The following is a 276124-nucleotide window of genomic DNA, read 5'->3' as shown; positions in this document are numbered from 1 at the left end:
CAGCCAGATTTTCATGACCGCAACATCTCAAGTCTCCTCATTGCCTCTATTGCTAATGATTACACTGCACAACAATTTTTTGGTTAAGTCTTGATTCCTGAAAAGTTTTTGGTGATTATGACAGGTACCAACTTGGTATGCTCAAATATGGTTTTGGTTTTACTGCATCACGTAAGAACTATGAGAAATAGACATTTTTATGTTTACTGACAATAAAATATATAGTCAAGTTTACGTTTCGCACAAGCGACTAAATGAAACAGAATTAAAAGTGTTTTGCTCCCGAGTTTCTTTTATATTCAGTGTCTGGTGCATCACGTTGTAGCATCCAACAATAGTCGGCAAGCATTGACGGATTCCAATTGCCCTGGTATCGTTTCTCCATCGTAGCTATGTCTTGATGAAACCTTTCACCGTGCTCGTCACTCACAGCACCGAGATTTGCGGGGAAGAAGTCCAAGTGTGAATGGAGGAAATGAATCTTGAGTGACATATTGCACTTCATTCTCTTGTATGCTTTGAGAAGTTTGTCTACCAGCTGAATGTAGTTTGGGGCTCTGTAATTGCCCAGAAAATTGTCAACAACGTCTTTCAAGGCTTTCCAGCCAATTTTTTCCGGCCCAACTAACAGATCTTCAAATCGCTTGTCACTCATAACATGTCTGATCTGGGGGCCAACAAAAATACCCTCTTTGATCTTGGCATCAGTTATTCTTGGGAACATCTGTCTTAAATAACGAAAACCTTCCCCTTCCTTGTTCATTGCTTTCACAAAATTCTTCATGAGTCCCAGTTTAATGTGAAGAGGAGGCAAAAATATCTTTGTCGGGTCAACAAGCGATTCATGTGCTACATTTTTCTGTCCTGGAACTAACTTTTTACGGAGTGGCCAGTTCTTTCTAGAATAGTGCGACTCTCTGTCTCGGCTGTCCCATTCGCAGATGAAACAGCAGTACTTTGTATAGCCAAGCTGCAGTCCTAGTAACAGAGCAACGACTTTGAGGTCTCCACAGATATTCCAGTTATACCTGGTTGATAAGACACTTATGGGAGAAAAAATTGTTTGCATCCAAATATAAGAAAAAATCACGACAAAATTGAAGATTTCTCTGAAATGGTACGTGATGGGTAATTTTTGATGTAATATTCATGATCAGCACCCAAAATTCTATAAGAAACACCCAGCAGTGTTCAGGAAGCAAAAACTTTGTTGTGCAGTGTTATTTGTGGTCATAATGATATGAACCTAGTGAACCAAAAACTGGGGAAGTTGACAGTGAGATGGGCTGAGGAGGCTCAGAATCTAAAGCTAACCTCCTCCTCCTCCCGAGCTCTCTGCACTCAGCTAGCAAACCACAACCCTATTGTCTTGGTTTCTGAGCACTTCAGAAGCTCCTAAGCATCAGGTCTGGTCCCTGACATGGGAGGGACAGAGCTGGGACCATCAGTAAGAGAAAGCCTGAGGAAGACACAGAGACCAAGAAAAGAAAGGAAAGGGCGAGATAGACAGAAGTTATTTGATGGCCCTGATTGGCCTTTTCCCTCTCGCTGTGACTTCTTTTCGGTTAAATCTGCACAGGTTTTTTTTCTCTGTAGGGGAGAAAGAGACTGCTGTGTCAGCTCTCTCGAATATACAGAAATAAAGGTTAACAAACAGCTGTAGGTGAGAAGTTTCTATCACACCTCCATCTGTGATGAGTTGTCCAGAACTCTGTAACCTTCATCTAGTCAGTGCATAAATGTATTGGTTTGTCCTAAAGAAATGCTTTTTTTAATAGGAGGGATGGTGGAGACAAAGACTGTGTCTGAATTCAAGAAAGTATGGGACAGACACATGGGGGGGATATCTTAGGGAGAGGAGGAGATAGTGGATGCTCTGGATGGGCCATTTGGCAAAAAGGTCTAATAAGGTAATATCCACAAGAGGCTTAATAATCCCACTATGACATCTCTTCCAACCCAGACCCCTACTCGTTTATGGCTGTCTCCTGGACCAACACGAGCACTCAGATCCTAAACAAAATGGCTCCATTAAAACAAGGAAAATGAGAAACAAAAGTCTGGACGGCTGGTTTGATGCCGAACTAAGATCAGTGAAACGTGAACTTCGAAAACTTGAAAGACTATGGCTGAAATCCGGTGATAGTAAAGAAAGAGCCAATTGGAGATCAAAATTAAAAGAATACAAAAATCTTATAACCACCAAACGTGCCAACTTTTACACCCTAAAAATTGGCTCCCCTAACCCCGACATCAAATACCTTTTCAAAATAGTCAACAACCTTTACGACATTCAGACCCTAACTCGCCCTACCTTAGACTCACCGCCACCGGCCAATACCTTGGCCAAGTTTTTCAACAGCAAAATCTCCAATCTGAGATCCACCCTATCGGCCATCTCAAACAACCACCTGAATTACCCAGTTGCTCAGCTCTATGACGAACCTAGGGCTGATCTATTCTGGAACAATTTTACCATCCCCACCTGGCAACAATTCTGCAAGTTTTACTCAAGATACTCCAATTCCCACTGCAAACTAGACTGTTGCCCACCAAATATAATGAAAGTAGCCCCGATCACCTTCAAAGCCAAGCTACACACTTGGATCTCCTCCCTTCTACAGTCCAGAACCTTTCCGGATGACCTAGGCCAGATCCTAATCACCCCGATTGTAAAAAAAACCCAAAGAATCCATCAGCCTGTCATCTAATTACAGACCCATTGCGAACATTTCCCTCTTTACAAAGTTGATGGAAGGTCTGGTCAAACAAGATTTAGTAACCTACTTGGACAAATTCAACATTCTAAATGATAACACAGTTATTATGGGAGACTTCAACTACCCTGGGATAGACTGGAGTCTTGGAAGCTCAAGATGAGCTAGGGAGGCAGAATTTCTGGAGACTGTACAAGATTGCTTCATGGAGCAGCTTGTTAGAGAACCGACGAGAGGAAATGCCACTCTGGATCTAATCCTAAATGGGCTAAGGGGACCTGCAAAGGAAGTGGAAGTAGTGGGACCGTTGGGAAACAGCGATCATAATATGATCAAGTTCAAGGTGGAAATAGGAATACTGAAAAGAAAGAGAACCATAGCGACAACTTTTAAATTCAGGAAGGGAAACTACGAAGCAATGAGAGGAATGGTAAAGAAGAAACTTAGGAACACTTCCAAAAAATGGCAGACGGTAGAACATGCCTGGTCCTTTTTCAAGGACACGGTGAGCGAGGCGCAAAATCTGTATATCCCCAGATTCAGAAAAGGGTGCAACAAGAGTCGAACAAAAGACCCGGCGTGGATAACTAAAATAGTGAAGGAAGCGATAGGCATAAGAAAAATTCATTCAGAAAATGGAAAAAGGACAAATCTGAGAGAAACTGGAAAGAGCATAGGAAGTATCAAAGAGAATGTCACCGTGTGGTTCAAAAAGCCAAGAAAGAGTATGAGGAGAGTCTAGCCAGGGAAGCACGAAATTTCGAGCCGTTCTTTAGATATGTTAAAGGGAAACAGCTGGCTAGAGAGGAGGTGGGACCACTGGACGACAGAGACCGGAAGGGAGCGGTGAAGGAAGAAAAAGAGGTTGCAGAAAGACTTAACATGTTCTTTTCGTCTATATTTACAAGCGAAGACACAACCAACATACCGGAACCTGAACAAATCTTCAATGGAAATCAAGTTCAAAAGTTAACATCCATGGAAGTGAGCCTTGATGATGTGCGCAGGCAGATAGAAAAACTAAAAACTGACAAATCCCCTGGTCCGGATGGAATCCATCCAAGGGTTCTGAAGGAACTAAAGGAGGAGATAGCGGAACTACTACAGCAAATTTGTAACCTATCTTTGAAAACAGGTGTGATCCCAGAGGACTGGAAGATAGCCAACGTTACGCCCATCTTTAAAAAGGGATTAAGAGGTGACCCGGGAAACTACAGACTGGTGAGTCTGACCTCGGTTCTGGGGAAAATGGCGGAAGCACTGATAAAAGAAAACATCGATGAACATTTTGAAAAAAATGAACTTCTGATAACCAACCAACATGGTTTCTGCAGGGGGAGATCGTGCCTGACCAACTTATTGCACTTCTTCGAGGGAATTAACAAACAGATGGACGGAGGAGACCCCATAGACATCATATACCTAGATTTCCAGAAAGCCTTTGACAAGGTGCCTCATGAACGTCTACTTCGGAAACTGAAGAACCATGGGGTGGATGGAGACATGCATAGATGGATCAGAAACTGGTTAGAGGGTAGAAAACAGAGGGTAGGGGTGAAGGGCCACTACTCAGACTGGAGAAAGGTCACGAGTGGTGTTCCGCAGGGCTCGGTGCTCGGGCCGCTGCTTTTTAATATATTCATAAATGATCTAGAAACAGGGACGAAGTGTGAGATAATAAAATTTGCGTACGACACCAAACTATTTAGTGGAGCTTGGACAAAGGAGGACTGCGAAGAATTGCAAAGGGGCTTGGACAAACGAGGGGAATGGGCGATGAGATGGCAGATGAAGTTCAATGTTGAGAAATGTATAGTATTGCATGTGGGAAGCAGAAACCCGAGGTACAACTATACGATGGGAGGGATGTTATTAACTGAGAGTACCCAAGAAAGGGACTTGGGGGTAATGGTGGACATGACAATGAAGCAGACGGCACAGTGCGCAGCGGCCGCTAAGAAAGCAAATAGAATGCTAGGTATAATCAAGAAGGGTATTACAACCAGAATGAAAGAAGTTATCCTGCCGTTGTATCGGGCGATGGTGCGCCTGCATCTGGAGTACTGCGTCCAATATTGGTCGCCGTACCTTAAGAAAGACATGGCGTTACTAGAGAGGGTTCAGAGGAGAGCGACACGTCTGATAAAAGGGATGGAAAATCTTTCATACACTGAGAGATTGGAGAAACTGGGACTCTTTTCCCTGGAGAAGAGGAGACTTAGAGGGGATATGATAGAGACTTACAAGATCATGAAGGGCATAGAGAGAGTAGAGAAGGACAGAAAGAGAGAGAGAGAGAAAAGGAGAGAGACAGAAATAGAGAGAGAGAGAGAGAGAGAGAAAAAAAAAGGAGAGAGACAGAAATAGAGAGAGAGAGAGAGAAAGAGAAAGATTGGAGAAACTGGGTCTCTTTTCCCTGGAGAAGAGGAGACTTAGAGGGGATATGATAGAGACTTACAAGATCATAAAGGGCATAGAGAGAGTAGAGAGGGACAGATTCTTCAAACTTTCGAAAAATAAAAGAACAAAGGGGCATTCGGAAAAGTTGAAAGGGGACAGATTCAAAACGAATGCTAGGAAGTTCTTCCTTACCCAACGTGTGGTGGACACCTGGAATGCGCTTCCAGAGAGCTTAATAGGGCAGAGTATGGTACTGGGGTTCAAGAAAGGATTGGACAATTTCCTGCTGGAAAAGGGGATAGAGGGGTATAGATAGAGGATTACTGCACAGGTCCTGGACCTGTTGGGCCGCCGCGTGAGCGGATTGCTGGGCACAATGGACCTCAGGTCTGACCCAGCAGAGGCATTGCTTATGTTCTTATAACCAGTCAGGTTTTCGTTCCGATCACAGCACTGAAACTGTTATTGCTTCTCTACTAGACTCCCTCCACAGCCTGTTTAGTCAGGGCACAAGTGCTCTAGTCCTGCAACTCGGCCTTAGTAGTTCTTTCGACTTAGTTGATCATGCCATTCTTTTGAACTGTTTGGAGTCAATCGGTCTCTCAGGTAATGTGTTAAAATGGTTCCAGGGTTTTCTAAGTAAACGATCTTACCAAGTCTTCAGTGACAATACTCATTCCTTCAGCTGGGTAAACGCATGTGGAGTACCACAGGGCTCCCCCCTGTTCCCCACACTATTCAACATATACCTGGCCGCTCTAGGGAACCTATTGCAAAGTTTGAAAATCAAATTCTACATCTACGCTGACCATAGTCTTTCTCCTAACTAACCTAACTCCCGAGACAAAAAAGCACCTAGCATCTATCTTAAAGCAAATCGAACTTTGGATGACAGACTTCAAATTGAAACTCAATACAGATAAAACCAAATTCTTCCTGGAGAGTCCGAACGACAAAATCAAAGATTCATCAATCTCCTTGAATGGTCAAGTCTTTCCTATCACAGATTCCATAAAAGTTCTGGGAGTGACCCTAGACCACAACCTTACCCTTGAAGCATACACTGACTTACTGGTCAGGAAAGGCTTCTCCGCCTTAAGGAAATTAAGAACCATCTGAAAATACTTCGATGCTCCCTCATTCCACTTACTGGTGCAATCCGCCATTCTAAGCTTACTTGACTACTGGAATATCATCTACCTGGGGCTTTCAAAAAAAACATTCAAAGACTCTGAATCATCCAAAATTCGGCAATACGTCTGATATATGGGCTAAAAAAAATGGGAGCACATAACCCCCTACTACCAAAAACTCCACTGGCTACCCTTGGAAGCAAAAATACAGTTCAAATTTGCCTGTTTCTGTTTCAAATCCATCCTTGGTTCGGCCCCCTTATACTTGGTTCCCCACTTTATCTTAGACTGCCCTTCCAGACCCACACGCAAAACCCATCTGTTCAGCCACCCAACTCTAAAGGGCTGCCATTACAAAAGATTCCTGAATAGAATTCTTGCCTTCCAAGCAGGTCAACTAAACGATTGGCTGGGCAATATTATCTCGAACTCCTCATCCTACCTTGATTTCAGGAAATTATTAAAAACTAACTTATTTAACCAATTTATAACCTAAATCCCATATGCCCGTCCTCTTGTTCCCAAGATCTCTTAGCCTCCCCCCCCCCCCCCCGTTCCCTGTTCCTTACATATGACCCCTTATATTATATTGTACCTGTTCCCACTTCTCTTTAATTGTATCTTCATTCGCTGATTGTACCAATTTTCGCTGATGGTCCAGTCCTTCTCATATTATATTGCACCTGTATCCTGTCCCAACATGCGCTGATTATACCATCCCTTTAATTGTATCTTCATTCGCTGATGTACCAATATTCGTTGATAGTCCAGTCCTTCTTATATTATATTGTACCTATATCCTGTCCCAAATATGCGCTGATTGTCCAGCCCTCTTAATTGCATCTTCTTTCTCTGATTGTACCAACTTTCGCTGTTTGTCCAGCCCTTCTTTATTGTAAACCGCCTCGAACTACTACGGCTATGGCAGTATATAAGAAATAAATTATCATTATTATTATCTGCCATCAGGTTTCTATGAAAGGAGACCCCAAAGTGAGAGGGCATTTGACGAAGCTAAGAGGTGAAAGGCTCAGGAGTAATCTAAGGAAATACTTTTTCAACAGAAAGGGTGGTAGATGTGTGGAATAGTCTCCCAGTAAAGGAGGTGGAGACAGAGACTGTGCTTGAATTTAAGAAGCAAACGACACTGTTGGGTGGTCTACGCCACAAGGACGGACCTTACTCCCACAGCAATGGACCTGGGTGCCACAAAAGCCAAGTGATGCAGAAGTGAAAAGTGGAACCAATTCCTGGACTCCAGGCGTTAAAAGTGCTAAAGTTTATTGATGTCTTGAACAAATAAAAATCACAATAGAATGCCAACAAGATAAAAACATTAAAAACACACAGATAGGTGTTACAGCATATAGGATGGTTAGATCCTACACGGGCCGTGTTTCGGCAATGCCAGTAAACCAGCAGGACAGTTTGTCCCAGAGAACGCACCTAACAGCTTCAAAGTTGTCTTAGAGGACGTGCTCAACTGACCGCTAAGGAAGGCTAAACATTGCTGAACTACAGCCCATGTAGGGCCTGACCATCCTATATGCAGTAACACCTATCTGTGTGTTTTAAATGGTTTTCTCTTGTTGGCATTTTATTGTGATTTTTATTTGTTCAAGACATCAATAAACTTTAGCATTTTTAACTCCTGGAGTCCAGGAATTGGTTCCACTTTTCACTTTTGAATTTAAGAAAGCATGGGACCTCTTAGGGAGAAGAGGAGATAGTGGATGCTGCGAATGGGCCATTTGGCCTTTTTCTGCCATCATGTTTCTATGACCTTAAATCTCTATGACCTCACAATGCAGGTGTAAAGGGCCTTAGCCTATAGGAAGAGGAGATGCAAATGTTAAGAGCCTTAGCCAATAGGGAGAGGAGGAGATAGTGGATGCTGTGGATGGGCCGCTTGGCCTTTATCTGCCATCATGTTTCTATAACCATAAAGCTCTATGACCTCACAATGCAGGTATAAAGAGCCTTAGCCTATAGGAAGAGGAGATGCAAATGTTAAGAGCCTTAGCCTATAGGAAGAGGAGATGCAAATGTTAAGAGCCTTAGCCAATAGGGAGAGGAGGAGATAGTGGATGCTGCGGATGGGCCATTTGGCCTTTTTCTGCCATCATGTTTCTATGACCTTAAATATCTATGACCTCACAATGCAGATGTAAAGGCCCTTAGCCTATAGGAAGAGGAGATGCAAATGTTAAGCGCCTTAGCCAATAGGGAGAGGAGAAGATAGTGGATGCTGCGGATGGGTCATTTGGCCTTTATCTGCCGTCATGTTTCTATAAAACTGTGTCACGCCCAGCAGTTTAGAAATGTGCTGTATTTCTGTGAACAGATAAATGGAGGAGAGCAGGAGAACCTTGGCACCTGGCTGTGGGTAGCCTCTAACTGGGACACTTCAGTTCAAAGGGCAGCTGCACTGACGTTTGAGAGATGAATGGGGAGAGAGCAAAAATTGAGACATGTGACCTGACATCAGACATCTTTTGGAAAACATTGATAAAAGTTCTCTGATACAGTCAGTCATGGCACAGCTACATCAACTTCTGTGGTTTGCAGTACAGGTGTCTTAGCCAAGTCTGAAATGCAAAAAATTGTTATCAGAATTGCAATAGAAAATTCTGAAAATGGAGACGAAGTAGGCAATAGTTTGCTTGTGCCATAATCCTGCCCTGCGTCCATTTGTTCACCCACTTTTTGGAGTCTGCTTTTAACTCCTAACTCCCACTCACTTCTAAAGTACTCATTTCCTCTGTGAGAAATTCCCTGTCCCCTATTTGACTGTTTTAATTACCTGAATGTAAACCACTTAGGATATAAATGGAATATAAATAATAAATACATAAATTAGAAAGCAAGCTCTATTGAGCAGGGATTGTCTTGTACATGTTTCATGTACAGTGCTGTGTACGTCTAGCAGTGCTATACAAATGATAAGTAGTATTGCTCCATGGTGCGACCTCACCTGGAGTCCTGCGTTCAGTTCTGGTCTCCTTATCTTAAAAAAATATATATATAGCGGAATTAGAAAAGGCTCAAAGAAGATGATAAAGGGGATGGAACTCCTCTCGTATGAAGAAAGACTAAAACGGTTAGGGCTCTTCAGCTTGGAAAAGAGAAGGCTGAGGGGAGATACAAAATCCTGAGTGGAGTAGAACGGGTACAAGTGGATCGATTTTTCACTCCGTCAAAAATTACAAAGACTAGGGGACACTCATTGAAGTTACAGGGAAATACTTTTAAAACCAATAGGAGGAAATTTTTTTTCACTCAGAGAATAGTTAAGCTCTGGAACGCATTGCCAGAGGTTGTGGTAAGAGCGGATAGGAAAGAAAGGTTTGGACAAGTTCCTGGAGGAAAAGTCCATAGTCTGTTATTGAGAAAGACATGGGGGAAGCCACTGCTTGTCCTAGGTGGGCAGCATGGAATATTGCTACTCCTTGGGTTTTGGCCATGTACTAGTGACCTGGATTGGCCACCGTGAGAACGGGCTACTGGGCTTGATAGACCATTGGTTTGACCCAGTAAGGCTATTCTTATGTTCTTATGAGTTTGTAGCCTGGGTCTTGAGGATTGGGAGAATTGTATCATATTGTTTATGGACTGGATTGGGACGGGATGGGATTGTATTATGATGTTTTACTGTAACAAGGCCCATAAAAATAGCCATAGTCGGTCAGACCAATGGTCCATGTAACCCAGTTTTCTGTTTCCAATAAAAGCTTTTCCAGGTTACAAGTACCTGGCAGAAACCCAAACAGTATTAACATTTCATTCTCAAGCTATTGGAAATAAGGAAATACTGTAAATATAGTCTTCATTTCATCTCTGCTCTTTTGATCTCTCTTGTCCTTATGTAACCTCTGCCAGTCTGGGGACCCTCACAGCTGCTATTCTCTGCTTTGCAGCACAGGACGGAGGGGGAGGCACGACATCAAGGAGGTAACACTAACAGTTGCAGGTTTAGGGTTCCAAGTCAAAAACTGGGAGACCATTGGAACCGAGATGCACACTCTCCTCCCCTTCCCGAGACAGTCCAGGCCCAGTATTACTCCGCTTGAGGGTTAACTGAAATTATCAGTCTACCTTCAGGTTATGAATCCCTCTCCACTATCTCCCATTTCCCAAAGACACCTTGTTGCAGAACTGGACTGAACTCAGCTGTGGTCATAGGTGCAGTTCAAGAACTTAAGAATGGCCAGACTGGGTCAGACCAATGGTCCATCTAGCCCTGTCTCCTGTTTCCAGAGTGGCCAATCCAGGTCACAAGTACCTAAAAAAAATCCCAAAGAGTAGCAACATTCCATGCTATCGATCCCAGGGCCAACAGTGGCTTTCCCCATGTCTGTCTCAATAGCAGACTATGGACTTTTCCTCCAGGAACTTGTCCAAATCTTTTTTTAAGCCCAGCTATGCTAACCACAAGTTCCAGAGCTTAACTATGAATTGAGGGGCTGATTCTATAAATGATGCCTCAATCGTTCAGTGCCTAGAAAAGTTACACTGGCCACGTGTCAATCACCAGCGTTATAAAGGCCTATATTTCAGGTGCCTAAGGTTTTGTAGGATCATGCATAGTGGCACCTAAGTCACACTCCCTCCATAGAAATTCCCTCTTAAGCACCATGTGATAGATGCCTCTCACCCAATTGCTATAAGGGTATTTTGCCAATTAAGTTAGGCCCCTTTATGGAATCAGCCCTTGAGTGAAAATATATTTCCTTCCATTTGTTTTAAAGGTAACATAGAAACATGACGGCAGATAAAGGCCAAATGGCCCGTCCAGTCTGCCCATCCGCAGTAACCATTCTCTCTTTCTCTCTCTGAGAGATCCCACGGGCCTATCCTAGGCTCTCTTCAATTCAGACACAGTCTGTTTCCATCACCTCTTCCGGGAGATTTACCAGCCTGAATTCCCTACTTCTTCCTGGTCTTTGTAATTTTGGAAAGAGTCAAAAAATCAATTTACTTGTACCACTCAGGATTTTGTAGACCTCTGTCATATCCCCCTTAGCCATCTCTTCTCCAAGCTGACCTCTTTCTTTAGCCTTTCCTCATACAAGAAGATTTCCATCCCCTTTATCATTTTGGTTATCTTTTTTATGATTTGATGACCAGAACTGAACGTAATACTCAAGGTGAGGTTGCACCATGGAGTTATACAGAGGCATTATAATATTCTTGACCATCCCTGTCCTAATAACTGCTTGCATCCTGTTTGCTTTTTTGGCACCGCCATACACTGACCAGAAGATTTCAGTGAATTGCTGACCTCTAAGGTGGACCCTAGCATCTGGTAACTATGCATTTGTCCAAATTATCATTTATAATTGGTTTATTTATAATCCACTTTTCCAAAGCAGATCACAAAATCACATACATAATGTAGATAACAATCACCCATATAAATTCAATCAACAACAAATACATCTTCTCTCAACCACTACAGAATAAAGAAATTCATTGTCATCAACCGTTTGGATTTCCAGTCTTACAGATTCCTACGTTTCTTCTGGTTGCCCTGCCCAGATCCAGGGGATATCTGCTGCATCCTCTCCTTTCCCAGGACCAGTGGCTCGCTGATGCTCTCTCCCCTGGCATCTTATCGAGCACTGGAATTGTTGCATTTCTATATTGTGAAATTGGTTCATAGCTTCCTTCTGTTGAGAATCACCTTTCAGTCTGATACTTTCAGATGAGACAACAGAGGACAATAAGACCAGTCCTGACCAAAATCAGCTTCAGGACTGTAGCACAATCTGTCCTAATACCTTACCTTGACTATTGCAACTTACTACAAAACACAGCTGCAAAAAGGAACCGATATGAGAGAGCAAGTCCACTACTAGAGCAACTACACTGGGACAAGAAAGCCTTCATGGTCCACAAAGCGATTTATGGCGAGAACTCTGGCATTAAAGTTCCAGATTCCTTCTTCAACTCACGCACTACGCAATGCTACAAACTATTCTCCCCGTCTCCTCAAGTACAGCAGAAGAAGACATTTGAAGCTACCTTGAATTCCGGACTAAACTAAAGACATACCTATTTCCACTATAGACACTTCCTTCCCCTTCTTCCTAAACCAATGCTGCTGAGAACAATGCAACTGATGGACATGTTCTAAATCTTTTTGTAAACCTCATGGATTTATTGCAGAAAATCGCAGTATATAAGATACTGTATAGTATTGTACTTTCCCACCACCAGCCTTTACTCCAAAATGTCTTGCATAGATACATACAACAGAATTTACATATACATAATTATACTGCTATATATCTCAACTAAGAAAATCATCTTCATTTACATGTGAAGAATTCATTTATTTTAGACAATTAGATTTTAATTCACAAGTAAAAAAAATAACCCCAGAAATGCGTAGGACAGAGGACTTCACCTTCATCTGGGCTCCTATACTATCCCCCTTTCTAAGGCTCCAGAGGACTGGATCCATTTAAGAATCACAGATTGGAGTTAGGGAGTGTCCCAGAATGTCAACGAAATAATAGTGTTATTCACAAAAGGAGAAATATTCAGCTGTTGTCAGTCAACGGCTACGTTAGACCTAAATATTCAGTGCTGACTCCTATCTGGCTAATTTCCAACTCTGTCCTTGGACCACCATGGATTTAGCCTGGTTCTCACTTGGAATATTTGCCCCAAAGGATCTTTTTCCCTTTCTATGTCTCTGAGAAAAGCCTTTGATCAGTCAGATGCATGACAGGGAAAACATTCAGATGGGATCTTAAAGTGGGAAAGAGATTTGATATACTGTATTGCCTTCCTGAGGGGCATATATTCTATACAAGTGGGGTTCATAGTCTATGTTCTTTTTGCACCTGGGGCAGTGGAGGGTTAAGTGACTTGCCCAAGGTCACAAGGAGCTGCAGGGGGATGAACTCTGTTTCACTGATTGTCATTAGCCTAGACCTCCACTTTTCTTCCAAAGATGAATAATCCCTGCTCCGAAAGACAGTTTAATCCATTTTTTTTTCCCCAGAAGATTCTGTCCATGCTAGCTGTGACAAGGCAGTGGCTTAGCAGCAAAAGCTTGTGCTGGCCTTCAGCAGAGTGAGAATCGTCTGGAATTAATATTCATCCGTGTAACACCAATGTGCTTGAGTGGAGTGGAGAGTGAGAAGGCAGCTCGGGGTGGAATATTGCACAACAGGTCTGAATCTTCTTCACATCCTTCTAGTCCGAAGGCTGCATCATCCAACATTTCTTTGTGTTGGTGACAAGCTTGCTCGACCTTCAGTCGGTGGATCTGACTTCGGAGCGTCATCAGCTGGCGGGCAAGTTTATGATCCACTGCTTGCATATCACGCTGCAGGAAGTGGGGAGAGAAATGATTGAAACCGCATTAGTGCTAGCTCAAAACACCAGTAAGACCACCAAAGCACAAACTGCTTTCCCCAAATAAGAACATAAGAATTGCCGCTGCTGGGTCAGACCCGTGGTCCATCGTGCCCAGCAGTCCGCTCACACGGCAGCCCTCAGGTCAAAGCTATGAAACTGCTCCCCAGCCCTAAGTGAAGGAATCAAGTGTGAACATTCAAGGCCTGACTAAACTTTCGGCCTGGAGGCAACGTGTGACCCCAGGTGACAGAGATTTGGCCACAGCTCTTGTTCCTATGTGTGCTGGAGCCAGACTGGTAACAGAGCACTGGGATACCATAACCGGAGTCAGAAAGAAGCGTAAACAGATGGCAGAGATAGAAATGTCCCCTCCCTATTCTCTTGTCCTTCCTATATTCCTCTCTCAATATTGACTTTGAATAAATCCAGGCGCCCGCACCTGGAGTACTGTGTTCAGTATTGGTCACCGCACCTTAAGAAGGATATGGCAATACTTGAGAGGGTCCAGAGGAGAGCGGCACGAATGATTAAGGGCATGGAAAACCTTTCATACACTAAAAGATTGGAGAAGCTGGAGCTCTTCTCCCTGGAAAAGCGGAGACTCAGAGGAGACATGATAGAGACCTACAAGATCATGAAGGGCATAGAGAAAGTGGAGAGAGACAGATTCTTCAAACTTTCAAAACATAAAAGAACAAGAGGGCACTCGGAAAAATTAGAAGGGGATAGATTCAAAACAAATGCTAGGAAGTTTTTCTTTACTCAGCGGGTGGTGGACACCTGGAATGCGCTTCCAGAGGATGTAATAGGGCAGAGTACGGTACTGGGGTTTAAGAAAGGATTGGACAATTTCCTGTTGGAAAAGGGGATAGAGGGGTATAGATAGAGGATTATTACGCAGGTTCTGGACCTGTTGGGCCGCCGCGTGAGCGGACTGCTGGGCACGATGGACCTCAGGTCTGACCCGGCAGAGGCATTGCTTATGTGCTTATGTGCTTAATGACTGTATCTGGGTTACTTGGAACTGGTTGATTTCGGAACTGTTTGTGTCATTCCCTACAAGCAGCCGAGCTGAGAAAGAATGGAAAAAGTCAACCCCCCTCTGCCCCCGACTATTCTCATAGAAGAAAAAGATCAGCAAAAATGGCATTACTGAGAAAGTCCGAGAAAGAGAGGAAGAAATGAGTTTAGTGCTTTAGAACGCAGGACTTTCTTGCGCACTAGGCCAGTTTCTAACATAGCCCCAAATTACGGGTTTCATCGCTTTTCTTTTTCTTCAAGCACGTGAGACCTGAAAAATATCAACGTGGGAGCACTTGCTGCCTCCTCTTTAGCAGATATTGAATAGTCCCATGTTACGTCTGCATTAGCCAGTAAGCTCACGCTAATATGAATGCTGCCCGTGACCCCCTTCCCTCCCAAATTAGCATGCAATTAGCACATGCTGACAGGCACATAACTGCAAAATGCTGTAACACGTTTATTCCCACATTAAGCACACATTAGCTCTTAACATGATTTAGTAACAGGGCCCCCTAAGTGATGGTTTGACAGAACTAAAACTGTTGAACTGAGTTTGAGTGATCCAAGGAGTCCAAAATATTCACGTGATCCATCAAGCACAGCATCTTGTGAAAGAACCCAACAGATTCACGTGGAGAGGTCCATTCTGTGTTCCACACTGCGCACTCCCAAATCATGTCTCCCAGGTCTACCCGGCTAACCAACCTGTCCTCTGCTGGTAAACTTGGACCGCTATTGGATCCTGGCTCTGAGTATCAGCAGTGTCGGGATAACTTCTAGCTACAGCTGTGTTCCAGCCCTGGACCGCTCCGATACTAGACAGCTGTCAGGCACGGGAATGAGTGGCACCAGAGAACACGAGAGGCGCTGATCTGCCAACAGAAAGAAGGTCTTGGTGGTTTCTTTCAATCCAGCACCTGAGGGTTAGGACTAAAAGGGGTTCCAATCTGCTGCCACTCGGCGGAAGGACTGTTTGTGTGGCTTTTGGGATGAAAGTGTAATTGGAATCCCCTTCTAAAGGGCGAAACGTGGTCACGCCAGGTGCTGAATTTAAAGAAACCACACATATCTTATTTTGATTGGCCTAATTATCAGTGGAAGCTCTACCCAGTTAAGTCCCTCTCTTTCCCTGGTTCAAGGAGAAATAACCAGTCTCTATAAATGTATTCCACGCCGTTCCTGATTTGATAAACCTTCAAATGTTCTCCTTGTACTACACCACTCAACCCTTGTCCATCCTACCAGGTTTGCCCCCGAGCAGCTTTCTGACCCTCCCCAATGCACACCACCTTCTCAATCCCTTTCTGCACCCCTTTCTTCTTCCCTGAGCTCTTGGCCTACAGTTCTCATCCCAAAGTCTGCTCTCATTCCTTCTCCCATGGGCCCACGTCTTGTCCCCAACACACACACATATTGAACTGTCTCAGGATACTTGCCAGCTCATTCCGCAGCCACTCCAAGGCCTCATCCATACTGGCAAAGCCACAAACCTGCCTCTTTTGGGCACCCTGGTTTTGACTGAGGACACGAGTCCTGCTGGCGTCCTCGGGCAGGGGGCCCATGGCAGCCCTCTGCACTTTGCTGCTCCATGGCCGACTCTGAACCATGTCTTTCCATTCCAAGTATGAGGGTCGCCGAGTCTGTAAGTTTAGTTTGGCTGTCAAAGCTTTCACCGTGTCCAGGTTGTCATCATCAGAGTTGGGCTCCTCTTCCCCCAATTCCTTGAACTTGAGGTTAGTGAAGGACATTGCCCCGTGCCCAGATGAAAGCAGGCAAGTCCTGTGTGTGTGTGTCGGTGTCTGCATCGGTGTAAGCTCTTTCCCCTTGGCAATGCCCTGGGCTCTCGCTCGCTGTAAGGAGCCTCCCAGTTCTTTGAAAGGAAGTTGCAAAGGGGTGAGATGAAACTCCCTCACAATGTAAAGTCATCTGTTCTCCAGACATCTCTCTTCCCACCCATTCCCTATAAAAAAAAAATGACAAGGCTCGGTAAAGGCAACACCAATTCAAAAGTGTTATCAAAACCTCCTTAAAAAGGCAGAGCTGCACCTCACAGATTGATTTAAACCCCTTTGAAAAAGGCTGCCCAGCACTCCAGTAGCACAGCTAGAACAGTTTCAGAGTCCCAGGGTACAGCTCTGAGACTGTTATTTTGTCATGTATTTATTTATTGTGAGGAATCGAAACTCCACTTCATTTGAATATCCAGGCTATTAATCTATATACCACGAAAAGAAAAGCAAAATGCCTACGTGAACGATAGATTCCATTTTCACAGTGCACAAACTGAACGCACTGAGGGCTTTCGTGGCAAATGTACTGAAGCCCATTCAATTCATATGAGAATCGCTACCGTGACTTTGTAAAAGGGGCCCTAAGGGCAGTAAAGAAAAGAGGAGCTGTAATTGATGCTTTAATTTAATTTATAAAGGTGGAGGGGCATAATCAAAAGATATGTCTAAGTCCAATTTGGACGTAGGACAATAGCGTTGACCAACGTCGGCAGCGGCAAAATGGCCATTCTTGAAAAGTACATCCAAAATCGTCTCTCTGTACATCCAGGTGTTTGATCATCCAGACCGCTAACTACATCTATTTTTATACCTTGTTCTTGCCCAGCCAAATCTAATCCACGTAGCAGAATGAAATTACTGCAATTAAGCAGTAGAAAATCTATCATTCAAGCTGTCTCGGTCCTTCTTCCTGCCAGCTGTGGCCCTTCTGTCTACCTCTTCTTCATCGTTCAAAAGCTGCAGACACAGTAGAAAATAAAATCTGTTTTACTCCTTGGGATCTTGCCAGGTACTTGTGACCTGAATTGGCCACTGTTGGAAACAGGATACTGGGATTGATGGACCATTGAATCTGACATCACTGCTGAGGTTGGCTCTTGGGCATTGGTGGAATGAGGCATTATGACATCACAGTCTCAGCTCTGGAATTTTGCTACTCTTTGGGTTTCTGCCTGGTACTTGGCACCTGGGTTGGCCACTGTTGAAACCAGGATAATGGGCTTGATGGACCTTCGGTCTGTCCCAGGACGTCAACATAGTAACATAGTAGATGACGGCAGAGAAAGACCTGAATGGTCCATCTAGTCTGCTCTACTTGATTCAATTTAAATTTTTTAATTTTTTCCTTCTTAGCTATTTCTGGGCAAGAATCCAAAGCTCTACCCGGCACTGTGCTTGGGTTCCAACTGCCAAAATCTCTGTTAAGACTTGGCCATCTACACCCTCCCAGCCATTGAAGCCCTCCCCAGCCCATCCTCCCCCAAACGGCCATATACAGACACAGACCGTGCAAGTCTCCCTAGTACTGGCCTTAGTTCTTCAATATTTACTATTATTTTCTGATTCTAAATCTTCTGTGTTCATCCCACGCTTCTTTGAACTCTGTCACCGTTTTCCTCTCCAACACCTCTCTCAGGAGCGCATTCCAGGCATCCACCACCCTCTCCGTAAAGTAGAGTTTCCTAACATTGCTCTTGAATCTACCACCCCTCAACCTAAAATTATGTCCTCTGGTTTTACCATTTTCCTATCTCTGGAAAAAAATTTGTTCTATGTTAATACCCTTCAAGTATTTGAACGTCTGAATCATATCTCCCCTGTCCCTCCTTTCCTCTAGGGCAGTGTTTTCAACCTTTTTACACATATGGACCAGCAGAAATAAAATAATTATTCTGTGGACCAGCATCGGTCCGTGGACCAGCGGTTGAAGAACACTGGGCTAAGTCATGGGCCAGACCCTGCCCATCTCTATCCAATCTCCACCCTAGACCCCGCCCCCATAATAGCACTAATTGCACCTTGCACGTCCCGTGCCTCATCTGGAAGCCTTCCCTCTGATGTTGCAACGTCAAAAAGAAGGCTTCCGGTTCAGGCGCAGGATGCCCGTGGCTTTGTGCACTGAATCAGTTATGAAGAGGGAGCTGGCTCAAAGATAATGCCGCTTCGATCGCACTGTGGACCGGCGGTCGAAGAACACTGTTTTGGGCCTGATGCACGTGCTGGCTCTGTGGACCGGCAGGAAATTTCTGTGGACTGGCACTGGTCCATGGACCGGTGGTTGAAGAACACTGCTCTAGGGTATACATATTCAGGGCTTCCAGTCTCTCCTCATATATCTTCTATCATTTTCGTCGCCCTCCTCTGGACCGCTTCAAGTCTTCTTACGTCCTTTGAGTATAGGATAATCATGCCATTGTGATATCACTGCTGAGTTTGTCTCTTAGGCATTGGTGGAATGAGGCATTATGACATCACAATCTCAGCTCTGCAATGTTGCTATTCTTTGGGTTTTTGCCAGGTACTTGGGATCTGGGTTGGCCACTGATGGAAAAAGGATGCTGGGCTTGATGGACCTTCAGTCTGTCCCAGGATGTCAACTCTTATGTTCTTATGTGAGCCAAGTATAGGACAATCAAGCCATTGTGACATCACTGATGAGGTTGGCTCTTAGGCATTGGTGGAATGAGGCATTATGACATCACAATCTCAGCTACTCTTTGGGTTTCGGTCAGGTACTTGGGACCTGTTGGAAACAGGATACTGGGCTTGATGGACCTTCGGTCTGTCCCAGGACGTCAACTCTTGTGTTCTTGAAAAGCTGTTCTGCATTTCTGTGGCTAGTTCAGCATAAAGGTGTGTTTTGAATGTCTTTTTCTTTGTAACTCCTCCTTCGGGAAGCTCTGGTGCGCGTCTAATCCCCAGGCCACGCCCCCTGCGCAAATCATGGCTTAGGGCTTCGGTCTTCTCTTTCCAGCTGTGCTCAGGGGCTCGGGCCGCGCTCCAGCTGTCACTTTTAAGGTGGAACCTGGAAGTCATGAAAAGCTGGGCTGAGAGGGGGGGGGGGGTGTTAATCAAGCGTCCTCAAAGGGAAAGTCTGCACGGGAGGACGCCTCTGGAGTGGGGGAGGGCTCAATCGAGAGCAAATCATGACAGCTGAGCGGAAGAAGGAGCAGTGTCCGTGGAGCCAGTCCACCTTAAGAGACACTTCCTCTTGCAGCAGCAGCTCACCCTGCCCGGCCGGGCCATGGAGCTCTCCGAACTGATCAAGAGCAGCCGGGTGGAGCATGTGTTGCTGAGCCGTCCCTTAGTGCCAGCGGTCAGGGGGACCCTCTGCATCACCAGCCATCATCTGCTGCTCTCTGCTCCGACGGAGGAGGGCAAGGAGGACAGCCTGCAGCTCTGGCTTCTGCATCGCAGCGTGGACGCGGTGGAAAAGAGGTAAGCTCTTGAGGGAAGGCACCAGCTACTGAGAGCAGATTTCTTTGGACCATGGGCAGGAAGCTCTCCAGCCGACTTGGTCGAGGAGAACAGAAGTGTATCAGGGGCTGCTGAAAAGTCCTCAGCCCGACCAAGCCACTTATTCCACACTTGAAGCTCCACAACGTTCTCTTTTTGGTCAGGCTGAGAACTTTTCAGCGGCCCCTCAGATGGGGGGGGGGGGGTATAAGAGCCATCATGATTAGCAAGATTGAATGTGGAATCTCAAGGAGTAGCAGCATTCCATGCTACTGATCCCAGGGCAATAGCAGACTATGGACTTTTCCTCCAGGAACTTGTCCAAATGTTTTTGAAACCCAGATAGGCTAACCGCTGCAACGAGTTCTTTGAGTGATAAACTAGTTCCATGTAACTTCACTGAGTGTCCCCTAGTCTTTGGAGCTGGGTGTATGAGATGAATTGATTGTGTTAGAAAGAGGGTGACTGGCACCCGCTTGTGACAGTGAGACTGGTGTACCTATCAGAGGGGAGACTCCGGCTGAGTGTAAGAGAGTTGATATCAGTTCAGTAAAGTGTAGGAGACAGGGAGACCTGCTGTACCTATCAGAGGCCAGCAGGGGGTGTCAGTGGATAAGTGAAGCTGTGGTTGCATATGACCTGTCTGTCACCAGGGTTTGTGCTGAAATAAAAAGAAACTGGTTGTATTAGAATGAAAATAAAGGCACAGGGGTTTGGAAGAAAGATGTGTTGAGTTCTGAAGCCTAAGGTTATGGATTATAATCAGTTAAAGTCCTTAGGAATAAGACCTGCTATCAGGGGTCTCGGGCTCCAACTTGTTGATAGTTGCATGAAGTTCTTGTGCAGATACAAATCACTTCAAATCCCAAAGAAAGTAGGAATAGCAGCTCGTGCTAGGTTGGAGTTTTCATCTGACTTCAATACTGACATCTTTTCTTTTCTGGGCTAAGTGTTCAGAATCTAGGTCTGTATCAAAGCAGCCGGACCAAAAGCTTCCAGCAGGAGACCAGGTTAGCATCTCTCTCTCCCCTGTTTGCCAGTATAACCAGTGCTAGACTCTCCGATATGCTGCTTTGCCACTAACTAGATTCCCGCTTTCTGCTCAGAGAGATGTCCTGCTCTTTCTGTGATTAAGGTTCTTCATGCAATAATTTCAGAGTGCAAGGAGGAGAGACTTTGCCTCAGATGATATGAGAAGAGGTGGAAGGGAGCCGGCTCGGACCTCCTTAAGCTTCTCTGTATCCAAACACGTATGTTCTCAAACACACCAAGCTGTATGTTGTGGAATTTCAGCCTTTCAATTTCTCTGCAGGTTTGCATGTTCTTCTGGGACAATTACCTTGAAGTGCAAAGATCTGCAGATGATCCGATTGGATATCCCCAGCATGGAGGAGTGTCTGGATATTGCTACTTCTATTGAGGTGTGTGTTATGGCTTGTGGTTTCAGTCAGTGGCATAGTAAGGGTGAGTGATGCCCCTCTCCCCCAGCGCAGGTGCTCCCTTCCCTTTCTCCACACCTTTATAACGTCTCCAGCGTGAGCAGCATGCTCACATCGGTGTTGGCTTGCCCTGTGATGTCACTTCCTTGGCATGGGTCTCAGAAGTGATGTCAGACACGGGTAGCAACCTCACGCCGGGGAAGGCAAGGGGTGTGCACGCCACTGGTCTCAAAAGTGAGGGAAGAGGAAGGAGCTCCATTAATCAGAGCACAGAGATGGGGGTGTAGGCCCCCTGAAAGCTTGTTTGAAAAGATGAAGTGCAGAGAATGAGGCCTCGCTAGGGCTGGCACCAGTTTGCACCAAAGGGGCACTTCACCTAGGTAAGTGCACTGAGAGGCAAGACCTGGGGCTGATCCTCTCTCCAAGGGGTTTAGTGTTCCTGAAATAGTCCTGAACTCCCATCATATCCAGCATTCATTTCCCACAGAGGTGAGGCCTTAACTGAAGACATAGGGACCTGGATTCAGCACATGTCCCTTCTCAGGCTGTCATCTCTCCAAGAGAAAAGCAAACTCTGTCCATAAAGCAGAAGACTGTTTACTTTAGAGGTGTATTATTAACACAAGTCCTTTGCAGTGTTTGTTTTGGCATTTTCAGGACGGAAAAAGACTTTCTTTTCCATCCATGTAGTCAGGCTTTTGCTGTGTGCTGTCCCCCAGGCCTTGTCTTCGCTGGACTCGGTTACGCTGATGCACCCATTCTTCTTCAGACCTGAAGGTTGGAGACTGGAGGAAGGCTGGCAACTGTACCCCTTAGAAGATTATTACCGGCCAATCTCAGCAGATGTAAGTGTGTCTCACCAGTACGACACTGGGTACTTTGCTCTTCCAATGCTTCCATGTGGGCATCAGCAATGTCTTTTGTTTCACCTGCAGTTTTCTACTACTTCTTCAGCCTTCACTCAAAAGTAAGGTGGGCTCCCACCCTTATTTATTTAATTTTTTTTATAATACCCCTGCTCAGCATGTTCTTGGCTAGAGGTCACAGCTAGTACACTTGCATTCTGAATGGTGGCCACTAGTTGTCACTGTTGAGTGATAGCTGAGACCTCCATCCCCCATCCAGAGGCCATGAATGCTACCTCTGACACATACACTGAACTGGGTTGGTTCTGTAAAGCAGTTTTAAGAGGCATATCCTCCCTGTCTAAAGACGGTGACAGCATCATCTATATGTTCCCAGACAGATGCCTGGCGATTGACTACTATTAACAAGGATTTCACCGTCAGCCCGAGTTATCCACCTCTTCTCATTGTTCCTAAAAGCATAGATGATGAATCCCTGAAGGCAAGTGCCAACTTCCGCCACGGAGGCCGATTCCCTGTTCTCAGCTATTATCACAAGAAGAATGGAATGGTAAGTCCATGCCAAGTTGCACATTCCTCCTCATACTTATAAGAACATAAAAATAGCCTTACCGGGTCAGCCCAATGGTCAGTCAAGTCCAGTAGCCCGTTCTTATGGTGTCCAATTCAGGTCCTGGCCAAAACCCAAAGAGTGGCAACAGAGGCTTCCCCCATGTCTTAATAACAGACTATGGACTTTTCCTTTGTTCCTGCAAGGACTTTAAAAGGTGGCGGCGAAAAGGGCAAACAGAATGCTAGGAATGATAAAGAAGGGGATCACGAACAGATAAGAGACGGTTATTATGCCGCAGTTCTGGGCCATGGTGCGCCCTCACCTAGAGTACTGCGTCCAGGACTGGTCGCCGTACATGAAGAAGGAAATAGTACTACTCGAAAGAGTCCAGAGAAGAGCGACTAAAATGGTTAAGGGGCTGGAGGAGTTGCCGTACAGTGAGAGATTGGAAAAACTGGGCCTCTTCTCCCTTGAAAAGCGGAGACTGAGAGGGGACATGATCGAAACATTCAAGTTACTGAAGGGGATAGACTTAGTAGATAAAGACAGGTTGTTCACCCTCTCCAAGGTAGGGAGAACGAGAGGGCACTCTCTAAAGTTAAAATGGGATAGATTCCATACAAACGTAAGGAAGTTCTTCTTCACTCCAGAGAATGGTAGAAAACTGGAACGCTCTTCCAGAGGCTGTCATATGGGAAAACACCCTCCAGGGATTCAAGACAAAGTTAGACAAGTTCCTGATGAACAAGGACGTACGCAGGTAAGGCTAGTCTCAGTTAGGGCGCTGGTCTTTGACCAAGGGCTGCCGCGTGAGCGGACTGCTGGGCATGATGGACCACTGGTCTGACCCAACAGCGGCAATTCTTATGTTCTTATGGCTGATTTTGTTACATTGGATGGAAAATGTTAAATAGCTGAGCAAGCTGACGGACGTTATCCCTATGAACCCTGGACGGATGCACTGCAGTCATTCCCAGCTCATACTGCCTTTTTGGTCTGTGTTCACAGGTCATGCTACGCAGCAGCCAGCCAATGACAGGCCCCAATGGGAAACGAAGCAAAGAGGATGAAACCCTGCTGAGTGCGGTGCTTGACGGAGGGGAGCGGGGATATATCATTGACACACGATCACCTCAGGCAGCTAAGCAGACAAGGATGAGGGGTGGAGGGACTGAGGCCAAGGCGAATTATGCACATTGGAAGAGATTACACCGGCCCCTGGAAAGGTAGGATCGAGAGCTGCTGAACAAGACTTCCATCCGGCTGATGCTATGTGTCTCTCCACCTCCCCCAAGCTCTCATTATATCCATATCTGAGTAATACTCTCCCACCCAGAATGACAGCATCATTAGATGGCAATTTAATTAATTCTTTACTATCGCTCTAAAAATTAGCTAATTTGGCATTAGTAAGAACTTACTAGGTCAGTCCAATGGTCTATGTAGCCCGTTCTCACGGTGGTCAATCCAGGTCATTAGTACCTGGCAAAACCCCCAAATAGTAGCTACATTTCATGCTACTGATCCAGGGCAAGCAGTGGCTTCCCCCATGTCTTTCTCAATAACAGATGATGGACTTTTACTCCAGGAACTTGTCCAAACCTTTCTTAAAACCAGCTACGCTATCCGCTCTTACCACATCCTCTGGCAATGCATTCCAGAGCTTAACTATTCTCTGAGTGAAAAAATATTTCCTCCTACGAGGGGCCTTAGGCTCTTCCCCATGCATCCCAGGATGCACTGGGAAGGGCTGCATTTTAGAATGGCTGGCCTGGAAGCAGGAGGGACTAGGCATCCCTCCTGCTATCATCTTTTTCTACAGATAGAGGGGTGGTTTGGAGGGAGTGGGCATTCTTCCTGCTTCTACTTTTATTCTGGGGGGGTCATTGGGGGGGGGGACAGCTCAAAATTTTGCATGTGCTACACACACACAACATCTATGCCCATAGAAAAAAAATGAAAGAAACAGGCAGACCTGTCGTTTTTTTTCTCGGGTCGGTTTTAGCGATCTGATTATAGCATGTAATATTAGGCCATCGATCAGATGGCTTGTTTTAATACTAGCGACCTCATTTTAATAGTAATGAGGTTGTCTGCATGTCAGAATCGGTGGTATCAGTGCAAGGACAGCATAAGGCATCAGCTTCCAGTTGAAGCCCAAAGGAGGAAGGAATTAAAACCTAAACATCCCAAAAATGCGAAGAGGCCCAGCCCAAGTTAAGTGTGTTTGCTGTATGTGAGGCATCAGACTGCCTAATAGTGACATGCTATTATGATTTCTTAAAACTCAATCTGCAGAATCTCCGAGCATTCAGGCTTAAGTGAACCTTGTGTCTGCTTTCTCACTTTGACAGGGGCCGCTCACTCCAGGAAAGCTTCATTAAGCTGATGGAGGCCTGCAATGAACAGTCCCAGAGCATGGACCGATGGCTGAGTAAGCTGGAGGCTTCCAAATGGCTGAGTCACGTTAAGGATTCGCTGAGCACGGCCTGCCTGGCTGCACAGTGCCTGGAGAGGTAGTTATTTCTTGATTGAATTAATTCGTTTTTAATCCCATCCTCCCCAGTGAGCTCAGAACGGGTTACAGGTTAACATACATAATGACTATTAAAAAGACCTGACTGACAAAACACTCCGAATTCAAAGAGAGATCCTGAATGAGCTCCATTTGTATCATTTGAATGCAACAAGCAGGTTTAGTGCTGCCCAAATCAGCAATCATAAAATATACACGCAAAAGGGGTGATTCTCAAAAGGTGGCCTGAAATGTGAACTGGGAACAGTGGCGTACCTGGCGCCATTCATTTTTTAACACCCCTCAATAAAAAGAGATCAGAGGAGCACCCCTAGCAGCTGCACCTGGGGCAGACTGCCCCCTTCCGCTCCCCCCTTGGTACGCCACTGCCTGAGGAAGGGGATTTTGGTCTCCAAAAGTTAGTAGAAAAGGTATGAAAATTAGTCCAATAAAAAGATTATCTTGTTTCCATTTTCTGTTTATAAATGTTTATCAATACAGCTACAATACAGAAACACCTCCCCCCCATCTTTTTTTCTACATTTTGACATCTCTGGTTTCTGCTTTCCTCATCTTCTCTTCACTCTCCATTCCATCCAGCATCCACCCTCTTTTTCTGTCCCTTCCATTTTTCTGTCTCCACTCCCTCCCCCATGATCTGACATCTCTCTCTTCTCCTTTCCTTCCCAACTTCCCATCTCAACTCATCCCATAGTCTGGCATCTGCTTCTCTTCCCTTTTGCCCTGGGATCTCTCTCCACTCTTCTCCTCCCATCTCTCCCTCTCCCTCCATGCTCTGTTATCTCCTCTCATTCTTTTCCCTCCCTCCTTTCTCCCTGGTCTGGCATCTCCCTTTTGTCTCCTCTCCCTTCCCTCGTCTTCCTTCTCACTCTCCCCAATTGTGTGCAACATTTCTCTCCCCCCTCCCTCCTTTTGTCGCCCTGCAGTTGGCAGCACAATGTTCACAACTCGCTGCTCTTGCCGACATCTGGCCTTCATCTCTGCCGGGTCCTGCCTTCATGGAAACAGGAAGTAGGTGGGACCCAGCAGAGAGGAAGGCCCGACGCTGGCAAGAGCAGTGAATTGTGAACACTTCTGCTGCTGCCGGGAAGAAATTCTTAACACCAGTGCCAGTCCTGAGGAGTCATCGGAGCACCCTATATAGGCTGCACCAGGGGTGGATCGCTCCTCCCCTCCCCTTGGTACATCACTGGCTGGGAAGCTGTACACTATGGGCAAATTGCGTGTAGAATTGCCGTTAGTGTATACTACAGTAAGTCCACAATTGTGCATTTTCGAAGTGAGCATTTAGGCTTGTTCAAAAGCTGCTATAAATTGGAGCAAATTAGGCACAGAACTGCTACCGCGCGTATAAGTGCTGGGCGTGCCCCTGACCCACTCTTTCCCATGCCCCCTTGCAGTTGCACACGTTGGATTTTGCATGTTTGGTTTCTAGAATCCTGACTAGGAGCAGTTACACTCAAAACCGCTAATTAGCTCTAATTAACACCAATTGTAGCATCGTTATGTGAGTAGCTGACTCTGTTCTATAACTTCTGCACCTGACCTTAAGTTTATAGATTTAGGGGAAAGAGTGTTTCTGAAATGTTGTTTCCATCTGTGAATGATATGTTTGTGGAGAAAGAAAAGACATTTCACCTGGCACTGAACTGGCAATCCTTTTGCACTTGATGCGTTTTGTTTTCTTTGACTCCTTGGGACGTCCACTGCCTTGAGCTTCCTTCACATCTGTGCAAAGGGTTCCCCCTCCAACTCAAGGAACTAGCCTGTCCATCATGGCCCCCAAGTGTTGGATGATGGCTATAGCTCTCTCCTCTAGGGACTCCGAAGGTGCTGAACTGGGGAACAAAAGATGTGACCTGGTCTGAACACCCTGGGTGGGCTGAATCCCTGTCTCTCAGGCACTGGGCTCATAATTTGTTTCCCTTTGGATTTTGCCATTTTGTCAGTCACGTGACTTTTAAAGAATCTTAGGTGCCATATTGGATTATAGAATATTCTGGAAAGAAATAAAAACAATGTTATTTAGGAAATATGTCTTGCAATGCTAATCCAATATCTGTCTAATAATAAGCTTTGAAATGGAAACATCCAGATACCTCTTATTATAATCTTCCTAGAACTGAAAAGTTAAGGCGGAATAGAAGTCAATAAATGTTATGTAATTTTACTGGTTTTCCCCATTCTTGATTCTGCGACTGCCATGCGAGGACGTGCTGTCCTCATCTGCTGACTCTAATGTTGGCCTTTGCTCCAGGGAGGAGGCCTATGTGTTGGTACATGGATCAGAAGGAACAGATACCACTTTAATAGTGACAGCTTTGGCCCAAGTCATTCTGGACCCAGACTGTAGGACAATCTCGGGATTCCTGGCACTGATAGAGCGGGAGTGGATACAGGTAAAGGCTCATCAATTGAATGAATGAAATAAAAAAGAGATGTCTTTAGAAATAATAATAATAATTTATTCGTATATACCGCCAGACCACGAATGGTTCTAGGCGGTTCACAGCAAATAAGGCTTGAGGGAGGGAGTTATAGGGGAGAGAGAACAGTGGATAGAGAGTGATATGCTTGGGGAAGAGGGATCAGGGGAGAAAGAAGGATGCTTGATTAGGGAAGAGGGATAGGGGAGGGAGATGCTTGATCAGGGGAGGGGGATATAGGGGAGAGAGATGCTTGATCAGGAAAGGGGGATGGGGAGAGAGATATGCTTGAGAAAGGAGGGATAGAGGAAAGAGAGTGCGAGATGCTTGACCAAGGGAGTGGAGAAAGAATCTCATGGCAGTAATCGGGTCTCTTTTGAGTTTTATAGGCAGGTCACCCATTCCACCTGCGCTGTGCCCGAGCTGCTTACTCCCACTCCCGGGTGAAACATGAGGCTCCAGTCTTCCTCCTCTTCATGGACTGCTGTTGGCAGCTGGGACACCAGTTCCCATTCTCCATGGAATTTAATGAGCGCTTCCTCAGCTCTCTTATCCAGAATGCCTATGTCTCGGAATATGGGACCTTTCTATGCAACAATGAGAAAGAGAGGTAAGTTGGATATGGTGGGAGAAGCTTGGACAATAGCTTTTGTGCTGGCAGTGGAGCACATTAGATTTGACCCCCCCATCAGAAGGAAACCAACTGAAAACAATATTTGATCTGTTTGTAGGTATCTCTGTGCAGTGAAAGAGAAAACTCACTCACTCTGGTGCTGGATAAATCGCCCCTCTGAACGTAGGAAGTTCCTGAATCCTCTATATGACAGGAACCCTCTCGTTGTGTGGCCTTCTGTTGAACCTCAGAGTTTACAGCTGTGGACGGGTGAGTTTGTCCATGGATGCAATGTGAAAGCTGCCACATCACCCTCAGGGAGCTCAGCCTTTCTTCCTAGAACTCGCTGTGCTGACTGAATTGGGAGTCCAGGAGGGACTCCCTGTTTTCTGCATAGAATTTGTGCTTGATTATATGGGCTACAGAAAATCAGCAGAGATTGCAGGAGAGAATAGATTTTCACAATGGGAAGCTTAATATGTTTAAATAAGAATCTAGGTCAAAACAAATCAGTGGGAACTTTTTTTTCTTTTTAATTCCTGACAGGTTTCTTCCTTCAGTGGATCCTCCCTACGGATCACATAACCCGAGCCCAGGCAGAAATCTGGCAACTGGTAGACTTCACCGTTGCTTCACATGAGCACGCTGCGTCCAGTGAAGATGACTCAGGCCAGATCGCCCCCAGCCCGCCATAAGAATGCCCAGAAGAAAAGCACCAGTTTCTATGTTTTCAACTCATACGTGAAGGTTTTATTTCCTTAAGGATTCATCAATGGCTTTTTTTTTCCCTATTAAAAACTCAGTCAGCTATTTCTACAAGTGACATTTCAAAATAATCCATCACATATTCTCCATTGTAAAAATGCTACTGATCACAACACCGTGAAATCAAGTAAGGAACATGGAAGAAAAAGTCTCAGATCTCAAATTGAGTGCATTTATACTACTCTATTATCAACATCAGTCAGAGGCCTAAAAAACTTTAATCAAGGTTCCTATCACTTCAACCTAAAGATATGAGGCCACCCCATCGAGCAATGAACTTGTTTCTCTCTCACGTATTGCTAAGTGGTCCCATTACCCTGCTTTATCACAAAACGCTGGCCACTGTTGAGGGACCCTAAGACACATATCTGTAGGTTAGTGAAGGGATACTGATCGCTTGTAAGTGATAGATACCTTGATAACAAAGGAGTTTTATGCCTATGATGGATGTTGATAGAACAGTATAAATATGCTCAGTCTGAGATCTGAGGCTTTTTCCTTCCTTGATTTCACGTTTTGGGAGTACGAGATTAGTTAGAGCTTATGTATGTATGGAGCTGACCTCTTCTCCTTCCTTACCTCACTAGGTTTCTCCACGCCTCCCCCGACTTCCATCCATAGGAAAGGGCACCATCTCGACCTGATCACCTTTCTCTCCAATGTCAGCATCCCTCCTGCTCTTTTCTTCCTGGGGGGACAACGGGGCCGCGTGTGTGTGTGGGGGGGCATCCCTGTTGCAATTTGTGGGTCGGGGGGCACTTTTTTTTTTTTTTTTTACAGGCCTGCCTTTAATTTTTTTTTATGGGGCAGATATTTGGCATGTGTAAAGCATGCAAAATATCTGTGCCATGGAAAATTAATAAAAGACAGGCAGGCCTGTCAAAAAAACAGCAGACTTGTCGGTAACACAGTTACCAACAGGTCTGCAGCAGTTGGGTTTGACAATAGTAAAACCCAATTCAAAATAGCCAAGCAATTGTTAGTGAATCAATCGCTTGGCTATTTTGCATGGGGTTTTACTAATTAGCATGGGAGGATTGGATGGATCGGAGCTGTAAATGATCGGGACAGAGGTTAGTGAATTGGGTCGGAGGCAAATCGGGTTGCAAACCAATTGGTACACGATCTTTTTGCTTAGTGAATCTAGCCCCAAGTCTAGGACAACCAAGCCATTGTGACATCAAAGAGGTTGGCTTTTATTGGTGGACCGAGGCATTATGACATCACAATATGTTATCAACATGGGCTACTGTTAAGATGTATAATTTTACCACTAATGCATGCTATTTTAGCACAGGTCCCATTTTATAAACAAGACCTAGCTAGTAATTTAAATGGAGGCATTTAAATGATTGCTTATTTCTGGTCCATGCAGAATATTTCTGTTGATATGTGGGTGGCAATATCAGATAATTATTTTCTGAAGAAACTGATGTCACTATAAGAACATAAGAATTGCCGCTGCTGGGTCAGACCAGTGGTCCATCTTGCCCAGCAGTCCGCTCATGCGGCGGCCCTTGGTCAAAGACCAGCGCCCTAACTGAGACTGGCCCTACCAGCGTACATCCTTGTTCATCAGGAACTTGTCTAACTTTGTCTTGAATCCCTGGAGGGTGTTTTCCCCTATGACAGCCTCCGGAAGAGCGTTCCAGTTTTCTACCACTCTCTGGGTGAAGAAGAACTGCCTTACGTTTGCACGGAATCTATCCCCTTTCAACTTTAGAGAGTGCCCTCTCATTCTCCCTACCTTGGAGAGGGTGAACAACCTGTCCTTATCTACTAAGTCTATTGTGTGTTTGTGGAAAATTATTGTATGTGCCTGCATTTTATGACTGTATCTTGTAAGCTGCCTAGGAATAGGCAGGTAAGACTTTTTAAAAAATAAATAATAACTTGGGTTAATAGTAAAATAAGTTCCCTCCTAAATAAGAAACTTCTGAACAGCAGATATCAATAAGGCCTGAAATAGTCTAGCAGTGCTCAGAGAGAGAGAGAGAGAGAGGGGATCATCATGATTATGTAATGTAGACATGCCTGAAAATGCATGGAGGGAAGAGCTGGAAATCACTCTCCTCACTTAAGTTTTAATCTATTTATTAAATTTTCCAAAAACATTCTTTCAATTTACAGCTGTTATCAATAAACCATATGTAAAATACAGAGTTTCATGTGTATATTCCTCAAACCACCAACTTCTATCCCACTGAGAACAGCAAATCCAGGTTATTCTTCTTATATCGGAAATTGAAGACCAATAATAGTGTGGTAGAGAGCTTAGACTCTGATAGCTCTCCACCACTGCAATAATAATCAAACAAACCCCCCCCAACCAACAATAATCACCTGTGATGGGTCTTAGGCACATAAAGTATAGAAGGAGGACGTCCATTCGAATAAGGCTCATAATGTAGTTTATTAAGGACCAAACTACAAATTCCCAAATTGACCTAAACCGTTATATGTTAGACATACAATTAACTGATGAAGGCCTCGTGTGTCCAGTGCTTTCTGCCAAAAGAGACATTTACCAAAAGACATTTGACCTCTTTTGTAAACTTCCCAAAAAGCATAAATGGTGCAGGTCTAATAAAGTCCTAATATATCTAAACATTTGCATGAGTGAGCTCGAGTATTCTCCTGTAAAATGATGATCTCCATCCCTCCCTCCATCTCTCAAATAATTATCTGTGCTCTTCGGCAGTTGTGTTATTAGAGACCAACTCTTGCCCCTTTACAGTGAGATGAAAGTCCAATGCTCGTCTTGCTATTATGCTCAAATAATAATAATAATAATAACTTTATTTTTCTATACCGCCATAGTCGAAAGACTTCCAGGCGGTTCACATTGAAAGAAGGCTGGACAATCAGCGAATTACAGAATGCAAGAAGAGAAATGTTACATAGAAATTGGGGTTATATGAGAAGTGTTACATGAGAAATTACATCAAGTTTGTGAAGAGAAATTTCATAGTGAGAGAAGGTCATTTGTTTAGGCAATGAATTTGTCAAATAGAACGGTTTTAATTGATTTTCGGAATGCGTTGTAGGTCTGTTTGGCTTCATTTATGCAGTTTCCCAGCCAGGATTGCTGTCTGCTTGCTTGGAACATGAAGGTTCTGTCCAGGAAGGATTTGTATTTGCAGCCTGTGATCTTTGGGTATGCAAAGATGTTTTTGTTTCTGGTTGTTCGTGTGGGGTTGTGTAGAGTGAAGTGTGTTTGCAGGTAGGAAGGTGCTAGGCCCCAGACTTGTTTGAAACAGATACATGCAAATATGAACAGTATTCGCGCTTCCATTGGCAGCCAGTGCAATTTTTTGTAGTAGGGGCTAATGTGTTCTTTTTTTCTCAGTCCGAAGATCAAGCAAACTGCGGTGTTCTGCACTAATCTCAATTTTTTTACTGTTTTTTTGGGGATACCCAGATAGACGATGTTGCAGTAGTCCAGGATGGACAGGATCAGCGACTGCACCAGTAACCTAAAGGATGTTGCGTCAAAGTATTTTTTAATAGTCCTTAGTTTCCACAGCGTGTAAAAGCATTTCTTCACCAGTAAGTTTGTGTGGTCAGCCATGGTTAGGTGGGTATCTAGTGTGTGGTTTTGAGATTGGGTATTCGTGGTCATTTATTTTTAATGATGTTCTGGTTATTTTGTCACTGGGGCTTGCCAAAAAGACTTTTGTCTTTTCAGTGTTTAGTTTTAGTTTGAAGCTGGTGGTCCATTTTTCGATTTCTATCATTGTGTGTGAGAGGTTATCTGTAGTTTCATTTGTGATTTCATTTAAGGGGATTAGGATGGATATGTCGACTGCGTATATATAGTGCTTTAAGTTTAATTTTTGTAGTAGATGACCTAAGAATGGGATGTAGATGTTGAACAGTGTGGGTGATAGTGGGGAACCTTGGGGCACCCCCGAGGAGTTTTTCCATGGGTTGGAATAATTTCCATTGCTGGCTACTCGGTAGGATCCGTTTGTTAGGAATTCTTGGAACCATTTCTTTACTTTTCCCGCGAGTCCCATTGCATCAAGGCAAAGTAGCATGATTTTGTGGTCTATTAGGTCGAAAGCCCTGCTAAGGTCTAGTTGCAGAATCAGAGCGCTTTTGCCTTTATTATTCAACATCTTCCTATCTCCGTTATTAGAAATTAGTCAGGCCTTAGGTTTTATACCATTTTCCTATGCAGACGATATACAACTTATACATCCCTTGGATCCCGAAAACTATTCAGAAATTTCAGCTATAAATCAAAAATTGGAACAAATTCAAAACTGGTTAGATACAAATAAACTTGCATTAAATATAAACAAAACAAAATCTATTCTGTTTACTTGGAAGAAAGAAATAACACTCATTAAACCTTTTTATCTTAATAACATTCAAATTAATTTGGTCCCCTCTGTTAAAATCCTTGGTATACTGATTGACGCGAATCTATCATACCATGACCATATTTCCCTCATAGTTAAAAACTGTTTCTATAAACTTCGCCAAATTAGGTCAATCTCTAAATTCCTTACCACATCATCTTTGAAAATATTAATCCATTCTTTTATAATATCAAAAATCGACTATTGTAACGCTTTATTTTTAAATATTACTAATAAGGAGAAAAGGAGACTACAAATCATCCAGAATACAGCCGTAAAATTAATTTATAATGCAAAAAAGTTTGACCATGTTTCCCCTCTCTTGAAAGACGCGCATTGGTTACCCATTGGTCATAGGATCATGTTTAAAATAATGTTTCTTATTTTTAAAACATTAGCATCTAACAAACCTCAATTCATATCTAAATTATTAATTCCTTATAAGCCAAAACGCTCACTGCGATCATCGGAACAAAATCTACTTTCCGTACCCTCATTAAAGATTATTGGGACTAGAAGACTGGATATTTTTACAGTTATGGGCCCTCAATGGTGGAATACTTTACCACAGTATATTCGATCTGAACTAGATATTGTTAAATTTAAAACACTTTTAAAGACTTATTTATTTAAAGATGCCTACGATTTTTCTTAAATATTTTGAAATTTTTCTCTTACATGGTGCTCTGGTTTTATAATACCCTTCCCATTGTTCTTTCCTTTTTTTTTTTTTTTTTCAACTATACCCAAATATTGTAACTTTTATCCCCCATTCCTTAATCTCATGTGTATGTTCTTTTAATTTTGTAATTTGAATTATTTTACATAGTAACATAGTAGATGACGGCAGATAAAGACCCGAATGGTCCATCCAGTCTGCCCAACCTGATTCAATTTAAAATTTTTTTTTTTTTTTCTTCTTAGCTATTTCTGGGCGAGAATCCAACGCTTTACCCGGTACTGTGCTTGGGTTCCAACTGCCGAAATCTCTGTTAAGACTTACTCCAGCCCATCTACACCCTCCCAGCCATTGAAGCCCTCCCCTGCCCATCCTCTTCCAAACGGCCATACACAGACACAGACCGTACAAGTCTGCCCAGTAACTGGCCTAGTTCAATCTTTAATATTATTTTCTGATTCTAAATCTTCTGTGTTCATCCCACGCTTCTTTGAACTCAGTCACAGTTTTACTCTCCACCACCTCTCTCGGGAGCGCATTCCAGGCATCCACCACCCTCTCCGTAAAGTAGAATATCCTAACATTTTGTAAGTTTCTTCTATTTAAATTGTAATATGTACATCGCCTAGAATCTGTAATAGGCGATTCATCAAAAACTGAATAAACTTGAAACTTTGCTGAAAAGGTCATAGAGGTGGTTTAGTAAGGAAGCTATGACTGTTTCTGTGCTGTATCCTTTTCTGAAACCCGATTGGTGTTCACTGAGGATATTAAATTTGTCTAGGTAGTTTACTAGTTGTAGGTTGACCAATCCTTCCTGTAGCTTTGTGAAAAGGGGAATGCTTGCTATGGTATGGGTCTGTAGTTGTTGTTTTTTTTAATTCTTTATTCATTTTCACTTCAATTAACAAGTATACAATATGATATCTTATACTATACAAAATCACTTGTACATTCTTAACCATAAATCTTAAATACTTTAAATTACCCCCCATCCCATCCTCCCATCCCTCCCTATATTAATAAAATTAATTCATATATGTATTATATCCCTTCTTATTATAAAATTTCAAGTATTTAAAGGTGTCTAATCATTTGAATATTCAATCAATGGCCCCCATATCTTTCTAAACCTATCATAATTCCCATTCTGTAAAGCCAGAACTCTTTCCATCTTATACATATAACATACTGAACTCCACCAAAAGGTATAATTGAGTCTTGTATAGTCTTTCCAATTCCTAGTGATGTGTTGAATGGCAACTCCTGTCAATATTAATAGTAATTTATTGTTAGACATTGAAATTTGACTTTTAAACCTCATTGAAGTACCAAATAAAATTGTATCATATGACAAGGCAACAAAGTTTTCTAATAGCAAATTAATTTGGGGCCAAATTGATTTCCAAAAGGCATTAATACAAGGACAGAAATAAATTAAATGATCTAAGTCCCTGCATCCTTATTACAATGCCAGCATCTATTAGACGTAGAAGTATCTACTTTTTGTAAACGAACTGGGGTCCAAAACACTCTATGCAATAAAAACAACCATAAGAACATAAGAAATTGCCCCCGCTAAGTCAGACCAGAGGTCCATCTTGCTCAGCGGTTCGCTCCCGCAGCGGCCCATCAGGCCTAGTGCCTGAACAGTGGTCCCTGATTAATTTTGTAACTTATCTCTAATCCCATCCCTATAATCTACCTTTACTCTTATCTGTACCCCTCAATCCCTTTGTCTTCCAAGTACCATGTTTGCCTCATAGATGCCGACATTGTAGACTTTAATCTCCAAGACCAAATTTGTGGCCATTGAGATGCAGAAATTTGGTGCTTGATCTCAATGCTCCAAATATCCCTCAACCCAGTTTTCTTTTTTTTATTCAGATATTCATTAAGTAATTTATACCACTGTGCGGCTTGGTGACCCAAGAAATCCACCTGAAAGCAAAGGAATTCTAAACTATATTGATTATTAAGATTCTTCCATTTAGGGAACCCCTCCTGAATAGCTTGCTTCAACTGCAACCATCTAAAATTTTGTGTCTTATTTAAACCATATTTATGTTGCAATTGTGAAAAACTAAGCATCGAACCATTTAAAATAATATCATTCAAAGTACGAATATCTCCACTAACCCATTGCTTCCAGCCGAATTGACATCCGCCAATTTTAATCTTGGAGTTCAGCCAAATGGATTGATGTAATGATTTAGAAATTGGAATAGGTGTCAAATTACTAATATAACGTAAAGTTTTCCAGGCATCAACCAATATTTTATTCTCTTTATATCTTCTAGGTATTTTTATACTAATCAAATGCACCAGATGTATAGGAAACAGGAGTCGCCATTCTAAATATAACCAGTCTGGGACATTCTCCATGAGCTCTGAGAGGATCCAATACATACCCTGACGTAGAATATAGGCTTGATGATACCTATAAAAATTTGGAAAATTTATCCCTCCCTCCAAAATTGATTTTTGTAAAGATACTAATACAATTCTTGGTCTTTTACCCAACCAAATTTCGTAAGAATACCATTCAATTTTTTATAGAAGGACCCCTGAAAAAAAACCGGTATCATACTCATTTGATAGCAAACTACAGGCAATATCATTTTTATAGTTTGAACTCTCCCCCACCATGATAAATGCAACGGATTCCATTTTTCACACATTTCTGTTACTTTTTTCAATAAAAGTTTTTCATTCTCCTTTACTGTATCTTCAATATTGTTTTTAATAAAGATACCTAAATACTTTAAACCCCCATCTCTCCAGCTAAAGGAAAAAGAATCAAATAATCCCTTGACACAATGAACATTAAGCGGGAGAACTTCAGACTTACTCCAATTAATCTTATATCCTGAAAACTTTCCAAATCTCTCTATCAATTCAAGTAAGCATGGAATGGTGGTCTCTGGATTTCTCAAATAAAGCAGATTATCATCCGCATAAGCAGAGAGTTTATATTCCCAATTCGAATAAGGAATACCCTGTATCTCCCTTGTCTGATTAATAGCAATTAACAGGGGCTCCAAAACAACATCAAAGAGCAATGGAGATAAGGGACAACCCTGTCTAACACCCCTTCGCAAGTCAAATCTATCTGATAAACTATTATTAATGTATAATCTTGCACCAGGAGAACTTATGGGTCTGTAGTTGGATGTCAGTGCTGTTGAGATTTTCTGATCTTTGGGGATGGGTGTAATCAGTATTTGTCCCATATCCTCGTTTAATGTTCCGTTTGTGAGGGCAGTTGTTAGCCAAATGAATAGTTCCATTTTGAAGTCAGGTGGGGCAACTGTCATGATTTTAGGGGGTCATTCGTCGAGTAGGCAGTTTGAGTTGGCGTATTTGTTGAATAAAGTTAGGAATTGATGCCAGTTTGGGAGCTTGAAGTGATCCCAGATCATGTCTGCTCTTGATTCCTGATCGTGGGGTTCAAAGTAGTGCAGTGTATTGGTTTTGGGCGTAGGTCTGTGATTTTGTTTTTAAAGAAGTTGGCTAGGGTTTGAGCAGATGGAGTGCTCTCATTGTTCTTTTCCAGGATTCGAGTTGTGTCTGTTAACGTTTTTACTAATTTGAAAAATTTTTTACTGTTTATTTTTGTTGTACCTATTTTCTGTGCGTAGTGCTTTGTGCGTTTTTCTTTGATCAGATTTTTGTATATTTTCATTTTTATTTCCAGTTTGACTTGTCTATTTCTTTGTTAATTTTTTTCCAAGTCTTGGGGGCGCTAATGCATTAAGAACTTTATGTAAACTAGAGAAGAAACCTGATCAATGACTGGGAGAAATAAAAAGGGCCTGCATGGTCTGTAGCATTCCTATCGAACAGGTGGAGGGGGAGGGCTAGGTAAATTGACTGGATTTTTAGGATGTGTTAGTTTTGGATGTCAGGTTTTTTTATATCATGCTTATATGGATTTTTTGTAATCTGCATAGATTTTTGGATATGCAGGATATAAATTTTTTTAAATAAATCATAAAAATAGTACAAGATCTGTAGATAAGCATATCAATCGGTTCTCAATACTCCGGGATTCTGCAATAATGGTAAATAAGATTGCATTTTACCATCATCTGTTACATTTTTGGTAGAAAGTTAGCGTTGCCCATAATGGGAAGCACTTAAACCAACATTTGATATTTGCTTCTCTTCCTACCTTGGAAGTTAACTGGTCAGTGATAACCCAGTGGCTTCTTCTCTATTTGTACCTACGATATCAAGGGGGGGGGGGGCACGTGTCATGTGCTCAGAACCCATCCTCTGCTGTAATATCTCCTCCTCTGCCTACATCAGCGGAACCTGAGACCAGTGGAGTACCTAGCATATGTGACACCCAGGGCCCATCATTTTTTGATTCCCCCCATCTATATCAAAAATATCAAGGGGGGGGGGCACGTGAGAAAGGGGAAAGCCGACAGTCGACCTAGCGTCGATGATTCGGAAGAAGGTATCCCGTGAAGATACTAAGGGGAAAAAAGGCAGGGAAGAAACAAGAGACAAATTACAGGAGTCAACTAACCCAGAAGAGGAGGTTAGAAAGATTGTAGCAAAAGAGAAGACACCAAAGACTGAAGCACAGGGAAAAGAAATGAAGACGACAAAATGCCAGGATCTAAACTGCATATATACTAATGCAAGGAGTTTAAGAAACAAAATGGGGGAACTAGAAGCCATGGCCAATGCAGAGGACATAGACATCATTGGAATCTCTGAAACGTGGTGGAATGAGGAAAACAAATGGGATACAGCACTGCCGGGGTACAAGCTCTATCGCCGGGATAGGTCAGGTCAGAAAGGAGGAGGAATAGCCCTATACGTAAAAGAAAGCATACAATCGACAAGAATGGACACAGCGGAGATGATCAACAAACTGGAATCGCTATGGGTTAAAATACCGGGTAGGAAAGGGCATGAAATAAAGATGGGCCTATACTATCGTCCACCCGGGCAAACCGGAGATAGCGATAAAGAAATGGATGCCGAGATGAAGCGAGAATGCAAAAGTGGTTACACAGTTGTTATGGGAGACTTCAACTATCCTGGGATAGACTGGAGTCTTGGAAGCTCAAGATGCGCTAGGGAGACAGAATTCCTGGAGGCTATACAAGATTGCTTCATGGAGCAGCTTGTTAGAGAACCGACGAGAGGAAATGCCACTCTGGATTTAATCCTAAATGGACTAAGGGGACCTGCAAAGGAAGTGGAAGTAGTGGGACCGTTGGGAAACAGTGATCATAATATGATCAAGTTCAAGGTTGAAGTAGGCATACCGAACGGAAAGAGAACCATAGTGACATCTTTCAACTTCAGGAAAGGAAACTATGAAGCAATGAGGGAAATGGTAAGGAAGAAACTTAGGAACACTTCCAAAAAATGGCAAACAGTAGAACATGCCTGGTCTTTTTTCAAAGACACAGTGAGCGAGGCACAAAAAGCACAGTTACTTACCGTAACAGGTGTTATCCAGGGACAGCAGGCAGATATTCTTAACACATGGGTGACGTCACCGACGGAGCCCTCGGTACGGACCTTTTTAACTAGAAGTTTCTAGTTGGCCGCACCGCGCGTGCGCGAGTGCCTTCCCGCCCGACGGAGGAGTGCGTGGTCCCCAGTTAGGATAAGCCAGCTAAGAAGCCAACCCGGGGAGGTGGGTGGGACTTAAGAATATCTGCCTGCTGTCCCTGGATAACACCTGTTACGGTAAGTAACTGTGCTTTATCCCAGGACAAGCAGGCAGCATATTCTTAACACATGGGTGACCTCCAAGCTAACAAAGAGGGAGGTGGGATGGTTGGCCATTAGGAAAATAAATTTTGTAACACAGATTGGCCGAAGTGTCCATCCCGTCTGGAGAATGCATCCAGACAGTAGTGAGTAGTGAACGTGTGAACTGAGGACCAAGTGGCCGCCTTGCAGATTTCCTCGATGTGCGTGGAGCGGAGGAAAGCCACGGAAGCAGCCATAGCTCGGACTCTGTGGGCCGTGACAGTTCCTTCCAGTGAGAGACCGGCCCGAGCGTAGCAGAAAGCAATACAGGCAGCAAGCCAATTTGAAAGTGTCCGTTTGGAGACAGGACGACCCAAACGGTTGGGGTCGAAAGACAAAAAGAGCTGAGGGGCTGTTCGGTGAGCTCCGGTACGATCAAGATAGTAAGCAAGGGCACGCTTACAATCCAGCGTGTGCAACGCCTGTTCCCCAGGATGCGAGTGAGGCTTAGGGAAGAAGACGGGCAGCACAATGGACTGGTTGAGGTGAAAAGCTGAGACCACCTTGGGAAGGAATTTAGGGTGGGTACGCAAAACAACCTTGTCATGGTGAAAAACAGTGAAAGGTGGGTCGGCAACCAGTGCATGTAGTTCGCTAACCCTCCTGGCAGAGGTGATGGCAATTAGGAAAAGCACCTTCCAGGTTAGAAGCCTGAGAGAAGTAGTGGCAAGAGGCTCAAACGGAGGTTTCATAAGAGCTGAGAGAACCACATTCAGGTCCCAGACGACAGGAGGAGGCTTGAGAGGCGGTTTGATGTTGAAGAGGCCTCTCATGAATCTGGAAACCAGAGGATGAGCCGTGAGAGGTTTTCCAAAAATAGGCTCGTGAAACGCAGTGATGGCGCTGAGGTGGACTCTGATGGAGGTAGTTTTGAGGCCAGCGTTGGACAGAGAGAGCAAATATTCCAAGATAGTTTCCACCGCTAAGGAGGTGGGTTCCTGATGATGCCGGAGACACTAGGAGGAAAATCTGGTCCACTTCTGATGGTAACATTGGAGAGTGGCCGGTTTCCTGGACGCGTCCAAAATGAGGCGGACCGGTTGAGATAGGTTCTCCGGAGAGGTCAGCCCGAGAGAAACCAAGCTGTCAGGTGGAGCGAAGACAGATTGGGATGTAGCAGAGACTGATGCTGTTGCGTAAGTAGAGTAGGAAACACAGGAAGAGGAATAGGCTCCCTGGAGCTGAGTTGGAGCAGGAGGGAGAACCAGTGTTGGCGAGGCCACCGAGGTGCGATAAGAATCATGGTGGCGTTGTCCTTGCGGAGTTTGGACAAGGTCCGCAACATCAGAGGAAGTGGAGGGAAGGCATACAGGAACCGATCCCTCCAATCGAGCAGGAATGCATCCGGGGCCAGACGGTGAGGAGAGAAGAGTCTGGAGCAGAATAGGGGCAGTTGATGATTGTGAGGAGCTGCAAAGAGGTCCACCTGCGGAGTGCCCCATCGAGCAAAGACGGAGAGCAGAGTCGGGGGGTCCAACGTCCACTCGTGGGGTTGAAGGATGCGACTGAGATTGTCGGCCAGAGTTCTGTTCGCCCTGGATATAGACCGCCCTGAGAAAGAGATTGCGGTCCGTGGCCCAGGTCCAGATGCGCAGAGCCTCCAAACAGAGGGGGCGAGATCCGGTACCGCCTTGCTTGTTTATGTAGTACATGGCGACTTGATTGTCCGTGCAGAGGAGGAGGACTTGAGGGCAGAGGAGATGTTGGAAAGCCTTGAGAGCGTAGAACATGGCTCTGAGTTCCAGGAAATTGATGTGATGACGACGCTCCTGTGGGGTCCACAGACCCTGGGTGCGTAGATCTCCTAGGTGAGCTCCCCATGCGTAGGGGGACGCATCTGTGGTGATGATCATAGAGTGGGGGGGCAGATGAAAAAGCAGACCCCTGGAAAGATTTGAGGAGTTCAACCACCATTGGAGAGATTGCTGAAGAGATGATGTCACAGATATGGGATGAGAAAGAAGGTCCGTAGTCTGTGACCATTGGTTGGCGAGAGTCCACTGAGGTGTACGAAGGTGGAGGCGTGCCAGAGGAAGGACATGTACCGTCGAGGCCATGTGACCCAGTAGGACCATCATCTGTCGGGCAGGGATGGAGGGGTGCCTGAGTACCTGACGGCAGAGATGGAGCAGAGTTCGCTGGCGATCGGAGGGGAGAAAGGCCCTCATTAGCGTGGTGTCCAGAACTGCTCCAATGAATTGAAGTCGCTGGGTGGGAAGCAAGTGCGACTTGGGGTAGTTGATCTCGAACCCCAGGAGGTGGAGGAGAGAGATGGTGTGATGAGTGGCTTGTAGCACGAGTTGAGATGAAGGTGCTTTCACCAACCAATCGTCCAAGTAGGGGAACACCTGGAGGTTGTGAGACCTGAGGAAGGCCGCTACCACTATAAGGCACTTGGTGAAGACCCTGGGTGAGGAAGCGAGGCCGAACGGTAGCACCTTGTACTGATAGTGATGGTGCAGTACCTGGAACCGCAGGTAGCGGCGAGAATTTTGATTGATGGAGATGTGAGTGTAGGCCTCTTTGAGGTCCAGGGAACATAGCCAGTCGTGTTGAGAAAGAAGAGGGTAGAGCGTGGCAAGGGAGAGCATTCTGAACTTCTCCTTGACCAGACACTTGTTGAGGTCCCTGAGATCGAGAATGGGACGGAGGTCTCCCGTCTTTTTGGGTACCAGGAAGTAGCGGGAGTAGAATCCCTGCCCCCTTTGATCTGGAGGCACTTCTTCGATGGCATTGAGAAGGAGGAGGGATTGAACCTCCCTCAGGAGGAGGGGGGTTTGAGATGAGTTTGAAGCAGACTCTACGGGAAGGTTGTCCGGAGGTAGAGTCTGGAAGTTGAGAGAGTAGCCGTGGCGGATGATGTTGAGGACCCACTGGTCCGATGTAATGATTTCCCAACGGCTGGAGAAAATGGTGAGACGACCTCCGATGGGTTGTGGAAGAGGTAGCAAGGGTGGATGACTGGCTATGCCCTGGAGAGAAGAGTCAAAAGGGCTGAGTTTGTTTAGTAGGCTGAGGAGGCTTAGAGGGTTGAGAGGCCTGAGATCGAGCCTGAGCGTGATGTTGCTGTTGACGGGGCCGCCTAGATTGCTGGGGAGGCGGATTGAGTGGCCTGGCTGAGAACCTCCGTTGATAAGATGTTTGTGGCCGATAAGGTCGGGTAGGCGGTGCCTTCTTTTTCGGCTTGATCAGGGTGTCCCACCTGGTCTCATGGGCAGAGAGTTTCTGGGTGGTGGAATCCAGTGACTCTCCAAAAAGCTCATCCCCGAGACAGGGGGCGTTGGCCAGACGGTCCTGGTGGTTGATGTCCAGGTCGGAGACTCTGAGCCAGGCCAAGCGACGCATGGCTACAGCCATGGCAGAGGCCCGAGAGGTGAGCTCGAAGGAGTCGTATATTGAGCGGACCATATACTTGCGCATTTGGAGAAGGCCAGAGATGTGCTGTTGGAATAGCGGGACCTTGCGCTCAGGTAGGTACTTCTGGAAGGCAGACAGCTGTTGGACCAAGTGTTTGAGATAGAAGGAAAAATGGAAGGAATAGTTGTTTGCCCTGTTGGCAAGCATGGCATTTTGGTAAAGCCTCTTGCCAAACTTGTCCATGGTCTTACCTTCTCTGCCAGGAGGGGTAGAGGCATAGACACTGGAGCCCTGAGTCTTTTTCAAGGTGGATTCCACCAGAAGGGACTCATGGGGCAATTGAGATTTGTCGAATCCAGGAATAGGGATGACACGGTAAAGGTTGTCCAGTTTACGGGGAGCACCCGGTACCGTGAGGGGATTTTCCAAGTTTTTGTAGAAAGTCTCCCGTAGGATGTCATGCACGGGAAGCTTGAGGAACTCCTTAGGAGGTTGCTCAAAGTCTAAGGCTTCTAAAAAGGCTTGGGACTTTTTGGAGTCAGATTCCAGGGGAAGGGACAGAGCAGCAGACATTTCCCTCAGAAATTTAGAAAAAGAGGACTGTTCAGGTTTAGAGGTGGCATCAGGTGCCGATGGTTCCTCATCAGATGAGGAGGGATCCTCCTCGGTACCGAGGGGAGTCTCCTCCCATAAATCAGGGTCCCTGACCTCTGGTGCATGTCGGGACACCGGGGTGGAGGGTGCGGTGTGGCGAGTCTTGGACAAAGATTTACCAGAGCGCACCGAAACGGTACCGGGGGAGGACGATCGGCGTCGTTCTCGGTCCCGAGAAGAGTGCCGTACCGCCTGGTGCCGAGGAGGATCCACTGTGGGTTGAGAATGAACCACAGGATCATCATGAAGTTGTTGGGCTGAAAGGATCGGCATAGAGGTGTTTACCGGTACCGAAGGAGTGGACACCGGGGGCTCGGTGCGGGGCTCGGGCCGGTCTGGTACCGGAAGGAGCGGTGCCAGGATAGAGGGTAGCAGTTGTTCAAGTTGTTTCTTCAACTGCTCCTGAAGCTGAGTTTGTAGAATGGCCGAGATACGGTCATCTAGGGGTGGCATCGGAACCGCTTTCTTTTTCTTCGGTTCCTTGGATGCCGCTCCACGCCCCGGCGATGAGGAGGCCGATGACGAGGCACTCACCGATATCGGGGCGGAGCGTTTACGGGACCGGTGCGATGCCGGTAGAGACGGTGTCGCCACCGTAGCAGGAGGGCGCTCGAGGGAAGAGGAAGGCTTCTTAGCCGGCTTACCTGGCGCCAGCGGCGCCGATGCGGGGTCGGTCGGTGTCGAGCTTGACGGTGCCGATTTTTGCGGTACCGCCGTTGAAGGTGAGGAATCCATCGCCGACTCGGTGCCGAAGAGAAGGGTTTGCTGGATTCTTCGGTTTTTAAGAGTTCGTTTTTGCAAAGTGGCACAGCGGGTGCAGGAGTCCGCCCGATGCTCCGGACCCAGGCACTGCAAACACCAATTATGTGGGTCAGATACGGAGATCGGGCGTGCACACCGCTGGCACTTCTTAAAACCGACCTGCGGGGGCATGAAGGGGAAGATAGCCTCCGCAAAATCGAAGTCCGAGGCCTGTATAATGGCAACAGGCCCCGCCGGGGCAAAAACGAAAGAAAAAGGAAAAATCAAAGTTTTTTTTTTTTTTTTTTTTGCAATTCAAATAAAAAGGAAACCCGAAGGTAGAAGGAGAAAAAATTGAGAACAAAAGCGCGAGCGGGAAGGCAAAAAGTGATTTCAACGGCCGTTGAAAAAATACACGCGTCTTCTTCGCTCCGCGGAAACGAAGAAACTGGGGACCACGCACTCCTCCGTCGGGCGGGAAGGCACTCGCGCACGCGCGGTGCGGCCAACTAGAAACTTCTAGTTAAAAAGGTCCGTACCGAGGGCTCCGTCGGTGACGTCACCCATGTGTTAAGAATATGCTGCCTGCTTGTCCTGGGATAATCTGCACATCCCCAGATTCAGAAAGGGGTGCAAAAAGGGTCGAACAAAAGACCCAGTATGGATGACTAAAATAGTGAAGGAAGCGATAGGCAATAAGAAAAATTCATTCAGGGAATGGAAAAAGGACAAAACTGAAGGGAACCAGAAGGAGCACAGGAAGTATCAAAAAGAATGTCACCGTGTGGTTCGAAAAGCCAAAAGAGAGTATGAAGAGAGGCTAGCCAGGGAGGCACGAAATTTCAAACCGTTCTTCAGATATGTTAAAGGGAAACAGCCAGCTAGGGAGGAGGTAGGACCGCTGGACGAAGGAGACAGGAAGGGAGCGGTGAAGGAGGAGAAAGAAGTCGCAGAAAGACTCAACATGTTCTTCTCGTCTGTATTTACAAACGAAGACACAACCAACATACCGGAACCTGAACAAATATTCAATGGAAATCAAGCAGAAAAATTAACATCCATGGAAGTGAGCCTTGATGATGTACACAGACAGATAGAAAAACTTAAAACTGACAAATCCCCGGGTCCGAACGGAATCCATCCCAGGGTTCTGAAGGAATTAAAGGAGGAGATAGCGGAACTACTGCAGCAAATTTGCAACCTATCCTTGAAAACAGGCATGATCCCGGAGGATTGGAAGATAGCCAATGTCACGCCCATCTTTAAAAAGGGATCAAGAGGTGACCCGGGAAACTACAGACCAGTGAGTTTGACTTCGGTTCCGGGGAAACTGACGGAAGCACTGATTAAAGAACACATCGATGAACATCTGGAAAGAAACGAACTTTTGAAAACAACCCAACATGGTTTCTGCAGGGGGAGATCGTGCCTAACGAACTTATTGCACTTCTTCGAAGGAATTAACAAACGGATGGACAGAGGAGACCCCATAGACATCATATACCTTGATTTCCAAAAAGCCTTTGACAAGGTGCCTCACGAACGTCTACTCCGGAAACTGAAGAACCATGGAGTGGACGGAGACGTACATAGATGGATCAGAAACTGGTTGGCGGGTAGGAAACAGAGGGTAGGGGTGAAGGGCCACTACTCGGACTGGATGGGGGTCACGAGTGGTGTTCCGCAGGGCTCAGTGCTCGGGCCGCTGCTATTTAATATATTCATAAATGATCTAGAAACAGGCACGAAGTGTGAGATAATAAAATTTGCGGACGATACAAAACTATTTAGTGGAGCTGGGACTAAAGAGGAATGCGAAGAATTGCAAAGGGACTTGAACAAATTGGGGGAATGGGCGGCGAGATGGCAGATGAAGTTCAACGTTGAGAAATGTAAAGTATTGCATGTTGGAAACAGAAACCCGAGGTACAACTATACGATGGGAGGGATATTATTGAATGAGAGCAACCAAGAAAGGGACTTGGGGGTAATGGTGGACATGACAATGAAGCCGACGGCACAGTGCGCAACAGCCGCTAAGAAAGCAAATAGAATGCTAGGCATAATCAAGAAGGGTATTACAACAAGGACAAAAGAAGTTATCCTGCCATTGTATCGGGCGATGGTGCGCCCGCATCTGGAATACTGCGTCCAATATTGGTCTCCGTACCTTAGGAAGGATATGGCGTTACTCGAGAGGGTTCAGAGGAGAGCGACACGCTTGATAAAAGGGATGGAAAACCTCTCATACGCTGAGAGATTGGAGAAACTGGGTCTCTTTTCCCTGGAGAAGAGGAGACTTAGAGGGGATATGATAGAGACTTATAAGATCATGAAGGGCATAGAGAGAGTAGAGAAGGACAGATTCTTCAAACTTTCGAAAAATAAAAGAACAAGAGGACACTTGGAAAAGTTGAAAGGGGACAGATTTAAAACGAATGCTAGGAAGTTCTTCTTTACCCAACGAGTGGTGGACACCTGGAATGCGCTTCCAGAGGGAGTAATAGGGCAGAGTACAGTACAGGGGTTTAAGAAAGGATTGGACAATTTCCTGCTGGAAAAGGGGATAGAGGGGTATAAATAGAGGATTACTGCACAGGTCCTGGACCTGTTGGGCCGCCGCGTGAGCGGACTGCTGGGCATGATGGACCTCAGGTCTGACCCAGCAGAGGCATTGCTTATGTTCTTATGTTCTTATGATTTTTAGTAACAATCCACATATACCACAACAAGAGTGTACCTAGGAAAAGGCAGCATCTTAAACACTGCAGTGAGCACTAGAACACCAACACATACATTGTAAAACTAAACAAGCCAGATCCCGCACAGTCAATTGATCCTGAAGTCAATGCCAACTGAAAACTATGTTCTTTTTATACACACAGAACAGAGATACACCCTCGCCCAATATGGAATAATCACAAACTAAAAATAGAAATATGTAGAGAAAAGTTAAACTGAACCGCCAAGAAACCAGACTCTGCATACAATGCAACACCACAACACCACAAAAACAGTGACACATGTCCCCTAATACTGTGCAAAATATAGACAGTAGATGTAAATTTGAAAAAACTGATACATAACAATCACCACTTTACAAATTAACAAATAAAACATATAATGAGAAATAAGAAAATACCATTTTACTGGACTAATCCATTTTTCAATTAGCTTTCAGAGGCCAAATCTTTCTTCAGAACAGTACAGTATATTGCTGTTATGCTATTCTGTCTTGAGGAAAGGAGTGTAGTCCAAAAAATTGCCTTATTTCCATTTCCTATTTATAAACTTTTATCAATACAGTTACAATATTACTTGATTCTAAGCAACAACAAAAAAAATCTTTCTACCTTTTGTCGTTTCTGCTTTAATCATCTTCTCTTTGCTCTCTTTCTATACAGCGCTTGTCCTCTCTCCCTTCCATGCAACATCTGCCCTCTCTTTGCCCCTTCCACCCAGCTTCTGCCCTCTCTCTCTATTCCTTCCATCTACTGCCCACACTCTCTCTCTTCCATATGGCATCTTCCCTCTTTCTATGTCCCTTCAATAAACTGTATATCCGGGGTCCCTTCTCTCCTTTGCACGATTCATTTCAGCTTCACCCCCTCTCCATTTTTCTGTCTCCACCCCCTCCCCTATGCTTTGGCATCTCTCTCTTTCTCTTCTCCTTTCCTTCCCACTCCACACCATGGTGTGGTATCTCTATCTCCTTCCCTTCCCTCCCCCCATGCCATGGCATCTCTTCCTCCCCCTCCATGGTCTGGTATCTCCTTTCCTTTCCATCCCTCCCATGGATTTGACATCTCTGGTTCCTCTCCCTTGTCTTCCTTCTCCCTTCTTCCCTCTCTCTCCCCAATTGGGTGCAGCAGCAGCATTTCTCTCACTCCCTTCCCTGTGTAGCAGTAGCATTTCTCCCCCCTTCCTGTGCAGCAGCAGCATTTCTCCCTCCTTGCCTGTGCAGCATTTCTTTCCCCCCCTTCCCTGTGCAGCAGGAACATCTCTTCCCTGCCCAGCATGTCTGGCCAGTTCCCCTGCTCAAAGCAGCGGCCGTCTACACCTCACACGATCCGCGGCTGCATTGGAAGCCTTTTCTCTGACATCATGACATCAGAGGGAATGCTTCCGACGCAGCCGCGGATTGCGTGAGGAGCTGACACCCGTGGCTTTGAGCAGGGGAGCCGGCCAGAAGTGAAGCAAACACCGGAGGGAGCACAAGCTGGGACGGACACCACTGTTTACAGAAGGGATGCCCACACTTTTTGGGCTTGCGAGCTACTTTTAAAATGACCAAGTCAAAATGATCTACCAACAATAAAATTTTAAAAAAACACAAAGCACACTGTACGCAGAGAAAATGTTAATTATCATTTATATTCGGGTTTTTTTTCAAAGAGGTCAAAGTGAATGACTCTATCCAATGTCACCTCAGTAACAACTATACAAAAATAGACAAATACCCCCGCCCTTTTTACTAAACCGCGATAGTGGTTTTTAGTGCAGGGAGCTGTGCTGAATGCCCGGCGCTGCTCTCGACGCTCATAAGCTCCCTGCCCTAAAAACAGCTATTGCGGTTTAGTAAAAGGGGGCCATAGTGCAAAATATAGACAACAGATATAAATTCTCAAAACGGACACATTTTGATCATTAAATTGAAAATAAAATCATTTTTCCTACCTTTTTGTCTGGTGATTTCATGAGTCTCTGGTCCTTCTTCTTTCTCCTCCTGGCCCCCCCTCTTTCTTTCTCTCTCCCCCTGGGCCCCTCTTTATTTCTGCCTTTCTTTCTTTCTCCCCCTGACTCCCTCTTTCTGCCTTTCTCTCTCCCCCTGACTCCCTCTTTATTTCTGCCTTTCTTTCTCTCTCCCCCTGGCCCCCCTCTTTCTTTCTGCCTTTCTCTCTCCCCCTGACCCCTCTTTATTTCTGCCTTTCTTTCTCTCTCCCTCTAGTCCACCTCTTTATTTTTGTCTTTCTTTTTCTCTCCCCCTGGCCTCCCTCTTTATTTCTGCCTTTCTTTCTCTCCCCCTGGCCCTCCTCTTTCTTTCTGCCTTTCTTTCTCTCTCCCCCGACCCCCTCTTTATTTTTGCCTTTCTTTTTCTCTCCCCCTGGTCCCCCTCTTTATTTCTGCCTTTCTTTCTCTCTCCCCCTAGCCCCCACAAAGCCATCGTGCCGATTTCTCCACTTCCACGATTCTTTCCCTACCCTCACTCCCAAGCCAGCAGCCGATTTCTCCCTGCTCCTTCCCCGAGCCAGGCCCGGCGCGTACAAGCGCCGGGCCCACAAAAGTCTTCACTTCCGGCGTCAGTTCTAACGGGGAGGAAGTTGCCAGCCAGCCAGCAATTGGCTTGCCCAGAACTTACCCTCCGACGTTAGAATTGACGCCGGAGGTGAAGTCTTGTGGGCCCTGCACTTTTTCCCCACCTACCAGCCCGCCTCACCTTTTGTCTCCACCTACCACGCAGTTGCCGGCTGGCCGGGTTAAGGAGTGACTCTGCGGGGGAGCCGGTGCCGGGATGCGGTGGTGAGACGGAGCAGCGGCAGAATAGGGAGGGTGGCCGGCTGTGCACCCCCTTGGGGCGTGCACCCGGGGCGGACCTCCCCCCCCTCCTTGGTACGCCACTGCCTGAGACCAACTTGGTGGCAGTTTCCAGGAAAGGAGATGTTAAAATCAATACCAGGCTTCCATAGATCATTCGTCTACCTGACTAATCTGTAGCTGCTTTTATTTTTTATTTGCTTAACTATTTAATTTCTACTTTTTATAAATAAAGCAGAAACAACAATTGAAGTCCCAGTTTAGGACAGGCCTATATCTCTGGAGAGCTTTCATTTCATTATAGTGCATCCCATTGCAAAGTCTTTTAAAAATACTGCAAAGCAGAGAGAAAAAGTTTCAAATTCCAATTTCAAATCTGTTTATTATTTAGAAACATGCTGGAAACGGAGCAGGCAGATTTACTCCCTCTGTCCCGCGTTTTCTGTGAGTCCTCCATGGTGCCAGTATTACCAGAAGAAACCAGTTACAGGAAAGCACAGGGTAGTTTGTGTGGGATAGAAAGAACATCACAGTTGCTTCAAGACTCAAACTCAAATTCAAAGTACTGAGGATCGAAATAGTGAATTCTGACATAGCCGTCTTCACCACCACTGCTGTAGCTGGAACAGAAAAAAGGAGTAAATTGAAGCCCTTCAGGTAGGGGCACATAGCTGACCCTGTCCAAGGCAGGTAATGAGTGCTCTCTCAGTCCTTACCTCTTGCCATCTGGGTGGAATGCCACGCTATTGATTGGGCCAAAATGACCTTTAACTCTCCCAAACTCTTCTTCAAATCCCAAATGAAAGAACCTGCAGAGAATAAGATCATTACAGTTCTGCACAGAGCAAGGAGAACTATCTGAACATCCAGGTTCATTCCTTTGATATACCTGGCCTCAAACTTGCCAATCCTGGTGGAGGTTGTTGTTACATCCATAGCTTCCTGTCCACCTCCCAAAACCACCTGCAAAGATGAGACAAAAACATGACAATGTGCAACCACTCCCCAGCTCCCAGATACCCAAATCCACACACAGCGTGCCCAACACCCTCTGGGAATTCTTGGAGAAAGGTGAATAGAAATAAACTCGAGAGCTAGTGCTCCAAGGGCAGACAATAGTCATGCAATAGATATAACATCAGGCTGGAAAAAAAGGCTGGGCCTGCTGCTGGAAGTCACTGCCAGACTACAGGAGGAAGAGGAGTAGGGGAGGGGAAAAGCAAAGTATACAATGATATGTATGTATAAATAAAAGAAGGAAACATCCCTCATCTCCTGCAAAATCTATCTGGTTCTAACTTTCCTACAGGGATGTTGTAGAAAAGTCCCACCTCCAGTCTGGCTGCCTCGTCAGAGGGAGGGAGGTCTTCTTAAAGGAGAGAATCACCCTGGTGAAGTAGGAGGCAATCCTATAGCCAGGACCTGCCCACCAGAGAATGCAATGTCCTCTCACACTGAGGATGTCTCTCCAGGGGTTTCTGCCCAAGAGAGAAGGGTTAGGGCAACCATTATAGTAGGAGATTCGATCATTAGGCATGTAGATAGTTGGGTGGTTGGTGGATGTGAAGATCGCTTGGTCACTTGCCTGCCTGGTGCGAAGGTGGCAGACCTTATGTAACACTTAGATAAGATTTTAGACAGTGCTAGGAAGGAGCCTGCTGTCTTGGTACCAATGACATAGGAAGTTTCTGGAAGCCAAATTTAGGCTCTTAGGTAGGAAGTTAAAATCCAGAACCTCCAGGGTAGCATTGTCGGAAGTGCTCCTTGTTCCACATGCAGGACCCAAGAGACAGGAAGAACATAAGAACATAAGTGTTGCCTCTGCCGGGTCAGACCAGGGGTCCATCGTGCCCGGCAGTCCGCTCCCGCGGCGGCCCCCCAGGTCCACGACCTGAAAGTGTTCCCTACCTAACCTAAAATATCCATACCCTATTCGCTCAATGTACGGTAAACCTCTATCTGTACCCTGTTATCCCCTTTGCTTCCAGGAAGTCATCCAGTCCCTTTTTGAACCCCAGAATTGTACTCTGTCCTATTACCTCTCCGGGAAGCGCGTTCCAGGTGTCCACCACCCTCTGAGTGAAGAAGAACCGCCTTGCATTCGTTGTGAATCTGTCTCCTCTCAGTTTTTCTGAATGACCTCTTGTTTTAGTTGTCCCTGCTAGTCTAAAGAATCTGTCCCTCTCCACCTTCTCTATGCCTTTCATGATTTTATAAGTTTCTATCATGTCCCCTCTCAGTCTCCGCTTTTCCAGGGTAAAGAGCCCCAGCCTGTCTAACCGTTCGGCATATGAAAGGTTCTCCATACCCTTTATCATCCTCGTTGCCCTCCTCTGGACCCTTTCGAGTATTGCCATGTCCTTCTTGAGGTATGGCGACCAGTATTGGACGCAGTATTCCAGATGTGGGCGCACCATTGCTCGATACAGTGGCAGGATAACTTCTTTTGTTCTGGTAGTGATACCTTTTTTGATAATGCCCAACATTCTGTTCGCTTTTTTTGAGGCCGCTGCACATTGTGCCGCCGGCTTCATTGTGTTATCTACCAATACCCCCAGATCTTTTTCTTGGCTGCCTTCCCCGAGTACCCTCCCTCCCATCGTATAGCTGTACCTGGAGTTCCCCTTCCCTATGTGCAAGACCTTACATTTCTCCACATTGAAGCTCATCTGCCATTTTTTTGCCCACTCACTCAGTTTGTTCAGGTTGTTTTGCAATTCTTTGCATTCTTCAACAGTTCTGGCCCTGCTGGAGAGTTTTGTGTCATCCGCGAACTTGATAACTTCGCACTTTGTCCCCGTTTCTAGATCATTAATAAATATATTGAACAGCAATGGTCCCAGCACTGACCCTTGCGGAACACCACTTGTGACCCCTATCCAGTCAGAGTAGTGCCCCTTTATTCCTACCCTCTGTTTCCTGCCCGCCAGCCAATTTTTGATCCATCTGTACACGTCCCCTTCCACCCCGTGACTCCACAGTTTCTTCAGTAAGCGTTCATGGGGCACCTTGTCAAAGGCTTTTTGGAAATCTAGATATATAATGTCTACTGGGTCACCTTGGTCCAATTGCTTACTTATCCCCTCAAAGAAATGCAGTAGATTTGTCTGGCATGATCGGCCTTTACAGAAACCATGCTGGCTCGATCTCATCAGATTATTTTTTTCTATATGCTCATTAATACCTTCCCTGATAATTGATTCGACCATCTTCCCCGGAACGGAGGTTAAGCTCACCGGTCTGTAGTTTCCCGGGTCGCCTCTCGATCCTTTTTTGAAGATCGGTGTAACATTCGCTATCTTCCAGTCCTCCGGGATTACCCCTGTTCTCAAGGACAGGTTGCAAATATGCTGCAGTAACTGTGCTGTTTCATCTCTGAGCTCTTTCAGTATTCTCGGGTGGATCCCGTCTGGGCCCGGAGCTTTGTCCGTTCTCAATCTATCTACCTGCCTAAGAACGTCTTCGAGGCTTACCTCCATGCATGATAATTTCCCCTCTTGATCTCCACTGAAGATTTTTTCCGGTTCTGGCACACTGGATGTGTCCTCTATTGTAAAGACCGACGAGAAGAACTTGTTTAGCCTACCAGCCACCTCTTTTTCCTCTTTCACCACTCCCTTCCGGTCACCCTCATCCAGGGGCCCCACCTCCTCCCTCGCTGGCTGTTTCCCTTTCACATATCGGAAAAATGGTTTGAAATTTCTTGCTTCCTTGGCTAGTCTCTCCTCATACTCTTTCTTGGCTTTCTTGACTACTCGGTGACATTCTTTTTGTTGTTTCCTGTGCTCTCTCCAGTTTCCTTCAGTTTTGTCCTTTTTCCACTTCTGAAATGATTTTTTCTTGTCTCCTATCACTTTCTTTACTTCACTGGTTATCCATGCAGGGTCCTTTGTCTGATTCTTCTTGGAACCTTTCCTAAATCTTGGTATATATAGGTTTTGCGCCTTGTTTACTGTGTCCTTGAATAGGGACCAGGCTTGCTCCACAGTCCGAGTTTCCTTGGAGCTGTTTCTGAGCTTCTTTCTCACCATCTGTCTCATGGCATCATAGTTCCCTTTCTTGAAGTTAAATGTTGTTGCCTTGGTTCTCTTTCCCATAGGTAGTCCTACTTGCACTTTGAACTGAATCATGTTGTGGTCACTGGTTCCTAGTGGTCCTATGATCTCTACATCCTTCGCGGGGCCTTTCAGCCCATTGAGGATCAGATCCAGAGTCGCTGATCCTCTCGTTGGTGCCTCGACTAGTTGTTCCATGAAGCAGTCCTGGATTGCTTCCAGGAACTCCATTTCCTTTGCACATTTTGAATTTCCAAGACACCAGTCTATCCCAGGGTAGTTGAAATCTCCCATAACTATGGTGTTTGGAGTCTCAATGTGTGGATGAGGTGATGGTGGAGGGAGGAGGTTTTAGATTTGTTAGGAACTGGACAACATATTGGGGAAGGGGGAGCTTATTTCGCAAAGATGGGTTCCACCTTAACCAGGGTAGAACTAGGTTGCTAGCATCAACATTTAAAAAGTAGAAAGAACAGCTTTTAAACTACAAACTGGGGGAAGAAAAACCGAGGGGGCAGGAGGCGAAGTTGAAAAGATGACTACCGTCATTCTGCAAGCAACTCGCAGGTTCAGATAGCTAACCCTAGCATTCAGGAAATCTGGCACTCTGCACCCGGTTCCACTACATGGTTAAACACTGGTATAGTTCATCTGTCTCTCCTTGTCAATTCTGAGGCACAGACTGTAGAAGTCTGCCTGGCGCAGTCCTACTACCCTACTACTGGAGTTACAGTCAAAAGCATGATCTATTTTTGCCATTACAGGACCCAGACCGTAGATGTCAGGCTGGCATTGGTCTTATTCCCAACTTCTGAAGCTGCCGTCAAAGCTCACTCCAGTTATGAGGTCATTTAAGTTTAGCAAACTTTTTATTTATTACTAGCTGATTACCCGGCGTTGCCCGGATATTTATTTATCCCAAAATGTCCAACCCCCTACATGTCCCACCCCACTATGTCCCACATGTCCCACCCCCCACGTTACCCCCCCCCCCACATGTCCCATATGCCCCACCCCCATGTCCCAAAGGAATGTCCCTCTCTATGGGGCTGAACTTAGACTTAAACGGCATCGGGAGTGTCGGTATTCATCTCTGCGAGCCCGAAAACTATGGGTTGGACATTAGTATCTGTCGCTTTTGATAATTTTAACATATCACCCCCTTCCCACCCCCACAGTATTTTACCCCGTCCCACCTGCACAATATTTTTCCCCAGATAGTAAGTCATATGTGTACCAAGTTTGGTTGAAATATCTCCATGCGTTTCAGAGTTATGCTGAGTATTCATCTGTGAGCCTGAAAACACTATGGGGTAGATACTAAAATCTGTCATTTTCAATCATTTTTACATATCCCCCCCTTCCCACCCCCACAGTGTTTGTCCTCAGATAGTAAGTAATGTGTATGTCAAGTTTGGTTGAAATCTGTCCATGCATTGAAGAGTTATGCTGGAACATACATACATACATACACACACACACATATATTCAAATTATAATGTGAAATATTTGACAAAATGAATACAATACAACTAACGCAAAACTTGATTATAAACAACATTTTTAGTTTCACCTCCAGGAGCAAGAACATATAAATTCTTGGGTGAACCCACCCTTGAGCAAGCAACATAGAGTTGTGGGCCGCGAGACCCCCAGAACATATCACCCCAGGTAGTGAGAGATCTGCATACCAAGTTTCGTTCAAATCAGTTAAGCCGTTTTTGAATTACTGTGAGAATGGCAGCTTTTTACATTTTTTCCATTGACATGAATGGGTGAAATCTGATTTTCAGTTTGTAGCTCCGCCCACGTGTGCAGGTGGGCCGCGAGACCCCCAGAAGATACCACCCCAGGTAGTGAGGGATCTGCATACCAAGTTTCGTTCAAATCGGTTAAGCCGTTTTTGAATTGCTGTGAGAATGGCAGCTTTTTACATTTTTTCCATTAACATGAATGGGTGAAATCTGATTTTCTGTTTGTACCTCCGCCCACATGTGCAGGTGGGCCGCGAGACCCCCAGAACATATCACCCCAGGTAGTGAGGGATCTGCATACCAAGTTTAGTTCAAATCAGTCAAGCCGTTTTTGAATTACTGTGAGAATGGCAGCTTTTTACATTTTTTCCATTGACATGAATGGGTGAAATCTGATTTTCTGTTTTAGCTCCGCCCACGTGTGCAGGTGGGCCGCGATACCCCCAGAACATATCACCCCAGGTAGTGAGAGATCTGCATACCAAGTTTCATTCAAATCGGTTAAGCCGTTTTTGAATTACTGTGAGAATGGCAGCTTTTTACATTTTTTCCATTGACATGAATGGGTGAAATCTGATTTTCAGTTTGTAGCTCCGCCCACGTGTGCAGGTGGGCCGCGAGACCCCCAGAAGATACCACCCCAGGTAGTGAGGGATCTGCATACCAAGTTTCGTTCAAATCGGTTAAGCTGTTTTTGAATTGCTGTGAGAATGGCAGCTTTTTACATTTTTTCCATTGACATGAATGGGTGAAATCTGATTTTCTGTTTTAGCTCCGCCCACGTGTGCAGGTGGGCCGCGATACCCCCAGAACATATCACCCCAGGTAGTGAGAGATCTGCATACCAAGTTTCATTCTAATCGGTTAAGCCGTTTTTGAATTACTGTGAGAATGGCAGCTTTTTACATTTTTTCCATTGACATGAATGGGTGAAATCTGATTTTCTGTTTGTAGCTCCGCCCACGTGTGCAGGTGGGCCGTGATACCCCCAGAACATATCACCCCAGGTAGTGAGAGATCTGCATACCAAGTTTCGTTCAAATCGGTTAAGCCGTTTTTGAATTACTGTGAGAATGGCAGCTTTTTACATTTTTTCCATTGACATGAATGGGTGAAATCTGATTTTCAGTTTGTAGCTCCGCCCACGTGTGCAGGTGGGACGCGAGACCCCCAGAACATACCACCCCAAGTAGTGAGGGATCTGCATACCAAGTTTCGTTCAAATCGGTCAAGCCGTTTTTGAATTACTGTGAGAATGGCAGCTTTTTACATTTTTTCCATTGACATGAATGGGTGAAATCTGATTTTCTGTTTGTAGCTCCGCCCACGTGTGCAGGTGGGCCGCGAGACCCCCAGAACATATCACCCCAGGTAGTGAGAGATCTGCATACCAAGTTTAGTTCAAATCGGTCAAGCCGTTTTTGAATTACTGTGAGAATGGCAGCTTTTAACATTTTTTCCATTGACATGAATGGGTGAAATCTGATTTTATGTTTGTAGCTCCGCCCATGTGTGCAGGTGGGCTGCGAGAACCCCAGAACATATCACCCCAGGTAGTGAGGGATCTGCATACCAAGTTTCGTTCAAATCGGTCAAGCCGTTTTTGAATTACTGTGAGAATGGCAGCTTTTTACATTTTTTCCATTGACATGAATGGGTGAAATCTGATTTTATGTTTGTAGCTCCGCCCATGTGTGCAGGTGGGCCGCGAGACCCCCAGAACATATCATCCCAGGTAGTGAGGGATCTGCATACCAAGTTTCGTTCAAATCGGTCAAGCCGTTTTTGCGTGATCGCGGCACATACACACACACATACATACATACCTCCGATTTTATATACAGTGGTGCCTCACACAACGAACTTAATTGGTTCCAGGAGCAAGTTTGTTATGCGAAAAGTTCGTTATGTGAAACGCGTTTTCCCATAACAATACATATTAAAAAAAATAATTCGTTCTGTAGCATAAAATATGCTAAGATGACATAAAAAAAGATAAATTTGTTATTATTTTTATTTAGATACATCTAAAAACATAATTGTTTTTTAAAACAACACACATTTTTTAAATTTAAAGACAGACTAAGTAGAGTCTAATTTTACAGTGAGAGAGGGCAGAGTCTCAGCGGCAAAAACTGGGACTTAACTGTTCATTTTTTTTTTTTTTCTAGCATCGGGGAAGCGGCGAGAGTAGCTCCGCCCCCCCCAACGCATCAGCAGTAGGCGCCGGGCCCCTGCGAGCTGACGGTCCGCCACTGCACAGGGAGCCAGGCGGAGAGAGGGCAGTTAAGTGCAGTGCCTGCGCGGAAGGATGCAGCTCGGGCGACTTCGTTGTGTGAAACGAAGTTCGTTGTAGGAAGCAAGACATGAAGTTCGTTGTGCGCAGCGTTCGCTGTGCGAGGCGTTCGTTATGCGAGGCACCACTGTATATAGATGTTAAAGAAATACTTAACAAAAAAACCCAATGCCACAGCAACAATCCACAACCCTCCCTCCCCGAACTTCCCACTCTATCATATGGCTGTTAACTTCTCCATAAGTACAGGCTGTCTCGATGGGTGATTCCAGTGAAAGGCAGTCTCTCCAGGAGCTGAAGATAAGCCAAGATGACTTTCTCTGAGGAGAACCAAGTCTTCACAGCCCTAGCAGAAATTCAATCTTTCAGCCCAAAACTATTGTATGTGGGGACACTGCTATCATATATGACAGGAAGACCCCATGGCTCCACACAGCCTTCAATAAAACTTCCATGCTTTTTCTATACAGTTACCAGTAAAGCTATGCTCTTTCATTTGGAGGGTACTGGTAGATACATCTGACTAAGACCTCAGGGACTCCAGGTGATTGAAAGCTTTAGGCAATAGAAGCACTTACGTGGTCAAAAATTGGAGAGAGTGCTGCAGAGTTCACAGGTCGCTCAGTCCGAAACGACTTCTGATGATCTAGCTTCGTAGAATCAAAAAGCTGCAGCATAAAGCCAGAATTAGAAAAGAGGTACTGCCCTGAATGACCCCCCCCCCCTCTCCTCCAAGTAAATCAGCAGGTCACAGGACACCGGCTTAAGATTTCTGTGGACTTCATGTACATGCAACTGCTCTCACACTTAATTCCTCTCTTCTCTAAGCTAAGGATGTGAAACTTGCCTTTCCCAGTTCTGACTTCACTTGCAATTTAAAAAAAGACATGAAAAAGTTAGATGGCAAAACCCAGTCGTTCCGGAGGAAATGCGTCACACTTGGCTATGTGGGACTAAAAGTGAACAAGCAAGCTGTAGGCAATACATTATTTATAAAGATGTGCATACCTTCCCCTTGAAACATTAGCCACTAAATCCCAACCCTTCTGATCATGCGCCCTTTCTAAGCTAACAGTGGAACAGCCCCCGGAGCTCCTCTGCTAGTTTATTCCAGCTCTCAGATACAGCTACTCCAAAGAAGTGCTATGAACTGGCACCAACGATATGTGAACGTACATGAGCTGCTGTTCTATAAAGGTAGTGACCGGGTACCATAACACGTAACTGGGAGGAGTGGGGGGGGGGCATATATATGGACATGTCTCCAAGAGATATGCGTAACTTCTAAATACTATCAGTTACATGTCACTTTGTGTACAAAGGTGCCCATTTACACCCGTCATCGACCTGGAGGTGTACCCATGCTGATAAACGCTAGCATTCTCTTAACTGCACCTATATGGAATTTACAGGATTCCTCCTGAATGCCCTCTTCAGCATTCCTCCTTCCCAAAACTTCTCATATTTACTGTCAGTAACTTTCTGTGAGCATCGCATGTTTTCTCGAACTCTGGGACGAGAACCATCTGGTACTGGAGATTTGTTATTCTTCAATTTGTCAGTTTACTCTTTTACTACTCTGCAAATTAAAATAATGTGTTTTGCCCCCTGTGAATCATTACCAAAGAATGTTGTTGTTTTTTGTGTAGATACCTCCCTAAGACCTCCTCAGTAAAGACTGAAGCAAACCTTGTACCCCCTGGGTATCCCTTCTACTCTATGGACATCTAGTGGTCCAGCCAACTTCCTTGTCTTTGCCTCTATGGTTAACTTATTTTCAAATTCTATTTTAATCTACCTCAATATTTTACATTTAAGTTGCTGGTTTTTCTGACTTTGGATTTACTTTTTGTTTTTTGAAAGATGTTCTTTTGGCTTTAATAGCCTCTTTCATCTCTCCATGTAACCACTTTGGCAATTGTCTGGTTTCCCTCACCTTTGCTGTGTTGTCCTTGGATGCAGTGATGAACATGGTCATGTCTCGTGATAGCTGGATGTCGTTGATTTGTTTGGAATGTTCTTTTGCTGTCGCAACCACCTCACCTGACTGTGAAGCAAAAAATTTAAAAAGACAAGATCCCAGCTGGTCACAGTGGACAACTGCAGACTTGCATCTTGTGTACTTTTCCTCAGCAAAGCCAGTATCATGGCTTTAATGCTTCTGACTTTACTGGGCGACACAACTGGTTCTAAGCTGCCTTTCTCAGCACATGCAGTGCGATTCTGCCCACCACCACCATCACAACATAAAGAAGCAATACTGCCTCTAAACTCAGCACCAGCTGATGACATACCATCTCATCCCTGCTCTCCCTAATTCACACAAGACACCTACCTTAGCACTGAACTGGTTCAGCTCTCCATTCTCATGTCCTACAATGATAAACTCGCCCAGTGGGCCCCAGACTGCACTGCTGATTTTTGACTCACTACACGGGATCTTCATATAGGGCTCGTTATCGTCTAGAAAGAAAAAAAGCTGACAGTGAGCCCAAATCTGAAGCCAAATGGCTCCATGATCTTCTCTGAAGCACATTAACACACACACCACAGTTCCTACCAATCTGGCTGGGATCCCGCAGGTCAAAGAAGCTGACAAAGCACTGGTATCCCATCTGCTTGTCTGTGGAGAACATGATAATGTTTCCCCCAAAGTCAAAGCCACAGGTTCGAACCGCAGAATTGGTCTTTAAGAGCGCCAGCTGCTTTCCTACAAAGAATCATATTCAATATGTTTAAGCAGTTCTGTATACTGCCAAAGTGAAAAAATATCCAGAATGGTTTACAACATACCAAGTTTTTCATCTCTCAATCCCACCCAACCAAGTAATTTCTATGTCAACACACACTCCCCTGAGCCCACCCTTAGGTTTTGGACCTGCTGGGTTAGACATGTTTGTGGAGAAAGCTCCTAAACCATCCTTATCCATGGGGTAAGCAACATAAAATATCACTTTTTGGGGATCCTGCCAGGTACCTTTCATCTAGATTAGTCACTGCTTGAAAAGGATCCTGGGCTTTGTGGACCTTTAGTCTGACCCACTCTGGCAATTCTTATACCAGTCAAGTGCCCTACTTTTGCACCCTCTGTTCATTCTGTGTTATACTCCAGATGATCTGCTGTAACTCTACACCCCCGTCCCACCCTTTTTTCTTCTTTTCTACTCGTGCTCCATCCTCGCTACAGACTTAATCTCTTTTGGTGAGGAGTTAAAACGACAAAAAGCTAAATGTGCTCTTCAGCCCCCGTTGACTTCTCATGGTGCCCAGCATATGATCAGATACGGCATGACCTTAAATGATTCTTACAGGCAAAGGCCAGAGAATTATACATACTGTCCTACCTGTCTCACAGTCCCAAAGTCTGCAGGAGTTATCAGCAGATCCAGAAAGAACATGGCGGGTATCCCCTGCAACAGCTGTTAAGGATCACAAACAAGTTGTCATAGACCCCTACTACAGCTGCAGAAATGCATTAAAATGTACAATATAGCCACAACAGGATCATCTCCAATGTGTCCTGGCATGGAGTGCACAAAACTAAGCATTAATCCAGATGCTGGACTCTGCCTCAAGGAAGGGATGCTGAAACCTTGCCCATGCAATGGGCCTCTCAGTTCACTGACCTTATATTTGAATTAAAAGGATACTAAACAGATTCAGATAACTAAGATCCTGCTAAATCTGGAGCAGATTAATGTAGAAAAATCCATAGTCAGATATTATACAGAGCAAACATCTGATGAAGAGACCCAACACACTCAGTGCCTCTTTCCTCCACTGAATTTCAAACTCCACATATTCTGTCTGGGCAGGGCTGTGGAGATAGAGTTGAGGAGTCGGAGACAATTTTGGATACCTGGAGTCGGAGTCGTGGGTACCAGAAACCCAGGAGTCAGAGTCAAAGGATTTATCTACTGACTCCACAGCCCTTCTCCTGGGTCTATGTCTTGGCATGTCTATTCAAAATTTTTCTAAATAATTCACCTTTTTAAAGAATGCTTTTAAAAATGCAGAAACACCCAGTTTCCAGATCTTAAGACTGCTCTTTTTTTTTTAATGTATTTTTATTTATTCATTTTTGAATTCTTACAATAAGTGAATTAAACATATTATAATCAATTATCATATGGCACTTGTATTTACAAACAAATCCTCTTATAATATAGAATAGAAGTTGGGACGCTAGATCATTTAATTTTTTTTTGTCCCTGTGTAAATGCTTTTTGGAAACTAATTTGGCCCCAAATTAATAAATTATTAGAAAACCATGTAGGACTCTCATATGACACTATATTATTTGGTACAGCAATGAGAACTCAGAGTCTGATTTCTGCAAATAATAACAAGTTATTATTAATATTGACAGGGGTCGCCATGCAACAAATTACTCAAAATTGGAAGGATTATACTAAATTAAATTATACATTTTGGTGGAACTCAGTTTGTCATATATATAAAATGGAAAAGGTGTTAGCGTTACAACAAGGGAATCTTCATAATTTAAGACTGCTCTTTTTAAACATGCTTACTTTAATACTTAAGTGATTATTTGAAAATTATCTTGCATGTGCTTCTCTACTAAAACGTAAGCTCTATAGTGAAGGGACTGCTGCTTCTATCTGTATAGCACCTTGCTACAGAAATAAGTAACAGGAGAGAAGATGGTGATCTGCCTATTCTTGTCATACATAGGCCCCAGAAAGCTTGAAAAATTCCAGTGGAGGCTGTAGTGCAAATTCTGTTCTTTGAACTAGTCAGTGAAATGTATTAGAAATCACAGCCATGTAAGGTTTCTTCTTCGAATGTCAAGGGCGAATAGAAGGCAGACAGCCTATTGGCAATGGGACAACCTAGGTTCAATTTTCAGGTACTTTCAGTCCTTTTTTTGTTTTTTTGTTTTAAGTTTTTTATTGATTTTTTCACATATCAACAAGTGTTATAAATTTTCCATACATTTATCTTAACAATACACTTGATATCTCTATAATGTATTTTATATAAACCATATTTTATATTATTTTTCTTATGAATTTATATAACATATATATTGTAATGATTTTATCAATTATTATTTAATTATGAACCCTTTTCCCTCCCTTTATCACATTGATTTCTCATAAGACTATCATTCATTCATTATGATATATTTTTTATAATGTATAATAAAGAGAATAAATTATTTACCCCTTCCCTCCCTCCCTTCTTTAACCATTATCTTATTATGGGAAAAAATTAAAATCAGTCATTGCAAAAATCTGTTAATGGTCCCCAAATCTTCTTGAACTTATCCATATATCCTTTTTGTGTTGCAAATGTACACTCCATCTTATATATATGGCAAACTGAGTTCCACCAAAAATTATAGTTCAATCTGTCATAATTTTTCCAATTATGTGTAATTTGTTGTACTGCTACTCCAGTCAATATAAATAAAAGTTTATTGTTATTTGATGAAATTTGACTTCGAGCTCTCATTGCAGTACCAAACAAAATCGTATCATATGTCAAGGCTACCGGATTTTCTAACATCCTATTAATTTGAGGCCAAATTGATTTCCAAAATATTAATATGAATGGACAATAGAATAAAAGATGATCTAATGTCCCTGCTTCAAGATGGCAATGCCAGCATCTATTAGACTTAGAGCTATCTATTCTATGTAAACGTGTAGGGGTCCATAAAGCTCTATGTAAAATAAAAAACCAAGTTTGTCTCATAGAGGCTGACAATGTGCATTTTAACCTCCAAGACCAAAGTCGTGGCCATTGAGATGCATTAATCTGATGCTTAATCTCAATGCTCCAAATATCTCTAAGACCATTTTTTTTCTTTTTATGTACGAATCCAGATATTAATTTATACCACATTGCGGCCTGGTGACCCATGGAATCTATCTGAAAACATAAGAATTCCATACTATGATAGTTATTAAGATTTTTCCATTCAGGAAACCCTACCTGAATGGCCTGCTTCAATTGCATCCATCTGAAATATTGTGATTTATTTAAACCAAATTTATTTTGCAATTGTGAAAATTCAAGCAGTTTACCTTTATTTATTACATCTTCTAAAATCCGAATTCCAGCAATCATCCAATGTTTCCAGATAATTTTAAAACCGCCAACTTTGATCTTTGGATTGAGCCATATTGTTTGAGTCGTTGATTTAGTTATTGGAATAGGAGTTAGATTACTTATATATCTTATAGTTTTCCAAGTATCAACAAATATTTTGTGATCCTTATATAACCTTGGCATTTGAATACTGATAACATGACTCAGACGTAAAGGAAACATTAATCTCCATTCTAACCAGAACCAATCTGGTATATGTTCAATGGGCTCTGGGAGGATCCAATACATACCCTGACGCATAATATAGGCTTGATGGTACCTATAAAAATTTGGAAAATTTACCCCTCCCTCCGCAATTGGTCTTTGTAAAGATACTAGAGCAATTCTGGGGTTTTTTCCAAGCCAAATAAATTTTGTTAACATCTTATCCAATTTTTTGTAAAATGACCCCTGAAAAAAAATTGGTATCATACCCATTTGGTAACAAACTACTGGTAATATCATCATTTTTACAGTTTGTATTCTCCCCCACCAAGATATGCATAAAGGATTCCATTGTTCACACATTTCTGACACTTTTTGTAATAAATTTTTTTCATTAATTTTCATAGTCTCATCCACAGTTTTTGTAATCCAAATTCCTAAGTATTTTAATCCTTCTTCTTTCCAAATAAAAGAAAATGAGTCAAATAAACTTTTTGTACAATGTACATTGAGTGGAAGCACTTCTGATTTATTCCAGTTTATTTTATAACCTGAAAATTTTCCAAATTTTTCAATTAATTCAAGCAAATTTGGAATAGTTGTTTCCGGATTTCTCAAATAAAGTAAAATATCATCCGCATATGCTGATAACTTATATTCTTTATCTGAATGCGGAATACCCTGTATCTCCCTTACCTGTTCTATAGCTAATAATAAGGGTTCTAAAACGATATCAAAAAGCAAAGGAGATAGTGGGCATCCTTGTCTAGCCCCCCTTTGTAGAATAAATCTTTCTGAAAAATTGTTATTGATATATAATCTAGCAGCAGGGGAGCTATACAATGCTTTTATTATTTGTATAAATCCGGATCCTATTCCAAACCATTCCATTGCCTGAAACATGAAGATCCATTCCACTCTATCAAAAGCTTTTTCAGCATCTAATGAAATAGAGAATGCTGGGTCATTAATGGATTTTGTCAAATATAACATGTGATGTGCCAATCTAGTATTATGAGATGAGTGTCTTTGAGCAACGAAACCTGTCTGATGCATATCTATAATGAAAGGGAGAGCTTTAGCCAATCTTAATGCTAATGCCTTAGTTAGAATTTTTCCATCCACATTTATTAAAGAAATTGGTCTATAATTTGAAACCAAAGTGGGATCTTTATTTGGCTTAGGTAAAACTATAGTTATTGATTCAGCCATAGTATCTGTAATACAACCTTTATTTAGTTGTGTCTGATATAGTTTTAATAAATAGGGCATTATAATGTTTTGAAATGATTTATAAAACTCCACTGTATAACCATCTCCACCTGGAGCGGATCCAACCCTAAGGGATTTCAAAGCTGTATCTAATTCTTTTAAGGATATTGGTTCTTCTAAACTTCGTTTTATATGTTCAGGAATTTTTGGTCCTTTTATTAACTTTAAAAAATCTAAACCATCCTTTTCCTTTTTCGAATAAGGCTCAGAAGAATACAAATCTTTATTTCTTTGAACTAGTCAGTGAAATGTATTAGAAATCACAGCCATGTAAGGTTTCTTCTTCGAATGTCAAGGGCGAATAGAAGGCAGACAGCCTATTGGCAATGGGACAACCTAGGTTCAATTTTCAGGTACTTTCAGTCCTTGAGTCAGCAAACTCACAGCCCTGTGTGTGTGGGGGGGGGATAGAATTATTCCAGTCATTTTACAGAGGTTGAATTTAGAGCCCATAACTGCTGAATTCCAGAAGAAGCTCTAGTACATGACCCTGCTATTGCTTTAATGTGGCTCACAAAGGAGAAAGGAAAGATTATTTTAAAGAAAAGATACAGTCAGCGTCCACACACCACACAGCTCCTGTGTGTCCAGTATAGGTGCCTAGTCTTTCCCCGTTCACTGAATACCAAACATTAACAATCTGAAAAACAAAACATAAGAACTGCATGGGAAGGTCAAAAAGTGTACAAGAAAATACATCATTGTCCTTTTAAATAGAAATAAAAAGGCAGATTATGTTTTATTATCTTCTGCAACTCTTGCTAAAAATGTATAACACCTGCAACTGTTAGAAAAACTAGTTTCCTTTAATTTCAGCAAAAGGCACTGCATAGTACAGCAGGAGTACTGAACTCACAGTTCCTCCAGTCCCGGCCTCTCCCAGGAGCCTTGCCAGCGAACTGGCAAGGCTCAAAGTGAACAAAGCCATGGGACCAGACAAAGTGCACCCAAGAGTGCTCAGAGAGCTGTGTGGAGTCCTGGCAGAACCATTAGCCATGCTCTTCAATCTTTCCCTAAGGACGGGGAGAGTCCCACTAGACTGGAAAACAGCTAACGTCGTTCCTCTGCACAAAAAGGGTTGCAGAGCAGAGGCTGCGAATTACAGACCGGTGAGTCTCACATCGATAGTGTGTAAACTCATGGAAACACTACTTAAACGCAAATTAGACATGATCTTGGAGGATGGGAATCTGAGGGATCCCAATCAACATGGATTCACTAGGGGTAGGTCATGTCAATCTAATCTCATCGGCTTCTTTGATTGGGTAACAACGAAGCTGGACTCCGGGGAGTCTCTGGACATAGTATACTTGGATTTTAGTAAAGCTTTTGACAGTGTCCCACACCGCAGGCTTTTAAGCAAGATGAAATCAATGGGGATAGGTGAGACGCTAACTACTTGGGTCAGGGATTGGCTGAGTGGTAGACTTCAAAGAGTGGTGGTCAATGGCACCTTCTCTGAAACATCGGAAGTGATCAGCGGAGTCCCGCAGGGCTCAGTCCTGGGTCCACTCCTTTTTAACATATTCATAGGGGACTTGACACGAGGGCTTCAGGGTAAAGTAACATTATTCGCCGATGACGCCAAAATATGCAATATAGTAAGGGAAAATGATTTGCAGGATTGTATGACGCAGGACCTGCTTACATTGGAGAACTGGTCCTCAACATGGCAGCTGGGCTTCAACGCCAAGAAATGTAAGGTCATGCACCTCGGTAGCAGGAATCCATGCAAAACCTACACCTTAAATGGAGAAACGTTGACCAGGACGATAGTTGAGCGAGACTTGGGAGTGATCATCAGTGCAGACATGAAGGTTGCAAATCAGGTGGAAAAAGCATCATCCAAGGCAAGACAAATGATGGGATGTATCAATAGAAGTTTCGTAAGCAGGAAACCTGAGGTCATATTGCCACTGTACAGAACCATGGTAAGACCTCACCTGGAGTACTGTGTGCAGTTCTGGAGGCCACATTACCGCAAAGATGTGCTTAGAGTCGAGTCGGTTCAGCGGATGGCCACTAGGAATATTTCGGGGCTCAAGGGTCTCTCGTATGAGGAGAGACTGAATAAACTGCAGCTCTACACTCTGGAGGAACGCAGGGAGAGGGGAGACATGATTGAAACGTTTAAATACATCACTGGTCGTGTCGAGGTAGAAGATGACATCTTTCTACTCAGGGGACCCTCGGCCACAAGAGGGCATCCGCTCAAACTCAGAGGAGGGAAATTTAGGGGTGACATTAGGAAGTATTTCTTCACGGAAAGAGTGATAGGGCACTGGAATAAGCTTCCGGAGCAGGTGGCCAAGGCCAACAGCGTGCTTGACTTTAAGAATAAATGGGACATCTATGTGGGATCCCTACAGAGGCCTAGCAAGACACTCAGACTTGATAGGGCGGGTCAGTAGAGTGGGCAGACTTGGTGGGCTATAGCCCTTTTCTGCCGTCACCTTTCTATGTTTCTATGTTTCTATAAAGAATGGTGCAGCAGTGGTACAGGGTGTCCAGAAAAAATGGATCCCCTTACATAGTTTCAAATACCTTGAAATTATTTAAACATTCACTAGAATATTGTAATGAGTAGTTATTGGACTATCATTTTTCCCTAATAGGTATAATTGCAAAGTATGGGGGGGATTTCTGATTTGATATTAAATTAATAGGATTGGGAGGGAGGGTTTAAATATTATTATTTAAGTTAAATTGATAGAGAATCAAGTGATATTGTTTAAGTTTAAATGTTATTTTATGATACATTTGTTGCAAGATGTAAAATGAATAAAGAATTAAAAATAAATAAATAAATAAACATTCAATGTGATCGTTGAAAATACATTAGTGCAATCTTAATTAGGAAACTCCCTTAGCAAATGTTGTGCATCCGCTATAATAAAACCCTTAGTGCATATGCGCATTTCAATCTCCGTGCGTCCAAGCCGCCACATGTGCAGTAGAAGTCTGCGGCGGTTTGCGACGCGTGTGGCGTTTTCCCCAGCCCTGATCTCTGACTGACTTTCTGCCTTCTGACTATGCTGTCATGACACCTCTTCTTCTCACCCCTGGACCAGCAGTGGCAGCAGCCGCGGGGCATTTGCTAGGCTGGCCCACTTGGATAATGCGAGGTGGGCCGGCCTAGCAGATGCTGGACAGGGAGCAGAGAAGGGAGACGGGCTACTGCCTTTTGGGGCCAGAGTATTTTAACTTTGGGTGTGTTTGTTATAAAGCCCTTTTTGGGCTACCACTCTCTTATTTGGTATGGTATCTGAAATTGTTTAATTGAAAAAAGATTATTTTAGCAAATTTCAGAAAATCTGGGGACCATTAACAGATTTTTGTAATGAATGATTAACTTTTCCCATGATAAGATATTTGATTAGGGGGGAAATGGGTGGGCTTTACTTGTTGTTATTTCATAATACATGATTATTTGAATAGTTTCATAGTAATGATACTTCTATGTATTACTGAGTAGGGAGGGAGGGGAGGTTATTCTATTCAATAAGAATAATTTATATATTAGATTTCTTATATAATATTTAAAATATTACAGAATATTAATTTGTAATAAAATGTTATACATAATGCATATATAAGAGTTAATCAAGTGTGTATCTTTAAGTTCATATGAGTTTAACTGCTACACTTGTTGTAACATGCAAAAATGAATAAAGAATTTAAAAAAAGAAAAAAGCATACCAGGAGTGTGTGGCGCAGTGGTTGGATCTACAGCCTCAGCACCCTGGGGTTGTGGGTTCAAACCCTGCGCTACTCCTTCTGACCCTGGGCAAGTCACTCAGTCCTCCATAGCCCCAGGTACATTAGCTAGATTGTGAGCCCACCGGGACAGAGAGGGAAAATGCTTGAGTACCTGATTGTAAAACCGCTTAGATAACCTTGATAGGCGGTATATAAAATCCTAATAAACTTGAAACTTGTTTATTTTCCCCAGCCCTAGGGGTTGTCCCTAGAAAACATTCTTTAGGAAATTATTCAAAACTCATCTGCTTGATAACCAAGAATGTTGATCTTCAAGCTGCTTTTTTTAATGCTTAAGTTGTCTTTTTAACCATGACGTGCATAGAAGAAAGAAAGGCCTAAGTCTAGCAGTTCTTTGCTCCACTTACGGGGTCTTTGGCTACGGTGAACAGCAGGTCCCCCTCGCGGTTGTACTTGATCTGGGTGATGGACCTCTCGTGGCCCTGCAGCAAGATGGGCTTCTGAGGAGACAAGAAGAGCCAGGTCAGACACTTCCGGGAGAGGCGGGGCTACACGCGCCACGCGCTCGGCGCCCTCCCACCCACCACCCCCAGACACTCGTGAGGCGGCGGCCAATGGCCAGACCGAGGCGACGAGCGCTGCCGCCACGCACCATGGCTGCTCGGTTCCGGCGACGGCAAGAGCGGACGTGATGTCACCGAGCGGCGGAAGTGAGGTGGGGCGGCTGCTATGGTTACGGCGGGTAAGGCGTTTGGCAGGACAGCGCGCCGCAGTGCTGCTGGGGGAGGGGGAGAGACCCACAGAGCGACGAGGACGTCGACGTTCCTCCCGCTGGCGTCCTATGCGCGGCACCCGGAAGTGACGTCGGCAGGAGAGCCACGGCGGGAGCGACTAATATGGGGGAAGGGAAGGGAAGGGAAATAGAAGTTGCTTACCTGTAACGGTAGTTCTCCTTGGACAGATGATCTTACAGCCACACAAGAAGGTGACGGAGCCGACCAGGCAGTCTAAAGACGTCTCTAAAGATCTCAATGTGTAGACTTGAGAGGGCACCGGATGAGGTGGCAGAAGTGGAGCCCCGGGCTGTGTCTGAATTCAAGAGGGCTTGGGATAGGCAGTAGGGGGTCGCATGCACATGGCGAAGAGAAAGGGTGCCAGCGCCCAAGGCGGACCCCCCAAGTCTGGGTGGTCTGTAAAGATCTCAATGTGTAGACTTGAGAGGGCACCGGATGATGTGGCAGAAGTGGAGCCCTGGGCTGTGTCTGAATTCAAGAGGGCCTGGGATAGGCAGTAGGGGGTCGCATGCACATGGCGAAGAGAAAGGGTGCCAGCGCCCAAGGCGGACCCCCCAAGTCTGGGTGGTCTGTAAAGATCTCAATGTGTAGACTTGAGAGGGCACCGGATGAGGTGGCAGAAGTGGAGCCCCGGGCTGTGTCTGAATTCAAGAGGGCTTGGGATAGGCAGTAGGGGGTCGCATGCACATGGCGAAGAGAAAGGGTGCCAGCGCCCAAGGCGGACCCCCCAAGTCTGGGTGGTCTGTAAAGATCTCAATGTGTAGACTTGAGAGGGCACCGGATGATGTGGCAGAAGTGGAGCCCTGGGCTGTGTCTGAATTCAAGAGGGCCTGGGATAGGCAGTAGGGGGTCGCATGCACATGGCGAAGAGAAAGGGTGCCAGCGCCCAAGGCGGACCCCCCAAGTCTGGGTGGTCTGTAAAGATCTCAATGTGTAGACTTGAGAGGGCACCGGATGAGGTGGCAGAAGTGGAGCCCCGGGCTGTGTCTGAATTCAAGAGGGCCTGGGATAGGCAGTAGGGGGTCGCATGCACATGGCGAAGAGAAAGGGTGCCAGCGCCCAAGGCGGACCCCCCAAGTCTGGGTGGTCTGTAAAGATCTCAATGTGTAGACTTGAGAGGGCACCGGATGAGGTGGCAGAAGTGGAGCCCCGGGCTGTGTCTGAATTCAAGAGGGCTTGGGATAGGCAGTAGGGGGTCGCATGCACATGGTGAAGAGAAAGGGTGCCAGCGCCCAAGGCGGACCCCCCAAGTCTGGGTGGTCTGTAAAGATCTCAATGTGTAGACTTGAGAGGGCTCCGGATGAGGTGGCAGAAGTGGAGCCCCGGGCTGTGTCTGAATTCAAGAGGGCCTGGGATCTCATGGCCATTTCACCTTGATCTTGCAGGGGAGCTCACCTCCATGGTGGCGGTGTCTGTGCTGTGGGGCGCCACCAACCCCTTCTTGAAGAGGGGCGCAGAAGGCTTAGAGACAGTGAAGAGAGGGAGCAGAGCCCGGCAGCTGCTGGCAGAGATGAGCTTTCTCTTCCTCAACTACCAGGTCTGTGCTCCACATAGGATTGCCAACGCTGAGTTTGTGCCTAAGGGACTGTATAGCCCCCCTCAATAGGAGGATGGACTGAGACATCTGGGGTTTACTTCCAGATCTCAATCTGTCCTCCTTTTTCTGCACTATATACTAGGGAGATTTAAATTACCCAATGGTGATAAACTAACAGCTCTATCTCTGATCACCTTAAATGTAATACAGTGGTACCTTGGATTACGAGCATAATCCATTCCAGGAGCATGCTTGTAATCCAAAATGCTCGTTTATCAAAGCGAGTTTCCCCATAGGAAATAATGGAAACTTGCTTTGATAGGTTCCCACCCCCCTGAGGCCAGCAGCGCTGCTCCCCCCCCATGAGAACCGGCATTGCTCCCCCCGAAGGCCCCCCCCCCCGCAAACCGGCACCCTCCCCCCCGCGGTCTGCACCCCCCCGCCGCCACCGGCCACCCCCCCCTTCTCGACCTGAGATCCCCCCAATCCACCCGAACCCTCTTCTTACTTTGCTCTAGCCTCCGCAGCGGCACCGGCACCAGCATGTCCTGTGCGTGGTGCCGTTGCCTGAAGATCTGCTTCCTGTGCTGGACCTTGAGAGTTCACGTTCGACGTGAGAGTTCACGTTAGACGTGAACTCTCAGGCCTTGAGCACAGGAAGCAGATCTTCAGGCATCGGCACCACGCACAGGACATGCTGGTGCCGGTGCCGCTGCGGAAGCTACAGCAAAGTAAGAAGAGGGTTCAAGTGGGTTAGAGGGACCTCAGGTCGCGGTGGCGGGGTGCCCGATGGCGGCGGGGGGGGGGGGGGGTGCCGGTTCACAGGGGGGGCGCTTGCAAATCGAAGCGCGCTCGGTTTCCGAGGTGCCGATTTTGCAAATGTTTTGCTCGTCTTGCAAAACACTCGCAAACCGGTGCACTCGTAAACCGAGGTACCACTGTATATATATATATATAATAAAATCACACTATCAAACTGGCTTCAAAAAGTGCTATTAAGTGAATGCTCAGACCCACAACCTGAACTCTGGTGATTTTTCACGGAGCCAGTTGCAAATGAGACCATCATAGCATGTTCACTGTCTCTGCCACCTGCTTCTCATTACACCTAAAAACTCTACATAGATAAGTTGCTGGAGCTGTCTGTTAGCTGGGTGGAGGAGTCCTGTTAACCGTGTCCCCTCCTGAAGAAGCCAACCGTGAAACCTAGCTTGGGGGTCAGAGAGAGTATGACAGCAGTTTAGAATTTAAGAATGTACCCGGAGCAGTTGCAGAGCTGAATATAGATAAGTAACAAGCTTCTTATCTATGTTGTAGAGTTTGTAGGTGTAATGGGAAGCAGGTGGCAGAGACAGTGAACATGCTATGATGGTCTCATTTGCAACTAGCTCCATGAAAAATCACTAGAGTTTAGGCTGTGGGTCTGAGTTTGATAGTGTAATTTTATTATATATATTATCATCTATTTAAGGTGATCAGTGATAGAGCTCTTTTTTCTGGAGCCATATGGTAGCCCTACCCTCAAAGCGCTTTGCATGCAGCTACTTCAAGTATTTTGCTTAGTAGTCTCAAGTGGAGCCCAGCTGGCCCTTCCTTCCAATTCCTATTATTCCACAAATTCCTTCTACTGGGCCAGCTTCTGTTCCATTTTCTTGATGACATTTTTGGTGTGGATTTATTTATTTATTGTGGGGGGCATCCAGTGTTCATAATTGCCATTTGTCACAGGAGCAGCTGAGGAGTAATAATCTCTTTTTTTTGCAGTATATGTTGCCATTTCTTCTTAACCAGTGTGGCTCGCTGATCTTTTACATCACGCTGGCCTCTACAGGTAAATTCAAATTCTGGTCTGACAGCCAAGAACACATATTTGCACTGAAAGTTGTCATCCATCTATCTGTTTATTTTCTAATTAATTAACGAAAGCTATCTGTATAAAGGACACCAGTCACATCATCTCTCTGAGACAGGTATTTTCCAAGGTGATATTTTTTAATAAAGAAAATGATAACTTATTGTAATGATTAGACGCCTTTTTACACTGAAAGTATAATTATAATTATGGGAAAGGGGGTGGTATATAGTTATGATATAGGTTTAATTAATTCTATGAATATAACACATGTATGATATTTTCTGATTACAATATTTGTGAAAAGGGTGGGTGGGGAAGGGAGATAATTTATGTATTTAAGATGACAATAGAAAGAATTTCAAGTGATGTGTATGATTCAATTGATGTAATATTGTATACTTGAAGTAAGATGAAAAATGAATAAAGAATTGGAAAAGAAAATTAAAAAAAAAAAAAAATCCAACAGATCTACAGTGAAGATGTGATAAACCAAGGACAAAGAAGGGAACTGCAGACAGGTGTACAAGATACAGGCAACATTTATTATGAACAATAAACCACTTGTTGCAATATGGGACCCAACACAGTCCATGTTTTGATCAACACGTCTTCTTCAGGGGTCCCATAAAAAGGTGGTGTCAAATAAAACACAACAAATATGCCGGATCTGTATTCTGTGTAGTTGCACAAACAAAATGTGCTGCTGGAAAATACTAAAGCATCTTTAAAATCTTACTTCTGGAATATTTTTAATGCAATGTATTAAAACTGCTTTTAAGAAATCAGGGGCAATGTTAGGAAATTCTACTTTACGGAGAGGGTGGTGGATGCCTGGAATGCGCTCCCGAGAGAGGTGGTGGAGAGGAAAACTGTGACTGAGTTCAAAGAAGCCTGGGATGAATACAGAGGATCTAGAATCAGAAAAGAATAGTAAATATTGAACTAAGGCCAGTACTGGGCAGACTTGCACGGTCTGTGTCTATATATGGCCGTTTGGTGGAGGATGGGCTGGGGAGGGCTTCAACGGCTGGGAGTGTATAGATGGACTAGAGAGAGCTTTGACGGAGACTTCAGCAGTTGGAACCCAAGCACAGAACCGGGTAGAGCATTGGATTCTTGCCCAGAAATAGCTAAGAAGAAAAAATTAAAAATTTAAATTGAATCAGGTTGGGCAGACTGGATGGACCATTCGGGTCTTTATCTGCCGTCATCTACTATGTTACTATGTCATCGAGAAAGTGATGGTGAAAGTCTCCTAAACTAGCTGTGAATTAAAAGTGCCGGGAACAGTTTGCTTGTTAACTGTATTGAGGTGATATCTGAGGCAGAATTGCTATCAGGAAAATGAAGAACTAGTCTCTACAGGGGAGTGGGTAGTAAGATAACTCCTGTAGAAGGATTACCCCAGCCATCCCTGCCCTTTCCTGAGACTGGATTAGTGAGTAGGAGCTCAAGAGCAGAAACCAGAGCTTGGCCCTTTGATTCACTGGGCATAGGATTCCTACAGTCATTGTGGTTGAAAGATCGAGGGTTCCTGCGGAAGGGGAAGGATGGTTGGTCCTTGGCTGTTCTTCTTGGAATGCTGGTCAGAAGAGCCCTGCAATAACAAAGGAGAATAGGATAGCAGAATAAAAACCTTACTAAAAAAACATCTTAAAATTGCTCACAGTTTAGGCAATAAGATTCCTGATCTGGAAGCCCTAATGGACTTGGACATGGCCATTACAGACATAGTTCAGGGAGTTCCATGAATGGCATGTCTTTTCTCTACTTTCCCCTCGTATCCCTCTCATGCACTATATCCAATTGTAATATAAGTACCTTTTCTTTCTCTTGTCATTGTTTATATGTCACCCTTCTTTTGACAATTGTAAACAGCTTAGATGCTATGAGATGTGCAGTAGATCAAAGCAATGTGGAACATTAATATCTCACAGGAAAATAAGGAATGCAGGAGGGTTTGGAGAGAAGAACCAGAAAGCAAAGGAAAGTTAGCAGTGAAAAGGAGGATTGCACTGCCTGTAAAACCACTTTTCACAGGATCAGGAAGTAATGGCCCTCTTTGGTTTTCAGACTTGTCCTTGGCTGTGCCGATCTGCAACTCAGTCGCTTTGCTGGTCACATTGGCCACTGGAAAGGCACTCGGTGAAGACACTGGTGGAAGAAGTGAGTAAAAATAGAAATGCCTTCTGCTGCCAGCATCATGCAGCTGGCGATCTGTGGACTATACCCCCGCAAATGAGGTAGTTTGGATAGGCTGGAGTGAGATTTGATGGTAGCTCCTGTAGTTTGAACCTAAGGATTATACCAGGTGGACTTCTATGGTCTATGGCCCAGAAATATCAAAGACAAAATACAATTTAATTGAATCGTTAATTCATAATGCATGTAACTATTTGGCAGACCGGATGGACCTTTCAGGTCTTTATCTGCTTGATCCATCTGAACGTAGAACTGCTTAGACAACATCCATTGATAAGAGGTATATAAATAATAAACTTGGAAACTTCCTGTGAACTATATCTGACCATGTGAGCTCGCTGAGTCTGCCATGGAAACGATGTAAAGAAGTGGCCGCTAAGACTAATTGCAAAGAAAGCCGTATTGCTCTTTGCTTGATGTTCATCTGACACCCACTTTTTTTCCCCCTAGGAGCTGTGCTGGGAATGATGCTGACAGCCTTTGGTGTAACATTGTGTATCACAAGTTCCATGAGTGAGTGACCGTGAGATCTACACTTCTCACAAATTGGGGACCAAAGCTTAACATCTGCCATATACACACTGGCTCCAGTTCTGGGTTAAAATGTCCACCTCTTGAAGGATGAGACTTATAGCAAGTAACTCAGAACGTAACTGGCCTCCCAGATCTGAACAGCAGGAATCTAGTACAGTCCGAATCTAGTTCCTTCAAAAGATAAGGAGGCCCAAGTAGTTGGTATAATTGTAGAACTGAATTTCTGTTGGACCTCTCTGTATGATCGTGATGATTCCATTGGGATTCTTGTGGCTCTATAGTGCCATACAAAGAAAAAAAATAAATAAATTATGAACTTACACTAAACCTCTGGGCTTGTGAAAGAGACTTGGTTGGCAGTGGTTTGAAGTTGAAATATTGGATTTTAAACTATTTGCAGGTCAGTATTCAACCCTTAGTATCTGAATGTTTGATAGTGGCCAGAAGCTGAACAGATATGGCTCATATTGTCACTGTATCCCCTAGCTAATTGGTCATATTTAGGAGTGTCCAATGTGCCTGGTTAGCTATTTGAGCATTGGATCTGATTAGCTCTTGACCTGCGCATGGATCAGAGTGCAGCAGCAGTCAGAACAGATGTCCAGCACCACCATCCAGTTCTATTGAACTAGGCCAGTTACTGGGCAGACTTGTACGGTCTGTGTCTGTGCATGGCCGTTTGGAGGAGGATGGGCAGGGGAGGGCTTCAATGGCTGGGAGGGTGTAGATGGGCTGGAGTAAGTCTTAACAGAGATTTCGGCAGTTGGAACCCAAGCACAGTACCGGGTAAAGCTTTGGATTCTCGCCCAGAAATAGCTAAGAAGAAAAAAAAAAATTTAAATTGAATCAGGTTGGGCAGACTGGATGGACCATTCGGGTCTTTATCTGCCGTCATCTACTATGTTACTATTAAATGCCACTGGCACAAAAGGCTCAAAAGACAGGCATACAAAACTCTGTTTTTAATAATAGAAAATGAAATGATAACATTTTGGTCTAGAATATCTCAGTGGTCAACTAGTGGTTAGTGTAGCAGACTGAGATCCTGATGACCTTGGGCAAGTCACTTAACCCTCTGTTACTCTAGATTCAAACATTCAGATTGTGAGCCCACTAGAGACAGAGAAAGTACCTGCATATCATGTGTACAGAGCTGATACATCTGATAGCAGGAGGGATGCAGCAGCCGAAACAAGCTTCTTGCTTCAGATGTTTGTGTTAGGCACCCAGAATGTTTTTCAACATAGAGACAGTGGTTTCCACATCTGTCAGGCAGGATGGCTTTTGCACCATTACCTGACTTGTTTTATAGATTTATGAGCTATTTGCAAACTGATTTTTTTTTTTTAAATTCTTTATTCATTTTTATAACTTACAACATTTGCATCAGAATGAACAACATTTTAACTTGGATACAACACTTGATACTCTGCAATAATCAAATTAATAAAGTTCATCCCTTTTCCTCCCACCCTTTTCATTATACATACCAAACACATATAATAAATTATTTCCTATCAATCCAACTGTCCCCCCTCCCCTCTCTTACATTTGTACTATTAAGGGAAAAATGGTATCTATTCATTACAATAATTTACAATAAAATTAATAAAATAATTTAAAATAAAAATGTACAATAAACTGATTTTTAAAAGCTGGCTTGAAGATTTAAATGTAGCCCGAGGCACTTGGTTCTGGCTGCCAAAACACTGCCAGAACCATCTACAGTTGGATGCCTTGAAAAATAATGTGTGTGTGTATTGGGGGGGGGAGAGGAGAAGAATTCTGATAGTGCAGTATCTCTCAAACTTTTTTTTTAGCACACTAAACGGAGCAAATTATTTTCGTGGCACGTTATTTTTTTTTAAATCTTTAATCATATTTATTAATTTCAAATGTAAATATTGCATCAATACATCTTAGTTTCATTACTATATAATCATTCTGTAACTTGAAATAATTTGAAATGAAACATTGTAATAATATAATATTCTATAAATTCCAAACCAATATCGTACTATATAATACCAAAAAATTACCAACCTCCCTACTTCCCTCCCCTCTCCCAGAACTGCTAAGAATAAAAAATAATAATAACGTGCCGCGTATATACTGTATATTTGTCATATATATATATGTATATATATTGCGCCTTGGCGTGTTTATTGTGCAACACTGGTCTCTGACGGTTCTTGCCTAAAGTGTGAACATCTTAAAGCAACTTTATCCCATATGTCCTTGGGTGCATCGTTTTTGGTCTATAATTTTTTTCAAGGGTTGGTGACATGTGGAACGCTAGATGGCAATGCAATAGTTATAGTTTATTTTGGATATTTTATTTACAACATCCTATTCCGAGAGGACTTAAAAGTTTTTTTAAATGAGTTACGCTTTCAGGTTTCTCTTTGGATAGGACCGAAACATCCTACTTATAGTCATTGACGTTCCAGTATGTTACATCTCTTAATAATGGAAAGTATTTCTATTTCTGAATGGAATACCAAGAAAGGACGAGTGTTGCTCACGATTTGGCAGCCTTTTTTAAACACATTATCTCCTACAGCAAGAAGTCGTTTTCGCGGCACATTATAATTGAAATAAAATTGCAAAACCAACAAAAAATTAGATTTGAGAGTTATTTATTTACAGTTCTTTAAGCTATGTACGGGTAATTGTAACAGTGAAACTAAAGTAGATAGAATAGAATTGCTAATCAATGCGATGGATGAGCTTGTTTTTGAGTACAAATTAATTCAAAATACACTTGATAATCGAAAAGCCAACATGCATTTCATCATCCATCATCTACAGTCATTCTCTTTTTAATTTCTGTCAGAGCTGAAAATCCAAGTTTGCAAAGATAAGAAGATCCAAACGGTAACAATGCTTCGATTGCTTTGTTGCTCAAGTTAGGATAACTGCTGCATAAAAAATAAAAGTAAAATGACTTGCCGTTAGCTTTCAAGAACCAATCACGTCACAGAATGATGCTTGTCTGGGTGGTTGTGTCCTTACGCACACAGAGGCTCATAACACTATTCTAGTGTATACTTATGAAGGGAATGGTTAAAAATAAAGTAACATTTTGGAATCTCTCGTGGCACACCACTGTGATAGTGGTTACATTTTCTAGAGCTTTTTGAGAAAATTGCAACTTCAAATTGACATAAATAGAGTAAAGGGGATAAGAACATAAGAATTGCCACTGCTGGGTCAGACCAGTGGTCCATCGTGCCCAGCAGTCCGCTCATGGGTCCCCCAGGTCAAAGACCGGTGCTCTAAATGAGTCCAGCCTCGCCTGTGTACGTTCCAGTTTAGCAGGAACTTGTCCAACTTTGTCTTGAATCCCTGGAGGGTGTTTTCCCCTACGACAGACTCTGGAAGAGCGTTCCAGTGTTCTACCACTCTCTGGATGAAGAAGAACTTCCTTACGTTTGTATGGACTCTATTCCCTTTCAACTTTAGAAAGAGCAGAGGAAGGAGAGAGGCAGCTACCGTTTTTTTCTGTGTGAGTTACACAGTGTTTTTTCCTGGGGCAATAAAGTGTTAAGAGGGTTGCCCAGAGTAGAGAATGACGTGATAACAAAATTCATCATCGTTCCCGTCTCCAGGGATAACTGCGGGAAACAATCTCATGTCATTCTTTAGTGTCTCTCTCAACCTCAGTCCTTCTACACCAGCATTCTTCAATGCAAGGCTTGAGGGTTAGTGGCTGGGCCCATTCAGACTCTGACATGGAGATGGTTTCCTACTGTTATCCACAGGGATGGGGATGAATTTTGTCACCATGTCATTCTCTAGCCCAGAGTCATAAGGAGCTGCAGTGGAAATCAAACTCACAACCTCAGGGTGCGGAGGCAGCTGCTCTCACTCCTCTGTCTGATTTGTAAAATTATTGCTTTTTGAATGTTTCTAGCTGTTTGGTCCAGGCTCCTTATTTTGGGATAAGTTTTATGCTGATGACTATTTTTAATCTTTTTGTAATGATAAGAGAACAAAACAGTTATAAACAAAAAAAAAAAGCACCTTATATGTATTTCTGCTGGTAGCTTTGCCTACTCCATGGCATTGCTCCCTCTTCATCCTCCACAGTTTCTGCCTCTCTCTAGAGTAAGAGAAAGAAAAGTTTTAAGGTCCGCTTCCAGCAGGTTCTAGAAACACAGTATCCAATAGCACAGGACTGAATAGGCCCTAGGCACAAAAATTAAGATGGACGCCCTATAATATCATCTTTCCCAAGGTAAACAACCCCTGTAAAAAGTACATATATAGAAACTGAAATGCAAGATACTAGAGGTACACATTTTCCAATGCTGACATATCACAATTAACAAATTCAGAAAAAAATTACTTTTTTTCCACCTTTGTTGTCTGAGTATTGCTTTGGTCCCAGTGTCTCTTTTCTGTTTTTTTCTGTTGTTTTAACTGTCTTTACAAGGTCTCCTCTACGTCCACCACCCCTTAACCGTCCTATTTAGCATCTCCCTTCTGTGTTCCGGACCCTGTACTCCCCCCATGTTAAAAAACATCTGCCCTCTCAGTGTTTCTAGCCTCCCTCTAGCATCTCCCCGATGCATTGCTGGCCCTGTGCTCCCTCTATACCTCCTGTCCCTCCTTATGTTCAGTTTCTCCCCTCTATCTTCCCCTTTCTCTTGTACACCCTCATCCTGGGACACTTGCTTTCTCATCCTGACTGTTCTCCCCCTGAGTTCTGGCATCTGTCTTTCCCTCCCTCTGTTAGCCTAGCATCTTTCCCGCTTTGCTCCCTCCCAGGTCCCATATTCCTCCCTCTTTCCCCCCTCCTTTTGGTCTGGGTCTCTCTCTTTTTTTTTTTTCCTTTCCTCTGCTTTCTTTTTCCCTAGATCCCCCTCTCTTTCTCCCCTTCCTTGGTTTAGAGGTTTTTTCTATCCCTTGTCCCCCCTGTGAGTGTCTGGTATCTCTCTGTTCCTCCCTCCATGTGTTCAATGCCCATCTCTAGTCCCCTGCAGATCTCCAAACTTGTGCCAGCAGCAGCAATGTAAACTGGTAGCCTCCAGCCAACCCCGCCAGGGTCTTTCCTATGCTACATCCCACCTCCTCTGATGAAGATGGAAAGGACCTGGTGGAGATGGCCTGCCAATTTACATTGCTGCAGTGGTCAGCGGGATTTTGGAGATCTGCAGGGGTCCTGGCCAGAGACAGACAGCAGACCCACAGAAGAGTAAGTAGGAAAGAGAATACATGATATGAAAGGGTTGGGAGGGAGGGAGGGAGATAAACTTTATAATTTGATTTATTGCTGAATATTAAGTGTTTTATCTAAGTTCAAATGATTGTACTTGTTGATGCGCGTCTTGTAAGTTTGAAAAATGAATAAAGATAAAAAAAACAAAAATCAAGATTACAAATTAAACAAATCTGAAAAGACAAGTTGAAAAAAATGGGCTTTCAAACTTTTCCAAAATGCCAAAAAATCAAAGGTCAGATGGATAGAGGTGTATAAAATACTAAGTGAAGTGTAAAAGGGTAGATGTGAATCACTTATTCGCTCTTTTCCAAAATACTAGGACTAGGGGCCATGTGATGAAGCTACTAAGTAGTAGATTGAAAACGGGAGAAAATATTTCTTCACACAAATGTAATTAAACTCTGGAATTTGTTACCAGAGAATATGGTGAAATAATGATAATAAACTTTATTCTTATATACCGCCCTACCATAAAGTTCTAGGCGGTTCACATCAAAGAAGAATTGTACAGTCATAAAGAGGGGATACAACAAAATTCATGTTACAAGTTTGTCAAACAAGTAGATCTTCAGGTTTGAATAATTTCCTAAATGAAATGGCTTGGGGAAATCCACTGCTTATTCCTAGGATAAGCAGCATAAAATCTGTTTTACTACTTGGGATACTAGGTTTGATGGACCTTCGGTCTGTCCCAGTACCGCAATTCTTATGTGAGCCAAGTCTAGGACATTCAAACCATTGTGACATCACTGCTGAGGTTGGCTCTTGGGCATTGGTGGAATGAGGCGTTATGACATCACAGTCTCAGCTCTGGAATGTTACTACTTTCTAGATTTCTGTCTGGTACTTGGGATCTGGGTTGGCCACTGTTGAAAATAGGATCCTGGGCTTGATGGACCTTGGGTTTGTCCTAGTACGGCAATTCTTATGTTCCATATCCCTTCCTGAAGAACTACCTGATCGAGGGGTAACTCCACATATGTGTCCTCATCCTCCATGACTTCCTGAGCTCCTTCCAGCTCCCTCCTTGATGTTCTCACTTTGAAAATGCTTTCCAGTTCTGTGAGGGAGAGAAACAAGATTAGTCATTAACTGGAACAGGAGCCTGAGAATGCATTTTATGTGTAAGACTACGGTTCTCGCTTAGAGATGCCAAAAAAGGCACCACTTACCCTGCTCAGCACCATTCTGGGATATCCTGCTCAGCTTTCTGCTCTTGTATACATGGACAGGTTTTGCATAGAAGATGGAGGACTCTTCTTTGCCTGGAGTCTTCCTGCCCGTGGTCAGAGGGGAAGTTTGGGCTTGAGTCTTCTCTGGAGCCCCAATGGAATGGACCCTAGGATTGTACATCTGCAATGACATTTTAAGGAAGAAAGACGCTGAGGGTACTCTCTTATAAAACCTCTGCTTCCGCCTGGGACAGTGTAGAACAAATTCTAATTCCCAATGTTGCTAAGACCATGACACAGGTCAGTCAGGAAGGGCTCAATTAATGCAGTCATTGGCTCCATTCTGAGACACACTAAACAGTTTGCCAAACTAAGGAGAAGAGAAAGCAAAAAAGCAGAAACTGCCCCACCTGCTGCCATTCCATCCTCCCTCAAAGTCTTCACTTTCTCTACCTACCCTTTCTTTGTAGGTCCTGGTCTCGTGTCTACTCCGTGCCCGACTCCTGCAACAAGATATATAATCCTGTCAGAACAGCTAAGGATGGAGGGCTGTGGACAGGGAGCTCCGTGTCCCCTACAATAGTCTATTCAGGTCTTTTCCACTTTATTACCACAGCCTTCCTCCCCCTTCACAGCACTGCCGCAGTGTAATCTGTAAAGCTTGTCTATACCCAGGTGAGGTTGCTCCTAAAATCTCATTTTCCTTTATAAACATTTGAATAATGCTGGTGTAATATATAGCTTCCAATGTCTGTCTATTTCATTTTGTTAACCATTATTTCTGCACAAACACATCTGAAATCCTGAAACTGACTGGCTTTGATGTTTTATAGGGTCTCAGGTGACCTGTGCCTTATGGAGTCATGCTATTTACCTACCGAAACGTAGTTTGGGAGGGATTCTTGGACACCCAGAGCTCCACATATGGTAGGGCTTTGTACTTTTCTGCTCCTGTGGCTATGTAGTATTCTCCACTCACAAGCTCCTCACCACTGGCTATGAGTAGGCCATCTGGAGTGCAGAGTCTGAGAGGAGGGCACAGAGGAAAGATGAATGACCCCACATCTTAAAACCCATTCCTTCCACTTCAGCAGCCTACAGAGAAGGAGAAGGAGCCCTGCTGAGCAAGTCTCAGCTCCGAGGAAGGAACGTGGAAATGGAACGAGGGCACTCACACTCCAAATGGAGGGGCTCTTTGACTCGGATTCTGTGTAGTATGACCCAATTAACAGCTAAGAATTGAATGCGCACAACTTTCTAAGCTCATTCTATAAAGTGGTGCATGTAAATTGTAGTGTGTCAATCTCAATAGGGGGTGTGGCCAGGGGAGGAGCATGGGTGGATCATGGGCGTTTCTAAAAGATAGACACACTATTATAGAACATGCCTGATCTGCGTACAACTTCGACGCAGGTATTTAGGCCTGGTTTTCATTGGCCTAATGTTAGTCACACGTACAGATGCTAAATGTGATTCTACGTATAGATAGCGAGTGCCTTTTATAGGGTTTATGTACTCACTTGCGTACAGCACCGGTCTGCAGGCTGGCTCTCTCACTCAGCTGGCTCAGTATCAGCTCCCACTGCTGCAGCATGCTTTTAGAGAGAAGCAGTCGAAAAGGAGGGCTAAGCAGGTCCCCATTTCGGAAAACACTTCAGAAGTGCACAGGAAAGAACAGGGAAAAATTAAAATCCCTTCTGAAACTATTCCGCCACACTGTTCTCATCCCGTGTGTCCAAACCCTGATCTTCCTGAAGGCTGGGAGATACGGGCTGCATTGTGGGTAACCTCAGGTCTGGGCAGGAGAGAGTGAGACACATTTCACATTCAGAGCCAGGTGGTGTATGTAAGGTGTAGAGCGCTGTGGATGTCCTATTAGCGTTAGAAAAATAAATTAGAAACACCAGGAGAAGGTGGATTTTCCTGTTCTCCGATGGCATTGGCTAGGCAAGGATAGGCAATTCCGGTCCTTGAGAGCCAGAGGCAGGTCAGGTTTTCAGGATGTCCGCAATGAATATATATGAGGTGGATTTGCATGCACTGCCTCCTTGCATATTTACTGTGGATATCCTGAAAACCTGACCTGCCTGTGGCTCTCGAGGACCGGAATTGCCTATCCCTAGGCTAGGATGACAGTAAGGGTTGCATTGTGATTCAAATCTTAATTGTGATTACTTGCGTGATTAAGGGCATGTTATCTTCCTCCACCTCCCTACTCTGCAGCTCTTTGTGACTCTGGGCAAGTCACTTAGGGCTAGATTCACGAACCTGTCCGATTGGGCCCGATCCGGGCAGGTCTGATGAATTCAGGAAACTTCAATATGCAGATGGGGGCGATCGGAGGAACACCCCCATCTGTCTGCCTGGATCGCTCTATAATGATCCCAGCGCATGCGCAGGGTTGGGGGTTTCCCCCCCCCCCCCCTTTTTAACTTTGGAGCCAGTGATGTTAACCCACTTAAGCCTGCGGGTTAAAACCACGGGCTTGTACTGCGAGGAAGGGTGGGACTTTTCAGGACAGCAGTGCAAACAAGGTAAATGCAGAGCTGGCACCGTATGCTAATAAACTTCACTTAGCTGCTTCTAAGGTAGAACCAGAGCTCTATCAGTGAAGAAAGAATCGCAACTGGCAGCAATGTGCAGGCCCTGGGGACTGAAAATGGGCTCATTACAATCCTCTTTTCTCTCAGCCTTTTCCCTTCTGTTCAGTTATGTGCACCGCATCTCCCGCCCGCGCCATCCCTGTACACTTAATCTACATTCTGATCCTGACAGGCAGGGAGAGAGTCGGGGCTGCAGGAGGCGTTCGGGGCAGCAGGAGATTGGGGCTGACAGGACAGAGGAAGGTGGCAGAAGGCAGGGCAGCCGGAAAGGGCTTGAGCAACTGGTCCTCAGCAGTCGTTTGGGAGTGTTGGCCAGCCCAGTCGGTGTTGCAGGGTTTTGGTTTGTGAATTGGGTCCCTGCCTACTTTGCATGCCGTTGCCCTCATTTGCATGCGCGGATCAGAGGATGGTCGGCAGAGAGGTAAGTGAATCGGGCCGGAGGGAAATTTGGTCACTAAGGGATCGAAAACCGATTGGTACATGATCGATTTGCTTTGTGAATCTAGCCCTTAGCTCCCTATTGGCCAGAGTCACAAATAACATCCCACATGTGCATAACTTACACCTAGCGTGCTAAAACATGCATATAAATTATAATATTCTATAATCTATGCACTTAAGTGTGTCCTGCCCATGTGTCCACCCATCTTTAAACCACGCACCATTGCATTGTAGTGCATAGCTGGAATACTGGCAATTACATAGCCCCTGGATTCTATCAAGGCTGCCCAAATTTGGGTGTGATCCTCAGATGGTTAACGAGCCATTAACAATCAATGAGCTGATAACTACAAATTACTGATGTTAATTGCCACTAATTTGGATTGTGTGACTCAAAGCAGGGAAACACAGCTTCTGATCCTCAAAAGGACTGATCCTCATAGTAGTCACTGAGAACTCTATGCAAATCCAGGGATTCTAATAAGCTTTATTTGTAACATAGTAGATGCAAATGGTCCATCCAGTCTGCCCAACCTGATTCAATTTCATTTTTTCTTCTTCTTAGCTAATTTGGGCAAGAATCCAAAGCACTGCCCAGCAGTGGCGTACCTAGGGTATGTGGCACCCGGGGCCCATCATTTTTTGACACCCCCCCCCCCATGTAAAAAAATATTTTTTGAAATAACCATGAAAAATAAATGATCATAATAGAAACAGGCACTGAAAATTTTCTTTTATTGAACCTCATATATGTAACCATTAATCCAAACATAACATAAATTATGTCTGAATTGTCATGACATCAGAAGTACATATGGAGTAGTTGCAGGTGCTTGGGACAGTTCTGATTGTGTTAGTTCGGTTTTATGTGTTTTTGAATAGAAGTGTTTTTATTTCTTTTTTGAAGGTTTTGTAGTCTGTGGTCGAGGTCAATAGGTTGTAGAGTTGGGGGTCGAGTGTTAGGAGGTTGTCGAACAGTTGTTTTTTTTCTTTTGACGATTTTGGTTGGAGGGTGTGTGAATGGTACGTGAGTTCTATGTCTGGTTGAAGTGGATTTAATTATTTAGCTGAAGAAATTAGTAAACCCCCCCCCATTCCACACACATTAATTCTCTTCCATTTTTGTTCCCATTCTAAAAAACACTGATAAGTTCCCAGAAAAAAATACATTAAAATAAGAAGTGAAAACAAAGGCCCCTACAGATGAGAACATAACATAAGAATAGCCTAACTGGGTCAGACCAATGGTCCATCATGCCCAGTAGCCCATTCTCATGGTAGCCAATCCAGGTCACTAATACCTGGTCAAAACCCAAAGAGTAGCAACATTCCATGATACCGATCCAGGGCAAGCAGACACATCCCCCATATCTTAATAACAGATTATGGACTTTTCCTCCAGGAATTTGTCCAAACCTTTCTTAAAATCAGCAATGCTATCTGCTTTTACCATAACTTCTGGCCACTTCATTTTTAAGCTTAGTTCTTTCCTTCCAAACAGAGACCTTGCTAGATGTCAAATACAGAAAGAACAAGGTAACTTCACAAGGACTTAGCTGTGCAGGAAATGTGAATCTCCTCATACACCCACCATATAGTGCAAAAATGTGCAAAGATCTGTTTTTTTCTTTCGATCATTACATAGTCTAATGCCACACAAGCAGCGCTGTTACAAACATATTCTGAAGGTCAATGCTAAGGTTAACAAAGTTTCCTTCCTTGGACCACAAGGAGATACTGACAAACCACTAGAAGAGATCCCAAAACAACTACCCAGGCACAACACCCAAAGACCCACTCAGTGTGTGAACCAGTTGAGAGGCGTGGACTAACTGGGGGGTGGAAATGGACCCAGAGTTTGCTCAGCAGAATTTCCCAGACCACCTCTTCCTCTCAACACATTGACACGCTGCCGCCACCACCACCACCATTAGGAACACCTCAACGGGTAGGCCAGCAATGCTTATAAACTTTATAAAACACATTATTATATTTTCTTATAAAGCACATATTTTAATTGAACTCTCTGACATCCTCAGCCTTGCCATTCACAAAAATAGAAGGAAGAAAAGTTCCCGTTTCCTGCTGTCTCATGTCCCCGGCCTATACAATATTTTTCTTCTGCAGACCCTTCAAAAGTCTGACCAAATCCTCGTTTCACTTGCATTATAAAGTACTGAGGATGCCATCTCTCTCCAATCCCAGGTCCTAAAGTCTAAGACAGTAGTGCAAACTAGTGCTGCCCAATTCAAGAAAAAAAAAAATTTCGATTCGATTCAGCCTATTGAATTGGTTTTTCGATTCAACTTTCCTGCCCAATTGGGTGGGTTTTTTTGTGGTTTTTTTTTAACATCCTGGTGGGTTTATTTTATAGCTTTTTCACCCCCTTTTGGCTTCTCCTAACCACACTGGCGCTGTGGTGTAAATAAAATAAAGAAACAAAAAGGACTTTTCCTCTCTGTTAAATCCTAGCTCACGTTTGTGGTCTAACACCAGCTCTGGCAGGATACACATTTCAAATCTGACATATTGTAATCACAAAACAGAAAATAAAATTAGTTTTTCTACCTTTTGTTGTGTGGTTATTTTTCAAATCTTGTTGGTCCAAGGCTCTGGTTGTCTTCTGATAACTTGCTTGCCAGGGTCTCCTTCTTCCTTCTTTCTGCATGCTAACCATCCATTTGCCATCTCTGTCCTCTCCATTTCCCTTCCCTCCCCAGGAGGTCTGGCATCTATCCTTTTTTCGTCTCCCTCCACAGATCTATCTTTTCTTAACTACCCTTTCATCCAGCATCTCTCCCTCCTTCCCCACCACCCCAGGGTCCACCATCTCTCCCTTTCTTTTCCCAACTACCCTCCTATCCAGTATCTCTATCCCCCCCTCCACACCATCCCTTGTGTCCAACTTCTCTCCCTTTCTGTTCCTTCCCTCTCTAAAAACTATGGTCCATCATCTCTCCCTCTTTTCTATTTTCAGACCCATTATTTCTTCCCACCCAAAGTCCGGCATATGCGCGTCTCTTTGAACCCCCTCATTCCCTCCGTGTATTTCTACACCAGGGCCCCCCTCCCTGAAGGCCTGTCCCCCCCTTAAAGGTCTGCATCCCACCCCTGAAGGCCTGCACTCCCCCCCCCCCCGAAGGCCTGCACCCCCCCTCCAAAGGCCTGCACCCCCCTTGAAGGCCTGCCTGCCTGTCCCCCCCCCTGAAGGCCTGCCTGCCTGATCCCCTTGAAGGCCTATCCCCCCCTTAAAGGTCTGCATCCCATCCCTGAAGGCCTGCACTCCCCCCCCCCCGAAGGCCTGCACACCCCCACGAAGGCCTGCACCCCCCCTCTGAAGGCCTGCACCCCCCTTGAAGGCCTGCCTGCCTGCCTGTCCCCCCCCCCCTGAAGGCCTGCCTGCCTGATTCCCTTGAAGGCCTATCCCCCCTTGAAGGCCTGCCTGTCCCCCCCCCCTTGAAGGCCTGTCCCTCCCTTGAAAGCCTGCCTGTCCCTCCCTTGAAAGCCTGCCTGCCTGCCTGACCCCCTCCCCTTGAAGGCCTGTCCCCCCTTTGAAGGCCTGCCTGCCTGTCTCCCCTTTGAAGGCCTGCCTGTCCCCCCCCTTGAAGGCCTGCCTGCCTGTCACCCCTCCCTCCCCCTTGAAGGCCTGCCTGCCGGCCCGCCCCACCCCGAAGGACCGCTCGCCCCCCCTGGCCTCCCTGCACCACCTGAATCAGGCCCTGAGAGGGTGCTCCCGGCCTTGAGTTCAGTTCCCCCCCACCGAAGGACCGCTCGCCCCCCTGGCCTCCCTGCACCACCTGAATCAGCCCGCAGCGGGATCGCGATGTCAGCGATCCCTTCGCTGCTTTGGAGCTGCTTCCTCCACTGCAGTCCCGCCCCTTCTCTGATGTCAGAGGAGGGGAGGGGCGGGACTGCGGCGCAGGAAGCAGCGCCGAAGCAGCACAGGGATCGCCGACATCGCAATCCCGCGGCGGGCTGCTTCATAGGTGGTGCAGGGAGGCCAGGGGGGCGAGCGGTCCTTCGGGGGTGGGGGGGACTGAACAGCAAGGCCGGGAGCACCCCCCTCTGGGCTGGCACCCGGGGTGGACCGCCCCCTACGCACCCCCCTTAGTACGCTACTGCTGCCCAGTACTGTGCTTAGTTTCAACTACTGAAGTCTCCGAAAAGCTCACTCCAGCCCTTCCTCCCCCAAACAGCCATATACAGACACAGACCATGCAAGTCTGCCTGGACTGGCCTTAGTTCTTCAATATTTACTATTATTTTCTGATTCTAGATCCTCTGTGTTCATCCCACGCTTTTTTGAATGCCACCATTTTCCTCTCCACCACCTCTCTTGGGAGCGCATTCCAAACATCCACCACCCTCTCCATAAAGAAGAATTTCCTAACATTGCTCTTGAGTCTCCCACCCCTCAGCCTCAAATTATGTCCTCTGGTTTTACCATTTTCCTTTCTCTGGAAAATATTTTGTTCTACGTTAATACCTTTCAAGTATTTGAACGTCTGACTCATATCTCCCTTGTCCCTCCTTTCTTCTAGGGTATACATAGTCAGGGCTCTCCAGTCTCTCCTCGTACGCAAACCTACTATCATTTCCGGCACCCTCCTCTGAACCGCTTCAAGTCTTCTTATATCCTTTGCCGGATACGGACTCCAAAACTGAACACAACACTCCAAGTGGGGCCTCACCAACGACCTGTACAGGGGCATCAACACCTTTGCTGTTCTACTGGTTACGCCTCACTAAAGGGAACACCACTCTCTTACAGGGGAATTTTTCCTGCAACTCTGGAGCTGCCGGTAGCTGTTCTGCATGTATTGTATGCTTAGCTTACAACAGCTGCTCTCCTCTAAGAAATAAAAATAGCCTGCAGCTAACCTCCATTCTTCTCTCTGTCCAGCTGATGGTGGCTCCTCCGGAGCCATGATCAGCTGAGAGCTAGCAAAGGAGAGAGCAGTGGCTGCCAGCTCAACTGATTTGTAATTTCCCCTGCCGGACAGCCAGCAGAGGGCAGAACAATGGCTGCCAGCTCAACTGATTTGCAGCTTAGCCCCAATCAGCTGATCGCAGCTCTAGAGCCAGCAGGGGAAGCTGCAAATCTGCTGAGCTGGCATCTGCCGCTCTCTCCTCTGCCGATTCTCAGATAATCGTGGCTCCGGAGCTGCCATCAGCTGGGCAGAGGGAAGGAGAATGGCAGCTACAGGCAGGAGGAGGAGCTGTTCCTAACGATTGCTCTTCTGAGCAATCGCCAGGCAAATAGCATGCTTATGATTTGCTTGCTCTTTGTGCATAGCCCTGTAAAAGAAAATTGCTCCCAACATGGTCTTTTTGACCTACCCATTGCCTTGAGTGACTAGAGCAAGATATACTGTAAAAGGCTACTAGAGATCTAGATGCAGAGAAGAAGGAACTCCAAAAGCAGTGCCTAACTTTTGCAGAATAGCTGCAAATCGTCCTGGCCGGGGCAGAATTTACACTTTTTTGTGCATTGTATAAAATACACTCCTATGCTTTGATTCTCACCAGCCTCAGCCCCACCCCCAGAAGAGGAGTAACTTTATGCTGGAGTTTTCAGCTCATATGTGCATGAGTTGCATTTATAAAGGGAAAGTCCCTGTGCCTTTCTTGTCATTAAATTACCCACTTTCCTCCTCCATCCCCACAGAAGAGAGATGAGTTTCTCACTGGATAATGCAGGGCCCATGCATGCTCTTCTTCCATGGAGCAGAGATGTTCAGCTTCCGATTCACAGCTGGTCTGGCCTAAAATCATAGACAGAAACACCCCAGTCCCAGGTCAGCAACTTGCTCCTTGCAATCTCTCCTGGAGCCCTCACACCAGTTGCCGCTCATGAAAGACAGATTACAAGAGTCCAGAACACAACTCATAAAAACATGAAGCAGTGAGATAGCCTTTCAGTCTATGTTCCCTATTCAGAGTTACATTTTTAATGTACAACGCTGCGTTTCATCAAATTTTATGAAACTATGAAAAGGAGAAGGGAACACCAAGAGCAGGACTTTCTGGACACCAGCATGAAAACCTAGACTTACAGACAGACCAGGGGGTGTAGCCACAGGCAGGCCCACCCAGTTTGGGCCCAGGCCCATCCACCCAGCAGTGGCTCTTACACGCTGCCGGCGGCTAACCCGGAAGCCTTCCCTCGGATGCATTTGCGTTTCATGTCAGAGGGAAGACTTCTGGATCAGCTACTGGCAGCCTGTGGCTAGAAGAGAAAGGCTGCACGGGCTGGTGGGAGGGAACGTATGAGGCTCCTAATTAGGTATGGAAGAGACCAAAACCTATGTTACACAGTTAGGTCAAAGTGGAAAGATCAAATTATATGTGACTGGCACAGTGGAAGTGCCTGGCTCGTCTCATTGACAGAGCAGAGTGTGGTTCAGAGAAGTACAGGTGTGGTTTTATGATCCTGATGTCATGATGGTAATACTGAAAAGAGTATGGGAAATTTGGTCGTGACTTCAGCACTGGGGTTGAGGAGGTGGGATGGGAGAGGGAGATACTGCTACAGTACCCAGAATGGTGTTTCTATTGGAGGAAGGCTGATACTACAGGGAGGGAGAGGGCATGGCTAACGTTAGATGAGGAGGGGTAAAGAAGGGGAGGGATAAGATGATGCTGTGCTACAGGGAGGGGAAGCAGAGAAGGATGAGGCTGATTTCGGGCTACAGGGATGGATGGGGGGGGAGGGGGAATAAGTGTACCTAAAGGCTCTGTCTTGGGACCTTCCCCTTTTTCCATCTATACTCACTCCCTCAGTGCACTGATCTCCTCTCATGGTTTCCAGTATCACCTCTATGCAGATGTCTCCCAGATCTACTATCCGACATTGCCTGGATGTCTCACTGCCATCTAAAACTGAATACCTTCCCCCCATTCTCTATTGCTATGGACAACACTCTCCTCCTCCCTATCTCATCAGCTTGCAATCTTAGGGTCATTTTTGACTCCTCTCTCTCCTCTGTTCAGATCCAACAAACTGCTAAAGCCTATCGCTTCTTCCAAAATCTGACCTCCACACCCTCGTCATCTCTTGCTTGGCTTACAGCAACTTGATTCTCTCAGGTCTTTCACTCAACCATCTTTCTCTTCTCCAATCCGTGCTGTACAATTTATATTTCACAAGAGCTGCTCTACTCACATTACCACTCTCTTCAAGTCACTTCATTGGTTCCCCATCTATTTCTGAATACAGTTCAAATTCCTCCTACTGACTTACAAGTGCATTCACTCTGCAGACCCTCAATCTCTCTCTTCACTTATCTCCCCTCCCCCCACAAACTCTGTTCATCAGGCAAACCCCTATTATCCGTACCCTTCTCCTCCACTACCAATTCCAGACTCCGTCCCTTCTATCTTGCTGCACTGTATGCATGGGACAAACTGCCTGAGTCATTATGTCAGACTCCGTCTCTAGCAGTATTCAAATCCAAGCTAAAAACCCACTTTTTTGAGGTTACTCTCAACTCCTAACTCCCACTCACCGTAAAATGACCTATGTCCTTCCTATTATTCCCTCTGCAAGGAACTTCCCTACACCTATATATCCTGTCTGTCCAGACTAGATTGTAAGCTCTTCATAGCAGGGTCCATCAAATGTACAGTGCTGTGTATGCATTTCAGTGCTAGAGAAATGATAAACAACAGTAGTAGTAGACCTCGATATGTATCCTCTGAAAGGGGATATAGAGACATTTAAATATCTCTTTGGCTTTTTTCAAGTGACAGAAAACTCTGGCATGAGGGCACAGGATGAAGTAAGAGGTTCAGGAGTAATCTAAGGAAACACTTTTTACAGAATGGTGATGGAATAGTCTCCCGGTAGAAGTGGTGGAGACAAAAACTGGCACGTGGGATCTCTTAGGGAGAGGAGAAGTGGATGCTGCGAATGGGCTATTTGGCCTTTATCTGCTGTCATGTTTCTATAATGGAACCAGGGCACATAAACGGTAGCACGCAGTTATGGACTCATCCCCACAGTGAGTGAAGTTAATTAATGGACAACTCTAAGAAAATTGAGCCCACAATTTAATAAAAGCCAAAAACCAACTGACACACTTTAAACATAGGTGAGGGGATCAACAGGTAACGTGTAGCAAGAAAAGGTCCCTAGATCTATTCATCCCATTTCCAAACATAACACAAGTTCTATCTTCCTTCTGGACACCATAGATGTAGGGAGAGGGGAAGAAGCACTGAGCAGACTGTTCAAGCCCTTTCCCCACACAGGGCTTACCTGTATGCCTTCATTTCTCCTGTCCCTTTCAGGAAGCCTCATGCCAGAAGCCAAACAGCTGCAAAGAAAAAGAAGAGAATTGTAGCAGAATTCACATTGGGAAGGTCTCTCTGGACAAGGTAGATAATGGCACATCCTAGAATATCGAAGCCTGCTTTTCAGACCTTCACGCCACCCTTTGATGTCAGGGTCATCAGGCTCTCCCTGAACTCCTGAAAACATGAGTAATGACTGAGACTCTTCCTCTGCCTTCAGGACCCAAGAGGTGGAAGCATGGACTCAGAATCAAAACCAGATCCTCCAAGTGAAACTAAGAAACTAGACCAGAATGCGCCTTTATACTAGGGTAGGATTTAGGTAAACTGGTTCTTTTTTAACACGGGGAATATCTCAGCTGCTACAATGCCCCAGTAGCACACAGGAATTTACACTGTCAACGTGTGAACAGTATGTAGGCTATGCATCTGCTGTCCACCCAAGCAATGGCCTAGGGAAGATGGAAAATTGTAAGCAGGTAGACAACAGCCATTTTATGAATGTCAACCACACTTTATACATAGAAATGCATTATAAAATTAATTTTCAAAGGGATGTGGCTAGCTAAACAGTTAGATGAGCAAATTCCCCCGGCTGAAAAATGTCTCCTCTCCAGAGAGCTCATTAGTGACAATTCTGCACATTTCCAAGAGACATTATTCCTTATTTATTTATTTGTAGTATTTTCTCCAAAAAGAATAAAGTCCATTAAGTTACATAGAGCATTTAAATAAAACAAAGTTTTTCACCCAATAGTTAAGCTCTGGAACTTGTTGCTAGAGGATGTGGTAAAAGCACGTAATGTAGCCAGGTTTAAAAAAGGTTTGGACAAGTTATTGGAGGAAAAATCCCAAACCTGCTATCAAGCTAGACCTGCGGACACTGCTTAACCCTGGGGGTTGAAATCTTACATTTAGGATCCCCGCCAGGTATTTGTGGTTACTGTTGGAAGCAGGATGCTGGGATTGATGTACAATTTTAATGTTCCCTCTGCTGTGGACTAGAGCCATCCTTTCCAATGATCCAGGCCTTGAGAATTACAAACTAGTATTTTATTCCTAATCTATACAATGAATATTCATGAAATCTATTTGCATAGTGGTGCTAAGTTATGCATAACTGACTTGAAAGCTAGATTTACATATAATCTTTCAAGCATGAAAGTTTGAAATGGTCGCTTTTTCGATGCTTCAGGCATCATCTGCTTTAAGTTCCAGATGGAAACGTGGCCGAGACCTGGAGGAAATGTGGCCACAGGTACCACAGTGGCAGGGCAGGGAGGGTGAGAGATAAGCCAACTTCTATCAGCAGTTGGTCCAATCAGTTAGAATTTTAATCACAGAAGTAATTGTATTTTTTTATTTTATAATTCTTTATTCATTTTTGTATGTTACAAGTGTATCAATTAAACTCATATAAAACTTAAAGATACACACTTGATTAACTCACATATTAGCATCAAATTTAACATTTCATTAGGAAATTAGTATTCTATAATGTTAAAATATTATGTAAGAAATCTAAATTTATATCATTCTTATTGAATATAATAATCCCCCATCCCTCCCTCCCTCCCAATTCAATAATACATAAAATCATCTTTATTGTGAATTCATTCAAATATTGATATATTATGTAATAATCAGAAATAAAATCCCACCCCTTTTCCCCTCTAATCAAATATCTTATCATGGGAAAAGTTAATCATTCGTTCACAGAAGTAATTGTAGTGGGTTTTCTTTTTTTTTTAATAGGATTAATCTCCCTGTTTTTTGCCACATTTATAAAATCACTCTGTCCAGGACCTCAGCCAAGAAAGGAGCAACTTTAGCTCAGATCTGTGATATTGCCAATGTTCAGACCGAAAGAAATCCAAGCACTTTGCAGGTTTACACACATGGCAGCAGGTAACAGAGCGCCCAAAGGCTTCTTACAGATCACACTGCAAGCAGCCAGCTCTGGTAAATATTGAAAGGCCCTCAAAAAGAATGAATACAGAGGCTACCATAAGTTCATGTTAGATTCAAACCACCTGGAGTCCCCGAGAGGTCCAGAGCTTGTCAGATAAAAAGTATTTGAACACACCTGAGGTTTAACTTTTCAAACCCAGCAGCCACATAGCAGCCGCCATTCTGCAATGCGTCCAGCTGGGTGACGCGGTGACCTTGCCGTGGGGTGTAGATGTTCCTCACTGCGGTGGGCGCCTGGATATTTGTAGTCACTTCATTCAGGAAGGCTTCAAATGTCAGAAACTGCCGCCGATTCACCACAACCCTTCTTCCAGTGTGAAAGGGGTCCCCATTCCGAAAGAGCACCACATTCTTGGCCCGAGGGGCTGGGTCTCCTCTGCCAGAACTCATCCTGTCCCTCCTGCGAAGCACCAAATAGGCTGGCAAGCTGGACTGTTGTGTTTCTCTTCAGAGCAGAAAGTCTCTCTGCTGTTTCCATAGCTGCATCTGTAGCCAGGTCACACCCTCATGTTAAGTAATTACACACCATGTGAAATACTCAGCACTGTCAGTGTGGAAGAGATGGGGCAGAGCAGACATATAGCAGCTCTTCCTGCCTCCTGAACTACAGGGAGACCACTACATGTTACTTTCTGAATCCAACCTTATCTAGTCATGGAAGTGCCCCAACAGCAAAAGACACATGAAGTGCAGTAGCTCTTGTTCTCGGTGCGCTTAAGTTACTGCTAGAGTTATCTAAAAGAGTTGAGATTAAGAGAACTGGCAGAAGATCACATGGTCTTTTGCTTTTGGATCACCAGTTCAAATCCCGCTGAGGGCTTCTGTGAAATGACTTAAGAAAATAAGAATAGCCCTACTGGGTTGACTGGGTCCATCTAGTTCAGTAGCTCATCCTCACGGTGGCCAATCTAGATCACAAGTGCTTGGCAGAAACCCAAACAATAGCAACAGTCCCTGCTATCGATCCAGGCAAAGCAGTGGCTTCCCCCATGTCTGTCAGTCTAATTGGTACGCTGGCTCACAGTCTCAACACAAGTGCCAAACACTGCACAGGCCAGGAGATTGGATCTCCTTTCAGAGCAATGCAGGGAGAGGAGACAGACATCAAACACTGAAATTCAGCCCCAGCACGAGGACACTGTCCAAACTAGAGAATGACACGGGGAGCGATCCCCGCAGGGAGCCGTGGCGTGGCTGCAGGTTATGGAGACTCCAAAGCCAAATCGCCACAGACACGGGGACAAAAGTTTTCACCGCCCGCAAAAACGGTGAAAAGATTTGTACCCCCTTCTAGGAACCGCTATTTACTTGTGTTTCACCGTGTTCGTGACCGGGTGTTTGATGTCTCCGCCATGTTGTCTGTCTCCTCCAACTCTCGATCCAACTTGCACGTTGCCGCATTGACTCCGCCCCCCAATATACTGGCTCCTCATTTGTCAGATCGAAGTAGGGGACCAATCGCTACTGCCGCACATGATATTTAATGGCTTGTAGTGCAGCAGTAGCGATTGTGATTTCGGAGCCGAGCAGAGGATTTGGATTTCGCAGCTTCTTGAAAACCTGAAAACTTCGTCAGTTACAAGCTGAGGTAAGGAAAGGAATGTTTGTGTAAAAAAAAAAACCAGCTCCGTGCTGAGGTCTGGCTGAGCTACTCTTTCCAATAGCATACACATTCTCATGCTGAAATTTTCATTTGCTCTGATGCAGGTGAGATTATTTGCTTTTAGGGTCTCTTTTACTAAGCCACATTAGAGACACACAGCTCAGCCCCCATTACCTTAATGAAGTGCAGAAGCCTAGTCTGTCTTCTCAGAACAATGGGATATTTACAAGTTTAAAGCAGTGGGCTGGTCTTTTGCACACCAAAGCAAGTAGTATTAGTTAGAGAACCTGTAGTCACTGTTGCACCAAGAAATCTGAGCAAGGAAAGAGTGACAAAATGAAAGCATAACCAAGCAACCAAAAATAAAAAATGTTATTGATTTATTAGGATTTATTAACCTTTATGAAGAGATTGGATTGGATTTATTATTTTGGATTAACTTTACAAATCAGCAATAGAACAATTCCAAAGCAAATAACTAAAAAAAAAGTCATCCAATGATTTATCTAATTACATCAGACTAATAAACCAGTTGTCCATGCTGTGAAAGGGGTCCTAACCGATAGTGCTTGCATTAAATTGGTTAATAAAAGGACCCCAAAGTTGTTTTAAGTAATTTAAGTAATCGATTGCGACTTATCAAATTTTAAGAAAAACTTGAAACTTGAATAAGAATATTTAACTAAGTTTTACAGTTTTAAAGAATGTTTCCTTTATACGTAAATAAAGAAAAGTATATAAAATCGTACCCGTTTGAGGCTTTTATGTATGCAGCGGTGACGGTGACGGGGCGGTGAATGGGGTTGCAGTGGCGGTGACGGGGCGGTGAATGGGGTGGCAGTGGCGGTGACGGGGCGGTGAAGGGAATGGCGGTGACGGGGCGGTGCAGAGGATGGTGAGACGGGGACGGGGACTGTTATGCCACTAATTTCTGACAGGTGGAATGATCAGTAACACTCAGGAAAGCACCCAGACAATATAAAGCATAAACAATAACACTTTATTATACACATATAAGAATTAAATATAAATTATCCTCACCTTGACCCCAGACCCCATCCTCACTATTGTGAACCCCTACAATAGATGGATGGAAAGACCAAAGGACTGTCCCGTGAGACGTGGCCAACCGTCATGGATTCTACTGTCAGGGTCAGAATCCCGGTCTTATATAGGATGCACACTGCGGAGTTCATAGTAAAAGCATAAACAGCTGGTCCTGCTGTTACAATTAGTCCTGCTCTTTGGTTCTGTATTTTGACAATACCCAGGTCAGGATGTCAGAAGGAGGTGTTTGCAGAAATTGTTTTCCCATGAGACTGGTTTCACTGTCCCTTTGAAGATCAAGGAGGTTAGGATGTTTACTGTCCCTTTCTTTTTGATGTAGTTTCCCATCTGTCTTTACTGAGGTTATTTGAGCGGCAAGGAGGTGTTGTATCCAGTTGTCATTCAAATAAAGGAAGTCAGGATAGGTGTTGCACTGTCTCTTTGATGCTATCAAGAAGGTGTTACAGAGGCCATCTGTTCTTTTGGTGTGATCAAGGAAGTCAGATCAAAGAGGTCAGGATCTACAATAAGCAATGTTATTGTAGAGACCATCTGGTCTTGGGGGAGTTCAGGTCAGCAGATTTGAGAATACATATTAGTAAACAAACTTATCAGTAATATGCTGGGTCAGCAGACTTGAGAATACATAAACAAAATTATCAGTAATATGCTGGAGCATAACTGGCATAACATTCCACCCTTGGATTCTTAAGTCTGTTCCCATAAAAAGTCCTCCTAATAGCTAAACACCTTTTGTGCTATATCTCAGCCTCTAGTAATAGCATCCCACCCATGGAGTGCAGTGGTAGCTTCAATATTGCCACAGAATGCAAGTTAGTATTTCATAAGTTGCATTCTTTGCCCACTGCAACATACTAACATTCTGTAAACATACTGAAAAGGGAGCTTGACTAGCAGGAATCACAAGTTCAACCGTACCAAGGACACATTGTTTCATTTCAAAATTTACACCATTTTCTATCTAAGGGTACAGAATGTGATGTGGTTTTTAAATCAATGCAATAAAGTTAATTCTTTGTGATATAATTAACAAAATGTAATATTAACTGATCATATCGTAGCGTTAGTTCATAATTATGTACAGTATTTGTCACCCATTCACCTTCCCTTCTAAATACATCTGCTACTCTGGAGCCAAAATATGCTTCTTTGCCAGCCAGTATTTCAGAAACAATAGTATCTATTCTACTTTTAAGCAAAGGTAAAATGGGAAAATTAATTTTCCCTTCATAATTTATTTCCTTATGTGCTAAACCTGGTGTCCTTGCATTCCCTAATATTTCTTGCTAATTAGGCCTTTCACTTGAAAGTATCACGTATTGGGAATCATGAAAATTAATAATCTTATTAATATTATATTTGTGCTCTTACTCATGGCATACATTTAGGGTAGCTTCATATTCACCATCGATCACCGCAGTTATCTGGTATCCCGTTTTTCTTAGCATCTTTGGTTAGGGTCTGGCTATGCTCCGGTTTCAATAGGCTTGCTATGCCACTCACATGCCTTCACTCATGTAAGTTTCAGGCCCCACCTCCAGAGACCAGCCCTAATGTGAAGTGGCAGGATATAGGCTCACTTCTATTCCCCAGTTGGTGCCACATAACAGCCTCATGGCACGGCACTGTATATCTGGTTGCGTCTTCATCTTCTCGGTCTGGTGAAATTTTCTCTTAACCCAGCATGTTAGCCAAATCATCAGAATGAGAGAGCAGAGCTGACCAATTTTATCACAAAAGGATGAAAGTCTATATGGAATAACATTTCCCAGTACGTGATTTTTCAAGGAAAATATTTCCTTATGATTGTTTATCTTCAATGCTTTAATTACATTAAACCCCCCTAGTGGTAAAAGAGAGTATAAGAGAAAAAGGAGAAAAACCACTTTCTGTACAGAAGGTGATAACATGTGACACAATACTTGTGTGTAAAGTAGTATTTGTGTGAGATGAGAGAAACAACACTAATGCACTTAAAGGTAGTCTGTAGGACATTCAGAAAATACACCTTTTTATGTTCTGGACATAATTATTATGTCATTTAAGAGAGACCATACACACGTACAGAATGTGATAACATTTGACACAATACTTATGTGTAAGGTAGTATTTGTGTGAGATAAGAGAAACAACACTAATGCACTTAAAGGTATTCTGTAAGACATTCAGAAAATATACCTTTTTATGTTCTGGACATAATTATTATGTCATTTAAGAGAGACCATACACACGTACAGAATGTGATACTAAAATAACTTATGTCATTTATGTGCACTGCACTGTTTATACCTGGTAAGTTGAACACCATTTTACCAGGTATAAAGCTTTCTAATTATTTCTCTTCAGATATCCTTTTATAATATAACCCCTAACTAAATTATCATTGGGCTGTATAGAAACATAGAAACATAGAAAGATGACGGCAGAAAAGGGCCAAGGCCCATCAAGTCTGCCCACTCTATAGACCCTTTGCCCTTAAGATTAACCAATGTTTTGCCCTGACCCACGTAGGGATCCCACATGGGCGTCCCCTTTATTTCCAAAATCTGGCACGCTGATGGCCTCTATTACCTGTGAGCCATAACATAAAATCATTGTGAGCATGGTCTTCATAAGATACTTTCTGGTATGTGGGGGAATCTTTTTTGGAAAGGGATATGGTACCATTTGGACTAATAGAAGGGGTGGAATAAACTCTGGAAATGGCCAATGTGCAATGTTGGGGTACCCCATAAGCTAGAACAGACAACACATAACAGAAACAGACAAACACAGAGCTCCGGCATGCTTTCTTCCATCAGTAATGATTCAGGGTTGAATTTAATCTGTAAATAAGCACACTATTAATCAAAAGAGTCACAAACAAATGTGGTATCCATTGGATTCCCACTATCAGGTCACATTGCTGGAAGTATTTTAAATGTGGCACATTGAAATTGGTTCTCCGGACCATGTCTAGATAATAAGCTTCTAAAAGAAAGAGAGATAGAAATTTAAGTTAATTGCTCTATATAGTTTTACTGGTCTTCTTTTCTATTTTCTTCCATTTCAAAGCTCTGTCACACAATCGTAAGAGAATGCACGCAGGGAATTTTTAATCTATAAAATATACAAGAGAGGTTTACGTGCATTAGGTAAAAAACACATTTGCAAAATTACTTGGAGTGCAACTTCCTTATACTATCTAACAAAACTTTATACATTATAAAGGTCACTTAGCAATATTTCTACAGTTTAGCTTTCTCTATCACCTCTAGGCATCTGTAAGTATTTTTTGTGGTAGTCTGGTATATGTATATTGCCTCCCTTGCCAAGTGAATGCAAATTGTTCTGGACATTGCTCCACTATAGGGATAGTAAAAATGCAAGCTGTCATGTTAACCCTTTTTTGGATATCTGGCAAGGAATCCCATAGATTAATCCCATATTGGTAATTGTCCAATTTTAAAATTTGTAAAAATTTTTCTTCCTGCTTGTATAATTTTCCTCCCAATCCTGATATTTATATTCCTACACCCCAGCGTCCACTACAGCTTGTACCTGTTGCTCCCCAGGTTACTACTAAATATTTATCTCTACCTGCGGACACTGTTCTAATTTGGTCCAGGCACACACTGAGGCTCGGCATTCACATTATTGATTCTCCCAACACTTCCACCCTTTTAAATCAGGATAAAGAATGGAAGCAGTTTCCTCAGGGGGAGCCGTTGGCACCCTCTCTCCTTTGTTTACTTGTGCTTGAGGCATAGATTTCTTTCCCAGTCCTCTACTTTTATACATTCCCCATAATGTCCTTGTATTTTTTCCATCTATTTCTTCCCTCTTTACACCATCTTTTATTAATGCCAAAAACATATTCCTCCGAGACACCCGCTTAGCCCTGTTTGAATTGGATTGTCCTGTTCTCTTTTTATCAAAAGTATTTTGAGGTCCCCAGTCCCCCCGATCTCCTAACTGTCGGATCGCTTCTAAGGCTTCCAAAATAGTCCTGTCTATTTGATTGATCAACAAAGTTATCTTTACCTGTTTGTATGCTGGTGCAGCATACTTAATCATTTTATTTCTCATGGACTCAGTAAAAGGTAATGACATATATGTGTCAGCGTGACCTATTACTAAGGCTGCCTTCATAGACTCCTCCTTAATTCTCATTTGAGCATCTTTTAATGTATACCAAATCTTATCATTTGAGGGCCAATCAGATTCAAGTGGATATCGCCTCGTGTCACCCCTACTAATTATCTCTAATAAAGACCATTGGGCATTTTTTGCAGGATAAGGATCCTCTCGTAACGCATTTTGTACTGCTATTTCTTGACTAATTTGAACAAATTTAGGGGCATCTGTGGCATCCCACATAATCCCTGCTGCGCCCATCTCCTGTACCCGAATTACCCATGGCATTAGTGGTTCCCCAGGCTGCTGTGTAAAGCGTGCCATCGTATCCATGACTTCGTGCTGAGTAAAGTCTTCCACAACATCATTTCTCCTCACTGGCTTTGTTTCTGAACTATCTGCCTGCGTTCCTTCAATACATATATCCTCCTTACTGTTATTAAAATTTGAATCACAAATTTCCCCATCCCGTTTGTTTGGATTCCAATTATCCGGCAGATGATAATTTAAGATTTTAACTTTTCTGTAACTCACTTTCCGCCTCCGTTTTTTGTATTTATATTGTGCATATCGCACGGCCTTATCCATTAACAACTTATTCTGACATTGCAGCATTCCAAAGGCATGCAGTTGATTACACCTATTCTTTTCCAGCTCTCCTGATTTCAATTGTAATTCCTGTTTAGCTTCATGCAAATTCCTCCAGTCTGACAAAATCATCCTTCCTTGTCTAGAAATTACTTCTTGCTCTTCTCCTTTTGAGATTTTCACCTTTTGTAAGGAGGCACATAATTCATGTGGATCCCCACTTCCAAAAGTACAGGATTCACACAATCCTGCTTCTACAGACCACTCAGTGGCCATTAATTTTCCCATAATTTCATTCCCATTTGGAATGGAGGGATTGGGAGCCTGCTCCTCCACCCCTTGTTTTCTAGTTAACTTTCCTGACAACATGATTACCCCACTTCCTGGTACCAATTTGTTATGCCACTAATTTCTGACAGGTGGAATGATCAGTAACACTCAGGAAAGCACCCAGACAATATAAAGCATAAACAATAACACTTTATTATACACATATAAGAATTAAATATAAATTATCCTCACCTTGACCCCAGACCCCATCCTCACTATTGTGAACCCCTACAATAGATGGATGGAAAGACCAAAGGACTGTCCCGTGAGACGTGGCCAACCGTCATGGATTCTACTGTCAGGGTCAGAATCCCGGTCTTATATAGGATGCACACTGCGGAGTTCATAGTAAAAGCATAAACAGCTGGTCCTGCTGTTACAATTAGTCCTGCTCTTTGGTTCTGTATTTTGACAATACCCAGGTCAGGATGTCAGAAGGAGGTGTTTGCAGAAATTGTTTTCCCATGAGACTGGTTTCACTGTCCCTTTGAAGATCAAGGAGGTTAGGATGTTTACTGTCCCTTTCTTTTTGATGTAGTTTCCCATCTGTCTTTACTGAGGTTATTTGAGCGGCAAGGAGGTGTTGTATCCAGTTGTCATTCAAATAAAGGAAGTCAGGATAGGTGTTGCACTGTCTCTTTGATGCTATCAAGAAGGTGTTACAGAGGCCATCTGTTCTTTTGGTGTGATCAAGGAAGTCAGATCAAAGAGGTCAGGATCTACAATAAGCAATGTTATTGTAGAGACCATCTGGTCTTGGGGGAGTTCAGGTCAGCAGATTTGAGAATACATATTAGTAAACAAACTTATCAGTAATATGAACAGGGACCAATTTTTTCACCGTGTCATTCTCTAGTCCAAACCTTACACTGAATTTAAAAAGGAAATATGGGGTACCTGGGGATCCTTCATTGTAGAGGATTACGAGTCCAAACTTTCTATGCTTCTAGATGTACTGGGGTAGGGGATTCTGGTTGTAATGTTCAGGTAAAAAAAATTCTCAAATATACTGCTCTTTATTAATATTCATTAAAAATAATCATTTAAACATGATAAGTAACAATATACTAGAAAACATATCACTCCATTTGATCAGTACACACCAACGCCAGCTGCATCCCGATTGGCTGTGAGTGGTAGGACATGCGTTTGGAGGATCAGCCCTGAAATGTTCAGCTTTCTCAATTCATCTTCCAAACAGCCGGCATCCAATACAATGGAAACAATTTTATTTCTTTATTTTAAAACTTGTATCCTGCTTCACCACATAGTACACCATAATTATTAGACACTAGCTGATTACCTGGCGTTGCCCGGATATTTATTTATCCCAAAATGTCCAATCCCCTACATGTCCCACCCCCCTATGTCCCACATGTCCCACCCCCCACGTTACCCCCCCCCACATGTCCCTTATGCCCCACCCCCATGTCCCAACCCCCTACCCTCCACATGTCCCAAAGGAATGTCCCTCTCTATGGGGCTGAACTTAGACTTAAACGGCATCGGGAGTGTCGGTATTCATCTCTGCGAGCCCGAAAACTATGGGTTGGACATTAATATCTGTCGCTTTTGATAATTTTAACATATCACCCCCTTTCCACCCCCACAGTATTTTACCCCGTCCCACCTGCACAATATTTTCCCCCAGATAGTAAGTCATATGTGTACCAATTTTGGTTGAAATCTCTCCATGCGTTTCAGAGTTATGCTGAGTAATCATCTGTGAGCACGAAAACACTATGGGGTAGATACTAAAATCTGTCATTTTCAATCATTTTTTACATATCCCCCCCCTTCCCACCCCCACAGTGTTTGTCCTCAGATAGTAAGTAATGTGTATGTCAAGTTTGGTTGAAATCTGTCCATGCATTGAAGAGTTATGCTGGAACATACATACATACACACACACACATATATTCAAATTATAATGTGAAATATTTGACAAAATGAATACACTACAACTAATGCAAAACTTGATTATAAACAACATTTTTAGTTTCACCTCCAGGAGCAAGAACATATAAATTATTGGGTGAACCCACCCTTGAGCAAGCAACATAGATTTGTGGGCCACGAGACCCCCAGAACATATCACCCCAGGTAGTGAGGGATCTGCATACCAAGTTTCGTTCAAATCGGTTAAGCCGTTTTTGAATTACTGTGAGAATGGCAGCTTTTTACATTTTTTCCATTGACATGAATGGGTGAAATCTGATTTTCTGTTTGTAGCTCCGCCCACGTGTGCAGGTGGGCCGCGAGACCCCTCAGAACATACCACCCCAGGTAGTGAGGGATCTGCATACCAAGTTTCGTTCAAATCGGTCAAGCCGTTTTTGAATTACTGTGAGAATGGCAGCTTTTTACATTTTTTCCATTGACATGAATGGGTGAAATCTGATTTTCTGTTTGTAGCTCCGCCCACGTGTGCAGGTGGGCCGCGAGACCCCCAGAACATATCACCCCAGGTAGTGAGTGATCTGCATACCAAGTTTCGTTCAAATCGGTCAAGCCGTTTTTGCGTGATCGCGGCACATACACACACACACACTTACATACATACACACATACATACCTCCGATTTTATATATATAGATAGATTACAATAGACCATTTGTTTCCCATAAACGCCGAAGGGCCAGTAATAGGGTTGCGCTGCTCTCCATTTACTATTCAATTACATTTTCACATACAATAAATGTATCTAGACTTTTAAAAGGTTATCCTGCTACTTGAATACATATAAAGAGAGCTATCCTGGAAGTGGTATAGGTGTATCTCCCCAAGGGTTTATGTTCCTTCTAGCAGATATCTCTTTATGAGACACCAGGAGATGAGGCGGCCACAATCTGAAACCCTTACAGTCGTCCCCTGTAGTAAAGGACAGGGCCCTGTGACATCTCTAATTTTCAAACAAAACAGACCAATTTCAGGAACCTTGTAATGCTGGCACCAGCAGCCATAATGAAATCTTTCAGCTGCTGTAGGAATGAGGAGACAGTTCTATAGTACTGGCAAGTAACAAGCTTCCTCTCAGGGAGGTCCCCTGAACGTCACTCTAGGTCCCAACTTGTGCCAGCAGACCAGGCGTCTTACAACGGAAGTTGGATTGGAAGCTTTCTCTTGGTCATTCTGGAGTTCCTAGGTTCTGCTTCAAGGACAAATACTGCAGTAGAAAGAAGAGGTCAATAAGAAGACTGGAGAAGCTTATATTAGAGACCTCTGCCCCATCTGACCAGTGTTTCCAGTTAAAAATAAATTTCAAAGCAAGGAGGTTCTTGGGCAAAAAGCATATATTAAGAACATTTAAGGGAAGGCGGTAGATTCAATGACATAAACCATAGCAAGAACTCTCAAGAGGGCTGGATCAGATCCAATATGCCCTGATGGAAAAGTGGATATGAGAGTGTTTTAATGAGTACAGTGCACTCAAAAAGTTTATAGTTTATTTCATTTTCTGTACCGCCTGGCTTTTAGTTTACAATCCAAAATATAATTAATAGGTAGAAAAGACTCATACCAACAATCAATAAAAAATAACAGAACAATCCAACATTAAATAAAAATAATAAAATAACTAATCTCACTAAAACAGAATGAGCCTTTAAAAGCCGCTTAAAACATGAAAGAGCCTGTATATAAAGGAAACAAAACACAAACACGAGGTCACTAGAAAACATTGCTAAATCTTGCAGTAGTTTGAAAATCTTTAGCTTCCTGGAGATATGTCATTCAACAAAGCAGTGATGAGAGCAACTCCTGTCCCTTACATTCTTCCTGCTGGTGATCGCTTGCTGGAACCACAGCAGCTCCATGGCCAGATGATTTTGGTGGTGTCGCAGTTCAGACACATGACGGGGAACTACTTCCTCACCTTTGCTGCAGAGCAGCCCTAGATGGAAAAAAGATTGCCATGATCAATTGTGTGAAAAGGTCTATCTGGTTTTCTGTAATACTCACTAGTGTAAGGGGTCTCCAGATCTGCATCCCTCAACATAAGAGTTGCCATCAAGATCACTATCCTGTTTCCAACAGTTGCCAGCTCAGGTCATAGGTACCTGGTAAGATCCCATAGAGTAAAACATATGTGCTGTTTATCCTAGGAATAAGCATTGGATTTCCCCAAGTCTATCTTAATAATGACTTATGGACGTTTGCTTTAGGAAATCATCCAAATTTTAAAAAAATCCTAGTGCTGACTGCCTTCACCGTATTCTCTGGCAACAAATTCGAGTTAGCTTCCGCAGCCTTTGAGGAACAGTAGCAAAGTCTATGGGCAGCATGTGGTTAGAAATCTTAAATGTCTGTGCAACACCGACTATAAGTGAATTTGGATTTTCAACTCAAGCTCAAGGTGACTTATAATTTAGGTACCTTACAACTTAAGCTGTATCCAGGTCACAAGAAGCCTGGCTTCCCTGGTTTTCAGCCTGCTACTGCTCTAACCAATAGGCCAGTCCTCCATTCTAGCATTACTCCACACAGTGCAGGAAAGAATACTGAAAAAGATGACTGCTAACACTAAGACAGAAGCAGCTCACCCCTGCAGGTACACTTTATTAGTTACCGTCTTTTCCCACTGTGCTCCCTGTTTCTAGAACAGTGCTGCCCCACACTGAACTCTCATTGCTGGAGTTCAAGTGCTCTGTGTCTTCTTCAGTCACAGTTGCTGGAGAGGACTTCGTCCCACTGCAGTCCTTCCACAGTGTTGTTGCTTTATGTTGCTGATTTGGGGCCGCTACTTCCTTTGCTGGCTCCTCAGTTTTCAGTGCAGAAATGACTTCTTCCGATTTGCCCAGGCTCTTCGAGATTGCCTCTTCATCCTGTGCCAGTTTCACTGCACTCTTTGGTTCGGTGTGGCGTGTCAACTGAGCAAACTTTGAGCAGAATCTCTAAAAGGACAGATCAGTCACAGCAGAATAAGGCTAGAGCAAGGATTTGGTCATCTGAACATGGCATTTAAATACACAAAAAAAGGCTTATAAAGTTAATCCAATAATGTCTACATTCTGGGAAAGCTGCAGTCAAGGCGGTGGAAATATAGTTGTATAGCTAATATAGAATGGGCTCTTCCACCTCCAGTAAAATGGGTATTTCCAGCAATTCCAGTGACATGAATAAAGTTTCTTATACTCACTGTTTGTGAAAACAGAGGTCTTGGAATAAGGCGTCCCACCCAGTGCAGTGAAAGCAGATCTCCTTCAATCTCCTTCACTACACTCTCATAATGCTCCCGGAGCCTTTGCATCTTCTTCCTCACCAGGAAACCTCTGATGTGTGCCTTCAGGAAATGAAACACATTTACATTAGTAGGGTTACCAGATGGCCATGTGCTCTTTTTGGAAGACTGTCCAGGTGCTCAGGCTGGTGTTGAGCAATGGGTTTAGCAGGCTCTCCCCAGCCCCCCCCCCAGCTCCTCCCTGGCACTACCGGAACGAGGGAAGAGAAAGTTGCTGTAGAGAATGGGTGTCAAAGTCCCTCCTGGAGGGTCGCAATCCAGTCGAGGTTTCATGATTTCCCCTATGAATATGCATGACATCTATTTGCATGCACTGCTTTCAATGGGGAAATCCTGAAAACCCAACTGGATTGCGGCCCTCAAGGAGGGACTTTGAGACCCCTGTGTTAGGGTAAGGTTTACATCAAGGGTGTCAAAGTCCTTCCAGTCGGTTTTCAGGATTTCCCCCATGAATATGCATGAGATCTATTTGCATGCATTGCTTTCAATGGGGAAATCCAGAAAACCCAACTGGATAAGGAGGAACTTTGAGACCCCTGTGTTAGGGTAAGGTTTACATCAGGGGGGTCAAAGTCCTTCCAGTCAGTTTTCAGGATTTCCCCCATGAATATGCATGAGATCTATTTGCATGCACTGCTTTCAATGGGGAAATCCTGAAAACCCCGACTGGATCACGGCCCTCAAGGAGGGACTTTGAGACCCCTGTGTTAGGGTAAGGTTTACATCAGGGGTGTCAAAGTCCCTCCAGGTGGGTTTTCAGGATTTCCCCCATGAATATGCATGAGATCTATTTGCATGCACTGCTTTCAATGGGGAAATCCAGAAAACCCCGACTGGATCACGGCCCTCAAGGAGGGACTTTGAGACCCCTGTGTTAGGGTAAGGTTTACATCAGGGGTGTCAAATTCCCTCCAGTCTGGTTTTCAGGATTTCCCTCATGAATATGCATGAGATCTATTTGCATGCACTGCTTTCAATGGGGAAATCCTGAAAACCCCAACTGGATCGCAGCCCTCAAGGAGGGACTTTGAGACCCCTGTGTTAGGGTAAGGTTTACATCAGGGGTGTCAAAGTCCCTCCAGGTGGGTTTTCAGGATTTCCCCCATGAATATGCATGAGATCTATTTGCATGCACTGCTTTCAATGGGGAAATCCTGAAAACCCCCACTGGATCGCAGCTCTCAAGGAGGGACTTTGAGACCCCTGTGTTAGGGTAAGGTTTACATCAGGGGTGTCAAAGTCCCTCCAGGTGGGTTTTCAGGATTTCCCCCATGAATATGCATGAGATCTATTTGCATGCACTGCTTTCAATGGGGAAATCCTGAAAACCCCCACTGGATCGCGACCGGACTTGCCCACCCCTCCTGTAGAGAAATGGCTTTCAGGGCTGCCCGCTGGTGAAATCGTAGCCACCGGCTGAGGTAGCTGAGCCCGCCCTTCCAGGCCGTTTCTCGCACCTGCAGCGCCGTCGCTCGCGCTCTCCTTTCCATCCTGCAACCGTCTCTCGGAGCGACGGCTACTTCCGGTCGGCGCGCGCTTTTCACGTCACCGGCCCCTCGCGCGCCTACTCTGATGGAGGACAAGAGGAAGCCGCCGCGCCAGGCCAAGGGGTGCCTGGTGCCGCCGGCGGCCGCCGCCTGCTCACGTCGGCTTCCTGCCGTGGCCTTCGGCTTGCCTCAGCCGCCTTCTCCGCGGCCAAGGACCAAGTTCCGCAGGTTGGCCGCAGGGGGGCGCTGTGAGCACCAGGAAAGTCTCACCTGGCCCCCGCCCTTTCAGGATCTCCACCATGAATATGCATGAGATGGATTTGTATGCATATTTATTGTGGAGATCCTGCAAACTTCCGAGGACCGGAAGGATTCTCCCACCTGCTCCCCTCACCCCCCCCCCTTTGTCTTTCCAGCCCTTCTTTCCCTCTTGTCTCTGTTTGTAATTTTTTTTAGTATTTGCCCTAGTCTTGTGTGTTTTTAAACTGTATTTTACTTAATAGACGTTTTTAACATTTTTGTGCACTGCCTAGAACAGGGGTAGGGAACTCCGGTCCTCGAGAGCCGTATTCCAGTCGGGTTTTCAGGATTTCCCCAATGAATATGCATTGAAAGCAGTGCATGCACATAGACCTCGTGCATATTCATTGGGGAAATCCTGAAAATCCAACTGGACTGCGGCCCTCGAGGACCGACATTGGACCCCCTGGATTAGGCGGTATAAGAAATTTTAAAGAAACTTGAAACCTCCCTTCCTCTCCATCCGTGGCCAGCATTTCTCCCCATCCAGCCACTCTCTCCTTTTAACCCCACCCCCCCAGCAAGTCCAGCACTTCTCCTCCTTTTGTCTGACCCAGAATCTGGATTCCACACAAAGCCCGGCACTGGTGCTAACTTCAACGAAGAGCCTTCACGTCCATGCGCGTGGGAAGGCCCTTTCAGCTGCACCCACTTTGACACATTAGAGGGGCGGTACCAACAAGGCCTCGCGAGCAGAGAGACTCGATGGTTCTGCAGAAGGGTGGCAGAAGACAGAGGGCTTCTGGGTCAGTTCGGGCAACTTCAGCATCTTCCGCCACCCTCCCTTTACCTGTCAGGGAGTCCAAGGCCCATCACTGACACAGAGCCTTCAAGTCTATCGCTCGTGAGGCCTTGTTGGTACCACCCCTGACGCAAACATGTCAAAGTGGATGGAGCCGACAGAACCTTCCTGAGCACGTGGACAAGAAGGCTCTTCAGCAGAGGTGATGCCTGACATCCGCCACCTTTGCACCAGACAGGCAACTTTCAAGTTTTCTTTAAAATTTGATATACCGCTTTTAAGTGGTGTACACTTCTCCCTCTGTATTCGCTGTGATGGGGGATTAACAACCACAAATATAGAAAAACCGCAAATAACTTTTTCATATGTTATTTGCTGTTTTCTATTAAAAACCATCATGAATATGGTCAAACCGCGAATAACATGGTGGGAGACCTGGCCTGTTCCTGAAGGAGAGGCAAAACATGGTAAAGAAAGTGCTGGGAATCAGTGATTTCTCTATGCAAGCTGATGTAATTTTGAGAGGAGGAGCCAGCAAGCTAAAAACCGTGAATAATCGAAACCGTGAATACTGAAACCGCAAATACGGAGGGAGAAGTGTACAATGTTAAGACTATTAAAATCCAGGGGAACACATCAAATAACAAGACTACTGACTGACAGTCTCCCATTATGACAGCGGTTTGTTCAGGTTTTGGAAGTTCCCAAGTTTGGGATGGAATGGGGCAGAGTTGGGGGCGGGCCAGGTGGTCTCTTTTTTTAATGGCTTTTACAATTACCCTCTTTTGCTATGTGCTAACTCCAGTATTTTATAAGAGCAATATAGAAGCCCCTCTCCCCATCTATCTTTATAAAATAGGCTGTCAGAGGGATCCCCAGAAGCCCACACATTCTAACATGATCATGGCAGATAAAGGTTCATCCAGTCTGCCCATAATTACAAGTGCTCTGAGGTGTATTTTATAAAGTATAGCAGAAAGCCCAAAATGCCACCAATATAAAGTGAGTATATTAGCATTCAACATTAAGAAGGAAAAAGTGCACCAAAACCTCCTGTTAATTAATCTTACAGCATGTCTGGGATGTACTAGTAGACAGAGATGAAACAATATCATTGAGAATAATCCTCCTGCCTATGCAGGAGCATCTTGCTGGAACTGATTAAGGGCAGGAGGTGATGGGAAGATTGGAGTCCTTCACATTAGCAGTTTTGTGTTTTCCTTACAGGGTGAACAAAGAGAGAGTGAAAGTTGTACCTCCTGCTGGAGCAATGGGCTCCTTAGCAGCCCCTCTACAGCATTCCTTCTTGACTGATGTATCTGATGTGTGTGAGATGGAAAGCGGATTACTGAATCTTCTCAGTGATTTCCATTCTGGAAAGCTGCAGGCTTTTGGTAAGGAGTCAAGTTCTGCAACTTTTGTGAAAAAGCAGCATGGCTACCAGAGCTGTGGTGTATTAATAGCGGCTCTTGTTTCCATAACTAAGGGGTTGGTCCTGTAGAGAAGGTTCTTGGTTCCGTTCTTGAATCTCTTCTGCCTCTCTCTGGTCAGCATATAATTCATTTGGATTTAGTTCACAACTTTTTTTTCAGTAGTAATGAGTTACCAACATAAGAATTGGCATACTGAAGATCCATCAAGCCTAGTATCCCAACACTGGCCAAGCCAGGTCAGATTTTATGCTGCTTAGCCTAGGAATAAGCAGTGGATTTCCACAAGCCATCTCAAAAATGGCCTATGGACTATATACTATACCATACATTTGTCTGTCCCTGGCGATCCGGCAATTTAACCTTCTTTGCCTCAGGCACAAGCTTCAACAAGGCACAACAATGGGATTTAAACCAGGCTTTCCTGGTTGTCAGCCCAGTGCTTTAACTGCTAGGCTAGTGGCTCTTAAACCTCTCCTGGGGGATCCCCAGCCAGTCAGGTTTTCAAAATATCCCTAATAAATATGCATGAGACAGATTTGCATTTGATAGAGGTAACAGACATGCATATTCATTAGGGATATCTTGAAAACCCAACTGGCTAGGGGTCCACCAGGACAGATTTAAGGAATCACTGCACTAGGCCACTTCTCCACCCCACTGTTTAATAATGCTTTTCATTTTTATAGTGCTGAATGTATGCTTTTCTGTACTTGGGTACATAAGAACATAACAGTTGCCATATTGGGACAGACTGAAGGTCTATCAAGCCCAGTATCCTTTTTCCAATAGTGCCCAACCCAAGTACCTGACAGAATCCCAAAGAGTAGCAACATTCTAGAGCCGAGATTGTGATGTCATAAAGCTTCATTCCACTAATGCTTAAGAGCCAGCCTCATCAATGATGTCACAATGGCTTGACTGTCCTATAATTGGTTCACATGAGAACATAAAAATTGCGAAGGGCCATCAAGCCCAGTATCCTTTTTTCAACTTGGCAAGATCCCAAAAGAGTAAAATAGATTTTATGCTGCTTATCCTAGGAATAAGCAGTGGATTTTCCCAAGTCCACCTTAACAATGGCTTATGGACTTTTTTATTTTAGGAAATTATCCAACCATTTTTTAAATCTCTGCTAACCTAACTGCTTTTACCAAACTCTCTGGCAATGAATTGTAGAGTTCAATTACATGTTGAATGAAGAAAAACATTCTCAGATTTGTTCTAAATTTAATAATAATATTATAATAATAATAACAGCTTATATACCGCAATACCGTGAAGTTCTATGCGGTTTACAAAAGATTAAGCAAAGGTACAAATTGACTGACTTCAAGAGGGGAAGAAGAAAGAGAAGTAATTAGACTGGAAATTCATTGTTGAGGAGAAAAGTGATCAAAAGGACAGTAGGTCGCTATTGAGAGGAAAGAGATAAGTGGATCAGTTGTCAAGATGTTTTAGGAACAGGTTTCCTAAATTCCTCATAAGTAGAGGGCGAAAGTAATTGTTCTAGGTCTTTACCCCATGATGCTGCTTGGTGTGAGAGAAGGAATTCATGGTGTTTTTTCAGTTTGCAACCTCTCACTGGGGGGGAAACGAAGTTGGAATGTGAACTTCTCTTGTGTCTGTTGGCTGAGAAGGAGAAAAGGTCAGTAATGTATTTAGGGGCAAGTCCGTGTAATGCTTTAAAGCAGAAACAGGCAAATTTGAACTTTACGTGTGCCTCCATCGGCAGCCAATGTAGCTGCCGGTAGTAGGGTGTCACGTGGTCAAATTTTTTTAGTCCAAAGATTAGTCTGACTGCCGCATTCTGCAACAGTTGTAGGTGCCGCATATTTTTTACTACTTCATTGCATGCCCCCTAGTCCTTGTATTTTTGGAAAGAGTAAATAAGTGATTCATGTCTGCCATTTCCCCTCCACTCAGTATTTTATAGACTTTTATCACCCTTCAGCTGTGTCTTCTCCAAGCTGAAGAGCCCTAGCTGTTTTATCCTTTCCTCATAGTGAAGTCATCCCAGCCCTTCTTTATCCCTTTTTCTAATTCCTCTCTCTCTCTTTTTGCAGTGACTACAATTGCACACAATATTTTGAGGGGACCAGTGCAAAGTGATGCACATAGGAGAAAGTAATCCCATCCTCAGATTCAAAATGCTGGGTTCTGAGTTAGGAGTCATTGTGAATAATTTGAGAGTTTCAGCCCAATGTGCCATGACTGTTTAAAAGAAAACCAAAACGAACATTAGGGATTATTCAAAAAGGTATGGAGGAAATAGACCTATAGAGGATGCTATCATGCCTGTATAGGTCCCTGGTGTGACCACGTTACCTCTTCTCAGCTAGAAAGAGTACAGAAAAGAGCCTGAACAGGGCTCTTCAGCTTAAAGAAAATATGATCAAGAGGGGATCTGATATAATTTCATAAAATAAGAGGAGCAGCAGATTGAAAAGAAATGGTAACAATGATTTTTTTTCTCTCAATTGAACTGTGAATCATTGCTAGAGGATGTGGTCAAGATGACCAATGTAGTGAGATTCAAAAGATGTTTGTACAAATTCCTGCTGAAAAGTCTGTAAAACAATTATTAGCCAGGTAGACTTGGGGGAACCATTGTTTCATTCCTGGAAAGGAGCTCCGAGGGGATTTTCCAAATACTTGTTAGAGACAGGATGCTGGGTGCAATGGACCTTAGTCTGACTCAGCCTGGCCGTTCTTACGACAGACTGATGTTGAGATTTTATTTTGGAAATGGAGAAATCAGCCTGTTCTCATCTCCCTAGTGGGAAGGTTTCATTCTGTACTAACTGTCACTTGTAGGGAAGCGTATCCTGAAGAGACTGGTCTCCCATCCCATCACTTGCCCTTAGTGACTGTTTGCTCTTTCTGGTCTATACAGGGAAAGCCTGTTCCTTTGAGCAGCTGGAGCATGTCCGAGAGATGCAGGGAAAACTGGCTCGTTTGCACTTCAGCCTTGATATTTGTGTGGAGGACCAGAGTGAGGACCAGAATATAACTGTGGCTGACCGGAACCTGGAGCAGCTGTTGAGCAATGTGAGTGGATATCTGAGGAGACTGCAGCCTGACTCTTCCTCTCTCCTCAGAAGAATGGACATTAATGATGTCTAAGCTCCTAGATGGTGGTAGTGCTGCTTCAGAGGCCTTTGGAAAGGAGATTGAAAATGAAAGGCCAAGACCTGGCTGGAAAGTACTGAACAGAATTGTTAGTCACTTCTTAAGTAACAGCTGTGACTATAGGTAGACCTGGGGGCTTCTTTTTCAGTAAGTGGGTGCCTTGTCAGCAGTCTGCTCTGAGCTAAGAGGCAGCCTGGGTTCTGGCAGGAGTTGGCTTGACTCACATCTATGCTTCCCCAGTATGTAAAGTGAGTTTTTCAGTAATACTCATTTCAGACATTTCCTACTGGACTGAGCACTTATACTAGGAGGGTGAAAAGGCTAGTTTCTTGGTCTTTGAACCTAGAGAATGAATCGGGGACAAATTTTTCCTGTCCCTGCAAGTTATTTTCCTGTCCCTGCCTCATTCCTGCACACTCTGTCCTCATCTGCACAAGTCTCAAACACTTTGAAATCATAAGTGTTCGAGGTTTGTGCGGTTAAGGCTGAACTTACAGGAATGGGGCAGCGACAAAATTTGCGGGGAATGTGATGGGGAAATTGAGTTCTTGCGGGGATGGGGAAAAATTTGTTCCCGTGTCATTCTTTATTTGAACCTCTGTGGTTAACTGGGTTTTGTTTTGTTTTCAGCTGGAAGAGCTCAGTGCTTCGATGTATCCTTTTTCTGAATTCTCTGCATCCTGCCATTGATGAGATTGTGGTCACTTCTCACCTGTCCTGCCAGCTTTTCTTTTAAATCTTTCTGCAGATTTGACACCAACTTCACTCATGGCATTGAAAATTCTGCCTTTCCTTAACATGTTGTTCAGACAAAAACTGCATTTAGCAGAGAACCAAGACCCCCCAACTTCAACTCCTGCATAAGGCCAAGATGCAGGAACGGATAATAGAAAAGTACCATTCATAGAAATCTGAGCACAGAAAAGTGCTTTCCAATAAGGAACTGCAGCTCAGAAATTTCCTTAGAGAATTATTAGTAACAAAAACTTGGTAATGCTCTAGCAAGTCTGGGAAAATCTATAATGGACTTTAATCAGCTGGGAACATGCCCTGCAAGAAACCCCAGGAGGAATAGGAGCTGCAAGAAACTGGGCTCTGCATCCTTCAGTCCAGCTGAGGTGGAGTCTCTCAGAGATCAGAAGCTGGTTCAGGATCATATGTAGACTCACCTGGCACTTGCCTTTGGTGGCCGGGAATGTGTGGTGTTCTTCACAAAAGAGGTTTAGCACGAATGCCCTGCATGTGTATGTATTTATGGAAGCCACTAGCTGTTACTGGACCTCAGAGCTTGAGTCGGGGGTTTCCCTGTGAGGAAATGTTCTCTCTCCAGCTGGGGAAAAGGGGTTCTCTCTCAAAAGAGGTTCCCCTGCTGGTTTTGGCACTGGACATAGAAAGGTCTCCAATGATCAATAACGGAAACATCAGGTCTCAAACTTAATTAAATGGGTCCCAGGGAGAAGTTTCTGTGCCCTGAAACTTGGGCTCTGTGGGCTGCCTTTTTCTGTACAAAGTTACATCTTTCTCCGTACTGTTTTTTCTGTTTATAAAGGTTAAGAAGGCAATTTTGAAAGCAGAAATGGGGCATTTAAAAATCTCCTCTCCCCACCACTGAAGGTGACCATGATGTACATGTTACTTGTACTCTCCTTCCCTACCTCAAATGCTTCTTGTTTTTGCTACAAGTGCAACTCCGCCCCCCCCGGAAGCAGGTTTACAAATCTCTGAATTCAAGAGAGCTTGAGCTAGGCATATGGGAATCTCTTAAAGAGGAAGAGATAATGGTTACTTAAGAACATAAGAATTGCCATACTGAGACAGACTGAAGGTCCATCAAGTTCAGTATCCTGTTTCCAACGGTGGCCAACCCAGGTCCCAAGCACTTAGTAGTAAAACTGATTCTATGCTGCTTATCCTATTATTTAAATCGCTGAGATTCAGCAATATATCAAATCTGAATAAACATAAGCAGTGGATTTCCCCAAGCTATCTCAATAATAGCCTATGGACTTCTCTTTTAGGAAATTAGCCAAAACCTTTTTTAAACCCCGCTAAGCTAATTGATTTCACCACATTCTCCAGCAATAAATTCCTGAGTTTAATTACACATGTGAAGAAATATTTTCTCCGGTTTGTTTTAAATCTACTACTTAGTAGCTTCATCGCTTGTCCCTTAGTCCTAGTATTTTTGGAAAGAGTGAACAAGCGATTCACATGTACCTTGCCACTCCAGTCTGTGGATGGGCCATTTGGCCTTTATCTGCCATCATGTTTCTATGTATAAAGTCCCTATTTTCCCATGTCTGCCTGAATTTTTAAAATTCACCTTACTCTTTCATTATTCTCCCCTGTAGGTAGGGAGCTTGGTAGTCAAACTTTGAGCACTGTATAGCACTGACCAAGAGACAGCCTCATAGCAAACATTAGCCCAGCACTAATTCTTGGTAAATCTGTATTGCACAGCCCTGGCCTTAGTGCTGTACAGGAGGACCTGAAGATTTCTCCTTAATGCTGAAAACCCTGCACAGCATTGCTTTCTATAGGATTGAGACAAATGCTGGCATCTAAAGATGAACCATCCCATCTAGCGTGTTATCTTGCTCTCTGCTGCTAAGAATACATCTCTGCTGCAGAATCTGGGCTCCTGAAAACCTGGCTTTTCTCAAAAATGTAAAGCTCACTATCCTCTTTATAACCACTAATTCTTATTATGTTTTTCCCTCATTTATTAAAGTACCTGTAAACCTTGGCGAGCTCTATCTTTAGGGAGAGGATGCAGTATATAAACTTAAGGTTTAGTTTAGGATGGGAATGGTGATGAATTTTGTCCCTGTGTCATTCTCTAGTTGAACATCCCTCTATGTCCCCATGACCTTCCTGAAAATCACACGGTAGAAGACAGCAGGGAAATTAGTCCATCCGGTCTGCTCCACTGCAAGAATATAGGGCAGCTATTAGGTGTAAAAGCTTCACAGCTAAAGGACAGGCTCCAAGAAGTTATGGCTGGGTTGGGGGAGGGGCTTTGACCATAATGTCCTCAGGTCTGGGTTGACAAGAGCAAAACCGTTGTTACATTACCCTGAGTACAATAGAGTAAAGAGCTGAAATTTTCATTCTTTATAGAATGCATTTGGCAATGTATAGATTGAAATGGCACCAGAAGAATGTAAAATAAAAATATTTCCATTTTCAGTGTACTTTTTTTTTTAAAGGTAAAGAAATGTGGTTTTGATAGTACCACCAGAGCCAGTTACACATTTTATTATATAAAGGTGTTTTTTCTGCATTTTTCTATGTGGGGAAATGTGGTGTTGCGTGACTTGCCCAGTGACCTCTAATGCGAGAAAATCAAGTTAAGTCATAAAACCACCTGTGAAGAAAGCCCAAACCAGGGATGTGAGATGACCAGATGACAATCTCCAAATTAAGGGGTATGCAGGGTCCCTGGTGCTCTTTTGTGGTGATTAGGCTTGCTTATCACCAGTTCAAGCTGAGGCCCTTCTCGCTGATTTAGGGAATACTCCGTTATAAAACCTTATATGGTCAAGCATCCGAGTACCATCCTCTGTGTAATACTGCTTTGTTTGCCTCCCGGTCCGAGGTTGTGTGTACAAGAAGTTCCAGCAACGTCTAATTGCTTTTCAGGCAGCCAGTTAGGCTAGGGAGTTATGTTCTTTATTTGGCAGGTCTTGTTCATATATACGTTACTGAAATTGTAAATTTTTTAGAGAATTGTCTACTTAGCAGTTCACTGGGAATGTCCAGTTTTCTATTTTTTTGACACACATCGATCTGTGAGGTATTCCTGTCTAGAAGTGTAATGTCTTTTGAGGCTGTCCAGCAACTTGTTCTTTAAGAGCGCCTTTCTCATACAAATGAACATAACTACCAAGGCTGGGACAAGGAGACTGCTCTTGGCGGTCTGCCAACATGCGGGTGCCCAAAGGAGAAGTGAACCTTGTTTAACCCTTGCAGCATCCCGGCATTTGTACAGGAACCAGAGCAGCACTGGCATTTGCTGGAGCAGTGTTATGCATTTCCACTGAGCTTGTGCACTTATGTGCTTCCGTTTTGGAAATCTCAAGCACTTTTAAGACCGATTTTGGTGCTTAATTTTGGAAATAACTGAAGATAGAGAAGGCTTGTGCTATTCAATGTATGAGTTACTCCATTGCTACAGACCAACTGTTCAACCTGGTCCCCATTGTGTTACCCACTCCCTCTGTAATTGGCCTGTGGAGCAGGGACGTCTCTTACACATTTAATGTCATGATGTGGTGTGTGCAGCTGGCAGTGCTATAGAAATGATTAGTAGCAGATTTCTCAGAAGCTTACTTCCACATTCCTGTTGGAGAAAGCAATTGGCTATTTCTGCAGTTTTTCATCTTGAATTTGGCACTTTTCTGATCCGTTTCTCATGGTACTCATTACCTGCACCATGGTGATGGTGGTAGGTCAAAGCTTTTCTTTTGCTTTACACAGAACATTCAAGTTCTATATCTGGCTGTGTTTGAAAAGAACCAAACTGCAGTAGGAAAGCCAGAAGGCCACGTCCTTGGTGATCCAATTCCTAGTGAAATAAGCAATAAGCCCTAGATTCAAATTCAGAGCTTTCCCTCAGACCAACTGTTGTGCTTGTTAGAGATCTTATAAGCCTCCTTCAGAATGACATGATGATCCTCCTGCTCTCAGGATTTTGACAATCACCATTCCTTCCCATTCTTAGGGAGGGGAGCCTCAGTGGTTGTTTTTTTCACAAATCTTTTAACTAGATTGGGGCCCTTTAGTTGCACTGTACTCATCCCATACAGGAGCCTGGTGAGTTGGCCATGACTTCCAGAGCACGAAACTGGATGGAAACAAGTCATCCATTGAGTTGTGTTATTACACACCCTGCCCAGAGTGAAGTGGCTGGTGGTTTATGTACCCTTGGGCAACAACACAGCAGTTGCATGCGAGTACAGTAACAGCCCAGACCCAAATCTTTGTTGCTGGGTAGAATGGAATCTTGGCAACATTCCCTTAGTTGGAAGACTGATCCCTGGCTGTTTAGGGTGAGACTACCGCTAGGGGCAGTGATGCCTGTTTTTGAACACAGGAGAGCTTGGAGACTGGGTCTGCCCCACCAGATGACTGATTTGCGGAGGGAGAACTACTTTTGAAAAAGAATCAGCTCCTTCAAGAGATAGTGGGCCCTATTTTGTCACATTCTGTGTAGGAAAAGCATTGAGACATTCATGGGTTGTTGTTTTTTTTCCACCACAGAAAAGATATACCATTACCAAGCAGCTCCTTGCTGGAGATCTACTGTGTTGGAGTTGGTGTAAGTTGGACTTTTTTTTTTTGAGCGCAAGGCCCTGAAGTTGGGAGAGCTGTGAGCAGAGTCTAAGCACAGATGATGTAAACTGACCCTGTTCTATGCTGGTGGGCATCCTTGAAGTGGGAATACCTATGCCCACCTACATCTGAAAACTTGAAAGTTAGCTGGGGGAGCTCCAGCATGTTTGATCTGGAAGATGATATCAGAGTATGAATGTGGGGTTTTTTATACTGTGAAAAGACAGACCATGTTCAAGTAGCTGATTTGTTGTCTGACTAGTGACCACATGCTTATCGCTTTTTATAGCAACTGGAGCTTTTATTCTGCATCTCTGCCAGCTGCTAGAGGCAAAATCCCAGTCCTTCTTTGAGTCATTGCAAGGAGAACTCTTCCCTAGTAATGTAGCCAAAGCCTTTATTTGCATTTAATATGAAAAGGCCATGCCTCTTCCCTCCCACGATGTGCAGTGGTATGGACAAGACCTTACTATGCATCTCTCGCTGTCACTTCAGCAGCCAAATTCAAAGGAAGCAAAACAGGACACTAGCTCTTTAGTATTAAAGGACACGTTTACTAGAAAGATTTTGATTGAAGCCTTTTTTAGTAAAAGCCTCAAGTGTTGGATTGTTAAAAGGTTTTCTTTCTTAACCATCACCTTCCTGAAAGAAATTAGGAGCTTTTCCTGTAGGAAGCTCAGCACCTGCTGCCACCCCTGCAAGAGTTGTGCTGGGATGCTTTGGGACTTTAGTCTGCAAAGAATATACACAGTGTATAAAACACCCATTATTAGAAAAAGTTTTTCAATCAAAGGAAATGGCAAATACACACTTGGAAAAGTACTGATAGTGCCTGCTCCATATACACACATCAGGTGCATCTTCACAAAGTGATTTTTGACATCAGTGCCCTTCTTACAATTACATGTCCCTTAATAAAGTCCACATGTGACATTCAGGGGGGCCACTGCTGCCTCAAAGGCAGTGGACAGCATTCAGAATAATGGCACATCTGCACATATACTAATCACACACGATGGAACATGTGCATGAACTTCCAGAATAGCACTTAAGCACTTTGAGGCAGCAGTGGCCCCCCTGAATGTCACATGTGGACTTTATTAAGGGACATGTAATTGTAAGAAGGGCACTGATGTCAAAAATCACTTTGTGAAGATGCACCTGATGTGTGTATATGGAGCAGGCACTAGCAGTACTTTTCCAAGTGTGTATCTGCCTCAAAGGCAGTGGACAGCATTCAGAATAATGGCACATCTGCACAGATACTAATCACACACGATGGAACATGTGCATGAACTTCCAGAATAGCACTTAAGAATTAACGCTAGCAGTCCATAAAAGACTGTAGGTCCCATCTCAGGCACATGCCCCTCACTAGCTGATGGACTCCATTCTTGAGCACCAGAAACCACCTATAAAGCAACAGACAACAGCACCAGCAAAAAGCTAGGTCAGTTGTGCATGTTGTCAGTGGTGGTGGGAGACTCAGCCAACTCAGGACAGTGCCTCATTCTGACAACAAGCTGAACTTTTCAACCACCCACCTGCTGAATTCATTTCAGTACATTCTCAGCAGCCCTACCACACCATTAGGATATACAAGAGCCCATTGCCAGAGCTGTAATCTCAAGATTTTCACCATAAATAATATCACCATAGCTTTGTTTTAATCAGACACTTCTCCCTCTGTATTCGCGGTTTTTAGCTTGCTGGCTCCTCTCCCCAAATGACGGCAGCTTGCATAGACAAAATTGCCGATTCCCAGCACTTTCTTCACTGTGTTTTGTCTCTCCTTCGGGAAAAGACCAGGTCTCCCACCATGTTTTTTGCGGTTTCTAATAGAAAACAGCAAATAACATATGAAAAAGCTATTTGCGGGTTTTCTGTATTCGCGGGCCTGTTAATCCCCTAGCACAGTGAATACGGAGGAAGAAGTATATGTACTAATTGTTAGGTCAGCCAATTCTAATGGTTGCTCCAATCATGAACAAAAAGAAAGGCAAGGGAGGCATCTTTTCAATCAAGTCTTTATTTGAATCAAATAGTCCCAACAAGGATCCCAGGTTCAGCGTATAAAAAAACCACCTTCCTAAGGGACACAATGCAAGTATACACTCTGTTAACAAAGTGAGGCTAAGCCCCAGATGCTGACTATTTGATTCAAATAAAAGACTTGATTATTGGTTGAAAAGACACTTCCCTTGCCCTGCTGTGTTTGTGCATATCCTAAGGCAAGGGATGCTTCTGTTTGCCAGTCTGCTCCCATCATGAATAAGATTTAGAGCCCCTAACTCTGCTTCTTTGCTCTGAGCTGTTGATCTCACTCCACTGCTGCCAAAGCCATACTAGCTGAGCCAGAGGTTGCTCCTGCAGCGGAGAGCATCTGTCTGTTTACTCTTGCTGCCAGAAGAGGATTAAAAAAGGCTGACGATCTGGCAAGCTGCAACTGAGAAGAGCACATTTTTACCCAGGCCGGTGCCTTCAGTCCATTTAGAGAATAGACTTCATTCAAGACAAGCAACAGATGCAGCTGGCCCCAGCAACTTTGACTTCCAGAGATTTTAATTCAAAGCAACAGCACATCCGAGTCAGGGCAGTACTACTTACCTAGCTCATGTTCTCAACAAAATCCTGTGGCCATACTCAAAATTAATGTGCAGGAAGCAGCAATATGGGAGATAGAATTATATCCGATTCAAATAATGGTTTTGTTTTATCCCCTCGCCCCTTGTGGATTCTCACGAGATGGGAAATGGGAGGGGTTAAAGGGAAAAATGAAAATCACAGACCTTCTGTTGTACTGTTATAGACAATGTTACAAATTAGGTGTATTGTTTAATTGTATCCCTTTGTGAAAAATAATACATTAATTAAAAAATTAATATGCAAGAGCAGATCTGCATATTGATTTGACATCCGAAAAACTGAGTTGAGAACCATTGTTCTGTGCCCACTGTTAGCCAGAATCTCTCTGCCTTTTTTTAGTTGCTTCTTAAAAATAGATACAATTGTCACACACATGGCTGAAAGATCAGCAGCAGTCCATCCCACTCATCCCATCACTCGCACTCACTTTTATTCTCTTAACATTAAAATGAATACAGAAAACAGCCAAGCAAATACAAACCTATAAAAACCCATTCTGCCTACTAGCAAAGAAATGTGCCTTCCGTGGTTACCTCCATCTACCTTTTTATAGATTGAACCATTGCCCAACATCTCAGACAGGCAGGAGAATGAGCCAGGTGGTAGCAGCCTTTGCAGTGTTTGAAATGATAGTTCCTGGAATAAAAACAGCCATGCGCACAGCAGCTTTAGGACACAGTAACCTCGGCCAGTTCTTCTGGCACAGGGTGAGGAACAGTGCCTGCACACACCGTTTCTACAGCTTCTTCCTCTGCCCAACTCTCTTGTGGAGCCTGTGGGCTGGGGGTGCTTAGATTCTGCACTCTCTTATTGAGGTCATTGCGTTCTGTCTGTAGGGCCCGGCACAGCTTCTCCAAGCGCTGGATTTTTATCTGCAAGCCTTCCTGTTCTTTGTCCCGAAATGTTTTCTGCCAGGCACAAAGAAAATACCATCAGAATTAAGAAATATTTTTTCACTAGCAAAAGATTTAAAACCTATAACAGGAAAAGCATTAGTACAAATGATGACACCGTGTACAAGCCAGAGACAGTCACCCCTCCCCCAGTCTTCATGAATAAAATTCAACAAATCACCCAGTAACAAGCCAGTAAAGATGCTACATACTAGTCTAAGATCCTGCTAGCTTTGTGGGGAAAGTCTTTAAATTGACCACCTATCACACTGGAAGAGCCAAGAGGATACAGCTAACTAGTAGATTCTCATAGGATTCATGACTCAACTAGCAGTTTTTTAACCCAAGAAGGATCAGGGCTTTTTTTTTCCAACTCCATCGGCTGGCAGGGGGGCAAAATACATCTGTTTGGATTAGTATGGTATAATAAATGATAAAGAAAACAAAATAAAAGTTACTGTCTAAAACTGAAAAGCACAGTCTATTCATGCATTCTTTGCAGATTCTAAAACCTTTTCTTGGATCAGTACAGGGTTTCTATGGGTCATTAGGTAGAATAGTTTTTTGTTACTTGTAAATTTTCCATTTTATACCTGCTAATTTTCTTTCCTTGAATGGCTCTAGACCATTCTCAATGACCTTTTACCAGCAGAGGGGAGGGGGGGGGGGGGACGACGACACCGAATAGTTAAACTCTGGAAGGCGTTGCCAGAGCTTGTGGTAAAAGCGAATAGCACAGCTGGTTTTAAAAAAGGGTTGAACAAATTCCTGGAGGAAAAATCCAGAATCTGTTATTAAGACATGGGGGAAACCTTTGCTTGCCCTGGATCAGTAGCATGGAATATTGCTACTCTTTGGGTTTTGGGCAGGTACTAGTGACCTGGAATGGCCACTGGGAGAACAGGCTACTGGGCTTGATGGACCACTGGACTGACCCAGTAAAGCTATTCTTACGTACTAAGTGACTTCACCTTATTAGGTCCTATGAAGCCCTGGGGTGGAGATGAGACTAAAGAACAGAAACCAATTCTTTGCTTCCTTTTCTGGTCTCTTCTGCTTTTTATTTTACCTGGATTTGGCAAACTCTGCTTCCAGTAAAATTATTTCTCATCATCATTCGAGTTAGATGTTGATTTTCTATATGTGCTGCTGAAGGGTAACATAAGGCCTGCAGTGTCTGCTCCAGCACATACACACACACACACTTAAGAGAGACTGGCTGGAACAGAAGACAATTGCTCTGCCTGCCTTCTTCTCCTGACTCCCTGCAGTTTGCCTTGAGGAAAGAGGCAGTAAGGAGTTGCATAGTGGTTAGAACTACAGCCTCAGCAGTTCAAACCCACACTGCTCCTTGTGACCCTGGGCAAATCACTCAAATCTCTATTGCCCCAGGTCCATTAGATAGCCCACAGGACAGACAGGGAAAATGCTTGAGTAGCTGATTGTAAACCGCTTAGATAGACGGTATATAAATACCTATATAAATAAAAATAAAATAAATGGAGACCTGCATGTCCATAGTCAGCAATACCAAAACTGCAATGTCAAGAGATCCTCAGTTTCTGGACTCAAAGCTCACCTCTTCAGCCATTTCCAGCAGGGTCTTGTTACTGCTCTCCCATCTTGAACGATACATGCTGCTTTCCTTCTCCAGTTTCTTGATCTTTTTTGTCATCTAGAAACCCAGTAATCAATTTCAGACATGGACTTTCTCATATCCCCCCACCCCAAGTCAGCATGATAGCTCGAGCAATGTTGTTTGAGCCTTGGCTACTGCAAAGATAGACATTTTGAGAACTAGGTGTATAAGCGGGACTTCAATTGGAACTTACACATGCAAGCGCGCTATCCACCATGCACTATTCTGTAAGTGAGGTATTAGGCTGTATCGCCAAGCGACACATGCAATTTACAGAATACTGTTAGTCACTTAGGTGCATCAACATGTTAACTATTGAGCTTGTGGAAGTGGGCACACCAACAATTCAGCAGGCCAAAGTGTCTTTTGGTATTATTTGAGGAGCATTCAGATATTAGAGACTTACTGAATGCCCTCTTACAGCCTAATTCTTTGTGTGAAATTAAGATCTTAGCAAGCAATTATCAGCGCTAATGGGAATTAAACTTTTATGCATGCAAGGTTCCAAAAAAGGAGGCGTAGCCACGGAAGAGTCACAGGCAGATCTGGGGTGTTCCTGAAATTAAAACAAGGACAAAACAGGGGAAACAAAACCACAACCTCAAAAGCACAGAACAAAAGTGGAATTGTCCCAATCAGAATGGTGCACAACAAAAAGACCTTTCAACTCACCTGATAAATCCAAATGCCTTTTTATTCATCCAAAATTCATAAAATGACTCTGCGACTCGACATGCACATGTTTCGGCCCAAATGGCCTGCCTCAGGAGTCCTAATGAAAATCAGAGAGCTGTGACTCTTGGGTCTATAAAACCATAATATCTTCCAATTGAGTAGATGGGATTTACAATGAGAGTAGAAATGGATATGTTCAAAGACTCACGATCAAATATTTGATGGGAATGAAATAAGATATGTGCGGTTCATATGCAATATACAAGATGAATCAAGTTCTACTTATCTGAGTGACCCACATTTGAAGTCTGGTTTTGATCTGACATTACTGGATAAAAGATTATACGAAGGCTCAACATTTTGGAAGATATTGTGGTTTTATAGACCCAAGAGTCACAGCTCTCTGATTTTCATTAGGACTCCTGAGGCAGGCCATTTGGGCCGAAACATGTGCATGTCGAGTCGCAGAGTCATTTTATGAATTTTAGATGAATAAAGGCATTTGGATTTATCAGATGAGTTGAAAGACACTTTTTGTTGTGCACCATTCTGATTGGGACAATTCCACTTTTGTTCTGTGTTCCTGAAATTTACACAAAGGGGTACAGAATAAAGAGCTGCCCCTAGTCAGGCTGCTGGGCACGATGGTCTGATCCAGCAGTGACAATTCTTATGATTCCCACAGCCCAGCACTATTTTTTCAGCATCAATTGTAGAATCCAGTCCAGTGACCACAGCATCCAAGATGAGGGAGTCCTAGTCATTGTACAATAGTGACACCTAGAGGCTAGACTGGATTTCAGCTTATAGGCCCCCAGCCAAGGGCCGCTACAACGATGGCTGGATCAGAGGGAGGTAGGGAGAAGATTAAAATTATGAAAAACCCAAACAACTGCAAATTTAACTTGAAAACCAGATGCTGGTGGAAAAGGTCCAATTGATCATCCCAATCTATCCATTTGTACATGCTTACTGTGCTTTGAACCACACACCTTCCTAAGTAACATTAACAAGGTTTCATTATTTCAGTTTGACCAGCATCTCCTACTTTTCAATAGCACAGCTGTTGCTTAAGGTCCTCCAGGCCAAGCAGAAGCACTAGTTACCTTTTCCATTTCTTGTTTGAAGGTGGTGAAGACCTCATTACTTTTGGAAAGCGTGTTCTGAAACTCTTCAAACTTTTCTGTGTAGAGCGCCAACTGGAGACAGAAAGAGAGAAGAAACGGAAGGACTCGGGCTCAGTGAGTGAGCTTGTACTGCTTAGCAGCCAGTGGTCCTCAGCTCAAGCTTACCTGCTGCTTCAGGTGCGTCTCTCGCTGCTTCATCAGCTCACACATTCGCTGCGACTCTACTGCTTCCTTCAGCAACTGGAAGGAGAAAGGGAAGCTTCACTATCAATTCTCCAGCTCCAACAAACTAACTGGACGTTACGAGAACATGTGACTTACAAAGTCCTTCTCTCGCTGGTGCCTCTCCTCTGCCTCCTTCAGCATCTCCTGTGCCTGCTGCAGCTTTGCGTCCACCAGTTGTTGCTGCAGATCTTTGTGTTTAAACACTTTATCAATGTGCTAGAATGTGAGAAACCAAACAAAGCCCTTAGTGTTACTTAGCCGACGCTGTGTGTGGAAGCAGCGTGGCTTAGGAAAAGCTTTCTCAGGCGCTTCCTACCTCCTCTCGTAGCTCATACTGCTCAATGAGTTTCTTCAGCCTTTCAGCCAGTTCCAAGTTCTCCTGGCGCAGTTTGGAATTCCGCTCATTGTGCTGCTCCATCTGCACCTGGATGTCATTCAGCGTTACTTGAAAATGAGAGGTCACCTCCTTGCGCTTCTCCTCTTCCTCCCGGGCCCGCTGGACACCTTCCTCCTAAATCCGATAAGGCAAAGTATAAGTGACAAAAGTCCTAAAGTGGTCAAACAGCACAGCTGGATTCCCCCTGTTTGAAATCCAAAGGGTGTGGTATAGATCACATAAATCTTTGACCCACTTCAAGCTGCACAAGATTTTAGCTGCTGGCTATGTTCGTACTTTGTCACTGCTGTATTTTTTTCAGGAGACATTTTTTAAAAAGCCTTTTACTAGCCTCATGTATTTGCATTTTGCTAAATTCTATTGCCAGCTTGCCTTCAGTGTGCGATTGTGTCTCTGCAGCTCACGACACAGACTCTCTAACTTGCTGCGGGCCAGAATGGCTTTGCTGTGCTCACTTCTCAGCTGGTCCTTCTCCACGATCAGCTGGCTCTGTTTCTTCTGCAGGACCCGCATCTGCTTCTGGGAGGCCCTGTGTTCCTCATGCTACCAAGGAAGGAAAACCAGTCAGTCACATTTATAAATATTTTCTTAACTTGTTCAGAACAAAGCAGTTTACAAAGAGAATTTCTAGAAACATGTAAAAAAAAAAAAAAAAAAATCAATCAATCAATAACCCACCATTTTTGGGTTGCAAAGCCTAACTCATCCACACACCACTTAGGTTTCTACTGCAGCCCAGAGCCCTAAATGCTCCTATGAGCACTGAAGCCTTTAGCATCCCTGTCGAAACCTCTATCATGGCTTAGTAAAAGAGGGCCTTTGATTGCACTTTATATTTCTCCTGGAAATCCTCTAGTATAATTAATTGGCATCAAATGCTTAAGTAAAACATTTTCAGATCCGCTTCACCATGGATTAGTTTAGGAAGATCATTCGATAGATAAGTGGACAACCAAAGAGAGGCCTTTTGGGGTCCATTCTCCTGAAGCTGTACTAACCCCCTTTTTCACTAAGGAACGCTAATGCGTCCACAGAATATAATGGACGCGTTTGAGCATTTAGCGCGCCTTAGTAACAGGACCCCTAAATGCGGCATGACCATCTACAGTCCTGCAGCGATCGTGACACTCGCATGTATAAAGAGTAACTAAAGAGAGTAAATAAGACAGCTGTTGAACAGCAGACAGTGGTGCTCATTTTCAAAGCAGATGGACACCTCAAAAATGTCTAAATCCTGATTTTGGAAAGTCTGGAGGTTGTGTTTTGGGTGAGACATCCATGTCTAAAGAGGACATTTTTAGCTCGAGCCGTTTCGGTCACTTCCAAGTTGACTGCGCAGCTAACCACTGGAGGAGTTAAGGCATAAGCCCTCATGAATCGCCAAGTGGTTGCTGTCCCTCTTCCTCTCCCCTGAAAGCAAAACCAGGCTCTGAGCAAAGCAGGATGGGAAACTGAGGGACACAGGTTCAAATCCTAATCCTACTGTAACTCCCTCCAGAAACAGAAAAATACTACCGGTAACCCTGAAGGCCATTGAAATGGCATACATTCAGCCACAGTAGGCATTTTTCTGTTTCTGGAGGGATCACATGTACCACAGCGTAACAGTGGGATTTGAACTTGTGTCCCTTCGTTTTCAGTCCATTGTGGCCATTTTCATACGACCCCCATTTCTAATTTAAACATTTCAGTTTGTACAATGGTTTTCAGGATGGATGTATTTATGAGCAGGAAATCTGGACGTCTTTCTGCTGCACGATGGATTTTTTTTGGGACGTTATGAGCAAGATGCACCAATTCTGACTTAGATGTTCTTTCATAAATGTGTTAACTTTAGTAGCTTAAATTTGATTCTGAAGGAGGGTAGGGTAGGGGAAGGGAGGGAGGTACATATGCTGGTTTGATTTTGGGAGTAATCAGAGCCAATATTTTCCGAGACATTTTATCCAAACATCTGATGGGTTTTGTATGGGGCTAAATACAGGGATGGGAAGGGATGGGGGGTAATGATATTTGGGTATTGTAATTTGGCTGTATCCATATATTTTTTTCAGGAAAAAAAAAAAGTTTGAACAAATTTATTTCTGAAAGTGATGTTTATATAAGGGCATGTTTTAAATTAAAACTGAATTTGGATAAAACTAAGTTCTTTTTGGCAAATCCTAATAACAAGATCATGAATACCTTTTTGAGATTAAATGGGTCAGACCACCCAATTAATTCTACCATCAAAATCCTGGGTGTCATCTTGGACCAAAGCTTGACTTTTGAAGCTCACACTAACTCTCAGGTTAAAAAATGTTTTTTTCACTTTATGGAAACTTCGCACCATTAAACACTACTTTGACTTCTCTTTTCGACTGCTGGTTCAATCTTTGATCTTGAGTATCTTAGACTATTGCAATATTATATACTTGGGATCTTTTAAGAAAACCATCAAAAGAACTGAGAATCGTTCAGAACGCTGCAGTCCGTCTCATCTAGTCTCAAGAAATCAGATCATGTAAGCCCATATTACAAAAAACTACACTGGCTGCCCATGAAAGCAAGGGTCATTTTTAAGTTTGCCTGCCTTTGCTTCAAAACCATAACAGGTTCATCCCCAATCTATCTATCTCATCATTTCGACTTTCCGGGCACAACTTGTACACGTAGCGCCTACTTGGTCGCTTTCCCATCCTTGAAGGGCTGTATCTACAAGAGATTCCGCGATAGAACATTATCATTCCAAGCAGGCAAATGGAATAAATGTTTAACTTTATCTCAAAAACTCTTTCTTACCAAACTTTTAGGAAGTCAATCAAAACATCTCTTTGACTAATTTCTCCGACTCCATTTCTACCATGATGTACTTCTAAAACACTTCCAGGAAAAATTGATTACTCTTACCATGTTAATGTAATTTTGAAAGTTTTTTTATAATAGCGCTGTCTGTATACAGTCTCTTCCTCTGTAAACCGCTCTGAACTGTTTGTGGTATTGCAGTATATAAAAATAAAGTTATTATTATTATATGAAATGATCACATTTGCTGATATCATGAAAGGCTCTAGAGAGAAATCAGCCCTGGGAAGAGGAAGATTAAACATAGCTAAAAGCAGCCGTAAAAGAAAAAAAAAAAAAAAAAAAGTCAACCTTATCACTTTTGCTGTTTTTAAGTTTCTGTTATTTCTCATCCCCATGTAAGTGTGTTAGATTCGGGTGAAAAGAACTCTGGAAAAACAGCAGGATGGGAGCGACTTTCATTTGCCAGCTGATGCTTAACACAGCTTGCAAATTATATGCATGTTATTTGTGACAAGTACCGAAGTGAAATGGGGAGGAACTGTGCATGGTGCCTTTGCACAAGAGCCAAGCAGTAGACGCAGCTTTTGTGTGCAGGGCCGTGATCACTGGAGCTCCAAAGGTTAGCAGCAGCATAAGGGTAAAAATGAAAAAAGCAAACAAACAAAAAAGCCTTCCAGCTGCAGCAAGTCTGGTAGGTTTTGTTTTTCCATGGCGATTTTAGGTGCAGTTGTTAGGCGTGGAACACACACGCACATCAGAATTTAGAATTCAAGCAAACTGCTCAATCAGAGAAATCACTGACAGCTCAGACCTGCCAGAAAAGTTTGCATGGGAAAAAGTGAGCGTACCCTGCTGCTCATTTTAATACTAAAGAGCTGCTTGTAATACATTGCCACCATGATCGGACAATCCTTTTGTGCATTGGAGGCTGAGCTAACTTGCAAGTAAGACTGGCTACAACCAGTCTCTTTTGAGCATCGGGGCCTAAATGTCTGAGCAAAAGGAAGTAACTTCAGTTCATTCGTCAAGCTCTCAGTGTTGTATTTGGCTTTCAGCAGGATGCAGGAACCTCCACTGACTACATATGGGAGATGGGCAGAAAAGGGGAAAGGCCGCACATGAAGACAGATAAAAGAAGTCATCTCGAAGGTGAGGGGTCACAGAAGCAAGAGGAACTGGAGAGCAGGGTGGAGGGAGCAGTCTGCTTTGAGCTCCTTTGAAAGGAGAGGGGAGGCAGCTCTTACCAGTTCAGCATACTTTTTGCACAGTGCAGCCAGTTTCTCCTCTGGGGTGCTCAAGGTATTCAGGGTTTGCATTAACAGGGTGATCTCTTTTCCTATAACATAAAGACAATGTTCTTGTCAGAGCCATAGTACAAAGAAGGCTGCTGTCGACAAGTAGCTTGTGGCACTTACGAATCTATCGGCCTACGTATGAGCTACTGGGCATCTGCTAAGCAACTTGGATAAAGAAAATACAACCTAGATCATGGGAGAGCTGGGTCAGTATCAGTAGGCTCGTTGGGGCCAGGAACTGCAAAATAAGGTAAGAAGGAGTACATGAAAGGCACATATAGGGAGCACGAGGTTCTAGAATCACTGGGTCAAGAACAACAGGTTAGTGATGGACAGGAACCAAGCAAGAAGAGCAAAGATCTGGGAGGCCAAAGATTCAGGTTGCAGAGTGTGTGTGTGTGGTGGTGGTGGTGGTGAATAAGCGCAGGACCCGGGAGAAAATATACATAATTGATTGAGTGTGGACAGACTAACCGAATGGCTATTAAGTTAGCAAACCCCTACCCAGACCCTTTGCTTTCTTCTTCTCCTGTGTCCGTTTCTGGTCCCTCTCCTGGGTTCTATCCTCTTCCACATTTGTGTCTCCCTTCAACCCATCTTTTTCCCCATTGATTTGGGTACATTCAGGCTCTTGCTCCCCATTTCTTGGGGACTCATTTAGGCACTTCTCTGCATCATCAGGTTCTGTGGGCTCGCTCTGGCCAGTGTCCTCTGTCGTAGCTTCTTGGTTGGCATCAATACAGTATGTATTCAAAATGTCTTCAAGCTGCCTGCTCAATTCTTCTGATACATCACAGGCTGTAGGCTGGGAACATGCTGTTTCTTCCCCTGTAAATGGAGAAAAGCAGGCACATACTTTGTTAGTAGACGGGACCCATTAACCCCACTCATCCACTCCACCCAATTGACTTCCAGTGCAACCTCCCTCATTTCTTCACAACCAGACAGCATTTGTGGTTACCCCAGGCTTTCTTGAAGTCCGTTACTGATTTTAGCCTTGCCACTCCTGGTGGTGGAGGGAAGAGTGTCACACCCCCTATCCACTAGCCCCAAGCAGAAGTAGCAGCAATGTAATCTCTATCCCTTGAGTCTAAGTGCCGTGTCTATGTTGATTGGCTCACTAGGAATTTAATACTGCCAGCAAACACCACCACCATCAAGTCCACAATATTAACAGACAGTTCCTGCATTGCAGAGTTTACATTCTGTTCAAAACAGAGAGAAGAGTCAGTTCAAGAAATGTTTAGATCAAAGCCATGGCTTAAGATTGAAAAGCAGGCATCAGCTGTGGCTTTCCTAAGTCTACCTTAACAATTTATGGACCTTCCTCCAGAAACTTGTCCAACTGCTTTTTCTACATCCTCTGGCAACAAGTTCGAGCTTAATTAGATGTTGACTGAAAAAAATACATTTCCCTTGATTTGTTTTAAATGTTCAGCTTCATGGAGTAGCCCCTAGGCTTTTGTGTTTGTTCACAGAGTAAAACAATTTATTCCTATCTAGCTGTCACACTCCACTGTCATATGTCCAAACACCTTTAGTCTTTCCACGTAGGGAACTTGTTCCATCCTCTATTGTTTTTGAAATGCATCTCAAGTATCATGTATAATTCTGCCCACAGTATTTGCATTTGGACAGAAGTGTAAACTGTACATGATCAAAACAGCCATGTCAAAAAGAACAGAATAAACTCCTCATGAGCTGCAGCACCTGTATGCAAAATTCACACTAAGTGGGAGAGCAATGAAGTGTTTTTGACCAAACAGAACATAACGCTGAGGTCAGGAAAGGCAGCGCAACAAATTGCTTTTCTTAAGGTCTCCAAATGATTTGAAAACATGCATTACATAACATAACGAATGGTGAAACGACTGATGTTTGCAGGCTTTTTTTCATATTTGTATAGCCTACTACAACACAACCACTGAAGCACTCAATTGCGCCCATGTTACATTCTGTGAAAAAGGACGTTATGTGATTTGGTCATTGTGTGAATATTTAGTACCGACAAGAAAATGCAGCGTTCCCCCCTCCATCCCCGAACAAACACCACCAAGCCCCTCCCGGACCCAGAGGAGGTTCCCACTCACTCTTGCTCTTTCAGCAATGAAATTGGCTGCAGAGACTTCCAGTGGCAGGAGCGAGTGGGAATCACTTCTGCCCCAACGTGCCACTAGACCACCAGGGAAACAAGGTAGGCCTGGGGTCCTTCCTCTGGGTCTGACAGGGAGGGGGGAACATTGCCTTTTCTTGTTGGGGGGGGAGGGTCCATGGACATTGTTCAGAATGGTGGTATGCGGCACATGCATTTGCTATCTCTTATATACTAAGACACTTCAACGCCTAAGGCAGGCAGATTGCCTGCCAAAACATGGTTCTATGTGGAGTTGTTTGCTTTTATGTCCTGTCCTATAACTGCTTTTGGTATTAAGCTTACTTTCGTGTGTGTGTTTTTTACATATTAAACATTTTAATCCATCTCTCTCTCCCCCTTTCCCAAGAAGAGTGGACTGCTTTCACTTTACACTGCAAACAACCGACTGCCTCCTGCACTTCAATGAAACCAAACAAGAAAACTTAGCCAGCAAACACTCAATTTTCTGCTTTTCTCTCCCCCTTGCTTCAACATATCTGTAAATGACACTTGGCATCTATTCTCCCATCAGAGAGCTGCCTCTCAGGGTTTTCAGCTTCAAACTCACAAACACTTGTCAACCAGATTGCTTCCGATTCTACTTCTCTGCTCTTCTTCCCCTCTCTGACCTCTCTCTAGCTGCTGAAATTGCTTCTCTTATGCCTAGATGTGGGCCTGGCCACTGTGACGAGCTACTACTCAACCCAGCCTTAGGGGAGCTTCCATCAAGCCCATGCTGGCATCTAGGAATTCTCCAGCCTGAAACAAATCTTGCATATACTTTTTTCCAAAAAGGGAAAGCTTTGGCCCCAATATTATTTCATGAATTTTTGGCTCCTTTGGCCACATTAATTCAAGATTTGGGTCTTCATGCACTCTATTATGCTGACAATATATAATTGGAATGTATTTTTGCAAGAAAAGATGCAAAGCAATTTAGGAAAAAAAAAAAAGCTATTTTGGATCTCCGATTCTTCTCTTCATTTATCTCAATGATTGATGACCAGCCTGTTGCATTTTGTCATACATTTACATCTCTGGATATGAGGTATATATGTTGTCGTTTTCAACATCTCTCTAAAATAGTGCAGATCTATTTATAGTAAGGTGTGTGATCAAAAAATATGGTGAATGTTTAACTAAGAGAGCAACAAAAAGAGGCACTGGAGATGTTGCAGCCAACTAATAGATTCAAGTCTTTTATTTGAAAATAAGTCACTAAAATGTGTAAAAACAAAGTCCCGACTAGGATCCAAGTTTCGGTGACAGCATCAAACGTGTTGGTGCCTCTGCTTCACAAATGAGGCAGAGACACCGACACGTTTGATTCTGTCCCCTGAGAAAGGGGACGTTGTCGCCGAAACTTGGATCCTAGTCGGGACTTTGTTTTTACACATTTTAGCGATGTCTTTTCAAATAAAAGACTTGTATCAATTAGTTGGCTGCGACATCTCCAGCGCCTCTTTTTGTTGCTCTCTTCACAGTAGTTTGAGGCTTTGTTCTCTAAAATGTAAAAAAAAATAAATATATTATTACAGTAACAGACACTGCCATTAGTCCCCCCTCAAAATGAACACACTTCTCCCAGTTCTGGAAGTCCACTCCGCTGTGAAGCCAAGAAACAACTATACATCCCTGCAGGAAGATCTGTCCAAATAGAAGCAGCTCCTTCATCCCCTGCCTTTGGAACCAACTGCCTGCCCAGATAAGATCACAAGACTCGCTGATGACTTTCCAGAAAACAGGGAGGACCCATCACGGATAACCTCCTCCTAGCTCCCCTTCCTTATCTCACAAGAGAATCTCGCACCTGAACTTCGTTTCCCCCCCCAGTCAGAGGTTGCAAACTCAAAAAACACCACGAACACCTTCTCTCACATCAAGCAGCCTTATGGAGCAAAGACCTAAAACAATTGCTCTCGCCCTCCACTTTCGAGGAATTCAGGAAGCGCCTAAAAACATACCTAGTCCTGAAGTACCTGGACAACTGACCCGCACATCTCTCTCATTAACGGTTTTCTTGACCTACTTCTCACTCTCTTCAGGTCACTCATTTTGTACCTCTTGTAATCTTTTGTAAACCGCATAGAAGTTCACGGTATTGCGGTATATAAACTGTTATTATTATTATTTCGGTCCTGCCACTCTCCTGTTCCCTCCTCCCCCATCTCTAACCTCCTCACCTGTCTCTTCTTCAAACGCCTATAACTTTATTGTGAATGGGAGAACGGGCTAGAAATGTAAAGAAATAGACCAAACCAAGCGAGTGTCTTTAGTTGTGTCGTAGTTAGTGGCTGCCTCGATGTCCTGGTTAGTTTGCGTTTGGGAAGAGCCAGATCCGGTGAATGAAGTGGGTGAGGAAACACTTCACGCTTTGATTGGACAGAACTTGGCTTCGCATTTTGACCTTTTTCTCATAAATAAACCCTCCTAATAGTCAGCGTTGTCTGAGCACAAACTCAGCTTAGGGCTCTTCGGCTTGGCAAAGAGACGGGGGCAGAGGATAGGACGAGTTCCTGGAGGAAAAGTCCGTGGGGGGGGGCCGCTCTTCTGAGCTCCATTTGCATAGCGCCAAACGCCCCCTAACCCGGCCCGACTCACCCGCCTCCTCTTGGCGTCCGGGCGGCGGAGGCGCCGCAGCCCGACTCTCCGTGTCCTGGTTCTTCATGGTGCTCCGCTGCCAAAGCCGCCCTCCCGCCGCCGGCCCCGCCAATTTCCTCTTCCGGCGCCGCGCGCCGCCCTCCGGAAACGGGAAGTTGCCTCCCGCTGACGCACTGGACCTGGCGCCGGAAACAGGAAGTGCTAGAGGGGGGGGGGTTCGTCCATTTTCTAGCCCCTTCTCCCGGGGGAGCTCAAACCGATTCAGGAAGCGATTCACACCTTCAAATACTACTCGAAGGAAAATGGTCAAAGCAGAGGTGGAGGGGTGGGAGACTCAAGAGTAGAGAATGACACGGTGACAAAATTTGTCACCGTTCCCGTCCCCGCGGATAACCGTGGGAAATAACCCCATATCCTTTTCTAGTGTCTATTTCAACCTCAGTCCTTCTATACCAGCATTCTTCAAAGCAAAGCTTGTGGGTCAGTGGTTGTGGCCATTCATACTCTGATTCTTCCCGCTCTCCTTAAAGAATGAAATGAAGATGGTTTACCGCGGTTATCCGCAGGGACGGGAACGGTGATGAATTTTGTCACTGTGTCATTCTCTACTCAAGAGCAATGTTAGGAGGCCTGGAATGAGGTGGTGGAGAGGAAAACGGTGACTGAACACAGAGGATCTAGAATCAGAAAATAAGATTAAATATTGAACTAAGGCCAGGACTGGGCAGACTTGCACGGTCTGTGCCTGTATATGGCCGTTTGGTGGGGGATGGGCTGGGGAGGGCTTCAGTTGCTTGGAGGGTGTAGATGGGCTGGAGTAGGTTTTGACGGAGATTTCAGCAGTAGGAATCCAAGCACAGTACAGGGTAAAGCTTTGGATTCTTGCTCAGAAATAGCTAAGAAAAAAAAATAAATAAAATTTAAATTGAATCAGGTTAGGCAGATTGGATGGACCATCAGGTCTTTATCTGCCATCATCTACTATGTTACTGATGTTCATTGGACCTTCCCTGCTGCGTCATCATTTAGAACAGTGGTCTCAAACTCAAACCCTTTGCAGGGCCTCAAAAAAAATTGTTAATGTCTTATTAAAGAAATGACAATTTTGCATGAGGTAAAACTCTTTCTAGTTTATAAATCTTTCCTTTTGGTTCAGTCTTAATAATAATATTGTCATTTATAGCTAAAGAGACATATGATCAAGAAACTCTTTTATTTTACTTTTGTGATTATGATAAACATACCGAGGGCCTCAAAATAGTACCTGGCGGGCCACGAGTTTGAGACCACTGATCTAGAAGCAAGGAGATCTTGGATTCGCTACAGGAAGAATTGTTTCAGCAATTAGTAATGGAATAGAACTATTCTGGACTTAGTACTTAGGAAGTGTTTCTGAGGTGACGGTGGGTGATCATTTGGCATCTAGTTATCACAGAATGATGAGGTTCAATATTAGAATGAGGGAGGATAGAACTTACTCAAATTTAACCTTCAAAAGAACTTTGTCAAGATGGGAACAGCTGAACAAAGTAAAAAAGCAGTGAGCAAAACTGAAAGGAGCTATTCTAAAGGCAACAAACCTTTATGTTAGGAAAGTATGTAAAGGTAAAAAAAGAAAAGGCCGCTTTGTTTCTCAAATGTAGTAGCTGAAAAGGTGAAAGAAAAAAGGTTAAACTTCATAGATTACAAGGCATCATGGAAAGAGGAAGACAGACAAAAATATGTGGAAAAGCTACAAAAAGCAAAGATAAAAGGAAGAAAAGATAACTGGTATGGTAATGTAAGTGATAGGAACAAGTGTCAAAATGGCATAGTGAGGGTAAACGGGACAAATATGCAGAAACCAATAAGGATGAACTGCTTAACATTCATTTCTGTTCTGTATTCATGGATGAAAGACCGGGGGTAGGATTGCTGAAAATGAATGCAATAGTAGCTATGATTTTGAATATTTGGCATCGTAGCATTTCTTGACTAAATTTTTACCCAACAAATTGCCCAAAATTTGATTTAATCACATGGTTATTTATATGCTAGCTGATCACCCGACATCGCCTGGATATTTATTTATCCCAATCATGTTGTTTTCGATCATTTTTACATGTCACTCCCTTCCCACCCCCACAGTATTTTTTTCACAGATAGTAAGTCATATGTATACCAAGTTTGGTTGAAATCTGTCCATGCGTTTCAGAGTTATGCTGGAACATACATACACACACACAGATACATCCAATTTTATATATATATATATATATATATATATATATATATATATATATATATATATATATATATATATATATATATATATATATATATATATATATATATAGATGGCGATTCAGTGTAGGATGGGCATCAATGTGAACTCCACTAATATGGAACCTGAGGATGTTTTACTGGTCAGACTGTATAATACATATCCTGCAAACAACAGGATGGTTGGATAGGCTGGAGTAAGCTTGGATGGCAACTTCAACATTTGGAACCTAGGACAATAGCAGACTTTAATCTACGGCCCAGAAATATCAAAGAGACAAGTTAATCTAATTATGTATTTTTTAATGGGTATAACTTATGGGCAGACTGGATGGACCATTCAGGTTTTTATCTGCCATCATTTACTATTTTACTATGTAGTACATCTGGAAAGATTCTCAGAAGGGTTCTGGTGGCGCTGCTCTCTCATCTTTTCAATGCTTCTTTAGAGTCTGGTGTGGTCCCAGGTGCTGTGCTGTCTTTGGTAGTTGAGGAACTCTCCAGGCAGCCGTGGTTTCCAAGAGGATCAAAGCTCTTGCCTAAACATATATGGAGAGATCTATGGACCTAGTGCAGGTAGGCAATTATGGCTGGGTGGAGGTCCAAGACATTGAACAATTGCAAATATTCAGTTAAATGGGTGACATCTTGACCTTCCATAGCCCTCTAAAAGGCTCCCCCTAAGCAATGGTTAGCCCCACTCCTGCTCCTCTTGAGTCACATCTGTCTATTGCACCAGATCAGCTAGCTCTCCTGCTCTTCCTTATCTAAGAATTGACATACCTTCTCCCAAATACTTTCAGTAGCTTCGCCATAGCTGCAGACCCATGCGTGGCTCCCAGCCCAATTACAGATAAGGGACCAAAGCCACTCATCAACACTTACACAACTTCTTTCTTCCAGGCACTGATACTGTTGCGCCCCCTCCCCTGTGCCAGAAGTAAGTCACTAAGAAAAAGTAGACAACCAGTTCTCTTTCCTCAAACCTACCCAGATCCTGGCAAACCCCAGGTCGATCGAGGCCTCCAAGAAAGGAAGTCTAATTCCCTTAAAGCACAGGTGCTCGATCCTGTCCAATTCTCTGGATATGCAAATCTAGCTGAACCATATCTATTGTGGGTGTGCTGAAAAGCTGACAGGCTGTGTGTGTCCTGGAAATTGCCCCATGAAAGAAAAACACAAGTGTAGAAAACAAAACCAAGGACGAAACATTCCATTTAAACTCATTTTTGGTTTAATGTAAATTGTTTACTCTTCCTTCCCGCTACCTAAATGTTAAGGAGGCAGCTGCAGACTTCTTGCTGCACAAATTGCAGCAGCTCAGAAGATAGACAGGAAGGTATTCTACCACTTCCAAACATAAATGGAGATACTCTTCTCAGCTCCTTAATGTTGCCTGGAATCCTCACTTTCCCCTTCAAGAAAGGCATCCCATCATTCACTTTGGCTATGCTGTTTCCATCTCCTGCAGGCTCATTTTTCTGTAGTTGGATACTTTACTCCCAATGCAAAAAATGCATTTCCTCCCTCTCTATCCAAGACACTTCATTAACCAAAACCCTTGCTTGAGTCTCCTGGATGAAGCATGTTGTGGATATGACACCTCTGAAACCCATTTAAGACAAATTTGATATAATATAAAAATACATAGACTTTTTTTTGGGGGGGAGGGGGGTTGAGAAGAGAGTAAAGAGGATTGGCCATTAAATATCCACGCTGTAACCAGTGGCAGGGAGAAAGCCACAACCAATGCCTCGGATACTAAAAGCAGTAAGGAACACAGCAAGCCAATGCTCTCCAAGAAGTCCCTCCCAGGAAAACCCAAAAATGTATTCAATGCAATTCAAGTAAACACTAGCAGGTTATTTTTCTTTTTTATCAACTCAGGAGCTGTACAAAGGTAAGTCACACTTACGAGATGGGTGCTGGGCTTCCTTCCCACCCAAACAGTTCACACTTGCTGGGGGTACTCCAAGTACCATGAACCTCTTGAAGCAAAGTCCCAAGAGTGAAGCCTTAGCAACACAGCCAAGAAAGGCTGACCTTTGGGTTCAATTTCTTTATAGTGGACCTATGTTTTAAATATCAAAATAGCAGTTTTGTTAACAGAAAAAAAAAATAATAACCAGACACAAAAACTTAGCACTGTGAAGACTTTTGTGAGAAACCCAAATCTTGTGCACAGTTTTTCCCCAGTAGATCTCCAGTTTTCTTACTCTTGATTCAGTTGTACAGTATTTGACACAGCTCTTGGCCTTCAGAAAGGCCAAGCCTGGGACTATCCACAGGAAGCTCAAGCAGCCTTATAACAAAATGTGCAATAAGGGAGGAAAAATAACTGAAATGGAGGTAAAGGCCAAGTGTTTGGAAGGACAGCAGCCAGGTTTGACTTCCTGCCAGTATGCAATCCAAACCTCAACGAGACTGAGCCAGTGGCCTAACACACCGCCCGCCCGAGCTCAGGCAGTAGCAGGCAAACGAAGCTTGTTCCATCCAGGTGCAACAGAGATTTCATTCCCGTTATATGCATTAGAGCTGGAAGCCCTCCATGGGGGCTTCAGGCTCCTGAAAAATAAACTGCTGCTGGGTTTCATTCACTTGTGGGGCCAAATTAGAGTCCTCTTCTTCTACCCCAAAGTAATGCTCGATCAGATCAAAAGCCTTCTGGTAGATCTCCTGATTCTCATGGCTCTGCAGGAACTCTATTTTATCCAGACCTTCAGGAAGACAGAGAAAGGAAAGTGGCATGTAGCTATACTGCTGTACAAGAGCTTGCCAGGGGCTGTAGGTGAGACTTTTATGTTGCCCACCCTCAACCAGTCACAAATCTGATGCTTGTTGAGAGCTATATTACTTTCTAGCTTTTGCACATTGACTTGCTGAAGTGAATTAAGACTCAGTTTGTGAAACAACATAAAAGTCTCATCTGCAGTTTGGCTGTTAACATTTGGCTCTAGAACTATAAGTAGATATAATGGAAAAGCTATTACTTTAAACAATAAGCAGCTCAGATCCATATGACTTGAACCCTTTTAAAGATATTATTCATAGCCTATTACAACATGCAGCTGGAGGGAGTGATCTGTTGGCAGAACTGCCATAAGAAAGGATGCAAGAGACGTTTAATCACACCGCCATGCAGTCACAAGCTAAGCGCTGTCACTGTGTACACCCAGTGAGGGGACTAGGCTATGAGCCATCCTAATTACAAGTCAGTTGGGAAAGCAAGCCATGAGTGCCCTCTTGTGTTGGAGGCTCACAATGAAGCTCCAATTTCCTTTACAATTAGTAGGGAAATCATTCCCAGCCCATTGTGGCTCTCAAGAGGGGTGTCTCTTACCATAAGCTTCCTCAATAAGTGCACAATATGGGTTTACACCAGATCCAGTCTGCTTTGCCTCATGTTCCCCCAGTCGTAGAATATTCTCCAGCCCGTTTAGGGCAACATGAACAATCTTGGAGTCCATAACAGTCAGGAGATCACAGAGGGGCTTAATGCAGCCCAGATTCACCAGGTACCTGCAAAGCAAGAGATCCTAATGAAAACCAAGCTGGGCTACGTTGCCAAGGCTCCTATCGGCCAAAGGGGAGAGTGTGGCGCAGTGTTTAAAGCATCAGTCTCAGCGCTCTGAGGTTCTGGGTTCAAACCCACACTGCTCCTGTGATCCCGGGCATGTCACTTAATCCCTCATTGCCCCAGGTACATTAGACAGATTGTGAGCCCACCGGGACAGACAGGGAAAAATGCTTGAGTACCCGAATAAATTAATGTAAATTGTTCTGAGCTCCCTTGGGAGAACAGTATAGAAAATTTGAATAAATAAATAAATGTTGTGAGAAAAGAGTCCTAGATGTGGTTACCTGATCTGTTCTGCAGTTCCTCCTGATGTGGAGTTTGTGACTGCCCAAGCTGCTTCTTTCCTTGTACGGAATTCTGCCTTCTGTAAAATCTCTATCAGTACCGGGAAAATGTTTGCATCAATTACTGCCTGAGGAAATATGAACAGAAAACAGGTGTTTTGTGACCAGAAGGTAGGATCATTTGGATGAAGGCCTCAAATCTCTTCACCACTGGTAGTAATTATCCAGCATTAACACCTGTATTTGTGCCGTGTTTCCTGCTGTGATGTTGGAGATTGTCCAGCAGGCTTCTTTCCGGATAGACTCCTTGGGGTTGCTTAATAAGTGCAACAGACAAGGAAGGGCTGAGCAGTTCAGGATCACCTGGTAGAGGAAAAACATATGGACCTCAGTTTTGATTCCTACACATTCATCGGGGGGGGGGGGGGGAGGAGGAGGGGAGAGAAAAAAAATAGCACACCTCTTAACAGACTGGGGTACTTTAATCTCTCTGAAACCACAAGAATAGGCCTCAACATTTTCTGAGGGTCTAGGAGCCAGTCTTGGAACAACTGGAAATTTTACACAGAAAATGATGGCAGATCACATGGCCTATCCCCCAGCACAGTGAAGGGGAAGGGAGATCAAGTCGTCCCCCTTCACTGCACCGGAGGAGCAACGCGTTCGGCGGTTCGCCCCGCCCCCAGCAGCCACTTAGGCACCTGGCCTGCTTTTCCAGCCCTCTTAAGGGCTTTGCAGACCGGGCCTTTTTTCCCTGTTCCAGCACAGTGAAGGGGAAGGGAGATCGAGTCGTCCCCCTTCACTGCACCGGAGGAGCAACGCGTTCGGCGGTTCGCCCCGCCCCCAGCAGCCACTTAGGCACCTGGCCTGCTTTTCCAGCCCTCTTAAGGGCTTTGCAGACCGGGCCTTTTTTCCCTGTTCCAGCACAGTGAAGGGGAAGGGAGATCGAGTCGTCCCCCTTCACTGCACCGGAGGAGCAACGCGTTCGGCGGTTTGCCCCGCCCCCAGCAGCCACTTAGGCACCTGGCCTGCTTTTCCAGCCCTCTTAAGGGCTTTGCAGACCGGGCCTTTTTTCCCTGTTCCAGCACAGTGAAGGGGAAGGGAGATCGAGTCGTCCCCCTTCACTGCACCGGAGGAGCAACGCGTTCGGCGGTTCGCCCCGCCCCCAGCAGCCACTTAGGCACCTGGCCTGCTTTTCCAGCCCTCTTAAGGGCTTTGCAGACCGGGCCTTTTTTCCCTGTTCCAGCACAGTGAAGGGGAAGGGAGATCGAGTCGTCCCCCTTCACTGCACCGGAGGAGCAACGCGTTCGGCGGTTCGCCCCGCCCCCAGCAGCCACTTAGGCACCTGGCCTGCTTTTCCTGGTGCATGCGCCTTAGTGAGCGCCTTCGTGAAGCGGCAGTAGTGAAGCAAACTAGAAACAAGCAGCTCACCAGCTCCCCTAAATAGGATAAAGCAATAGCTAAGAGATAATCCTTTCAATCAGATCACTCACATCATTTATTTAGCAACCAACACCCCAGCAACCCTACTCTCCAACAATGGCAACCCGCCTTCCTAAAACCCTGCTTGTCCTTCTGTTGCTCGCCCTCCTCATATCCAACTGGAAAACAGCAGGCTTCCATACTTACTCCATCCCAATCATTACAACAGACCTCAGGCAAACTCCACCAGCCAGGAAACTCCACTCCTTCAGAACTCTGACACCATGTCCTAATTCCAGCCTAGATAGCATCCCAACATTCTGGGGTAAACGACCTCCGCCAAAACCCAAGATAAACAGCCGTAAACACTTGACACCCCCAAGAATCTTCCTCAACTCAATCAGTTCACAACTCTCCTTCACAAATTTCACACCAATAAAATGTGCTTACATGAACATAAGATCAATCAATCCAAAGGTGGAATTAATCAAAGATTGGCTAATCAAAGATCATCTAGGATGCCTATTCCTAGCTGAAACCTGGATCACTTCAGACTCCGACCCAAGCATAATAGATCTCTGCCCAAAAGGATATAAATTAGAGCTTGTCTGTCGAGAAAACAAACGAGGGGGAGGGTTAGCCATCATAGTAAAAAACAACTTTAACTTAAAAGTCCTAGCCAAGAACTCATCCCCTCACCTGGACCTTCTAGCATGTCAACTCTCCGATAACACTCTCTCTGGAAACCTGACCTGCATTCTATGCTATGTCACACCAGGGAAATGGTCCACATCAAAACAAGAACTCGAAGAATTCATTCTCCAGAATTCACTAACTTCCACCCACAACTTACTCCTCGGAGACTTAAATCTCCATCTAGAAGACCACTCCTCCAAACAAGTAGAGGGAATACTCTCATATCTCGATAACCTATCCTATCAGATACTTAACCCCGAACCCACACACGAAAAAGGCCACCAACTGGACATTGCAGCATTCACGACCCATAATCTTGACACTCAAAACATACACACATCCAACGGTATATGGCACCCCTCCCTCTGGTCAGACCACTACAAATACACTTTCACCATAAACTGGGCTCAAAACAACCACAAACCCGCACCCCAAAAAATCCACATCAACACACGACAGAAAATCAATCCTACTACATTTTGGGAGAAGGTAGATCCAGCATTCGACGAAATCAACCCCAAAGAATTTGTAACTCACTGGCGTACCATTAGCGAAGCTACTTTGAACGAGCTAGCACCAATAAAAACAAAAAACAAAATCTGTAGACCTTCAGACAAATGGTTCGACGCTGAACTTCTCCATTTAAAAAGACAATGCAGACACCTCGAAAGAATATGGAAAAAACAGAAACAAGACCAAACAAAAGTAACATGGAGAATCCAAATCAAACAATATAACATCAAACTAAAGGAAAAAAGGAAAGCATACTATTCCAAACTAATAGGCACTGAAAACCCAGACTCAAAAATACTCTTCAATATTGTAAGAAAACTCACAGACACCAAACCTTTCCTAGCTACTCAAGGAAACCAATCTCCTTCAGCTCACCAATTAGCAGACTACTTCAAGCACAAAATCACCAATATCAGATCCACATTCAACAATTCATTAACCCTCCTCGATGAGATTATAACAACACCAACAATAGATGAAGCCTTAGTAGCCGACAGAACGTGGACTAACTTCCCCAAAATACAATGGAACGACATGACTCGACTATACAACAAATATAGTAAAACTTCTTGTGACCTAAACAGCTGCCCATCGTACCTGCTAACAACCGCATCCATCAAGTTCAAAGCTAACCTCATGAACTGGCTACAATCCACGCTCACAGATGGTCACTTCCCACCAGAACTAGGCGAGATTATTATCACCCCCATACCGAAAGATCCCAAAGCTCCAAACAATAATCCAGCCAACCACAGACCCATCGCTTCAATCCCATTATATATCAAACTACAAGAAGGTCTTGTGGCACAATACCTCACCAACTACTTAGAAGACCACAACATACTACACCCATCACAATCAGGTTTCAGAAAAAACCACAGCACAGAGACACTACTTGTATCTCTAATGGATATAGCCCACCAACACCTCAGCAAAGGGAACAGGATACTACTTATCCAACTAGATCTTTCAGCAGCTTTCGACCTAGTGGATCACAACATACTACTCCAGATACTAGACGCCATAGGGATCACAGGTTTGGTACTCAACTGGTTCCAAGGCTTTCTAAAAACTAGAACTTATAAAGTAAAGACAAAAGACCACATATCTGACCCTTGGTCAAACCCCTGTGGAGTACCACAAGGATCTCCATTATCACCCATACTTTTCAACCTCTACGTATCCTCACTGGGCACCACTCTAGACTCCCTAAATATAGTCTCATTCAGCTACGCAGACGACATAACAATCCTTCTCCCCTTCAATACCCAAGACCCCAACTCATCAGGACGACTGAAAATAACTCTGGAAACGGTAGAAACATGGATGACCAACCACAAACTGAAACTGAACACGGATAAAACCAAATTCCTGCTGCTAGAAAAAGACAAAGAACCTACCTTAACTGATCTGACGACAAATGCAATCACATACCCAATACAGCCAGCACTCAAAATCCTGGGAGTAACAATAGACAGGAGATGCACAATGCAGACTCATACTAACAAAACCATCCAAAAAGCCTTCTACACCATGCGCAACCTGCGAAAAATAAGAAAATTCTTTGACAAAATTCAATACAGGATCTTAGTCCAATCACTTGTACTAGGACTTGTAGACTACTGCAACAGCCTTTATCTACCCTGCCCCGCTTACATGACCAAACAATTACAGACAGTACAGAACACAGCACTCAGACTTATCTACTCGCTAGGAAAATACGATCACATCACTAATGCCTATCTCGACTCACACTGGCTACCGATACAAGCAAGAACTCAATTCAAACTATACTGTTTATTATTCAAAGCACTAAACGGAACAGCACCTCTCTACCTAAACAGCCGCCTAACCCGAAACCTCTCAACTAGAGTAAGGAGAACCCAGACTCCATTCACCTACCCCTCACTCAAAGGCACAAAACGCAAAAAGCTATATGACAACCTACTTGCTACACAGGCCGCGAAAACTGACCCCACCATATCCAAGCTGCTGACCACAACAACGGACTACAAAGCGTTTCGAAAAGATATAAAAACCATACTATTCAAAAAACACATCCCAATATTATAATCTACCATCATCTTCTCTCCCTTCATAACCTACTGCAACTCACAACCAACTGCAACTTCGTCCCCATAGGCAACATCTAATCTAGCTGCATCGGGCGTAAAGCCAATTCATATCTAGAAACACAGTCTCCCCAAATACCGAAAAAATCAGATATAGCAACCTAGGAACAGACGATTTTTTGGTAACATAAGAATATGCGTTGTAATATTATGTAAAGTAACATAAGGTTATGCGTTGTAATATAACATAAGGTTATGCTTTGTAATATCATGTAATGTAAGTTATGCAATGTACTGGAATAATAAGGTAAAATAACATAAAATAACTCTACGTAAAGTCTTGTAAAGTTATGTAAGATAAATTATGTAAGATAAATTATGTAAACTTAATGCAAGTTATGCAAGCACGGTAAGGATAATGTAAAGTAACACAAAGTAACTCCACGTAAAGTTATGTAAAGTTATGTACGTAAAGTTATGTAAAGTTATGTACGAAAAGTTAAGTAAAGTTAGGTTTGCAAAGTTTGTAAAGTTATACAAATAATTGTATTGTCATCGCCTGGAAATGTCCAGCCATCTTCTAATGTAATCCGCTTAGAACCGCAAGGCACAAGCGGAATAGAAATCACTAATGTAATGTAATGTAATGTAAAGATTGCAACTATGGATGCAGTAATTAGAAACATGCTCAGAATGTTGCTGTTCTTACTCAAATTCTGTACCAAAAATTCTCCATTGCGATTCTTACAAATTAATGGCTTAATAAAGTTTTCATTTTCTTAAGGTGCACTTCCTATAATTAACATCGCCTAGGGGGATCAGGGCAGGTTATAATATACAATCTCTAACAACCGTACTTCCCCCTCCCCCCAAAATGTTTCATTATCAAAATTTATATAGTGAAGATAAAACACACCATCTGAATTTGCTCACAACCTGAAGCGCGAACCAACATATTTAGTAACACGGGAGAGGACCCTTCTGTCGTCAGTTCTATGCAACATAAAAGCCCTCCACCCCATCATGATCAGCAGCTGGTTTAAAACTGTAATAGTGGAATCTAAAATTTCAGCTTATTTGAAAGAAAACGCTTGAGTGCTGTTCCACAACTAAAAGCATCAGCATAAACGGATGTTTCCCCTATCCTCCCTTTACCTGAGTTTGGACATCATCACCAGTCACGATATTTCCAACAGCTCTAAGGGCTGGAGATGTAACTTTATAATCCTTGTGCCTGGAGAAAGAGAAGTGGAGTTAAGAACTGCAATCAGAAAACCCACTTGTACAGAATTTAGCTCACACCTGGTGTGCTGGAAGTTCATGTAGCTGGATAAATCCCTGGACAGAGGGTCCTTTCATTATCGCTTTTTATATATGGGTGCCTTTATTAGTTGGCTTATCCGCTGGTCACTTTTCGGTTGGAACATAACCTCTTGCATGTTATAACACACTAGGAACCAAGGCCTGCAGCCTGCCACTTACATTAATAACTCCACCAGTCTGCGACACACTCCCGAGTCAATAACTGCCTGGATTTTCTCATTGGGGCCATCAGAAAGATAAGAAATAGCCCAGCATGCGTCTGCCAGCAGGTCAGAATCACTACTAAACAGCAACCGTGACAGCACAGGCAAACAGGGGGACACCTGCAGGGAAAGTTAGGAATCATTCCTGTGAATGCATCACCCATTGCTCACACCTCCACCCCTATTTCTTACCCTCATTTACTAAAATCAGCATTTCAATATTTTCCTTTGCAGGTCTAGAAGAGAATTGAGCAGTGGTTCTTAAACCTGTCCTGGGGGACCCCCAGCCAGTCAGATTTTCATGAATATGCATGAGACAGATTTGCATGCCTGCCACTGCTATCATATGCAAATCTGCCTCATGCATATTCATTGAAATCCGACTGGCTGGGGGTCCCTCAGGATAGGTTTAAGAACCACTGCTCAATTCTCTTCTAGACATGCAAAGGAGCACTCTTCCTGCTCCATGAGAGCTGGGGGTAAGTCACTCCATATGCAACCAGCCCCCCCGCAGGGAATGAGCACTCGTTACCTTCTCAAAGTCAGGAGGGGGGTTCTTCCCTCTGCACAGGTTGGACAGAGCCCAAACAGCATTTCTAGTCATCGTCAGTCTGTTGGACTTGGTGAGGAGCCTAAGAGAGATTTAGTGCAGGCTGTAATTTTCTTACTTTTTCTACATGCCTTATTACAAATACGCAAAATTAAATAGCGCTAACATTTACAACACACTTTTAGAAAAGACATCTATGATTCTAAAGCTACTCAGAGCTCCCAACACTTTAACAATGCCGATATACCCACCACATTCACCCAACCACCTCCGTGAAATGAACATTCTCGCACTAATCTTGTCACCCCTCCAATAATATTCTTACCCACTACCCCAAAAATATTTCTATTCACCTTTGGTGCTTAATCTCCCAAGCACCCCAATCCCCCTCCCCTTCTGAACAACGCCATGAGCTACGTACGTTAATAAAGGCGAGAGGATTTCACAGGTCAGCACGTAATCTCTGCACACAGAACTATCACCAGCAATGTTTCCCAGAGCCCAGACAGCCTGTGACACACACGTGTTCAGTTTCAATGAGAGGGGGGTGGGGTGGGGAAAAAAAAAAAAAAAAAAAGACTTCCTTATTCCTCAAGCACTACAAAACAAAAATCTCCCGCAGATAACCCAATGCTGGGCTTCTGCATGTGATATTTACAGTAATGTCTAGTCTGAATGTTGTTTGGATAAAAAGCAACATATTAACCACAAAAAAGTTTCTCATGCTTGCTTTTGTGATTTTATTATTTTAACTGTGTTCACTAACATTTGTCGTTACACAATTTGTGTTTTGTGGGGTTTTGTCACCTGCTCCTGGACATCCTCAAAGTCAGAGTTTAAGAGCTGGATAAAGACGGGAACTGCTCCTGCTTCAATGACTACTTTGGTCTGTTGAGAGGTTCCTGAGGCAATGTTTGTCAATGCCCAAGCAGCTTCAAACTGTAACAATATGAAAATGCCTCAAATCACCAGAAGCTGTGGAGACGCTGCCAGCATCCACGTCATGCAGCTAGTCTATGAATGGCACTATTAAGACACTTTCTTATACGACAACAGATGCACTCAGGGCGACTTCTCTGAAATCCCTGCAAGTAAATGACTGTCGAGAACATCGGGACATCTGCACAGAAGGGCAGGCTGCTGTATTCTTGGCACAGTCTGGAGGGGGAAGGGGCAGCCTCTCTCACCTGTAGTGTGTAGTTGTCGCTCTTTTTTAGAAACTCCACAAATGTATCCACCACGCCGGGAGTGTTTATTACTTCATCAATGGGAGGATTGGGCTCTGTGGAGTATAAGAAAAGGTTATACAAAGTATGTTGGCATAATCTCATGATTGCTGATGCCTGAGAAACATTTTGACAGTGAGGTAATTTTTTTCTTAATTAAAAACAAACATCTTCTGTATCGCCTGTTAGACCAGTATTGTCCTTATGAATGGGTAATATACCTCACTGCGACCAGCAGGTGGAGACAGAGAACAAAACTTGTATATTAGGATAGACTCCCCCCTGGCCATCCAGTCTATCTCAATCTCCAACAGCAGGTGGTAAGACTAATTCAGCTCCCCTCTTAGTACTGTTGGAATTTGTTTTGGACTCCTGGGTTCCCCTTTTGTGCCGGATGGAGCTTGAACAGGTCCTGTTTGGGGATCCATCTGACCTCGGGGGTGTTAAACCCGGCGGGACCCCCCCCACCTTCCCAAATTTTTGAAGCGGTGCCTCAGCCGGCAGCCTAGCCCCCGTGGTTGGTCAGGCTTCCAGCTTTGAGAGCCGTGGAGTCTGTTTTCAGTAAAGAAAAAAAAAATCCTGAGGCTGTGACGGTCTAAAGGGCTCATTTCCCTTTAAAACTGTTGTTTTTACTGTATTTTCTCATCTAACCGGCACTTTTTTGCAACTAGGGTGGTTTCCAGCACAATGAGCACTTTTAAAGGAAAGAAGTGCTCCAGATGTGAGGTACTCGCGGCCGGCCTGTGCAAGCACTGTGCAGGCCGGAGAGGTGGGGCAACCTCATCAGCAGCAGCTGCCAGGGCATCCTGCCGCATGTACCTTGTAAGTCGGCTTTAGATCATGAGGAAGCCTGTGCTTCCACCAATGCCCATGCAGAGGGTTCCCCAGGTGCCGACGGTCAGGGTGCAAAGGATTCCCTTACCGCCGGAGTGGCTCAGAATTCCCTTTTCACGTTGGTCGGTTCGTCAGGAAAGTCCCAGGCCTCACGAACTACGATTTTGGTGGTTTTGGGTCCAATTTTGACAGGAACCTCCTCCTTTGTCTCTGTGTTCTCAGGTGTCCTTCCCCCTGTTTTGGAATTGCTGGGTCCTCTACTATGGCAGGGAGTCCCTTGGGGCCGCCAGGGGGTTTTCCCACTGACTTTATGTTGGCACTCTGTAAGGCTTATGTGCTGGCGGCTGGAGGTTCTGTGTCTACTCTGGGGATCTCAGGGGTATTGCCCTTGATGTTTTCCCCAGTTCGGCCCCAGACAGCAGCGGTTTTGAACCCCCCTCTACTCCACTCTTGTCCAAGTGGCTGAGGGTCTTTTGGGATGAGGATTTTTGTCCAGAGGAGCAAGATGTTACTGATGAGGACCTGGACCTTTGGGGAGATTTCCAGGATCCTCTTGGGGGGACGGATTCCACGAGCAGGGGGCTTGAGCACCCACTTGCTAGCAAAGATGCGTCTGTGGTTTGTATTTTTCAACGGGACGAGCTTCATGAGCTAATTCTTCAGGTCTCCTCAGTTTTACGTTTTAATTTTTTTATTGATTTTTTCATATAACAACAAGTGTCATAAATTTTCATACAATTAGTTTAACAATACACTTGATATATCTATAATGTACTTTATATAAAACATCTTATATTATCCTTATTATAATTTTACATATCATATAAACTGTAATGATTTTATCAATTATTGTTGAATTATGAATCCTTTTCCCTCCCTCCATTTTGTTATTGTTACATAAGAATAACATCTATTATGATAAATTATTTATAATTTATGACAAAGAGAATAAAAACCTTACCCCCTCCCACCCTCCCTCCTTTAACCATTATCTTAATATGGGAAAAATGAAAATCAGTCATTACAAAAATTTGTTAATGGTCCCCAAATCCTCTTGAACTTATCTATATATCATTTTTGTGTTGCAAATGTACGCTCCATCTTATATATATGGCAAACTGAGTTCCACCAAAAATTATAGTTTAATCTGTCACAATTTTTCCAGTTATGTGTAATTTGTTGAACTGCTACTCCAGTCAATATAAATAAAAGTTTATTGTTATTTGATGAAATTTGACTCCGGGCTCTCATTGCAGTACCAAACAAAATCGTATCATATGTCAAGGCTACCGGATTTTCTAACATCCTATTAATTTGAGGCCAAATTGATTTCCAAAATATTAATATGAATGGACAAGACAATAAAAGATGATCTAATGTCCCTGCTTCTAGATGACAATGCCAGCATCTATTAGACTTAGAGCTATCAATTCTATGTAAACGTGTAGGGGTCCATAAAGCTCTATGTAAAATAAAAAACCAAGTTTGTCTCATAGAAACTGACAATGTACATCTTAACCTCCAAGACCAAAGTCGTGGCCATTGAGATGCATTAATCTGATGCTTAATCTCAATGCTCCAAATATCTCTAAGACCATTTTTTTTCTTTTTATGTACGAATCCAGATATCAATTTATACCACATTGCGGCCTGGTGACCCATGGAATCTATCTGAAAACATAAGAATTCCATACTATGATAGTTATTAAGGTTTTTCCATTCAGGGAACCCTGTCTGAATGGCCTGCTTCAATTGCATCCATCTGAAATATTGTGATTTATTTAAACCAAATTTATTTTGCAATTGTGAAAACTCAAGCAGTTTACCTTTATTCATTACATCCTCTAAAATCTGAATTCCAGCTATCATCCAATGTTTCCAGATAATTTTGTTTGAGTCGTTGATTTAGTTATTGGAATAGGAGTTAGGTTACTTATATACCTTATAGTTTTCCAAGTATCAACAAATATTTTGTGTTCCTTATATAACCTTGGCATTTGAATACTGATAACATGACTCAGACGTAAAGGAAACATTAATCTCCATTCTAACCAGAACCAATCTAGTATATTTTCAATGGGCTCTGGGAGGATCCAATACATACCTTGACGCATAATATAGGCTTGATGGTACCTATAAAAATTTGGAAAATTTACACCTCCCTCCGCAATTGGTCTTTGTAAAGATACTAAAGCAATTCTGGGGTTTTTTCCAAGCCAAATAAATTTTGTTAAAATCTTATCCAATTTTTTATAAAAAGACCCCTGAAAAAAAATTGGTATCATACCCATTTGGTAACAAACTACTGGTAAGATCATCATTTTTACAGTTTGGACTCTCCCCCACCAAGATATGCACATAGGGTTCCATTGCTCACACATTTCTGACACTTTTTGTAATAAATTTTTTCATTAATTTTCATAGTCTCATCCACAGTTTTTGTAATCCAAATTCCTAAATATTTTAAACCCTCCTCTTTCCAGATAAAAGAAAATGAGTCAAATAGACTTTTTGTACAATGTGCATTGAGTGGAAGCACTTCTGATTTATTCCAGTTTATTTTATATCCTGAAAATTTTCCAAATTTTTCAATCAATTCAAGCAAGTGTGGAATGGTTGTTTCCGGATTTCTCAAATAAAGTAAAATATCATCCGCATATGCTGATAATTTATATTCTCTATCCGAATGCGGAATACCCTCTATCTCTTTTACCTGTTCTATAGCTAATAACAAGGGTTCTAAAACGATATCAAAAAGCAAAGGAGATAGTGGACATCCTTGTCTAACCCCTCTCTGCAGAATGAACCGTTCTGAAAAATGATTATTAATATATAATCTAGCAGCAGGGGAGCTATACAATGCTTTTATTATTTGTATAAATCCGGATCCTATACCAAACCATTCCATTGCCTGATACATGAAGGTCCATTCCACTCTATCAAAAGCCCATCTTCAATATTCATTATGAACTCCATTTTCCCATATATAAGATAATTTAACGAATTGTCTACTTTACCCAAACCCTTAAAGTTTAATACCCACCCATTCCCTCCCTCCCCACCCCATACATATACGAACACTTGGAAACGCAAATTAGATCAGGTCTGACATTACTCCATCACAAGCTAAAAAATTATAATTTTGTAATTATTACTCCATATTAATAACATAACATAACATATTGCTAATATAATTTAAAATTTCTATATCTTTGCTTTCTTTTCTATTCATTTTCACAATCATATATACTCATTTTTGTAAATCAATCACTCTATATATATTCCATAGATATAAGAATCTTTTAATTAACTTAAATCAATCTTCACATGCATTTTTAATTCCATTCATAAAAATCATTACTCCAAAAATTCTAAAATTCTAAAATAAGAAAATATTTAAAAATAAAACATAAATAAAATTTTTTATAACTCATTCCCACTATCATACTTATTTGTATTTCCAAATCAATCATACAGAATCTTCAAGAGATATATCAATTGACCTTTCTCTTTTATCCTGTTAAAAACTAATATCTGCAATAAATGGGTCAAATATACTTTCTAAATCACTCAATTAATATATTTCTTTAAAAATAAAATATTAATTTTCCCTATACAACCGTTTATTTTATTCTATATATGTTCTTATATATAAGAGTATTTACGTCCATTTTCTTCTAATAACATGAACGCCTTATTTTCAACTTCCTTCTCGAGCTCCCTTCTCACACTCCGTAGACGTAAAACGTAGAAGCAACCAATCTTCTTCATTTCCGGTGCGATCATTTATTAAGGAGAAAGACTTCCTGTCTTCGCGCAGATTTCCATCATTGACTCAGCGACTACTGTATTTCTAGCGCACTTTTCTTTCTTCTTTTTCTTTCTTTATTATTATTCTTTTTTTTACTTCCCTTTGATAACAGAGAAGCAATGGCGTCGAGGGATATCTTCCAAAAGGCTGTCCCAGTCCATCTTCCAGTCTCGCATACATATAGAATCTTCTAGGTAAGTCAATGCTTCGTCTTCCCTCCACGTCATTCAGCTATTGACGTGTTTGCATGTACTCCAAGTCCGTTCCATGCTCGTGATTGTAATCATCGTTGTTTTTTAAAGTAAGTTGAAAATTCCAGCATTCTAAACGGTGTATTCACTTTTATATATTTTCAGAATTCCTTTGTAGTAAAAATTAACTTAGAATGAAATAAATCAAAGTGAAAAGTATTTGATACCAAATCAGTCTTATTGAAATATTTTGAAATATTCCCAATTTTTCACTTAAGAAGTCATTGGTTGTTCACATTGTTCAAGGTATTCTGCTAATTTTTTAGAATCGGTGAAGTTCTGTGTTTTATTTCCTAAAGTTACTTTCATCACCGCTGGGTAGAGAAGTCCATATCTAGCCACTAGTGCTCGTAGTTGAGGTCTTAAATCAAGTAGTTGTTTTCTTTTTAGGGCAGTTTCTCTGGCGAAATCTGGTACAATATGTATACGTGCATCCTGACATCTTAGATTTTTGTTTTCTTTAGCCAGCTGACATATTTCAACAACATGTTGATATCGTAATAATTTAAAAATAAAAGTTCTTGGACCTTTTTGTGTGGTTGTTTTTTGTCCCGGTATTCTGTGCGCTCTTTCGATTTCAAGAGGCACCTTGGATTTTAAAGTATCTTTGGAAGGAATTGTTCTAAGAAAGTAATGGGATCATTTTTTTCCACTCCTTCCGGCATCCCAATGATCCTTAAATTATTTCTTTTTTCTCTATTCAAACAGTTTTCCAGATCTCTCTTTATTATTTCCATTTCTTTCCAGGCTTTTTTGTTTTGCATAACTTCAGCATGTACCTCTTCCGATTTTTCTTCCAAGTGTGTTATTTTGTTATCAATTATATCAACTCTTTTTGTAAGCGTGGCAACATCATCAATTGCCTTTTGAAGTTGTTTTTTGATTTCCAGTACGATATCTTTGATTTGTTTTATTTCTGCCATCATATCTTGATCTCCTTCTGAAGGCAACGGTACTTTTGAAGGTGTCCCTGGTTCCGGCTTTGATCATTTATTACTGCTTGTACCCGATCCTCCGGCTCCTGCATCGTTTTTATTTTGTTTACCCGATGCCATTTTCTTACAAACCACAGCTTTTTTCGGCAAAATATCGGTATTGGAGCTTTTTATTTTGAAATAAGAGCTTGTTTGACACGGAGCCCGTCTGTCACCCGACCATTTGCTTGCGTGTCCAAGCCACGCCCCCCCAGGTCTCCTCAGTTTTAAACTTTGAGGACACCATGTCGGAGCCCCCGTGTACGGTGGACCCCTTGCTTAAGGGGATTCATTTTGCTTCCCGCTCTTTTCCTACGCATCAGGATATTTGGGATATTATGCTCACACAGTGGCAGGTGCCAGAAGCACCTTTTCATTTTTTGCGCTCCATGGCCCACCTGTACCCCATTCCCGAAGGGGATAGGGACACTCTGAAGTCGCCGGTGGTGGACGGTGGTCTCGGCCATCTCTAAGCAGCATACCATGCCTGTTGAAGGCGGTGCAGTCTTGAAGGACCCTGAGAAGCGTAAGTTGGAGTCCCTCCTTAAATAAAGTTTTGATGTGACAGCTCTGGCGGTCCAGGCGGTGATGTGTGACGGGCTGGTGGCTCAGGCGTGTTTTCACTGGGTCAATCATGTGCTTGACAGTAAATCTAAGGATTGGGAATTGGTAAAGCACAAAGTTGCCAAAATTGAATTGGGTACTTCTTATCTTTCAGATGCCATGTATGACATCTTGCATACTTCTGCTAAGTATTTGGCTTTTGAAGTGGCAGCAAGCCGTACCTTGTGGCTTCGCGCTTGCTCGGCAGATACGGCGTCCAAAGGTAAGTTGACAAAGTTTCCCTTTAAGGGGTCTTTCTTGCTTGGTGAGGACTTGGACAAGTTGGTTCAGACTTTAACTGATTCTAAAGTGCCTCGTTTGCCTGAGGATAGGCCTAGGCCACTGGCTCGGGGTGGTGCTGCTGCTCGTGGGCGTGATTTCCACCGCTTCTGCCCTGGTCGAGGGGCTGCCTCTTTTCAGTCTCCTGGGCTCTCTAGAGGCAGGTTCTTCCAGCGCATGCAGTCCTTTCGTGGGGCCAGCAAGGGTGCAGGTAGCACCCTCGCTGGGTCCCCTGCCGCCCATCTTGCCCAATGACTCCTTGCCGAAATCCGTCTTGGTTCCGGTGGGTGCCCGTCTGCAAGATTTTTATCCAAAGTGGGCAGACATCAAGTTTGATCAGTGGGTTCTGGAGGTGATTTGGGACAGCTATGCTCTGGAGTTCGTCTGTTTCTTGCCAGATCATTTTCTCACTTCTCCCTCGCAGGTGGCGTGGAAGCAGCAGGCCTTTCACCAGACCCTTCAAAGATTGCTGGATCTCCACACGGGGTTTCCAGTTCCCTCTCAGGAGTGGGGCACAGGTTGGTACTCAATTTACTTTGTGGTGCCAAAGAAAGGGACTTTTCGGCCCATCCTAGATTTGAAGGGGGTCAACAGGGCTCTTCACATGCCATCCTTCCGCATGAAAACTCTGCGGTCTGTGATTCTGGCAGTTCAGCTGGAGGAGTTTCTTACCTCTCGTGATCTGACGGAGGCCTACTTGCACATTCCTATTTGGGCCTCCCATCATCGCTTCCTGCACTTTGCGATCTTGGGTTGGGGCAACACTATAAGTTCTGTGCGCTTCCCTTTGGTCTGGCCATGGCTCCGCAAACGTTCACCAAGGTGATGGTTGTTGTCACGGTGGCATTGCGAAAAGAGGGCATTCTGGTTCATCCCTATCTGGATGACTGGTTGATTCAAACGAAGTCGTTCCAGGAGAGCACCCAAGTCACGGCTCGGGTGGTGGTTTCTGCAGTCGCTGGGATGGGTCGTCAACCTTTCCAAGAGCCGGCTGTCTCCATCTCAGCGCCTGGAGTATCTAGGAGTTCTGTTTGACACCTCCTTTGGGAAGGTCTTCCTCCCGGAGGCCCAGGTAAGCAAATTGCAATCTCAGATTCACCTTATGGCGTCCCAGTGTCCTCGGGTGCAGGATTTCCTCCAAGTCTTAGAGTTGATGGTGGCTTCCCTCAACGTGGTGAGGTGGGCTCGGGCCCACATGCGTCCTCTTCAGTATGCTCTTCTTCTGAGGTGGTCGCCACAGAGGTAGTCTGGATCATCCTGTTCCTCTTCGGGGCTTGGCTCGTTTCAGTCTTCGTTGATGGCTCCAGACCTCCCATCTTGTACAAGGGGTGGGTCTGGACCAGCTGCAGTGGATGGTGCTGCTCACTGATGCCAGTCTTCTCGGTTGGGGAGTTCAGTGTCTAGGTCACTCAGCTCAGGGCACCTGGTCCACAGAGGAGGTTATAAATGGATTAGAGACCAGAGCCATCCATCTAGCGTTGTTAGCCTTCCAGTCCTTTCTGATGGGCAAGTCACAGGGTTCTTTTGGACAATGCCACAGTGGTGGCCTATGTCAATCATCAGAGAGGCACCAAGAGCACTTTAGTGGCACAGGAGGTTGCTCTGCTCATGCTCTGGGCGGAGTCTCATCTTCAGGACATCTTGGCCTCCCACATAGCAGGTGTAGACTTTCTGAGTCGTCACGCCTTAGATCCCCAAGAGTGGTGTCTGAGCCACGGGGCCTTTCAGTTGATAGTGCAGTCTTGGGGTCAGCCCCTCATGGACCTGATGGCCACTGGTGTCAACGCCAAAACACCCCGCTTCTTCGGTTGTTGCAGAGACATTCAGGCTGAGGGTCTGGATGCTCTGGTTCAACCATGACCAACGGAGGAACTGTTATATGTGTTCCCTCTGTGGCCATTAGTGGGCAGAGTTCTTCTCTACATCGTTCGCCACCTGCTGGTCATGATTGGATATATACCCACTCTTAAAGATTAACCTCTACTGGTCTGGAGAGTGCTAAAGAAAGGCCATTTAAATAAAACAAATACTAAGTGATGTGCTAATCAGGCGACTTGTGATGCATCTGAACTTACCTTTGGAAAGCAGCTTCCGGAACTTCTGTGTTGTAGCGAGTTGCAGGTCAGGGTCTTCTGAGAATAACAGGTCTATCATCTCTCTGGTGACTGTACCCTAGGGGGAGAGACGTACGCAGTGCTGTACATTAAACATGTAAGAGTCAATCCAAAGCCTGCTCGACAGAGCTTACAATCTAATCAAAATAGACAAATGGGACAAACAGGGGTTTGGGAATTTCTCACACACTTTGGTACTTTACAAGCAGCATAGAAAAAGTGGGCTTTTAGTCTAGATTTGAAGAGACAGAGCTTGACATACCGACTCAGGCATATGGTGCAACGAGAGAAGGCAGACCATCCAGCCTTCCAACCCTGCTCTTTTCAAACCTTCTCCTGCCCCCCCCCCAAAGCATAGGATGTAGAACAAACACATCCCTTTCATACAGCACCAGAACTCGATTTTCCCCCAGGCAGAGGAAACAAGCCTCCCTTCCAATGTAATCAGGAGGAAGAAATGAGCCCCTCATGGATAAGTTGTACCCTTCCCGTCCAGATTCCTCCCCGAGCACTTCATTTTGCTCCTTGCAGCCACTTCCTGTGACCTCACTTTCCCAAATAAGCCAAAATGGAACCCCCTCCCCTGCAGCATGTTTTACCCCAGCAGAGGAGGAGCTGATGTAGGAGTGCATGAGGGGAATGTCTAGGAACGAAGTCTCATCCGTGATTAATTCCACATTTCTTCGTTTGAAAAGCTGGAGAAAGAGTAGAAAGCATGAATAAGTTTCACACAGGCACATGTGACTTTTGAAATGGTGGCTGCCACATCTCGTTAACCTACCTAGAACTGTGGCTAGAGCAGTGGATAAGTGGGGGGTTTTAAGTCACTGTATAACACACACTGTGCAAAGGAAAACAACTAAAAAGTCCAAACTAAATACACACAACTAAGTTGTTCAAAGGCCTACCAACTACTTAAGAGGGAGAAAAAATCCACAACAGCATTCAAAGTAGAGAATGACATAGTGGCAGTTACCCGCGGCTATCTGCGGGTAACCCACCGAAACGGTAGGGGGAAAAAGTGCGGGCACCGTGGAGCGGTGAATGGCCTTGTCCCCGCAGTTAAGGGAGGATAGGCGCGCGGTCACCGATTGCACACAGCCTCCTCCCTCCTTACCTACGGCCAAATCTATCTCCCTCCTTCCCCCTTACCTTTGCGGCGCTTTAGTAAAGAAACTTACTGAAGCCGGCAAAGCCTGCCTGCTTGCAGTCGTGTCTGTGTGGATGGAAGCTTCTCCTCTGACGCAACTTCTGGTTGCGTCAGAGGAAAAGCTTCAGCCCACACACAAGCAATTGTAGGCAGGCGGGCTTCAGTAAGTTTATTTACTAAAGCGCCGCAAAGGTAAGGGAAAGGGTGGTTCTCAGGCCGCTGAAGGGCGGTGAGGTGGAGAGAGGGAAGGGTGGATGTTGCAGGGACGGGGCGGTGAAGGGGATGGTGGTCCGGGGACAGGGCAGTGACAGGGACAGATTTTTTTCCCCCGTGTCATTCTCTAATTCAAAGCACATTTCCACTGCTTTCAATATTATCACAGGTATCAAAAAACCTCCCTCAGACCAGGGTTTAGAAATGGAAACTGTCAAACAGGTGCATGTTTTGGGACTTATCTTGTGACGGGACTTCTTCAACTTGAACTCTTTACAAAATTTAGTCACCGCTCCATCACAGTTTCCATTTCTGAACCTGGGTCTGAGGGAAGCTTTTTTATGCCTGTGATAGTATTGAAAGCAGTGGAAATGTGCTTTGAATGCTTCTGTGGCTTTTTTCTCCCTCTTAAAGTCATATGACTGGGTTTGAAGTGGTTGGTAGGTCTTTGAGTAACCACGATTGAACAACTTAGTTTTGTGTATTTTTTAAAGTCATACAATTTCATGCTTTAGAAGATATTTGATACCCCATAAATTGTTTTTACAGAAAGGCTGGTAAACGCATGGAATAGTCTCCCGGTAGAGGTGGTGGAGACAAAGACTGTGTCTGAATTAAAGAAAGCGTGGGAGATAGTGGATGCTGCAGATGGGCCATTTGGTGCAGTGGTTAGAGCTACAGCCTCAGGACCCACACTGCTCCTTGTGACCCTGGGCAAGTCACTTAATCTTCCATTGCCCTAGAGTGTGAGCCCACCAGAACAGAGAGGGAAAAATGCTTGTGTACCTGAACATAAACCACTTATGTTAGAAATGGTACATAAATACTAAATATCAACCAATCAATATGTTTCCTTATGGAAGCTGGTCTAAGAGTAGAGAAAGCGCCCAGCCCAGAACCCTACGCAAAGGAAGGAGAGTACCTGTTGTTCTCGTTTCTGTTTGCGGAGTTGAATTCCCTCTTCTTCCCGTCTTCGGCGCATCTCCTCAGGGTTCAGTGCTTTGTTCTTGTAACTTTTCATTCGATAGTTGTCTTTCCCAGGACTTGCCATTGTGTCTGTGATAAAAGGAAAATGTTCAGATCTTACAAATGTAGCACGCTTCCGCTCTTCCCCACGTTCCCCAGCCTGTCCTTTCCAGCCTCCGTCGCTCAAAAAGGTTCTCAGGGGCTTCAACCAATCTCGGTAGCAGCCACTGAGAACTCTATGCAAAAGCACTACAAGGAGCTCATCAGTATTAAAATAAGCTCAGAAGGGAACGCCCACCTCTTACCAGGCAAAATTTTCCAGCGGGTCTGGGACTGCCGATAACCATTTGTGCATGTCCCGTGCCTATGGTAGGCGAAGGACACACACTCACACAAGACACGCACAACACAGCTGGGAAAACATCCCTTACTTGCAGCTCCGGCAGACTGGGAACTGTCCTGAGCCTGCTTAGCTCTTGTGTTCAGGACCAAGCCCTGTCCCTGATATCTGTAGGGTATAAAAGACCATATGGTATGGTTCCTCCGGGATACTCAGCACAAATAGCGTACATGTGATTTGTTTGCTAATTTCTGCTGAGCCTGTCCCAGAAAATTAAAATTGCTCCCCACCTTTTTTCTTGTTATTTGCGATCTGGAAATCAATATCTTAGCTTATTCAATCTTTCTTTCTGCATTTTAACCTACCCTCCTCTTGTTCTTATCCTGTTTGTTTATGATATTGTGAACATTTCCTGCCCTTGTTTGCCTACCTGTGTTAATTTGTCTATTTCCCTTGTTTGTGGTTATCGATTTTAATTATTGCCCATTGCTTTTATTTTTTCTAAACCGCTTTGACTTTTCTGTTAAAAATGGTGGTATATGAACTAAAATAACTAACTGCCCTCAAAGCCATATACATACTACTTGCTCCATTACTCCCAGTTTCATTAGCTGCTGCCTCTGAGCAAAAACACAAACATGGATGTAGCATAACATGGCCCAGGAAGTTCCATTTGGCCTTTATCTGCTATCATGTTTCCAGAGGTGTATTTTATAACAATTCCAATCTTCTTTTGTGGGCATGATATTCTCAGTCTAGAAAGGATATTGACGTTTCCAACCCAGTTCACTTCCTAATGTGGTACCCCCAAGCCCCGTGAGCTCTTTTTTTCATGTGCCTGTTCCGTATTTTCTTGACTTCAGATGCTGTTTTTGCCTCTCTCTCCTCCCCTGATTTTGTTTCAGGCATCTACCAGCATTTCTCAATTTTATTTGTACAATATAACCAACAGACAAAATTATACAGAAGTACTGACTAACCAACGAGCCAAGGATCATCCATATTTCTCAAATACACACTTTCTACTTACATAAGACCATAAAAGTTGCCCTACTAGGTCAGATCAAGGATTCCTCTAGCTCGGTATCCTCTTTCCAACAATGACCAGTCCAGGTCATAAGATCCCAAAAAGCAGCAAGGTTCCATGACTTCCCCTGGGTTTAACGAAACAGTTTATAGACTTTCTGCAGGAATTTATCCAAACCATTTTTTAAACCCAGCTACACGAACTGCTTTTATTACATCCTCTGGCAATGAATTCCAGAGCTTAACTATGAGAAGAGTGAAAAAATATTGTGGTCCACTAGCCTTGCGCTCTTTATGAGTGAAGAGCTGATTTACGCACAGCCTTTCCACTTCATTCAGGATTTTGTGGACCTCTGTCACATTTCCCCTGAGCCCAAGCCGAAGAGCCCAACTTCTTTAACCTTTCCTCATAAGAGTCTCATTCCATCTTTGTCATTTTGGTTACCTTTTAAAAAAGATATAGTGGAAGTGAAAAATCTTTGGATATCTTCATTAGAGGATCCCTGAAACAATGTCATCAGTTTCTGAGATGGTCCCTTTGTTTGGCTGAAATAACCAAATAGACAGGCTATCTGCTTGCCTCCTAAATTTCCATATATTCCTCAGTTCTTTATTCTATTTCTGGGAAGATCAGAGGAAGAAATCCCCACAAGAGTATAGGTAATAGTCAAAGCTTTGAGAAGCGTTTCTGCATCCCCAAAATAATGGGACGTCAGAAAGACAGGTGACAGGTCATTTTATTGGAAATAATGACAAGAATTAATTCATTATTAAGCATACGTAGTTGGTGCATCATCCAATTACAATCCACTTACAAATTGCAATATTCTATTAGTTACTTTGTTCCTTTGCAACAATGACTTAACTCATCACAAGCTATTGTCTCACCTCTGTCAGCCATAGAAGGAAGTGGACTAAGATCAATCTGACCCTTGCTCTCTATTGCAAATATCTCATTTACAGAAACAATCACATAATAATAAATTTTATTCTTGTATACTGCCCAACCATTTGTTCCGGGCAGTTAACAATCAATAAGAACTGCACAATCAGTGAAGCATACATGTAAACAGATTAAGAAAATAATCAATATTTGCCCTAACTATGTAAGTGGAAGAAAACTATGTTCTCATACACAGATGTTTTTCTCTCTAAACCGTCTAAACAACTACTGGAAGAAAAATATGTTTTCCAGAAACTCATTTGCTAAACAATACATTTCTGCAACCACATGGTATAGTCACATGGTCTCCACCAACTCCTCAAGTGACAAATATGTCAGTGTGACTTCTAGCTTATTTGCAGGGGCCTGCTATGTTATGGCTCCAGCATCTTGTTTCAGACATTAAACCATAATATTTTGCTCTATGAAGGACTAAATATGTACTCTGCTGGTTGCTGTTTATACTTTGCTGTGTGTCATAAGAACATAAGAAGTTGCCTCCACTGGGTCAGACCAGAGGTCCATCACGCCCAGCGGTCCGCTCCCGCAGCGGCCCATCAAGTCTATGACCTGTGAAGTGGTTCCTTACCATTTCTATAACCTACCTCTGCTTCTATCAGGTTACTGAAGGATTTCTATCTTTTCAGCTATAATATTAGTATCTTTTAAAGCTCTAACTAAAAGTGTACCTAATATATATATTGGTTATGGGCCCCCCCTTATATTCTGCACAATACAATTATCACCATCAGCTTGACATTACAAACACATACATATTCAATCATAAACCAGAAGCTCAAAGATCTCAGAGCAATATACATCAACTGAACTGTTCCTATTAAAAACCTGCATAAAAATGTCTTCAACTGCAGCCTCACCAATGAAGCGATACAGAGGCATTAAGATATTCTTTCACACTGAGCAGATCTCAATGGATTAGTCCTAACATCTAAGTCCCTTTCCTCGGTGGAGAATCCTAACATGGAACTTACCATCAGTATTCTTCCCCCTTTGCCCTTGTGCATATTACATTTTGTCTGCCCGATCTTCCCACCTCCCAAAGTGCTTCTGCAATTCCACAGCCTGCACCATTTAACCACTTGGCCTACTTTGTGCCATCTGCAAATTTTATCACCTTATGTCCAGATCATTTATAAATGCGTAGCCTCCCCCACCCCCCAATTCCACCTGCCCACCACTATCCACTTCATTGAGAGAACTGGCCAGTGAACCCTACCTTCTCTCTTCTGTCTTTTTAAACAGATCCTATCCATATTCAACAGAACATTGCTTCCTATTCCTTGGCTTTTTGTTTTTCAGGAGTGTCTCACAAGGAACTCTTAACAAAAGCTTTCTAAAAATCTAGATATACGACATCAGTAATCTCCAACCATCTTCATGTAAAGGGCCACGGTGTGAATAATTGAAAGCTCCAAGGCTCACCAACAGATTTCAAGCTTACACATACTACTAATTTTGTAAACTGCCTTGATCTGATTGTTCAGACTTTAAATATTCAAAACTAATACTAATTGAAGGATATGTTTAAACACTCACTTTATTTTGGATTGCCAACAGTAGCAAATCCCATAAATGAGATACCCAAGTAACACACTTGAGAGATTGTTTGCAGCTACTATATCAAGTGGGCATGATTGAAATGAATGTATTTCAGCCAACTGTTTGAGGCCGTGCTTTGGAGATCACTGCACTACATCCAGTGCCTCACCTTTCGCCACATTTATTTGTGCCTTCAAAAGAAAAAGTAGCAAACTGACGAGGCAAGACTTCCCTAGGCTGAATCCATGTTGACTCTGTCCCATTAAGCCATATTAGTTTGTGTGTTCAGTATTTTTGTTCTTTATAACAGTTTCTACTTTTATTAATAACAACAACTTTATTTTTATATACCGCAATACCAAGTTCTAAGCGGTTCACAGTAAAAGAGACAACTGACAGCGAAGTTACAAACAGCAACAAAATGAGATGGATCTGCTTCTCTGTGCTCTGTCTATTCACACTTTCTTTTTTTTCCTCTTTACTTTCTGTCCTATATCCATTTTCAATAGTCAACTTTTCTTCCTCCTTTTCAAATCTGTCTAGTTTCTCTTCCCTGCCACTCATGGGCACCATCATATCCCTTCCATGGGTTCCCTTTCTTCCCTTCTCTCTGCCCAACACTCTGTGCTCACCATTTCCCTTGTTTTTTCCATCCCTATTTCTAGCCCTCTCAAGCATCACCCTATCTCCCAACTGACCCGACCCTAGGAGGAAGGAAGGAAGCAGAGAGATGGGTCTTTACTGTTCTTCTGAAAGATTGGTAGGAAAGGTCCTTTCCTTCTCATCTCTTTTCTACTGAAGAAAGTTTGCTTCTTGTGGATTACTTACACATTAGGGCTGAAAGATTAACATGTTTAACAGCAATAAAATATTTTAACATGATTAACGAGTCTGGCTGGTAGCACTTCCGGTGCACTCCACTGGAAGTGAAGTCAGGCTGAAGACAACATCAGAGGAACGTTGTACCTCTGCCATTGCAGCCATTGCCCACCCCCCGAAGAGCTGCCTTGGTGCCTCTGACACCCATCTCCGAAGAGCTACCTTGCCGCCGCAACCACACACTCCTAGAGAGCTGCCGTTGTTGTTGCCGCCGCCTGCCACAGTCCACTATAGCACTTCCCTCCCTCCCCCTAGCCTTTTATAGCCTGCCAGCAGTGTTAGCAATTAAAGCAGAGCACTGCCAGTAAGCTTGCCAGCTCTATCTCTCTCACTCTTTTCAGTCCCTGCTACATCAGAACAGGAAATTTCATTAGCTGTTTCAGTGTAAGCAGGCACTGAAGAGACCAAGAGAGGCTGTGGAGCAGGCGAGCTTGCTGGTAGTGTTCTGCTTTAATCAGTAGCACTGCCAGCAGGCTATAAAAGATTGGTTAGAGGGAGGGAAGGCCAGCAACTGACCCGACCCTGGGGAGGAAGGAGGCAGAGAGAGACGGAGACCTGACCACAGGGGGAGGGGAGAGGGAGGGAGGAAGTAGAGAGATATACCCAACCAAAGAGGAAGGGAGACAGACCCAACCATGGAGGGAGGGAAGAGGGAAAGAAAGAGAAAGACCCAACCATGGAGGCAGGTCTCTGAGAGAGACCCATTCATGGAGGGAGGGAGGATGGAGAGAGATACCCAACCAAAGAGGGAGGGAAAACAGGGTAGGATCGTAGGAAGATTTGCTGGGAGAAAGAGGTGCAGACAAGGGAGATGGATGGAAAAAACAAGGGAAATGGTGACAGGAGGGAAGAGAGAAAGGAAGAAAGGGAAGGGAGATAATGGTGCCCATGAGTGGCAGAAAGGGAAGAGAAACTAGACAGATTTGAAAAGGAGGGGAAAAAAAAGAAAGAGTGTATAGACAAGCCGAGATGGGACAAGTGAATTGAGATGTGTCAGTTTTGAGAATTTATGTCCTTTACTGTTCATAACCTTGTGAAGGTAGAAATTGCAAAAGTGAACCAAATACCCTCCTTTCTTTGGCTATCTCACCTCCCATCTCGCACTGCTCCATAGATGTCCACAGGTCTGTTCTTCCATGTGAGCCAGCAAGCAGCCTTTATTTAGCCTGCAAATGCAAAAAAGTCATTGGTCCAGTCCGGATAGCAATTGAAGAGAGAAGACAGAAACCCCCCTCCCAGCAAAGAGAATGATGCCTTTGAGGCGCAGATGCCAATCGCTCCTTGACTCTGGCAGCGTCAGCAAGCGGCCCCTACCTTCACACTCACGCCTGGAGTTCCTCCTCCGGCGCCCCGCCCCGCCCCCCTCCGACGTCACTTCCCTCCTCGGCGCCAGGAAACCGCGTCAAGGGGCGGAGCTAGAGCAACAGTCGCCTTGCCCGCAGACAGCTCCTCCCGCTCTGCCCCTTTACAGCCAGGGGGCGCCCTAGTCACAGCCGGCGTGCAGACAGCTGGCTTCCAAAGCCAATGACAATAGTCAGGCAGAGACCCCCCACTGCCTTGGCTAAATCGATTGGGAGTCAAAGCCAGCTCCCTCCACTCAGCAAGAGCAATAGGACCACAAGATGACCAAAGTGATTGGACCACAAGATGACCCAAAAAACCCAGCGCAAAGACAAATCCATACACAGTGACACACAGCAAAAGAAAGGGATTCAGAAGCTTATCCACAACCAAAATATGGACTGTGCAGTGAGAGTTGGCAGCAGCTCCAACTAATGAGCACATCACACCCTTTATGCACATGCTAAACTGCATCCTCCTTGGTTAACGTACCATTTATTTTTTTCATCAAAAGGGGACATCTATTGTCAGTCCCGCCCCCAATCCCGCTCTAGCCCCACCCCCAATTTCTTCCATTCATTTTTCATGTACACATAATATCTTCATATTAATTCATAATGATAACCTTAAAATAAAATAAAAACTACAAAGCACACTATAGCAGAGAAAATGTTAATTATCATTTATATTTGGGGGGGGGGGTTCAAAGATGTCAAGGCAAATGACTTTAAAATATGCAATGTCACCTCAGTAACTAGAAAAATAGACAAATATAGTGCAAAATATAGACAGCAGATATAAATTCTCAAAACTGACACGTTTTGATCACTAAATTGAAAATAAAATCATTTTTCCTACCTTTGCTGTCTGGTGATTTCATGAGTCTCTGGTTGTATTTCCTTCTTACTGTGTATCCTTTCTTTCATTTCTTTCTTTACTCAGGCCCAACAATTGTCCCTTTCTATTCCCTCCCTCCTTCCTTCCTATGTCCTTAGTGCCCCCCCAGTGCCTCTGTCCTGTGTCCCTAGTACCCCCAGTGCCTCCTTCCCATGTGCATAGTGCCCCCAATGCCTCCTTCCCATGTCCATAGTGCCCCCAGTGCCTGTCCTGTGTCTTTAGTGCCCCCAGTGCCTTCTTCCCATTTCCATAGTGCTCCCAAGTGCCTCTGTACTATGTCCCTAGTGCCCCCAATGCCTCCTTCCCATGTCCATATTGCCCCCAGTGCCTGTCCTGTGTCCTTAGTACCCCAGTGCCTTCTTCCCATGTCCATAGTGCCCCCAGTGCCTCTGTCCTGTGTCCCTAGTGCCCCCAGTGCCTCCTTCCCATGTCCATAGTGTCCCCAATGCCTGTCCTGTGTCCTTAGTGCCCCCGTGCCTCCTTCCCATGTGCATAGTGCCCCCAATGCCTCCTCCCATGTCCATAGTGCCCCCAGTGCCTGTCCTGTGTCCTTAGTGCCTCCTTCCCATGTCCATAGTGCCCCCCCAGTGCCTCTGTCCTGAGTCCCTAGTGCCCCCAGTGCCTCCTTCCTATGTCTTCTCTTGCCTTTGTCACTCCCCCAAAGCCAGCCTGCCTCCTTCCCTCTCTCCAGTGCTTGATTCACCACCCCCACCCGCAGATTCTACCCCCCCCACCCTGCGATTCAACCCGCCGGCCCGTGTACCGCTGCTGCTTGCCTGTCTGCCTCCCTGCCTCCCCGATTGAAACGCTGGGCCGCAGCCACTGCTTCTTGGCTTCTTCCTACGTCAATTTTGACGTTGGAGAGGAAGTTCAGGCCAGTCAGGCAGTGATTGGCTGGCCCCAAACTTCCTCTCCGACGTCAAAATTGAATTCGGGAAGAACAAGAAGCAGCGGCGGCAGCCCAGGTTTTCAATCTGCGCGGCAGGGAAGGAAAGTTATCGGCTGTCCTGGTGTCCCTGCATACAGCTTCGGGATGCTGTCCCTGAAAAAGGGACATTTTTGATGTCCCGAAGCGGTGGATCGGGACAACGGGACGGTTGGCCTGAAAACGGGACATATGGTCACCTTATCCTTGGTCCTCCCAAGAAGCATCACTATTCTCTACCCTAATTCTTTTATTTGCTCATTTTACTATTCTTATACTGTTAGCAAAATAGTCTGTTGTTTGTTAAATTGCTATGCACCACTTTGGGTGAATTTCTTCATAAAGGCGGTTAATAAATGCCAATCCATAAATGAATAAAAATATTCCCTCTTTATTTCTAGCTTTTGAATCGGACCCTTTCCAATCTTTTCAGAGCTTATCCCTAGCCTCTCCGAGAGGTCCAACCTCCAGCAATGAAGCTTCAGCCATATTTCACCTCTCCTCTGCTGCTTATGTCAGTCCCTATGAACCCCAACATCCTCCTGGCTCTAGCCACAAGGTTTTCCTACTGTGGGATCAGCACATGCTCTGGCTAGAAGCAGAGACGGAGAAAAGAATATAACGGTTTTAGAGGTTTTGTTCAGTGTTAGGTAGGGCTACCATATGGCTCCAGAAAAAGAACAGATTAAGACATCAGGATTTGACTTCCATTGAAAGTAATGGAAGTAAAACCTGGATGTTTCAATCTGTCCTCCTTTTTCTGGAGCCATATGGTAAGTGCCAATTTCAAGACATGGTTTAGAGATGATGCTTTGGGGCTAGAGCCAGGGCAGGATTAATCCTTTGATGAGCCCTAGGGACACAAGTTCACTGGGTCCCCTTGGCCCAGCCCTATCCCATCTGGCTATATCACTGAACAATACAAAGCTAACAGATTCCAGTTAATAAATTCCAAACTAAAATACCTTTTTTTGTACCTTTGCTGTCTGGACATTTTGGTTTTCCATTGCACACACACACCTCCCAGCCACTCTGCCCTTCTGTATTCATGCTCACTGCAAATAAAGAGTTGGAACCTAGCCATATCATAAGAGCACTAACTCCCAGGACTCAAAGCACACCAACCTTATGTGTGAAATAATGCACTGTAAAATAATGCACTGTAAATATTACACCAGGTCCTAAAACACTAATACACCTAGTGAGAAAACAACAACGAGACAAGATTGCTACACAGAATCTACACACTAGCAGAATACCACACCCTGGTCCCACATGCAAGACACAGACAAACAAGAGGCCATAGATCAATAATAGAAATATGAAGGAACAAACTGAACTGAAGAAAAAATTGCTCATTATGCTACAGATGTGACGTCAATGCGGCCGGCCTGGGCTTGTGGTGTTCCAGCCGCCATGATGGGGAATCCTCATCGGCTTCAGGTGCTGGCGTCCAGGGATCCCCTTAGCGAGTGCCTTGCACGCCAGCAGCTGACAGTGGAGAAGACTGGGCTTCTCTTGCCACCGACAGGGAAATAATGTTTTCCTCACCGCCGATGCTGCTGGGGACTCCCTTACCGCTGCTGTCGGCTTGCCTACTTTAGCAGCTGGGACGGTTCAAGCTTCTCAGCCACTAAAGGCATCAAGGGCATGTTTTCCAGCAGGCTTTGCTCTGATTTTGGTGGGAAGCACCTCCATTTTGTCTGCAGCCTCAGGTGACCTTCCCCCTGTATTGGAGAAACAGGGGCAGGTTTCTGCTAGGTCCTCTGCTTTGGCAGTTAGTCCCATTGGGCCACCAGGGTTTCCCCCCCCCCCTGATTTTGTTTTCACCTTGTGTAAGGCTTATCTTCAGGTGGCCAGGGGTCCTGCTTCCAGTTCGGCCCTCTCAGAGCCGGTTTTGTCCCTGTCTCCTCCTCTCTTGTCCAAGTGGCCGAGGGTCTCTTGGGACGATTATTTTTTTCTATGGGGAGCATTTTCTCTTGATAAGGACCTGGACCCTTTGGGGAGACCTCCAGGATCCTCTCAGGGGGACGGATGCTGCTGGCAGCGTTTTTTTGGTTCTGTCAGCTGGCAAGGATGCATCGTCGGTGCACATCTTTCAGCGGGAAGAGCTCCAGGAGCTTTTTCTTCAGATATTCTTGGTGTTGTGTTCGAGGAAGACGTGAAGGAGCCCCTGCGTGTGGTGGACACTCTGCTTTGGGGGATCCACTCAGTATCCCACTCTTTTCCTATGCATCAGGATATTGGGCTTGCACAGTGGAAAGCGCCAGAGGTGCCCTTTCATTTAGCGCGTTCTATGGCTTGCCTGTATCCCAACCCAGAGGGGGATAGGGATACCTTGAAGTTGCCAGTGGTGGACACGGTGGTCTTAGCCATTGTGAAGCGGCATATGGTGCCCGTTGAGAGCGGCTCAACCTTTAGGGACTCTGAGGAGCATAGGTTAGATTCCCTCCTTAAGCATAATTTTGATGTCACTGCCCTTGTGGTCAAGGCAATGTGTAGCGGTCTGGTAGCTCGGGCTTGTTTTCGGTGGGCTGAGCGTGTCTTTGACCGATTGAGATGGGTGCATCTTAGTTTTCTGATACCATGTATGACCTGTTGCGGGTGTTGGCCAAGTCCATGGCTCTCAGGGTGGCCACTTGTACTTTGTAGCTCCGGGCTTGATCGGTGTATGCAGCATCTATGGCTAACTGCAATTCAGGTTATTCTTTCCAATATGCATCACTTTGCATCCGAATGAAGAGTGTGTTTTTCTGCGGGTTCTAGTATTTTTATAGGGTCGGGGAGATCAAATGAACAGTGGCTTTGGCGTAGCTGGCGAGCTGTGGGGACATTTTGCTGAAGGGGCTTCTTCTATGCAATTTCCAACAGTATTGCTCTATGTTAGTTGTTACTCCTGTTAGAAGTGCTGTTACGATTATAATAAGCACTTCTTAATTCTGCTTGGCTATTCGGCAGACTGGTTAGACTAGAGCAGTAGTCTCAAACGTGCGGCCCGCCAGGTACTATTTTGAGGCCCTTGGTATGTTTATCGTAATCACAAAAGTAAAATAAAACAGTTTTTTGATATGGCTCTTTAGCTATAAATTACAATATTATTATTAAGACTTAGCCAAAAGGAAAGATTTATAAACTAGAAAGAGTTTTACCTCATGCAAAATTGTCATTTCTTTAATAAGACATTAACTATTTTTTCTGAGGCCCTCCAAGAACTGACAAATTCAAAATGTAGCCCTGCAAAGGGTTTGAGTTTGAGACCACTGGACTAGAGGGAAGCACAGCTATTAGTATTACAGCCAAAGTTTTTGCTCAGTCTCCCCCTGCTGGTCATGGTGAGCTATTACCCACCAGTGAACTGTACCGGTCCGGAGAGTCTAAAAGAAAGAAAATTAGCAGGCAAGAACCTAATTTCTCCTACCCCTTCACAATCCTCCATTTCTAGTCCAGTATGGCACCTCTCTCTCTCTCTCCTGACCAGTAAAAGCAGCTTCCCCTTCCCATTTCATCCGTTCCATCTGCAGCTCCCTCTTCACCATCCTCTTTTACAGTCCAGTGTGGTACCTCCATCCCTACTCAGAAGCAGCAGCTCCCCTTCCACTCCTAGCAGCCAAAGCTCCCCTTTCCACCTCCAACCAGTGGCAATAGCACCTTCTCCTACCTGTACTAATAGCAGCTCAGTGTTTTAATTTGCCTGCAGCAGTGCCAGTAGCGTCAGCACAGTGATTCACTCAGGCAGCCTCGGGGCCTTTGCTAGACCGTGCCTGCCTCCAAGGAAAGTTACATTATTAGATCTAGGCCGCGATCTAAGAAAGGCCCCAAGGTTGCCTACGTGAATCGCTGTGCTGATGCTATCGGCACTGTTCCAGGCAAGTTAAAACACTGAGAGCTGCTGAGGAAGCCACTGTTAGTCTGGAGACAGGGAAGAGAGCCACTGCTCTTCAACCAGAGAGAGGCAGGAAAGAGGAAATCAAAATGGCGGTGGCTGCTGCACAGGAGGGAGAAGGACACGAGGATGCCCAGCTCATCAGGCCCCCCTGACCTCAAGCCCAAGACACATGCCTCCTGGGTTTACCCTTTAATCTAGCCCTGGCTAGAGCTGTGTACAGAACTGAAGGTTTATGCTGTAATGATAACCACATTTTTCCTAAGTGGAAAAAACATTTGAGAGAGAAATTTAGATCAGATATCAACAAGAAGGAAGTGGGGTAAAAGTAAAATCAATAGCATTCAGAATGAGTTTGGATTCACTACAATCCTCGGGAAATAAACAATGGATCGAGTTTAGTAAGACTTGTGCCCAAGAATCATCAGTCCCCTTACCATACCCTCATGAACAATAATCACAGAGACATCAGCTCAAAAGTACAAAAATAGTTATTTTCTTTAATTAAATCACTTTTGAAAGGGAAAGAAAGCGCCTGTGTCAAACACACCAAGCTCTGGGCACAGCTGCTACTGTCGGGACTCTGGGTTCACAGAATAGGTGTATGCTCTACCCAGCACAAGACGGTTACGGAGCAGCTTGAAGAAGGTGTAATAATTGCTGAAGAGGATCAGGGCCAGTGAAATAGTGCGGTGCCACTTCTCTGAACTGAAGAGCGAGTATAGTTGATATAGGATAAGGGCTCCTTCTAAGACGAGCAGCATGTTCAGAATCCGTAAGGGTTTGCTGAAAAAAAACTGTGGACAGAGAAAAAAAGTTCTAAGACAGGAAAGCATTGAGATATAAAATTTTCAATAAATTTTCAAGAGAGAGAGAAAAAAAAAAAAAAGAGATACATGTTACACCGAGCTACATGCAAAATAAGGTTTGTAGGGAAAATGGGCTGGACCAATGCTTGTATGTCCCACCCTCTAATGGCAAAAAGAAACTTACGTAAAATCGGAAGTGAGACACATCGGAAGGCACAGCCACGTTGTAATGACCCACAGCTCTATACACATTCTTATTGTGCTTTACAAGCACTCCCTGTGGCCACATACACTCCTCTGTCCATCTGAAAGAAAGGATTGTCCTCAACACACCTTTGGCAATAGAGAAATCCAAGTCCAAGTGCCCACATTAATGGTCTACCCAAAATTGATGCTCCCTTAGTTTGTCTGTCAGGGATTCCCCAAGAAGATGCATAACCTGGGCAGCCAGCGGCAGTATCCCCAAGCTTCTGCCATCCTCTCCCCTCCTCCAGCATGTTTAGTTTTGGCTGCCCAGGATGCAAGTGTTTTGGCTGGTGGGACTTGAGGATCTCCACCTGTTCAGGTATTTCTTTTTTTAGTTTTGGGGGGAGTGAAGACAGACCTTTGGGCTCAGTCTGGAAGTGCCACTGCCCATGTACTTATAAAAGGAAATGTAGCATATCACGCCACTGGACGACCAGAGCAGTCCAAGACACTGTGGTTAGTGCAGCGGTCTGATAACCTGGGAATCTGGGTTCAACTCCCTCTGCAGCTCCTTGTGACATTGGCCAAGGCACTTAACCCTCCATTGCCCCAGGTACAAAATAAGGACCTGTACATAATAGGTAAACTGCTTTGATTGTAACCACAGAAAATTGGTCTATCAAGTTCCCTTACCCTCTCTACACAGAAGCTGAGAGAAGAGAAGAATGTTTCTTACGAGTGTTGCAGCATATTGGAACAGAGCGCTGGATCCACCTTCTGCCAGCAGCCCAGGTGTGTTGCAGCCTTGTGCAAAAGGTCACAGTAATGAGCAGGTAGCAGGTGCTGAATTAGGATCACTGAGGTGCTTATAGACACCAGCAGGAAGAGCTCACAGGACCACCGTTTGTCATAGTATTCTGTGTTCTACAAGACAGAAAGAAATGACATATCAGTGCAGAGGTTGGAAGGTGGAAGAGCAAGTGACTAAACTAATATCCATCACAGCGTCACCTGAAAGCAAAAGGGTTCTATGCGTACTTGATGCAAAATTGCCACATACAGCAGGGTGACAGCAGTTCACAATTCCTCTGTAATGTCCTGTCAGGGCTGGACTTGAACCAGTGGCCTCCTGAGCAGAGCCTGCTTCTGGAACCACTGAGCAGTATGCTGTAAATGGTACTCCACGTTATGCAAGGAAAGAACTTAATGCATAAACCAGTGGTCATGTCCCCAAGAAACCAGTCTGCAAATACAGTGTTAGGAATTATCAGGAAAGGAATGGAAAACAAAGATGAAAATGTTAAAATGCCCTTGCATCACATTATGGTACGGCCACATCTCATGCAATTCTGGTTACTGTATCTCAAGAATTGGAATTGGAAAAGGGCGACAAAAATGATAAAAGGGTTGGGACGACTTTCTTATGAAGAAAGGCTAAAGCGGCTAAGGCTCTACAGCATGGAGAACAGTCAGCTCAAGGGTGATATGATAGAAGTCTATAAAATAATGAGTGTAGTGGTAAGGGTAGATGTGAATGGAGAAATTAGGTTCTTACCTGCTAATTTTCTTTCTTTTAGTCCCTCCAGACCGGCACAGAAACTGATTTTTGGCTGTAGTATAAGTGGGTTGTGCATTCCCAAGTACAATCAGTCTGACGAATAGCCAAGCAGAACTAAATACCTATGTAATGTAAATGCGCATGAGTTAAGTCTCTTTCATTTGCAAGGAAACTGCAATGAGAGGGCATTGGATGAAGTTAAGAGGTGATAGGCTCCGGAGAAATCTAAGGAAATACTTTCTTACAGAAAGGATGGTAGATGCATGGAACAGTCTCCCACAAGAGATGGTGGAGACGGAGACGGAGACTGTGTCTGAATTCAAAAGGGCCTGGGATAGGCAAGTGGGATGTCTCAGAGAGAGAAAGAGATAATAGTTATTGCGGATGGGCAGACTAGATGGGCCATTTGGCCTTTATGTTTCTAAGAACTGTGAACTACAACAGCAACAACACTCCCAGAAGGAGAATAGTAACTAACAGAGCAATACTGTTTGATATTGAATAGAATAAGAACCTTCAAAAATGTCCCCAGAGTTCGTCAGCTATGCCAAACAAACCAAACACCACTGTTCTTTTAATCTCCCCTAACACACCAAAACAAAAAGACACCGCAGAAAAAACCGTACTCTTCATTCAAAACGTCAAATAAAAAACGACAGGGTGGGATCTGTGCCAGTCTGGAGGGACTAAAATAAAGAAAATTAGCAGATAAGAACCTAATTTTTCCTCCTTTATCGTCCCTCCAGACCGGCACAAAAACTGATGGAACATACCAAAGCAGTACCTGTCATGGGTGGGACCCCCCAAAGGGCTGCCACAAGAACACATTCACTGAACACTGCTTCCTGACGCGCCTGAACGTCCACACGGTAGTGTTGCACAAAAGAATGGAGAGAAGACCAAACCGCAGATTTACAGATATCCACCAGAGGTACAAGACTCCGACCAAGAAGCTGCCTGACCCCGAGTGGAATGAGCTTTGCGAAATTCTGGAACAGGCTTCTTCCGAAGAAGGTACGCACAATCAACAGCCTACTTGATCCATCACGCAATTGCCTCTGCTCCAAAGAGAACTCCCGACTACCCAAGACAGGGGAGGACTGGTTGACATGAAAAAGCGAGACCACCTTCTGCAGAAAAGAAGGAACCAGCAGCAACATAACCCACTCACTAGAGAACTCCAGGAAGGGAGGTCTACAAGAGAAAGCCTGGAGCTCGGAAACTCGTCTCACAGAAGTAATGGCCACCAGGAAGATCACCTTAAGAGTAAGGTTCTTCAACGTGCAGGAGCCCAGAGGCTCAAAAGGAGGGCGCACTAGCACGGAAAGTACCAGGTTGAGATCCCAGACTAGAATCCAAGGACACATCGGAGGACAAAGCAATTTAGCTGCCCGCAGAAAACAAATCACATCTGGAGAAGAGACCAAACGCCGACCATGCAACAAACCATAAAATGTAGACAAAGCTGCATGCTGAACCCGGAGGGAGAACCAAGCAAGGCCCCTGTCCAGGCCATCCTGCAAGAACTCCAACATATGAGGCAAAGAGGCGCAAAGGGGAACCATGCCATGCATGTTACACCACTCCGCAAAGATACGCCAAACTCGCACATAAGCCCGAGAGGTGGAAAATCTCCGAGAACCCAAGAGAGTGGAGATCACCTTATCTGAATAACCTCTCTTACTTAGGCATTCCCTTTCAAGAGCCAAGCCTTAAGACACTTTCAAGAGCCAAGCCTTAAGACAAAAGAGTCCTGGATCGAACATTGGAACGGGATCCTGTGTCAGAAGGTCGGGTGAGAAGGGCAACAGAAGAGGATCTTCCTTAAGAAGATGAACCAGAACTGCGTACCACAGGCACCTGGGCCATTCCGGAGCCACCAGGATCTCGCGGCTGAGGTGATGAGCAATGTGAAGGAGGACTCTGCCCACCATCAGCCATGGGGGAAAAAAGCACAGGATGCTGTTTGTCAGCCAAGGCTGCACCACAACATCCAGCCCCTCATCCTGAAAATCTGTGTGCCAACTGAAGAACCATGGTGCTTTGGCGATGACACTCATTGCCATCAGATACATGACTGGCTGGCCCCAATCAACTTCAATGCTGCTGGACCAAGACACCACTCGCCAGAATCCAGCACGTGACGACTGGGGAAGTCTGCCTGGACATTCGCCACTCCCGCAGTGTGGGAAGCCGAGATGTCCAGAACATGAGTCTCTGCCAAAGCCATGAGCAGAGAAGCCTCCTGCGCCACCAGATGACTCTTGGTTCCCCACTGACGACTGACATAAGCCACCGCAGTGGCATTGTCCAAGTGAACCCGAAACGACTTGCCCGTCAGCAACATCTGGAATAGAGAATGACATGGGGAAAAAACTCTGTCCCCATCACTGCCCCATCCCCGGACCACCATCCCCATCACCGTCCCGTCTCTGCCCTGCTGTCCCCTTCACCGCCCCATCCCCTTAGCATCCATACCAGCCTAAGTACTGCAATATTTAGCTTATTCCTTCCTTATAAATCAAAGTTCTGGCTGTTGAACTAGCGAAAGAGATGTTCAGCTGGCAGGGTTTTGTTTATAAATTTTTATCAACACAACTAATATATTAGTTTATCCTAAAGCAAAAAAGATAAAAATAAAAATAAATAGAATTTTTTTTCTACCTTTGTTGTCTGGTTTCTGCTTTCCTCATCTTCTCATTCAATTCCTTCCATCCACTCTCTCTCTCTTCATCTTCCATTTGCTCTGTTACTGTGCCTCTCCCTGCCCCCCAAATTGGTCTGGCACCCATCTTCTTCCCTCCGCTCCCCACATAGTCTGGCATCTTTGTCTTCTTCCCTGCCAGCATCTTCTCCCCACTCTCTCTTCCCCATTTCCCTTCAGCGTCTTCTCCCCACTCTCTGTTTCCCATTTCCCTTCAGCGTCTTCTCCCCACTCTGTCTTCCCCACATCCTTTCAGCGTCTTCTCCCCACTCTCTCTTCCCCGCTTCCTTTCAGCGTCTTCTCCTCACTCTCTCTTCCCCATTTCCCCTCAGCGTCTTCTTCCCACTCTCTCTTCCCCATTTCCCTTCAGCGTCTTCTCCCCACTCTCTCTTCCCCATTTCCCTTCAGTGTCTGTTCCTCTCCACCCCACCTTTCCTCCCTCCCTTCCCCTTACCTTCATGGCGCTTCCCCGACCCGCAGCGAGAACACGTCTTAGCCGCTTCCGCCATGCACCTGCGCCCCCCCCTCCCCGGACAACAGGCTCCGGTCCGACAGGCAGGAGTGTTTCCTGCTTGCAGCGCACAACTGTGCCGACAAACCTCCCTGCCCATTACCTTCGTGGCCGGCGATTTCCTAAATTGCTTTCCTACGAGCAGCCGTTGAATTTGCATATGGCTGCCATTAAGGTCGTCTTTGATGCAATTTCCAGTTGTGTCAGAGATGACCTTTACGGCAGCCACACGCAGCTTCAACGCTCTGGCTGCTCGTAGGAAAGCAATTTAGAAATTGCCGGCCACGAAAGTAAGGGGCAGGGAGGGAGTAGGGAGATGTTTGGACTGGGCGGTGGCAGCAGTGATCAGTAAGGAGGGAGCACGATAGGTGACCACGCACATTCCCTTCCTTAACTGCGGGGATTAGGCCATTTACCGCTCCATGAGGCTGTGAATGGCCTTGTCCCCATAGCCACGGTGAAAACAGTTTTTTCCCCACCGTTTTGGCGGGTTACCCACGGGTAACAGCCACCGTGTCATTCTTTAATCCAGGGCTTCCTTCTCCCTGACTGCACATTCCTCCAGTTTTAAAGAAACTGCATTGGATCTCAATTATATTTCGAATACAATTTAAAATTTTGAAAATAACTCAACAAGTGATTTACAAAACTATTTGACTATTTGAGAAAACGTTAAAATCGGAAAATTATATGTTATTAGATGTACAAAAAAGGGACAAAGTGATATATGCCAATACCAGAAAATCCTATTTTTAGCTGCAGGTTCAGTTTTATGGAATGAGATACATGGAGCAATACGATCCTGTGAAAATGTTTTACAGCTCAGAAAATTGCCTAAAACATACTTCTTTGTCCAGGTTTTAATTAATATTAGTAATCTATGCCCAGAAGTGAGATGATAGAACCTGATCTAGAAGAAAAGTTAGTGTGGAATTCCGATTCTTTGTAACAGGGCTAGAATTTTAAGCCTGGCTTTGTAAAGTCTGATGAATGGAGTTTTATCTAATGATATTATGAATGTGATATTGTGAGCTGCTTAGTTTATTAAGCAGATTAGAAATGTTTTAAATAAGAAATAAATAATGTGCAACAGTTCTTACTTTTGTACCCAGCTCATTGTAGGGGCCGTGGCACCGTATGCTGTTGACACTATATTGTAATTGTACATCATTGCTCTCAAAACAAAACTTGAGAATACAATAATCAAAATACATCAAAAACAAAATGATGCTGCATACTTTTACAAACCAGACAGGCACAAAAGCTACATAGTAGGCACTGAGCATGGAGCTGAGAAGCGCTTCCTTCATGCGCCAGTTGAAATCCATCTTTAGGTAGCGCACTTCACTGCGGATAAGGTCAGGGGAGAGACAGCAGGCATGCGTGGGCATGCTCTCCACACTATGCATCTGCCGGCTGTGCTGTTTCCATGCCTCCTGAACAAACGTTAAGCAGTCTTTGCCACAGCCGTTCTCCCAAGGGTTGGCGCTGGAGATCTGGGACAAGAAGTTAGACTTCCCAAAGTCATAGTTCAACTGCAAGAAGGGAACATACATCCCAAACCTGCAGAAGAAAAGCACAGAACTCTATTACATGAGATTCTCTTTTCTATTTCATCTGCCCCTCTCTCTGTCTCCCTTCCTCTACCCATCCTTTCCCTCCCTCCTTTCCATTCCATCCTATCCCATCCCTTCTTCTTCTGTGTCCTCCTATTCCATGTTCCATTCCTTCTCTTCACTGCATTTCATCTCCTCCCTTCTCCTCTCCTACCTACTCCTCTCCCTCTTATCCATCTGCCACATCCTGTTCACCTCCTCCCTTGGTCCATGACCTTATTCCATTTCACTCCCTCCTCTCCCCGTCTTTCCTTTTCTGGCTCCTTCCTCTTGTTCTCTCCTGACTCTCTTTGCTTTCCATCTCATCTCTTCCAACCCTCCATCCTAGCCTTTCCTTTCTCTCCAGACTCTCCACTATCATTTTGCAGTCACCGATGTAATACTGAATTTTTGTTTATCAGTACACATCTCTCAATATAGTTTGAAAATGGAAGATTAGGTTTTTACCTTCGATAATCTTCTTTCTGTTAGTCCATGTAGGATGCCATACGCTAGGTGTTCAATCCCAATCTGCAATCTGGAAGTTGCAGAAATCCAACACTTTTCTGAGCACATGCTCCACCCCCTTAGCCTGAGAGCTAGCAAACATATCCAGTAGAGTCCCAAAGCCAAGTAACGTATCTGAACAAATCCACGAGAAGTGGGGTACAGGGGAAGATCCCCAGCAACACAAAAAATGTCTGAACTGGTCTGCTCTGCAAAACATGAAACAAGTAATAAACAGGCACAAAGGCAATCCAGCAAAACATTGAGGAACAATGTAAAACTAACCTGCTGTGTGCAACAAGTACCCACATAAGACAGCCTTCAGTTAAGCATGCTCACAGAAGTGGGAAACTCCTCATACTAGTCTTCAGGCCTGAGAGGAGAACAGTCGAGGAAAAAAGAAGCAGGCTATTTCAAACAACTGAGTGCATAGAGAGAGGGCAGGTCGTATGGAATCCTACAAGGACTAACAAAAAGAAGAATATTGAAGGTAGACACCTAATCTTCCATTCTGTTACGTCCTTTCCGGATTTCATACGCTAGGTGACGTATCAAAGCAATGGTAGCATCTAGGGAGAGACAGAAGAGCCTGCCCTCAAAACTAAGGCCCCAAACTGAGACACCACATCCATTTAGTAAAACCGGGTAACAGTATAAAGAGAGGACCAAGGAGCTGCTCTGCAAATTTCATTGGGATGAATCGCGCGAGACTCTGCCCTTAACGACACCTGCAGGAGGAACGAAAAGCACTATGATCCCCTCCCAACATCTGGCGAAACTTGTTCACAGGGAGAGACCTAGGGCAACACCGGTGAAGAAGTCATCTAGACCTTTACCAAAAAGAAGCTAGCCCTTGAAAGGAAGTCTGCTTAAAGTGGCCTTTGAGGCAGCATCCCCAGCCCAAAGAGGGATCCAAAGAGTCCAGCACGCAGACACTGCATAAGCGGAGATTTTACTAAGAACTCGGAGATCACAAAGGGTGTCTGAGCATAATCCATACCATCCAACACCAGTGCCATCCAACACCAGTGGATGGCATGTTCTTCTACAGAGGAAACACTGCACAGTCTGATATGACAGACTCGTGTCATAAAGGAAGCAGTTGCTACCGCTTTGATATCTAAAGATGCCACTACAAAAAGCCTGCGATCCTAAGAGTCCTTAAGCATCACTTCCCCATCACTAGCCATGGCGGAATCTACCTTAGGATGTCCAAAAACCTACTAAAAATCATGAGCTGGGGGATAAAACTTAGACATAGCATTAGAAGGTCGGAAAGAGCTTTCTGGGTTATCATTGTTCTGTAACCAGACCAAGGAGCTGTAAATGGGATGGAAAAAAGGCACATGAGAATGGTCCCTGACCAAAGCATGAGAAGCGAAAGGTGGAGAATCCAAATTGAGCAATAAAAAGGTGGACAGAACCATGCTTAAAAAGTCTGCGGATAGAAGGATCAGCACCCAAATCCGAACTCTCAGGACAGCCGAGGTGACTAGTCCCAGCAAGAGTTATCAGCCCTATTCATATAGAAGCAGTGTCAGGAGACAGAACAGGCATAATATCTGAATGGCAGCTATTGCAATCGATGTCTGCCACAGCACAACAGGTTGAGAAAGACCTGATGCACCCGCCGGCTGCGTCAAACAAGCAGGATCTGAAGAATACGCTTTCCAGAGAAGCCAAATAAAATCCGGTGAAAAGTAACACCCAGCAACCATGGCAGGGCTCTGTTAAGGCATATGTGCCATGCCAAAAAAGTCCTCAGACTCGGAACGCAAGCATTTTATGCCAGACTCCAGAACGGCCTCTGGGTGATAATTTTTTTCAGTCATGGATCCAGGCTTGCTCCCCAACCCTAGAGTACACGGAGGAGGTGAAGTCTGAAACTCCAGCCCCTTACCCCAGCGCGCAACAGCACACATAGAAACATAGAAATAGACGGCAGATAAGGGCCACGGCCCATCCAGTCTGCCCACCCTAGGTTACCCTCCCCTACCTTTACCCTGTGAATAGATCCCACGTGTCGATCCCATTTGGCCTTAAAATCAGGCACACTGCTGGCCTCAATCACCTGAAGTGGAAGACTATTCTAGCGATCAACCACCCTTTCAGTGAAAAAGAATTTCCTGGTGTCGCCACGCAGATTCCCACCCCTGATTTTCCACGGATGCCCTCTTGTTGCCGTGGGACCCTTGAAAAAGAAGATATCTTCCTCCTCTTCGATGCGGCCCATGAGATACTTGAACGTCTCGATCATGTCTCCCCTCTCTCTGCGCTCCTCGAGCGAGTATAGCTGTAGTTTATTTAGCCGTTCTTCGTACGGGAAATCCTTGAGTCCCAAGACCATCCTGGTAGCCATTCTCTGGACCGACTCCAGTCTCAGCACATCCTTGCGATAATGCGGCCTCCAGAATTGCACACAGTATTCCAGGTGGGGCCTCACCATGGATCTATACAATGGCATAATGACTTCAGGCTTACGGCTGACGAAACCCCTGCGTATACAACCTATGATTTGTCTTGCCTTGGATGAAGCTTGCTCCACTTGATTGGCAACCTTCATGTCCTCACTGACTATCACCCCTAAGTCTCATTCTGCTACCGTTCTTGTTAGGATCTCGCCATTAAGGGTATAAGACTTGCATGGATTTTGGCTGCCCATGTGCATAACTTTGCATTTTTTGGCATTGAAGCTGAGTTGCCAGGTCCTAGACCAGCGCTCCAGTAGAAGTAGGTCGTGCATCATGTTGTCGGGCATTGAATTTTTGTCTGTTGTGCTTTTGCCCACTACATTGCTTAGTTTGGCGTCATCGGCGAATAATGTTATTTTACCTCGGAGCCCTTCTGTCAAATCTCTTATAAAGATGTTGAATATGATCGGGCCCAAGACCGAGCCCTGGGGTACTCCACTGATCGCCTCCGTCATTTCGGAGGGGGTGCCGTTCACCACTACCCTTTGAAGCCTACCTCCAAGCCAGTTCTCCACCCATTTCGTCAATGTGTCACCCAATCCTATAGAACTCATCTTGCTCAGGAACCTGCGGTGTGGTACGCTATCGAATGCTTTGCTAAAGTCCAGGTATACGATGTCCAGGGACTCCCCAACATCCAGCTTCCTCGTCACCCAGTCAAAGAAGCTGATCAGGTTGGATTGGCAGGATTTCCCCTTAGTAAATCCATGTTGACGAGGATCCCGTAGATTCTCCTCATTCAGGATTGTATCCAATTGGCATTTGATTAGAGTTTCCATTAGTTTGTTCACTATTGATGTGAGACTCACTGGTCTGTAATTTGCTGCCTCCATCTTTGAGCCTTTCTTGTGGAGTGGAATGACGTTAGCCGTCTTCCAGTCCAACGGGATGCAGCCTGTACTGAGGGAGAGGTTGAAGAGTGCGGACAGCGGCTCCGCCAAGATATCACTCAACTCCCTGAGCACCCTGGGGTGTAGGTTGTCAGGCCCCATTGCCTTGTTAACCTTGAGCTTTGACAGCTCACCGTAGACACTGCTGGGCGTAAACTCGAAATTACTAAACGGGTCAACTGAGTCAACCTTTGTCTGTAGCTGAGGGCCGAGCCCCGGCGCTTCTTGGGTGAAGACTGAGCAGAAGTATTCATTGAACAGTTGGGCCTTTTCCGAGTCCTTTTCCACATAGTCTCCGTCCGGTTTCCTAAGACGTACTATCCCACCTGAGTTTTTACTTCTGTCGCTGATATACCTGAAGAAGGACTTATCTCCCTTCTGGATGTTCTTTGCTAGAGACTCCTCCATGTGGAATTTAGCCTCCCTGACTGCTGTTTTGACGGCTTTTGACTTGGTCAGGTAGTCTGCTCTAGAGTCCTGTTTCCCCAATTGTTTGTAAGAGATGAATGCTTTTTTCTTCTCTTTGATGAGATCTGAGATCTCCACAGTGAACCACTGCGGCTTATTGTTCCTTTGTCGTTTACTTGCTAATTTAACATAGTGGTTTGTCGCTTCCTGTATGGTGGCTTTCAAAGTCGACCACATTTCTTCCACGTTGTCGGTTTCTGCTTGGCTTTGTAGCGCCTGGTGAACGAAGTCTCCCATTTCTTTGAAGTTTGTGTCCTTGAATTTGAGGACATTGGTCAGTGTGGTAGATTTAGTGAAACCTTTCCTGAGATTGAACCATACCATGTTGTGGTCACTGGAGGCCAATGTGTCACCCAACGAGACCTCTATGACACTTTCTCCATTGGTAAGTATCAGGTCCAGTATTGCCTGATCCCTTGTTGGTTTCAACACCAGTTGCCTGAGTCTTGCTCCCTTCATAGACTTTAATAGCCTCCTGCTGTTGCCGGAAGCAGAGGTAAGTGTGTCCCAATCCACATCTGGCATGTTGAAGTCACCTAACAATACTATGTCTCCACGCAAGGTGATATTCTCTATATCGCCGATTAATTCCATATCCAGGTCTTCCTGTTGTTTTGGGGGTCTGCAGATTACGCCAAGATACAGGCATTTGTCCTTCCCTCTGGCCAAATTAACCCAAAGGGATTCCCCGGTGTACTGGACATCTGCGATTCTTGTAACCTTAATGTCATTTTTAGTGTATAATGCTACACCTCCTCCCATTTTGCCCTCCCTGTCCCGGCGAAGCAAGTTGTAACCCGGTATGACCATGTCCCACCCATGGGAGTCTGTGAGCCAGGTCTCAGATATCGCCACAACATCCAGGTCGGCATTCCTTATTTCTGTTTCCAATTCCAGGATCTTGCTTCCCAAACTGTGTGCGTTGACGTACACAGCCCTCCACATTGTATTTTTGTTGCGTCTCAGTGGGGATATTCCTGCTTGAGCTACCTGGACACTTTTAGCATTATTCGCATTATTCTCATGTTTTGTACTCTCCCTAGACCCAGAACTACATCGTGCAGCTATCCCGAATCCCCAGACCCAGAACTACAGTGTGTACCTATCCCAGTCCCGGAAATGTGTGTACCCTGTGGGGGTGTTCCCGCATGGGCTACTAGAACTCCTTTAGTACAATTTACACACTGTACACGATCACTGTATCTGGCACCAATCCGGTACAATCAATGCACATATTCAATAGATTAAGGGATGGGGAGTCCATCCCAAATTATTTTTATGCAAATCGAAGGGTATTGAGGCAGAAATAAAAACTTTGAAAAAAAAAGATTGTTTAAAATCCAAGATGCCCGCTGCCAACGAATTTGCGCCAAAAACGGCAAAAATAAAAACCCAAAAATAAAAAATAGCGATTTGGGATCTGGGGGACTTGAACCCTACCCTCAAACTGTGAAAAACGACTTTAAAATAGTTTTGCAAGCCACCCTCAAAGTTCCCATAGAAAATAATGGAGGTTTACTCAGTTATGCAGTGCCAGACTGTCAGCAGTTTTAAACAGCATTAGAATTGAGGAAAATGATTTTCTGTCTCAGAAACAGCTTCAAATGGACCAGACTTGAAATATTTGGACCGCCGGTTGGCTGGACACTGACTGTGACCTCCGCCCCCACAGATCCTCATTCACGTGGTCAGGGGCGGGAAAAGTAGCCTGCACCTTGAAACCTGGGGGTTTTGCTCCAGATGCACACAGACTGCGGTTAAAACCCATGACAAGGTCAGTGGGCAAGAAAACTCCCAGGGGAAGGAACTCCGAGTCTAATAAGGGTCGCACACAGCAAACTGGCTCCACAGATCCATCAGAGTTTCTCTGTGAAGCAGCAATCCGGCTTTGTGGGACTGTGTCCTTTCCTCCGACAGTGGACCACCGGAAGGGGTCTCAAGGCACTGAAGCCATCGAACTTTAAGAAAAAAAAATGCAGGGATTGCTTGCAGAATTTGTAACTGGATGTTTTCTAGCTCTCAGGCTAAGGGGGTGGAACATATGCTCAGAAAAGTGTTGGATTTCTGCAACTCCCAGATTGCGGGTTGGGACTGAACACCTAGTTTATGGAATACGGAAGTGATGTAACAGAATTTGACATTCAGGAGCCGGACAGGACTATTGTGTACCAATTTGGCTCTTATGCCTCCACCACCTCTCTCTCCTCTTAAGCAAGATCTGGTCTCCCCAAATGAATATGTTCTAATAATGGCTAAATCTCAAGCTCTGTAGTTCCTGCTGGACTAAAGTGACAGTTAATACTATCATGTCTCCCAAGCACCATTCATCCCACCAAAATCAAATAAAAGGTTATGGGAAAGGATGCACTCTGCATTTTAAACACTTCCCCAGAGAAAGAGATGAGGCACTTACGGATAGCAAAGGAACAAGAGATTGAGGAAGGAATATGTTCTGAACAGGTGAATAAGTGAACGGCACAAACTCCAGCCTGCCCCAGTTAACACAGCAAACCGAGTAACTACAAGGAAGACCCAATGTGGGAGTGAGAGCTTCCCGCTCCGAGATGCCTAAAAGGGATGAACAGGAATGGGGACAGGGAGAAAGAACATATTAGGCAGAATAATTAAATATTTCTTAATTAAAAGCGAAGGGGCATGAAGGAAGCACAGACATTTGTAATGCATACAGTAAATCTCTATAAGGGTCTTTAAGTATAGTCACAACCCGAAGGGGCTGGTGATGGGCACAGGGCAAGTGAATGTGACAGTTATTAGGATTAACATATGTTGAGTGCAAGGACCGAGGGACATCAGGATGCTGGGGAGGGGCATAAGGTGAGCAAGGATGTCAACAGATACCTTACCTCTCTCACAATAGCTCCGATCAATCGTTGCGTTAAGATAACTGTCGTCAACATCAAGACGTTAAAATCAATTAGATGAAAATTCTGAAACAGGAAAGTTAACTACTGTGAGCACAGATTGGGTTACAGTGGCCCCCAAAATAGACACTCCATGCAGTAATATGAGGATGGGGGAAGAGCATTATGGTTTATTTGTTTGTATCCCACCTTTCTCAAAGCAGGTCACAATAGATGCAAACATACTCATCATCACAACAAACATAACAATGCATAAACAAATTAGAAACAATAAAATCAATTAAATGACCAGCACCCCACGTACATCTTAACAGTTAAGCATCATTTGACAAAAAGGTGCCTCTTTAGTAATGGTTTAAAAGACTTCAGATCTCTCTGTTGACGAATGTATAGAGAGCTTGTTCTATTCCCTGGGACCTACACCTAAAAATATACTGTCCCCGGACACCTTCAACCTTTCACAGTTGGAATTTGTAGATTTTAATGCTCTACAGATCGTAGTTGTTGGGGCAGAATGTTATTCATCAAACATTTCGGTGCAAAATTATACACACATATAGACCATAAACCGTGATGCTTTCAATTCTTTATACCGATTAGTTCATATTTTCTTTCAGAAAATAAAATGATTTTCCAGACTTTGTAAATAAATAGTGAAGTTGCCTCCTCATGCAACCAGGGCCCCTCCATGCAGGTCACCCCAGTCCCTTAGGGCTGTAACCTCTACACAGATTACACCACTGCTGTCTTGAGAGCACAAAGCTAGGGGAAAGTCTATGCCAGCCTTGGCTCTCCCTCTGATGTCACTTCTTGGTCCTGTGACCAGGAAGTGACTTCAGAGGGAGAGCTGAGGCCAGTGTGAGCAGACCCACTTTTTTGATATAGCCTTCAATTCATAACCCTACTCCTCACTGCCCACCAACCCAGCCAACTGATTAACCCTTCCCCTTAACTGTATCCTTGGCATCTGTTTGTCTTTGTTTGGACTGTAAGCTCCTTCAAGCAGGGACTGTCTTCTTTGTGACTCTGTACAGTGCTGCATACATCTGGTAGTGCTATAGAAATAATTTATGGTAATAGTAGTGGGAAGAGCTTCAGTTTTTGGGAAGTAGAGTTGAGATTGTGATGTCATGTCTCATTCCACCAATAGGAGCCAACTTCATCCGTGATGTCACAACGGTTTGATTGTCCTGTACTCTCCACTGCCCACCAACCCAGCCAGCTGATTAACCATCCCCCTTAACTGTATCCTTGGCATCTGTTTGTCTTTGTTTGGATTGTAAGCTCCTTCAAACAGGGACTGTCTTCTTTGTGACTCTGTACTGTGCTGCGTACGTCTGGTAGTGCTATAGAAATAATTTATAGTAGAAGTAGAATGTGTGTTTGGGGGAAGGGTTCATATAGCAGCAGTATGCATAGGGATAGAATGAAGCATTATGTAGGAGGGGACAGGGATTATGTACTAGTGACATATGTGATAAGGGAGGGTTTATGTACCTGTGGTCTGTATAACAGAGGTTTACATATCAGCATTATGTGTGATAGTGATGCAAGGTATTTATGTAAGCAGCAACATGTTTGGCCGATATGATGGGCAAGATGAATTGTTTAACTATGACATCCATGCTAGGGGATACAGGATGAAGGTTTATATATTGTAGGTACATGGGGGATAACTTACATACCAGTGAGGTGCGCGATGGTGGGTGTGATGGAGGATACCACCAGACTGTTTTGTAGATGTTGATATAATGGACAAAAAGAGCAATGAGATGACAGAAGAGCAACTGGAGTTCAAACACAAGACTGCTTTGGGTGGGCAACTCAGGGATCTTCGAGTGTTGCACTGGAAGCACTGTCTGTGTAGCGAGGGGAGGGCTGGAGAGGCCTATTCCTGATCCACTCCTACAAAAGAAAGCAAAACCCACATTGAACTACACGTTCCCTTCCTGAAGGCAATTGCAAACCCCAGCAGTGCTCCAGAATATCCATGAATAGCCCACACTGGGGTAAATCTAGATCTTAATTCCGGATAAAGATAGTTCATAATAGCAATAAGATTTCCTCCCATTCTTGGGAAGAGCCTGGGATTGGAGAATCTTGGAGGCAGCGCTGAGATGCAGGGGTTTCTCTCATTCTTGTGCGTCATGGTGGAGGCACTGAGCAACAGGAGTTTCTTTCTTAGGGGCAGGCTAGGCTAGGAGCATCAGAGGAGTAGTTCTGGGGTTCTGGACATTTACCTGGTGCGGGAACGCCCTCCGGCAACACAGCAGTTGCTGGAATGTCCAGGGGACCCTGTGGCCCCAGATTCACAGAGAGGATTTCGACAGTACGATGTCCTATTGGGTCCTCTTCTTCCACCTGCCATGCCAGGCCTCAGAGGATTGTCTCACACTATTACACTAGGCCTTCAACAGTTATGCTGCAGGAAAAGATCCAAAAAATATAACAGAAAACATAGTTGATATATTATCTATAGATAGAGTCATACACTGTGCCGGTCCCATGTTACACAACAGATCCTAATAATGTGCAAGAATTGCCTTAGATAGCATTTAATGCAGCAAGGTAGATTAGTAACTTGAGTTGAATACCTGCATGCATGGACAGTCTTACAGAAAGCACATATACCCCAAGACAATTAACCACCCTGTGAGATCTCATTTTGGCCAATAGAGCATTCTCAAAGCCAGGTGATTGAATTTTATACAGCAGTACAAATTTTCTTGCTTCCTTGGACATGTAGTATAAGATTTTCTGAGGTAAAAACCCCACATCCCTTCATGAAGACTAATTGCAGATGTCTATCTGACTGACCTCCAAAAATTTCACCCCTATCCACACAGCACAGTTACTTACCGTAACAGGTGTTATCCAGGGACAGCAGGCAGATATTCTTAACGTATGGGTGACATCACCGACGGAACCCCGGTACGGACACTTTTAACTAGAAAGTTCTAGTTGACCGCACCGCGCATGCGCGGGTGCCTTCCCGCTCGACGGAGGAGAGCGTGGTCCCCAGTTAAGATAAGCCAGCTAAGAAGCCAACCCGGGGAGGAGGGCGGGTCCTAAGAATATCTGCCTGCTGTCCCTGGATAACACCTGTTACGGTAAGTAACTGTGCTTTATCCCAGGACAAGCAGGCAGCATATTCTTAACGTATGGGTGACCTCCAAGCTAACAGAGAAGGAGGAGGGATAGTTGGCCATTAGGAAAATAAATTTTGTAACACAGATTGGCCGAAGTGTCCATCCCGTCTGGAGAAGGCATCCAGACAGTAGTGAGTAGTGAACGTGTGAACTGAGGACCAAGTGGCAGCCTTGCAGATTTCCTCGATGGGCGTGGAGCGGAGGAAAGCTACAGAAGCAGCCATAGCTCTGACCCTGTGGGCCATGACAGCACCTTCCAGTGAGAGACCGGCCCGAACATAACAGAACGCAATGCAGGCAGCAAGCCAGTTGGACAGCGTCCGTTTAGAGACAGGGTGACCTAGACGGTTAGGGTCGAAGGACAGAAAGAGCTGAGGTGACGAGCTTACAGTCCAGCGTGTGCAACGCCTGTTCCCCAGGATGAGAATGGGGCTTAGGGAAAAAGACAGGCAACACAATGGACTGGTTGAGGTGGAAGTCCGAGACCACCTTGGGAAGGAATTTAGGATGGGTACGCAGAACCACCTTGTCATGGTGAAAAACTGTGAAAGGTGGGTCGGCAACCAGTGCATGCAGCTCACTAACCCTCCTGGCAGAGGTGATGGCAATGAGGAAAAGCACCTTCCATGTGAGAAATTTGAGTGAAGTTGTGGCAAGAGGCTCAAACAGAGGTTTCATGAGGGCTGATAAAACCACATTCAGGTCCCAGACGACTGGAGGAGGCTTCAGAGGTGGTTTGACATTGAAGAGGCCTCTCATGAACCGGGAAACCAGGGGATGAGCCGTAAGAGGTTTTCTGAGGATAGGCTCATGAAACGCAGTGATGGCACTGAGGTGGACTCTGATTGAGGTAGACTTGAGGCCAGCGTCGGAGAGAGAGAGCAAATAGTCCAGTACAGTTTCCACCGCCAATGAGGTGGGATCGTGATGATGTAGTAGACACCAAGAGGAGAACCGGGTCCACTTCTGATGGTAACATTGGAGGGTGGCCGGTTTCCTGGAGGCATCCAAAATACGGCGGACAGGCTGAGACAGATTCTCTGGAGAGGTCAGCCCGAGAGAAACCAAGCTGTCAGGTGGAGGGAGGACAGATTGGGATGAAGTAGAGACTGATGCTACTGCGTAAGTAGAGTAGGAAACACAGGAAGAGGAATGGGCTCCCTGGAGCTGAGCTGGAGCAGGAGGGAGAACCAGTGTTGGTGAGGCCACCGAGGAGCGATGAGAATCATGGTGGCTCTGTCCCTGCGGAGTTTGGATAACGTCCGCAACATCAGAGGCAGTGGAGGAAAGGCATAGAAGAACCGATCCGTCCAGTCGAGCAGGAAAGCATCCGGGGTCAGACGATGAGGGGAGAAGAGTCTGGAACAGAACTGTAGCAGCTGATGGTTGTGAGGAGCTGCAAAGAGGTCCACCTGTGGAGTGCCCCAGCGAGCAAAGATGGAGCGGAGCGTGGGAGGATCCAGGGTCCACTCATGAGGTTGAAGAATGCGGCTGAGATTGTCGGCCAGGGAGTTCTGTTCGCCCTGGATATAGACAGCCCTGAGGAAGAGACTGTGTGCCGTGGCCCAGGTCCAGATGCGGTGGCCTCCTGACAGAGGAGGGGAGATCCGGTGCCGCCTTGCTTGTTTATGTAATACATGGCGACTTGGTTGTCTGTGCACAGGAGAAGGACCTGAGGGTAGAGAAGGTACTGGAAGGCTTTGAGAGCATAGAACATGGCTCTTAGTTCCAGGAAATTGATGTGATGTTGACGTTCCTGAAGGGTCCAGAGCCCCTGGGTGCGAAGATCTCCCATGTGAGCTCCCCACGCATAGGGGGAGGCATCCGTGGTGATGATCATGGAGTGAGGGGGCAGATGAAAGAGTAGACCCCTGGAAAGATTTGAGGAGTTCAACCACCATTGAAGAGATTGCTGAAGAGACGATGTCACAGAGATGGGATGAGAAAGAGGATCCGTGGTCTGTGACCATTGGGTGGCCAGAGTCCATTGAGGTGTTCCGAGGTGGAGGCGTGCCAGAGGAAGCACATGGACCGTCGAGGCCATGTGGCCCAAGAGGACCATCATTTGCCGAGCAGGAATAGAGCGACAAAGGAGCACCTGATGGCAGAGGCGGAGCAGAGTCCCTTGGCGGTCTGAGGGGAGAAATGCTCTCATCAGAGTGGTGTCGAGGACGGCTCCAATGAACTGAAGTCGCTGTGTGGGAAGCAGATGCGACTTGGGGTAGTTGATCTCGAACCCCAGGAGATGGAGGAAAGAGATGGTGTGATGAGTGGCCTGTAGCACAAGTGGAGACGTAGGAGCTTTCACCAACCAATCGTCCAAGTATGGGAACACCTGGAGGTTGTGAGGCCTGAGGAAGGCCGCCACTACAATAAGACACTTGGTGAACACCCTGGGCGATGATGCGAGGCCAAAGGGTAGCACTTTGTACTGGTAGTGGCGGTGCTGAATCTGAAATCGGAGGTAGCGACGTGAAGTCAGATGGATTGGAATGTGAGTGTAGGCCTCTCTGAGGTCTAGGGAACATAGCCAGTCGTGTTGAGAGAGAAGAGGGTAAAGCGTGGCAAGGGAGAGCATTCTGAACTTTTCCTTGACCAAACACTTGTTGAGGTCCCTGAGATCGAGGATGGGACGGAGGTCTCCTGTCTTCTTGGGTACCAGGAAGTAGCGGGAGTAGAATCCCTGACCCCTTTGGTCTTGGGGGACTTCTTCGATGGCATTGAGAAGAAGGAGGGATTGGACCTCCTGAAGGAGGAGGAGGGTTTGAGAAGAGTGAGAAGCAGACTCTACGGGAGGATTGTCTGGTGGAAGAGTCTGGAAGTTGAGAGAGTAGCCGTGGCGAATGATGTTGAGGACCCACTGGTCTGATGTGATGACCTCCCAACGGCTGAGAAAAAGTTGCAGGCGTCCTCCGATAGGTTGAGGAAGAGGTAACGCCAGTGAGAGACTGGCTATGCCCTGGAGAAAGGAGTCAAAAGGGCTGAGCAGGTTTTGACTGAGGGAGAGGCTTGGCAGGTTGATGAGACTGGGAGCGAGCCTGAGTTTGATGTTGCTGACGAGGTCGGCGAGGTTGTTGCGGAGGTGGCTGAAGAGGTCTGGCGGAGAACCTACGTTGGTAGGAAGACTGCTGTCTGTAAGGGCGAGCAGGCGGAGTCTTTTTCTTCGGTTTGATGAGAGTGTCCCACCTCGTCTCATGAGCTGAGAGTTTCTGGGTGGTGGAATCCAGGGACTCTCCAAAAAGTTAATCACCAAGACAAGGTGCGTTAGCCAGGCGGTCTTGGTGGTTAATATCGAGGTCGGAAACTCTCAGCCAGGCTAGACGTCTCATGGCAACAGCCACAGCAGATGCTCGAGAGGTCAGCTCAAATGAATCATAGATGGAGCGCACCATGAATTTTCGGAGTTGGAGCAGACCGGAAATTTGTTGTTGAAAGAGAGGGACCTTACGTTCAGGCAGATATTTCTGTATAGAAGAAAGTTGATTCACTAGGTGCTTCATGTAGAAGGAGAAGTGAAAGGTGTAATTATTGGCTCTGTTTGCAAGCATGGCATTTTGATAAAGGCGCTTGCCAAATTTATCCATCGTTTTCCCCTCTCTGCCAGGAGGGGTGGAAGCATATACACTGGAGCCCTGGGTTTTCTTCAAAGTGGACTCCACCAGAAGGGATTCATGGGGTAGTTGGGGTTTGTCAAACCCCGGGATAGGAATGACCCTGTAGAGACTGTCCAGTTTTCTAGGGGTGCCCGGTACCGTGAGAGGGTTTTCCCAATTCTTATAGAAAGTTTCCCGTAAGATGTCGTGGACGGGTAACTTGAGAAATTCTTTGGGTGGTTGCTCGAAGTCTAGGGCATCTAGGAAAGCCTGTGACTTCTTAGAGTCAGATTCCAAGGGTATAGAGAGAGCCGCTGACATCTCTCGAAGAAATTTGGTGAACGAGGATTGTTCAGGCTTGGAACCAGTATCAAGTGTGGAAGGTTCCTCATCGGATGAGGAAGGCTCCTCATCGGTACCGGGTTGGGATTCCTCCCATAGGTCCGGGTCCCTGACGTCGGGGTGCGTGGGACGGGACGGCGGTGTGGATGGTTCTGCGTGGCAAGTCTTTGAGAGAGATTTGCCAGATCGCATGGAGACGGTACCGGGGGAAGAAGAACGGTGCCAGTCTTGGTCTCGGGGAGGATGTCGGGGAGGATCGGCGTCAGATCGTAGTTGAATGAGAGGATTAATGGGTTCCGCCGAGAGTACCGGCATGGATGTGTTCAATGGCACCGATGGAGTGGATTCCGGTGGTATGGAGCGATGCTCGGGCCGGTCCGGTACCAGAAGTAGCGGGGCCAACATTGCCGGCAACAGATGTTGGAGCTGTTGCTGTAGTTGCTCCTGCAATTGGGTTTGGAGTATGGCCGCTATGCGGTCGTCCAGAGGAGGCACCGGTACCGCTTTTTTCTTTTTCGGTACCATAGGTGCCGCTTCACGCCCCGGCGATGAGGAGACCGATGATGAGGCACTCACCGATATCGGGGCGGAGCGTTTGCGGGGTCGGCGCGATGCCGGGAGGACCGGCGTCGCCGTTGTGGCAGGAGGGCGCTCAAGGGAAGTGGAAGGCTTCTTAGCCGGCTTACCTGGCGCTATCGACCCCGAGGAAGGATCAGGTGGTGTCGATGTAGTCGGTGCCGACTTCGGTGGCGCCGTCGATGGTGTGGCAGATTCCATGGCAGAACCGGTACCGAAAAGAATAGTCTGCTGGATCTGCCAATTTTTTAACGTACGTTTTTTAAGAGTGGCACAGCGGGTGCAGGTGTCAGCCCGATGCTCTGGACCCAGGCACTGTAAACACCAATTGTGTGGGTCAGTGAGAGAGATCGGGCGTGCACACCGCTGGCACTTCTTAAAGCCCGGCTGAGGGGGCATGAATGGAAATACGGCCTCCACAAAATCAAACCCGGAGGCCTGTATGTTGGCAACAGGCCCCGCCGGGGCCGGCCAGAAAAATAAGGAAAAAAACTAATTAATAATGTTTTTTGTTTTTTTTGAACGAAACAAAAAAAGAACCCGAAGGGAAAAGTAAAAGAAAAGAAAATACGCGAGCGGGAAGGCAAGGAAGGAGATTTCAACAGCCGTTGAAAGCACATGCGTCTTCTTCGCTCCGCGGAAACGAAGAAACTGGCGACCACGCTCTCCTCCGTCGAGCGGGAAGGCACCCGCGCATGCGCGGTGCGGTCAACTAGAACTTTCTAGTTAAAAGTGTCCGTACTGGGGTTCCGTCGGTGACGTCACCCATACGTTAAGAATATGCTGCCTGCTTGTCCTGGGATAATAAAAGTTACCACTCAGCAAATGGATCTTGGGGCCATTAAAAAACAAACAAACCCCACATTGAAATCTAGAACATGGTAGGAAGCATCAACCAGAAAAACCAAATAATTTGTAAGGGAGAAAACCCAAAGCTGGCAATATAATAACGTCTCTGAATTCATCCTCAGCTTTCTATACAGTTTTGATTGACCCATCTTGATAAAGACACAGCAGGACTAATAAAGATACACTCAAAATAAGAGAGATTAAGAACTTGGAGTAACAGAGAAGAAAGTGGAGGTATGCCTGTTCCCCCCACTCCACTCATGATGTTATAAATCTGTTCTTTTTAGCTGGGTAGATATGAGAATCTCCATCTCATATCACTGGAAGTATCAGAGACTTTTCTATTACGATGAGCTGGTTTCTCCCAGGGGACTCAGATTAGCTACCTGTTTGTGCGTCGACCAAATTAGAGACTTAAATGCGCTGGATTTAATTTTTCAAATTTCTGCAAATCTGTAAAAAGTGCACCACAATATTCCACAGAGCAGCAAATCTACCTGTCAAACATGTGCTAATAAACTCCCCTTTTACAAAGTCCGCTAATGGCTATCGCTGTGGAAACTGCCCTGAAGCCCATAGATATTTAAATGGCTTCAGGGCTTTTGTCGCACGGCTTTGGGAAAGGGGAGGGAAGCGTTTGAAAATAAAGTCTTTACAAACAAATCTATGAGCTCCAAAGTCTGTTCCAGAGTCTCAGCAAAAGTGGATGATGCAGACATTTTGTCTAGAAGCTGAAAGACAAGGTTGTGTTTCCACTGACGCAATTTACTGTAAAAAATAAAAAAAAGACAAGGTAGCTGACAAGTTTCTTGTTGGCAGAACACCAAAGGCAGCTTTTAAATGTTCAGCGAATGCATCATCTATTAAGCATGAAGTGATGTCCCAAATTTCACAGAGCATATAGTGGCCTCTCCAAGCCATCTACAATCCCTTCCTCTCACTTAGAGATCCAATGGACTTATCCCATTCCACGTATTCACTACCCTTTTTTGTGAAAAAGTGTTTCCTACTACTACTTATCACTTCTATAGTGCTGAAAGGTGTACGCAGCGCTGTACATTTTGACATTTATAAACAGTCCCTGCTCAGAAGAGCTTACAATCTAACTTGGACAGACAGATACGACATATAAGGTTGGGGATGCAGAACCTAAGGTGAAAGGAGTTAGGAGTTGAAAGCACTCACCATCAGCTACTATACGGAAGTTACCAGAAACGTTTCTGAATTCCTTCAGTGAAAATACTTCATCTTGAATGTGCTCATAAAAGAACTTAGTCACTGCTTGGAGCAAAGTTGTGGGTTAGATCGCTTGACATTTTGTTGTTTCATAAAGCTGTGAAAACATTTGTTTTTGGGACTATTACCTTATAGCTCAGAAGTACAGTTTAAATGGTTTTGTTTTATAATATACTTTGGTTTGAAATTTGAAAGAATGTTAGATGTGATTTGTTATGTTTGTCAGTTTTATTCTGGGCTAACCTGGGAGGATGGGCTAGAAAAGTACCCCCACCCCCCCCTTTTACAAAGCTCACTAGTGGCTACCACTTGGCAGCCGCCCTGAAGCCTTTTAAATCCCTGTGGGCTTTGCGGCAGTTACCACAATGGCCCAGGCTAAACAGCTTCGAGGCCCTAAGTTTTTACAAACCTGAAGTGCATTTTTTAGCACCAGCCACGGTGGGAACAGCTCTGACAATATGAACGTCAGAGCTGTTACCACCGCGGCCAGCGCTAAAAACCGTAGTTTGGTAAAATGGGGGCGGAGAGGTAAATAAAGAAGCAATCCCTGAGAAAGAAAGACAAATGAATGTAGTAAACGATGGTAGATAAAGACTGAAACGAGCCATCTAGTCTGCCAGTAAGGTGACTTTCCACCCACCCTGGTTTTGGGTTGTAACTGGTACCCTGTACAAGTTAACTCCTCTATACCTTGTTTTGAAGCATGTTATAGCAGAACCTGCTGAAGTGAACAATAATTTAAGTTTTGCTCTGATTCTACCTTGCTATATAGTGAACCTCTGTATTATCCCAAACCTTTTGAAACTCCGTTATTGTTTTAAACCCATCACTGGGAAGGCTTTCTGGGTATCCACCACCATTTCTATGAATATCATTCAGGAAGTTTTAGAAAAATGTACATGTAAAGAACAAAATGACAGAACATATATAAAGAAAAGGTAAATCAAAAATTGAAGGCAATTGCCCTGGATCAGTAGCATGGAACGTTGCTACTCTTTGGGTTTTGGCCAGGTACCAGTGACCTGGATTGGCCAGTGTGAGAACGAACTACTGGGCTTGATGGACCATTGTTCTGACCCAGTGAGGCTATTCTTATGTACACAATAACCGGAACACAGCTAGCGAAATAAGAATAGCCTCACTGGGTCAGCCCAGTAGCCCGTTCCCCCGGAGGCCAATCCTCCTCTTTATAAATTTTTTAATCAATACTACTGTATTTTTATATTTTCTATCAAAACTTACTTAAACAGCAGAGTTGCTGACAAGCCTGACGGGGACCCGTTTCGCCAATTACATGGCTTTTTCAAGGGTTCTCAGGACGCTATGCCAATTTAATCATGTAATTGGCGAAACGGGTCCCCGTCGGACTTATCAGCAACTCTATTTTAAGATAAGTCATTTTTGATAGACAATGTACAAATACAAAAGTATTGATTTAAAAATTTATAAAGATAGGAGGAGGTGGTCAGAGGGTCAGTGATGGAAATTGTGAACCACTGAAACCTGGTATTGGATTAAATTCCTGAGCCAGGTTGGTTTCTGAGACCCATTACCCTCTATTCTCTGGACAATTCCCTGTACTGGGATTTTCATGTATATTTGAGTTTGTCTCTTTACAATCCCACGAACTATCTTCTTAGACCTTCTCAGTAGAAATGTTGAAACCCTCAGAGGCTAAGAAAGCAAATAGAATGTTAGGAATTATCAGGAAAGGAATGAAAATCAAAAGATGAAAATGTTATAATGCCCTTATATCACTCTATGGTATGGCTACATTTTGAATACTTACTATGTGCAATTCTTGTCACCATATCTCAAAAAAGATATAGCAAAATCAGAAAAGGTACAGAGAAGGGTGATGAAAATGATAAAAGGGATGGGACGACTTCCCTATGAGGAAAGGCTAAAGCGGCTAGGACTCTTCAGCTTGGAGAAGAGACGGCTTAGGGGTGATATGATAGAGGTCTATAAAATACTGAGTGGAGTGGAAAGGGTAGATGTGAATCGCTTACTCTCCAAAATACTAGGACTAGGGGGGGCATTGGATGACGCTACTAAGTAGTAGATTTAAAACAAACCACAGAAAATATTTCTTCACCCAACATGTAATTAAACTCTGGGATTCATTGCGAGAATGTGGTGAAAGCAATTAGCTTAGCAGGGTTTAAAAGAGGCTTGGATAATTTCCTAAAAGAGAAGTCCATAGGCCATTATTGAGATGACTTGGGGAAATCCATTGCTTATTCCTAGTTTAAGCAGCATAGAATCTGTTTTGCTACTTGGGATCTAGCTAGGAACTTGGGATCTGGGTTGGCCACTGTTGCAAATAGGATATTGGGTTTTATGGACCTTGAATTATTTTTATGTGATCCGCCTTGAACTAAAAGGTAAAAAGGAATAGAAATGTAAATGATAATGGTAACCCCCCCCACACACACTTACAGTATAGTTCATTCAAACGTATTTATTCCTTTTTCATCATGAAGTAACTGAAGGACAATACCTACTAGTGGCTTTTAGAGGGGCAATTTTTGCCCTCTCTAGTAATTCCCTTTAAAAATCCAAGCTAGCAAAGACTATAGGAAGTTCAGATGCAAATTCTACTGAAGGACTTAAACCCTTGCATATACCTCTTTTTCACCCACTTGCATAAGAGAAAGCACAGATATATGTTTAGCTGGCCAAAGGAACTGTTCCATGCATCTTCCGACACACTGGTGAGGCCCCTCCATTTCTTTGCTGACTAAAGAATTTAAAGCTTTTTTTATCATCCCTCCAGACCGTAACAGAACGGATGGGTTTATAGAGAATGATGCAGGGAAAAAATTTGGCCCTGACCCTGCCAGCTTGGTCCCCGTCCCCACTCCATTCCCGCAAGCCATCTGATCTCAACAAACCCTCTCTCTCCCCTTCACAAATATACCCTCCAGTGGCTGCATATTGGGAAGGAAGGGGACATGAGACTCACACAGTATCACATACCACCCCCACAAGCAGTTAATGGCAGTAAGGAATGAGAGGGGTGCCTCCATCTGCGGGGACAAAGCTTTTCACAACTCTTGTGGGCGGTGAAAAGTTTTATTCCCATGTCTGTGGTGAGTCATACTTTGGCGTCTCCATAGCTGCAACAAAAACCGTGGCTCACTGACGTATTCTGGAAGCTTCAAGGTCTTAGGTGCTTCATCTGCAGCTGCTGTGAATGCTTTTTTGCCGCCGCCCCCCCCCCCCCCCCCCCCGATTTTGTTTTAGCTGTGTACAACTTATTTGCAGGTGGCTGTGGATCCTGCTTCTTCCCTGGGGGTCTCTGGTTCTTCAGGGGGGGGAGTCTTTCCTTCGGTATCTGCCCCCATCAAGTTCCCCCCCCCCTCGCCTCCATCCAAGCATCTGTGGGTTGCTTGGGATGAGGATTTTTTCCTTGCTGACCTGGTTTTGGCTGACTTGGACCTTTTTGTGTACCCTCAAGATCCTCTTGGGGAGATAGATGATGCAGATGGTTGGGTTTCGGAGACACTGGTTGATGAGGATGTTTCAGTTGTGCGCATTTTTCATCGGGAAGAGCTGCAGGAGCTTATTCTTCGGGTGTCCTCTGTCTTGTGTTTTGAGGAAGAAACTAAGGACCCCCTCCCCCTCATATTGTAGACCCTATGCTTCAGGGGATCAGTCGGCCTCCCGTTCTTTTCCTATGCATCAAGATATCCGAGATGTGGTGCACGCATAGTGGAAGACTTTGGCCGTGCCTTTTCACTTGACGCAGTCCATGACCTAGCTCTATCCCATTGCTGATGGGGATAGTGATACCTTTAACTCTCCTGTGGTTGATGCTGTGGTCTCAGCCACTGTACCTACTTGAAGTTTGTTAGAATGTAACAAGTTAGGAATTGACAACAGATCAGGAAAGATGAACTTCTTTAAACTACTTCCTAACAAAAATCTGTCGAAATTAAAGAAACACAAGTTTCTATCCATGCTGGCATTCTCTTCCATCTGCAATGTTAAATGAATAGCCAGGGTATCTTTGAAGATACTATCTGCAGGGATGCAACACACAGTTCTAAGGAAGATAATTGTTTCTACACCAAAGCAAAATTAGAATTCACATTAGACAATGTAGGCACAGCATCCCGAGTAGAAAAGAGCAAATTGGACTCACAATCCCACAAAGTAACCCTACCAAAAAGCCAAATTGCTTGTTCTTTGATAAAATGAAAGCAGAGTGCTCAGGAGAGACTCAGCAGTGCTGCTAGTGACTTGGGGAAGCTGCAGCAAGAACTGCGGCTTAGAGAGCACTGAGAAACAGGTGTTGAAGTGTGACAGCTCATGCCAGTAGCAGGTTCACTCATTGGAAGGAAGAGCTAGCCCCAAGAACAGTTCGGAGGAATTTCAACTGTGTGGAGACATTCAGAGAGCTGAAGAGAATGCCGCTGGAAAGAAAAGGGTTCCTCTGAGGAGTAGAGGATGAACGAAAGATTAGGTTACTTATCTCTGCTAATCTTATACTATAAGTGTGACAAATTTTACCTGTAAATAATATTGGTATTAGATCCCTAGTATGTATTGTTAGGATATAACTTGTACCAGAAAAAAAACCCAACAAACTTTTATTTCCACATACAACATAAGAACTTGGATATACAGTATACCAATCACATAAATGAAACAATATTCAATACGGAGAGGATTTTATTTCCCTATTTTTTTAAGTTCTTTACATGTTCTTGATAAGTATCCATGCCTCATTAACCCCCCCTTTATGAAGCTACATTGGGTTTTGGTTTTTTTTTAATCGCTGAACGCAGCCCTAAAAGCTGACACTCATAGGAATTCTATAAGCATTGAAGCTTTTACTACCGTGGCTGGCGATAAAAAAAAACACAACCTATTATCTGCTACGGTGGTAAAAGCTCCAACGCTCACAGAACTCCTATGAGCGTCGGAGCTTTTAGCGCTGCAACTGGTGATAAAAAAAAAACCCTAATGCAGCTTTATAAAAGGAGGAGTAAATGTGGTTATGGAGCAAAAGCATTTTATTTATTTTTAAAAAGCTACAGTAGTGATTCCCTGCAGCAAATGCACCGAAGACTATAGGAATTAAGTGGGCTTTGGTGCATTTGCCACAGAATTGCTACCGTTGCTTTGTAAGAGGGGCCCTTTATTTTGTGAGAGGCAAGTTATAGGAATAGTCAGGGAACATTGATCAGGCAATAGGCCTGATGGGCCGCCGCGGGAGCGGACCGCTGGGCGAGATGGACCTCTGGTCTGCCTCAGCGGAGGCAACTTCTTATGTTCTTAAAACTATTTATATTGTTATGACTTGCAGCAACTGGGTGGGTAGAACCGATGTTTTAGCCATCATGCTGTGGCTGAAAACAGCAACAATCATGACGCCAGCCCCAGAAGCACAATTGCTGTTTTAAACTATTTTAACACAATTATAAAACATGTCCTTTTCAAGTTAGAGAAATTGAGAAGTGTGTGTTTGTAAATTTACTAGTTATCTGAGATTTGTTTCGGTGACGTAAGCCCCTCACTCCTTCCCCATCTCCCCTCTACCTCCTAACTTTCCTGGCACCAGCAGCATCACTTTCAGCTCTCTCTCTCTGTTACTTCCTAGGCGCGGGACCCAGAAGTGACATCAGAGGGAGAGCAGACACTGGTGTGAGCAAGGGGTTGGGGTTGGAGCTTGGCTGGTGAAGAGACAGTGGCCCCTCCCCCCTCCATCAGAATAGCCTTACTGATGCTCTTTTCTAGAGCCCCTTTAACTGTGCTTTGCAAGAGTCGAAGGGACATCACCAGGGTCCTTGGCCTGCAAAGTCAATCTAAGTCCTTTTAACTTCTTTTGGAGCCGATTCGGCAGCATTCCAAAGGCCTCTGCAATGAACGAGAAAACCATTCATACCAGTAGCAAAGAGAGTGTAATGGGAGCAAGGGGGGTCTCGACTACTGCAACGGAATCCTCCTCCTCCCCCCCCTCCCAGACCTACCATAAAGCAGCACCGGCGACTCCCGGCCTCCGACCCCGTCAGCTTTCCAGCCGCTGCCCGTCACGGCTGCTTCCGCGCAAGCGCACACGAGCCCCGCTTCCGGCTTGCCGCCCCTAGCGCGCATGCGCCCCCGCCCCGGCACGTGACGTAGCTCCCCCATGAGTCCGTCCTTTTCCCGCCCCCAACAATAAAGCACGAGACCAAGTAGGGTAACAAACCCTTTATTAGCATCAGAAAGCACTAAGGCCAGCTTCAACAGTCTCGTCCTCTGCCAGAGCAGTCGGAGGTTCGGCTCCTGCAAGAAAAAGGCAGCGTTCAGGGAAAAGCCATGACTTAAGCTCCTTCTCTCGCACTACAAAGGGCAACTGTGATTACAGCTTACCAGGGGCCACATGAAAGACATACAACAGAACATGTCAGCACAGGGACTCGCACCAGCTCATCCTGCCTGTCCCCCTCCCCCCAAAAAAGCAAGTCATTGTTGGGGGTGGGGGGTAAGTCACACATAGTTGGACCCAAATTCAAACCTCAGCTCAAGTTGGAATGCTCTCTAATCGCTACATGTAGGTAGAGACAGTCAAACACAGGTCACTTCAATGTCAGCACTAAAGCATATAGGGCAGGTGGAAGAGAGGCCTAAAGAAGGATCAGGAAGAAAACTGCTGGTCCCTCAGAAGATAAAGGAATACAATTTAATACCAGAAAATATAAAGCACAACAATGTGAAGGGACTAGCATTCTCTAGCTTGCATTGTAAAATTTCATAGGCCATGATTAAGAAATACAAACCCTCACACTATACATCTGCTAATGGCTCTTGAAGTAGCATTGATGGTGGGATCTACTACTGCTCAAGTTCGTGTTTATAGGTGAAGCAGATATTGTTTTAATGGGCAACAAAGTAAACATTCAAAATACAAGAATCGGAGTATGGCAGACAGTCTAAATTCAATTGTGCCACTTCCCTATGGAAGCAGAGCCCCACATTAGAGAATGACATAGGGACAATTTTTTCCTGTCCCTGCTCCATTTCTGGAAGCTTTGTCCTCATTTGCACAAGCCTCAAACACAGGACAGGGACAGCGGCAAAACTCAGGGGGATGGGGTGGGGAATGTGCTTTCAAAGAATACCAGCGCACACTTCTCACCTCCAATATAACAAATGGCAATGCAGATCTAGCTCAAAATGGTTGCCTTTGAAGCTGGGCAGCACCTGCTAGCACAAAGAAGTGATTGGACAGATGGAACTCATTTGTCATCTCCAGATCTCAGCACCTTGTCACTTCTTGGACCTGAAGGCAGGCAACCAGATGAGACTACCTTAGGCAAAAAAGAAGGTACTAGTGCACAATGTTTTAACCAAGATCCATCAATGAGACCTTAGAAAAGGCAGTCTTACTGGTGGACACAAGCGTAATGCTAATTTCAGAAATTTAGCCACATGAATGTATGGGGCCAGGATGTTTTTGTTAACTTTGGGTTGGAAACACAAACTATCCGCTACCTGACCGCCAAGCTATTTTGTAGCCCTTCTCACAGGAATGCTAACACGAGAGAGATCAGGACTGTGACTGGGTCCGGACCTTGAAAACACTTCCAGGCCTTTGAATAGGTGGCCAAGGTTGACTGTTTCTTGGATCTTAAAAGGGTAGCAATCACAACATCTGAATAGCCTTTGTGTGTTAAGGCCGCATGCTCAAGAGCCATGCCATAAAACCAAAGTGGTCCATATTCTCCTGTGTGATCGGGCCCTGCGTGAGCAAACTTGGGAGACTCAGAAGTCTGAAGCCTCAGTCCTTCTGTAGATGGACTAGATCTGCATACCATGGATATCTTGGCTAGTCTGGCACGACTAGCAATACCAGCCCGGGGTGCGACAATCTCCTTAAGATCCTGCCTATTATGGGTCATGGAAAGAACACATATAGAAGTTCTGCCATTGGCCATGGCTGCACCAGGGCATCCAAGCCTTTACTTCCTGGCTCAGATCTTCACCTGAATAATTGAGCTGCTTTCCTGTGGTCACCAAAGCAACAGATCGATGTCAGGCATCCCCACCTACTCACAATGCAGTTGAATGCCTTGTGAGACAGCACTCATTCTCCAGGATCTAGTCTTTGGACTGAGAAAATCCACTTGTACATAGTCTGCTCTTGCGCCTCCGAGAGTGCCACCGGTGGGTTTCTGCCCACCCAAACATATATTTGAGTCTCCAGGCAGAGAGGCACCACCTTGTTGCTTGACATAGGCCACCACTGTTGCACTGTATGAGAAAACTTGCACCGCTTCATCCTGTAGTGTCAGGTAGATGGCTATCAGTTCCAAACAGTTGATCAATCACTGCTGCTGGGAGAGGGACTAGCGACCCTGAACTGGATGCCTTCCTTCATCCATAAAGCATGACATCTGTGGTCAAAATCACCATGTGGAGATGCGGAGTGGGACTGCTCTAGCTCTAGACTGTGGCTGGAGCCACCAGGTCAGACTGTGATGCGCCCCCACTGTCCAAGGCAGCCACCATCTGCAATGCAGTCCATCATGGGTACCATTGGGAGAGCACTTCCTGGAGGACTTAGCTGTGCCTTTGCCCAGGGAACCACACCTATAGACACTATCAATTGACCTCAGCACCTGCAAATAATGGCAAGCTGTGGGGGCTGGACTGTTCCAAGACTCCTTGATCTAATACATGAGTTTCACTCTGCAGCCCTCTGGCAGACACTCCTTTGTGTTGAATAGGGTGCCGAGATACTCCAGACATTGCATTGGTGCTAGGTGGCTTTTCCAAAAGTTGACTATCCAGCCCAGGAACTTAATCACCCTTTGCACTGCTGTCCTACCCTCTGATTTGGATGGGACTCTTATCAGCCAATCATCCAGATATGGATGCACCTACTTACAGAGGTGTGCTGCTAATTTCACAATCACTCTGGTAAAAGGTGCGAGGTGCTGTGGCCAGCCAAAGTGGGAAGGCTACAAACAGAAAGCGTTGCTCTAGAACATGGAAATGCAAGAATTTCCGGTGCACCGGATATGGGAACTTGCAAATAGGTCTCTGCCAAATCCAAAGAAGCAAGAAATTCCCTGGCACCACAGAAGCAATGACCGATTGCAACATCTCCATGTGGAAACCAGGGATCTTGATGGCTACATTGACTGCCTTCATGTCCAGAATCAGCCTCCAGTCTTATGAACCTCTTTTGAGCACTATGAATAGAGTATATGCCTGAGCCCGATTCTTCATCTGGTATGGCTTTTAAGGCCGCTAGCTTCAGTAGCTTCTGCAGTCACTCTGAGTGACCACTTTCTCCGATCTTCCTGCTAGAGAATCTCCAGTACGCAGTGGTTAAAAGTAATCCCTGCCCATACCTCCCAATAAGCTGTTAACCTCCCTGCAATTTTTAGAGGCTCCTATCTTGATGTCATAACTGCTTCTTGGGAGCAGTTACGGGGCCAGAACCTGAAGATTTAAGATACCTGCCCCCTCCCCTCTAAATCTCTGTCTAGAGCTGTGAAATGATCTCTGGACCAATGGACCCCCCACACACTGGTGAAAATGCCTGAAGCTACAAAATTTACTTTGACATGACCCCCTGGGGGTTCTTAGCCTGCTTTCAGGCAAAGACTTTGGCTTATGATCCTGCATAGTGGCCATGAGATCTTGCCCTTAAATGGCAATTTGCTCAAGGTTACCTTGGAAGCTGAGTCTCCTGCCCACTGTGATCCACAGCATCCAGCGAGCAGAAATAGCATGTGCAGAAACCTTGCTCAATACTCTGAATAGATCATAAAGCATCTGCTACACCAGTCATTAGAAGTTGCTTCCTGTTGGAACTTGGGAGTGGCAAGCACATGTGACTTAGGGAAGGGAATGGGGACTTGTATACTGCCTTTTTGTGGCTTTCAAAGTTGATATTCAAAGCAGTGGCCATTGGAGGATTAAGCGACTTGACCAGGATCACAAGGCACAGCACTGGGATTTGATCTAAACCTCTGCGTGCAGAGGCAGCATCTCTACCACTGAGCTACAGTGTAGGATGCTGCCGCCGCTGACTTTAATCCCGAGACCACATCTTCAAATTCTCTTGAGAATAAAATACAGCCTGTGGTCATGGGTATCTTTCAATACTACTCTGCCTTCATTTGGTAACCTGTGCCATGCGCCACCAGGGAACCCAACTTTGGTGGAGTAAATAGCTGGTTAAAGGCTGCATCCATTGGATAAAGTTTCACCATCGCCTGGGCCCTTCTGGGACTTCCTAGTGGTCTGTTAACATTTTAGTTAATGTCCTGAGAGAGAAAGCATGTGGTCCGAGCCATAGTGCTGCTTATAAGCGAGCACTGGGTAGTTGAAGCTTCTGGGGTCTTTTAATTTCTGGAGATACGCTGTAAATATCTCCAAAAGTGCCAAGGACTTAAACAGCCTGTGCACCTTTGGGTTCTCTCCAAGATCTAAGGCCCCTCACCCCAGCTGTGACGTAGGACCCAGACTGGGCAACCACATCTCTTGCGCATGCTCTTTTAGGGAACACTCCAGCATTGCTGCAACTCCTGCAGGTTCCCATGCAACCAGAGGCCCAAAGAGCCCCTGTGGTCACTCATGTCCCTTTCTAGGGTTTTGCAGTAGCTGCACTTTGCTGGGGATGCACGATTGTTTTTTGCCTGCTCTAACCAGGCTTTTTGACCTGGATCTCATCATCTGGTAACCACCACCACCGCGCGCGCGCCCCCCCCCCCCCCCCCAGGGGGCTAAGCCAGTGACTGCCAACTCCCACATACACACGAGCCTTGGGCTGCCCTCCAGCACAAATCTGGAATGAAGCTGAAGCATCCTGGCCTGACGAGTCCATCCCACCTGATTTTGAGCAAACAACAACTAGAGTGAGTGCTTTTTTTGTGTGTCAGGCCCACAGCATGGAAGAAACTCTTCGCTTATATAAGGCAGCAAGGACATGTGAACATAAAAAGCCAAACTAATAAAAAAATGGTATTTATTCTGTGATATGAAGTATAGGTGTTGAAAAACTTTATTCTGTAATGGAATAATGGACATTGTGGTTAAGAGAAGATGTATTTCTTGGTTGGTTGGTTGCTTTTTATTTCCAAGCAGCGGGATCAGCCATCGCCACTACAGAGAGCCCATCAACCTGATTCTGCAATTAAGAACTGCCTGCCTGCGTATGTAACTGCAAGGCATATGTTACCATCAGAGTCATACAATTGCTAGATGAAAATTTAACCACTAGATGTATGTGTAATTGGTGAAGTCTTGAATTAGAACTACTTAGGAATTTTTGAGACATATGTTATCATCAGAGACACAAATAGCTGTTAAATGCATGAGAACTGATAGCTGCATGTGTAATTACTAGAGACTTGTCGTAGAACTGCTTAAGATTTATATCCCTTTGGACCACCTTCAAAGCCTACACCAATCCAGTCAACAACCATACAAACAATAACTCAAGAATTTACAGGGAAACCATTACACTTCTGTGCTAGGAAGAAATACCATACCCTGCAAACATGAATCGCCTCCTGATTTTCCTGATCTGTCTGCTAATTGGCAACATCAAAGATGTTAACTCCCTCCACCCACAATCAATCAACGACCCGGATCTCTCACTTTTACACATCTCTATTCCACAAGAAAACATAACAAATCACATTACTGCTATCTCAAATAAAAGAAGACACCAACGAAACCTTAAAAAAAGAATAAGGCAAGTAAAACCCATCAAAACCAATACCGCTACCAAACCTATCACACCCACATCTGTCCCCTGTGCATACCTTAATACTAGATCTGTCAGGAATAAAGCCTTCCTAATTAATGATTGGATCATTAACAAGCAAATAGCCTGCCTTTTACTAACTGAAACACGGTTACTATCAGAAATCCTTAAGCTAAATCGCATGGGAAAAAAAGGAGGCGGTCTAGCAAGTATTCTTAGGATTTGAGTTCGAACTATTAGATTCCAAAATGACCGACCAACTAGAAATTCTAGCCTGTAAAATTAGCAACCATCATCTAGAAGAATCCCTATCATGCATATTATTCTATGTCCCGCCAAAAGCCAAAGAAGACTTCTGTGCATTTATCCTAAACAATTCACTCGGTTCTTCTTACAATATCATCGCAGGAGACAAACTTACACCTAGATGAAGAGGACAATACAAACGCGAAAGAGTTTAAAAACTTTCTATCCCTACTCAATTACAACCTCCCTCTACCAACACAAACATGAAAAAGGTCATCAGTTAGATATGGTAGCCATGTCCACAAAGGACATCCCAAACCCTGCCATCTCTATACGTAAAGGCACCTGGTGTCATGATATCTGGTCTGATCATTTTACTTATTATTTCAAGCTAATCTGGTCTTATTCTAAATCTAAAACACACCCAATAATAAAGAGAACATCACACCAGAGGCTATATTAATCCAATAGATTTCTGGTCACAATATGAATTTCAATCAGAGATAGAAGAAGGAATCGATTTCTGGGATCACTGGATGACAACCAGCACATCCATTTTAGATAAAATCGCCCCTATACGCAATAGCAAAAGCAATGCAAATAAATATAACAAATGGTTTTGACACCGAACTTCTAAAACTGAAACAACTAGCTAGACGACTAGAAAGAACTTGGGAAAATAACAGGAGAACTAACAGACCGTAAAATGGAGAGCTAACATAAAAATCTACAAACAAATGATAAGACAAACATAAAGCATTCTACTCAATTAAAATCAGCTCATCTTGTAATGGTTCACAAGGAATCAATACAAAAGAGCTATTCAACCTGATCACAAATTTATTTGACATCGCTCGCAACACCACACCCACACACAACTCTAAGTTACCCTCTGCAAATGACTTAGCACTACACTTCGATTTGAAAATTAAAAAACCTTAGAATTCATTGTTCAACAAATGACCCTAGTGATCATCCGATACCTATCACTCAAGGAAATGATACACCGGCAGACATGATCTGGAGCTCCTTTCAAGATTTAGAGTGGAACAATTACAACAGACTATATAACAAATACTCTAAATCCTATTGCGTTCTGGACTCATGCCCCCCAGAAATCATGAAAGCGGCACCTTTAGCATTTAAACTATCGTTGATGCAATATTTGGCTCATAACCTAAAAACTGGGAAGTTCCTCTCTAATAATGGTCACATAACCCCAATTCTAAAAAATCAAAAATAATCTTCAGCTATAATATCCCAACTACAGACCAGTAGCATCCATTCCGTTTATTGTAAAAATTATGGAGGGATTGGTACACACTAATAATCCTATAAATTTTGTGAATCACACTAAACTCGCATAAACTTTTGGCTAAAGCACAAGTTAATGTATCCAATAGAGAACTACGAACGATCTCAAGCGCTCACGGCTAAAAGTCTGATGTATATTTCAAGCTAATAACCATACGGTGAGCTATCATTGATCTTATGTGTTCTCTTTTTCTTAATTTTTTCATTTTTTGAGTATTTATATATTTTTTTGTAAAATTTTTCAAATCTATTTTGACTTTTATACTGGTCTTCATTAATTTATTTAACAATGTTTCCCTTTTGAGAATAAACTCTATGAAGTACTTAGCTTCATGACTATGGGGTACTTAGCTTCACACGATGGAAGATCTCCGTTTCGCTCATACACTTAGAGGAGCTTCGTCAGGAAACCACCAGCAATCATACTATAAAAAGACAAAACATTCTTTAAATATAAAATCTAATAAATATATGTTTTAAACTTGCTTGCACTCATCTGTGAACCACTATGGCGATACTGCGGGTCCCTATGTTTAGAGACCAATTATTTTTTGGAAACTGCTCATACTAAAACTACCTCGAATCAATTCAGAGTTATAACTGTTCTATAAGTACTATAATGCAAAGAAAATGTAACTCAGCCTATTAGTCGAAAACCGTTCATCTAACATATCCTGTAACATACCTCTTAATACTGATAGTATCAAAGACAAAATTTCCGAGAGTAACCTGAAGCTCAAAGTACCGAAATCCTCTGCCTGTCTGATTTATCACCGGCATAAATGGCCGCCCAAAGGTCTGAGTTTAAATTATATGAAGGCGTCTGATGTCATATCCGGGGTAGCCAGTACTCTGATATATCGATCTATTCTATGAACATATGTTTTATAAGGCAGGGCAAATCTAAACATCGGAACCTATTCAAACAGATACTGACCTATCGTTCCATTATCTCACTCATAGGATTCACAGACTTTCTGAACTTCAGGTTGCTCTCGGAAATTTTGTTTTTATGATACTATCAGCATTAAGAGGTATGTTAAAGGGTATAATACTTCAGTATTAAGAGGTATGTTACAGGATATGTTAGATGAACGGTTTTCGACTAATAGGCTGAGTTACATTTTCTTTGCATTATAGTACTTATAGAACAGTTATAACTGAATTGATTCGAGGTAGTTTTAGTATGAGCAGTTTCCAAAAAATAATTGGTCTCTAAACATAGGGACCCGCAGTATCGCCATAGTGCATTCACATATGAGTGCAAGCAAGTTTAAAACATATATTTATTAGATTTTATATTTAAAGAATGTTTTGTCTTTTTATAGTATGATTGCTGGTGGTTTCCTGACGAATCTCCTCTAAGTGTATGAGCGAAACGGAGATCTTCCGTCGTGTGAAGCCAAGTACCCCATAGTCATGAAGCTAAGTACTTCATAGAGTTTATTCTCAAAAGGGAAACATTGTTAAACAAATTAATGAAGACCAGTATAAAAGTCAAAATAGATTTGAAAAATTTTACAAAAAAAATATAAATACTCAAAAAACGAAAAAATTGAGAAAGAGAACATATAAGATCAATGATAGCTCACCGTATGGTTATTAGCTTGAAATATACATCAGACTTTTAGCCGTGAGCGCTTGAGATCGTTCGTAGTTCTCTATTGGATACATTAACTTGTGCTTTAGCCAAAAGTTTATGCGAGTTTAGTGGGATTGGTACACACACAACTGATGGATTATCTGGATCAGTTCTCTCTCCTACATGAAACTCAATCCGGTTTTAGACCGTTATTCAGTACTGAGACAGTAATTGCGGCTATTTTAGACAATCTGTGCCTACTGTTTAGTAAGGGCCTTAATGCCCTGATCATGCAATTCGATATGAGTTCTGCCTTTGATCTAGTAGACCACGGGAAATTGCTGCAATGCCTAGACGCCATTGGTATCAGGGACAAGGTGCTGAATTGGTTCCGTGGCTTCCTTATGTCCCACACTTATCAAGTACATTTTAATTATGAACTTTCAGATACCTGGAGCAATCCATCCGGTGTGCCACAAGGGTCTCCGCTATCTCCATTGCTCTTCAACGTCTACATGTCCTCACTAGGCACGCAGCTAACCCAGTTAGGGATAAAACTATTTAGTTATGCAGATGATTTTACGATCATCATCCCATTCATTAATTTTATCTCTGAAACTATTCCTAAAGCTTCAGAAGCCATAAACGTGATGGAGCACTGGATGACAACCTTTAGGCTCAAACTTAATTCAGAAAAGACAACTTTCTTCGTTGCTTCGCCACATCCGCTTGACACCAAATCACCACTATGTATCAATAATCTTAATTACCCTATCCAACCTACCATAAAGATACTAGGTGTAACTTTGGATCAGTGCCTAACCATGAGAGACCAGGTGGACTCCTTGATCAGAAAGGGATTTTTCACTCTCTGGAAACTCAGATCCATTAAAGCTTATTTCGATACAGCGGCATTCAGAACCCTAGTCCAATCCCTCGTACTGAGTCTACTTGACTACTGCAACATCGCCTATTTAGCAATTTCCCAAAAGAACATGCAGCGTTTACAATTGATGCAAAATGCAGCGGTCAAACTGATCTTTGGGCTGAGGAAGTTTGACCACGTGACACCCTACTACCGGCAGCTGCATTGGCTGCCAATGGAGGCGCGCGTAAAGTTTAAATTTGCCTACTTCTGCTTCAAAGTACTACACGGACTTGCCCTTAAATATATAACTGACCTTTTCGTCTTCTCAGCCAACAGACACAAGAGAAGCTCACATTCCAACTTTGTTTCCCCCCCAGTGAGAGGTTGTAAACTGAAAAAACACCATGAACATCTTCTCTCGCACCAAGCGGCATCATGGGGTAAAGACCTAGAACAATTGCTTTCGCCCACTACTTATGAGGAATTTAGGAAACGTCTGAAAACACACCTGTTCCTAAAGTATCTAGACAACTGATCCTCTCTTCTCTCTCCCCTCTATAGCGATTAACTTGTTCTATTGATCACTCTCTCCTCAAAAATGGATTTCCTGTCCTATTAACCCTCTTTCTTCCTCCCCTCTTAAAGTCAATCAATTTGTACCTTTGCTTAATCTTTGTAAACCGCATGGAACTTCACGGTATTGCGGTATATAAGCTGTTATTATTTTGTGTGTGTTTATTTATAGTCTGCTTTTTCAAAGCAGTTCACAAAATTACATGCAATATATATATATATATATATATATATATATATATATATATATATTGCATGTAATTTTGTGAACTGCTTTGAAAAAGCAGACTATAAATAAACACACACAAAATAATAACAGCTTATATACCGCAATATCTATATCGATGTGTTGGTTGAGGCAGATAGAGGCTTATTTCCAAAATTGGGAAATTTAATTTTTTTTTTTTTTATTTATAAAATTTTCATTCTTACAATAAATGAATAGCATAATATTTAGTTTATAATAATTATAGTTGTATGTACATTATCATATCATATATATTGGGAAATTTAAGAGACTTCGGTGATAGCAATTTTAGCACCAAAAATGGCCCTTGGGAACTACCATAAGGGTCAAGTTTTAGCAATTTTAGGGGGTAGGGGACCCCGGCTCTTGCCCAGGGACCCCCCTCCCCAATTTCAGTTTTAAGACTTTCAGTCTTGTACTCACTGTGCTTGCTATGCAGGTACTTGGAGCTGCTTCAGCTGAAACTGCTGTTAGTAGAGAATGACACGGTGGTTGTGCTGCGGGTAACCCACCAAAACAGTGACCAAAAAAAGGTCACCACAAGATCGGGGACAAGGCCATTCATCACCCCATGGAGTGGTGAATTAGCATGCAGTCCAGCAGCCCCCTCTCAGCCACTGGCCGTGCATCTCCCTCCCTCACCTTCTCTTTGTGGTGAAACTGACGATTTCTATAAGGCTAAGCGCTGTATTACAGCCAGAGCCTTGAAGTCGCATCGCGTTGCCTGCTGGAAAAGTATCCTCTGACGCAACTTCCTGTTTCCGGTTGCATCTGAGGAGACTTTTCCAGTAAGCAATGCGATGCAACTTCAAGGCTCCGGCTGTAATACAGCAAATAGCCATATAGAAATTGCCAGTTTCGCCACAAAGAGAAGGGAGGGCAGGAGATGCACGGCTGGCTGGCGGGAGGGAGCTGCTGGACCATGCAAAGGGTGCTTGGGAAACAGAGTGGGAAGAAGACGCTGGAAGGGAAATGGGGGGAACAGATGCTGAAGGGAAGAAGACAGATATACCAGACTATGGGGGAGCAGAGGGAAGAAGATGGGTGCCAGACCAATTTGGGGGGGGGGGGTGAAGGGAGAGGCACAGTAACAGAGCAAATGGAAGACACAGAGAGACGGCACACAGTGGCTGGAAGGAATTGAATGAGAAGATGAGGGAAGCAGAAACCAGACAACAAAAGGTAGAAAAAAAATTATTTATTTTGCTTTAGGATAAAGTAGTATATTAATTGTGTTCATAAAAATTTATAAAGAAAGCCCTGCCAGCTGAGCATCTTTCGCTAGTTCAGCAGCCAGAACTTTGATTTATAAGGAACGAATAAGCTAAATATTGCAGTTCTGAGGCTTGTATGGATGCTGTGGGGATGGGGCGATGAAGGGAACAGAATTTTTCCCCTTGTCATTCTCTAGTTAGCTTACTGGGAGAACTTCTGCCTTTAACAAGCCTGGAAATTGGAGTGCCTCTCGGACTCCAATGACTGGTCCGAGACCTCAACCTCCACCAGACCTTGTACATGGAGTTGGGGTGAGGAATTGCAGTCAGCTCTGATCCTGAAGAAAACTGCCACAGATCCACTCATTCTGCGCTCAAGCCCTCTGTGGACAGAACCTGAGGTGAGCCTTGTTCCCAAGGGAATGGTCTCTGAGCTCCAAACCATTAGTGAAGGCTGGCCCTTGGCTACAGACTTCTGACCTCAGAGTCCAAGCTCTACCGCAGCCAGAGAGAAGAACGTAAGAATAGCCTTACTGGGTCAGACCAATGGTCCATCAAACCCAGTAGCCCATTCTCACAGTGGCCAATCCAGGTCACTACTAACTGCCCAGAACCCAAGGAGTAGCATTATTCCATGCTACCAATCCAGGGCAAGCAGTGGCTTCCCCCATATCTTTCCCAATAACAGACTATGGACTTTTCCTCCAGGAAATTGTCCAAACCTTTCTTAAAACCAGCTAAGCTATCTGCTCTTACCATAACCTCTGGCAATACGTTCCAGAGCTTAACTATTCTCTGAGTGAAAAAATATTTCCTCCTATTGTTTTTAAAAGTACTTCCCTGTAACTTCGAGTGTCCCCCTAGACTTTGTAATTTTTGACAAGAGTGAAAAATCGATCCACTTGTACCCGTTCTACTCCACTCAGGATTTTGTAGACTTCAATCATATCTCCCCTCAGCTGTCTCTTTTCCAAGTCAAAGAGCCCTAACCTTTTTATTTAGTCTTTCCTCATACGAGAAGAGTTCCATCCCCTTTATCATCTTAGTCGCTCTTATTTTAAGATTTTCTAGCGCCACTATATCTTTCTTGAGATAAGGAGACCAGAATTGAATGCAGTACTCCAGCTGAGGTCGCACCATGGAGCAATACAGGGGCATTATAATATTCTTAGTCTTGTTAACCATCCATTTTTAAAATAATTCCTAGCATCCTGTTCGCTTTTTTGGCTGTTGCCACATATTGGGCAGAAGGTTTCATCATATTGTATACGATGACATCCGGATCCTTTTCTTGGACGCTAACCCCCAAGGTAGACCTTTAGCATCTGATAACCGTGACTTGAGTTATTCTTCCCAAAGTGTATCACTTTGCAATTGTCCACATTAAATTTTGTCTGCCACTTGGACGCCAGTCTCCCAATTTTTAAGGTCTGCCTGCAATTTAATCACCTCACTCTTCGTTCCAATTTCCAGATCATTTATAAATAAGTTAAACAGCACTGGTCCCAGTACAGACCCCGTGGCACTCCACTACTTACTAGAGGCCATTAAGTTTCAAGTTTTATTAAAATTTTGATTCAATCGCAATATCAATCTCAAAGCGATATACAAATAAATACATTGAAGACCAATATTACAAATCTACATGTAGGGAGAATGGAGGGAGGGGGAACTACAATTAATAAAGAAAAGAAAGACAAAAAAAGGTTAGAACATAAGGGTAAGAGGTTTAAAAAATTTTTTTTTATAAAACAAAACATGTTGATGTGTCTCACGTTAAATCATATCTCAAAAGCATCCTTATAACAGACCTTTAACATTCCTTTAAACAGTGTTTTTTCTTCCAGAGCATCCAGCCCATTGGCTTGGTAATCTCTGCACACAGACTGAAGAACTGTGGCGCTCTGGCGTTGACACGTGTGGCCATCAGGTCCTTGACCAGCTGACCCCAGGTCTGAACAATCAACTTGAAGGCTGCAGGACAGAAACACCACTTACTGGGATCCAGCAAGTGACTGAGGAAGTCCGCCTGGACATTCTCCACATATATGTGGGAAGCCAAAATGTCCAGAAGATGAATCTCTGCCCAAGCCCATGAGCCACCAGAAGACTCTTGATTCCCCCCTGACGAATAGTAAGCCATCACGATGGAATTGTCTGAGATAACCTGAACATATTCTCCCTTTAGCAACATCTGGAACACTATTTATGCCAACCGGATGGCTCTAGTCTCCAGAGACTTGATCAACCAGGACACCTTATCTGGAGACCAGCTGCCCTGAGCCAAGAGACCAAGATACTGTGCTCCACAACCAAGGATATTGGCATCCGTTAGAAGCAATGTCAACTGAGGCTGATCCAGACTGGAATAAATTACCCAAGCTTGTCTGTTAAGCCCCTTCCCTTGTTTAAAAGCAGACTGAAAACCCACCTTCTCAATATAGCCTTCAATCCTTAACCATACTCCTCTGCTCTCCAACCCAGCCAGCCGATAAACCGTATCCCCTTAACTGTATCCATGACATCCTGTTTGTCTGACTTGGTTGTTTAGATTGTAAGCTCTTTGAGCAGAGACTGTTTTCTTCCTCTTTGCGACTCTGTACAGCACTGCATACGTCTGGTAGCACCATAGAAATAATTAATAGTAGTAGTATTCCCTGCACCAGATTGGAAGAGCGTAACCACTAGCGGAGGATGTAATGAACTAACTCTCGAAGAACGGAGAGTCCAGATTGTGCTTCTGAGACAACCACCGCCAAAGAAGAGCATACTGAAGTGGGCGCATATGAGCCTGAGCCCACCAGACCACGTCCAGGGAGGCTGCCATCAACCCCAAGAGCTGTAGATAATCCTGTGCCTAAGGACACCGACAATCCATCTGAAAGCGAATCTGCGACTGCAACTTGAACACTTGGGACTCTGGAAAGAAGACTTTCCCCAAGCCGGTGTCTAAGAGAACTCAGAGGTACTCCAGGTGCTGAGATGGAGTCAACCTGCTTTTGGACAAATTGACCACCCATCCCAGCAACTGCAGAACTCAACAACCTGAGTCGTAATTCGGGAACTCTCCAGAAAGGACTTTACTCAAATCTAACAGTCACCCAGATAGGGATCAACCAGGATGCCCTCCCTGCATAAGGCTACCACCATAATCTTGGTGAAAGTCTGTGGAGACATGGCCAGACCAAAAGGAAGAAAACAAAACTGATGGTGCTTTCTCAAAATCGCAAAGCGAAGGAAATGCTGATAGGAGGCCCGAATTGGAACATGCAGATGGGCCTCCATCGCATCGAGAGAAGTCAGAAATTTCCCCAGCTGAACACAAGAATTACAGATGTCAGGGTCTCCATACAAAAAGATGGAACCCAGAGCGCCCTGTTGACACCTTTCAGATCCAAAATGGGCCTATAAGACCCCTCTTTCTTGGGCACCATGAAATAAATGGAATACCTGCCGGTGTGAAACTCCTGAGGAGGCACTGGAACCACCGCTTTGAGGTTGAGCAACCTTTGCAGCATCTGACGAAAAGCCCACTTCTTCCAAGCCACCTGACAAGAAGAGAAAAACGATCTGGCAAGGACCGGGAAAACTCCAGAGCATAGCCATCCTGAATCACTTCCAGGATCTACTGATCCGTTGTGATTTTAGCCTACCCCTGGTAAAACTCCTGCAACTTCTCCCACCGGCACCATGGGAAGGCCCCGCAAAGAGTCTTTGGGCTAGGCGGCGGATGTGCCTCTGGAGTCATGAAACCCCCCCCTCCCCAGGCACCCCAAAAGGACTGCATGCGGTGAGAGCAATGGCCCCTGGAAGGAAAAGAAACCACCCCCAACCACGCAAATGCCCCCGGGTGACACCTCCCTGCAAAGGCAAGCGAGGACGGTCCTCAGGAAGATGGAGCACCTTAAGAGGCACTAAGGCCAGGGAGCTCTGGATGCAGCCGCTGCCGACAGAGCTCCATGACCACACCGGCCCAAACCGCCGAGTTCAGGCTGGCCGCAAGTGCCTCGCGGCTGGACCAAATTGTGTCACACTCCCCCGGAGAAGGGCACAATTTCTCCATACGCGACCTAACAAGAAGAAAAGTGCCGGTTAGTGCAAAAATACAGTAAACTGACAGAGAAGCAACCCTGAAGATCAGCGCTGCCTCAGGATTTTTTTTTTTTTACAGAACAGACTCCACAGGCTCTCGAAGCAGTAGGCCTTGCTTGATTTAGGGGGCAAAGCTGACTGCTGAGGCTCCTCTAAAAAAATGTGGGGAGGTGGAGGAAGTGGGGAGAGGGATCCCACTCGAGACCCACCGGGTTTGACACCCCCGAGGTCGGACAGACCTCCAAACAGGGCCTGCCCAAGCTCTGTCCGGCCAAAAACAGAGACTAGAAACCCCCTAAACAAATTCCAACAGCCCTACCAAGGGAGATGGGTACAGATCACTCAACACCTGCTGGAGACTGAAGTAGACTGATGAGAATAGAGAAGGGGATATCTTATGTACTATCTCAGTTTTGTTTTCAGTCTCCACCTGCTGGTCATGATTGGATATATACCCATTCGTAAAGATTAATCTCTACTGGTCTGGAGAGTGCTAAAGGAAAGGAAATTTTCCAAATTTTTATAGGTACCATCAAGCCTATATTTTACGTCAGGGTATGTATTGGATCCTCCCAGAACTGATAGATAATGCACCGGATTGGTTATATTTGGAATGGCGCCTTATGTTTCCCCTAAATTTAGTTCATCTTCCAAGTATCAACATGCCTAGAAGATACAGAGAAAATAAGATATTAATGGATACTTGGAAAACGTTGAGGTTTATTAGTAAATTAACACCTGTCCCAATAAACAAGTCAACTAATCAGTCTTTATGGATAAACTCCAAGATTAAAATTGGCGGAGCTCAAATCCTTTGGAAGGACTGGATTATTGCAGGCATTAGATCTCTGAATGATGTTATTTCGGAAGGTAAACTGCTGGAATTTTCACAATTGCAACATAGATTTGGTCTTGGTAAAAAACAAAGTTTTAAATGGTTGCAATTGAAGCAGGCCATTCAGGTTGGGTTCCCTGAATGGAAAACATTGAATAATCAATATAGTTTAGAGTTCTTATGCTTCCAAGCAGACTTCCTAGGGCATCAAGCCGCATTGTGGTATAAATTAATATCTGGATATTTGAATAAAAAACCAAAAAATGGTCTAAGACATTTGGAGCATTGAGATTAAGCATCAAATTACTGCATCTCAATGGCCACTAATTTGGTCTTGGAGAATGAGATGTACAGTGTCAGCATCTATGAGACAAACTTGGTTCTTTTTATTACATAGAGCTTTTTGGACCCCTACACGTTTGCAAAAATTAGATAGTTCTAAGTCCAATAAATGCTGGCACTGTAATCTGGAACGTTGGATCATTTACTGTATCATTGTCCCTACATTAAAAGTTTTTGGAATGCAATTTGGCCACAAATTAATAAATTGATGGAAAATCATGTAGCAATATCATATGATAGTGTTATTTGGAATGATGATGAGAAAAAAAAGTCAAATTTCACCAGAAAATAACAAGCTATTACTAGTCATGACAGGGGTTGCCATTCAGCATATAACCAATAACTGGAAGAATCATAGTAACCTTAATTATACATTTTGGTGAAATACAATTTGTCATATATTCAAAATGGAAAGAGCAATAGCCATACAAAGAGGGATATATCCTAAATTTATAAAAATATGGGGGCCATTGACAAAGTATTGTACTGAATGAATAGTAGGATTTATCTTCTTCTTTTATTCTTTTTCTTGTCTTCTTTATGGCACACATGGAGGGGAGGTAGTGAAAATAATTTTACATAACATGTTATAATATGGTATACAATATGTATAAGGTGATTGGAAAGTACTTGAAAGGTGGGGGGTGGGAGAGGGGATAAAAAAATTTGTTCAGAATATTATGTAATAGATATAAAAATATATGTAATAGATATAAAATATTATGTAATAGATATAAAATATTAGTTGTAACTCAATATTTTGTACACTTCATGTAAAATATGAAAATGAATAAAGAATTATAAAAAAAAAAAAAGGAAAGGAAATTTACTAAGATTAGCCTTAGATACCGCATCCGCTGACCAACCCTGAAGCCACAGGGTATGGCAAGAAGCAACTCCGAGAGCCATGGACTTGGCCAAAGCCTGCAACAGATTATACATGGCATCTGAGAGATAAGAAGCATCCAGCTCAATTTTAGCAACCTCCTGATCCACCAAGGACCACAGACTCCCGAACATGAACTCACTTGGACCATCTTCACTGCGTTCTGAGAATCTAGCTTTACTGAAGGCGACTGAATCCAAGACTTGTTGAGACTGGTAAAATTACTTTTTGTTGTGCAGGAGTTAAGATATGGAATTCCTTGGTGGGTCAGATATGAAATTGCCATGAAAATGGCATGTTTAGAAAGCTACTTAAGACGCATCTATTTGTAGATGTCTTTTTCTAAGTAATAATTTTCCTCTTTGTCGGAGTTGAATTATTCATGATCTTTACTATGCAAGCTATGGTATTTTATAGATATGATTTCTGAGGATTGTTTGCATGCTTATGTTTTTGTTTTAAAATTATGTATTTAAACCGTTTAGTTTTAAACGGTATAGAAAATTTTTAAATAAAAAACCAAACAAGCACGGGCTACCAGACCGCCATAAATCACTACCTGGACCGCCAAGGCAGCTACATCAAAACTTTTCTCAGAGACTCCATCCTATGACCCTGAGAGTCCCGCAAGGCCGAACCGCCATCAACTGGCACCATATGTCTACATGCGATAGCTACGATCACAGGATAATTAATAGGTATCCCTATCCTCATCCATACTGGGATAAAGCCAAGCATGGACCGTGCCAAACGAGAAGGCACTTCCGGCATCTTCCACTGCATGTACACTACATCCCAATGCATAGGAAAAGAATGGTAGTGGAGACCAGATCCCCTGAAGCATGGTGTCCACCACACGTGAAGGATCCATCATATCCTACTCAAAACAGACGAAACCTGAAGAATAAGCTCTTTCCGGTGAAAAATGCGCACCACTGACACATCCTTGCCAAACCGCATCTCCCAAAAACATGTCCGCATAATGCGCCCCCCTGAGTATCTGGAAGGGGGCATCTAACAAGGGGTCCAATTCCTCATCAGGCAAAAATGAATCTTCAAACAAAAAAAGTCTTCGTCCCACAAGACCCGCGGTCATTTGGACGAATACGTTAGGGACTAGGCCAGAGCCAACGAAAATGCAAAAGCCCCCCCCCCCAACCAGAGACCCCTAGGGAAGAAACAGGACCCCTGGTCGCCTGTAAATAAGCCCTGTACATGGCTAAAACAAAATCAGGGGCAAGCCCCCCTGGCAAAGAAAGACTCACTGTCAAAGCAGCAGAAACCTATACCCATTTCTAAGGAAGGGGGGAGGGAGATCACCTGAGCTACAGGCAAGATTGCAGAGCTCCCTACCAAAACACCCAGTCGATAAAAACTTCCCCACCCCCCGAGGTCTGCAGCAGCAAAGAGGCCTGAACAGACCCAGCCACTAAAGCAGGCAAGCGGGCAGCAGAGAAAAAAGAGTCCAACACTATCAGCGGTAAGGGAAACCTTATTTCCCTGATCTTTTCTGGCTTCCCAGGCTTCCCCTCTGCCTTGTCGATGAGCAGTGCACACGCAAAGGGAACTCTGTTCACTGGCACCTGAAGCCGACAAGGATTCCCCTTTGAGGCAGCCGGTACACTTCGGTGTACACACTGGCTGCATCCACCACGCGCCTGGAGCACAATGAGCATTTTCAGCTTAAAAGTATTCATTGTGAAAACCGCTACAGGGAAAAAGAAGTGTTAGTTAGCAATAAAATTCAATTAAGCTTAACTGAAGGCTTCTCTTCAGACCAGCAATGCCTCAGGACTCCACAACCCCACCTCACAATACAACTTTAAATTTACCCTTGAATAGACCCCACTGACTCTCAAAGCTATATGCCTTGCCTGTATTTGGTGGCAAGGCTTACAGCTAAGGCACTTCTACAGTAACCTCCCTCCCTGAGGTTGGACGGACCCTCAAAAGGGTCCCCCCAAGCTCAATCCAGAACCAAACAGGGACAAGAAGGCCAATTTAAACAAAATCAACCACCTTCACCTGCTGGGGACAGAGCAGACTGATTGTACTTGGGACTGCACAGCCCACTTATACTACCGCCAAAAGTTTTGAGTCTGTCTCCACCTGCTGGTAGAGGTGCGTTATAGCCCATCAGTGTTGTGTCTATCTGGAGCAGGGATCTCAGAGTCCTTCCTTGAGAGCTGTAATCCAGTCAGGTTTTCAGAATTTCCCCAATGAATATGCACTGAAAGCAGTACATGCACATAGATCTCATGCATATTCTTTGGGAAATCCTGAAAACCGACGATTGCAGCCCTCAAGGAGGGACTTCGAGATCCCTGATCTGGAGGGATGATAAAGTTGACCATTATTAAATCCAAGCCTAAAAAAGTACCCAGTCCCCTATTTGCTGGCATAGATAGCACAGTTACTTACCGCAACAGGTGTTATCTGCCTGCTGTCCCTGGATATTCTCTACATGTGGGTGACGTCATCCAGGGAGCCCCGACACGGGACAGCTTTTCAAGCAATCTTGTTTGAAGATTTCAAGTTTGCTGGTGCTGCACCACGCATGTGCGTGCCTTCCTGCTCCACTAGAGGGCGCATCCCCTCCTCGTGGTCTTCAGTTCAGATAGCTAGCAAAGAAGCCAACCTCGGGGAGGTGGGAGGGTTGTGAGAATATCTGCCTGCTGTCCCTGGATAACACCTGTTATATGGTAAGTAACTTTGCTTTATCCCAGGACAAGCAGGCAGCATATTCTCTACATGTGGGTGACCTCCAAGCTAACCAAACAAGGGACAGAGGGAAGTTGGCAAATTAGGAAAACAGATTGCGCAAAACTGACTGGCCAAACCGGCCATCGCTCCTGGACAAAGTATCCAGACAGTAGTGAGAGGTGAAGGTATGAACCGAAGACCAAGTGGCAGCCTTGCAAATTTCCTCAATTGGCGTGGACCTGAAGAAAGCGACAGAAGCCGCCATTGCTCGGACCTTATGTCCCATAATCCGACCATGCAGCGAGAGACCAGCCTGAGCGTAGCAGAAGAAAATACAAGCAGCCAACCAGTTGGACAAGGTGCGCTTGGAAACAGGACGCCCCAACCGATTAGGATCAAAAGACAAGAACAACCTTCCGATGAGACTGGGTGCGTTGGAGATAGAACATCAATGCCCTCTTACAGTTGAGAGTTTGAAGTGCCACCTCACCCGGGTGAGAATGGGGTTTAGGAAAAAACACCAGAAGAACAATAGACTGATTAAGGTGAAAATCTCACACCACCTTAGGCAAGAACTTGGGATGAGTGCGGAGAACCACCTTGTCATGATGAAAAACAGTAAAAGGTGGGTCCGCAACCAAAGCCTGCAGCTCACTAACCCTGAGAGCAGAGGTGAGGGCAAGCAGGAAAAGCACCTTCCAAGTAAGGAACTTTAGATGAGCTTTATCCATGGGCTCAAAAGAGGTTTCATCAATTGAGCAAAAACCACACCGAGATCCCAAACCACAGGGGGAGGCTTGTGAGGAGGATGGATATTCAAGAGACCCCTCATAAAATGAGAAACCAAGGGGTGGACAGAAAGCGACTTCCCATCAAGCTGCTGATGGAAGGCAGCAATAGCACTAAGATGGACCCGAACAGAATTGGTCTTGAGGCCAGACCTAGACAAATGCAGCAAATAATCCAAAATCGAAGGCAGAGAAGCAGATAAAGGTTCCACCTTATTCGAAGCACACCACGTGGCGAATCTAGTCCACTTCTGGGCATAACACTGCCTAGTAGAAACTTTCCGAGAAGCTTCCAGAACATCCTGCACCGAATGGGACAACTCAATGGAGGAAGTCAGGTGGAAAGGAACCAAGCCGTCAGATGTAGAGACTGTAGATTGGGATGCAACAGCGAACCCCGACTGAGACAGCAGAGAAGGAAACAGGCAGAAGTAGAGGATCCCTGACACTGAGTTGAAGAAGCAGGGAAAACCACTATGCCGAGGCCACCGAGGAGCGATCAGAATCATGGCGGCATGGGTGGACTTGAGATGAACAAGCGTCCTCAGAATCAACGGGAAGGGAGGAAACTGATACAGGAACCTCCCCGTCCAATCCAGAAGGAACGAATTGGCCTCGAGACAATCCGGGGAGAACACCCTGGAGCAGAAAAGAGACAACTTGCGATTGTGGGGCGAGGCGAAAAGATCAATCTGCGGAGTCCCCCACCGCAGGAACACCTGACGCAGAGTCCGGGAATGGAGAGACCATTCGTGCGGCTGCAAGAGGCGGCTCAACTTGTCCGCCAGGCAATTGTGCTCGCCCTGGATGTAAACCGCATGAAGAAAGATGTTGTGGCGGAACGCCCAATTCCAAAGGCGCAAAGCCTTTTTGCAGAGTGACAGGGAACCCGTACCTCCCTGCTTGTTGACGTAATACATCGCCACTTGGTTGTCTGTGCGCACCAGGACCACCTGATCCTGAAGCAAATGGCGGAAGGCCACCACCGCATTGTAAATGGCCTGAAGCTCCAACACGTTGATGTGGCAACGACGGTCCGCACTCTACCACAGGCCCTGCGTACACAGACCGTCGAGATGCACCCCCCAAGCATATGCCGAGAAGTCCGTTGTCAGGACCCTGTGATGCTGCAGGGCGAGAAAGAGCAAACCTCTGGAAAGATTGGAAGAGCTGGACCACCAATGGAGTGAGCGTCTCAAGGAGGGAGTCACCTCAATGAGGTGAGAAGCGGGATCCCGATCCTATCGCCATTGAGAGGCCAGAGTCCACTGAGGAACCCTCAGATGAAGCCGCACGAACAGGGTGACATGCATGGTGGAGGCCATGTGTCCCAAGAGAACTATCATCTGCTTGGCTGAGACCGAAGCACGCAGGGAAACCTGCTGGCTCAGCCGCACGAGCGTGGCCTGCCAAGGAGGAGATAGGAAGGACCGGAGGTGAACAGTGTCCAGCACGGCCCCAATAAATTGGAGGGATTGAGAGGGGCACAGCTGAGACTTTGGGAAGTTGACCTCGAACCCCAGACTCTGAAGGAAGATAATAGTGATGGGTTGCTGAAATAACCCCTTCCTTCGTCGAGGCCTTGATCAACCAATCGTTGAGGTAAGGGAAGACCTGAAGGCCCCTCGACCTCAAAGCCGCCGCCACCACCACGAGGCACTTTGTGAAGACTCTGAGAGGAAGCCAGCCCGAACGAGAGGACCCTGTATTGCAGATGCAGATCCCCGACCTGGAAGCGAAGGTACCGGCGACAAGCCGGATGAATCAGCACGCGAGTGTAGGCCTACTTCAGATCGAGGGAACTCAATCAGTCCCCCTCGTTCAATAACGGGTACAGAACAGGGAGCGAAAGCATCCTGAACTTTTCCCGAACCAGAACTTGTTCAGCTTTCGGAGGTCCAGAATAGGACATAGGTCCCCGGTCTTCTTGGGAACCAGGAAGTACCTGGAGTAAAAACCCCGTCCCCGCTGACAAGGGGGAACCTCCTCCACCGCCCGAAGGCGAAGAAGAGCCCGAGGCTCGGGAAGGAGCAAGGGAAGCTGCGCCCAATTCGAAAGAGACACGATGGGAGGGCTGTCTGGAGGCAGCTCCCGGAAGTTCAGCAAGTACCCCTCCCGGACAACGGTGAGGACCCAAGCGTCCGAGGTAATGCAGTAGAAGTTGGGGTAGAAGGCACGAAGACGGCCCCCGATCGGAAGAGGAGCGGGCATCATGATGGCGGGGGCCAGCCCCCTGCCGCCCAAAAGGACGGTGTGGGCTTAGGGATTAGCCGGGGTCTGAGGTTTCAGAGGGGCCCGCTGCTGCTGTTGGCGCTGAGGAGGCAGCCGGGAGAAGGCAGGAGTAGACTTCTGCGGGTACCGTCGGGGCGGCAGCCAATAAGCCTTAGGGGGAGTGGGCTTCGGCTTTGCCCGCACCAAAGAGGCAAAAGAATGCTTGTGCTCCGAGAGGCACTTAGTAGTTCACCTCGATTGAGTCGAAGAGCTCATTCCCCAAACAGGGGAGGTTGGCCAAGCGATCCTGCAGATTGGGGTCCATATTGACGATGCGGAGCCACGCCAAGCGACGCATGGCAACCGCAAAGGCAGAAACCCGGGAGGAGAGCTCAAACACATCGTAAGCTGTATGGAACATGTGCAGATGCAGCTGCGAAAAAGAGTCCACCAGCTGCCCAAACTCCGCACGGCGGGAGACGGGCAAGTCACCCTGAAAATCGGGCAAGGACTTGACAAGGACCTTAAGGTATGAGGTGATGGTAAAATTGTAGTTTAAGACCCTGTTGGCCATCATGGAGTTTTGGTAGAGGCGTCTACCAAACTTATCCATCGTCCTCCCCTCCCGACCAGGCGGGACCGTTGTGGAGACCCTGGAGGGATGACTTTCAGAGAAGATTCCACCAGTAAGGACTGGTGGGAAAGTTGTGCTTTCTCAAACCCCGGACAGGGGACGGTCCGGTAACGGGCCTCCATTTTGGACGGAATGGCCGGGACCGCATAGGGGGTCTCCAAATTCTGGAAGAACGCCTGGCGCAGCACCGGATTCAAAGGGAGCCGCATGAACTCCCGAGGACAAGGGAGATCCATTTTCTCCCAAAACTCCTTGGTGTATTTGGAGTCCAACTGGAGTTCAATATGGAGCACCTTCCCCATGTCCTGAACAAACCTGGTGAAGGAAGACGGGCGACTGTCCAACCAGCCCTCGAGGGGGGTGGTCGAACGAGGCGCCGCCGAAAAGGAGGGAGAAGCCTCCCGAGAGTAATGCGGCGGTCTAGCAGTGCCTGCCCCAAGACCCAAGACACCCCGCTAAGGGAATGGGGCGGGGTTGAGGACTGCTGCTGCCGCCAAGGACCCCGGGGTCCAAGGCCCTCCGACGCCGAGGCGACACTCCACGGGAAAACGGAGGAGACCCCTTCGAAGCCACCGCTTCCTAGAGCGGAGCCCCAGACCGGGAAGGCGACTTGAACAAGTTGGACAAAGATGCTCCGAGACCCGGAGATCCCCGGCAGGGCGACTACCCGGGGACTGACCCCGCCTTGGGGGGGAGTCCCAGGGCTGTTTCGCCGAACGTCGAGATGGAGTCGAGGCACGTCCCGACCGGCGCTTCGACCCCATACGCCCTGAGGGCAAAGAACGCCTCAAAGAGTTGAGGAGAGGCACCGAGACCAACGCACCTTGCCCTGAGAGGCCTCGACACTACGCTCAGGCTGGATCGGCGCATGGGAGGCCGAGGTCAAATGGGCCAAAGCCAAGGAAAGCTCCAAGGAAATCATAGCCCTTAACATCTCCTGGAACACGGGCACTGAAAGCATAGACGGCATATCAGGTGCAGCGGTGCATTCCACTGTGGGCGACCTCGAGGAAGAGTATTCCCTAGAGGCAGAAGCACGCTTTGAGGGCTTGGCCAGTCTCGACGGGGCCTGTGGAAGAGCACTCCCACCATGGACGGCCGGAGACTCTGAGGTTGGCTTCCTCGCCAGCGCCGAATCTGAAGAGGAAGGAAGAGGGGACTTACCTGGAACCGAGGTCAAGGCCGAGACCGGAGCCGAAACCAGGGCCGGATCCATTGCAAAAAGTTCAGCCATGCGGGCCCAACAACATCACAGGGCACGATTCTGAAAAGTCGCATACCTGGGACAAGCGTCGATCGGATGGTCAGCTCCCAGGCACAAGATACACCACCGATGCGGGTCGGTGATGGACAGCAGCCAACCGCACTGGGTGCACTTTTTAAACCCGGTCAGAGGCCAGATGCCGAGTCCAAATCAATGTAGATGTACACTTTTCCTAATCTTAATACACTTGTGGATTTAGGGGAGGGGGAATTTCTTGTTTTTCCATTAAGAATATATAGATGATTGTCGTAAGATATTATTTTCAAGTGGTATATATTAGTTGTATATGAATTTGGGAGGGGGTGGGGGTTAAATCTTCTTGGTGTATGATATTGAAAATTTTTCAAGTGATGTTGTATTATATTTGGTTGATATTTACTGTACACTTGATGTAAGCTTAAAAATGAATAAAGAAATTATTTTTAAAAAATGTAGATTTTTTTTTAACAAAAAAGGCGCACAGCGACTCCGAGAAAAACAAAGAAGCCACGGTGCTAGAAAGGCACGAAAACACGGAGAGAAAAAACGACAGGGCTTTCTGGCTCCGCGGAAAACTAAGAATTGAAGACCACGAGTAGGGGATGCGCCCTCTAGTGGAGCAGGAAGGCACGCGCATGTGTGATGCAGCACCAGCAAACTTGAAATCTTCAATCAAGTCTGCTTGAAAAGCTGTCCGCGTCAGGGCTCCCTGGATGACGTCACCCACATGTAGAGAATATGCTGCCTGCTTGTCCTGGGATAAAGGACCTTTTCAAAGTGGTGGATGGGACTGGGGGGACCACATCTGAAGCAGAGCATACTGAAGAGGACGTATTTAAATGCGTTCCCACTGACTTTAAATTTAAAGGAGCAGACCCTACTGGCTCTCAAAGCTGTAGTCAGTGCCCTCAGGCAAGGCGTACAGCTGAGGCATTACCAAGAAGGGGGCGGTGGAGAATAAGGGGAGGGACTTGGCCACCCGAGTGACACCTCTGGGGGGGGGGAGGGACTCCCACGGTACCCAACCTCCATCTTGTCAAGGAAAAAAAGGACAGAAAAAAGGCTACCGCCCCTCCCCTCCAACAGTTTCTACTTAAAAGGTATAACAGGACTGCACCTCCACCTGCTGGAGACTGGGAACATACTGGTCCTAAAGGGGGGGGGGACGGGGACTGCACAGCCCACTTGTACTGCTGATAGAATTCAGTGTGTCCTCAGTCTCCACCTGCTGGTAGAGGAGCGTAAACCCATCCGTCTGTGCTGGTCTGGAGGGACGCTAAAGAAGTTGCAGCTTTTGTGACTAAACAGGAGGACAAATATAGTTAGAAAGTAATGGTAACAAGGAGTCCTGAACAGCCATCTTACCCTCAGGGAACTCTAAGTACTTTTTCTTCATTTTAATTAATCTTACTTAATTGCATCTCTTCTGTATCTACTGTAAACCACTTTGAACCTCACGGTATAGCGGTATACAAGAAATAAAATTATTATTATTATTAGTGTGAGCAAAATGAGCACTTTTCCCTTGTAAAGTGCTCATTGCTCCATACGTGACCTAGCTAGAAGAAAAGTGCCAGTTAGTTGAAAAATACAGTAAAATACAGCAAATTTAAAGGGAAAACAACCCTTCAGACCGGCACTACCTCAGGATTTTTTTTACAGAACAGATTCCACTGGTTCTCAAAGTAGTATGCCTTGCCTGAACTAGGGACAAGGCTTACTGCTGAGGCACCTCTACAAAAATGTTGGGGAGGTAGAGGAAAGAGGGGGAGGGAGGGACCCAGCATGAGATCTGCCGGGTGTGACACCCCTCAAAACAGGGCTCACCCAAACTAGCACAAAAATGGGGACTAGGATCCCTAAACAAATGCCAACAGCCCTATCAAGGGAGATGGGTACAGCTCACTCACACCTGACTGATAGGAATAGGGAGAGACACCTATTATGTACTATTCCAGAGTTGTGTTTCAATCTCCACCTGCTGGTCATGATGATATATAACCCGCTTGTAAGATTCCTACACCGTCTGAAGAATCGCTAAAGAAGTTGCAGCTTTTGTGACTAAACAGGAGGACAAATATAGTTAGAACGTAATGGCAACAAGGAGCCCTGAACAGCCATCTTACCATTAGTGCTCAGAGACCCCTTCCGTCCAGGCAATTCCAGGAGAAGCAGGGCCCAAAGCCTTTCTGAAGTGAGAAAGAAAAGATTTGTCAGTCTCTAGGAACATGCTTCCTCCCAAAAGGCAGGAAAACAAAAACAGGAAAGAATGAGTGTTGCATGCAGTGGGAATTCAATGCTCTAGGAAAGAGAAAAGCTCCACAAAAGTTTAACGGCAATACTGGGGTCTTTAAAAGGCTTTTTTGTATACAAGTACTGTATGTACATTATTTTTTTACAATTTAAAATAAAGATCATTTTAAAGTGCAGCAAGCTTTAAATCTGCATTCACCAGCTCTCTGCTGGTGCTGTAGCCTTTCCAGTAGTTTTGAGAGTTACATTGCAGTAAAGTTTAGCTCATTTATACTGATAAAATGATTTCTACTTTTAAATTTTGTTGCAAATTTTATGTTAAAATTACCATGGAAATAATTGTTTTGCTAATGTTTAGGAAATTGCTGACAGTTTGTGAAAGATATTGACATGAAGGCAATATTAAGAGTCCGACGGGATTTCTGTTACCTTGCTTTGCGGTGCATGTTAGCAGCTCTCCTGCGATATTTTTCCTTTATAAAAGGGGCACTGAGTGACCTTTTCATCAAACAAGGACCTTTAAGCCCTGAAAAGCCGTCTACGAACCATTGTTGAAAATTCGGTTAATTTTCAGTTAGTCACAAAACTATAAATACAAGCTTTTCGTTTAAGTGTTTCATTTTTTAAATTAGTCCCTCTCCCACATGTGTGGTTCTCTCATTTTCACCCCTGAGCTGTTTCCCTTCTTCTCACTAAAGAGCTCAGTGTGTGCTTGCCACAGAGCAAAAGGATTAAAGAGCTTACCTAGGAAACTCAATAAACGGTCTAGCTTCATAGCATCCTTTGGCATCTTTATCTTTTCCCAAATCTCACGAGGGTACCATCCCAGCAGGACATTATAGGGAAGCTTTGCTTATGCTGTGGATTTTCATGGGCTACACTTTCTCTTTGGCACTGCATTTGGTTGGAGGGGGGGAATGTTAAAATGCTAAGACTGCAGATCATTTTTACAATGAAAATGCTTTGGCTTATCAAATTACAGAAGAAATGTCATCTCCCTACATTTTGCTGCTAGTTTTTCAACTGGTGTCCCCCATGCAGAATCTACTCAACTCAACACATAAAACATAAGCTTACTTAACATCCCAGGGGTGAAAGACAGGCTATACAGATTTATTAAAATTTATCTCAGCCAGTAGTACATTACCTTCTTGTTAGGAGTATCAAAGGAAAAAATACCCTTCCTGTATTAAGGCCCACTAACCTTTATCTTTTCTGTTTTTACTCGTATTAACAGAAAAAAACAAAACAAAATGAAGTTTTATATCCTGATGAAATAATGACAAATCCAGCACATTAATTTTGATTATAAAAGGACTAAACTTTATTGACAAATGGCTGCAGACATTTTGACAGAAGTTTAGCTACCTATTTAGGCAGACTTCACACATTAAGCAGTTATCTTCAAACAAACTGGGTGGAAAGTGTACAAAACCGAGCCCTGTGCATCACTTATTTAGTTGCGTTGTCCCTTTTTAAAGGCAGACTTGAGCAAGATGGGGATCCATGCCAGCCACCACTTTTGCTATAATGTACAACCCCCTGTAGTCTCACTAGACTAGCTGTTTCAAGCTGGAGCACTAACACAATCCTGCTTCCAAGTCCTATGTAATCTTGCAGATGTGTTGTGGCATACAATTTGAAGCCAATGCGCACATCTGTTAAGACTATAGAACCTCTGCCACCACCACCTTTCCCAAAGCCACCCGCATCCATGCTATGACCTCCACCCTAATAAGCACATCTAAAACACATTATATTTATTACAGGCTAGATTTCAAAACTCGCATAAAAAAGGCATTTTGCTTTTTTTTTTTTTCTTTTTTTACAAACCTAATTTTTTTCAATCAACTTTTTTAAAGCTATTTAATTTGTTATTAGGCAGTCCTGCTAAAACTTATACTTAAGATTCATTGGTACATCTGCTTCGAAACCTCACATCCGTGTTTTCAATTTTAACAGAAAGCGACAACTGTTCATTTATCAGTTTAAAGTTTCTAATAAAAAATGAATTTTGAAATATAGCCTAGTTTTAGGATTCTGTAACTTCAACTTTTAAAGATTCCTTAAAAACAAAATAAACAAAGTAGGGGATTTTTTTTGTTTGGTTTTTTTATACTTCAAAAAAAGCAAGCATTTGTCAATTTTGAAACTAACATTTTAACGCAACGTTTTAATGGCAAGTACAGTTTTGCTATATTTAAACAACAAAGTAAGAGGAAAATAAGTCATCTACACATACTTAAAAAAAAATAAAAATTAAGCTCTGCTGTCTAAATCTAACTCATGTTAAAACACTCCTAGGTACAGAAGCTAATATGCAGGTAGAGGATGGGAGGTGGGGGAGGAAGAGGACCACAAATTAAAAATAAAATTAAAAAACAAAAAAAACTTCTTAGACAATTACTTGTCTGCTGTGAGTAAAGCAACAGGAGTCCTGGACATAAGAAATCAGTAACAAGTATTTGCTCCTAATTTCTATTTAGCGCCTCATGTATGCTTTTAATAACGTCCGTAAGGGTGGTCTCTGTATGAGCCTTTCCCAGGCCGGCTAGGGGGTGCCTTCAAGGAGGGTCTGCTTCCACCCCAATCATCTTGGCCTGTAGAAAGAAAAAAAACAGTCAAACTTATAAGCAAGCAAAAAGGTGATGGTCTGAATACTGTCTTAAGCAAGGTCCATCTGACTGCTGAAAAGGCAGAGTCTTCCATGATAAAAAAACTTTGAAAGTCTGGCGTTAGCACCTTATAGGCTAACATGAGCTTTCAAGGATCAAATTAGGTGGACTCTGGTCCACAAGAGTTCATAACTCAGTAAGTTGGTTACTCTCTCAATTTCACTGCAGATGTGGGATCACGCACAAGACACAGTGCATCAAGATTTCATGTCATTCCAAACTAAAAAGGGACAATCCTATCACAATAACTGCTACCTTTGGGCACATTAAGAGGGATCCACTCCCACATTTCATGATTACTGACCTGGGAATGACCTGATCAAGCTTCAGTTTTAAAGGAAACCTACAAAAAAAGTTCTGTTTTGAAGCAAGGCAGCTTTGAGTCCTAACCATGTCCCAGCAACAGAAGTGCAAGCTACGGAGAACATTGTGTCTTACCTGCTATTTCCTTTCCTTTGGTCACATCAGACCAGTCCAAAAACCTATGTTGCGTCCACTGATAGAACAAAATTCACAATTCTGTAATCTCTTGAGGGTACTGAGAAATTGTACCAACTCAGTTTTTCATTAGCAACGCAATGGAATTTCCCTTAAAACGTATTACATATTATTTAAAATATTATAGAATATGAATATAAGAATGATATGGTGTACTTAGGTGTTACATGAAGGAAAATCAAGTGTGTATTTGTAAGATCATATGAATTTTATTGATGCACTTGTTGTGATATGCAAAACTTAAAAAAAAGTTCTAAGTAGTAGAGTTAACCTAAGGAAATACAGAAAGTATGGTGGATGTGTAGATCATCCTCCCAGTGGAAGCTGTGGAGATAGGAACTGTATCTGAATTCAAGAAACAGTAGAACAAGCAAGGAAGAGATCGTAAATTGTATGGATGGGCTATATAGCCTTTGTCTCCCAACCTAAAGAAGGATATAAAACTGTTGGAGGGTGCAGAGATGAGCAACGAAGCTAATAAAAAGTATGGAGAACTTGGAATACGAGGAACGACTTAAGAGACTGGGATTGTTCTTCCTTGAGAAAAGGAGACTGGGGGGATATGATTAAGACTTTCAAAATACTGAAAGGAATCGACAAAATAGAGCAGGAAAAAAAATTTACAATGTCCAATGTGACACGGACAAGAGGACATGGACTGAAGCTAAAGGGGGACAAGCCCAGGACAAATATCAGGAAGTTCTGCTTCACGCAACGAGTGGTGGACACCGGGAATGCTCTCCCAGAGGAAGTTATTGCGGAATCCACCGTTCTAGGATTTAAAAGCAAACTAGATGCACATCTCCTTACAAGAGGCATAGAGGGATCTGGGTGACTAAAATTACACCAGCTGTACACCTGGCTGGGCCTCCGCATGTGCGGATCGCCGGACTTGATGGAACGAAGGTCTGATCCAAAGATGGCAGTTCTTATATCGGCCATCATGTTCTATATTTTAATGTTTAAATCTTTTAAACTCAAAAGAAAACCACAGATATTAAACGAAGAAATACAAACTCCCAAGGTGGTCATATCATAGCATTATGTATTATTGCATACCAAGCTTCCCCATCCTAACTTTCTGAACTATACCAAGCTTCTGGGAAGGCCAGACTTGTTACAGGCAAAAGGTTTCTATATTTTAAATATTCCATTCTTCCAAATTCCTCATACATAAGAATATAAAAACAGTTGAGAACTGCTTCATGAGGTATTTAATGAGGACACCAACGCTGCTTATAATTCTGCCCCTGAGGTAGCCACACCGTTTAGGAACGAGCCTTCAAATTGGCAGCAACTTGCTTCCCTAGAAGAATTTAAGCCGATGCCTCTTTGACCCAGTGTTCCAATATTTGCTTGTGACACCACCACACCCTATTTGGAATCTCCAAACAGGACAGTCTGTTCGAAGCACAGAATTCATTGAAGCACAGTGGACATTCAAGTACTGGGAGGATTTGTACTCTTTACTGTAATCTTCACATGGGGGGAGGGGGGGGGGAGAGAAGACCTTAGATAGGAAGGAACTGTTTGAATAAAAATCTCCAGCCTCCATAAACACACAAAGGGATCTCTGTAAGAGAGTGTAATTCAAACTCTCCTGGCAGATGCAATGCCTACCAAAACTCTGTCACCAAGGGAGGATGAAGATGAACACCACTCTTCAAGAAACAGAGCACATCAGGGTGAGCAGCTAAGGAAGATTTGCAATCCACATGCACAGTTTCAAGGATAAGACCAACCCCTTCTTCAGGCCTTCCTGAAGACAAGCCAAAATTTGAGCAATGAAGAGGAAAAGGGAAAAATAGCTAAAACAAAACACACACCACCCCAAAACCCCCACCAATTCAAAGACTTGCTACACTTGCATATACTACTGGTTTGGAGTGCTTTCTAGCAAGAAGAAAAGAAGAAGTAACTTGTTATGAATATCTTCTCTGCTTCAATCTATCCCTTTTCATTGATAGGGGCACTTAAGACCAAAGGGCAACATCTTCCATGAGGATGGGACCCCGATATAGCAGCCCATTACCCTAACGCGAGGCACAAAGAGCAATGTACCAGGTCTGCACAGCAGGGTCTTTGGGACCCAATCAGGAGCTACTAGGATCACAAGACCCAGATGACCATCAATCCTCTGAAGGACTTGTCTGATCATTGGCCATGGAGGAAATACATACAGGAGGCTGTTCTGAACAAAAGATTAGGTTCTTACCTCTGCTAATCTTTCTTGTAAATCCACCCTTTATGCTGGGGACAGATGGGTGTTATGTATCTTGGCCAGCCAAGGTCTGTAGGAACTTCACTTGATAGAAGTTTCAGCTCCACTGGCTCTGGCCCGACTGCCCGCTGAGGCACTTCTACAAAAACTTGGGGAGGTGGAGAAAATGGGGGGGGGGGGGGGGGGAAGACCCCATTCTAGACCCGCCGGGTTTGACACCCTTGAGGTTGGACAGACCCCCCAAACAGAGGACCCATCCAAGTTCCATCTGGCACCAGAAAGGGGACCAGGAGTCCTAAACAAATTCCAATAGCTCTAACAAGGGGAGCTTAATATACTACAACCAAAACCTGGTCTCAATCTCCACCTGCTGGTCACAGTGAGATATTACCCATCAGTAAAAAACTGTACCATCTAGAGGGTGACACAGAATGGCGATTTTTCTATTTTAGGGGGGGGGGGGGTTAGGGTATGCAGGGAACCCTTTTTCAGTACCTCCCAAAATCGCTAAACCAGGCAGGCAAGCAGCTACTCATTGTGCTGTAAGTGAGAAATGGCAGGCAATATGGAAACAGCATGAAGGAGATCTGAAGCGTCAGTAAGCAGGAAGCTAGAAAACTGAATTTCAAGTCTTCTGACTGCCTCACCTGACTTCCAACACCTCCGGATTACTCAGGGAAGTACGCAGTCTGGTCCCGATCCCGGGCGTGCCTCCACAGAACCACACAGCCTGCGCTCCACCCACTAGCGAACACACCTAGGGTGAGCTAGCTCCCAATCCCGGAGCCCCGATTTGACGTGCAAGCTGTCCAGGGGACTTACTGCAGTGGCAGATAACGCCTCCCCACCCAGGCAGACTTTACACTAAAGTCTGATCTCCCACCGCAAGGATGTCCCTGCAGGGTATTTCCACAGCACAAGGGCAAATCTGCGAAAAAGATCAAAATAATACATTAAATTTCTGAAATGAAACATAAGAGATGAACTCCTACAGCTTGGCTTGTGAGAATACAAAACTGATGTCCAGAGAGCATGCTCCAGCAGATGAGCAGGGATGGAGCTGAAATTTCTATCAAGTGAAGTTCCTACAGACCTCGGCTGGCCAAGATACATAACACTTATCTGTCCCCAGCAGTTTTATAAGTCTAGTAAGGGATTTAAAAAGATCACGAAAGAATTTTGACATTAGCCATTCCACGGTCTGGAAAAAAGTGTACAAGTGGAGGACTTTCCAAACAACCATCAATATGCCCAGGTCTGGCAGTCCAAGCAAGTTGAGCCCCAGAGCAGACCACAAGATGCTAAAAGAAGTCTTCAAAAACACTAAAAATGCCATCATGGGACCTAAAGCAGGCTCTTGCTACTGTTGATGTGAAAGTGCATACCTCTACAATCAGAAACGAGACTGCACAAATTTAAGTTGCATGGGAGGTGTGCAAGGAGGAAACCTTTGCTCTCTAAGAGAAACATCAAAGCCAGCCTGAATTTTGCCAGAGAGAATGTAGACAAACACCAGGACTTCTGGAATAGTACTCTATGGACATCGAGTCTAAAACTGAATTATTTGGACATGTTTGGCATACACCAAATACAGCATTCCAGGAATAGAACCTCATACCAACTGTGAAGCATGGAGGTGAAGTGTCATGGTTTGGGGATGGTTTTGCTGCAGCAGGACCTGGCCAGCTCGGAACATGTGAGAACATCTGTAAGAAATTTTTTTTTATATATATATATATATATATTCTTTATTCATTAAGAAAATTAAAGTGGAAGCGGAACTGGACCCTGCAACACGACAATGACCCAGAAGATATAGTAAATCAACCAAGGACTGGCTGAAAACTAAGAAATGGAGAGTGGCTGATTCAAAGCCATTATCTTAATCCCATTGAGATGCTGTGGGGTGATTTGAAACCCCTCAAACATCTCACAGCTGAAAGAATTCTGCATTGAGGAGTGGGCCAAACTTTTCTCAGACCGATGTGAGAGACTGGTAGATGGCTACAAGAAGTGTCTCACTGCAGTTATTTCAGCCAAAGGGGGTAACACTAGCTATTAGGGGGTCCTAATTTATCCCTCAGTTAGAATACACTTTGTTGTGGATATATTTTGTTTCATGAGTAAATCAAGGAAAATGTTGTTTACCTGCAATTACATCACTTTTTTTTTTTTAATCTCTGGAAAAGAAAGATTTGACATCAATGTGAACATTTAAGAAAACTGAATATTTCATGGAGTGCCTAATTTTTTCACATGACTATTCAGTAGCACATTGGATAGGGAGCAATCAGACCTACCATATGCATCATAGTCAGATGCTTCTCCATGTCCATAATCATAATATTCTGTATCCCTAAAGAGAGAGAGAGGGGAGAAAAAAAAAATCAGAAATCAATATTTCTATTTACTAAACAGTCAGACTGCCTCCTTTACTCAAGGTAAAATATTAATGTCCCAAGCACCATCCAATTCCTATACCGTGCTATAAAAACAGCAGCCAGCAGCTCTGGTACGTTCAAAATGCCCAATTATCAAGTATATATAAACTATTTTTAATAAAGTTCTATAACGTGCAAACGTCTTGCTCAATTTTAAACAGTTTTCTGTACCTAGAGTCCAAAGTTACTGCTCCTAATTCTAATATAACCCGCTGACAAGTTTTCACAATAGTAATCTGCCCTGCAAATGCAAAGACTACTTGAAGATTTGCTCTAATAAGTACAGATTCTTGGACAATGGCTTCTGGTACACTACCGAAGAGCTTACACGATCAAACTTCAAAGACTAGAACCACTGTGCCAATGATAGATTGAGTAGGGAAGTAAAAGCTGGGAATACAGACACAAAGGTCACTTACCCTTGGCCCTGGCTGTAGTAACTATCATATCCTTCATAGGCATCTGCATAATCATCATAGCCCTGCAAGATGCAAAGAGAGCAGAGATTTCAGACAAGACACATGTCCAACGTCAAGACATTCAAGTGAGTCAAGGGAGTTTCTGTGAAGTTAAAAAGCACCATCCACCTACATTGAAAGCAGACCTAAAACTGGGAAAGGCCAAGTGAAAAGCCCATCTCAGACTGCTTTCAACTTATAACGCCTCTCATATTGGGTCCTGCATCCCCAACCCTATATGTAATGTCTGTCTGTCCAAGTTAGATTGTAAGCTCTTCTGAACAGGGTCCGTGCTGCATATGCCTTTCAACTCTATAGAAGTGATAAATAGTAAGTAGTAGTCCTCCAAAACTTGGTCAAAAATTCTGTAACCATTTCTTTACCACATTCAAGTCTTGATAATTTAAATTTACTGTTCCCTTTCCTGCATTTTTCACCTATTGGATAACATCTCATTTTCTATGTATATCCAACAAGCTGCTAAGACCTGTCGCTTCTATCTCTTCAATATCACCAAAATTCGCCCCTTCCTCTCCGAGCACACTACCCAAACCCTTGTCCAAGCTCTCGTAACCTCACGCTTAGATTACTGCAATCTACTCCTAACTGGTATCCCTCAGTGCCTCATCTCCCCTTTGCAATCTGTGCAAAACTCTGCTGTGTGACTCATCTTCTACCAACCTCGCTATAATCATGTCACCCCTCTCCTTAACTCACTTCACTGGCTCCCCATCTGCCATCGCATACAGTTCAAGATCTTATTGCTGACCTACAAGTGTGTTCATTCTCCTGTCCCTCAATTTCTCTCCTTATACACCTCCCAGAGAACTCCGTTCCTCAGATAAGTCTCTCTTAACCAGGGGTCTCAAAGTCCCTCCTTGAGGGCTGCAATCCAGTCGAATTTTCAGGATTTCCCCAATGAATATGCATGAGATCTATGTGCATGCACTGCTTTCAATGCATATTCATTGGGGAAATCCTGAAAACCCGACTGGATTGCGGCCCTCAAGGAGGGACTTTGAGATCACTGCTCTTAACGTTACCCTTCTCCTCCACTGCCAATTCTAGACTTTGTTCCTTTCATCTAGCTGCCCCCTAGGCCTGGAATAAATTACCCGAGTTTGTCTGTCAAGCCCCTTCCCTTGTTTAAAAGCAGACTGAAAACCCACCTTTTTGATATAGCTTTCAATCCTTAACCCTACTCCTCTGCCATCCAACCCAGCCAGCTGATTAACTGTTCCCCTTAACTCAGGGGTCTCAAAGTCCCTCCTTGAGGGCCGCAATCCAGTCGGGTTTTCAGGATTTCCCCAATGAATATGCATGAGATCTATTAGCATACAATGAAAGTAGTGCATGCAAATAGATATCATGCATATTCATTGGGGAAATCCTGAAAACTCGACTGGATTGCGGCCCTCGAGGAGGGACTTTGAGATCCCTGCCTTAACTGTACCTATGACATCTTGTTTGTCTGTCTAGATTGTAAGCTTTTTTGAGCAGGGACTGTTTTCTTATTCTTTGACTCTGTACAGCGCTGCGTGCATCTGGTAGCGCTATAGAAATAATTAGTAGTAGTGTAGTAATTTCTGCTGCTTGATGAACACAGGTGAATCATCTCATTTAACTCCCAGAAGCACACTGCACATCTCCTGAAATCAACTGCTTTAAGTGATTACAGACCACTATTTATTATTTCTATAGTGCTGAAAAGGCGTACACAGTGCTATACATTTTAACATACAATAGACAGTCCCTGCTCAGAAGAGCTTACAATTTTTTAGACAGGACATTACAGATTTGGGGAGATTATGGTAGAGGAAATGGATTCAGTGGATATAGGTATCTGACTGTAGTGAGACGGAGTTAAGAGTTGAAAGCAATTTCAAAACGTTGTCCTTTAGCTTGGATTTGAACAAAAGGCAGCAGTACAAAAATAGTTAGCACTGTTCTGAGAGAATCTCCTACCTGGAATTAAAGCAGAGTTTGTCTCACTTTGACAATACTCAGCAGAGATTTTCTGAGACTTTTTAGTATGACAACTTGTCCAGGTGAGGGTTCCCCTGTCATAGGAGTATGACAAGCTGTGTGAGATTTGCTGGATTTAGAGCTTGGTATTTTTTCTTTAAGGAGTTAGAAACTATGCAGTATTATCTGCAAAGTGCTTTCAACCCTCAGATGAGGTGGTGCAAAGTTGATTCTGACCGGGGCAGGGGGAGGCGTTGTGCTACTGAGCCCCCAGCCATTGTTAGCAAGACGACTTTGCTCCTCTGATACCAAAGTGAAGGAAGGACTAAGGCACTGAACAGGGAGGGAGTTCATGAGAGTAAACATAAAAAGCTTTCAGAGTGCCCGATGCAAACTGCTGCAGAGAAAACATTAACGTTGTGAACCGAAACCCCCCCCCCCCCCCCCCGAGGGAGTGAAGAGGTTAGCTTCTGATAAAGCACAGATCAAACAGACTGAAGGGGAAGGTACCAAGGAAGAGCAGATCCCCCATGCATACTCAGAGGTCTAAATTTACCCTTCTCCGAGCTAGAAAACAGCTCTGCATGCAAGGTTCAAATCTAAATGTTACCTTAAGAGTATGCCTGGATCCCAGGGCTGTGGAGTCGAAGACAATTTTGGGTATCAGAAACTGAGGAGTCGGAGTCAAAGGATTTATCTACCAACTCCACAGCCCTGCTGAATCCTTCTGCTCATCTGCAAAGAAGCCTCTGGAATCCTTAGCCCCTTCTTGCATAAGCTTCATGGAAGGCAGCACAGCATACAGCCATCACTTACATAGTCATCAAATGCATCTCGTGCGGATGGTGCAAGTGTCATTCTTTGGAGGCCTGGTGCCCGTGACCTTGATGAAGGGGTGCCCCTTCCTGATGTAGAAGGGGGGACCCCACGAGACACACTGGATCCCCTTGATACACTACCTCTCACTGGAGCACCCCGCACAAGACTTCCACGAGGTGGACCCACACCACGTCCCCTAAAAGTCAGAATTCAAGGAAAAAGTTTGTTTAGATCTTAATGCATAAGTGACATACGATCTTGCACATTTAACCCTCATCACCCTGGGCAAGCCAGTCTAAAAACTCCAGCTGCATCATTAAATGGCTATTTTTTTTTTTTTAAAAAGTCAACTTATCACGTTTGGATTCTATCAACAATATACTTCCCTAGACAAAAAATGTCATAAGGAGATATTAATATAGCCATGTATGGGAATGAATAGAAAGATTATAGTTACACGAAACTATATACTACCACTGTTGACCTTACTAAGTAGCCATATACTGTAGTAATTCACACTGCTACCTCCGTCCCTCTCAAATTCACAAAACATGCACCTGGCAATAGACGTGGGAGGGGGTAGTGCTCCTCTTCCTCGCACTGGGACACCCCGACCACGCGTCTGTTCTGGTGGGGCACCATTCAAGTAAGACAACTCTAGAAATTGCTCCTGGCAGATATCATCCATCATATCCTGAGGAAGGAAGAAAAAAAGTGAAGCTAAGAGAATATCTGAGAACCCTGAAATCTTCAGAGCATTATCTGCACAAGTATCAAGGTTTTTCCAAAGACTGGACCCACATCCAAAATGAGTTTGCATATGGAATGTCTGCAAACCCAACAGACTACACAAGCTTGCAAGAAAAAGGCAGAAGACAAGTTAAAAATTTACAAACTCTTGTACTGATACACAAACATGATTCAGAGCCATAACTCGGGCAACAGTACCCTGGAAAAGGGAATCTAGGTTCAAGGCTGGGTGGCCATGCACAGCTGGCACACCAGGGAAGCTGACAAATGGATTGGCAAGGGTTCTGTAAGCTCCCTCAAGTAGGACACCTGGAGGAAGAGAGATTACAAGAGGAGAAAAATACTTCAAGGGTGATTATTCTTCACTGTTCAAATTGTTTTCCCCAAAATATGAAATAAGGAAAAGAAAAAAAAAAAAAAAAAAATTCAACCATACCAATTCAAATATACCAAAGGGACCCCGTTTAGAAACAAGTAGACAAAGTAAATAAAAACTTCTTGTAAGACGCACAGAGCACAATCTATGTAAGCCTGGAAATGAGGGTAAGAATTTAATCTAATTTATAGCAGTGACCTGGGGCCCTGGAAGAGACAAGCAAGCCATTTAAGCTGCAGTTATTATTAGGGGAAAGGGACTTGTAAAACTACAAAAAGCACAGTTACTTACCGTAACAGGTGTTATCCAGGGACAGCAGGCATATATTCTCACATGTGGGTGACGTCATCTACGGAGCCCCGATGCGGACAGCATTTCAAGCAAACTTGATTGAAGATTCAAGCTTGCTGGCTGCACCACGCATGTGTGCCTCCTGCTCCACTAGAGGGCGCATCCCCTCCTCGTGGTCTCCAGTTCACATATCTAGCAAAGAAGCCAACCCCGGGGAGGTGGGCGGGTTGTGAGAATATATGCCTGCTGTCCCTGGATAACACCTGTTACGGTAAGTAACTGTGCTTTATCCCAGGACAAGCAGGCATGATATTCTCACATGTGGGTGACCTCCAAGCTAACTGATAAGGGATGGAGGGAGGTTGGCAATTTAAGAAAATAGGTTACGTAAGACCGATTGGCCAAACCGGCCATCGCTCCTGGACAGTGTATCCAGGCAGTAGTGCGAGGTGAAAGTATGAACCGAAGACCACGTGGCAGCCTTGCAGATATCCGCGATAGGCGTGGATCTGAGGAAAGCTATCGAAGCTGCCATCGCTCGGACCTTATGTCCCGTAACTCGACCGTGCAGCGCGAGACCAGCCTGAGCGTAGCAGAAGGAAATACAAGCAGCTAACCAGTTGGACAGGGTGTGCTTGGAAATTGGGTGCCCCAACCTGTTAGGGTCGAAGGACAAAAACAACTGGGGGGCCGTCTGATGAGACTGGGTGCGTTGGAGGTAGAAGGCCAACGCCCGCTTGCAGTCGAGAGTGTGAAGCGCCACCTCTCAGGGATGAGAGTGGGGCTTGGGGAAGAACACAGGTAGAACAATGGACTGGTTGAGATGAAAATCAGACACCACCTTAGGCAAAAACTTAGGGTGAGTGCGGAGGACCACCTTGTCATGGTGGAATACCGTGAAAGGTGGGTCCGCCACCAAGGCCTGCAGCTCACTAACCCTCCGAGCAGAAGTGAGGGCGAGTAGGAAGATCACTTTCCAAGTGAGAAACTTAAGATGACACTTATCCATAGGCTCAAATGGAGGTTTCATCAGTTGAGCTAGAACCACATTGAGATCCCAAACCACCGGAGGCGGTTTGAGGGGAGGATGAACATTCAGGAGCCCCTTCATGAAACGGGAAAATAAGGGATGGAGTGAAAGAGCCTTCCCTTCCAGGGGCTGATGAAAGGCAGCAGTGGCGCTGAGATGGACTCGAATGGAATTGGTCTTCAGGCCAGAGTGAGATAAATGGAGTAAATACTCCAGAACCAAGGACACAGGGACCGACACCGGGTCCTGGCGGTGAGAGGAGCACCAGGACGAGAATCTAGTCCACTTCTGAGAATAACAGAGTCTAGTCGAGACCTTCCGAGAAGCCTCCAACACTTCCCTGACCGACTGAGATACAGGGAAGGAAGTCAAGGGGAAAGAAACCAAGCAGTCAGATGAAGAGACTGAAGATTGGGATGTAACAGTGAACCCCGACTCTGAGATAGCAGAGAGGGAAAGACAGGCAGAAGTAGAGGTTCCCTGACACTGAGTTGAAGTAGCAAGGAGAACCAAGGCTGGCGGGGCCATCGAGGAGCGATCAGGATCAGAGTGGCCCTCAGAGATTTTAGATGGACCAGCGTCCTCGGAATCAGAGGAAACGCATAGAGGAACTTTCCCTCCCAATCTAGGAGGAAGGCATCGGCCTCGAGACGGTCCGGGGAGTATATCCTTGAACAGAAGAGAGGCAGTTTGATTGTCGGGGGAGGCGAACAGGTCTATCTGGGGAGTCCCCCACGTGTCAAACACCTGTCGCAGCACCTGAGAGTGCAGGGACCACTCGTGTGGCTGGAGGAGGCGGCTGAGCCTGTCCGCCAGGCAGTTTTGTTCCCCTTGGATGTAAACCGCTCGAAGGGAGATGTTTTGGGAGACCGCCCACTCCCAGAGCCGTAAGGCCTCCTGGCAGAGGGGCTAAGACCCCGTCCCTCCTTGCTTGTTTATGTAGTACATCGCCACCTGGTTGTCCGTGCAGACGAGAACCACCCGGTCGTGAAGCAGATGCTGAAAGGCCACCGCGGCGAGGTAAATGGCCCGAAGCTCCAGCACGTTGATGTGGCAGTGACAGTCCTCTGTGGTCCATAGGCCTTGCGTGTGTAGACCATCTACATGAGCTCCCCAAGCGTACTCCGACGAGTCCGTGGTTAGGACCTTGTGGTGTGGCGGGGCGAGAAAGAGCAAACCCTTGGAAAGATTCGAAGAGTCGGCCCACCAAGTCACTGTCACGTGGCGGTAGATCGGGTCCCGATCCTGTCGCCATTGTGATGCCAAGGTCCACTGTGGTAACCGCAGATGGAGGCGGGCAAGCGGGGTAACGTGGACTGTTGAGGCCATATGGCCGAGGAGCGTCATCATCTGTCGTGCTGAGACGGTAGTCGATCTCAAGACTTCTCGGTTCAGATTTACCAACGCCTCCCGACGCTGAGGAGGGAGGAAGGAACGCAGACGGACCGTGTCCAGCACGGCCCCGATGAATTGTAAGGACTGAGAGGGGCATAGCTGGGATTTTGGGAAGTTTATCTCGAACCCCAGACACTGAAGCGCAGTAATAGTCTGTTGGGTCGCTGAGATAACCCCCTCCCTGGTCGAGGCTTTGAATACCTGCAGACCCTGGGAGCGCAAGGTAGCCGCGACTACTACGAGGCACTTCGTGAAGACTCGGGGGGACGAGGACAGGCCGAAGGGGGAGGACCCGATATTGCAGGTAGAGGTCCCCCACCTGAAAGCGCAGGAACCTGCGGCAAGCAGGGTGCACCGGAACATGGGTGTAGGCTTCCTTCAGATCGAGGGAGCAGAACCAATCGCCTTTGCTGATTAAGGGGTAAAGGATCGGAAGGGAAAGCATCCGAAACTTTTCCCGTACCAGAAACTTGTTCAGGCGCCTTAAGTCCAGGATCGGGCGCAGGTCTCCCGTCTTCTTCGGTACCAGGAAGTAGCTGGAGTAAAATCCTTGGCCCCCTTTGATTTTGGGGGACCGGCTCCACCACCCACAGGCGGAGGAGGTCCTGTGCCTCGGAGAGGAGGAGGGGCAACTGCGCTCTGTTTGGAGGACACGCACTCGGTGGGCTGTCGGGGGGTACCTCCCGAAAGTTGAGCGAGTACCCCGATGAGATCACGCCAAGGACCCATGAGTCCGACGTGATGGCTTTCCAGTGAGGGTAGTAGGCTTGAAGGCGGCCCCCGATGGGGAGGGGGCTCGGTGGAGGTGCGGAGGGGGCCCGCCCCCGTCCGCTCATTCCGTCAAAAGGACGGAGATGGCTTCGCCGACGCCGTGGGCTGTGACTTTGGTGGAGCCCTAGTGAGCCTGGGGGCGTCGCGCCGGTGGTCTTGAAAAGGCCGGTGTGGACTTCTGGGGGTAGCGTCGAGGTAATCCCCGGAAGGGGCGAGAGGTCTGTGGTTTAGGCTTCTGTCGGACAAGAGACGCGAATGAGCGTTCGTGTTCAGACAGCCGTTTCGTAGCAGCTTCGATGGTGTCGTCAGAGTTCTTTCCCGACGCAGGGGAGGTTGGCTAGTCGATCTTGCAGGTTGGGGTCCATATCGACGAGTCGTAGCCATGCCAGCCGGCGCATGGCCACCGCGAAGGCTGCGACCCTGGAAGATAGTTCGAAGCAGTCGTAAGCGGCGTGGAACAAGTGTAGCCTGAGGTTGGAAAAATCCTCGAGGAGGAGGCTGAACTCTGTCTGGCGAGGGGTGGGTAAGCTCTCCGAGAAGGAGGCGAGCCGCCCAATGAGGTGCTTCAGGTAGGAGGAAAAAGTGAAGGTGTAGTTCAGGACTCTGGCGGTCATCATAGAGTTCTGGTACAACCGGCGTCCGAATTTGTCCAGTGTCCAGCCTTCGCGTCCAGGGGGGACCGCCGCGGACACCCTCGAGGGGTGAGCTTTTTTTTAGAGACGATTCCACCAGCAGGGATTGGTGGGACAGCTGTGGTTGCTCAAACCCCGGGGGAGGTACCGTCCGGTACTTAGACTCCATTTTGGATGGGACCGCCGTCACCATGTAAGGAGTCTCGAGGTTCCTGATAAGGGTCTGCCCGAGTACCGGGTTCAGTGGTAGCCGGAGGGACTCTCGGGGGGGGGGGGGGGGAAGGCATATCCAGCTCCGCCAGGTATTCCTTGAAGTACCTTGAGTCAGATTGTAGATCCAAGTCAAGGGCACGACCCATGTCCTGGACAAACCTCGTGAAGGATGGTCGATGGGGTCCCGTGGCCCCTTGGGGTGGGGTGACCGAGACCGCCGTTTGGCTGAGAATGAAGGAGAAGCCTCCCTCGAATAACGGGGCTCTCGCTCAGATCCTCGGTCCGATACCGGAGACGCGCTGTGAAAGCGCTCCGGGGTAGAGGACCTGCGTCGCCTCGAGGACGACGCCGGGGTTCTGGGGACCGACCGGTGCCTGGTCGGGGATCCCTCCCCGGACTCCCTCGGCGAAAGCCTAGGGCCTCAGGCCGGAGCTCCGGACCGAGGGGGAGTCAATAGGAGCTGTGGGTAGGTAAGAGACAGCTCGGTGACCCTTAGCGGCTCCCCCGATCGAGTCGAGGGGGTGCGCCCTCGTACCGGAGGAGAACTCCGGGCTTTCTTAGAGAGGGGTCTCGATTTTCGTTTTGAATGCCTCGGGGAGGAATCCGATGAAGAGGAGAGGCGACGAGAACGGCGCGGTTTTCCTCGAGGGGTCTTGGCGCGTTGCTCAGGCTGGTCTGGCGCATGCGAGGTCGAGGACGAGGCCGGTTGAAGGTGAGCCACGGCAGCGGATAGCTCCGTTGTGATCATCGCTCGGAGCAGGTCCTGGAATATGGGCACGGACAGCATCGATGGCATGTCCAAGGCCGCTGTGCTCTCCACCGGGGGCGATCTCGCTTCGGAGCATTCCCGAGGGGTGGAGGCACGTCCCGAGGTCTTCGGGGTTTTTACCGGGACCGTGGGTAAGGAGTTTCCACTCTGTGCGGCCATTGTCCCCAAGGTTGGCTTCTTTGACGATGTGGAACCTGAGGAAGGAAGAGGGGACTTACCCGGGGCAGAGGACTTATGAGAGCTCGGGGTCTTCGAAGTCAAGTCCCAAGGCTGGGGCCGATGTACTCGAGGCCGAGATCGAGGCTGGGGCCTATCTCGAGGGTTGATCGGTAGCAAATAGCTCTGCCATGCGGGCCCGTCGGAGGCGGAGCGCCCGCTGTTGAAAAGTTGCACACCGGGAGCAAGTTTCCATTGGATGGTCGGCCCCCAGACAAAGGATGCACCAGCGATGCGGGTCTGTGAGAGATAGAAGACGCTCGCACCCAGTGCACTTTTTAAAGCCTGTAATGGGCCGGGACATCCAGGCGGCCGCGGCCAATCAGGCCTCGCGGTCGCGGCGATCCGGGAGCCCCCGGATCGTGAGAAAAAGGCGCGAAAAGTGCAATGAGCAGGAAGAAAATTTTTTTTTTTTTGGTTATGCACAGCGACTTTTATGAAGAAAGGAAAGAAAAAAAAGAATAGTAAATTGCGGTGCAAAGAAGGCACTAGGGCAGCGCTAAGAAAAACGTGTCTTCTTAGCACAGCAGAAAAAAATCGAACTGGAGACCACGAGGAGGGGATGCACCCTCTAGTGGAGCAGGAGGCACACATGCGTGGTGCAGCCAGCAAGCTTAAAGCTTAAATCTTCAATCAAGTTTGCTTGAAATGCTGTCCGCATCGGAGCTCCGTAGATGACGTCACCCACATGTGAGAATATCATGCCTGCTTGTCCTGGGATAAAGGTGGTATACAAGTGGTTTACATACTGGTACTTCAAGCATTTTCCCTATCTGTCCTGCAGGCTCACAATCTATCTAATGTACCTGGGCAGCAGAGGACTGTGACAAAGAGCAGTGCAGTGTTTGAGCCCACAACCGGAGGGTGCTGAGGTTATGGTGCTAACCACTACACCAAACTGTCCTGGGAAGTTTACTAGGAGCTTGAATACTCAAGATCCCTCCCCCTTGGCTCTACTATCAGTTCACGTCAAGCAGAGGGTTCTAAGTGAATGGATAGTCACCTATTCAGTGTGACGGTATGTATTGTTTGTTGCTGCTCGCCTCCACTGGACTCTCTGCCCCCAGTTTTTTGTGCAGAACCTTTTACAAAATTTTTAAAATTTTCCTTGAAAACCTACTTATAACAGGCTTTCAACACAGCTCTCCAACAGTTCCTAAGGTAAGGCCTAGAAAAACAGAACAAGATAGCACAGGCTGAGACCAGACTGATTTGATGAGGGGCAGCACAACCCACTTGTGCTGTTAGAATTCAGTGTATTCTCAGTCTCCAGCTGATGGCAGAGGATCATAAACCCATCCGTCTGTGCCAGCCAGAAAATAAAGGATCAGATCGAACAGGCCCTACCTAACCAGAAGATGGGCCCTCAATGGTGGAACTCTTTGCCACAATACATTAGAAATGAGAAAGATCTTACATTGTTCAAAAAATCTTTAAAATCTTATCTTTTTAAGGACGCTTTTAATACTTAAACCTTCAATAAAAATCTCAAAATGTACCAAAGTTTTAACTACCCCCTTTCCCTTTTTCCTCCTTGTTCTTTCTACTAAGACAAAAATTGTAACTATTCCTCTTTCCCTCCTTACTCTACTCATGTATGTATTATATGAAAGCATTTTGTTAATGTTTTCCCTTTTGTAATATACCCTATTTTTAATTTTGTTCATCGCTTAGTAATTCTAATAAGCGATTCATCAAATACTAATAAACTTGAACTTGAATAGGCTTACCACCTACTGGAGACTGAGAACAGACTGATTGTAAATAGGACTGTACAGTCCACTTGTACTACAACCAAAAGTCAATGTGTCTCAGTCTCCACCTACTGGCGAAGAAGTGTAAACCATCTGTCTGTGCCGGTCTGGAGGAACCATAAAAAACAGGCTTTCCAACACAACTGTCAGTTAAGGCAGGTGCCTGAAGTGGGGTTTTGTTGTGGTTTTTTTTTTTTTTTTTTAAGGATCTAGGATCTAAATCCATTAGTTTCAACTTCCTTCCCTCTATCGACTTTTTTTTTTTTTATTACACACTCTTATGATCTATGAATAGCAGGATATTAAGCAGAACCAACCAGATTCAACCTCGAGCAACAGTGTTAAGTAAAGAAAATCAGCAACCTGTGGAAGGCAGCCACATGAGAATAAATTCAATCTAGTAGTACCCTTCCAACAAAACAAATATGTCCATTGCTAGATTCCCTCACCTTTAGCAGAAGCAGTATCCTTCAACCCAGTATATTTCAAATATATGAAATGTGGCTAATGCAATCTTAGCTAAAATCGTTAAAACCACTAAATTTTTCCCAATGTTTCTTTCGTGCTCTTTGGTGAACTCTGGTCCCAGCTACCTAAACAAACACCTGATCAGAAACAACACTTCAAGACCAAGGAGAACACAGGCTCTCTCCACCCATCTCCCAGGAAAAGGCTACAAAGTAAAAAACTATACGACGAACTGCTAGCCACCAGAGTAGAGAAAATAGACTGCCACCTCTCCAAGCTACTGACCAAGATAACCAACTACAAAACATTTAGGAAAGAACTGAAAACTATACTTTTCAAAAAAAAAAAAAAGTGTCAAATGAGCTAATCAAAAACCTTATAACCCTCCCCCAAAACCCATCGCTCATGCTAGTCTTCAATTTGTGTAAGCTTACTCTATCAACTCTGTAAGCTCCCTGGGAATGCTCAGACCAACTCTTTTTGTAAACCGCCTTGAACTGAAAGGTATTGGTGGGATAGAAAACACTAATGTAATGTGTGTGAATCTTCACCACCCACAGATAACAGAACAGCAATATTCTGTAAACATTCTTCCCATGTCAGAGGGGGACACCCTGATACGTAGCACATTTAATCACTACACCCTCTAAGCTCTTATAAATGTAGTGCTAGCTACTTTCTGGCCGCTTTAGGTTCACAGAGCTTGGCCTTAGATGGATCAGTGTGTATGTATGGACACGAGAACCAGTCAACTAGGTGACATCACTAGCTTGATCTTTACAAGAGCCCAAAAATATCTACAGGACTGTGGACATATGCAAGACACTCTCCTAATAGCAACTGCCTCTCTTGTAATACTCCCTTGACTAACTCAAATTTCAAATGATGGTTAGCTAGCTTAGTAGGGTTTAAAAAAAAGGTTTGGATAATTCCCTAAAAGAAAAGCCCATGAGTCATTAGGATGGCTTGGGAAAATCCAGTGCTTATTCCTAAGATGGGCATCAGAATCTATTTTCTCCTTGAGATCTTGCCAAGTACTTGGGACCTGGATTGGTCACTGTTGGAAACAGGACACTGGGCTAGATAGACCTTTGAATCTGACCCAGTAGAGCTATTCTTATGCGAATCAATTAAACGACAATCAAGCCATTGTGACATCACTGCTGAGTTTGGCTCTTAGGCATTGGTGGAATGAGGCATTATGACCAGCTGGGTCTGTGGAGTTGGTAGACACAGTAAATCCTTTGACTGACTCCTCAGTTTCTGGTACCCACGACTCCAGTACCCCAAATTGTCTCCAACTCCTCAACTCCGACTCCACAATCCTGATTATGACATCACAATGTCAGCTCTGGAGTGTTGCTGCTCTTTGGGTTTCTGTCTGGTACTTGGGACCTGGGTTGGCCACTGTTGGAAACAGGATACCATGTTGGCTTGATAAGACCTTTGAACTGACCCGGTATGGCAATTCTTATCTTCTTATGGTGGTGGTTTTATCCTGTTGTCACAGAGAACCCTATTACAGGTTAAAAAAAACTTCACTTTCTCCATGGAAAAACTGGATTAAGGCAACAACTACTGGGTTAACTGTTTTCATAGATTTGTACTGTAGAACATATATGTTTTACATCAACGTTCTTTATACGTTATCCACCTAGAATCTAGTGCAGAGATTGGTGGGACCTATAAATCTTCAAGAATAGAATTCTAACAGACTTGGCTTTAGCTTATTCAACAATGGCAAGGGGTACACCTCTGTACATCCAAAGCAAAGCAGCTTGAATCTTACAGAACATCTGTATCATCAACTCCGAGGCAGCCCATTACGTTTCGTCTTCATCGCTGGTTTAACAATCTTAAGAGACAAGAAAACACAGCAGGGCATTTTGGGCCTATCTGGTCTTCAGGATTGCCATGCTCACTCAATGATTTCTCTACCTCCCTCCCTCCCAGCTAGCCAACTAACCAACCAACCATCATAATGGTCCCTGGATCCTCTAGAAGCTGAAGACTTCTGCAGATGGAAAAGTTGATAAGAATGAAAAAAATCCTTCACATTTTATAAAGAGCTGAGTTTTTGGTAGAAAGCGTGGATGAGTCCTTAGAATAATCTTGTTATAGAACCACATTATAATATGGATAATAGTAACATAGTAAGTGACGGCAGATAAAGACCTGAATGGTCCATCCAGTCTGCTCAACAGTTACACTCAAAAAATTTATGCTTAAATTATCTTTTTCTTTGATATTACTGGTTTTAGATCGCAGAGGTCTGCCTGAACTACTGGCGTTACTATTAAAGCTCGATACCTTGTGTTCCAACTCCTGGAGCTGCTGTTGAAGCTTGCTAAGTAAACCTAACATCCTTCTGGCAACAGCCAAGGCCTTGTCACATTATTTCTTTGCCTTTAGATCTTTGCACACTTATCACCCCATCCATGCATATTAGCCTCATGCATATCAACCCATCCATGCATATTTGCCTCATCTCTCAGCATATACAGATACCTCAGATTTCTAATTCCTAAATGCATCACTCTGCATTGAATTTTACTTCCACTTCGTGATATGTAATTTTGCGGCACGTCTGCTTGTATGTTCCTACTGATGTAACTTCGCTGCATATTATGCAGTCTCTTGTTGTAAACCGTCTTGAACTGAAAGGTATGATGGGCTATAAATAAAGCTATTTTAGTTGCCAGACATTAGACCATTCCTCTAACTTTTACAGATCCTTTTTCATGTTTTCCACTCTCTCCTTGGTGTCTACTGTTACAATCTTGGTATCATCCACAAAAAGGCAAACCTTTCTTTCTAACCCTTCGACAATGTCTTTCACAAACAATGAACAGGATTTGCTCCAGCACCGATCCTTGAGGCACTCCGCTACTCACTTTTCCTTCTTCTGAGTGACATTTGTCCATCAACCAGTTCACCACCTTGGGTCCTAGCTTCAGAGCGTCAAGTCTGTTCAAAAGCCTCCTATGAGGAACCATGTCAAAGGCTTTGCTGAAATCTAAGTAAATTACAACTAGCATTATGTCCTTGATCCAATTCTCTGGTCACCCAAAGAACTCATTTGTTTACCATGATTTACCTTTAGTAAAACTATGTTACTTCAAATCTTTTAACCCATTAGGTTCTAGTAATGTCACTATCCTTTCTTTCAATAATTCTTTCATTTTTCCAATAACTGAAGTGAGTCTTACCAACCTATAGTTTCCCACTTCGTCTGACCACTTTTGTGAATAAGGACCACATCCGCTCTTCTCCAATCCCCAGGAACCACTTGTCTCCAAAAATTTGTTGAACAAATCTTTAATAGGATGTCAGAACTTCCGTGATCCCTCAATATCCTGGGACGGATCCTGGCCAGTCCCACTATTTTGTCCACCTTCAATTTTTCAAGTTGTTCATAAACACTTTCTTCAGTGAATGGCATGGTATCCACTCCATTCTCATTTGTAACTTTGCTAGACAAATCTCGGTCCTTCTCCAGATGTTTGCTTTTCCCTCATTACTCTCCACATATTTATTTTATTCATTCAATTTTCTATACCGTTCTCCCAGGGGAGCTCAGAATGGTTTACATGAGTTTATTATAATAATAAATAATAATAATAATAACTTTATTCTTCTATACCGCCACAATCTTGCAACTTCTAGGCGGTTTACAATCAAATTGCTGGACATTCAGTGAAATACAATATGCAAATATTCAGAGGAAATAAAGAGTGCAGCGACCTTAAGAAGGCAGTAGTATAGAAATACATTTACTGAGCAAAAATATAAGATGTACATTTTTGTAGGTAATGTCCGACAGGACCTGTTTGGAATAAATAGCAACGTAAAATTACGATAAGATGAAGATAACAGAATATAGCATCTTTTAGTCTCGCAATTCCATTTTTCGTCTTCCTCCTTTCACCAATATCTGAAAAATTTGTGACTCCCATTTGTTCTTCCGCTTTCACCAAATATGGCTTCTTTCAGTTTCATCTGGTATTCCTTTCTGTACTGTTCTTCTTGAGTGTTTTTTATATTTCACGAACACCAACTCTTGTGCCTTTAACTTCTCCACTACTAGGTTTGGAGAACCATATCAGTTTCCTTTTCCTCACATAAAGGTCGGTAGCCATTGTTATTGCTCCTTTAAGCTTAGACCACTGTTTTTCCACTTCTTTCTTCAGATGTTCTCCCATTTTACTAAAGTCTGTATGTTTGAAATCTAGGACATCTGAGTTGTGTAGCTATCCTTCACTTTAAACTGTAGTATCAATCCAACTGTAGTATCAATCCAAACTATTTCCCAGTTGGGCACCCACTCAGACATTAGAGACACTTTCCCCATTTGAGCACCAGATCCAGTATTGCTTTTTCCCTTGTGGGTTCTGTCACTATTTGTCTGAGCAGAGCATCTTGAAAGGCATCCATGATCTCCCTACTTCTTTTCGATTCTGCATTCAACAGATTGAAATCTCTCAACAGCACCTCCACCTCTTTCTCTCCCAACTTTTGGATATCTGCAACCAGATCTTTATCAATTTGCTGCGCTTGAGTTGGAGGTCTGTAGACTACTCCGATGTAGATAGAAGTTCCATCTTTTCAGAGCTATCCATATAGCTTCTCTCTCTCCCCCCAGGTCCACTGCATTTCAGTCGCTTGGATATTGGTCTTTACATAGAGAGCTACTCCTTTTTTATCTTCTCTGTCCTTCCTAAAAAGATTATATCCCAGTATTTTTGCATCCCATCCTTGGGAATCACTTAACCATGTCTCTGATAGAAATATCGGAGTCTACTCCTAGCATCAGGGCTTCCAGGTCAAACTTTGTTGCTCAGACTGCAAGCATTCGTTGTCATTGCTTTCCAGTTATCTTTCAGTGGTAAACTCATTTTTGTATAGTTTGTTTAGACTCGCTTCTTGTTGTATTACTAAGAAGTGAGTTGCCAATATTGTTTGCATTGCTATCTTTACTACCATCACATTTTGTCTTTTGCTGGGCCACCATAATTGTCCTTCATACATACAATTGTCCTCCACCTTCTAGTTTAAATGCCTAGAAACATACTGTCTAAGTTTCTCAGCAAGGATTCTTTTTCCTGCTTTAGCAAGATGTAGCCCATCATTACAGTATCCAAGTCTATATCTAATGTACAAGAACCTGCAGTGTGTCAGGTTGAGTGAAGGTGATGAAATGAATGTATCTTCCAGAAGCAAAGCATGCATAGGTGTGGCCCTGAGCCTGAAAGGCAGCTTTGCACATGAGAACCTTGAGGTCCCAGAAAGTAACCCCTTTGGAGTAGAGGTTTTAGACAGAAAATTCCCATAAATCTGGAGGCCAGGGGCTGAACAGACTGCATTTCATTTATTAGTATGAAAGAGTCAGCAATTGCATTGGGTGGACTTAACAGTTTAGATTTAATGCAAAGTTAGAGGTATCCTGCTGTGTTTGGTCACTATACTTCCATACATAGCCTTGATGTTTTGTGGCAGATGCCCCATATCTCTGTATCACTTGCATTTTGGAGGTATCCAGGATTCTGGGACTGTGGCTTTTGGTATCGGGTGGGGGACAGGTGGGCAGAGAAATGGAGGTAGGGATTGCAGATTGTTGTAAAATTTCTGAACAGGTCTTCTGTCTCTGATGGTTTTGTCATTTTATTCCACCTGTTCAATAAACATTGTTCCACATAATACAAAGTTAGAGATAAATAAGAGTGGGCAAAAGCAGAAATTCAGGTTCATTAGCTTTCTGATATAACACTTATCAGGGGATACTACAGTTTACAATGTTCAGTAAAATATTTTGTTGGAGGAAAAGGAAGGAAGGAGGTAGCTACTGAAAACAGATGTGGTGACAGTAGGATCTGCAGTATACTCCAAGCTCATCCCCCGTCTGTCTCTCAATAATGGAAAAGAGGGAATTATTATTTCCAAAGGCAAAAAGGATGCTGAATAAGTCAAAGTTTCCATTATGGCACCTGGGAGATAGGCAGTACACTTCTCCCTCCGTATTTGCGGTTTCCTTATCTACAGATTCGATTATTTGCGGTTTTAAAACAAAAAAATGCTTTTTTGGGCTATTTTTAACCCTTTAAGCCCCCCCCCCCCTTAAGCCATACCTGGTAGTCTAGTGGATTTTCGAGGCAGGAGTGATCTTCCTACACGCCTGCCCTGAAAACCTGTTAGACCACCAGGTAAGGTTTCGGGGGGGGGGGGGCAAAACCAGCCCGAATATTATTCACATTTATTTTTAATATTCGTGGGCCGGCTCTGCCCCCAACCCCTGTGAATACGGAGGGGGAAGTGTAATTACAGAAATCACCGAGTGAGCATGTAAATCCTGAAGACCAGATAAGGCCCAAAATATTCTGCTGCGATAACAAAATCTTCCTTAAGAGATGGCAACACAATGGGCTGCAGATGTTGTGTAGTAGGATTCAAAATGCTTTGTTTTTGGATGCACAGAGGTGTACCCTCACCACTGTTAAACAAGATGAAGCTAAGGCTGTTAGTGCTGCATCTGTCTAGTAGCACTACAGAAGCAGTGGAATTTTGCAGAGAGAAAACCTGGTAGTTAGTACCAGTGAATTCTAGTGACATCGTCCTGCGATGAGCCAGTTGGAGCTTTTTTCCTGAGATATATTGCTAAGCAGCAGACAAGCCAAATGGTATCAGACTGTATTGAGGAATACAAAGTGTGCCTCATGAATCGATATGTACATGTCTGTCTCTTAGGTCTAGTGATACCAGCCAGCTGTGTTGGAAAAAAGTCAGTCTATTGTTCATCTTGCATTTCTCAGTTGTGCAACACCCTGACATTAGATTTTAAGAATGATGAAAAAAAAAAAAAAAAAAAAAAAAAATTGAAGATAATCACAAAAGATGGTGACTAATGTCTCCATGATACTCACTGAGCTCCCGGGGGGAGGCCTGGTTCAATGACATTAGATTATAAAGGTTTGAGGTCTAAGAACTAGAGACCACAAACCAATGTTCTGATTTTATACATCATTTGCTTATATATTGTTCAATGAGAGGGGAAGGGATATGTTCGCTTCCTTGCGGTTTTGTGTAATTGTTACTTATGCTTTTTATAACAACAAAAAAAGTTGAATACTCCTGATGGTGAAAATGGATGCTTTACGTAACTTGACGTTGAACGAGAGCAACAGTGCCAAGTAACAGGCATTTGGAGATGCAGATCTCCCATAAGAGCCATAGAAAAACACTTGCTGCTTCTGAGCAACAATACCAAATAAAGGGTTAAACAAGCTTTGGATCTGCTAATGACTGATGCCTTAAACAACATGGGCCAATCAGAGCTTAAGACCCCTCCCTGGTGCATTCCCATTTTAGACGACACAGCAGCAGCTGGAAGGAGGATGTCCACATCCTTTGGCTCATCTATGTTGATTTCACTTGAAAGTGGGGGAGAGTGGGCCTCTCCCTCGCTACGGGGGTCAGTCAGGTCAACGGCAGGGGTCACGTCTGGTAATTTTAGGTGGCTTCCCCCCACACCCCCGACATTGACAGTGTTTTTTCTGTGTATGTGCCCATCGCTATCACCAGCGATGGGCACATGCAAATTTAGTGAATCTTTTGCATGCGTGATTTTTTAAGAATGTCTCGGGGTATCAAAATGGCTGCATTAGCAGACCATCGCTTTAACATGTGTTTGAGAATCTTGGCCTCAGTCTCTCCAGCATATCCATGAGCTAAGCCAGTCTGAATGGACAAGTAAGAAAGTATTTCAGGGGCATCTTAAACAGAACACAAGACGATATTACAAGACCATGAATCAAACTGTGTGAGGGCCACTTATCTTGGCTGAACTTCCAGCAATATTTGTTGTTTTATATCAATGGATCAAAAATAAAAAACAAACACAAAAAATTCAGTGATCCTCTCAGAATACTCAAAGCTATACAAAAAAGAATGCAAACCGCACAGGGAGGACAAACAGCTAAATAAAAAAGGGATAAAGCAAAAACTGGGTAACAGCAAGGGGGTTATACAAGAACCAAGAGCTCCCTTTGCCTCTACTGGCTGTGCTAGAACAGAATAGGTGAAAGGGAAGGGGGGGAAGAGGATTAAACAAAAAATTAGTATTTTATGACAGAATGTAAAAATGAGTGGCTAAGAGCATCAAGCTTGGCATCCAGGGGTATCTTGTTCCCACTACTGCTACTATTTCTACAGCGCTACCAGACACACCCAAAGCTGTACATTAAACATGCAAAACGGTCCCTGCTTGATAGAGCTTACAATCTAATCATGACACAAGACAGGACAAAAAGGGCAAATCTATACATGCTGCTCACTTGCTCAGGTAGGTAATGACAAGGGAAATGATGAACCGGATAAGGCAGGGGACTAGAGAGGGAGTAACAGATATGGGTTAGACAGAGAAATACCTACAGAATGCAAGTCACTTTCAGCTATTACTGAAAATGGGAGGGGGGAACGATTATCATATGTAGTAGAAAATTTTTTAAACTTATTAACATATACCAAGACAAGACATAGAAGGAAGCACAACATGCCTTTTGTGATGGATCACTCAGTTCAAAAACATACACTATCATATTAGCAATTTATGATTGTGACTTCAGACTTTTAGCAATTAGGCAGTGCACATTTTTAGTTTAAAGTACTACAGACATTTAAGTTGTTTTGAAACTTTAAGGATGCAAACGCACACACGCCAAATATAAGCCTAAGTACCTAGTGATGCATGTTTGTGGACCGAGTGACCCCCGAGAAAGGTTTTATATTCTTTCTTTACTTACAAAGGTAAGAGTTACAACCATGTGGAAACCTCTTCTGCGTTTGAAAAGTCTGTACCTCTCTTAAAAACAAACTTTTCTCTTTTAATGAGAAAGTATCTGCAATAACCCAAATGGAACACCCCCCCCCCCCCCCCCCCCACTGTTTCAAAGGGACCAGAAGTTTACCTCCAACAAGAAGCTGCATGATTTACCTGTCAGCATCTGCCTAAAGACTTCAGGCTGCGTAGTGCCCTTATGGGGTCTGTAGCCTGTCTCCATCTACTGGCTTAATAGGCACAACCCAAAAGCTTCTGGACTGTCTAGATCAGGGGTCCCCAAAGTCCCTCCTTGAGGGCCAAATCCAGTCGGGTTTTCAGGATTTCCCTAATGAATATGCATTGAAAGCAGTGCATGCACATAGATCTCATGCATATTCATTGGGGAAATCCTGAAATCCCGACTGGATTTGGCCCTCAAGGAGGGACTTTGGGGACCCCTGGTATAGATCTACGTCCACGTATGGCTGCCTTCTGCAACTCAGCCCCAAACAGTATGTATTTGGACTAGATTTCTAACAAAATGATGTCCAGCCTACGTTGCCACAACTTAAAACCCAGTTTATGATATTGAAGGCTCAAGCCATTACAATTTTGTAATTGTCACAAAATGCATTAAGGCAACAGAGCTCAAATGCCCTATACCACTGTTATCAGGTTGAAAGTAGAACACAGTTATTACTTGGCAGGCTAAGTAGTGCAGACATGGAAGGCTACCCAATAGGCCTGATCTTCACAAAGCAGCCTATCAATGGAGAGAAGCTAGCTTTATAATCATTAGGCCATGTGATACGATGGGAAAAGCTTGTGCTTTTTCTTTTAAAAAAAAATAAATAAATAAATTTAGCAAATGACTAGAAATGAGTCAAATGCAGCAAAGCAACTGCTTGGGACAAGGCCCCGAGGAAAGGAAGCTGTATTTGAGACCAAGATTGTGCATCATTCCCATGTCATTCATTCCTTCCCTTCATGAGGTACAGAACAAGGTAGCTGAAGATTCTGTTACGATTTAACCTCATCGTGTCTCACTTTCTACAGCCCCCTCCCACCCCCCAGTTTCACATGCAGCAAGAAAATGCCCGGTTCTCCTCTGGTGTATCATCTCCCAGCAGTCCCAATGTGAGAAACCCACAGGGAGAGGAGGAGCCAGAGCTGACGAGACAGTACTGTGTGACTAAGGAGGGAACTGCTAAGACAGGAGCTGTGTATACTTACATGTGTGTTCCTTGATAACCCTCTCCACTGGACCATCCCGTCCTAGAACAAGGCGAGATGTTACTATTGCCCTCTGTATGTAGGGCCCAGCTGAGTAACATGGCTGACTAACCTTTCCATCCCCTTCATTTGTAAACTCTCTCCATCCCTACCCCCAACTACCTCAAAACCTAACCCATGTGTGTCATCCCAATTCCAGAATTAAAACAGGGAAAACCGACTACCCAAGATTCATTAGAGCTTATACCAAACCCTCTATTCTCTTTACTACGGCTGTGGTTCTTAACTCTAGAGCATTGCTTACATGAACCTGAACCCCTCCCCCAACAGTAGCCAAATCCTGCCTCTCCCGTATACAATTCCCATCCCTCAAATGTGTGCACATTTCCCTCAATTCTGTAAAGTCGCTACCTCCAGTAGCAGTGTAAAACTGTCAATCGTGTAAGCATCTCAGACCCTACACAGCTACTTTTGCAAACACCTCCCCCAACACCCCATCCTACCCACCCCTTCAAAAAATAAGTGAACAGTGAATGGAAAATAAGGACAAATGAGAACAAAGTCAAATAGCAAAAGGGAATGGAGGAGGGTGAAATACTGTATAAAAATGACTTCTATACATACCGGGACAAGGAACTTCTTCACTTCTTCCATGGCATGTGCCATGCGGGTATAGGCTTCACATGGTGGCCCAAAGACTTCAATGAAGACATGCAAATCCATACTTAGATGGGCGTACTTTGGATCCCCTCCCTTACGGAGGTCTTCTTCCTGAAGTTAAGGTTTTTAGGATCAAACATTGTTTATAGATACTTATACTTTAAAAAAAAAAAAAATAAGATGCTACACTCAAGAATAATAAAAGCCAATTCCAATTGTGTTAAGTCTGCCATGCCTACGAGCTCAACTCTCTACAGGCTATCCCAATTGAATGCAACAAAGGGAGACTTAGAAGTAATCCAAGAAAATACTTCTTAATGGAACAGCCTTCTGGCGCAGGTCATGGAGATGAAAACTATCTGCTTCAGACAAGCACATAGGATCTCAAAGAGACAAGAAGGAATAATAGATAGTATTCTTAATTAGAAACGGATCCATGCCAACATCTGCATGACTTTGCAGAGCACCTATGTTTATAAAAGGCATTCAACTCGTCATCTTGAGTGTACTATGCACATATCCCCTCCAGTCCTCAACTCCTCTGCCCATGCAGAGGCTGGCTGGACTTCTTACCTTTGATTTGTCTCGCATGGACCCTTTCCCCAGGACGGAGATCTTTGCTCCAGTATCTTCCTGAAGTCTTTTAATGGTGTTTCCCTGTGGTCCCAAAATCTTCCCGACAAAATTAAACTAAAAGAAAAATTAAATGTTAGAATTGGCTAACCAGAACAGACCCAACAGCAATTCAGCACACTTGTTATAAAAGGGCAAGATGAGGATAAATGCAAATATTTCATGAAAAGAGCCGATGGCAGCGCTATGAATTTTCATGCATTCAGTCCCTTGTGGAGGAAGTCATGATCACCGTTAAGAGCGACAAGGTGGCTGGATTTTAAACCACTGATCAGCTCCCAGACTCAGGATCATTTCAGGAGTAACCAGACTAAGAACAGTGGGAGGCAAATCCCCAGGTAGTTACGAAGATCCTAGGAAAAAAAGGAAATGCCGTCCTCCTCCACACCCTTACCACTCATGTATATTCCGCATATCCTACAAATTCTATATAGATTACAAATTATTCAGGTACTCAAGCATTTTTCCCTATCTATAATAATAATAGCTTTATTTCTATCCAGTCATACCTTTCAGTTCAAGACGGTGTACAATAAGAGGTGTTGATTACTATCTGTCCCGGTGGGCTCCCACTCTATCTAATGTACCTGGGGTAAAGGGGGATTAAGTGACTTGGGATACGGACAAGGAGCAGTGCAGGATTTGAACCCACAAACTCAGGGAGCCAAGGCTGTAACTCGAATCACTGCGCGACACACTCCCTTTGATAGCTCAAGTATTTCATGCATCATGCCTCTAATTACATTGTTACTATAATGCATGGATTTTCAAGATGCTTATCTCAAAACTACCTATGTACTTGATATACACTGGCTCAAGTTTCTTCAAAAAAGAGGCAAGTCAATGTATGGACAAGTTCCACCTCAAGCTGCCTCAGCAACAGAGTCCAGATGGTGGCACTGAAGCAAATGATGAAATACTGTGCTATTATGGGGGGGGAGGGGGGACCCCCTCATACCTCTTCCAAATCTTGCTCTATACTTGTCAGCTAAACCTTATTTGTTTTTTGGTTATGAACCCAGGATGTTTTTTGTACCTCCAGTTAAAATCAAGATTTTGAAAGCAACACACTTAACATTCCATGAATTGGGGGGGGGGGGGGGAACCCAACAGAAAAAAATAAGAAAACCCCCAGCACAACTGGCAAACACTCACAATGTGATCACGTTACATATATGCAGCTCCTTTGTGTGCGTTGTGTTTTTAAAATGCCCCCTCCCATTTTTTTTGAAAGCCATCCTGGATATGTACACAAGTAGCTTATGACAAGATCAGTCCGATTTATTCTTAGGCAAAACAAATGAACCCAACCCAGTCCCCAAAGACAAGAATGTCTTTTCACTCCCTCACCTTTGGATATTGCTTGACAGGGATAAGGACACGTTCCTTCAGTTTCATGTTCTTGTGGGAAAACAAATCCAGGTAGGTCTCATCCTCTTCTTTCTTTGCCTCGCCTTTTTCAATCCTTTCAATTTCTAGGAGAAGGGCAAAAAAAAAATTATTGATCCACATGCAATCCAAGTTACCCCCAGCAATCTGCACAGGAAGAAAATGGGTAGACATGAATTAAAGAATATCTACAGGCCACAAGGATAGAAATCAACCTAATCAAACTGAGCCAATTGGTAAGTTTAGCAGCAGTGGGCCATAGTATTCAATTATGCTACTACAGTCTGCTGTCAGTATAGCAGGACCTGGGCAGAGGGGTACACAGCAGATTACCACAGAAATTGAAACGATTCTACTGGAAAGGGCCAAGATTTCCAGTGGCTGAACAAGCCATGCTACAACTTTAACCATTAACATATATGCTTTATCCAAATGAGCACACAATGTTGATGTCCTCCGACAAAACTAGTGTTGAGCTCTCTAGCCCAGGAACCTCCACCTCCAGCATGATGTTCCAAAGCAAGACAATTTCCTTTTATTTTATGCAACCCAGTCACCCTATGTGCTTTCCTCACACACCTCTCACCAAATCGAAATGGAGTTCTGGCACCAAGGACCACTAGTCTGCTCATCCTTGAACACCTGCTTCCACCCTGACTCAAGTGTCCATTACCGATGGTAAAAGGGAACTCTGGGACCCATTTCCTGAATATTCAACTCTTATGCCTCCAAGGAGCAGTGACAACACATGTGTTTTCCCGACTAAATCTAACCACAAAACACAAGCTCAGAGAGGCCAACGCAGCAGCTCTGGCAGCTGCTTAACCCCTAGGGCCCAGGCTTAACAGAGGGTGTGAACGACAGAGAGGAGAGGGGGAGGGTACAATATGGGTGTGTGTGGGGGGAAGCATTGCCTCCCAAATGCTGATATTCTAGGGAGGTGTGGGCATCACCCCCCCCTCCAAACGCTGAAATTGGATGATTCATCACATAGAAATGGCCACAATGAATCATCCTAGACCCATCTGAACAAGGTCAAGGTAGTTTCCAATGTTAGTAGTATGTATAACCTTTTAAATCTTTTGATGGCCTCAGAGCTTTCTGTACTCATACCGCAGCTCTTTACATTAAAAAATTTGGAGACCCCCCCCCCCCACTTTCCGATTCCCAATTCAAATGCAGCCCCAAAAATCCATAGCGCAGTCAAATGCCTTAGACTCCCCAGCTGCAGGTCTTCAAAGATTCATGCAGGACAGCTACGTGCTTCTTCAGAGCATTATTGCACCAGCACACACCAACATTATGCGAGAATGAAAGATCCTGACCAAAGCACCTTGCAGTTTTTATATGGTTTCTTGGAATACTCACTTCAGGTCAAAAACCTTCTAAGACTTGGGACTCAGAATCCACTGAAAGTCTATCATATTAGCGCAGCAATGGAACAGGAACTTCCTTCAAATCAAGAACTGAATCAAATATATGCCATACAATTCTTTGCTGGAGGACAGGGATGAACGCCATTCTTAAAGTTCCTACGTAAGATCTCAAAGCTTTCTAACTAGGATTTTCACCAGCTGCAGTAAAGGAGAATTCTAGACCATCCTATAGTCACTGAAGATCCTAGTTTCACTCCAGATGTCTCAAATTGGATATAGGGTTCATTCTGCCCAAATCATGACCATTTGTAGTTGTTGCATCAGTCCACTGTATTGTTCGTAGCTTTTAAACAAAAAACAAAACCCCAAAAAAACAACCCCATATAGGTCTTGTGTGCAAACCCTATTAGGAAACTATCACAAAAATTTTTTTAGACATGGCAGGTAAGATGGTTTAGCAGGGAACAATAATAACAGCGTATATAACGCAATACCGTGAAGTTCTATGCGGTTTACAGAAGATTAAGCAAAGGTAACAAATTGAATTGACTTTAAGAGGGGAAGAAGAAAGAATTAATAGGACAGGAAATTAATTGTTGAGGAGAGAGAGATCAAAAGGACAAGTTAATCGCTATAGAGGGGAGAGAGAAGAGAGGATCAGTTGTCTACATGCTTTAGGAACAAGGAAGTCCTAGCAAAACCAACTCCAGATACTGCATTACCTTCACACCAACAAGTGTGGAAACCCAATTCCTCCATTGGGTTTCCACATTGTCAGACATCTAAAGATAAGAGAAGTGCGTCTACCATCTCACTCACACTATGTTATTGCTATGTCTATGTTATTGCCACTTATATGGCAGCAGTGATCAGACCAGCATGGTCAGCGAGTCTGGACTGCATAAAGACCTACTGTATATAACATGACAGTCTTGTGGACCCCCCTTGCCTAAGAAAACCTTTTTGGAAACAAAGATAGTCAAATAATTATTTTTGACTCTACGTCAGCTCTTGGCCAGGTTTTTTTCTTTAAAACTTTATCTTATAAAGAAACAGGAGGGCTTTCACCCATCATTCTCACATAAAAGAATACCACATGCCACCATCCGACTGGCCAGCTTCTTGAGTTAACATGCCTACACCCACATCAAATTCAATGTACGCCAGAGCCCATGCCATAAGCTGTCCTCTTAACTTTCTGGATTACAGCAGGCATATTACAGAGCTTGGACTTCCTCAAGAAATTAAGTCTAGAAAAAACACCAGTCTGTAAAGTTCATAGAAACTAATTTGGAACAGAGAAGTAGGCAAAGCACATCTACAGAACAGCAAATTATCCACAAAACAAATCTTAGCACAAGGCCTCATTCGAGCTGCTTCCATGATGTCCCTTTCAAAACTTCTGCACGAGCTTCTCACAAAATGCCTCACCTCATAGGTAGAAATGTATCTCTCGTGTCTGTACACACAAGTATCTGGTTCCCTCAAGAACATAATCCTCATATCAACAGGTTGGTGTTCAAACCTATCTCCTATGTACTTTGTATATTCAAGGACAGATTGAAGAAGATCACATCTACAATAAACTTTCACTTTGAATATTGATCCCGAGAGAGGGGCCATCTTCTTATTCCTACTTGCGATGTCTAGTGTGGAAATATGTAGGAACTTCTACTCTTTTTGGACAAAGTCACACATCCACAAGAACAATCACAGTGGTATGGCATCTAGCATGCTTCATTGAAGTCATCCTATTGACAATTTATCCGCCCAAGGATCTCAGATTAAACAACAAAGTCAACATTTGCAACCTAACAAATGGTCTCCAGATCCCCAATGATCCTTCAAAACTGAGATTAATCAATGGCCCCGTTTCTTCTCTGTATCTGACCCCTCAATGAGCATGTGTCTGGATTGGTCTGCTGCTGATAACAGGACATGCATATTTTACTGATGGTTTCAAATTGGCTATGCAAATTGGGGTTCTCATCTGTTTTCCTTTTTTTTTTTTTTTAAATCATTTTTATTAAAAAGAGGCAACCAGAGACAGGCATACACAAATACAGGATGTTCGGGGCAGCACTTGGAGAGACCTCCCTGGAAAAGGACTTGGGAGTTCTCGATGAAGCCGTCCACGCAATGTGCGGCAGCGGCAAAAAGGGCAAACGGAATGCGAGGAATAATAAAGAAGGGGATCACGAACAGATTGGAGAAGGTTATCATGCTGCTGTACCGGGCCATGGTGCGCCCTCAACTGGAGTACTGTGTCCAGCACTGGTCGCTGTACATGAAGAAAGACATGGTACTACTCGAAAGGATCCAGAGAAGAGCGACTAAGATGGTTAAAAGTTTGGAGGAGCTACCGTACAGCGAAAGATTAGAGAAACTGGGCCTCTTCTCCCTTGAACAGAGGAGATTGAGGAGGGAACATGATCAAAACATTCAACGTACTGAAGGGAATAGACTTAATAGATAAGGGCAGGTTGTTCACCCTCTCCAAGATAGGGAGACCAAGAGGGCACTTAAAGTTGAAAGGGGATAGATTCTGTATAAACATAAGGAAGTTCTTTTTCACCCAGAGTGGTAGAAAACTGGAACGCTCTTCCAGAGTCTGTTTTAGGGGAAAACACCCTCCAGGGATTCAAGACAAAGTTAGACAAGTTCCTGCTGAACCAGAACGTACACAGGTAGGGCTATTCTCAATTAGGGCACTGATCTTTGACCAGAGGGCTGCCACATGAGCGGATTGCTGGGTACGATGGACCACTGATCTGATCCAGCAGCGGCAATTCTTATGTTCTTATGACACAATGTGTGTTTTCCTTAGCAAAGGATTAACCAATAACATTTGAGAATTTCCCCCACAATTGTTTTCCTTTTATTAAACATTTTGCAAAGCACAATTAAAATAAAATCAAGTTTCACAAATGTTATATCCACATCCTCTAGTTTTATTGCTTCTGTTGGGAGTGCTAGAAAGTTCTCAGCCCACCCAACTTCCTAAATCCTGAGTTATTTTGCCACTGTAGTTGAAAAGAATGTTATTTTATTTTTGCAACGTGCCAATTTACAGAATCGTAATGCTATGGGTTTTTTTTTTTTACATAGTTTCAGATCATTGATTGAGCCAAGTTAATGAAAAGTGTGGAATTTTCAAGTGTGGAACTCTGAGCACTCATGAAGTTTCTATTCCTGCAGAAGAAAACTCCAAAGGAAATCCATGAATTTATGACGCAAACTGAGTAACAAATGCCCTCATGCTCCATAGTGAAATGGTGGAGATTTTGAGAATGAAGGTTCAGCAAGGTCTGGGAGGCCTCAAACTGTCTCAATTCCTGAAGTTATTGACCATGTCCATGACCTGATTTTGGCAAGATTGGCTAAAACAACTGCTGTGACACTACAGATATCCATCCAAGGAATGTGTTGGATGTATAATCCATGAGCAGCTGGGTATGCAGAAGATGCGAGTCAAGTGTATGCCTAAATGTTAATTTTCTTTCCTTTAGTCAAAGATGAATTCAGAGACTAGTGGGATTACATCCATCAACCAGCAGGTAGAGATGGAAAGCACTTGATTTATCCTCAGGCATATCTTGGACGCACAGCCTCCTCGTCAACAAGTATAGGTCTTCTCAAAGCAATTGAATTAAAACAAAGTAAAGCACTTAAAAGGCATGAGACATATGCAACTTCATTCCCACATCATTGATGCTTCAAATTCGAGAATGCAATTTCATCCAAAAGCATGCTGAAACCGTGCCTGAGAGTAACAAATCCCCACAACAGGGTGGGGCTCTGGATTCATCTGCTGTGACTAAAGGAAAGAAAATTAACAGGCAATGACAATTTTATCTTCCTTGTCATCAACAGCAGATGAATCCAGACTAGTGGGATGTACCAAAGCAGTCCAAATGTAAGGAGGGAAATAAAGAAGCAAATGGAAAATCCCTCGCCCCCAAATCCTGCCCTGCAGCATGCGTCCCAAGAGATACTACAATCCAGAGAGTATGTCACCCACAATCATACAGAGGCTACCCTCCCTAGCATATGTGAGCAGGAGCCACCCTTGCCCGAGAGCACCATGCTGCAGAAAAAACAGCTACATCGCCCCTCCACAATTAGAATGAGTGCAAAACAGCTTCCTATCATAACTGCTAGGCCCCAAATAAACTCCTGTGGTCTGTAACCCTCCTGCCTGGCAATGGTCCTTAGCTGATGTCAAAAACCCATGAGCACTGCCGCAGACTAGTGCTGCCCGATTCAAATAGATTCAATTAAAAAAAACCACAAAAACAAAACCAGCCTTACGATTCAATGGCCGACCCTTCCCCCGTGGCTTCCTAAAGCAGGAGCTGCAGCGCTGCCTCTTGCTGGCCGTCCGCTGCTGCTCCTGCTTGAGAGGGGAGGATCAGACAGTAAGGCCTCCCCCAACTTGCCTGCTTTTACCTCCTTAAAGCTCCTGCCCACTCCCCCAGCTTGCCTGCTCTTACCGCCTTAAAGCTAATAGGGCAGCCTGCAGGCTCGCTGGTTTTATAGTGATCCCTGCAGCTGCCCGTGGTCCTCAGCGGGATGTTCTTTCTGCTACGTCCTGCCCCTGCTCCGACGTCAGGGGCAGAGAGAACATGCCGCTGAGGACCACAGGCAGCTGCAAGGATCGCTATTAACACCAGCGAGCCTGCAGGTTGCCCTATTAGCCTTAAGGAGGTAAGAGCGAGCAAGCTGGGGGAGCGGGCAGGAGCCTTAAGGAGGTAAGAGCAGGGAAGGTGCAGGCTTGCGGGGGGGGGGGGGGGAGAAGGTGTTCGTTCGCAGCAGAGAAAGAGTGCTTTCACGGCGGGGGGAGCATGCCTTTGCGGCGGGGAGGAAGAGAGAAAGTGCCTTTGCGGCGGGGAGGGGGAGCAGGCCTTCGTGGGGGGGAGATCTTCGCGGCGGGGAGCAGGCCTTCAGGGCAGGGAGGCAGGCCTGTGCAGAGAGAGGAGGAGGAAGGAGTAAGAGAGGGGAAGGGAGATGCCAGACCTGGGGTGAAGTGAAGGGAAGAGAGACCAAACCAAAAAGAGGGGGAGGAAAGCAGAGGAGAGGTGCTGGACTAATGGAGAGAGGAATGTAAGACCACAAGGGGAAGGGTACAAGATGGACAGATACTGCTCCAAAGTAGGTGGGCAGGGGGGCAGGGTGCAGGATGGCAGGAGAGATAGGAGAAAGTCTGTACTTGGAGAAGGGGATACAGGAGGAAAGAGAGAAAGAAGAAGCTGGATATGGAGAGAGATAAGATTCTGGGCATGGAGGGAGCATAGGAACAGGAACACAAGGGGGATAGTACTGGAGAGGAGAATAGGGACACAAGAGAGATGCTGGATGAAAGGGTAGATGAGAAAAGGAGAGATGGTGGATCTGTGGATGGTGGGTCCATTGCTGCTGCTGTGGAGAGATGGAAATGAAAAAAAGGAAAGACGCCAGACCTCTGGGGGAAGAAAGGGAAACAGAAGGGGAGGACAGAGATGGAAGATAGATTGTTAGCACGGAGAATGGAGAGCCTGATCAGAAGACAACCAGACCAACATGGGACCAACAAGATTTGAAAAATGACCAGACAACAATAAGGCAGGAAAAATAATTTTATTTGTTGTTTTGTGATTACAATGCGTCAGATTTGAAATGTGGATCCTTCCAGAGCTGGTGTTGGATCACAAATGTGAGCTAGGATTTAATAGAGGAAAGGTATTTTTTGTTTACACCACAGGACCAGTGTGGGTAGGAGAGGGCAAAGGGGGTGAAGAGGCTATAAAATAAACCCACCAGGATGTTTGGAAAAAAACACCCAGTTGGGCAGGAAAATCGAATTGAAAAATCGATTTCAATAGGCTGAATCGAATTTAAATTTTTTTTCCCCCTGAATCGGGCAGCACTGCTGCAGACCAGACCTTCTTTCCCTCGCAAGGGTCTAGGGCATAAAGCCTGGAAATAGGACAAGGGAAGACTCCTCTAACTGAAGCCCTCTGAAGCACAAATCCATAGGGCTCCCATAGGAGGCAAACTGTTGACCAAAGTCAAGAGAATGCTAGAGAGACAAGACACCAAAACTGTACCTGGGCCCTGAAGTGACAAGTGCCTTTCCCAGAGCCCCCAAATAGATACAGCGAAAACCACAGACAGACACCTGATCCAACTTTTAGCCCACTCCTTCACATAAATGACCCATAAGGAGTGGAAAGGGGGGGGGGGAACAACACAAACTCAGCCAGAAAGAGCTGCAGCTAGCCCGCAACTAGCCTAGCCCCAGCTAACTGTCAGCTGGCCGGGATTAAACAAGGTACACTAGGCCACGAGCAAAATGGCGCCCTGGCCAAGGCCAACCTCCTGGGGCTTACCGAATAGTGAGGGCAAATAAATCACTGCCGGAAGCATTGTCCATCCTCAGAGAAGAAAGACCGACAGCGGCACACCCCCCCCCATTTCATAGTGGGAGGGAAGGGCTGTGGTCTACCGCCCGCCCTAGCTGCAAGCCAATGGTCGTGCACGACTAAGGCTGAAATAGCCTGGGCTGTCCTATGTGACAAAGGAGTAACAAACTCCTCCCACCGGCGCCTCTCCGAAGAGCATGACAACCTCTGTAGTCTCACACCCACCTAACTAGTGAGCTTATGAGACTTAGATATCCAGTTTCTTCAGGGGAGGGGTGGAAGGGACCTGGGAGCATTGTACAGCCCCTATTCCGCAGCTCCTCCGAGGCCAAAGCCATCGGAATCTCTCTCCTCCGAGGCCAAAGCCACCAGAATCTCTCATTTCTGATCCAGGAAATTGAAGCCAGTAGCTGCCAAGCCCGGTTCGAAATCCACCATAGAATCCAGGAGCTGTGAGCTCTGTAGTCCAGAAGGCAACACATCCAGTAAGGTGTTACCCTGAAGAGGGTGAGGTAGGGACGCTGGGAGGGCCCAGGTGTACCTACAAAGCTGGCACCATTCAGCTAGAACACCCCTCCTTCCAAACATCCAACCAGGAGCTGTGAGGAACACATCCATGTACCTGCTGGAGATAGAGTATACTGGTCGGCCAAGAGGCTATGCATCCAAGATATACCCGAGGATAAATCAAGTGCTCTCTATCTCCACCTGCTGGTTGATGGATGTAATACCACTAGTCTGTGGATTCATCTGCTGTTGATGACAAGGAAAAAACGATGAGTGAACACTTCCAAATTGAATTTCCATTTTCAGCAACCTGGTGCCAACTTTTTGGAATGACTAGTTACTTTTGATGAAACATGGTTACACCACTATGATCCTGAGAGAAAACAGTCCATGCAATGGCGGCACTCGGGTTCTCCAAGGACAAGGAGATTCAAGACCCAAAAATCTGCATAAAAGGTCACAAGTGTTTTGGGATCAAGTGGTGTTGTAATGACCACATTCCATGGGATAAACAGTTAATGCAGTTCTAATACTACCGTAACTTGCTGTGCTGATTAAAGGAAGCACTGAAAGAAAAAGGAGAGGGAAGCTGCAGAAAAGAGTTCTTTTGCAAGACAATGCAACTGCACACGAGTCTGGCAAAATGATTAATACTTTGATGCAATTGGGGTTCAGTGCATAGGCCATCAATCCTACTCACCAGATCTTGCTCCATCTGACTATTTTTTTTTTTTTTGTTTCTAAACCTTAGAGTTTAAAAGAGTAACAATTTTCAAATCCAGAGTACTTTTAGGAAGAGTTATAGAAACTCAGACAATGTGCCAAGTGTGTTGAACTTATAAGTTTCATGACTCCACATCACATTAGTTGGGCTGAGAACTTTTCAGCACACTATATATTAGTAGCTTTCAAATTACAGTATATATGCACTTGAATATAAACGGATCCAATTATAAACAGAAGTAACCTGCCCCCCCAAAAAAAAAAGATTCACCGGAATATAAACTGGGGGGGGGGGGTGTTAATATTCAATTGCCTGCCTTGCCTCCATTGCAAGCCTCCCTTAAAGCCCTGGTGTCCAGAGGTAAGCTAGAACAGGAGTGATCGTTCCCACATCCTGTCCGGACTGCAAGTGCTCGGGGGAAGTCTCGCGAGACTGCAGCACGACCTGTCAGCAGCAATTTCCGACTGTGGCTTAACCGCTGGACCACCAGGGCTTAAGGCCGGTCCGCAATGGGGAACGTGCGGAGACTAAAAATCTGCTCCTATTTTAGTATATTAGGTGTTTGGCCCATCCCTCTGGCGTACGGCTCCACCACAAGGGGGCGCTCAGGAGCCCTCCAGCCTCGCTCTGTTCGGCGGAGACAAAGGGGAGTTTCACAGGCCACGCGCCAGCCCTCCAGCCCGCGCGCCCAACCCCTCCCAGCGTCCGCCTTGCGTCACCCACGAAGGCGCCAAGGACGCAAAATGGCGGCTAAAGAACGTGCGTGGTGGGGGAGGGGAGGCTCGTTGAACACGGAGCACGGCCTCCGTCCTGCCGTCGGCGACGCGGTCGGCAGCGCGCGCGCGCTCCGGCGCTCGTTTCCCGGCCGCTGCCCTCGTGGGGGGAGGGGAGGGGGGGGGGAGGGGTGGGGGAGGCAGCCAGCCAGCCAGCCGAGGCCTCGCGGGGACCGAGCGGCTCCTACCTGCGGTCAGAAGCTTCATGGCGTGGGTGAAGGACAAGTCCAGGCTGTCCTTCTCGGCCATCAGCTCGGGCAGGTATTTGCTCTCCGACTCCATGGCTGCGGCTGGAGTGATGCGAGGCCGCTGCTCTGCTCGCCCAGAAAGAAGGAAGTATGAGGCAAACGGAAATAACGTCACCGCTAACCGCCTTCGGCTCCGAGAAATAAGTAGCGGTGGGCGGTCGTGCGCAGGCGCCGAGGCGTTGCGCAGGCGCCATCGAGGCCGGGAGGTGGGGTTTGCCGAGCAACAGACACGTGGCCTTCTGGGGCTCGGAATGTCTTTGTTTGCTGAGGCTCAGGCCTGGCGTAGACTTTGCAAGTGGCCCACTGGAGAGGGAGACTTCGAAGTGCAGACATTGCAGGGCACGAACAATAGCCTGCAAAATTGTACTTAGCTGCCCTAATAAAAGGAGCAGGAACTGTGCCTGGCGCTTGCAGCTGCCATTCTCCTTCCCTC

The 276124-nt window shown here is 44.6% G+C and overlaps 11 protein-coding genes across 26 annotated transcripts; 3 read left to right on the top strand and 8 right to left on the bottom strand.

Moving 5' to 3' along the window:
• Positions 1 to 13219: 13219 nt before the first annotated feature.
• On the bottom strand, positions 13220 to 16884 carry FAM167B (family with sequence similarity 167 member B). The gene is made up of 2 exons (XM_033953888.1): positions 16081 to 16884; positions 13220 to 13589 (listed from the first exon to the last, which is right to left on the bottom strand). Exons 1-2 carry the CDS (start codon positions 16447 to 16449, stop codon positions 13326 to 13328), a joined length of 633 nt encoding a protein of 210 aa, XP_033809779.1. The 5' UTR covers positions 16450 to 16884; the 3' UTR covers positions 13220 to 13325.
• A 2530-nt stretch (positions 16885 to 19414) lies between these two features.
• LOC117366156 (myotubularin-related protein 9-like) lies at positions 19415 to 29860 on the top strand. Of its 2 annotated transcripts, XM_033957322.1 has the most exons (11): positions 19415 to 19872; positions 20841 to 20900; positions 21203 to 21311; positions 22049 to 22174; positions 22572 to 22745; positions 23757 to 23974; positions 25103 to 25264; positions 27542 to 27683; positions 28100 to 28320; positions 28442 to 28593; positions 28870 to 29860. In XM_033957322.1, the coding sequence occupies exons 1-11, from the start codon at positions 19679 to 19681 to the stop codon at positions 29016 to 29018; spliced, it is 1707 nt and encodes a 568-aa protein (XP_033813213.1). In that variant the 5' UTR covers positions 19415 to 19678; the 3' UTR covers positions 29019 to 29860. The 2 variants fall into 2 exon arrangements, with proteins under 2 accessions (XP_033813213.1, XP_033813214.1); XM_033957323.1 differs by lacking the exon at positions 20841 to 20900 and having other exon boundaries at positions 19416 to 19872.
• Positions 29861 to 50375: 20515 nt separating this feature from the next.
• On the bottom strand, positions 50376 to 70360 carry EIF3I (eukaryotic translation initiation factor 3 subunit I). 2 transcript variants are annotated; one of them, XM_033954573.1, is made up of 11 exons: positions 70237 to 70360; positions 69992 to 70084; positions 66417 to 66525; positions 61655 to 61720; positions 60871 to 61020; positions 60646 to 60773; positions 60247 to 60357; positions 58889 to 58978; positions 51095 to 51168; positions 50922 to 51014; positions 50376 to 50825 (listed from the first exon to the last, which is right to left on the bottom strand). In XM_033954573.1, the coding sequence occupies exons 1-11, from the start codon at positions 70237 to 70239 to the stop codon at positions 50744 to 50746; spliced, it is 999 nt and encodes a 332-aa protein (XP_033810464.1). In that variant the 5' UTR covers positions 70240 to 70360; the 3' UTR covers positions 50376 to 50743. The 2 variants fall into 2 exon arrangements, with proteins under 2 accessions (XP_033810464.1, XP_033810465.1); XM_033954574.1 differs by having other exon boundaries at positions 66417 to 66504; positions 70237 to 70355.
• On the top strand, positions 70174 to 76828 carry TMEM234 (transmembrane protein 234). Of its 5 annotated transcripts, none has more exons than XM_033954577.1 (5): positions 70174 to 70326; positions 71764 to 71915; positions 73680 to 73746; positions 75844 to 75936; positions 76423 to 76828. In XM_033954577.1, the coding sequence occupies exons 1-5, from the start codon at positions 70314 to 70316 to the stop codon at positions 76491 to 76493; spliced, it is 396 nt and encodes a 131-aa protein (XP_033810468.1). In that variant the 5' UTR covers positions 70174 to 70313; the 3' UTR covers positions 76494 to 76828. The 5 variants fall into 5 exon arrangements, with proteins under 5 accessions (XP_033810468.1, XP_033810470.1, XP_033810469.1 ...); XM_033954579.1 differs by having other exon boundaries at positions 70191 to 70299; XM_033954578.1 differs by lacking the exon at positions 70174 to 70326 and adding an exon at positions 70437 to 70569.
• Positions 74674 to 97362, bottom strand: DCDC2B (doublecortin domain containing 2B). Of its 5 annotated transcripts, none has more exons than XM_033954568.1 (10): positions 96331 to 97353; positions 94210 to 94267; positions 91638 to 91714; positions 84426 to 84557; positions 83784 to 83930; positions 83363 to 83408; positions 82906 to 83086; positions 82690 to 82793; positions 80533 to 80611; positions 74674 to 75367 (listed from the first exon to the last, which is right to left on the bottom strand). In XM_033954568.1, the coding sequence occupies exons 1-9, from the start codon at positions 96603 to 96605 to the stop codon at positions 80534 to 80536; spliced, it is 1098 nt and encodes a 365-aa protein (XP_033810459.1). In that variant the 5' UTR covers positions 96606 to 97353; the 3' UTR covers positions 74674 to 75367; position 80533. The 5 variants fall into 5 exon arrangements, with proteins under 5 accessions (XP_033810459.1, XP_033810458.1, XP_033810463.1 ...); XM_033954571.1 differs by lacking the exon at positions 74674 to 75367 and adding an exon at positions 79373 to 79424 and having other exon boundaries at positions 96331 to 97354; XM_033954569.1 differs by lacking the exon at positions 74674 to 75367 and adding an exon at positions 79378 to 79427 and having other exon boundaries at positions 96331 to 97354.
• Positions 97363 to 106397: 9035 nt separating this feature from the next.
• On the bottom strand, positions 106398 to 110745 carry IQCC (IQ motif containing C). Its single transcript, XM_033956803.1, has 5 exons — positions 110617 to 110745; positions 109058 to 109201; positions 108488 to 108812; positions 107691 to 107812; positions 106398 to 107086 (listed from the first exon to the last, which is right to left on the bottom strand). The coding sequence occupies exons 1-5, from the start codon at positions 110647 to 110649 to the stop codon at positions 107048 to 107050; spliced, it is 663 nt and encodes a 220-aa protein (XP_033812694.1). The 5' UTR covers positions 110650 to 110745; the 3' UTR covers positions 106398 to 107047.
• On the top strand, positions 110709 to 118337 carry CCDC28B (coiled-coil domain containing 28B). 2 transcript variants are annotated; one of them, XM_033956805.1, is made up of 6 exons: positions 110709 to 110874; positions 112916 to 113082; positions 116015 to 116169; positions 116881 to 116903; positions 117060 to 117146; positions 117219 to 118337. In XM_033956805.1, exons 1-5 carry the CDS (start codon positions 110732 to 110734, stop codon positions 117112 to 117114), a joined length of 543 nt encoding a protein of 180 aa, XP_033812696.1. In that variant the 5' UTR covers positions 110709 to 110731; the 3' UTR covers positions 117115 to 117146; positions 117219 to 118337. The 2 variants fall into 2 exon arrangements, with proteins under 2 accessions (XP_033812696.1, XP_033812695.1); XM_033956804.1 differs by having other exon boundaries at positions 117060 to 118337.
• Positions 118338 to 124382: 6045 nt separating this feature from the next.
• On the bottom strand, positions 124383 to 138186 carry TXLNA (taxilin alpha). Its single transcript, XM_033955790.1, has 10 exons — positions 138004 to 138186; positions 133773 to 134096; positions 133218 to 133309; positions 129559 to 129729; positions 129106 to 129300; positions 128886 to 129005; positions 128730 to 128804; positions 128544 to 128636; positions 126703 to 126798; positions 124383 to 125138 (listed from the first exon to the last, which is right to left on the bottom strand). Exons 1-10 carry the CDS (start codon positions 138068 to 138070, stop codon positions 124899 to 124901), a joined length of 1473 nt encoding a protein of 490 aa, XP_033811681.1. The 5' UTR covers positions 138071 to 138186; the 3' UTR covers positions 124383 to 124898.
• A 2458-nt stretch (positions 138187 to 140644) lies between these two features.
• On the bottom strand, positions 140645 to 169466 carry KPNA6 (karyopherin subunit alpha 6). 2 transcript variants are annotated; one of them, XM_033956114.1, is made up of 15 exons: positions 169389 to 169466; positions 169165 to 169240; positions 163283 to 163416; positions 161597 to 161692; positions 160959 to 161055; positions 152093 to 152187; positions 151713 to 151844; positions 151327 to 151415; positions 150888 to 150987; positions 150312 to 150475; positions 149985 to 150063; positions 144364 to 144489; positions 144127 to 144254; positions 143606 to 143784; positions 140645 to 142982 (listed from the first exon to the last, which is right to left on the bottom strand). In XM_033956114.1, exons 2-15 carry the CDS (start codon positions 169184 to 169186, stop codon positions 142795 to 142797), a joined length of 1629 nt encoding a protein of 542 aa, XP_033812005.1. In that variant the 5' UTR covers positions 169187 to 169240; positions 169389 to 169466; the 3' UTR covers positions 140645 to 142794. The 2 variants fall into 2 exon arrangements, with proteins under 2 accessions (XP_033812005.1, XP_033812007.1); XM_033956116.1 differs by lacking the exon at positions 169389 to 169466 and having other exon boundaries at positions 140646 to 142982; positions 169165 to 169366.
• A 6127-nt stretch (positions 169467 to 175593) lies between these two features.
• Positions 175594 to 235686, bottom strand: TMEM39B (transmembrane protein 39B). Of its 3 annotated transcripts, XM_033955485.1 has the most exons (10): positions 235601 to 235686; positions 233067 to 233129; positions 191942 to 192123; positions 191387 to 191606; positions 189684 to 189767; positions 189233 to 189387; positions 182127 to 182451; positions 176852 to 177039; positions 176114 to 176234; positions 175594 to 175917 (listed from the first exon to the last, which is right to left on the bottom strand). In XM_033955485.1, exons 3-10 carry the CDS (start codon positions 192067 to 192069, stop codon positions 175690 to 175692), a joined length of 1449 nt encoding a protein of 482 aa, XP_033811376.1. In that variant the 5' UTR covers positions 192070 to 192123; positions 233067 to 233129; positions 235601 to 235686; the 3' UTR covers positions 175594 to 175689. The 3 variants fall into 3 exon arrangements, with proteins under 3 accessions (XP_033811376.1, XP_033811374.1, XP_033811377.1); XM_033955483.1 differs by lacking the exons at positions 233067 to 233129; positions 235601 to 235686 and adding an exon at positions 205428 to 205560; XM_033955486.1 differs by lacking the exons at positions 191387 to 191606; positions 233067 to 233129; positions 235601 to 235686 and having other exon boundaries at positions 191942 to 192079.
• On the bottom strand, positions 234963 to 275803 carry KHDRBS1 (KH RNA binding domain containing, signal transduction associated 1). Of its 2 annotated transcripts, XM_033955487.1 has the most exons (10): positions 275632 to 275800; positions 265624 to 265748; positions 264214 to 264330; positions 263605 to 263751; positions 262981 to 263022; positions 244828 to 244964; positions 244268 to 244466; positions 241448 to 241509; positions 240888 to 240943; positions 234963 to 235793 (listed from the first exon to the last, which is right to left on the bottom strand). In XM_033955487.1, the coding sequence occupies exons 1-10, from the start codon at positions 275723 to 275725 to the stop codon at positions 235696 to 235698; spliced, it is 1077 nt and encodes a 358-aa protein (XP_033811378.1). In that variant the 5' UTR covers positions 275726 to 275800; the 3' UTR covers positions 234963 to 235695. The 2 variants fall into 2 exon arrangements, with proteins under 2 accessions (XP_033811378.1, XP_033811379.1); XM_033955488.1 differs by lacking the exon at positions 262981 to 263022 and having other exon boundaries at positions 275632 to 275803.
• Positions 275804 to 276124: the final 321 nt, after the last annotated feature.

Source organism: Geotrypetes seraphini, chromosome 8 (genome assembly GCF_902459505.1).
Source record: "Geotrypetes seraphini chromosome 8, aGeoSer1.1, whole genome shotgun sequence".
In the NCBI taxonomy this organism is placed as follows: Eukaryota; Metazoa; Chordata; class Amphibia; order Gymnophiona; family Dermophiidae; genus Geotrypetes; species Geotrypetes seraphini.
Note: the sequence above shows the minus strand (reverse complement) of the source record. Positions and strands in the feature narration are given on the sequence as shown.

What these genes read in the sequence shown, in the direction of transcription:
- KHDRBS1 (XM_033955487.1), bottom strand. Translation starts at nt 275,725, where the DNA reads ATGGAGTCGGAGAGCAAATACCTGCCCGAGCTGATGGCCGAGAAGGAC. An exon ending in TGAAGAAGTTCCTTGTCCCG is followed by an intron (nt 263,023 to 263,604) that starts GTATGTATAGAA and finishes GCCTTGTTCTAG; the next exon opens with GACGGGATGGTCCAGTGGAG. An exon ending in GGTTATCAAGGAACACACAT is followed by an intron (nt 244,965 to 262,980) that starts GTAAGTATACAC and finishes TTCCTTCCTCAG; the next exon opens with GATATGATGGATGATATCTG.
- LOC117366156 (XM_033957322.1), top strand. Translation starts at nt 19,679, where the DNA reads ATGGAGCTCTCCGAACTGATCAAGAGCAGCCGGGTGGAGCATGTGTTG. An exon ending in GTGGACGCGGTGGAAAAGAG is followed by an intron (nt 19,873 to 20,840) that starts GTAAGCTCTTGA and finishes TTCTGGGCTAAG; the next exon opens with TGTTCAGAATCTAGGTCTGT. An exon ending in TTACACCGGCCCCTGGAAAG is followed by an intron (nt 23,975 to 25,102) that starts GTAGGATCGAGA and finishes TCACTTTGACAG; the next exon opens with GGGCCGCTCACTCCAGGAAA.
- IQCC (XM_033956803.1), bottom strand. Translation starts at nt 110,649, where the DNA reads ATGGAAAGGAGAGCGCGAGCGACGGCGCTGCAG. An exon ending in CGCGAGCGACGGCGCTGCAG is followed by an intron (nt 109,202 to 110,616) that starts GTGCGAGAAACG and finishes CATTTCCTGAAG; the next exon opens with GCACACATCAGAGGTTTCCT. An exon ending in CGATCACCAGCAGGAAGAAT is followed by an intron (nt 107,087 to 107,690) that starts GTAAGGGACAGG and finishes TTTCTACTGCAG; the next exon opens with TATTTGTCCTTGAAGCAGAA.
- KPNA6 (XM_033956114.1), bottom strand. Translation starts at nt 169,186, where the DNA reads ATGGAGCAGTGCGAGATGGGAG. An exon ending in GGAGCAGTGCGAGATGGGAG is followed by an intron (nt 163,417 to 169,164) that starts GTGAGATAGCCA and finishes CTTTTATCACAG; the next exon opens with ACACAATGGCAAGTCCTGGG. An exon ending in CCGGAAGCTGCTTTCCAAAG is followed by an intron (nt 152,188 to 160,958) that starts GTAAGTTCAGAT and finishes TATACTCCACAG; the next exon opens with AGCCCAATCCTCCCATTGAT.
- TXLNA (XM_033955790.1), bottom strand. Translation starts at nt 138,070, where the DNA reads ATGAAGAACCAGGACACGGAGAGTCGGGCTGCGGCGCCTCCGCCGCCC. An exon ending in CGGACGCCAAGAGGAGGCGG is followed by an intron (nt 134,097 to 138,003) that starts GTGAGTCGGGCC and finishes CTCCATTTACAG; the next exon opens with GGGAAGAAACAGCATGTTCC. An exon ending in AGTATGAGCTACGAGAGGAG is followed by an intron (nt 129,006 to 129,105) that starts GTAGGAAGCGCC and finishes CTCACATTCTAG; the next exon opens with CACATTGATAAAGTGTTTAA.
- TMEM234 (XM_033954575.1), top strand. Translation starts at nt 71,506, where the DNA reads ATGAGGTGGCAGAAGTGGAGCCCCGGGCTGTGTCTGAATTCAAGAG. An exon ending in GCTGTGTCTGAATTCAAGAG is followed by an intron (nt 71,552 to 71,724) that starts GGCTTGGGATAG and finishes TGAATTCAAGAG; the next exon opens with GGCCTGGGATCTCATGGCCA. An exon ending in CATCACGCTGGCCTCTACAG is followed by an intron (nt 73,747 to 75,843) that starts GTAAATTCAAAT and finishes TTTGGTTTTCAG; the next exon opens with ACTTGTCCTTGGCTGTGCCG.
- EIF3I (XM_033954573.1), bottom strand. An exon ending in TGAACCAGTTCAGTGCTAAG is followed by an intron (nt 60,358 to 60,645) that starts GTAGGTGTCTTG and finishes TTTGCTTCACAG; the next exon opens with TCAGGTGAGGTGGTTGCGAC. An exon ending in TCTCTCCAATTTTTGACCAC is followed by an intron (nt 51,169 to 58,888) that starts GTAAGTGCTTCT and finishes TCATCTTTGCAG; the next exon opens with GTGGTTTTGGGAGGTGGACA.
- CCDC28B (XM_033956805.1), top strand. Translation starts at nt 110,732, where the DNA reads ATGGAGGACAAGAGGAAGCCGCCGCGCCAGGCCAAGGGGTGCCTGGTG. An exon ending in TGGAAAGCTGCAGGCTTTTG is followed by an intron (nt 113,083 to 116,014) that starts GTAAGGAGTCAA and finishes TGGTCTATACAG; the next exon opens with GGAAAGCCTGTTCCTTTGAG. An exon ending in TGGAGCAGCTGTTGAGCAAT is followed by an intron (nt 116,170 to 116,880) that starts GTGAGTGGATAT and finishes TTTTGTTTTCAG; the next exon opens with CTGGAAGAGCTCAGTGCTTC.
- FAM167B (XM_033953888.1), bottom strand. Translation starts at nt 16,449, where the DNA reads ATGCAGACACCGACACACACACACAGGACTTGCCTGCTTTCATCTGGG. An exon ending in AGTGGCTGCGGAATGAGCTG is followed by an intron (nt 13,590 to 16,080) that starts GCAAGTATCCTG and finishes CACTTCCTGCAG; the next exon opens with CGTGATATGCAAGCAGTGGA.
- TMEM39B (XM_033955485.1), bottom strand. Translation starts at nt 192,069, where the DNA reads ATGGCAGGTGGAAGAAGAGGACCCAATAGGACATCGTACTGTCGAAAT. An exon ending in CTCTTGTTCCTTTGCTATCC is followed by an intron (nt 182,452 to 189,232) that starts GTAAGTGCCTCA and finishes TTTCTTCTGCAG; the next exon opens with GTTTGGGATGTATGTTCCCT. An exon ending in TGCCTGTCTGGTTTGTAAAA is followed by an intron (nt 177,040 to 182,126) that starts GTATGCAGCATC and finishes TCTGTCTTGTAG; the next exon opens with AACACAGAATACTATGACAA.
- DCDC2B (XM_033954567.1), bottom strand. Translation starts at nt 96,605, where the DNA reads ATGAGTTCTGGCAGAGGAGACCCAGCCCCTCGGGCCAAGAATGTGGTG. An exon ending in TTTGAAAAGTTAAACCTCAG is followed by an intron (nt 94,268 to 96,330) that starts GTGTGTTCAAAT and finishes TTTTCTTTGCAG; the next exon opens with CTGTTTGGCTTCTGGCATGA. An exon ending in CATGGGCCCTGCATTATCCA is followed by an intron (nt 84,558 to 91,637) that starts GTGAGAAACTCA and finishes GCACTTCTGAAG; the next exon opens with TGTTTTCCGAAATGGGGACC.